This window comes from Elephas maximus, chromosome 2, assembly GCF_024166365.1.
Source record: "Elephas maximus indicus isolate mEleMax1 chromosome 2, mEleMax1 primary haplotype, whole genome shotgun sequence".
Classification (NCBI taxonomy): domain Eukaryota; kingdom Metazoa; phylum Chordata; class Mammalia; order Proboscidea; family Elephantidae; genus Elephas; species Elephas maximus.
In genome coordinates this window covers 136,193,815-136,433,945 of record NC_064820.1, presented here as the reverse complement: position 1 = coordinate 136,433,945, position 240,131 = coordinate 136,193,815, and the positions used below count along the sequence as shown (strand labels likewise).

The 240,131-nt window shown below is 38.7% G+C and overlaps 2 protein-coding genes across 12 annotated transcripts; one reads left to right on the top strand and one right to left on the bottom strand.

Annotated features, from left to right (window-relative positions):
- Positions 1 to 23,814: 23,814 nt before the first annotated feature.
- LOX (lysyl oxidase) lies at positions 23,815 to 41,374 on the bottom strand. Of its 2 annotated transcripts, XM_049873589.1 has the most exons (8): positions 41,173 to 41,373; positions 40,397 to 41,044; positions 39,938 to 40,046; positions 38,485 to 38,622; positions 36,855 to 37,011; positions 31,638 to 31,733; positions 31,160 to 31,275; positions 23,815 to 27,485 (listed from the first exon to the last, which is right to left on the bottom strand). In XM_049873589.1, exons 2-8 carry the CDS (start codon positions 41,001 to 41,003, stop codon positions 27,479 to 27,481), a joined length of 1,230 nt encoding a protein of 409 aa, XP_049729546.1. In that variant the 5' UTR covers positions 41,004 to 41,044; positions 41,173 to 41,373; the 3' UTR covers positions 23,815 to 27,478. The 2 variants fall into 2 exon arrangements, with proteins under 2 accessions (XP_049729546.1, XP_049729547.1); XM_049873590.1 differs by lacking the exon at positions 23,815 to 27,485 and having other exon boundaries at positions 31,156 to 31,275; positions 40,397 to 41,374.
- A 73,571-nt stretch (positions 41,375 to 114,945) lies between these two features.
- Positions 114,946 to 221,287, top strand: LOC126069927 (zinc finger protein 474-like). 10 transcript variants are annotated; one of them, XM_049873580.1, is made up of 9 exons: positions 114,946 to 115,095; positions 116,574 to 116,795; positions 131,526 to 131,724; positions 137,800 to 137,924; positions 152,355 to 153,578; positions 184,695 to 184,727; positions 196,257 to 196,437; positions 199,299 to 199,446; positions 221,046 to 221,287. In XM_049873580.1, the coding sequence occupies exons 5-9, from the start codon at positions 152,568 to 152,570 to the stop codon at positions 221,062 to 221,064; spliced, it is 1,392 nt and encodes a 463-aa protein (XP_049729537.1). In that variant the 5' UTR covers positions 114,946 to 115,095; positions 116,574 to 116,795; positions 131,526 to 131,724; positions 137,800 to 137,924; positions 152,355 to 152,567; the 3' UTR covers positions 221,065 to 221,287. The 10 variants fall into 10 exon arrangements, with proteins under 10 accessions (XP_049729537.1, XP_049729538.1, XP_049729539.1 ...); XM_049873581.1 differs by lacking the exon at positions 131,526 to 131,724; XM_049873582.1 differs by lacking the exons at positions 131,526 to 131,724; positions 137,800 to 137,924 and having other exon boundaries at positions 116,574 to 116,774.
- Positions 221,288 to 240,131: the final 18,844 nt, after the last annotated feature.

Sequence of the window (240,131 nt, the reverse complement as noted above, 5' to 3'; positions counted from 1 at the left end):
TCAATTAGGAAAAAGCTTTGGGAGATGCTACTAGCATATTTAATTGAGTAAGTAACTTTCCCTCAAAAACAGACTGTTTATTTGTAATGCCAAAGAAATCAAAAGCCTGGACTAAAGATGCCTTATGATCTTATAACAGTAAGAGAACACTGAGATCCCAAACTTATGCAGGAAGGAGATGGATTGCAAAAGCTGTCAAGTGCCCAAGGAGGACACACTCCCCATCATTTATTTCAGATGTAACCTAAGGTGATAATGGACAAGTGAGAACTTCCAGGAGGGTGGATCCAGTGAATATGTATTGCTTCCAGAGACCAAAACTGTAATCAAGGAAGTACCACCTCTGTGAGATCAAAAAGACCTCAAAATGCCTCCCACAAGGATTTCATAACTACTACAGACCAGTACCTTTGTGAGTCTCCTATATTCCCCTTACCAGATGGTAGTTTTTATTGCCAATTTTCTATCCTTGCTCACCAGAGTCTGTTGGGCATTGTGGCAGTATAGAGATTTTGATAACTTGTTAGTTCAAGATTCATTGGACCTCCAGGTGCCACATCCAGAACTGATGGGAAGAATCATGCATCAGTCAAAGATCTTGGATTTTGAGCTGGTTGCAATGACTAGATGGAACTTTGGGTTGTCTCCCTTGGGGGAGGAGGGTGTGTGTTCTGGGTGTGGTAGCTATTTGGAAACCAGAAGGGCATACCATGTCATCAACTATTAACTATTCATGAAACTATTTCTTTTCCTTAAGCACCTGGCTAAATTACATTTTTCCAGCCTATTTGAAGTTAGGCAAATGCTGGCAAGTGGAATATGGGTAAAAATGATTACATGACTTTCACCTGCCCCACAAAACCTCCCAGGCAATCTTATACATTTCTTCCCTTGTTTCCCAGATACATGAGGTTGCTATGAATCTGAACTGACTCTTGGCAACACTTTTGGTTTTTTGTGGGCTTTTTCCCCCAGCTTCACGTTGACATCCTGAGCAGCCTTAGGAGACAGATTGTGAAGATGTGAAGTTTCTGTCAGCCAGAGCTTCTGTATATTATTGCATGCAGCAAATCTCCTCAACCCTCCGTAGCTACCTGTTGAACTTTACAGGAGCAAAAGTATTTCATTAAGTCAGTGATATTTGGGAATTTATCTGTTACATCAGCCAGGGTTACTCTAATAAATGTATGTTAGGTAGTTGGGATCTAACATTTATTTTTCCAAAATGAGTATTGTTCTAATTCTGTTTTTGAGTCGTCTGGTCATTCTTTCTCTACTGACTTGAAATGTCACCATATAGTCATGGGGATATATCTAGACCCTCTTTCTTTTCAGCTTAGCTATTTCCCTGATCAATATTGTATATTCAGTTATTATAGCTTTATGTTTTATTTAGATACCCAGTAGCCTGGATTACCTATAAGTCTTCCCCACCCCCCTCAAATTTTCTTGGCTATTCCTATGCCTTTTCTTTACAAATAAATTTTAAAATCAGTTTGTCAAGTTTCATTTAAAAATTCCATTGGGATATTAATTTTGATGACTGAGAAATTATTTGTAACCTGGGAAGTATTCTGTTGTTTGTGCTTTGGAACATGTGTTTCTTTTCAAGGGAAAACTTGTTTTGAAAGAAAGTCATTCTCCATGTTGTTTTAGGACAAAATTAAAAGGACATTTTTCAGTAAAGGCAGCCAAAACTTAGAGGGTCAAATAAGGGAGGGGGTATTTGTGTTTATTTATAAACTAAACATGGTAAGAATATTCACTGTTTAGTTTTGTTCTATCATGATCAGAAGTTAGTGACTTTCACATATATAAACTAACAACTGATTTAGCTCATTCCTGAAATGGGTGTGAATTAGTTCTGAATTTTTATCACAGGCACCACATGTGATAAAAGAGTCGTCAAACCCTATCAATTTTTTTAGATTTTTAAGCACTAGAATGGCATTATTAATGCCTAAAATTTACTTTCTTGAGTGTTTGAGTTTATGTTCTCCGTTTTGCTATCTGCAAGGCTTTCTCCATCAATTTTGCAATCTCTGCTCAAATGTCATCTTATTAGAGAGAACTTCTCTGACTTCCCTTATAAAACACCAGCTGGTTATTCCCCTCCTTGCATTGTTTTTCTTCTATTACATTTACCACTGACATGTTGGAAACCCTGGTTGCACAGTGGTTAAGTGCTATGGCTGCTAACCAAAAGATGAGCAGTTTGAATCTACCCGGTGTTCCTTGGAAATTCTGTGGGGAAGTTCTCCTCTGTCCTATAGGGTTGCTGTGAGTAGGAATTGATGGCAACAGGTTTGGTTTATTTTTTTGTTTTATATAAGTTTAAAGGATCATCATTCTCTCCCATCTAGAATATAAGCTTTTTAAGTACAAGGACTTCGTTTTCTTCTTTGCCATATCCCAGCCTTGAACAGTACCTAGTACACAGTAGGTGCTCGATTAAATATTTGAGTTTTTTAAAAATAAATTGTCATGGACATATGTAATTTCAGTTTATCCATGGCTCCTATAGTTAAATTACTATATTCATATTGTTAGGAGGCTACGAGAATAATCCAGATGTGAGATGGAGTTGGGTAGTAGCACTGGGACAAAGAATGGGAGGAAAGATAAGGGACATTTGATTATAGAGAAGTTATGAATTATACCTCTAGGGAAGGTATAATGCAGTAACTGAAATAAAAACAGTATGATTGCTAGGCAGTATTAGGGGTCCATTTGAGGTTTACTAAAGTGAGAGCAGTAGGCATAACCAATAGTATTTTAATTTCTGTGACTTTTTTGGGGGGGTCATATTTATTTGGGGCTCTTGTTTTTGTTTTAGTTTGTAGGGGCTGTTCATATGTTAGAGAAATCAGCCTTTTGCCTATGATGATATTTTGCAAGGATTTTTTATTTTGCCTTTTTATTTTTTTCAAACAAAATATTTGATTTTGTTCATGTTAATGATGTCTGATCTTTATACCTTCTAACTGGTTGTGTTGATGTATATGAAAGCTATAAATTCATACATATTGATAATTTTCTTGGCCATCTTACAAAACTCTCACTATTTTTAATAGTTACTCCATTATTTCCCTTGGGTTTCTCCAGGTTCAGAATTATATCATCTGAGAATAATAATTATTTTACCTGCTTGTTTTATAATTTCTATAACTATTTCATTTGCCAAATTGGTATTAGCCAATACTTCTAGTCCACATAATGTAATAACACTGATAGTGGACTTTCTTGTATGTTCCTGATATCAATGGAATGCTTCTGGTGCCTCCATTTAAGCATGAAGATGACTTATAGATTAAATTGGTATGTTTTATGATGTTATTGCAGTGCCTTAGTGTGCAAATGGTTAAGAGCTCCACTATTAACAGAAAGGTTGGTGATTCAGTTTCACTCAGAGGTTCCTCAGAAGAAAGACTCAGCGATCTACTTCTGAAAGGTCACAGCCGTTGAGAACCCTATGGAACACAATTCTCTGAAAGACACGGGCTCACCATGAGTTGGAATCAATTTGATGGCAGCTGTTTTTTGTTTGTTCGTATTATATGATGTTAAGATTTATTCCTCTTATTGAGATGTATTTTTTTTAAATAAAGAATGAATAACAAATTTTATCAAATGCCTTTTAAGCATTTATGACCATGATCGTATGATTTTCCTCTTTTGTTCTGTAAAGGTTTAGTGGAATACCTCTGTGAAAACCATGTGTGCCTGGTGTATTTCTTTACTTTTCTATAATAATTAATCTGTATATATTTTCATCTGAACTCAATTTATATTTTTCTCAAAAAAATGAACATTTCATTCATGTATTTTATTTGCAGAGTTAAACAATATAATCTTTTGAATCTTTTAATCAAGTGTGGGTTATTTCATACTTTTTTTCTATTTTGCATATTTGTGTTTTACATTTTTCACCTAGACTAGTTGGTTAAGGGTTTCCCTAAGTAAGGGTATACATTTTTTTCTTTGTGTGCTCTTTTATTCATATCTCATAGATCTTGATACATTACAGTTCCCAGCCTCTTGTTTTTCTTTTTTCCTACCTTTTTCTGATTGCCTTTCAAGTATCTTCCCAGTTTTCCTTCTCTGCTATTTTGGAATGTGTTTTGGTAATTACCCTTTAAATTTTAATATGCGTATTTTCTTAAAATATAAAGTTAATCTCAGGAATTCTACTGGCCTATCAAACATACAAAGGTGCCCTGATGGTGCAGTGGTTAAGTGCTCGGCTGCTAACTGAAAGGTCGGCTATTCGAACACACTTAGCTGCTCTGTGGGAGAAAAAGACTTGGGGAACTGCTCCCATCGGGATTACAGCCTAGGAAACCCTATTGAGCAGTTCTGCTCTGTCCTGTAGGGTCACGATGAGTCAGAATCAACTTGATGGCAGTGGGTTTGGTTTTTAAACATACTTAGGCCTCAGAACTTTTTGATCACCGTTTTTTGCCTTCCCTGTAATTGTGTCAAATATTTTAGTATTTAATTCTGCTTTTAATTTTAACTCAAAATTAGACATTATCATTAATGCTTTGTACAGCAATGCTTGTGTAGATTTACTCAATATTTACTAGTTTCTTTGCTCTTTGATTTTTCTTTTGTCTCCAACCTTTCTGGTATCATCTTTCTATTTTCCTAAGTATGTATTTTTCAGGATTGTGTAGTAAAGGTCTGTTAGTGGTTAATCCTCCTAGTTTTTGATTTTTAGAAAGGTGTCTTTATTTTAGTCTCATTCTCAAATGACAGTCTAGCTGGGTGATTAATCTTGGTTAATAATCATTTCCTGCCATCACTGTGAAAATATTTCACTGTTTTCTGACTTCTTTTGTTTCTATTGAGATGTCAGCTGTCAGCCACATTATCATTTCTTTTTAGGTGATTTGTATGTATATGAGTGGTTCCTTTATAATATGAAATATTTATTTTTTTAATAGAGGCTATCTTTGCAACTTTAATTTCATATACTATACTTAGTACTCTATTGCCTTAGAACAAACATCAGCAAACTTTTTCTAAAAGGGCGAGATAGTAAATATTCTAGGCTTTGTGGGCTAGAAAGTAAAATCTCTGTGGCCACTGCTCAACTCTGGTATTGTCACACAAAAGCAGCTGTAGGTAATGTATAAACAACTAGGAATGTGTTTCAATTAATTTTACCTACAAAAACAGGTGTGTTTGACCCATAGCCCACATTTGTGACCCCTGCTCTAGACAGTGTCTGTTTACTGCCTATTATAAATAATGATTAAATTTAACGTATTTCTTCTTCTCAGCTCCCTTCCCCTGATTAGTGAATATTAGTTGGTGGTCTTATCTTTCTAGGGTTAATCTTTATGTTGATAAATGTAAGGATATGGAGATGGGTGTATTTATCAGCTTTAAATTTTTTATTTTGCCCCATCTATAAAAAAAAGGAAGAAATAGAAAACTTTCTTCTCCTTCCCTTTATGTCATTTCTACCTTATGAAGGCTTGAAGCATTTACATTCTGTTTTATCACCCTAGTTTGTGCGTTAAGTGACTTGTCAAAGGCCACGCAGCTGGTAAGTGGCAAAGCCAGGATGTGAGCTTGGGTAGCCTGTGTTGTTAACAACTACATCACACTGCCATATTTTCTGAAGCTGTGATAATCCTGATACCAAAACCTAACAAAGATTGTAGGGGTGGGGGAAGCCAAATCATTGATAAATGTAGATGTGAAAATGCCAAATACTATAGCAAACCACATTCTAGACATTTTAGAAATACATCCAGCAATTCCATGACTGGTTAAATTTTAGGGAGTGAATTTGATTAAATACATCAGTAGTAAAACTAATAAAAAATATATTTTTTCATTGCCCCCCCCAAAAAAACAAGAAAAAATGATTAAAATCTATTCATTTCTAAGCAAAATATTTGAAAATCTAGGAATAGAAGGATGTCTCCTCAACATGAAAACAAGTATCTTAGACAATGAACCAATATTGTATTTAATGGAGAAATACTGAAAGTTAGGTACAATGTATAGCAAGATGGCTACTATTAGCATTTCCATTTAACATTGTACTAAAAGTTGAAAGCAATGCAGTTATAAGTAAAAGAAATGTGATAGGTATAACAAAATGGAAAGGAAGAAATAAAATTAGCCTTAGTTCTACCACTTGCCCAATTTGTAGAGGAATTTCCCATTGGTTTTATTCAGTTCAAATTTGGTCAAGGGGCTCTGATATTTTTCATGCCCTCAACCTCCCAAAGGTTTTCCAAGTTCTCTCACCCCTTCAGGAGGGATCACAAGTATCTAGGACTGTCAAATGACAAGTTATTCATATTTAAATATCAGATAAACTTTAACTGTGTTTGCCAAACCTCTGCGTGTACCCTTCCTCATTCTATCCATTTTTCCTCTCTGGTTTGACTTGACACTCTTCTTCCTCACTCTCTTTTGTCCAAGTTTCAGTTTTATTCATTCTTTTGAGGATTGAAAAAACAGCCCTACAAAGTATGCCTATATGAACTTCACCTGGCACTATAGGGAAGAGGTCTTGTTGAATCTTTGTTCTTAAATGGATATGGACTGGTAATAGGGAAATAACCTATTAAGTATAACTGAGAAAGAAGAAAAAACAAAACAAAACACATTGCCGGTCAAGTTAATTTCAACCCCTAGCAGCCCTAAAGGATAGAGTAGAACTGTACCATAGGGCTCCCAAGGAGCAGCTGGTAGATTCAAACTGCCAACATTTTGGTTAACAGCCAACCTAGGGCTCATTAAGAAAGAAAACTAAAAAAAAAAATCCATTGCCATGAGTCAATTCTAACACATAGTGACCCTATAGGTCAGAGTAGAACTGCCCCATAGGGTTTGCAAGGAGCAGCTGGTATATTCCAACTGCTGAACTTTTTGGTTAACAGCTGAGCTTTTAACCATTGCACCACCAGGAATCCATGAAAGAAATTGTTGTTATTGTTAGGTGCCATCAAGTCGATTCTGACTGATAGTGACCCTATGTACGACAGAAAGAAACACTGCCTGGTCCTGCACAATCCTTACAATCATTGCTATGTTTGGGCCCACTGTTGTAGCCACTGTGTCAATCCATCTTGTTGAGGGTCTTCCTCTTTTTTTGCTGACTCTTTACCAAGTATGATATCCTTCACCAGGGACTGATCCCTCCTGATAACATGTCCAAAGTCTGTGAGAGGAAGTCTCGCATATTCGCTTTTAAGGAGCATTCTGGGTGTACTTCTTCCAAGACAGATTTGTTCATTCTTCTGGCAGTCCATGATATATTCAACATTCTTCACCAACATTATAATTCAAAGGCATCAATTCTTCCTCAGTCTTCCTTATTCATTGCCCATCATTAGCATGCATATGAGACCATTGAAAACACCATAGCTTGGGTCAGCCGCACCTTAGTCCTTAAAGTGGTATCTTTCATTTTGAACACTTTAAAGAGGTCTTGTGCAGCAAATATGCCCAGTGCAATGCATCATTTGATTTCTTGAATGCTGTGTTCATGGGTGTTGATAGTGGATCCAAGTAAAATTAAATCCTGGCCAACTTCAATCTTTTCTTTGTTTATCATGATGTTGCTTACTGGTCAAGTTGTGAGGATTTTTGTTTTCTTTATGTTGAGATGCAATCCATACAGAAGGCTGTGGTCTTTGATCTGCATCACTAAGTGCTTCAAGTCGTCTTCACTTTCAGCAAGCAAGGTTATATCATCTGCGTAACGCAGGTTATTGCGTATTCCTCCAAACCTGATGCCTGTTTTTCATCATATAGTGCAACTTCTCAGATTTTTTGAACAGCATACAGATTGAATAAGTGTAGTGAAAGGATATAACCCTGAGGCATACCTTTCCTGACTTTAAACCACACAGTATCTCCTTGTTCTGTTCAAGCAACTGCCTCTTTATCTATGTACAGGTTCCTCAGGAGAACAATTAGTGTTCTGAAATTCCCGTTCTTCACAATGATACCCATAATTTGTTATGATAAAAAAATACATTTAACACAGTTAAATGGTTTTGCATAGTCAATAAAACATCTTTATGGTATTCTCTGCTTTCAGCCAGGATTCGTCTGATGTTAGCAATGTTATTCTTTGTTCCACATCCTCTTCGATTCCAGCTTGAATTTCTGGTAGTTCCCTGTTGATATACTGCTGCAGTGACTTTTGAATGATCTTCAGGCAAATTTTAATTGTGTGTGATATTAATGATATTGTTTGATAATTTCCGCATTCGGTTGGATCACCTTTCTTTGGAATGAACACAAATATGGATCTCTTCCAGTCAGTTCGCCGGGTAGCTTTCTTCCAAATATCTTGGGATAGGCGAGTGAGCCCTTCCAGTGCTGCATTCGTTTATTGAAACATCTCAGTTGGTATTCCATCAATTTCTGGAGACTTGTTTTTCGCCAATGCCTTCAGTGCAGCTTGTATTTCTTCCTTCAGTATCATCAGTTCTCGATCATATACTACCCCCTGAAATGACTGAACATCAGTCAGAACTTTTTGGTACAGTGACTCCGTGTATTCCTTCCATTTTCTTTTGATGCTTCCTGGGTCATTCAATATTTTCCCTGTAGAATCCATCAATATTGCAATGCATGGCTTGAATTTTTCTTTCAGTCCTTTCAGCTTGAAAAAGGCTGAGTGTGTGCTTCCCTTTTGGTTTTCTAACTCCAGGTCTTTACACATGTCATTATAATACTTCACTTTGTCTTCTCCAGCTGCCCTTTGAAATCTTCTCTTCAGCTCTTTTACTTCATCACTTCTGTTTGCTTTGCTACTCGACCTTCAAGAGCAAGTTTCAGAGTCTCTTCTAACATCAGTTTTGGTCTTTTCTTTCCTTCCTGTCTATTTAATAACCTCTTGCTTTCCTCATGAATGATGTGTTGCAAAATTCTATCAAAGGATCTCCAGTCGTATCTGTCACCCTGGCCATATTTTCCAATTACTGATCTATCTTTGTTTTCAAGTTTCACATCCAGTCACCAGTAATTATCAATGCATGCCGATTGCATGTTTGATCAATTTCAGACTGCAGAAGTTGGTAAATCTTCATCTTTGGCCTTAGTGGTTGGTGTGTAAATTTGAATAATAGTAATATTAACTGGTCTTCCTTGTAAACCCATTGCCGTTGATCTTCCTTGTAGGTGTATGGATATTATCCCATCACTGACAGTGTTGTGCTTCAGGATAGATATCAAAATGCTGTTTTTAATGATGAACGCCATGCCATTCCTCTTAAGTTTGTCGTTCCCAGCATAGTAGGCCATATAATTTTCTGATTCAAAATGGCCAATACCAGTCCATTTCAGTTCACTAATGCCTAGGATATTGATGTTTATGTGTTCCATCTCATTTTTGACTACTTCCAGTTTTCCTAGATTTATACTTCATACATCCCACGTTTTGATTATTAATGGATGTTTGCAACTGCATCTTCTCATTTTGAGTCAAAATGAAGAGAGGGAGGGAAATACACAGAAAACAACAAAATAAAAACTAAGACCTAGCCCTGACACATTTGCAAACAAAATTCTATATATAGTATATAGGTTGTTGTCAGGTACCATTGAGTTGGTTCTGACTCATAGCGACCCTATCTACAACAGAACAAAATGCTGCCCAGTCCTGTACAATCCCCACAGTTATTGCTAGGTTTGAACCTATTGTTGCAGCCACTGTGTCAATCCATCTCGTTGATGATCTTCCTCTTTTTTGCTGACCGTCTACTTTACCAAACAAGATGTCCTTCTTCAGAGACTAGACCCTCCTGATAACAATACCAAAATGCATGAGACAAGTTTCTCCATCCTCGCTTCTAAGGAGCATTTTGACTGTACTTCTAAGACAGATTGGTTTGTTCTTCTGGTATACTCAATATTCTTCACCAGCACCGTAATTCAGAGTCGTCAATTCTTCTTTGGTCTTCCTTGTTCATTTTCCAGCTTTCACATGCTTATGAGGCAATTGAAAATACCATGGCTTGGGTCAGACACACCTTAGTCCTCAGAGCGACATCTTTGCTTTTTAATAATTTAAAGAGGTCTTTTGCAGCAGATTTTCCCAATGCAATACCTCGTTTGATTTCTCGACTGCTGCATACATGGGCATTGATTGTAGATCTAAGTAAGATGAAATCCTTGACAAGTTCGATCTTTTCTCCATTCATCATGATATTGCTAACTGGTTCAGTTGTGAGGATTTTTGTTTTCTTTATGTTGAGGTGTAATCCATACTGAAGGCTGTAGTCTTTGATCTTCATCAGTAAGTTCTTCAAGTCCTCTTCACTCTCAGCAAGAAAGATTGTGCAGGCAATCTTTGATGTGGTGAAAAACAGGTGAAATTGTGCGCTACAGATTAGTAAGTAAGCACAAGTAAGTTGTACCTACCTTGGTTATTGGGTAATGTGTCCTTGATCATATGCTACCTCCTGAAACAGTTGAACATCAAACAAGTATTTTTGGTACAGTGGCTCTGTGTATTCCTTCCATCTTCTTTTGATGCTTTCTGGGTTTCAATATTTTGCCCATAGAATCTTTCAATATTGCAACATGAGGCTTGAATTTTTTCTTCAATTCTTTCCACTTGAGAAATGTGGAGCATGTTCTTCCCATTTGGTTTTCTAACTTCAGGTCTTTGCACATTTTATTATAATACTTTACTTTGTCTTCTCAAGTCAGCCTTTGAAATCTTCTATTCAGCTCTTTTACTTCATTATTAATTCCGTTCGCTTTAGTTACGAGATTCACATGTCTAGTTGCTGTTTACGTTGTTGAAAAAAGGTATTTGTAATGAAGAAGTGGTTGGTCTTGCAAAATTCTATTTCCAGCATCATTTTTCCCACCAGTGTCTTATTTTCCAACTCTGGATCCTTGTTTCCAACTTTTGTTTCCAACTTTTGCTTCCAACTTTTGCATTCCAATCACCAGTAATTATCAATGCATCTCGATTGGATGTTTGATCAATTTCAAACTGCAGGAGTTGGTAAAAATCTTTAGTTTCTTCATCTTTGGCCTTAGTCATATTAACTGGTCTTCCTTGTAGGTATATGGATATTATCGTATCACTGACAGTGTTGTATTTCAGGCCAGATCTTGAAATGTTGAAAAAGAGGTTGAATATGATGCCTTTCCTCTTCATTTTATCATTCCTGGCATAGTAGACCATGCCATTGTCTGATTCTGGCCAATACCAGCCCATTTCACCTCACTAATACTCAGGATATTGATCTTTATGCATTCCATTTCATTTTTCACAACTTCTGTTTTTCCTAGGTTCATACTTCATACATTTCACATCCCACCACTCATCTGTCAGTTTGTTGTAATGTGGTGGCTTGTGTGTTGCTGTGATGCTGAAAGCTATGTCACTGGTATTTCAAATAACAGCAAGGTATCCCATGAGAGACAAGTTTCAAAAGAGCTTCAAAACTGAGACAGTCTAGGAAGAAGGACCTGGCAATCTACTTCTAAAAAACATGGCAGTGAAAACCTTATGAATAGCAGCAGAACATTGTCTGATACAGTGCTGGAAGATGAGCCTCTCAGGTTGGAAGGCACTCAAAATATGACTGGGGAAGAGCTGCCGCCTCAAAGTAGAGTTGACCGTAATGACATGGATGGAGCAAATCTTTCAGAACCTTCATTTACTGATGCAGCAGGACTCAAAACTAGAAGAAAACAGCTGCAAACATTCGTTCTTTTGATGACAGAGAAAACAGCACTACCAAGTATGCCCATAAGAACTTATCTGGCACTGTAAGGCTGAGGTCTTTTTGGTATATTGGTTCTGGAATGGATATGAATCGGAAACAGGGAAATGATCTATTGAGTATAAGTGAAAAAGAAGAGAGGGAGAGAAATACACAGAAAACAACAAAATAAAAACTAAGAGCTAGCCCTGCCATATTTGCAAACAGAATTCTATACGTAGCACATAGTTAGCACTCTTTAATAGTTACTTAGTAAACATTAGCTATCAATTCTTCCAAAACTCATCTGGCTGCCAGTAAGTCATTTCTAACCATTACCAATCCTTTAGTCACTTTGCTTATGGTTAAAATTATAGGGAAAAGGCACTATTAAATTGATCTAGCTTGTGACCTAAAACTACCTAGTGCTTGGTGGAAGTCCCCATGATTAATAATTCCCCCAGAATGTATTCTACGTGGGAGATATATTTCTCCAAAAGGAAATTAGGGGGACAATTTCTTTTAAAAAGTAAGTAAACTCAGTGTTAACTGAGAAACAATAGCTGTCCCCTACAAATCTAATAAATGGATGTGTAGAAATGAATCTATAAAAAGAAACAAGAACCTTATGAGATAGAGATAAAATCCCTGGGTGCTCAGATAGCAAGTGCTTTATTCCTGGGGAGACTAGAAGTCTAAGGGAAATAGTTGTCCAGCTGGACTGGAGGAGCGCATGCATGAAAAATGATAGGACTGAAAATGATGAAGTGGGGAATTGGAGCCAGATAAAGAAAGGCCTTAAATGTCAATTAGGGTTCTTGAGACTTAGTTTACAGGAAATTGAGAAACCAGATTTATAATAGAAAAAACTGAGAAAAAAGAATGCTATGTATTGGTGCAAGGGCTTAAAGCATATAATATAACCATCTTGACAAGCGTCCTTAGGTTTTTTTGTCTTCCAGTAACTAACCTCTTTGAAAATATTGTATGCCAAAGTTTTCCCTTGATATTTGAAATCAACAGATCATTTGTGTCAGGTTAAAATTACACTTGACAGTAATGGGGAAATAAATGTGCGCGCGTATAACAAAAAACAACTTTTTGGCTTTTCTTGTGAAAGATCACAGCACCTTGAATGTCTTTCAAGAGATTCCAAAATGATCTCAAATTACTAAAAAGGGGGGGGGAGTGAGTTATCGGATTCCTTGTTAAATTTTATTTAATTTAGTGAAGTACATTAATGAAAGAAGCACATAATTAATTTCAAATGAAAAAGCATATATGCCATTATGGAATACTCTTCCTCAGCTTTAAAAAAAAATCACGAATTTTGATCCAGGCAGTGATCATTAATGGTTTCTAAAATAATAGTGGATGGATTAGACTGACAACACTGAACCTACTGACCAACCTTAACATCCCAAAAACTTGTCTCGCAGAGGCATCTTGGGCTTCTTGATGTGACACCATTGTAAAGGACACAGCACCACCTCTGAAGTCTTCTTGTCCCCCAAAATCAAACCTATATCTGAGTAAGCCTCTAGATCTGACTGTTTATGGGAAATACAGGGAACAGGAGAGTGTTAAATGACACTGTCAGGACACAATCAGCAAAATTCAGAATGTGGAGAATTCTACAAGACAAGATCCCTGTTCTTTTTCCACAAACAAATAGCAAGAAAAAGGAAACACATATTTTTACAGAGACTTAAAACACATAATAACTAAATGCCATGTATGGATGTTATTTGATCCTGATTCAAACAAATCAATTTTTAGAAAAGGAAAGGACAAATGAGATACTTGGTGAAATTTGAATACTAACTGGGTATCTGATGATATTAAGGATCTGCTAATTTGTTAATTTTTTAGGCAAGATAATGGTATTGTGGTTATGTTGGGAAAAGTTCTAATCTTTCAGAGATACTCACTGAATAACTTCGAGGAAAAAATAAAGAATGTCTGAATGTGCTTTATAATAATAGAATGGGTAGGAGGTTTGATAAGTAGTGAGTGAGGAATAGAAGAAACAATATTGACCGTGTACTGATAACTGCTAATGCTAGGGGATGTGTATACGGAGGTTCTTTACACTATTCTAATTTTATATGTTTGAAAATTTCCATTAGAAAATAATGCATGCTATAACTGGAGAAGCTTTAGAATATGCAGAAAAGTATAAAACAAAATATTTCATTTTCCCAAGAGTCTAGACTTAACCACTACTAAACTTTTGTTGTATTTTCTTTGAGTCTCTTTTTATATGCAAATGCATTCAACACACACATCTGGAAATATTTAGATTAATGTCACTACCTATATATTACAGTGGAACATTTTCTTATGCCATCTAATAAAAAATAGAACCTTTAGAGAATACCCAATAATTCTTCCTACAATAAAATTAAAAAATGATCAATTATATAGATGGGTTATTTCCAGTTATTAAATAGGTTTAACAGGGCTTCATAAATCTTTATCTGTGTATTTGATTGTTTCTTTTAGAGTCCTCAAAGTTAATTATTGTACCATAGAAATTCTTTAAGCTCTTGATACATATTATTAAATTATTCTCATGAAAAGTGATGTCGATTTATACTTGAACAATTTATTATAGTGCCAGTCTCTCACTTCCTTGATAGCATTGAAGAGTAATATTATTTAAATGTTTCATCTTCCCATAGGAAAACAGAGTGTGCTTCTCCCTTTAGCCAATAAATATTTGGAATCTTCTTCATGTGACCCCTATGTAAAGATAATTCCTAGGTATATTATAAATGGAGTCCTTTAAAAAGTGTGTTCTTCCATGCACAAAAACTAACTCCAAGTGGATCAAAGACCTAAACATAAAGACTAAAACGATAAAGATCATGGAAGAAAAAATTGGGACAACCCTAGGAGCCCTAATACAAGGTATAAACAGAATACAAAACATTACCAAAAATGATGAAGAGAAACCCGATAACTGGGAGCTCCTAAAAATCAAACACCTATGCTCATCTAAAGACTTCACCAAAAGAGTAAAAAGACCACCTACAGATTGGGAAAGAATTTTCAGCTATGACATCTCCGACCAGCGCCTGATCTCTAAAATCAACATGATTCTGTCAAAACTCAACCACAAAAAGACAAACAACCCAATCAAGAAGTGGGCAAAGGATATGAACACACATTTCTCTAAAGAAGATATTCAGGCAGCCAACAGATACATGAGAAAATGCTCTCGATCATTAGCCATTAGAGAAATGCAAATTAAAACTACGATGAGATTCCATCTCACACCAGCAAGGCTGGCATTAATCCAAAAAACACAAAATAATAAATGTTGGAGAGGCTGCGGAGAGATTGGAACTCTCATACACTGCTGGTGGGAATGTAAAATGGTACAACCACTTTGGAAATCTATCTGGCGTTATCTTAAACAGTTAGAAATAGAACTACCATACAACCCAGAAATCCCACTCCTCGGAATATACCCTAGAGATACAAGAGCCTTCATACAAACAGATATATGCACACCCATGTTTATTGCAGCTCTGTTTACAATAGCAAAAAGTTGGAAGCAACCAAGGTGTCCATCAACGGATGAATGGGTAAATAAATTGTGGTATATTCACACAATGGAATACTACGCATCGATAAAGAACAGTGACGAATCTCTGAAACATTTCACAACATGGAGGAACCTGGAAGGCATTATGCTGAGCGAAATGAGTCAGAGGCAAAAGGACAAATATTGTATAAGACCACTATTATAAGATCTTGAGAAATAGTAAACCTGAGAAGAACACATACTTTTGTGGTTACGAGGGGGGGAGGGAGGGAGGGTGGGAGAGGGTTTTTTATTGATCAGTAGATAAGAACTGCTTTAGGTGAAGGGAAAGACAACACTCAATACATGGAAGGTCAGCTCAATGGGACTGGACTAAAAGCAAAGAAGTTTCCGGGATAAAATGAATGCTTCAAAGCTCAGCGGAGCAAGCGCGGGGGTCTGGGGAACATGGTTTGTGGGGACTTCTAAGTCAATTGGCAAAATAATTCTACTATGAAATCATTCTGCATCCCACTTTGAAATGTGGCGTCTGGGGTCTTAAATGCTAACAAGCAGCCATCTAAGATGCAGCAATTGGTCTCAACCCACCTGGAGCAAAGGAAAATGAAGAACACCAAGCCCACATGACAACTAAGAGCCCAAGAGACAGAAAGGGCCACATGAACCAGAGACCTACATCATCCTGAGACCAGAAGAACTAGTTGGTGCCCGGCCACAATCGATGACTGCCCTGACAGGGAGCTCAGCAGAGGACCCCTGAGGGAGCAGGAGAGCAGTGGGATGCAGACCCCAAATTCTCATAAAAAGACCAAACTTAATGGTCTGACTGAGACTGGAGGAATCCCGGCGGTCATGCTCTCCAGACCTTCTGTTGACACAGGACAGGAACCATCCCTGAAGACAACTCATCAGACATGAAAGGGACTGGTCAGCGGGTGGGAGAGAGACGCTGATGAAGAGTGAGCTAATTATATCAGGTGTACACTTGAGACTGTGTTGGCAACTCTTGTCTGGAGGGGGGTGGGAGGATAGAGAGAGAGGGAAGCCGGCAAAATTGTCAAGAAAGGAGAGACTGAAAGGGCTGACTCAAGACGGGGAGAGCAAGTGGGAGTAGGGAGTGAGATGTATGTAAACTTATATGTGACAGACTGATTGGATTTGTAAACGTTCACTTGAAGCTTAATAAAAATTATTATAAAAAAAAAAAAAAAAAAAAAAAAAAAAAAAGTGTGTTCTTAACTAGTTATTACTAGTCTTGTACCCAGTTAGTTTACTGGACTTATATTAATTCTAAGATATGATTGATTTTCTTTTTTTGAGAACTGTTGTAACTTCTCAGTCATCTGAAAAATGAAGAAAATCATAGCTCCTACTTCATAGTTGTGAGAATGAAATGAAGTAATGTATATATAAAGCTCTACGTCTAGAACATAATAAGGATTCATTAAATGTTTACTATCTATTATCATATATCTGGACTCTCTCATGAAACTTAACGCACATCCCCTCAATTAGCTCCTTAGAAAAAAAAAATTGGCCATTATTGTCTTGTGTGAGATGACATTTGTAGAAACCAGGCATCTCATATTGTAGGGGCATTTGATTTAATATCTTTAGACTAGCTACAGAATGTAGTAAATTTGTGATTCTGTGAATTGATTGTTTTAGTGAGACACTTGTAGCATAGTTACCTCAGTGTAATGAATTTGTTGATGCCAACTAACTTAAGTGATTCTAGTGGAACCAGGATGGAAGATTTTATTTTGAAAATACAAAATATTCTGACGGACAAAGTACAATGCAGATTTTCTGGCAAATTTAAATGAGAACAGTGTTTGAGGCTGAAGCACTCACACTGGTTTCTTGTTAGGTTATCGAGAGGGAAATACTCCCAGAGAGACCCCTGTAGTGAAATTGTGCAACCCTGTACATGAGGAGAGAGGAAAGGAGAATATGTAATTTTTTTTCCACGTCTCTATTACTCAGAAGTATTCTCTTGAGGAATTGGCGGTGGGGGGTGGGGGGGATAATAATAAGGCTTACGTGTGTCTAGCTCCTGATGCTCCTGATAAAACTTCTGAAGCTCTGAAAGAATAACAAGGTGATTCCCTGTGGACTGAAAGACATTTTCCGGAGAGCAGGTTGCCTAAATTAGTGAAGAAGTTACACCATGTGTGTAATTTCCATCTCATCCCTTTCATTTCACTCCCTTAGATCTGTGATCTGCAAGGCAAATTTAGCCCAGTTTCTCTGGAGCCTTGGTGGTGCAGTGTTTAAGAGCTGGGCCGCAAACTGAAAGGTCGGCTGATGGAATCCATCAGCTGCTTCTTGGAAACCCTATGAGGCAATTCTACTCCACCCTATAGGGTCACTATGACTTGGAATCGACTTGATGGCAACAGGTTTTTTTGTTTGTTTTACTGATACTCTTGGACTGAAGTTCAGAAAGCTCTGGAATGAGTTGTTATGCCTTTACACCATCCTTCTTACCCCACAACAACCGCATGTATGACTTTCTGTATAACCTGGATTAAAAGGAATGGTGAGAGAACCAATAGAGAATATTGGCAGAGGGGAAAGGTATAACCTTGGTTATTCTCCCTCAAGCCTCCCATTACCCCTCCACTTCTTCTAGAACCCTGGTGTTCACTTTTGCTTTTTCCAGAGGTTTCTCTGTCATCCTCACTCTACCATTTGACTGTACTTACTCTACATTGGCTGTAAATATGTTAAAAGCACACTAAATTTTAGAGGTAAAGAGTACAATGCCCCTCTCTAATCTTATTCCTTCCAGAAGGAGCCTCTCACTCATACTCAAAGAGAAACAGAAGAGTAGAGAGCTGGTTTACCTTTAGTGAGGGGTCAGTGGAATGTGCAGCTTGAAAAAATGGTGCTCTGTCTTGTTCTTTTACCTGCTGTCTTTGGATTGACCCTCCTTTTTGGACCCCCAGTATGACTGATTGAATAAGAGGGAACTGGGATCTTCTCTCACTTGTGAGGATGGGCTCCCATCCTGAGATGCCCTAGTAGGATTTTATGAAACACAGAAGATGGGGTAGGAGTGAGCAATTTAGATGTGCCAATAGAATGTCAAAGTGAGTTCTAGCTGCTCATATATCTTCCAACAACACTCACTAGTATTAGAGAAAGGTGTTTGACACCAGAACCCTAGCCAGTAATTTCCTTTCTTTGTCTAGAGTGTTCTCTATCCCATTTGAGATCCAGACACACATTATTTGAGTTAACTAGTTATGCCTTTTAATAAAATAAAAACTACTCAGATGTGTCTTCCCCTAGAAAAGTATAATAAAGGTAGAAGGCAAATTTGGAAAAAAATTTAAATATCTGTGATATTTAAAAAGCAAATTTTCTTAATATAAAAAAGCCCTTACAAATCAAGAAGAAATAATCTAATAGAAAAGGCCAAGAGTCCAAAAGAAAAAAAAAAAGGAAAAGAAAATGAACAGACAGGTCATAGAAAACAATAAATGAATTATGAATATTAAACTTTATTTTAATATCAGTCTCATTCTTAAACACAAATTTTGATGAAACATTATTTTTCCCATATCACATAATAGAGGAAAAATGTTCAAAAACTTGTTGGCACACTCAAACCATTTTGGAAGGAAATTTAGCAATGTATTTCTGTAACCCATAGATATATAAACTATGAAAAGAATTAACAGTGAATCCTTCTTGGAATTCTGGCCATGAATGAATTCCTAGCATAATACAAATTACAAAAATTGAACCAAGAAAAGTAGTTTGATTTGACCATTTACCACAAAAGAAATTGGGAAATTTCTACTGAAAAAGGCACTAACTGAAATTTATTTTTTAATGAATGGATAGATTCAATGTTATTTACACTCTTCTACCAAAAAAACAAGCCAAACCCATGGCCTTCAAATTGATTCCAACTCATAGCAACCCTATAGGACAGAGTAGAACTGTCCTATAGTACTTCTAAGGCTGTAAATCTCTATGGAAGCAGACTGCCACATCTTTCTTCTGTGGAGTGGCTAGTGGGTTTGAACCACTGACCTTTTGGTTAGCAGCTGAGTGTTTTAATCACTCCACCACCAGGGCTCAGGCCCTTCTAGGCCACAGAAAAAGATAAGAAATTTTTCAATTCATTTTATGTCATTAGCATAGCTGTTTTATAAAGACTTGATTTAAACAACAAAAAAACAATTTGTTTATGAAAATATATGCAAAAATATAAATGAAATATTAGCAAATAGAACCTAACTATGAGTCAAAGAACAATACATTATGACTATGTAGAATACATTTTAGGAATGTAAGGGTGGTTCAAAATCAGGAAATACATTCACATAACCCATTTATTAGTAAACACACTGATATTCTTAGAAAACCTAAGAGACTAATAAGAAACCGATGTAATTAATTAAAAAAATTAATCAGATGGCTGGATACAAGATTAATATATTTTTAAAAAATAGCTTTCTCCTTGTCTCGAAATAAGCATTTGTACATGGATATGGGGGGAAATTCCATTCCAAATAATGTCAGAAACTTTCCCTAGAGAGGCATTTAGCAAGAAAACTATATATATATATATATATATATATATATAAAACCCCAAAGCCAGTGCTGTCGAGTTGACTCCAATTCATAGCGACCCTATAGGACAGAGTAGAACTGCCCCATAGAGTTTCCAAGGAGCGCCTGGGGGATTCGAACTGCTGACCCTTTGGTTAGCAGCCGTAGCACTTAACCACTATGCCACCAGGGTTTCATATATAACTAAAAATATACTGCATATATTTCTTTTACCAGAAACCAGAATCTTAACACAGAAGTGAAGTGATCACAACTACCAGATTGTTAGTTTATCCATGAATATAAGCCACAGAGGAGCCATGGTGGTGAAGTGGTTAAGAGCTCAGGCTGCTAACCAAAATGTTGGTAGTTTGAATCTACCAGCTGCTCCTTGGGAACCCTATGGGGCAGTTCTACCCTGTCATATAGGGTCACTATGAGTCAGAACCCACTTGACGGCACACAACTACAAGCCACAGCAGCAATCCAGCTATACATTGTTTTAAATTTTTTTTTCATAATATCATTGCTTTAAAAAATAATGTCATCATAAGAATTGAGAATGATTTCCTCTAATGTTTGCTATGCTATAACAGTGTAATTCACTACTTTGCAAATGAATGGTTGGTAATATTGGTAATAAATTTATCAGGCTCCAAATTTATTAATTAGTTCAGTTAAGATATATTGAAGACCTGACTTTATTTGATTCATTTTTTTAAAAAAGGGCGGGGGGAGCTATCTCTTATCAGGCTTTATCATTCATTACACTTGTCCTTAGCACTTCCTATTATATACAGCTGTGTCATGAACTCTAGTTTGACTTCCTGTGTAAGGAAATTAGGAACTGGCAATATTGCATTTCTAAATGTAGCATATGCATATTCTTGATCATCTTATTGATGACTCTCCTCTTGGTTTTGCGGCTCTATTTTTTTCTATCTCCAGAGTCGGTGACTATTTTTCATAGTTAAGCAGTGAACAATTTGTTGTTGTTAAGTGCTGTTGAGTCAAGTCTGACTCCTAGCAACCTTATGTATAACAGAACTAAATGTTGCCCAGTCTTGCACCATCTTCATAAATCATTGGTATGTTTGAGTCTATTGTTTTGGCTATTGTGCCAATTCATCTCAAATTAGTGACAGCAAATTGTAGACAAATACATACATCCTTCCAAGTCATTCATTTCCAATCCTGCTTTTCCCTGCCCACAGTGAGAAGTAGTAAACTTTACTTGAAACTTAAATTTTTCAATGACTTATAAAATACTTTTGAATGTACAAAAATGAATAAACCATGAAAAAATAATTTATTCACTCAGTGTTATAAACAACTAGTATTTGAGAGAAAAAGATTTTAATAAGAGTTATCTAAAAGATTTCATTCAAAGACTGAAATGACCCTTTCCATTGAAAGATCCTATTTAACCAGGTAGTTTCAAGGAAGCAAGAGAAACTGTAAACTGGTGGTTTTAAGGTGTCCCAGTCTCTGACAGCTCAAAATATGCCGCAATTATATATTTAAGTAATTTGCAAATAATTTTATTGCTATCAGTTGGTAATTACTTAGTGTAACATATCCCAGAGTTTCCCAAGAAAAAATCGTTCAATAAAATAATGAGTGCTACTCAAAAAAGACGTTTGTGGTAAAACAAACTTGAAAAACATTAGATAACAGAGGTAAAGTGGTTCTTTTACTGCAGTGGTTCTCAGAATCTTTAATATGCTAATATGTATTGTGAATCTTCCTGACAGAGATAATATTTGCCATATGTATTTTGCTATAAAATTCTTTTTGAGTAATGTATCTTGTGAAACTAGAATTCCCCAGCACATGTTTTAAGAAAAAATGGTTTAGAAATTGATGATGTTTCCCTAATTCTATATGAATGATATTTTATTCAAATTGAAAAAGAATATGATGCAAGGCTCAAAATTTACCTGTGTTTTATTGACTATGCAAAGGCATTTGACTGTATGAATCATAACAATTTATGGATAACATTGTGAAGAATGAGAATTCCAGAACACTTAACCTGTACATAAATCAAGAGGCAGTTGCTTAAACAGAACAAGAAGATACTCATGGTTTAAAATTAGGAAAGGTGTGTATCAGGGTTATATCCTTTCATCATATTTATTCAATCTGTATGCTAAGCAAATAATCTGAGAAGCTGGACTATATGAAGAAGAACGTGGCATCGGGATTGGAGGAAGACTCACTGACAACCTTCGATATGCAGTTGACACAACCTTGCTTGCTGAAAGCAAAGAGGACTTGAAGCACTTACTGATGACGATCAAAGACCACAGCCTTCAGTATGGTTTGCACCTCAACATAAAGAAAACACAACTGGACCAATAAGCAACATTATGATAAATGAAGAAAAGATTTAAGTTGTCAAGCATTTCATTTTACTTTGATCCACAACCAACGCCCATAGAAGCAGCAGTTAAGAAATGAAATGACATATTGCATTGGGCAAATCTGCTGCAAAAGATGTCTTTAAAGTGTTGAAAGGCAAAAATGTCCCTTTGAGGACTAAGGTGTGCCTGACCCAAGCCATGGTATTTTCAATCACCTCATATATATGCAAAAGTTGGACAATGAAAAACGAAGACTGAAGAAGAATTGATGCCTTTGAGTTATGGTATTGGCAAAGAATATTGAATATACCATGGACTGCTAGAAGGACGAACAAATCTGTCTTGGAAGAAGCACAGCCAGAATTCTTCCTAGAAGTGAGAATGGCTTACATACTTTGGACATGTTTTCAGGAGGAATTAGTCCCTGGAGAAGGACATCATGCTTGGTAGAGGGCCAGTGACAACCAGGAAGACCCTCAACAAGATGGATTGACACAGTGGCTTCAACAATGGGCTCAAACATAGCAACAATTGTGAGGATGGCAGAGGACTGGGCAGTGTTTTGTTCTGTTGTGCATGGGGTCACTAAACCATAAAACCAAACCCATTGCCATAGAGTTGATTCTGACTCATAGGGACCCTGTGAGTCAGAATCAACTTGACAGCACCTAACAACAACAATGATGCAAGGGCTTTGTTTAAACTTAAGACGCAAATTACTATAATGAAAGTGAATGATTCAATCCGTGTGTTAATTCTCTACTAATGTATGTGGCTAGCATTAGAAATGTTAATAAATGAGTACCAAAAAAGCAGTCAAGTTTTGACAAAAAAGAAACATCTGCCCTTCCATAGTCTCTGGTTTAAAGCTAACAATGAGCGCTGTTCAAAATACTGATCAATGATGAGACAAAGAAAATCATCCTTTGCATAAGAAGTAAAGCGTTTCAGATAACATCATTTTGAGCAGGAAAGAGAAGCAGTAAATTGGTGGTTCCAAGTATTACTGATAATTTACAATTTAAATGTGCATATTACCAGCCAAGAACCTTTTTTTACCTACAAGAGCTCCTCAAGGGTGAGTTATTTTTGTGCATTAGTTTTACAAATCATTCCCCCAAAATACTCTGAACAGTTTTGGACCTATTTCCCACCTCAGGTTACCAGTTTCTCAGCTACTTGGGTGCACATTTAAATAAGGATTACTATAATAACGTTTTTCTTTATAAACTATTTGTAGCATGGCTCTGTCTCCTAAATGAGTATACATTCCCTGGTTCAGCCTAATCAAAGCAAAGTGTGGTTATTCTCACAATGCCTACTCTACTTCCTTACAAGTAGCTAGTAATAGTAATCTAAGTTAGGGTCCATTCAGGTATGATAGTACCTATTTTAAAACATTAGCTAGATTTTTATTTTCATAGCCAAACTTCAAGTCACATGAGCTAACTAAGCAATTCATTAATGCAAAAGGCCATTGAGCAAAGCCACCAACCATATATAGTACACAGTTTTAATATTCTAATCTAAAATGAAATTCAAATCATTTATTTATACATAAAGACAAATAACCACTACATACACTTGAAATCATTTATTCAAGGCATTTTTATATAATCTTGCAAATATAGTATAGACATATAATAAGAGAATATGAGAGTACAAAGAATAATATAAAGCCAGTGTCTGGGCATTTAAAATAAGAGCTCTTCAAATGTTACAAATGTTTTACAAATAGGATTCCTGAAATATTGGGGAGAAATTAAAACTTTATTAAAAACATTACAATACCAAGTGACACGTCACTTGGTTTGTAGCAAGCAGTTATATATTAATTAAATGTTTATATCCCATGAGTTAAGATTTAATACATTTTACATTCAAGTTGAAATAATTCAGCACCATTTTGAATGATAAATGAAATTCTCTAAGTGTTCACAAGTGGCCCAGGACTTTTGGAAACTGGGAATAAAACTTAATTTGAAGACTGAATATATTGATTGCAAATGTGAGTTCTAAACACAAAAAAATACAGAAAAGGGCTAATTTTTTAGTTATCATACTATTAATATCAAAACAAGAACAAAGTTATTTTTAAAATATCTCAAGATTTTCACTCAATCTGCTAAAGATTCTCAGTGACACGTGATAATTTTAGTGAAGTACACTTCCTTTAGAGTCTGAATATTGGGACTGTTCTATCGGGTATCTAAAACAATGTTCATTATTACAAATATTTCCTACTGAATAATTAAATGATATCAAAACCCACTGTCGTCAAGTCTGACTCATAGCGACCCTATAGGACAGAGTAGAACTGCCCCATGGAGTTTCCAAGGAGTGCCTGGTGGATTCGAACAGCCATCATTTTGGTTAGCAGCTGTGGCACTTAACTACTACACCACCAGGGTTTCCAAATTTGGTAATAGATATTTTAAATAAAATTCTTACATAAAAATATAAAGATTTTCTAGAAATAGGCACATTGTCTATTAATATGTGCTATGCTACTGTTGGGGGACTGAATCCTAGCCTCAAAAGTCAAGTTTTTAATCCAGACTGTGATGTGAGTAATTATGAGACTACTAATATGGCATATAAAAGACTCATAAAACTATTTTTCTGATTTAGTCCATTTTCTTATAGTCTTTATTAGTTTAAAAGTCTCTTTAAAAGTCTTTTCACAGTACTTAATATTTTTGTGTTCATTTCTACTTCCTATTCCTATTTTATAAGAAAGTCTTCTTTAGAGCTTGCTAAGACTGAATTGTTATGTTCCTTATTTTATTAATTGATAACCTGTGGATTTTGATGGCTATTCAGAGAAAAGACCTGTTTACGGTTCAAAAATATTGGGTGCTAAATCAATACTGGAAAGTTATTTGGAAGTGTTTAGGAATGACAGGGAGGGAAAGAAACATTTATACAAGTAATAAGTAAGAACCTTCAGCTACCTATTTTTTTTTTCCAACTTAACCAAATAGACATGGAAATATACTTTTAATCATTAGTAACATATATGAATGTCATATTTAACTTTTAACTGATTTTTAAAAATAAAATATGCTCATGAAAAACAGTGCTTAAAATTGAAATTTTATAGACATGTACTTATAATTTGTTAAAAATAAAAAAAGGTGAGGCTAATGGATAATGATGGCACTTTTTTATGCTTATTGAGGTTAGGCATAGTCTTTTTTTGTCCTAACACCTAGCATATATTAGGCATTCAAATGATGATGGCCAACAGATAAGGCCTAATATCTGAATGTAAGTAAGTCTCTTATATGTATCCAAAGGCCACGGTATTGGTTAGTTTTTAATACATGGGTAATAATTTTAATAAAACACTAGATCTTAAATCTGAAGATGCCAGTCTGGCTCAGTATTAATACTGACAGTAGTTTTTGTTTTTGTTTTTTAGAAAGCAAGTATATTAAAATACCTCTATTAGAAAAGATAACAGTTTTGAAAGGCTCATTCCACAATCTTAAAACTATAAAGCAATTTAAGGCAAGGAAGTATATTAAAGAAGTCATTCCAGAGCTAAAATGATGATGGTTCAATGAAAGTTCTGGGTCTCTATCAAGCTGTCTATATTCTCAGTTGGTGTGTGTCCTGGAGGATAAGGATAAGGGTGTGTACCTGCCCCTTGAGGACTGCCCATCTCTAGCCCCTCTTACCTTACTATGCGCCCACTGGGTGCAGAATGATCATTGGTAATTGATGTTGACTTTTGAACTCTATCAGATATTACACAGCCATGCCAACTCACTTGTAACATTCTACCTAACTCTTCTGGCACTGGAAATACCTTTCTTGAGATTTTAATACTGGTTAATGTATGAAAAACTTCAGCTGAAGCACCACTAACTTAAAAGTGTAATTTGATTTCCTTCTGCACCTTTTGAATTTCAGGAAAAAGAGAAATTCTCTAAATTTTATTGTAGCACATGATTTCACAGTTTAAATAAAATCACAGCTGTCTCACTACGCAGCACAGTCCTTGGCTTGGCAGAAAGTTTTCTTCTCCCCGGTTCACCAGCCCCTCAAGTATGCTATGTGCTTTGCTAATTTGGACTGTATTTCACACACACAAAAAAATAATCATGTATGATTGACTCCTGAATGACCTAGGATGGTGCTCCTGTATTGCACACATATTACATTATATATTCTGGATAATTTAAAATTCTTTAGCATCCCTCTTTTTAATAGCGGAACATAAAATAAATGCGTAAAGATTTAAAATGCTAAGATTCTTTCATTGATTATTTTAAAATATTTGAGACAGTTGTGGTTTGAGGGACATGTTTATATGATTTTTATGTCAGCAAGGAAATTTCTTTTAAATTAAAATTCCAATACGCTTAAATTTATATTATCTCTGGACATGTCAAATCTATCATCAAAATGACTTCACATTAAAACAGTTGTCCTACACACATCTGTCATCAAAATGACTTCCCATTTATACAGTTGTCCTGTGTATACCAGTCCCCAGAATGGTAATATAAGAATGCCACTTAAAACGTCTCTGCCCATAGGAAAAATCAAAGTAGAGGGGGGCATCAAAAAATTCAGGCAGGAATTGGGCAGCTCAATTACTTAATTCATTCCTAAACAAAAGCTGACTCAAGTTAGAATGAAACTGTGCATCTGACAGAAAGAAAGGAGTTTATCTGCTAATTTAAAAATGTAAACATAAATTTTATATAGGGGTGTAACTATCTGAATACATATACTGCCATTTCTCTGCTATATAGTAATACTTTGTGACACCAATGATAATGTGTTTGTTCCTTCTTCAGCACCAACTGTGTCCATATATGTTTAAACAGTAGGAGCATCATTTCTAAATTAATTTATACTAGGGCACATGTATGCCATTTTTTATTATGCTTCACTGAAGTGTCTGCACTTTAGAAAATTTTCAACTCAAATCATTTTGGCTCGTTCAATGAAATAGTTTCTCTTTTGCACTATAATTTCAAAAGAAGCACAAGAGATGGGAATTTCTTTGAAAGAGTCAAGTATGCCACTAGAGAATTGAAACATTATATTAATTCACAAAGTTATGTGAATAAGTATTAAGAATTTCCCAAATAATGCCGATTTAAATGTTCAGAATCCAGTTATATGCTTTGTTACAAAACTGTCCAAACGAAAAGCCCTTTGTTGTTTTCTGCTCTCTTCCCAAATACATAAATCCTACTGAAGTTAATTTATTTTTTCCCACTTCAGAACACCAGGCACTGATTCATCCACTGGAAGTTTTGTCTTGCTTTCTAATACCTAGATTAAGGTAAAAAAAAAAAAAAACAAAGACAAATTATTACCCTGATAAGATTATGAATGAGTACAGCAGACAAATTTAAAGTCAACCTTTTTTAAACTTTATGTGGTAACTTCCCTCCATTTAAGTAATAGGTGCCTCATGAAAATATCCACTAATATGTTATTTTTAATAATGATTTGAAGAAAGTGACTCTCTGTTAATAGCAGAGGCAGACAGTGTATGTCTGATGCCTATAATCCCGACATCTAGGTTCAAGGAAACAACCTGTAAAACAATCAACAGCAAAGCAGAACTTATGGGATTGGTGGCCCTGATAAGGTCAGTTCATTTGTGGAGTAAGTGTGGCTTGTCCACCAGGCAGCAAGGTCATGGGCTCTATACCATCTTGCATTAGTCCTTTTGCAGCAGGGGTTTGGAATTCTGTTATTAATAGGCAGGAAGTGGGCCAAAGCCAATAAATCAAATATCATTGTATTTAACTTGTGATTCTAGATGCCTGTGTAAAGGAAGTAAGAATGCACTCAGTCCAAATCATAAACCATCAACTTCCAAATAGCAAGTTCTATGAGGAGAAGAGAACGTAACTGTAGTATCTTAGAACTGAAAGGGGCCTCAGATGTCACCACCTGGTGCATATCTTCAGTTTACAGTGAGGAAAACGAGGGAGAGAAGATACCTTAATGGCACACACCTACTTGAAAGAAAGACCTGGTGATCTGCTTCCAAAAGGTCACAGCCTTGAAAACCCTATGGAGTGCAGTTCTACTCTGACACAAGTGAGGTTGCCATGACTCAGAGTCGACTTGCTGGCAACTGATTTGGTTTGAAGGCTCTCAAATATTTGATCGACATGAAAAATAATCAGTGAACTGAGAGACACTCTGTGTCCAGTATAGTAATGTTACCACTGTAATCACACACACTGTTGCTTATGCTGTCCCCAGACTGACCACACAGTTTTAGGTAAGTTACACCCTCTGTTCAAGAAACTTAAAAAACTCCCCATAGTCTCCAGAATGAAGCTCAAAGTTTTTAGCTTGTTATGCAATGCTTTCTTTGATCTAACCCAAACTTACTTTTCCATCCTTTTTGCCCAGCTCTTTACTCCATCAAACTTATGCTTTAGCCAAACTGGAAAACTTGCTTTTCCAAGCATGTCCTGCACTTTCCTCCTGCCATGTGGTCGTCCTGCTGTTGGCTCCTACCTCCCAGCCAGCCCTCCCTCTAACTCTCCTTACTGCAGTCCTCCTCAGCCTTCAAGGTCCAATCCAAATGCTATCCTAAAAGCCAAGGCAATCTCTCCTTACTCTGAACTCTGAGCCTCAGTGAGGGAGGTCTGAGATGAACGTCAAAATACAAGCAGCAAGTATCATTCTCCTGAAGGTGAGTTGTTTTCTTGTTTTGTTTTTTTTCCCCAAGTCAAGTGTTTTGTACTTATCCTGTTATTTCCCACTCACAGAATAAGTATCATCTTAGTATTTTATTATGAATTGTCAACTATGGATAATTTCACTTTTTCATATTTTAATCCACCAGTATTGCTTATAAAATTCCATCTCAGCCACTCTTACAGTTTAGTTACCATCAGTGACAACTGGTAAAAATAAGCAACTCTGTGGGGTGACCTCAGCAAATAATCAAGACATTGCTGAGTTTTGGTAAGTTAAATTCAATCATGGCAGCTGACTGATCCAAGTGTCAGCAGAGACAGTCTAATGGGTGCAGGTTGCATGTAGAGTCACAATATTGCTGGAACACTGTAACAATTTTTATTTGTTTGAATAAATCCATTATCCAATTCAGTGGAAAGCAAGACACATTCTATGCAACAACAGAGTCCACTCTCCAGACCTGCTCCTAGTGAGAGGCCAGCAGTCTTGAGAGTCACCTAGCTTATTAGAGATCCTCCTAGTCCTATTGCATTTTATTTTACCTCTCGTTGAACTTTTCATGTTGTGTCTGTATTACATTATGTATGTATTTCTATCATCCTCTCTACTCAATTCCAAATTCCTTGAAAGACAGAGTAATTCATTAATTCATCAAATCTTGAATGAGAAGCTACAAGGTGGCAGACCTGTGCCTGGCACTGGGCATACAGCAGTGGGCAAGAGACTAGATCCTGGCAATATGGAGTAGAGCAGGAGGGGCAAACATTAAACAATGAGATTCACAAATAATTAATTGGAATTATTATAATAAGGCTACAAGGGAGCAATCCAGTGCTAAGAGTCATATTTATCTTTGCATTACCCTTTAAGGTCTAGTTCAGGATCACAATAAACTCATGGTGCATAAGTAAGAACGTAAGTGAATAAATTTATGGAGAATGAGTGAATACATGAAGGGATTATAAAAATGAAAATAAATGAAATAACCAATTTATTTTAGCTTAATTTACACTGATGTTCTGGGGGGTTTGAGTTATACTATGAGCATCTCCACCCAGTGTGGGCCATAAAACCAGCCAGGTTTTCTGTGTTGTGGGCATGTTCAGAAGAATACACTTGATTGCTTTTTTTCAGTGTTACCCTTTTGCTGTTAGAGGCTTCATCTATTCTTTATGCTGGGATGTCATTTGTAAAGCACAGGTTCTGCTCCTTCATGTGAACAAGGAAAGACAGCCCTTCAGAGTGAGTACAGCTCTGAGCGACAGTGCAGTGCAAGGCTTTGGGGGATGGGACAGGGGCTGTTTTTAGCCATCTTTTTCTCAGGTGTAGGGCAAAGGAACCCAGGTGTAGGGCAAAACCTGCACAGCTAGGTTTAGGTGATGTTCACGTATGGTTCATGTGCACCAAACCATTTTCCTGGTTTTCTATCAGGGAGAGATTTCTATTAGTTATGAATTTCTAGTATAGCCCCGCTACACCTTTCTGCATGACCCGGAGGCTCTATGTCTCACCAACGTCAAAGCAAAGCTAACGTGCATGCGTGCTCAGTATCATTCTAATTGTGCATTTTTTGGCAAAGTGTAACTCATAGGTATGATTTATTACCCAGCAGCACTAAAGCAGGCTTAAGAGGTACGTAAGAGGTCAGAGTAGCACAGAGTGGCAAACAGGCAAACCTACCCAACTTTAATTCTTTTAAAATTATGAAAGAACCCTTTCCTCCTTCCTTGCAGGGTATTTTCCTAGTACTCACGGTTCTAGAACTCAAATACATGAAATCTTGATTTCTATGGAACATGGATTCTGATCTTTTTAGTTGCATACTTTAAAGGTAGTGATTTTCCAAATGTACTTTAAAGAGCCCTAGAGCTCCTGCAGGGACTGTTGCTGTTGTGGGGGTACCGGGGCAGGAAGCAGGAAACCCATCTGTTAAGGCTCCCACAAGTCCACCAACACTGCATACTGAGTGATTTTGCATATTGGGCCTCCCCACTGGCTTTTTGGATCAAGAATGTGTTCTGTGTGTATATGTTGGCTTGAAAACTAAGATTTAGGATGATCAAAACCTTGGAACATCCCTTCTTCACTAGCGTTATCAAAAAAAGATCAGCTTTAAAAAATGTCACAGTGAAGACTCTATACCATTTTCTACTTTTGGTCTGTTTTATAAGGAAAGCGCAGAAGTTAGTACAGGAAACAGACATGTGTCAGGTGTAATGCCTTTTGGGAAACTAACACTCTTTATGAAGAGATTACTTAGCTAGTCAAATAGGACTTACGGTGAAATTGTGCAGCCTGAGGCATACGCGTGATGTCCTGTGTAGCGTATTTCACAGCGCACGACATTGTTGGAATAGTCTGACTCAGGCACCAGGTAGCTGGGGTTCACACTGACCTAGGCAAGGCAAACAGCATTTATGTTTCAGATCTCACCATCAATATTTACTGGATAATTTATGTCTATTCACAGGGGCTAGAAAAAGGGAATGTGGTTGAACTAAATCAAATGGGAAGGGGTGTTTAAGTTAGACAAGTAGTTATAGTCTGGAGAAGGTATAGAGGGAAAATATATTTTTTTCTCTGAAGTGCTTTAAAATAAAAAATTTCTTCATATATCTAGGGTGGTTTAGAAGTAGTTCTAGATGACATATAATTGCTTTAAGGACCATGATTATTTAACATTTGAATCCAGAAGCGGGGTGGCTATTGATTTGCAATCTCAATAAATAACAGATGCATATTTTCAAAGATCACTACCTTTAGAATGTAGTTTCCTGGTTTTACATCTGTAATATCAATCCATTGGCAGTCTATGTCTGCATTGTAGGTATCATAACAGCCAGGACTCAACCCCTAGAACAAAGAAAATAAAAACATTTAAAAGATGATATAGGGTCAGAATATTCTAAAGAACATACTATTTGCAAATAAATCTTAAGTCAGTACTAAAAGAGGTTGACATAGAACTATACTTTTATTGCATCTCTCTTGAAAAGTACATACTACTCAGTCTTGACTATATATTACTCTCTCTTGAGAAGTATATATTACTTAGCCTCTAGCTACAATAGATTTAGGACTAACATAAGTAGTAGTACACTTAGCTTCTGAAATAGTGTAATAAATCATCATTGATAAATACAATCTTAAATGATGAAATAGGCCTCTATCAACATTTTAGAGTATTATCAGCTCAGGAATAAAGCCCACTTAATAGTTAATTAAGCTCAAATGTCCTCTTCTCACTGAAACACTTCTAAGTTTCCCCTCTTGGAAAATACCCTTCAGTGCTCTGAAGCCCATGATACTTCTTCATGTACAGTTTTTATAGCATTTATCCATTTCTGTTTGGTATTTTGATTGTAGTGTATAAGAATATACCTAACTAGAGATTGTAAGCTCCCTAAGGGTGGAGTCTATGTTGCATCTTTGAATGTGCCAGGAACAATTTTAAACACGTTATTACATATATAAGTTCATGAAGTAGGTGCTATTATTATCTCTATTTTATAGATGAGGAAACTGAGGATCAGTGAGGTCAAGTAACTTACCCAAGGAGATAGTAAGTGCTGAGCTGGTTTTGAGCTTAAGCAATTTGGTCCAGAATCCCTGTTGTTAACCATCACACTACACTCTCTCTCACATGGTCACTGAAACATTTGTTGAACTGAAGGAATGAATGTATGCCTTAATGAATGAATGCCATGTTACTTCACTTGCTAAAATATTCATTTCAATAAGTAAAGGAGTGCCTTCTATAGGCTGGAAGGAGAAAATAGCAATGAATATAGCAATAAGATATATTCCTTGCTCTCATGAAAGGTATCGTCTACAGAAGATTTCTCATATTGGAGTATGTAAGTATATTCTTGATTCCATTAGTTCTTCATGAGAAATTCTGACTGTTGTGTTTTCCGATAATAACACACAAAAAAATTAAAAGGCACTAGCTAGAATCATTTTAACTCAATACTGCCATTTAATTTCAACACCCAAAGTACTCTGGTACTTAAGATCACCTTGGTCACCAAAGAGAAGACAAAACCTTTTTGGCACGCTCTCCCATGATGGTTTGGTTGTAGCTCAATTTGGGAAGAGTGGGTGAAGAACTGTGCTGTCATATACCACAGAGAGGCAAAACCTGAAAATGTCTGTGCACAGCAGTGAAAACCATATTCCATTGTTACTGTCTAGATGGAAACCATGGCCTCAGCCAACTTGGAATCATTCATAAGTAGTATGCTTAGTAGTAAATACATAATGATAATTTTTGGCTTCTGATTCTGCCACATAATACATAATAAGTGTTAACTATTATCATTACCATAATTATTATCATTACATTCATGACACTGTAAGAGATTCATTTGATTAGGTACCTATTTAAGACTGATTTAAATAATGCTAAAATAAAATAAAATAAATTTTTTTATACCACATAAACCAGAGACTCCATCAGCCTGAGACCAGAAGAACTAGATGGTGCCCAGCAACAACCGATGACTGCCCTGACAGGGAATACAACAGAGAATCCTGGATGGAGCAGGGGAACAGTGGGATGCAGACCTCAAATTCTTGTAAAAAGACCAGACTTAGTAGTCTGACTGAGACTGGAGGGATCCCAGAGGTCATGGCCCCCAGAACCTCTGTTAGCCCAAGACTAGAACCATTCCCAAAGCCAACTCTTCAGACAGGGATTGGATGGGACTATAAAACAGAAATTGATACTGGTGAGGAGTGAGCTTCTTGGCTCAAGTAGACACATGAGACTATATGGGCAGCTCCTGCCTCGAGGAGATATGAGAAGGCAGGAGCTGGTTGAATGGGCATAAGGAATACAAGGTGGAGAGGAGGAATGTGCTGTCACATTAGGGGGAGAGTAACTAGGGTTACATAGAAAGGTGTGTATAAATTTTTGTATAAGAGACTGACTTGTACACTTTCACTTAAAACACAATAAAAAAAAAAAGGACTCTCATGATGTCAAAATCTGACTAGACCTGAACTCAATGAGCAGCAAAGACTGACCAGTACAGACTGAAGACATTCATAATCTCTTTATCTATTCAATGTAAATATTTAATGTTTTTGGCATAAACCATAACACATGTGAGTATCACCTAGCAATCAATATATGGTATATATACAATGTGACCTTTCTAAAATCGGAAAAAGTATGAATTCTGAAACTCATCTGGTACCAAGGACTTCAGATCACAGACTGTGGACCCAACCTATGAATCCCTGAACGTTGGTTGTCCCATAGAACTATTTTTAAGTCTATAATCTGGGTGGTGCAGAACAGTTAAGCAGTTGACTACTAGCCCAAAGGTTGTTGGTTTGAACCCACCCAGAGGTGCCTCAGAAGACAGGCCTGGTGATCTGCTTTCAAAAGTGCGCAGGCTTTAAAGCCCTATGGAGCAGTTCCACTCTGCACAGATCTGGTTTCCAGGAGACTGAATTAACTCGATGGTAGCTAACATCAAGAACATCCTTTGTTATATGGTTTATATTGATTGCTTTCATGTCCAGCACTTATGAAATTTCCGGAGTTATGACTGCTATGCTCAAAAGAGAGAGAACCTTGTATTAAACGGGAATGTTTTGTGTTGTTGTTATTGTTGTTTATTAATTACACAAGAAGCTTCACTATCTATTGTAATTTAGGTTACAGCATTATCACAAGGTATACATTCTGATTATATGTTTATGGTAAAGAATCTCAGTTAAGCATTATTGAAGATGCCATTATTTAAACAAGTTGGAAATAAAATTTATGGTAAGAGAAAAAAATAATGCTACAGTGCTTATCTTCAAGTGAACAAAAGAGCTTTAAGGAATGCTAAAACTGGCATTCTAAGATTGCTCAGGTGACAGAGCTTAAGTATGAGCTTTAATTATCTGAACGAGCAAAGAACTGGAGTTATTAAGGCCATTAAGCAAGCATTTCACATATTAGTATTATGAACATCAAAATATAAAAATGGATTAAATATAGAATCTGAGTTGAGGCTTTCTAAACTAGCTATTTGTTTTTAGTAAAACATAATTGTCACATTAAATTAATGAGGTCCACTGTTTCAGAGTAGAACTGTGCTCCATGGGGTTTTCAATGACTGTGATCATTCAGAAGCAGACTGCCAGGCCTTTCTTCCAAGGCACCTGTGGTAGATTTGAACCACTAACCTTCTGGTTAGTAGCTGAGCACTTAACCTTTTGCACCCGCGGACTCCTGAATATATTTAACCAACATTATAATAAAACTAATTTAAGTCAACACTGGGACTTGTCGGAATTCTTTTTCCTTAAAATGAAGTACATGTTCAAGAGACGTTGATCTAGTGAAAAAGACAAATATATAAATTATTTATAATGTACGACCTATTTAAAAAAAAAAGTCCTAGTGAGTAAAAGTTAATTAGGACATATACAGATGATGGTTAACAAGAATCAAACCAAATCCACTGCCGTCAAGTGGATTCCGACTCATAGCAACCCTATAGCACAGAGTAGAACTGTCCCATACAGTTTCCAAGGCTGTAAATTTTCATGGAAGCAGACTGCCACACCTTTCTCCAGTGGAGCAGCTGGCGGGTTTGAACCACTGACCTTTTGGTTATCACCCAAGCACTTCACCACTGCGCCACCAGGGTTGCCTGTTAACAAGAGTGCTACCATATAAAATAAAGTGGGGTGACTCCAAGTAACAGCAGAAAAATAAGTGTTATAAATGCCTACAGTCCCAGATTCACATATTTCAACACAAGGTGAGCTGTCCAGAGTGGCTCTTTTTCTGAGTGGGTGGAATAAATTCCAAGTCACCCTGCACATGGCTGCTCTGGGACTTGGTGATCATTCAGTAAAAAGGGAATCTTTGTATGCTCACATGTGTAATGTGTGGGGAGGCTCAATGTCCTTTTGCTTAAAAAATAAGTGCTGTCCAAGGGCATGTGGAATTTAACCTTTTCCCGCTCCAATTGCCATGATGTTCTTCTAAGCTCAGAAAGAGAAGAAATGGTAACATTTAGGTCCCCAAAGAGCTTCCCGCCACAGCCCTGGAATTTGCTTCCCAAGATCCCAGCTGCTGATCCTTTTGTGCCCTGGGTTATGTACATTCACTGCTCCTGGCCAAGGTTCGGGCTGGGGTAAAATTATAATGTCGTTTCACAAATTAGGATTTCTTATGGAAATACATGGGTTTTAACTGGCACACATTTTCCAGTTATAAAACATACAAACTGCTTAGTTCAGCACTACTTTAAAAAATCCATCCAAATGATGTCTGACATCAGTTATATTGTAGGCTTAAATATATATGCATGGAAGAAGAAACTGTGTCCCTCTGTTCTTATTTCTCTTATTAAAAGAGACAATTTTTAAGCAGTGCTTTATAAGAAACCTATTCCCTCTCCTTTTGCAAAACCCAATCACCATCTTATTTTTAGCTTAACACACAGAGGTGAGAAAACAGAGGTATCTTGTCTACAGTTACTCACCAAGCCAGTTAAAGAGTATAGAATGAATGCAGGTGTTATAAGCCATTCAATCTCCAGGGAGTAAATTTCACAGCTTTCCATTGTGAAGACAAAGAGTGTGCACACTGACATGTGATCATGAGTAGGGGGCTACATAATTTGGATCATGAAGCCATCGCTTTTTCTTTTCTCAGTTATTTTCCGCCTTGACTAGACCAAAAAAACCAAACCTGTTGCCGCTGAGTCGATTCCGACTCATAGTGACCCTATAGGACACAGTAGAACTGCCGCATAGAGTTTCCAAGGAGCGTCTGGTGGATTCGAACTGCTGACCTTTTGGTTAGCAGACATAGCTCTTAAACACCAGGGTTTCCACCTTGACTAGACGACCCCCTAAATGAGACAGTTTATATGAGAGAAGTAGGAGGAAAGAAAGTAGTGGACCACTTCATCTTCTCTTTGAAGACTGTGGGCTCTTGATTTTAGGGTGCCAACTTACCTGTGTGTGTGCAGTACAGGCAAATCGCCTCTGGTAGCCATAGTCGCAGGACGTGTCCTCTAGACAGAAGCTTGCTTTGTGGCCTTCAGCCACTCTCCTCTGGGTGCTGGCATCAAGCAGGTCATAGTGGCTGAATTCATCCATGCTGTGGAAATGTCTAATGTCCCACACAACACAGAGAGGTCAGTTACACTTAGAGAAAGCATGAGGACATTAACTTCTCCATTGCCTCAGAAATTTGTTTTCACATTAAAAATGAGATCAATTTATCTTCTTCTTAATGACAGATCCATACTAGATATTTTTTCCCCAGGGAAAAAAGCCTATTAAAATTGTAAGTTTTTAACTTTATTAATAGGGAAGAATGACTTCTCTTGAATCCTTTTGTTTTTCTAGTATGACCTGATTTATTGTTTAACATTAAGTAGAAATAGAGAGTAAATTATCTGTGCTTAAATGGTGCTTCCAATGTATTCTCTAGTGCATTTCTTTTGCCTGCCACTACTGATAGTTTCATTCCAAAAAATAAAAGTACACAACGTTTGGGAGGCCACTGTAGTATCTTAAAAAAATCAAGTTCTCACATTTATCATTAATAAAATGAAAAATGAGAAACAATGGCATCTTTTATCCACCATTATTATTTAAATAGCATAAACTTTTATTTGGAAATAAAATATTTCTGTTTTACCAAGAGATTAGGTGGCTCATGCCTACTTTTCTTATTTCATGAGACAGAAGGTGCTGAACTGGTCATCTTCTCACATAAGGAAAGAACCTGAAGAAATGACTTGGATTGCAGAAAGAACGTTCAAGAGCACACATCAGGATTTCCTGGCAATAAACACCTGGGCAAGTTACCAGGGCAAATGATATAATTACCTTATGTGAAAGTCTTTCAGTTTACAGCAGAACAGGCAACTACCTTGGATTTGATATTGGCCTTTTAAGGCATGGAGGAAGATCGTCCTCAGCTCACGGAGTATATCATCTGCATCTTCCTTTGAGAACGGTATCTGACTCCTCTCGATAACAGTCTTAAACTTCTCAGATGTGGCCTTTATTAAATGCTAACCAACCAGAGATGGAGGAGCCCTGGTGGCACAGTAGTTAAGTGCTTGGCTGCTAACCAAAAGGCCAGCAGTTCAAACCCACCAGCTGTTCTGAGGGAGAAAGACGTGACCGTCTGCTTCCGTAAAGATTTACAGCCTTGGAAACCCTATAGGTCAGCTCTACTCTGTCCTAGAGGGTCGCTATGAGTCAGAATAGATTCAACGGCAGTGGGTTTGAACCACAGGTGACTTTGGTTGTAATAGAATTTTTTAGAAATCCTAACTGTAGTATCTTGGAGTAAAATTCTATTGATGCCAAATGCTATATCCTATCAACAGTTTTAATAAGCTGGACTTTGACTTTCCAATTCAAAAGACAAGAGAGGATCAAGTAATTGACAGATTATCTTAATGTTAAACTCCCTTGTTTATGTAAAATTACATACAGAATTCTTAATGGAAATAATGGCAATTTTTTTTTTTTTGGATTGAGAAATAAGACTTGCATTTGTCATATCAAGAACAACCTGACAGATGAAAAAGCAACTCAAAGGTACCCAGGGGGATCATCCACTTACTGGTGACAGCTATGCCATTCCCAGGAATATCTCGGTCGGCTTGGTAAGAAATCTGATGTCCCTTGGTTTTTCACTCTTTGGGGAAATCTTAGCAGCACCCTGTGATCGTAATCTCTGACATCTGCCCTATATGCTGTACTGCAATTTTTGAAAGAAGAAAAATTATATTCACAGAATATTAACTAAATATAAAACTATAAACAAAAACCTCATCATAATATAATAATGACAACTGTCTTCCCCAAGTAGATTATCAGTTCCAAGGGGCCCAGCATTTTATTTTGTTATTGTGGATTCCACTGATCCTAGAACAGTGGCCAAGTTGATCAAGTCAGAACTCAATGAATATTTGTTGAGTGAGTGAATCAATCGTTAAGTATGGAAATCCCCAGAGCTTAAAAGTAAAAAACATAATAAAATTAGCACTAAAAATTTACATGTGATAAGTAAACTCTATTTATAATAAATTCAAGTTTAACAATATAAGTGAATAAAATTGCGGTGGAAATTATCTCAAATAAAGAACTCATAATACTCATTATTAAGGACCTCGAACTTTACAATACATTTCTTCTCAGACAGTTAACTAAGATGTAATGTGGGGGAAATTGCTGTAAAAATATGCACTCAGATTTAGATAAATAATTTCGTAACACCACTATCTTCAAAACAAGCACCAATGTAATATCATAGGAAGTACAGTGCTGTGAGTAATGCAAGACTTGGGAATGAAAATCATGAGATTGAATTTGTTCTTTTCCTTTAGCCTGCCAGCTATAAAGGGCCAACGTGGGAGAAAGATACAATACAGATCACTGTATTCCTTCGAACATATATTTTTGTGAATATATGTTCGAGTACTACCTACTGATGGACTGATTTTACACTTTAAAATCTTCATGGGACCTATCAATACATCTTTTGCTCCCTCTGCTGGTTTCCCAGCGCCAAAGGCATTCCCAAAATTGCCAGGATTTTATTTTCGGGCTGGTGGAAAAACAAAGCTCTTGCTCATGGCTGAAGTAATAACAAAACAGCCAAGTGAATCGTTGCCTCAAACAAAAGAGGAAAGCTTGACCTTTGCCAATGAGGGGTGCCACAGTGGCAAACTTGCCTCCAATCTTTTAAGGGGGTATTAACAAGGTCTCCCATTACAATGATTTCTTTCCACCTTACTGTAGACTTATAGAATGTTACTGGAAATAGTTGGCTTCAACGTTTGAGAATCGTCGAAAAAGAACACGACACTTTCAGTTTCTAAGAAGGGTTTTCTCTATCTCCCTCATCTGTGATACAGTTTGAGAGAACCCACAGAAATCTTCAAAATTGAACTCTCCATCCAGGTCAGCATGTGCAGGAGGTCACGTCCCACTTCTCAGCTCTAGTTCCACTTCTCAGCAATTGTCTGCACCAAACAGGAGGCATCAGAACCAAGGACCATTGCAGCCCCTACCTGGCAAGGCAGTTTTCCTCGGCAGCGCATCTCAGATTGTACATGGCCATCTTCTGCACGTAAGTGGACGCCTGGATGTAGTAGGGGTCAGGCACCAGGTCCGGGAGACCTAAACGTCAGCAGCATTGGGCACACTAGTGAGACAATTCAGCGCCCTCCACTCCGGCTCCTGGTTCCTCTGGGTCCCTTACTCCACCCCTCGCCCACCGGGACCGCAGGGTGGGGCTGAAGAAGCGGGAAAACGGGGGATTCTGGGGGCTGCAAAGTAAAATGGGAAGGAAGCAGGAGGAGCCAGGCGCGCGCGGTTTCCCCAGATTCCAGGGCTGCTTCTGCAGGGGCGGGGGGAGGAGTCGTATCTGCGGGTGCCAGGGCCCGCCGCGCCCAGGCAGCCACGTCGGGGAGCCACATAGTTGTGGACAGGGGGCGGGGGGTGCTTCCAGTGGACTTGGGGAAGCTTACCGTATTGGAAGTACCCGGTGCCGTATCCCGGCCGATACCTGCTCCCAGACCGTGGCCTCTCGTACGTGTCGTAGTAGTTGTAATAGGGGTTGTCGTCGGAATACTTGTAGGGGTTGTATGGGTCGTCGCCCACCATGCCGTCCACACGGCTGGGCGGCTGCAGGTTGCTGAGTGTTGGGCGCTCTCCTACAGCAGTCCCGTTGCCCGCGTGCGAGCCGCCAGTGCCGCCGGGTCCGGACGACGAGTAGCCAGCTTGGAACCAGTGGCGGGCGGTGGGCCTGGGGCGGTCGGCGGGGGTTCCCGTCGAGCCGCCTGACCGCGCCCGCGCCGCCGCTGTGCGGTTGTTCCGGAGCAGCAGGACAGGCGTGCGAGGCTGCGGGGCGACGGCACCTGGGTCCCTGCGGCGCTGCGGCTGGTACTGCGAGCCCAGGCTCAGTAGGCTGAACACCTGCCCGTTGTTCTCCCATTGGATCCTCTGCCGCCAGGCGCCCGGAGCCGCCGGCGGCTCGCGCGGGGGCTGCTGCTGGCCGGCGGCGGGTGAGGCGCAGCGCACGAGCGCAAAGAGCTGCAGCGGGCCGAGCAGGAGCGCGGTCCAGGCGAGGCGCATCGCTTCCTTTGCCGGGCTGTACCCAGTTGGAGAAGACGTGGCTTGGAGAAAATAAAAACGGGGCTCAAATCACGTGAGGGAAGGAGAAATCATCCAACCAAGGAGGCGGGCCAAACTGGGTATCTCAGTTCCCACCTAGTAGTGCCAAGGGTGGGCTGCAGACCCTCACCCAGTAAAGACGGCCCTTCGGACGTGGCGCCCGGCTCTCTCCCCTTTCCCAGTCCTTCTGGAAGGCGGCGGGGAGCGGCGCGGCGGCCTCGGCGAGCAGGCGGTGTCTGGAGTGAAAGAAGGAGAAGAGATTTAAAACTTTCTGGCAAGTTTGCAAAGTTACACAAGCCGTTCTGGCCCGGCCGCCCCTCCGCTATTTGTTCACGTAATGAGATTGGAAACGTGCAAGGCTGACAGCTCCTCGCCTCTGCCCCTCCCTCTCCTCCGCGTCCCTTCCTCCTCCCCCCAGACACGTTGCAGAGAGAGAGTTAAGGGGAAAGAAGAAAACGGAACACACATCCTGAGACACACTCAGCTTAATCTGGAGCGAACATGCAGGAATTTAAAAAAAACTCAGACAGACGAAGTCAGCCAGGCCGTGGGGCGACGCCAAAATATGCATGGAGAAAAATGCTATTAGGTCACCAGCCCTAGAGAGGCGGGAAGGGGAGAGGTGGGGAGGGTGCTAGGGGCGAGAGGCGGGGGAGAGGGGGAGACCGTTGTGACTAACGTTTATCCATAAAGGAGTTAACCAGACAAATTTCCCAATGCACACTCTCTTGCTTTTATGGGAATCGCTCTCAGCAAATAAACCCTAGAATATCAAATTTTGTTTTTCTGTGTGTAGGTAATATGAGAAATGAGTTACAAATTTGTTTCCTACAGCGAATATTTTAATAACCAACAGTGAAATTTTACACGAAACAAAGCCAGCTAAAGCTGAAGTGATGATAAACTCTCTTTCACAATGCCGGCCTGGATGTACTTTGAATAGATGTGGAGAAATATCTTTCATCTAGACAGCATCTACCAGGAAGTTTCCTTCATGAAAGAGAGCTAGAACGAGTCGGCCTAAGAGCACTAAGAAGGCAACTTCAAATAAGCATTTGATCTGACCTTTTGGTTTTTCTCTCTACTTCTAATAAGGAGGATTTGACTTCAGATTTAAAAAACTGAAATCACCATTTGTTACATGTTGAAGGTCAGTGAAGCATCCCATGTGGTTTGATTACTCTCCCAATCTAAACAAAGATTACTAAAGAAATAGCTTTGAGGTTCAAATTTGTTAAATAGAAGAAGGTAGGAGTGGCCAGAAGGAGAAGGAGTAGGAGGATAAGCAATGCTCTCTGGACAGAGATGCTTAATGGATGAGTTGTTCACATAACACTCAGAGTTTGGGCAATGCTGGAAGCATTTCAAAGAAAAAAAATAGCACTAAATGGCCCCATTTGAAACTACTACTCAAAACCAGATTTTAGTAACCTTATTTTTTTATTATTATTGGTCTCATCATTGGGCTGTTGCCTAGATGGATTTCAACACCCACCTATCTCTGTCAGTCTCTGTCTCTCCATATTTAATCCCACATTTTGATAGTGTGGTGGGCAACTGATTTGATTGCCCAGCATTCATTTCCCCTTTTTTTTCTGGTAAGAACAGCTGTATTTTCCTATGGCAAACTTTCCCTCCCAAATTTAACCAGCAGTGTGAGTCGGAATCTACTCGACAGCAACAGGTTTGGTTTTTGGTTTTAATGATATCCAAGCTTGACCAATCAGTCTCCCTAGAATTTGAATCTTGAGCAGAAGGGCACAAGGATCAAAAATGTTTGAGCCCACTCTTCCCACTATGAAAGAAAGTGGCTATTAAGTCTTGGTGTACAGATCCCCCAAAGCTGTTTTAGAAGAGTCTCCAAGCTCTGGTTCTTCAGCTTTTCCTTCAATTCTTCTAATGTATTCCTTTGTGGCTGAAACTTTTGAGCCAATTTCTGTTGTTTGCCATCAAAGAACCCTGACTAACACCCAAGGGCACTCAGCTAACCAGATACTAGGAGCACAGCCTTATCTTCTCAGTTAATCAGATCACACTGATACTGAGTCCAGGGTGATGGGTTTAGCTTTTTCAGAACCAAGTTAGATTTGTTCTACCGATGACACACAGCATCTTTGGCTAGCAAATTCATATCTTTGGTCACAAAGGGCTATTAGATGGAAGCTTCCCAATCAACTGGAAAATCTATTGCTTCCCTGATGAAGATAAAAATTCGAGGGCAAATCCAATTGATAGTGGGTCAACAGTACTGCCACTTTGTGTGAAGGTCATCCCTATCTGTCATTTTACAGACTTGCTGCAGTGCTTAAAATTGTTGTTGTTGTTAGGTGACGACGAGTTGGTTCCAACTTACAGCGACCCTGTGTACAACAGAATGAAACACTACCCGGTCCTGTGCCATCCTCACAGTTGTTGCTATGTTTGAGCTCATTGTTGCAGCCACTGTGTCAATCCATCTTGTTGAGGCTCATCCTCTTTTTTGCTGACACTGTACTATACAAAGCTTCATGTCCTTCTTCAGGGACTGGTCCCTCCTGATAACATGTCCAAGGTACGTGAGACAATTTCCCCAGTCCCACTAAAAGAAGATAGGGTAAAAAGAAGTAGCAGGTGTATATAATTTGGATGGACAGGCTAAATTACAGGAGAAGCAGGAAAAGAGAGATTGTAATTCTCTCTTGTCTGAAAAAAGCTCTGAACGTACCCATATACAGCTTAATTCCCAGAAGAGAAAAGCCCACAACTGCTATTGCTTGACCACAAGCCCCTGCAGGAGGACCTCTGCTGTGGGGTTCATAGTGTCAGAGAGTCAGACCAGAGTAGACCCTGATGAGAAGGTAGAGTGTTTACACTGGATCTCAGATAAAAGTGCTGGTTTCCAATCTGGTGCTCACATAAAGCTGTGTATCTTGGGACGGCTGATTTATTCTGTTTGGCTTTTAGTTATCTCTAGGATTCAAAGGTTAACACAGATCCTTTCTAAAGTATTTTTTGTAGTTATAAAATCATTTGTTTTTGTAAACATTTAAGTAATTTCAGCTACTTTCAATTCATATACTATAATGTTTCATCATGATGATTAATATTTAACTGAATAATTCCTTTAATTGGACTTTAAAATTTTGGATGCATTTTATGTGTGAGTGCAATTTTCCCTTTTTACATAGTTCTGGTTTTTACAATTCCAGTGAAATTCAATATACATTTATTTGTTTCACAAAATTTTCTTGAACATATTTATGCTCTGAAGTGTAGCACGCCTTAATGATGATTTGTACTTAATGAACACCCATTGAATGTCAACTGATTCTCTTAATCTCAAAATTTATAGCTAAACGTCAATCATTTGTTTCAAATTTGTCCCAGCAAACTTAGAAACGTCTTGTCAGAATCTAAATAACTGACTAGAATGGTAGTGGTATGCAATATGTATTTTCTTTAAACAAACGTGCAAGTGTGCATGTGTTTGTGCACACACACGCACACACACAATACACACACACCTTAGAATATTAAAAAGAAATGACAATACATTACCCTTGGTCATACATCGGTTTTTTCTCTTTTCCATTTACTCAAAACTGTCTGATTTATGACCTAACCAGTTGAAGAATAAACATGTGGCGACCATACTGGGGACAATTAAGGGTGTTTGCAAACACTGTGGGAGACAGTCTAGCCATACATTGTGCTGTCTGTTCAATGATGTCATGGATTGAATTATATCCCCCAGAAATGTCTGTTGGCTTGGCTAGGTCATGATTCCCAGTGTTGTGTGATAGTCCACCATTTTGTCATCTGATGTGGTTTCCCTATGTGTTGTAAATCCCATCTCTATGATGTTGAGGAGATGGGATTAGCAGCAGTTATGAAAACTCAATCTACAAGATTAATCTATTACTTGGGCCAATCTCTTTTGAGATATGGGAGGGAGAAGCGAGCAGAGAGACATAGGGGCCTCATACCACCAAGAAAGCAATACTGGGAGCACAGCATATCCTTTGGACCCAAGGTTCCTGCTCTGAGAAGCTCCCACACCAGGGTGAGATTGATGACGAGGACCTTCCTCCAGAGCTGACAGAGAGGGAGCCTTCCCCTTGAGCTAGAGCCCTGAATTCAGACTTCTAGCCTCCTAGATAGTGAGAGAATAAATTTCTCTTCGTTAAAGCCATCCATTTGTGGTATTTCTGTTAAAGCAGCACTAGATAACTAAGACAAATGACCAAACTATTTTTCGCAAAAATTGGACAAACCACTGTTCCTTCCCACTTAGCACTGAAATAGTAATAATAATAACTGCATTTACATCAAAATACCTTCAGATTTTAAGCTCTGGTAAGATCCACAGCTGATTCCACTTTTGACAATAAGGCTTCTTTTTGTGGACAATTCCAAAGTGTGTACTTTAAGAAGGAGAGAGATGAATGATGCTAATGTTATCAACAGAGTCTGTAGGTGGTGTGAAGAGTTAATGCACTCTGCTGCTAACCAAAAGGTTGGAGGTTCAAGTCTACCCAGCTGCCTCAGGACAAAGGCCTGGTGATCTACTTGGGAAAAAATCAGCCATTGAAAGCCTCATGGAGCACAGTTCTACTCAGCTACACAAGGGGTCATCATGAGTCAGAATCAATTCAATTGCAACTGGTAATACTGGTAAGTTATCAGCATCATGCTTTAGAACTATGATGTCTGACCTGTTGACCAAGAAATGACAATTGTCATAATACTGTGTTCCTACTAGTACTAGTATTTAGTATTTAACTGTGTTTATAATTGTGAGATAAAAAAAGAAAAAAACCGTTGCTGTGGAGTTCATTCTGATTCATAGCAATCCTATAGGACAAAGTAGAACTGCTCCATAGGGTTTCCAAGGCTGTAATCTTTACCGAAGTAGCCTGTCACATTTTTCTCCCAAGGAGCAGCTGGTGGATTCGAACTGCAGACTTTTTGGTTAGCAGCCGAGCACTTAACTACTGCATCACCAGGGCCCCTTAATTGTGAGATAGTTTATATAAATAGAAAATAGAGTTAGGTAGAAAATCCAAACCATATCTCCGGGCCACTGAATTACTAAAGCCAAAACACTGCTGCTGTAATTAAAGGACTTGGAGCTGAGCATAAATTCCTTTGTTTGGGACTCTGGAAGCTCATACAAATTTTGTTTCTTTGGTAAAGAGCAAGATCATATATAATGTGCATTGGTACCATGTATTTTTAGAAACATTACAGAGAACAAAATGAACAGAAAAAGCAGGAACTTAGAGATGTATAAGGGAAAAATGATTGAAAAAAGAGGTAAGTAGGATGTGTAACACAAGGGGGAATTTTGAGTTGGATGAAGACATTGAGTACATTTTTAAAAAGTAATTCAGGAGGAATAATAGAAGGAAATAAAGAACCAGAACTCTTTTTACTTGGAGTAAAAGGGAGGTGAGGACCTAGCCTTGAAGTTAACAGTATGTTTGTGTTCCCTTCTTCTACTCATCCTTGCCTTCTGCCAAATACCGCTTCCGGGTATTCACCCAAATATAAAAAGTAGACAGTTGGTACACACTTGTCTGTGTGTCAAGACTGAAATGAAAAAAATAAATCTGTAAACAAACTGGGTAGAAGAATTCCAGAAATAATGAATTTTAAATATATCTTATTTGGCTACCCATCCCCTTAGGCCACCTAGGGAATGGAAAAGTGGAATTTAACTCTAGGGAATAGAAAAGTATTTTATTCTAGTGTCTTCAATGCATATTCATATGTAATTAAGTAAAGAATGTCAGTCACAATAACGAAATGGAGAAGTGAGAAGAGGTGATGTTGTTATGATAGGAGAATGGGTCTTTGAAATTTAATGAATCAGGGTTCAAAGTAATTTGGTTTTACTGACCACAAAAATAAGAGGTCAGCCAGTTGGAAAAACTGCCTGCAAGGAGAGTCCAAGTGGTTTGATTGGGCCTGATGGACTGTCTAATGATAAAGAGGCAGCTGTTCTTCAGGCTGTGGGGTGTGCTAGGGCCATTTGTGTTATTAGTTGATAGAATAAGTGTACTCCTAGTTCCATATCTTAGGTTATTTGCTGCTCCTGGTCTCTTGCTGAATCCAGTTTCACTGACTCGGGACCCTAAGAGTTATTTAATTTTGTATAACCTAAGTGTGTTCCTCTGAGAAAGTAGGCTATAGGTCAGGAAGACATCGCCTTCATCTGCCTGTGCCACACAATGATCACAATCTCACTATTAGACAGTTATGCTTTTGCTTTAATGTAAACAACTATGCACTCTCTTCTTTGGTCCCAAGAGGAGCGCAGTGACAAGTTACTAGCAACCTAATGTAGATTATGCAGGATTTTTTTTCTCTATAAAATGATAGATCTTTGAAAATTTGAAGGTGCTGTGTGTGTGGGAACACTAGTGGCAAAGTGGTTAAGAGCTCAGGCTGCTAACCAAAAGGTTACCAGTTCAAATCCACCAGCCGCTCCTTGGAAACCGTGTGGGGCAATTCTGCTCTGTCCTCCTACAGGGTTGCTATGAGTTGGAATTGACTCAATGGCACACAACAACAATGTGTGTTTGGAGTGCAAGCAGAATGGGAGGAAGATTTTGATGGGATCGTGGAAGACAAAACCTGTTTCCTAATTGTGCTTGAGGTCCGCTTTGAAAATCATCCTTCTTTCCCCTTTTGTTATGATTAGAATGTTAGTCATTTTGCCACTTACTGCTCTTGACTATACAAAACCTTAACTGAAGGATCAAAGACTTTTGTATAACAGTTCTTAAAGCTGTGAAAGTCTTTTCAAAGTCTAGTCTTTTGAAGATCTAGTTGGTACAATATACTAAACATGGGTTGCTCTGTCTTCTACCTATTCTTTTTTTTTTTTTTTTCCCTCACGTTTTGTGGATCACAGTCATCTCTTCCAGAAGGGGCAGAGAAAGATAAAAACTGAAAATCTGTGGGAACTGTCTCCTATAGTTGACATGATGTCACTTGACAATTTGGCCACTATTTTTGGTTACTTTTTATGAGAAAAAGACAAGATTGTCTGCCAGTGACATACCTTTTATACTTTATTCTCAATGGTCTACAATTTTTTAAATAATAAATACAAGGACCTTTAACACAATTGGAAACTCTGGTGACATAGCAGTTAAGACCTACGGCTGCTAACCAAAAGACTGGCAGTTCAAATCCACCAGGTGCTCCTTGGAGACCCTATGGGGCAGTTCTGCTCTGTCCTATAGGGTCGCTATGAGTCGGAATTGACTGGACGGCAACGGGTTTTATAACACAATTGCATATTGGAAAACATTAAATAAACTTATTAAATGACGACATTAAATGAATTTGTACAACATCAAAATAATCTGTGGCTAAGGAATATACCATGCCTGGATAATTGAGAGGAATACACGGTGCCTTTCCCAGTCTGCTAAACGGGCCTCCTAGTAGAAGGAACTGATGTCAGAAAAATAAGCAATTTAATCACTCTCTCTAACAGGACAATGTCTATTCTTTCATTAATAATGATAATTACTATTTCTTGTCATTCGGTATGTTCCTGGCACTACAAAAAGTGCTTGAATGTATTACCTCATTTTATCCTCACAACAACCCTGAGAGGTGGTTATTAATTCACTTTATGGATAAGAAACTGAAGCTTAGAGACATTAAACAACATGCTCAGTTAGAAATTGGCAGAGCTGGATCTTGAACCCAGGTTTTTCCAGTTATAAACTACCAAATTAAACCCTTGCCATTTGAAGTAGAAGGTAAGGGTTTGTTTCCTTCATTTTCTTTCTGTGTTTAATTATTGGAAATACTAAAATAAGCTGAGTGATTCATTGAAGGTTCCATGGCAAGGAGGTTGTGGCCAGATCAATTAAATTATTAGACTACCAACAACTCTTTACCTAACACTTATGGCTAAATGGCTTTAGGATAGGTGTAACGTGCAAGTTAACCAGAAAGGTGACAAGTGGTAGAAAGGACATGAGTGCAGGAGACAGACAGTCCTTAGATAACCCTTACCTCTACTCTTCTCTAACAGCTCTTGGACAAATCACTTAACTATTCTGAGACTCAGGTTCCTTAACCAAAAATAAGGATAATTAGACCTATCTTGCAGGGTTTTTGTAAGGGTTAAGTGTTCCTAAGTGTATGGCAGACAACCTAGCATATATTAGGCATGGAGTAGGTGGTAACTCTTGTTATTACTTGGTACTGGGACATTAGAATTTAAAAGTCAACAAAGACTTTTGTACACAGACAATCGTGCAGAAAGGCATTTTCTATAAACGTGGGGAAAGGGACGTTTACTTTTTAAAGTGACTATTTTGTTACTTTGAGGTACGTAGAACTTTTTTTTTAATTAAATCAGTATTATTGAGATAATGTTCATAAAATAAAATGCACAGTTGGATGAATTTTAACAAATATATATGCCCTTGTAACCATCATCACAATCAAGATATAGAATAATTCTATCCCTCCACAGTGTTTCTTTGAGTCCCCTTGTAGTCAGTCTTACTCCACCCCAACTCCATTGCCTCCCCAGGTTATCAAGTTTCTAATTTTTTTTTTCCACCTGTCTAGTTTTATGTGCTCTAGAATTTTGTATAAATGGGAATTGTACAGCAGATACCCTTTTATGTCTGTTCTTTTGCTCAGTGAGATTCATCCATGTTGTTACTCATATCAGCAGCTCATTTATTTTTTTTTTTTGCTGAGTAGTATTTCATGTTATAAACATACCACAATTTATTTTTCTGTTCATTGGGTTGTTTCTAGATTGGTACTATTATGAATAAAGCTGTCATAACCATTCACCTACAAGTTATTCTATGGACGTATGTTTTTATTTCTTTTCGATAAATACTTAAGGATAGGATTGCTGAATCTTTACAGTAGGTATATGTTTAACTTTGTAAGAAAATGTCAAATCTCCTTCTAAGTGGTTGTTCTATCTTACATTCTCATCAGTCACCTATAGCATTCCAGTTACTCCACATCCTTACCAATCCTTAATATTGTCAATCTTCTTTAATTTTAGCCACTGGGTATAAAGTGGTATTTCATCGTTGTTCATTGTTGTTTTAATTTGCATTTTTCCTACTGACTGCTGATTTTGGCCACTTTTCCGTGCTTATTGACCATTTATTAAATATACATTTGTGAAATATCTGTTTAAATTATTTACCCATTTTTTTTAAATTGGATGTTTTGCCTTCTTATTATTGAGGTGTACCAGTTTTTTATACATTTGAATGCAAGACTTATGCCACACATATATATTACGGATATTTTCTCCCAGGCTGTGGGCTTATATTTTCATTTTCTTAATAGTGTCTTTTGAAGAACAGAAGTTTGTAGTTTTGATAAAATCCAATTTATCCTTTTATTTCTCTTATGGTTAGTGCTTTTTGTATCCTTTCTAAGAAATCTTTACCTAGACCAAAGTCACAGAGACTTTCTTCTAGAAACTTTAGAATTTTAGCTTTATGTTTAGGTCTATGATGCACTTCAAAATATTTTTGTGTATAGTATAATGTCGGAGTTGAGGTTTATTTTTTTCCAGATGGCTATTCAGTTGATCCAGCACTATTTGTTGAAAAAACTATCCTTTCTCGAAGGTGCCCCTTGGCACTTTGCCAACAATCATTTATTATATATGACTGGGTCTGTGTCTGGACTCTGTATTCTGTTTCACCAGTCTACTTATTTATTCTTATGCCAATACCACACTCCCTTGATTACTGTAATTTATAGCAAGTCATGAAATCAGGTCATGAAAGTCCTCTAATTTTTTTTTTCCAGAAAAGTATTCTGGCTGTTCTAGGTTCTTCATTCTTCCATACAAATTTTACAATCAACCTCTCAATTTCTATTAAAAAAAAATTGATGGAATTCTGATTGAGGCTGTGTTGAATCTATGATTAATTTGGGGAGTATTTTCATCCTAACAACATGAATCTTTCCAACCAAGAACATGGTCTATCACTGTGTTTACACAGGCCTTCTTTAATTCCTTTCAGCAATGTTTTGTAGTGTTCAGTGTAGAAATCTTGTATGTTTTTCCTAGATATTTTGTGTTTTTCAAAGTCATTGAGAATGAAAAATTTTGAACTTAATTTTCCTGTTTTTTGTTGTTAGTTTATAGAAATACAAATAATTTCGTGTATTGCATTTGTATCTTTTTAACAACCTTTCCTTATTAAAATTTTAGGAGGCAAATAATGAACTGCAAAAGAAGCAAAAGATTAGTTGATACAAGCGATTATTCTGTATGAAGAATTTTATAAAGTAGGTAATGAAAAAATCAGCACCATGTCAGTTAACTATTACTATATCACAAATCACTCCAAACTTCTTGTTGTCAGGTGCTGCCAAGTTGATTCCAACTCAGAGTGACTCCATGTGACAGAGCAGAAGTGCCTCATAGGACTTTCTTGGCTGTAATCTTCACAGAAGCAGATCGCCAGGTCTTTCTCATACAGAGCTGCTGGATGTGTTCTAGCCATCAACCTTGCAGTTAGAAGCTGAGCACTCAACTGTTGCCCTACCAGGACTGCTTATCCCAAAACTTAGTGGCATAAAACGTTAACATTTTACTATTTCACAATCCTGTGAATTAGCTGGGCAGTTTTCCTACTGTTTTCATCTGGCTCGCTCATTCAGCTGTCTTAAAAACATATGTGATACATATACTATTCTATCCATAAATTAATCCATTTATTAAGGAAAATAATTTTGATCACAAAAAATCTATTAAAAAGAACATGAATAATTCCTTTTATATACTCACAAGATTAAAAATAATTGGATACTTTAAAAAGTACTCACATGCTATTTAATCTAAAAGACATTAAAAAAAATTACTCTCTATCAATTATGGTCCTTCATAAAAAATTACAACATAAAAAAGTATAAAGTATTGTATTTATTTTTCTGATAATCTTAACCCATCACGGATTCCATAACAGAAGTGCACAGGAGGAGGCAGAAGCAGTATTTGTACGTATTAAAGTATTCTTCTTTTAATCATGGATCAAAGGTAAATAATTTTTAGATGAAATGTTGAGAATACAGTAATGTATATACATATATATGTATGTGTATATTATATATATATATATATATATGGCTTCTGGAACTGTTGATACATAACATATCCAAAACTGATTATTTTTTGGCACCAAAATTTTTCCTTTTTGATCCCTATCTTTGTAACCATAGTCCCTGCTGGCTATGCAAGAAATCGGGGGAGTTATCCTTCAGGTCACCCCGTCCCTTACCCCAACATTCAATCCACTTCCAAATTCTGTCCATTTTGCCTCCTTTATATTTCTTGGATCTTTCCACTTCTCACCATCTCCATTGCCAACACCCTTGTCCAAGTCACTAACCATGTCTCTTCTAGGAATAGTTTCCTAATCAATTACCCTACATTCAGTCTTACCCACCACTCAAATACTCCATACTGTAGCCAGTGTGATCTTTTCATAAACACTAATCTGGTCATTTCATTCCTTTCATCAAGCCCTTAGGACTTCTCACTGCCCTTAAGGTAAAGTTGAAAATCCATACTATGGCCTAATGAGCCCTGCATGATCTGGCTCTTGCCTACTTCTGCAGATTCAACCCCTTCTCTCCTCATCTTCCCACAGCCTTGCATCCTTTACACTACCACCATTTGCTGCAGTTTCTAGATCAAACTGTCAAGCCCTCTCACCTCAGGGTCTTTATCCTTCTCATGAACCAGCCATACTACTACTCTTTTCCTAGCCAATTTCATGTCATTCTTCATGTCTCAGTTTAAATTCTCTTCCTCGTAAAGGCTTTAGAGACTTACCTTAACACCTAGAGAGGTCAATTCTTTCCCTTTTGTACATGTATAGCACACTGCACTTCTTTGTAAAGCGATCCTCACTTGTCATTATGTGATCATTATCTGTCTTCCCGACTAAATTGTAATTTTCACAGGATATAAATTTCATAAATAATATTTTCACTCAAGCTATTTATTTACATCTACAGGAATGATGACTTCCTTTATGTAGTGTGTGTGTGGACCAAGTAAAGTCTGTTCTCAACACATGTTAGTAAGTAGTAATCATAAAAATACTTTGTCCCAGCCCAGCATGGTTTCAACAAACATGTCTTACACTCCCAGAATCAATGTGTGCCAAATAAAAGTCACTTCAGATGTCTCAGCATGGGAACTTAAGTATTTACTCACTTGGGAGAGGAATCGGCATGATTTAACCAGAATAGCAGAACGTCTGCTCCAGAGAGGTCTTGGGCTGAAGCAATTGGAACCTTAGTCTCACTAAAATGACAGGGTCTCGGCAGAGGTGAATGGGGAATCTTGCCCAATGCTTGACTACACTGAGCTGCCTTTACATGCACCAAAAATCTACATGTTTACTAATTTAAAAGGGTAAAAGTCACTTAATTATAAATGAAGCACTTTTATGGTAAACTAAATAGTTTTACGGTTATCTCATTTTAATTTCCATTGTAAATTTAATAACTTGTTTAACTGAGCAGTTATTCACACCTTCTTAGGACTCTGGTTATTTTAAGGGCTGCCCTGTGTTAAACATGGTGTTTGGGTATCTCAACAATGACAGCATGGTGAATTGAGCAGGAGATAAGGAAAAGAAATATATTAAGATGGCATAACACAGAACTCCAAAGTTTCTGTGGCAGAATGAGTGCGTGAACTTTGAGAGAGTGGCTCTGAAAAACTGCTGAGACTTATTTGGAGAGATACCAGGGCCTTAGCTAAGAGCAGCTACGGCTGCAATCCAAAAGACCCATTGCTGTCTAGTCAATTCCAACTCATACTGCCCCCATAGGACAGAGTAGAACTGCCCCATAGGTTTTCCAGGGAGCGGCTGGTGGATTCAAACTGCCAACCTTTTGTTAGCAGTCGATCTCTTAATCACTGCTCCACTAGGGCTCCAGCTGCAATCCAAATGGTGATATTTTCATATGCGAAGAGCTAACTTATTATTTAGTGATCTTTCAAGCAAACCACAGAAGAAATCCATGAATGACTACAGAAGACTTTGTTGGTGTGAACGCTTATATACTCAGTCAAATCGGCTCTTTTCTAAGTATCGCCATCAGATATTTTCAAAAAAGAAAAAAAGCCCTATAACTAGCTACAGGAACAAAGAATAAAAAAAAAATAGATGTTACTGCTTTGTTTATCAATACGGTTCTGCTATGCTATAACCCGTTGCTGTCAAGTCAACTCCAATTCATAATGACTTTATAGGACAGAGAAGAACTGCCCCATAGGGTTTCCAAGAAGCAGCTGGTGGATTCAAACTGCACACCTTTTATTAACAGCCGACCTCTCAACCACTGTGCCATCAGGGACTGTGCTGTACTAATAACCAGTTACATAAATAAGTGAATAGCGAGAACACAATTGGCAAAATTTACTAATTTTTTTTTATTAGTAATGGTTATTATCAAGTTATTTTTTCAGGAAATAAATAATATATTTTTTGATAATATTATTGTTGTTAGTTTTTGTTAGGTTCCCTTGAGATTGTTCCGACTCATAGTTTTGCTGCCACTATGTCAATTCATCTATTTGAGGTTCTTCCTTTCTTTTGATGATTCTCCACAAAACAGAGTGTCCTTCTCCAGGGACCGGTCCCTCCTGGTAACATGTCCAAAGTATGTGAGACGAAGTGTTACCATCCTCACTTCTAAAGAGCATTTGGTTGTACTTCTTCTAAGACAGATTTATTCATTCTTCTGGCAGTCAAGGGTATCTTCGATATTCTTCACCAGCATCATAACTCAAAGGCATCAATTCTTCTTTAGTCTTCCTTATTCATTGTCCAATATTCACATGTATATGAGGCAACTGAAAATACCATGGCTTGAGTAAAGCACACATTAGTCCTCAAAGAGACATCTTCACCTTTTAACACTTTAAAGAGGTCTTTTGCAGCAGATTTGACCAGAGCAATATGTTATTTGACATCTTGACTGCTGCTTCCATGGGCGTTGGTGGTGGATCCAAGTAAAATGAAATCCTTGACAACCTCAATCTTTTCTCCATTTATCATGTTGTTGCTTATTGGTCCAGTTGTGAGGATTTTTGTTTTCTTTATATTGAGATATAATCCACACTGAAGGCTGTAACTTCATCAGTAAGTGCTTCAAGTCCTCTTCACTTTCAGCAAGCAAGGTTGTGTCATCTGCATACTGCAGGTTGTTAATGAGTCTTCCTCCAGTCCTGATGCCCCGTTCTTCACACAGTCCAGCTTCTCAGATTATTTGCTTAGCATACAGATTGAACAAGTACAGTAGTATAAGACCCTGATGCAAACCTTTCCTGATTTTAAACCATGAAGTATCACCTTGTTCTGTTCAAATGACTGTGCCTTGGTCTATTTACAGGTTCCTCCTGAGCATAATTAAGTCTTCAGGCATTCTCATTGTTCACAAGGTTATCCATAATTTGTTATGATACACACAGTTGAATGCTTTTGCATAGCCAATGAAACACAGGTAAACATCTTTCTGGTATTCTCTGCTTTCAGCCATGATCCATCTGACATCAGCAATGATATTCCTCTTTCCAAGTACTCTCTGAATCCAGCTTAAATTTCAGGCAGCTTCCTATTGATGAATGGCTGCAACAGCTTTTGAATTACCTTCAGCAAAATTTTACTTGCTTGTGATATTAATGATATTTTTCCATAATTTCCACATTGTGTTGGATTACCTTTCTTTGGAATGGGTACAAATATGGATCTCTTCCAGCTGGTTGGCCAGGTAGCTGTCTTCCAAATTTCTTGGCATAAGAGTAAGCACCTCCAGCGCTGCATCCATTTGTTGAAACGGTTCAATTGGTATTCAGTCAATTCCTGGAGCCTTGTTTTACACCAATGCCTTCAGTGTGCCTTGGCCTTCTTCCTTCAGTACCATCAGTTCTGGATCATATGCTACCTCCTGAAATGGTTTAAAGTTGACCAATCCTTTTTGGTATACTGACTCTTATGTATTCCTTCCATCTTCTTTTGATGCTTCCTGTGTCATTCAATATTTTACACATAGAATCCTTCAGTGTTGCAACTGAAGGCTTGAATTTTTTCTTCAGTTCTTTCAGCTTGAGAAATGCCTAGCATGTTCTTCCCTTTTGGTTTTCTATCTCCAGGTCTGTACCCACTTCATTATAATACTTTATCTTCTACAGCTGCCTGCGCTTCAAAATCTTCTGTTCAACTCTTTTACTTTTCTTCTATTTGCTTTAGCTGCTCTATGTTCAGGTGAAAGTTTCAGAGTCTCTTCTGACATCCAGCTTGGTCTTTTCTTTCTCTCCTGTCTTTTTAATGACCTTTGGCTTTCTTATATATGATGTCCTTGATGGCATCCCACAACTCATCTGGCCTTCGGTCATTGACGTTCAATGCATCAAATCTGTTCTTTAGATGGCATCTAAATTCAAGTGGGATATACTCAAGGTCGTATTTTGGCTCTTGCGATTTGTTTTCATTTTCTTCAGCTTTAACTTGAACTTTTATGTAAGCAATTGATGGTCTGTTCCACAGTCGACCCTTGGCCTTGTTCTGACTGATGATGTTGAACTTTTCCGTCGTCTCTTTCCACAGACGTAGTCAATTTGATTCTTGTTACCCGTCTGGTGAAGTCCATATGTATAGTTACTGTTTATGTTGTAGAAAAAAGGTATTTGGAATAAGGAAGTCATTGGTCTTGCAAATTTTTTTCACGCAATATCCGGCATTGTTTCTATCACCAAGGCCATATTTTCCAAATACCAATCCTTCTTTTTTTGTTTCCAACTTTCAAATTCCAATCACCAGTAATTATCAGTGCATCCTAATTGCATGTTAGATCAATTTCAGACTGCTGAAGTTGGTAAAAGTCTTCAATTTCTTCCTCTTTGGCTTTAGTGCTTGTTGCATAAATTTGAATAATAGTCGTATTAATTGGTCTTCCTTGTAAGTCAATGGATATTATCCTATCACTGACAGCGTTGTACTTCAGGATAGCTCTTGAAATGTTCTTTTTGATGATGAATGCAATTCTATTCCTCTTTAATACATCATTTCCAGCATAGCAGACCACAAAATTGTCCAATTCAAAATAACCAACACCAATCCATTTTAGCTCACTGACCTAGGATATCAATCTTTATGTGTTCCGTTTTATTTTTGATAACTTCCAGTTTTCCTAGATTCATATTTCATACATTCCACATTCTGATTATTGATGGATGTTTGAAGCTGTTTCTTCTCATCTTGAGTCATGCCACATCAGCAAATGAATGTCCCGAAAGCTTTATTTCATCCACATCATTAAGGTGGACTCTACTTTGAGGAGTATGTCTTCTCCAGTCATATTTAGAGTGCTTTTCAACCTGAGGGGCTCATCTGGCAGTGTATCAGGCAATGTTCCATTGCTATTCATAAGGTTTTCACTGGCCAATTTTTTCAGAAGTAGACAGCCAGGTCCTTCTTCCTAGTCTGTCTTAGTCTGGAAGCTCCCCTGAAGTCTGTGTACCATGGGTGACTCTGCTGTTATTTGAAATACCAGTGACATAGGTTCCAGCATCACAGCAACATACAAGCCACACAGTATGACAAACTGACAGATGATTTGATGATGGTCGGGAACCACTAAATAGATTATTGCTACAATATTTTACATTATATCTAATCATCTTTTTGAAAAATACATCTTTCACTATGGTCCCCCTTCTTACTTCCTGAAAGGCTCTGCCATAACACTTTGTAAGAGAGTGAAGTTCTGTCTTAAATAGTCAATGTTTACTTCACAATGGCTAGAGATTGAGGTTGAGAGTGATGTTTTAAGAGATTTTTTTTTTTTTAACAAAAACTGGCTATGTCTTAAATATGTCCTTTACGTTTTGGCATTTTTCTTGGAGACTGAGTAACGTTTCCAGTTGGTTAATTACTACCAGGATGCTTATCAAATCGCCATCTTGCTGAGTGGACGTGGGATTCAAGTTATATTTGGGTTACATGTTAGGAACTACACTTTGGAATTTTGAGCATAAGAAATAATAGTAAATGGTCCCTTATGGTAAATTAACACCCTAGAACTGAACACTTAACCTATCTATGTCTGTCAGACTGTTAACAGAATGATTATAAAAGGGGAAATGGTCCCAACATAAGTGGCAATGGTTTTTCAAATAATACCAAAGATCAATGAAATGTGGAGATGATGGAAGTCAAAAATTAATTTTGAAGAAATGATACTTTTGATGTAGAACTAAATTTATGCAGTACTTTATGAAGCTATCAAAGAAGTCTAAAATTTCTCTGGTGATATCGAGGCATAAGCTTAGTTTTTAACCCATTTTCAAATTCTCAGACTTTTCCTCAATTTCTTGTAATAATTCCTGGAAGGAAAGAAAACCATAGTAGATATATTCCTATTAGTTTAACTCATATTCCTATTAGTTTAATTCATAGGGTTTTCACTGGCCAATTTTTTCAGAAATAGACAGTAAGTTCCTTCTTTCTGGTCTGTCTTGGTCTGGAAGCTCCTCTGAAACCTGTCTACCATAGTTGACCCTGCTGGTATTTGAAATACTGATGGCATAGCTTCCAACATCATAACAACACACAAGCCACCACAGAATGACAAACTGACAGATGAGTTGATGATAGTAGGAGACCACTAAATAGATTATTGCTGCAATAGTTTTACTCCTCTCCCAAAAATCCATGTCCTTAGAATGTGGCTTCCACTGGATACTTGAAGTTAGACATTTAATTTACTGATACAGGCTACTTGCTAGTAGAAATTTGAGAAATTCATGGAAGGTGCCTTACCAAGAACCCAAGAAATGGGCCTTTCGGTGTGGTTAGAAAAAAAAAACATAAAATTGAATTAGTAGTAAATCCTAGGAGACAGAAAAATGTTCTTTTATAGATTTTGTGGGGCTAAAGCCACAAAATGCTTTCCTTTCCATAGTGGGCTGTCTCACTGCTCTAGAATGAGTGTATGGCAGGATGGAGATTTGCTGGAATTCATATGTCAACTTCATAACTGTGAATGGGTAAAAGAGGAAAAAGACTTACTTTTGTATTCCTACAGAACTATAATGAGTCATCCTCTAGGGGGCAATAGAGTATGATTCAGGCTCAGGCTTAGAATTGCCTGGATCAACTTCCTGAGGGGAGGAAGAGTTGATTATGGAGAATTATTAAGCAATCTTAGACTAAAAAACATTAAACAGGCTTCAACTTTATTGTAACTCCCAGAATCTCCTTGAATTTTTGTGGTTAGTGAAGCTAAACAGGGCTGAGGTGACAGGAACATTACAGATGAATGGAGCCTAAATACAAGATCTGGGGAAGACCTGGTGAGAAAGCAGTGAGACAAGCAACATTCAGACTCTTGAAGTGGGATCCTCTAAAGGTAGGTATATAACCCTGAGAAGCTTCTGCCTTGCCAGCGGCTCAGGTTTGGGAATGTGGCCTTTTTATTTAACTCCAGTATGAGTTTTCAGCCACCTGGCCCTGCATTTTACAGTACCCAAGTTAGGAGGACACATTTTTTTAAAATTGTGCTTTAGATGAAGGTTTACAGAGCAAATTAACTTCTCATTAAATAATTAATACCCATACTGTTTTGTGACATTGGTTGCCAACCCCATGACATGTCAACATTCTCCCCTTCACGACCTTGGGTTCCCCATTACCAGCTTTCCTGTCCTGTCCTGCCTTCCTGTTCTTGCCCCAGGCTGGTGTGCCCATTTAGTCTAGTTTTGTTTCATGGGCCTGTCTAATCTTTAGCTGAAGCATGAACCACAGGAGTGACTTCAGTTCTAAGTTAAAAGGGTGTACAAGGGCCATACTCTCAGATTGCTCCAGTCTGCCAGACCAGTAGGTCTGGTATTTTTTTTATGAGTTAGAATTTTGTTCTACATTTTCTCCAGCTCTGTCTGGGACCCGCTACTGTGATTCCTGTCAGAGCAGTTGGTGGTGGTAGGCGGGCACCATCTAATTTTGCTGGACTCATTCTGCTAGAGGCTGTGGTAGTTGTGGTCTATTAGTCCTTTGGATTAATCTTTCTCTTGTGTTTTCAGTTTTCTTCATTCTTTCTTGCTTCAGTCGGGGTGGGACCAGTGGAGTATCTTAGATGGCTACTCACAGGATTTTAAGACCCCAGACGCTACTCACCAAAGTAGGGTATAGAACATTTTCTTTATAAACTATGTTAAAAAAAAAAAAAATATGTTAGGGAGGACAAATTTTATGGGTGACTTCAGATTCACCAAAAGTTTGGTGGGTGGGCTTGACCCCATCCACCCAAAACTCAGTTTAGTCAGTGCATGTCATTGAGTGGTCAGGCGCTCATGTAACAGAAAAAACTCTGTGAAATAACTTTTATCCTCATGTTATGAAAACAAGGACTCAGAGTGGATAGATGGGGATTAAAATCCTAATGCTGATATAATTTGTTCCCAGTTGTATAGGTGAAGACTTGATGGGCATAGTGATGGTGCACTTTGAAAAGGTGCCTCGTAAGAAGCCTCCCACATCCAAGTGAAGAAGAAGAAAAGCATGTTGGCATGTGATGAGTAGTGGTTTTTTATATGGTTGTACAACATGAGTTGCACAAACGCATGAGGCATTCTCCTCTTTGTAGAAGTGCATGGAGCTCTAACTGGGGAAAGATGACAGAGGAAATAGTATTAATTTACAAATATCCATAGCCTCCCTCACCACTTTGCTTTCTTCTAAAGAGAAAGAATTTGTACTGGCTGGATCTGATTTTCTGTGTAGAATTGGGAAGATGGGATCATCCTTATGAGAAAAACAACTGAAGCATAATAATAAACCATTTGTTAAATTATACTCCTTTGGATAAAAGCATGAAGACTACACTTAGATCATGTTAAGAAAGGTGAGAGACACTTATTTAAGGACACACAGGACAAGAATAAACTTGACAAGGGGCTGAATGCAGCAGGGAAAATTACTGTTGTCAGTGACTGGTGACAAGGGACTGGTAGATGCAAAAGGAGGAAAATGAGCAAGAAAAGGTGGCAGCAAGAAGACCATATTAAAGGACTAAGTTGAGTATTATTGTGAAGAGATGAAGTGTAAGAAAAATGTCTAAAAAACAGTGTTAAGTCATGTGGCTTATGTCACTAATACACTGTCCTTTTTTAGCCATTTCCCTTGCCAAGAGACTGGGTAAAGATTTCAATTGCTTTTATTTACTATTTAAGAGTAGGCCATTTGGGGGCAGGGACTTAATTACATTTAGATTATAAGAATATACAATTATATAATATATAAATAAAATAAACAAGAGTAGACCATTTAGGAAGCCCTGGTGGCACAGTGGTTAAGAGATAGGTTGCTAACCAAAAGGCTGGCAGTTTGAATCTACCAGACACTCTTTGGAAATCCTACGGGACAGTTCTACTCTGTCCTATAGGGTTGCGGTGAGTCAGAATCAACTCGACAGCAATGGGTTTGTTTTTCTTTGGGGGGGGGGATTAGATCATTTAGGGGGCAGGGACTCAATTATATGTAACTATAATCTAAATGTAATTGGGCCCCTGCCCCCAAATGGTCTACTTTTGTTTATTTTATTGTTAAAACAATAAATATTTTTTTCTATTTATTAGCCTAAATTACTTCTTTTAGGTCTTTCTTCACTTCATATTTTGATAATACTCTTTCCAAGCACCAATAAATCTGAAAAATATTTTAGAAATGTATTTTAAAATCAACAAAAAATATTAAATTCTAGCCAAGTAATACCAGGCTTCCTACCAAGTACAGTAATTGTTACTTGTGGAATTTTCTTCGAGTGGCCAAAGCATTTGACTCAGTAACTATAACTCTGGAATGAGTAAGTAGCTGGGTGGAGACACTAGTCTGTTGGAAAGTTAAAGGGTTAGTTCAAACCCATATGCTAGATGAAGAGATTTATTGATGGATTAACTCAACAGATCCAAGAAACGTAGGGTATATGTTTTCTTCAAATTGAACTCTGAACTTCATCGACCTATGCTATGGATTCCCCTTTGTTCCTATACAATTATTTGCCTCTTTTCCCCTATATTTCTTGCTTTTTTGTTCTTTATACCATAATAACAAACCATTTATTAAATGGTACTCTTTTGGACATAAGTATGAAGACCACACTTGGGTCATGTTAACAAAGGGGAGAGACACTTATTTAAGGCACACCAGAACTAGAAAGAACCACGAAGCTAGGAGAAACTGAGGCAATTACATGTACCAGAGAGCCACAGAACACTGCTTAGCCAAGTAACACAACATGCACAGTTCTTAGCCACAATATCCAGTCCAGGCTTTGACATTCATTTTCTTTTACAGAGTTTTAGTTGAAACTGAACTTGCTTATTGTTCTTTCCAAAATAGTAACTGTGTGGAACAAATCTTTAAACTTGAATAATGTAAATATAAGTAAATAAATTACAAATGGTATAGACTAAGAAAATATTAATTTAAAAAAATTCATGAGCGGCTGATTCAGCTCCAAAGTGTTAGTTAGGCTATACCCAAATGCAGAGAACATGTTAAGGAAAAATTTTAAAATAATTTTCACTACTGCATGTTTTAAAAAAAATCCATTGCTCTCGAGTCGATTCTGACTCATAGTGGATACAAACTGCTGACCCTTTGGTTACCAGCCAAGCTCTTAACTGTTACACCACCAGGGCTCCACTGCATGTTTACTGTGTTCTAAAAGTGATTTGCAGTACTATTTAGTTTCCTTTTCCCTTTTTTTACCAATCCACTGAAAATATTTGTACTCAGTTCATTTCTGTTTTTTAAACTTAAACCGTTAACATAAACAACTGAAAATGATAAAGTTTTTCTCCTCTTGGTTCATACTTTCAAAAGCACTAAACCATCAAATTCTGGTGGTGCAGATACGTTGGTCCATTTGCAGATGGGCTAGAGACTTTAATGTGTCTCAGGACTCTTTTTCCCTTGCACACAAGTCACTTCAATATTCATTATTTTGGAAAAATGCTGAATCTAATAAACTAATGCAAATAAAAAGATCAAGACATTTTCTAGGAAACAAACAAAAAAACTGCTCAAATGAATAATATAGCTTTCTTAATCTGTAATATCTGAAATATTTTCTCACTCCTTTCACTGAAACATATAAATATTTACCCCAAAACTTCATTAAATAAATTTAAACATCATTTAAATGGATATATATAGAATCTTTCAGTTTACAAATCCCTAGAAGTTCATTTGCCCTGCTTAGAATTCAGCCCTTCACCACACAGAGAAGGATGGTCAAGAAGTAGCACAGTGCCCAGCTAATTGGAAGTTAGCTGGTGCTGATTTTAGATTCAAAATTTAGTTTCTAACACTTGGTAAATATGAGGCATCCAGGAACCACCATTATTACAAATCCAAGCATAATTAAGGTCTTTAGTTCAAGCTTGTTAAAAAAATAACTTCAAATTTTAATCTGGGATTTTACGGGGGGCGTGGCCAATAGGCCCTCAATGCCCATTCCATGCACCCCCTCACGTGCCTTCCTGAACTGTGGAGGTGGGAAAGGTAGAATCTACACTTTCCATACTCCCCTGAAGCTAAGGTTCAAGAATTAGGTTCTGCAATCAGACAAAGTGCACAAAAGTTGAAACTGAAGTGGGACAGAGGTCCTCCTTCAGTGTCTCCTGATTTTGCTGGAAGCACGATTGTGGAGGAATTGGGATTTTCTGTTGTAGAAGAGGTCTCAGGCTCCAGTCAATAAATTCGTGAGTGTGGGATGTACTGCAGAGCCGAGGAGGATGATCCTGGAGGATTCCCGGATTGCAGCTAAGGCATGTATGTTTTCCAAGGGCAGCTTCCAGATTCCCAACTACCCTGAACGTGGTCAAGATTGCAGCTCCCTCAGTAGGCCAATGTTAGGGAATTGTTTGGAAATAATTCCTGGAGTCAGTCCTGGAAATCATTCTCTATCCCTTTCAGTTATTTTATTAGGTCCTAATGCCCTGATTAGAATTCTTCTCTGCTTGAAATAGAGTGTTTGCTGTTATCTGTTATCTGGATTGATAAGAGCGTTTGAGGCAGTAGATTAGGTATTTAACCTACTTGGGATTGAAGACAGTGAGGATCTGCTTAAAATTAAATGATTGGGCCAAGAAGTCCCTGAGTGGTACAGTTAATGCACTCAGCTGCTGAATGAAAAGTTAAAGAGGTGCCTTGGGAGAAAGGCAGCACAATCTACTTCTGAAAAATCAGCCAATGAAAACCTTATGGTGCACAGTTCTACTCTGACACACACAGAATTGCCATGAATCATTAGTAATCTATGGCACCTAGTGGTGAAACAGTTACTTAGGTGATTATCTGTATTCATCTGGCATGAAGTGCCCATTGAAAACACGGCTTTGATGGCCTGAGTGACAAGGGCCACAGCATAGCATAAGGGCATGTGAATAGCGGTAAACTAGCTGCTGCAAACTGCATTGGAAGGAAACATTGGAGAGATTACAAAAAGAAATGAGAAATTAGGGTTTTAAATTATCCACTCTATGTGGTTAGGGAATTTTTAGCCTTAGAATTTTCTTTCTTGTGGCTGCTGGGCTGACACAGCCAAAAATTAATTGTAGAGTTTGAGCCTATGGGTTGCTGAATTACAACATAGGTTGAATTTAGGCCTTCCAGGTTTCTTCTGTCAAAATGCATTGCTTAGGGAATAGAAAGACTCTGAGAATTGGAGAGGTGATCCTTGGGAGGATATGGAAAATTCTGCTTATTCCAAAATTAAGCCTCTGACCTTCCCATGCCAGTAAATGTAGCCCCTTTTTGAAGTGTTTGAGGAACCTATAGTGACCTTGCAAGGGGATGCTAATTTGTCTCATGTTCCACCCTAGCTACACCATTCCTTGAGACCCTTACATAGAATCTGATCCCAGGATGCCCATGAAGCTCATTTACAAAACCATACCTGGAACTAAAAGCCTTTGCAAAAACTTGAAAACACTACAAAATTTTGCTTAAAGAAGTGGGATGATGCTCACAGGTTTGAAGATCTTACTATGTACCTCATTACACACAAAGAACTGGCTTCTTGGAAGATGGAATGACATTGAGCTGGAATCCAACTCCTCACAAACTGAGGTGGTGGCAACATCAGAGACGAAATCTGTTCTCAACCAGTGACCAACATATACATGGGTCTGGGCATGAGGCAGTGGAATTGGGAATGGCACCTTTCACAACATGTTAAACACATACTTGGAAAATTGTTGCTTACTATTTCACTATGACCCAGGAACGCAAAACTCTGGTTGTCCAGATCTAGATTATCTGTCAATTCTCAGTACCAAACATCAGGTCCACTCAAAACAAACAGTTTGAGAATTGGGAAGATGGTATTCTCCAAAGGCATATCTGAATACAATTGCAGAAGAAGAGAAAGGAATGGTGGGTAGCAAAAATAACTGTCTCATCATCTGGGAAGGCCATTGCCCCAAGCAAGTATCCCATGTACCATCATAATACCTGAAAATCTACCACAAGGAAGCTATTACTGTTGTTTAAGATTTACCCATTTTGAAAATTGAAAATGTCTTCTACTTAAGGCATTATCTCATTATAAAAATGACATTAGGTAATCTCTCCAGAGTAGAAATGGGACTTCATACCGTACTGATTGCAAAGCCCCTACTCTTAAAAAAAAGTACAGAAATCATGCACATCATGGATGTAAATCATGCAACACATGGTATAACATTCAGAAGGTAAGGACATACGTGATGAAAAATAAGTGTTCACTTTCTCTCCTGCCTCTTAGATATGCAGTTTACCCTGGGTATCTGTTAACAACTTTTTTGTGTGTCCTTCTATGTGTATGTATGTATATGTATACAAGCATATGTGTATAAAAAAAATATACTTATCTTAAAAACGCACACAAAAAGGATGTAGCACTGTTACTCTATGCTTTTTTTCCTATGTCTTTCTATCTAACTTCAAGGTTATTACATATTAATACAAGTAGATTAGGCTTGTTGCTTTTGCTGATACTGTATGTGTTGTTTTTGCCAATATATCGTTGTCTGTGTATAGCTTTATTTGTGTAACCAGCACCTTACTTATACTTACATCCAATCCTTTGCTGTTACCAACAATGTGCTGAGGAATATTCTTGTATATAAAGCTTTGAACTCGTACACAAGAATATCTGCAGCATAAATTCCTAGAAATAGAATTTTTGGATAAAAGGGCATGTGAATTTTTAATTTGGTAGTCGCTGCCATATTGCTTTCCGAAAGGATTATTCGGTTTATGCTTCTCTCAAGGAAGTATGAAAGCTCCTATTTCCCTTCATCCACCCCAACTCAGGGTTGCCAGATGTTTTGATCTTTATCAACCTGATAAATGGCATGGATATTTTGTTACAGTTTTAATTTGAATTTCCTTTATTATGGGAGATCTAGAGCACCTCTTCTTAAGTATAAAAGTAACCTGAATTTCCATTCCTGTTAAGTGTTCATATCCTTTGTCTACCAGATTGTTAGTCCTTTCAATCTGATTCAGGGTAATTAACTGTGTATTTATAAAATATGCTTTTTTGACTATCTAAACCCTGGTGGTGTAGTGGTTAAGTGCTATGTCTGTTAATCAAAAGGTTGGTAGTTCGAATCCACCAGGCGCTCCTTGGGAACTCTATAGGGCAGTTCTACTCTGTCCTATAGGGTTGCTGTGGGTCGGAATCGACTTGACGGCAATGGGTTTGGTTTTGTTTTTTTTTTTTTAGTATGTTGCAAATATTGTTCTCATATGTCAACAGTAGTTTTATTCTAGGCAGGAATTTTATTTTATGTGAATGACTTCATTGTTTTTTAAATGATATTTGCCTTTTTGACAGACTTTAAAGTGCCTTTCTTACTTTGAGATTGCAAAGCTATTCTCCCAGATTTTCTTGCCAGTATCTTTATGGTTTGCAGGGTTGTATTAAAAAATGTGAAATTCTTATTGGTGTAAAGAATGTGATGGAGATCTAACTTTATTTTCCTTCCCAGATGACAAAACTCTCCAAAGATGACATCTCAGCAAGCCTATCCACCATGTCCACATCCCAGTCCGAGTGATTTATCAGTGCCTCTGACGCCGCTTCCTCAGGGCTGGATTGCGCTTTTTTTTTTTTTTTTAATTGCAGCTTGCATTTGAGAGATGGCGATGCTTGCACATCTTGCACAGATGCAAGGAGATCACCAGGAAAAACTTATATTTTCACCAAGGCTTGTGCTACCCAGCCTGGTCAGTGTGGAGATAAGCATGTCTGCTATGGTGCTGCTTCTCGGGAATGTCACGCACGTGTAATAGAATGGGTCATTATCTTTACCATACTTAATTGTATTAGCAATAGTATTGTTTTAATGGAACTCCACTGATGGTTGATTAGAAAATAAATTACTTTTGTATTTCTTTCGGGAGGCTAAAAACAGTAATTACTTTTTAACTGTACTTTTTGCTTAAAAATAATCTTTAAAATATTTTTTAAAAATTAGTAAATATATTACTATTCATTTTAGTTTTAAAATCTCACTGTGTTGTTAATTCAGTAAAAATGGGCTGCTTCATGAAACCAATTTCCTAACCAATCAGAATCAACCAAGCTTATCTATATGTATAAAATGCTTAGAAATGCCTTCTCAAGTTTAAACTATTAGTGATTTTCTTGTCATTGCTCCAGCCAATTAAGATGTAAGCATCCTGTGACCATGTGAGGAGCAGGTATAGCTTATCTTGGGGAAACATAACTAGGCATTAAAATAAAAATAAATAGGAAACAAGAGGAGGTTAAAATGAACACTGATTGAGAACTTGTGTGTGCCAGGCACTGTGCCAAGTGCTATATCTGCAGTACCTCTTGTAATTCTCACACCAACCAAAGGAAGTAGGGACTACTATTACCTCTGCTTTATAAATGAGGAAGAGTCTCAGAGAGGTGAAGTGACTTCCAATGCCACACAGCCAGTAGGTGAGCAGAGGCTTGACCCGCTACCATCGGACTGAGCCCATGTTTTCTCCTGACTGCCCTGCCTCGCACTCACGTTCACACAGAAAGGCTGAGGGCAGGAATGGGTACAAGTTGGAATCTCAGGGGTCAGAGGTCTCTCTGAGTGAACAGGCTGGGATGGAAGGAGGATGAGAGGACAAGGTGAATCCTGCTATTCAGGTGACTTGGAACCTAGGCCAGGTCTACCCAGTATCTACCTCCCCATGACCAGCTCTCTCTTGCTTGCTCCCACTCCTGTGCAACCTCAGTGTAGAGGGCAGAGCTGGCGTGGGCTGTGGCAGGGCAGGAAGTGGGCTGTTTCTTCTCTTAAGGCACTGAGATAGCTTATTTGAAGAGAGTAACTGGACTTACTGGGCATGCACAATGCCATCATTCTCACCTCCAAGCAGTACTTGAGGTCCCTGAGTGATGCAAACGGTTTGTGCTTGACTATAGCCTAAAGGTTGGTGCTTCAAACCCACCCAACAGCGCAGCAGAAGAAAGGCTTATGATCCGTTTCTGTAAAGATTACAGCTGAGAAAACCCTATGGAGCAGTTTTATTCTGTAGCACGTGGGATCACCATGAGTCAAAATCCGCTCAAACGCAAGGGTTTGGTTTTTGAGGAGAAGCAGCCCTTGGGTCAGCTCCCAGCTTAAATACCAGGACTTCATCCATCCAGGTCCACAAGTTGATGGGGGTACAGATTCAGGGAGGCCTGACACTGCATCTGCTTAGACCCATTGAGCACTCTGTCTTACAGAGCAGCCCCCTACAGGACTCCTTCAGACATAAGGGTCAAGCTGGGCCATGCTGCCGCAAACTGGGGGAGAGGGAGAAAAGGGCAGGGGCAAAATCAGAAATGGCTTAGAGCCCCAGAATGCTCTCTTCTGCCTATTCATCTTCTGGGTATTTTCTCCAATGTTCAGCTGGTCTTGAACATTCCCGCCAAAGAACGGCTCAGGCAGCCATTGATCACGTGGAAAACATTGCAAATTGTTTTTTTGAGGGCTCTTAAAAAAGTGGTGACTGCAAAAAAAAAAAAAAAAAAAATGCTTCTGAAATTTTATGTACCTAATCTTCCAAAAATCATCAATATTTCTAAAGCATGTTATGTCACCTAGCTTGAACTTGATAAAGTGCATGAAAGTGGTTGTAAAAATTGTGTGGGCCTCTGAGTGTAGGGCAGGGGCAGCTGCATATTCATTGCTGTCTCAAAAATGTGATCATTAAATGATGTCTCTAACACCAAGGTTTTTACTTGGGTTTGCAATGAAATGTGTCGATAAATAGAAACAATGTCCTAGGATTTGATTAGTAACAAGTCTCTTAGAAAAAATGTATGTTGCACATTATGTTGTTATATATGTCGTTATAAGGAATAACCTAATTGTACTTTTTTAAAGAACATGGAGTATTTTGGGATTCTTACTGGTACATCAAAAAACTTCTTTGTTTTGTAATCCCTTTCTGCATCAAGTTGAAAAATAGAAAATTAGGAAAGCAGTTGCTGTTACTATTAAAAGAAAATGGCATTTGTGTTCCAATGCGGTGAAGTAAATTGTGCAATTAAGAGAAGTGAGGTATAGTGAAAACAGCATAGCTTTACGGGTGCCAATTCTGCTCCTGCCACTGGTTGTTCTGTACTTTAAGCAGAGTTACTTAACTTCTCTGAGCCTCGGTCTCTTATTCTGTACCATGACGATAATCATAACTATCTTGAAAGATACTTGATAGCACATAAACCTATTCCAAACCCATTGCCATCAAGTCAATTCTGACTCATAGTGACCCTATAGGACAGAGTAGAACTGCCCATAGCAGTCACTTAAAGGTATGGATTATTATTGCTAATGACATGGGAAATAAATAGTCAGCCAAGAGCAAAACATGCTTCCTTTGAATGGGAAGTAATTGGTGTTCTTGGGGGAAAAAAGCTAATTACAATTACTATAATGTTCATTAGGTACGATCTGTTCGAGCTGTAGAAACCTGAAACCAAACCCATAGCCATCCAATAGATTCTGACTCACAGTGACCCTATAGGACAGCGTAGAACTGCCCCATAGGGTTTCCAAGGCTGTAAATCTTTACGGAAGCAAACTGGCACACCTTTCTCCTGTGGAGAGGGTTTGAGCCACCGACATTTTGGTTAGCAGCAGAGCACTTAACTACCAGAGCTGAGAAACAGTTTGCAATTTGTAGATCACTTTGTAATATAAAATAAATGTCTCGTGGATAGAAACATTATCTCCAAAGGTGAAAACAGTGGGTATTCCTAAGCTTATAATTTTATATATTATATTGTATGCCATAGTTTTATTTTTCCTAAAGTAAAGGAGATGGGGAAGCACTTTCAGACTAAAGTTAGAAGACATGATGATTTTGTTTTGGAAAAACCAATTCATCAATATGGTTTTTTCCATGGCTATAAAAAGTATTTGAAAGTGAACAAAATAAGTAGTAAAAAATCTTGGTATGTATTTTTCCCTTGGATAATGAGTTGCTAGTTCAATTCCTCTTGGAAAAGATTATTTTGTGCTCTGGTCAAGGTGGCCTACTTTCTTTTTGTGTTTATGGCTTTGAAATTAGAACTTATTTGTATTTTCTCAGGGAGTGTCCACTTTAGGAAGAAAGAAAATTATATGCCTGAAGAACATGGTTGGCCAATTTATTGTTGTTTACGTCTGTCTGTGTTAGGCCTGAAGGAAAATACATAGAATTTGAGTTACATTTTTTTTTTTTTTCGGGGAAATACAGTGTCCTATTTTGTTTTATGACAGGTTAATATTCTTTCCCCTTTTTCAGTATGTTCAAAGGTGAATTATCTGAGCATGAGTTACAATCTGAACATACATGTGTGAGAAATGGAAGAAAGAGGAAGAATCAGAAGGAGCCTTTCAAGAAGTTTTCAATAAATTTGTAAACTTTCTCTCTTCTGAAAGATTGTTTACACAAATTTTAATTAATCTAAGTGTTAATTTTTGGAAATTGTCTAAGAAATGAAATCCTTCCCTCTGTAATTATATTCATGGGGAATTGTTCCTGTGTCTCATATGGGAAAATTAGAGTCTTGGCCGCTAGAATGGTATATTTGTAAGGGATGGTCATCAAGAAGAACATGTAATCACAGTCATCCCAAGATAAAATAAAATTGTAATGTAATCATAAAATAAATTGATTTGTAAAGTGCAGATAGTAAGAGTCAAGGAGGAATCCGTAACTAAAACCTGGTGTTGGCTGAATTATTTCATTCATTTGTGCTAGGTGCCCTCTTCTGGTCATTGTCAGTAATGTTTAGTAATTTATTTCTCTAAATTCTGCTTTGCGATGAAACATGGTAAGGAAAACTGCACATGTACCCATGCTGGGCTTCATATATGAGGAAAGAAATCTGAAGATAAATGACTATTAACTTTTCAAGCATTTAATTCTTGTTCCCCTCCCTCACTCTGGCACTTTTGATCACCAAGCAACGTTTGGTTAGCCTTATGTGGCAGAATAATATTGTTGTTTTTAACTGGTAGCATCTTCTCTTCTTCTTGTGACTTTGCCATCAATCCGAGTTAGTCCTGCACAGTTGTGATGAGCAGGAAGCCAGCCTAGAACCTGAGATCAGGAAGTGGGCATCTTTTCCATCTCCCCATCCCCATTCTACCACCGAAGCTTCTGAGTAAGCCCCAGAAACATCGAACCCCAGGGAAAGGGGGTGCTCCAATGTGATTAGGTGTAAACCTGAAATGACTACAAAATTACTGAATTTTACTTAGTTTACATTAAATTTTCAGCCTCAGGTAGAATGAGATCTCAGAACCATAAATTACATCAAGTTTGTTACTGAAAAATTACATCTTACTATACCTGTTTAAAAACTATGATTGAAATACAAACTCTTACGTCTGCTGACTTTAACTGGAAAACACAATTGTAGATCAAAGAGCTTAGCATGTCAGAGTTGGGAGTGACTGCTGATGTCCTCTAGCCCAGTTTCTAAACCAGGATACACTTAATCTTCCAATCTCCTCTGAAAGGTGGGGTAGTACACCCCCTCCCAGACAAAGCACTTTTTCTCAGCTATGATGTAAACCCACTGTGTGCATCAAATTCATAAGGCCATACTAGGTCATGCTGGTGGCACTTGGGGACAAGGGAAACCAATGTAAATATGCTGCTTGCTGTGTCTTAAGTAATAAAATGTTTTGTTTCTGACCGAGGACTCTTGTGTCTTCTGCCAGCATCCATGAAACACCAACAGGCTAGATTATTAGTTTGTAAGTATGGTAAAATCAAATCCCAGACCTGACAACAGCATCCCACTAACTTGTATTTTTTCACTGTACCATTCTACAATGAATGAATATTTTCACCTTCTTTATATGTTAGCTATGAGGCCAATTCCAAAAAAAATTCAATTATGGGTTATTTATGGAAGTCAGTAAATTGAAAGATACTCAGAAAATGAAAAAGTGTTAATCTCATAAACAGTAGATTTCTTATCAAAAAGGAAAATGTCAGCAATATTGTAATAAGGGGTGCTCTATGCCTTGCTCCTGCAAGCCCGAAAAGAACCCAAAAATCCACCTTAAATTTGATACTGTATTTTATGTGAATAACATGCTCCTTCTACATTTGCTTGCTGGCCACCCCCCCCACCCCCTATTTTCATCACCACACTATGCTAATCTTTTTTTACAGCAATGCCTGGAAGAGGATTGGTATGGTGGAGCTCATGAGGGTGCCTCCAGAGGAACGGGGAAGTCGTGTTAGTCAAAAAAGTGCAGAGGGTGTGCATTACTTGCGTAAAAATACGATAATTGTCTATTTCCCTTACTAAAATAAAATCTGGAAGGAAGGGACTATATATTCAATAACCACAGATAACCGTTTTCTACTACACTGTAACTTGTACACAGGTACAATAAATATTTGTTAAATGAACTAAAAAACATAATGCTCTAATTTTTGTTAACTCAGTGATGATGAGCCTGAGGTACATTTTCCAGTTCTCATAAAGATGACTACCTCAAGTAAATGACAATTAATGGCTGGAATAATTATGGAAAGAGCTCATTGTTTTAAGATTAATTTTATTTTGATTGGATACAAACTGTCCCAACAATCTTTTTTTTTCCATTAAAAAGAATTGAAATTCTTTTAATTATGCCTAAAATATAAAACAGAAAAATGGAAATAAAAAAATCTATTATGGAAAATCTCAAACATATATATGTATATAAACATATATAAACATAGACAATAATACAATGAGGCCTCATGTACTCACCACCTATCTTCAATAATTATCAAGCATGACCAATCTTATTGCTTCTATACTCCCTACTCTGCCACCTCTCCACTGGATTTTTTTTTTGAAACAAATCTATATTAACATATCATTTCATCCATAAATATTTCAATAAATGACTTTTTACGAAAAAATTAAGTTTTCCAGAAATGACAGCTGATTTTAATGAGTTTAATATTTGCAATCAAAGTGAAATATGACCAGAAGTTGTACTTAATGAAAAAAAGTACTTGTACAACATTGGTATGATCTGTTTTAACCTCACTCAGGTCAGGCAGAAAGGTATTTTGAAGCTCCACCACTCATCACTTTTGTTGTTTTGAAAATGTATCACTAAATTCAGAGTGTGCTGATGGTTTAACCAGATCCAAGTTATTAATGGAAATATAAATAAAACCATTGCAACTTGAAATAATTAAATTTCTCATCAGAAGCAAGAATATTTGCCAGTTAGCACCATTTTCATGGTGGAACTGTTAATACTTGACGCCTACTGATGGAAAATCTTTTAGTTTACTAATGGTAAACTAGCCATATTGATTTTTTTTTACAACTCTTGATGCTATGATTTAGCAGTGGAAACAGTTTTTGAGAATTATATTAGTGCATGTATGCATTCGCGTATTTGTGTACACACACTGAAAATGCTTTAGAATTGTGAGAAAATGCTGTAGTTTGTTGGTTTGTATTCAGTCAGCACACATTGGTATAGCTGTATTTCCTAACACTTTGAGATGCGTGTGGGTAAATAGCTGCTATTCTGAGCCTCCTGTCTTCCTTCTCCCCAGGCTACCTGGACCTCCCCATGATCCAGCAACAAAAGGCTGAATGTTGGCACAGCTGAGAGAACCTGGATGATGCAGTTCTATTCAATTTGATCGATAGGTGCCCTACCTTACTGATTGTTAAACATTTTGAAAAAACTGCTTATGTTTAGAAGATGATATAAAAGTGGTCCTGGGAGAAGATAATAGGACAAAAAAGTGGCAGGAAAATAAGGAATAGTCTCAGAAAAGAAGGATGGAACTAACTAGAAAACCAGGCTGAGAACTCCCTCTGTATAAAAGAACAGAATTGATCTAGTATCTCAAAGCTAGAAGAACAGATGGAAAATAATTGGACTATAAATACAATAATCACAAACAGCAACAGGGTTGCATAAAGGGTGCCTGTACTGAAAACAAAAGGAAATTTGGTGGTGCAGTGGTTTAGAGCTCAGCTGCTGACTGAAAGATCAGCAGGCTGAAGCCACCAGCCGTTCTGGGGAGAAAGATGTGGCAATCTGCTTCCATAAAAATGATAGCCTTGGAAACCCTATGAGGCGGTTCTACTCTGTCCTATAGGGTCGCTATGAGTTGGAATGGATCAATGGCAAAGGGCACTGAAAACTGCAAAGCAAGTACCTAGAACAGAGTTGTTTGCTGATAAAGGATGCTGCTGGTGGGCACCGTGAAAGGCTGCATGTGTAATGCAATATAAAGTTAGTGGGAATGGTTTTGTAAGAAACTGTCTTAATTTATGACCACTTAATCAACTTGCCATGCAATCGAATTTTTGTAAAATGTACAGATTGGTGCCGAAAGCACAGTTCAGAATTTGTGGTGGTTGTTAGTTGCTATAGAGTTGATTCCGACTCATAGTCACCTGCAATCCATAGGGTTTTCAATTCTGTGACCTTTTGAGAGCAGATCGCCAAGCTACACTTCCGAGGTACTTTTGGGTGAGTTCGAACTGCCAGCCTTTAGGTTAGTAGTTCTTAATTATTTGCATGACCCAGGGACTCCTAGTCCACGATTAGTTAGCTTTTTTCTAGTTTGCTAAGCTCTTAGCAGTTGAGACTTATGTTTGCCAATAGAATTATTAGTTGTGTTTTTTCCCCAACCTGTTTATGCTGGTTATATTAATAAATTTATATGCATAAATTAAATAGATATTTACATAAAGTAATGAAATATGAGTGAAAAAAATAAAAAAGTTGTTTCTATGAGACTTAAGTTAAAAACTTTAAAAATACTTAACAGCCACTAAAAATTACTGTTGAATTAGGTATGGACAATTAGTGTAAAAGAATTGAGAGGGGATAATCACTTTACTTTAGAAGGGTTTTACACTCAAATTGTTTCACAAATATCTTCAAAATCTCAAGCCATCTTAAAGAAATAAAGTTTAGAAATTATAAATAATGCATGATGAGGTGGTTTATTAAAAAAACAAAACAACAACAAAAAAACGGCATATATTCACTCGGTTGACCTATTGGCTTCACATCAAAAGATGGGTGAATAAATGTGCATTCATTTGCACATCGGCAAAAGAGTGTATTATGTTTAAGGTAAAATAAAAAGGTATGTATAATTTTTATACATAGATTATTTTTGTTGTTTTTAGAGGCCATCAAGTTGATTTCAACTCATAGCAACCCCACATGACAGAGTAGAACTGCCCCATAGGGTTTTCTAGGCTGTAATCTTTTTCAGGGCAGATCTCCAGGTTTTTCTCCCAGGGATCTACTGGGTGGGTTTAAGTTGACAACCTTTTGGTTGGCAGCTGAGCACTTAACCTTTTTGCCATCAGGGCTCCTTACATAAGTTATAATACATATAAGTGCTTTAACCGACTTTTTTTGATAAAAAATAAAACCAAACCTGTTGCCATCGAGTCGCTTCCAACGCATAGCGACCCTACAGGACAGAGTAGAACTGCCCCATAGAGTTTCCATGAAGCACCTGGTGGATTTGAACTGCTGATCCTTTGGTTAGCAGCCACAGCACTTAACCACTGCACCACCAGGGTTTCCAGGTTTTTTTTTTGTTATTATTAATGACCGATTATTGACGCAGGTTGCATCAGGATTGCTACTAGATTTGTATTATATGTGATTGTTAGCACCAACTAGAAATTAAATGTTAAGTATGATTTCTGTTACTTTTAAAAATATTCCATGTAGAACTGTCAGTAAGATCAACAGACTAGAATAAGAGACTGGTATTAACCTCATTTGTGTCTCCTTTTCACATACAGTACCCATGTTTGAAGAAGAAAGAGAAGAAGAGTTTAATTCTCATCCCCTTCCTTAATCGAGAAAAAGGGTCCAAAGATGAACTGGACCAACAAAGCATCATTATCTGTGTATTACCTGTCATGGATTGAATTGTGTCCCCAAAAAATATGTGTATCAATTTGGCTAGGCCGTGATTCCCAATATTGTGTGATTGTCCACCATTTTGTCATCTGAAGTGATTTTCCTATGTGTTGTAAGTCCTACGTCTATGATATTAATGAGGGGGGATGGACAGCAGTTGTGTTGATGAGGCAGGACTCAATCTATGGAATTGCATTGGGTCTTGAGCAAGTTTCTTTTGGGATGTAAAAAAGAAGCAAGCAGAGAAACAGAGGGACATCATAACGCCAAAAAAGCAGCACCAGGAGTAGGGTGAATTTTTTGGACTGGAGATTCCTTTTCTGAGAAGCTTCCAGTCCAGGGAAGGTTGATGAGAAGGACCTTCTTCCAGAGCTGACAGGCAGAAAGCCTTCCCTGGAATCGGTTGACCTAAATTTGGACTTGTAGCCTACTAGACTGTGAGAAAATAAATTTCTCTTTGTTAAAGCCATCCACTTGTGGTATTTCTGTTATAGCAACACTAGGTAACTAAGACAGAATTTGGTACCGAGGGAGTGGGGTGCTGCTGTAACAGATACCTAAAATGTGGAAGCAGTTTTAAAACTGAATGGATCGAGAACTGGCAGCAGCAGAGAACTGGAAGCAGCAGAACCAGGAGACCAATGCCAGACAGTGCTGGAGCTAACCCACAGAGCGGGAGAGCTGAGTGCCTTTGTGCAGGAGACTTCCTAGCCAAGTAGGATGCCTCTGGGCATTTATCAGTAGAGCTAGGCTTGCCAACCCACAGAACAAGACAGCTGAGTGCCTTCTGACCGAAACTTACTGGTAGAGTGGGGTACCTCTAGGCACTTATTGGTGGAGCTACAGAGCTTTGGAACACTCACCCCAGCAGGGCAGATGAGGGCCTGAGGCCCAAGGAGCAAAGAGGGAAGGAACCAGGAAGCAGAAGCTGAAGAGACAAGGAACACAGGAAGCTGAGCTGGTGCATTCTTATAGCACTTGGGGACATTTCCACATGCCATCCTCTGATCCTCACTGGCTTTTGCTGGGATGGCCTCATCTCGCCTTGTCACTGGAAGAGCCATGCTGGTGTCCGCTGAGCTATGGCTAGTTCTGACTGGACTGGTACTGGGGTGTGATGATGGTGTTCATGGATCACTGACCATTTATTTTGTCATTGCTTTTACATGCAAGGACTCCTGGACCCTGGGCCTCCTTGGTCTTCTGGTCCTGTACCTCAGTATCCTACTGCTCTTCTGTTCATACGAACCTAGTTGCCTCAGTACAAATTGGTCATGGGCTTTGTTAAGGGGCTTGAGATCCCTTCATGGCATCTGTGGACCTAGTCCACCAGCCTCAGTGATTTTGAATCATTCCTTGGCCTATTTGATAACTACTTTCCTCTCACACGAGGGACTTTAAACCTGAGAGAGGAGCTAGGATTCTTGCATGTGATCTTTTCCCTACTCTCACCTTCTCTTGGCTCAACTCCAAAGCAGTTGGAAGAATCTTTCTCCGTTCTGTTGGTTGAAGTCTTTCCTTATACCATATCTTCATTCCTCTCTTTACTGCGGCTTATAATAAACCTCTACAAGCACAGATTTTCATAGTTTTACTCTTGATTCATAAAAAGAAGTTTAGAATTTATAAAAACTCCTTTCTGTTTCATCAACGCTTGGATTTCAATGCTGTTATGTCATAAAACATTCAAAAGAGCCTACTTTAGACTCAAATCTGAGCAATGGCTTTTCAATCTAGGGAATATCTATCCGTTGACTTCTTACCTGGAACAATAAATCTCTAGGTCTAACCTCAATTGCTGAAGGGAAATAGGGAATGGAGAAAACTGAGTTACTATGAAGGAAAACACATTAAGCAGTATTTAAAAAGATCCTACTAGGTATCTTCTAGTGAAATATCACCCAGTACCTCGTTCAAGCCCTGTTGTTTCTACCTGGATGTACATCTGCCAAAACTAATGCCTTGTTCTAATCCAGGGAGTAGCAATAAAAGGTCTCTGGGAACCTTAGTTTGTGGGTGAGATAGAAACCAAAAAAAAAACCCGTTTCCGTCAAGTCAATTCTGACTCATAGCAACCCTATAGGACAGAGCCGAACTACTTCATAGGGTTTCCAAGGGGCAGCTGGTAAATTCAAACTGCCCATATTTGGTTAGTAGCAGAGCTCTTAACCACTATGCCACCACGGCTCCAGGTGAGATAGAGATGGGCTGAAAAAAGTGAGTGAGAAAAACATCAAAATGTAGGTGCTATCCAGTATCTGATACAATTGATGGAATTGAGAAAGAAATACCATTCTCATTCTAAGACTGAGAAAACAGAGGCACATGGCCCTTAACTCTCAACATGTCCCCATTCCCAACCATATATACTCCTAGTGTCAAACACAAAGAAGCTTTAATAACCTCTTTGTCTCCTTTGTCCATTAAAGTACAGACATAAAGAAAACAGTGCCCCAGACGGGTTTTTCCTCATTTACTACGAAAACCATTTTATTGGGTGTTTCCCAAAGAGAAATTGACAGATATACTGATGGGTCAACATTCTCTCAACTACACAGACACTATGAAGCCAACAAGAGTTGGGGAACTTCCACTTATATATTGTCTTAAACTAGTAAGTGTGCCTTTAAAAAAAAAAACAATTTTACCTCCTTTGGTTTTCCTGCTCATTGCTTTGTGGTTTTGAATCCTATCAGAGACCTGTGGTGCAGTAAACTATATTTATTAATGTTAAGGATGTAGTTTAAAAGTAGAATGAGTCAAGAATGTGTTCTCATAGTTGGCATTAGAATATATGAGCTGAATTTAAGAGACTGAAAAATGAAACCTCACCTAAAAAAAAAAAAAAAAACCCAAACCCATTGCTGTCAAGTCAATTGCAACTCATAGCTACCCTATAAGACTGCCCCATAGGGTTTCTAAAAAATAGTGAGAACTCAATAAAACACACATGGAAATACAAATCTAGAAGAAATTTCTAGAAAGTCTTCCCTTCTTTTATCTGGCATTGGTAGGCATTTGTGGGATTTGTGTTCTCTTGTGAGAGTGAGTGTGCCTACCTCTCTTTTACAGTGACAGCAATACCAATTCACTCAAGCAAAAATGTTCACATTTCACCTGACTTTTTTTGGCAGGAATGTGAATATAAAACTTCCTCAAAGGAACCTAATTACCAGTCTTAGAGCTTTGACGACAACAAAATCTACTTAAATCCCTTTGTTTATCAAGTTCTTGGAACTACATATATACAATATAGATCAAGCCTTGGTGCCTCATCTCCTGGAGAAAGTTTGCAGACTTTGTTTTTACTTGTCAAAAGTCATTTGGTTCATGGCTATGTATCTGAATGGTTCTCATCTATATGCTATTAGCTGAAAGGTTGGCTGGCAGTTGAAGCTCACCCAGAGGCACCCCCAGAGACAGACCTGGTGATCTGCTTAGGAAGGAATAGACTCCATGGCAACCAACAACAGCAACATTACACATTAAAATTTAAATGCAAATATGTCTGATGGCCCCATTACCCATTGCCTTAGGGTCTACTCTAGCGACCCTACAGGAAGAACAGAACTGCCCCATGGGGTTTCCAAAGAGCGGCTGGTGGATTTGAACTGCTGATCTTTTCATTAGCAGCTGTAGCTTACCATATCTCTTAACCACTGCACCACCAGAACTCCATACCTGATGGGAGGAAGGCAGTATTTTTCAAACTGTAGGTTGAGGTTGATTAGTAGATCATGAAGCTAATTCAACGAATGGTACACTGTCAGGATTTTTAAAAAGAAGAAATAAAATAGAAAATGTCAGAGTTCATTTCACAGACTCTTACCAAGAACTGAACACATTGCAAAATAATTTTAGTTGCCTATACGTGTACGGAGCCCTGGTGGAGCAGTGGTTAAGAGAGAGGTTGCTAACCAAAAGGTCAGCAGTTTGAATTGACCAGCCGCGCCTTGTAAACCTTTTGGGGCACGTCTGCAGGGTCGCTCTAAGTCGGAACGCACTCAACGGCAACAGTTTTTTTTCTCAGTATGTATGTGCATGCATGTGTGTTCGTGTTTATATTGCTGGTCATTACCAAAACTAGTTGGAAAACACTTTTCTATGGGAAAAGAGAAACTAAAAAGGTAGGACAGAGATGCCAAACTAATCTTACCTACTTTAAAATTCTTCCAATAGTAGTTGCTTGTTTTTGGGACACACAGTTATTTGCATCTTTCAGCAGAAACTGACAGATATGTATTTCCTATATGAGACCTCTAAACAAGGACACTAAAATAAAACAATACAACACAAAACCAAAAAAAAAAATTTTTTTTTAACTGTTGATAACACCAGTGTTCGTTGCAGCATTAGTCATAATAGCCAAAAGGCAGGAACAACTCAAGTGTCCGTCAACACACGAATGGATAAACGAAATGTGGCACATACACACAATGGACTATCGTTCAACCATATAAAAGAATGAGGTTCTGACACATGTCACACCATGGATGAGCCTTGAAAACATTAAACTAAGTGAAATGAACCAGACAAAAAGGGTGATGAAAACCTTTGGGAACAAAGAGTGGTGATAGTCGCAGAGCATTGTGAGTGGGATTAATGCCGCTGGATTGTGCACTTGAAAATGGTTAAAATGTCAAATTTTATGTTGTAGATATTTTACCACAACTAAAAATAACCCTTGGATGAGAAGTTTTCCTATTAAGCAACTCCCACTGCTCCAAATGTGTTCTTTTGCTAGGTAAAATCTATAATTAGAACAAACAAACAAGGAAACAATCACCAGGAGCATATCATTAACATATGGACTCCAGAGAATTGTGTGAAAAGTTTGTTTTTTTTTTTTTTTTTACTTTTCCCATAGGTCACTTTCCTTTCATCTAGGGTCAGTTTCAGAGGATACTAAGGAGTCTTCTTTCCTCCTGGCTTCTTTCTTCTTGCCTCATCACCAGTTCCACCCCTCAGGGCCACATCTTGCCCAGGGTTATGGATCTGCTATGACTGACTTCACTCCAGGCTGCATCTATAACGGTCAGTAGCAGATCCTCTTTAAGCATCATGAAAGGAGGCTTGGGCCTTCCAGAGTCTACAGAACACAGTATATACAAAACAAGAAAGACAAATACTTTCTATTACCAATATTAACCACCTGTCTCAGTATAATTTAAATGTATCATTACAATGACAAATCCTATCTCTTGATTCTGTCTTGCCAAAAACATTCATGCTGCCCACCCGGAGGGTGAGGGAAAAGAAAAATCCTCATTTTCTACACAGATATTGAGGACTTTTTATTTATGCATTTCCTCATAATCCATTTTTTTGATAAGGTTGAAAATAACTAATTCTTTATTGTAGTTTTCTGTCTATTGGTTGGGCTCAATCATTTCAGTGCTCTAGACTTTTCCATAGAGTATTCAAGCTTATGTTGTGTTCATGTCTCTCTAGGTCTAGAACTTCCAAGTAAGGTGTCCTCTGAAGAAGAAGTTGTTTGTTAATGTAAACTTTGAAAACCACGGACTCAGTAAACAAATATATACAAATATAAGAGAATTTAGAGAACTGTCAAAAGTTTTTTATAAGCCATAATTTGCAGTTTCAATATTTAAAAGTAAATATAAAGTGCATCTTATGGAGAAAAACTGGATAGCATGGATTTATGATCAGAACATTAAAACCCGTAAAACCTATTGCTGTTGAGTTGATTTCAACTCATAGCAACCCTATAGAACAAAGTAGAACTGCCCCATAGAGTTTGAAGGAGTGCCTGGTGGATTTGAACTGCTGACCTTTTTGATTAGCAGCCGTAGCACTCAACCACTAAGCCACCAGGGTTTCCAGAACATCAGTCTTATGAGATAACCAACCTCCAAACAATGGGTTTTAGGAAGCAGAGCTTGATAATACGAAAGCCAGTTAGCAGGCATTCGAGTATTTCATTAATTTCATAGGTATCCTTCAACCAGTATAACCAAAACCAAACCGCATTGCCTTCAAGTTGATTCCAACTCAAAGTGACCCTAGGGTAGAACTGCCTCATAGAGTTTCCAAGGAGCAGTCGATGAGCAGCCTTAGCTTTTAATCCCTGCGCGGCCAAGGCTCCTTCAACTAGTATATCAGATGATTATTTTGGAACTTCTGATGCATGGATTATTTGCTCTGCTTTCCCTCTTCACGCACCCACCAATCCCCAAATTTCAATAAAAACAAAATAAATTTATGCTCTCATACTACCATGATGCTAGACAAATGCCATTTTCCTACTCAAAAGCTCTTTATAAAGGACTAGGAGTTTATGCTTGTCTCTAAATTGCAACTAAAAAAAAAAAAATCTATTTTGAAGTCAACAAAAATATATTAAAGCCTATTATACTAAGTTTATCAGGAAAAATAAACAAATGTGAAAGAGCAGTCTTTGCTATCGTAGAATATGAAATATAATTGGGGTGAGGTATAAGTAATCTAAATAAGAGGGAAATTAAATAAAATGAAATTTTAAAGTAAGTATCCATTGCAAGCGGAAGAGATACCTCACACAAGGCAGTACATGATTAAGTGTCTGATGAACATTTCAGACAATGGTTGCTATGGGAGATCAGAGGTTCTTCGTAAGTTGGGCCAGTCAGGGAAAGTTTTTCTTCAAAGGAGCAGGGCTGAAGTTCGGTCTTGGAGGGTTATATAACATGCGCCAAATGTTTGGCTAGACCTAGGAAACACACAATTGCTTTTAATAAATTGTTGGGCCAATGTTCTCTGTTCGGAGAGTCAATATGTTTAGGGAATGCACCCTGCCAGTAAAAAGTCAGTCTCCTTAGATGGTGATACTAATAACCCAGAGAGTGGGTTCCCTTCTCCCAGACCAAACACACAGTGGGACTGGAAGTCTGAAGGGGTCAGGTCAGAAATAGCTCACTTGAGGGAACTGGGATGTGTTTGTGGAACTGTGTGTTGAAGCACCTGTGCCCACCCATGTTTGGATGTAGTTATTAGTCTTTCGCTTCCCCAAGTGGTGAACTTGTTCACAGATGTTACCAGAGGGAAAGAAAATGTTCAGTGTTTATGCTGTGAATCTGCTCTGAAGAAACTATTATGCTCAACTGAGGAAATGCCATAGTTATTTTGGTATTCCCTTAATTTTGGAAGTCTTTATTATTTGCAGGGCTGACCAAAAGGCTTTTTTAAAAATTCACAAGTAAACATCAAATTCCTGCGTAATAGTGTGAATGTTACTGGTCTTTGAAAAAGAAAAGAACTGTTCAGTCACTCTTGCACCCATCTAAGAAGTTAGAGGCCTTTCTGGTATTGACTGCGCAGAAATTTTATGACATAAATCTTCATCTCATTAATGAGTTGGAACTGCTACCTCAGAAGATAGGCTCTGGAGGAAGATTATTTCTATTCCTAATGTTTCTGAAACTGGCAGCAAAGAGCAGGCAGGGATAAAACTAGAAGGAAGCTTCACAGTCAGTCTTTTATCAGCAATCAAGGAATCTCCACCTCACAAAAATTATCTTTAGGTCTTTTTAACTTAAGCTTTCTTTGAGTTGGATAAATAGAGAATGTATTCAGCTTCTCTACTTTATCCTCTTCAATGTCTACAAAATGTTTATTCTTTTAGGAAAGAAAGACAAAGGAATGGTAATTCATATATACTTTTTCATATATTGTAATTTGTGTTAATTGGAGAATTGAAATAATCCCAGAATCAATTGGGGTCACTTGTCCTTTGATAATTTTAAATACAAGTTTACTTAAAACCATCTCTGGGGATTCTTACTTGAGGATAGGTTGGGGTTCCAGGGAGTGAGGGTAGGCAGATGTCTTATTTTTCTCCTGGTTACCTCTGTCCCTAAGTTCTTACTTCTGAATTTCTCATCTCTACTCTTCATTCCACCTACCTGACACTGACTCTGACTCCCCTAAGCACCACTGACCCAAGTCTATGCGTGTAAAATTTCTTGAAGATTTGGAACAAAGTAGTATGTGTGGGATGTAGTGGAGCACTCCACTGTGAATATTAGGTATCAGTGTTTGTACAGACATTTCTATAACCCACAGGCCCTCATTTCTAATAAGGATCTAGCCTCCCAGCACACTGCAGCACATGCCCCTATCATTCAGATCTCTTTGACACATTTTTTAAGTTTTACTAGCCCCTGAACCCAAGATTCCTATAGTTTACCTGTCTCCTGAATTTGTTCCAGACAAGTGCTTTCCAACAGAACTTTCTGTGATGATGGAAATAGTCTATAATAGGCACCTTTTAATTTTAATTAATTTAAGTTCACATTTAAATAGTTACATGTGTTTTTGTTTGCAATTGAGTTGATTCTCTACTCGTATCGCCGCTATGTGATAGGGTAGAACTGACCCATAGGGTTTTCTTGGCTGTAATCTTTCTGAAGCATATTGTCAGGTCCTTTCTCCCACAGAGCTGTTGGGTGGGTTTGAACTGACAACCTTTTGGTTAGCAGCTGAACACTTAACTGTTGCACCACCAGGGCTCCTTTACATGTAACTAGTTGTTATCATAGAAGACTTGGTGACACAATGATTAAGCACTTGACTGCTAACCAAAAGGCTGGCGGTTCAAACCCACCCAGTGGCTCTGTGGGAGAAAAGACCTGGTGATCTTCTTCTGTAAAGATTACAGCCTAGGAAATCCTATGAGGGTAGTTCTAATCTGTCATTTAGGATAGATATAGATGGCACACAACAACAACACGGTTGTTACCATATTGAGCAGCACAGCTCCAGAAAATCCACAATTGACCAAGTGTTTCTCAACACAGGCATATCTCTCCCTGCCAAGGACAGGGTTTTTTTTTTTTTTTCTTTTCTTCCCACTTGCTAAACACTTGACATGGTCTGTGTCATTGGACATGAAGCTTAGTCACAAGATTATTGCAAAAGAGGGACAAGCAACTTTCAATTTAGCTTTTAGTATTCTATTGCTTCAGCCTTGCTCTGTCAAACACATCCTCTTATGTATACACATTCATTTAACACCAGTGTTCAAGTATAAATTAGTAAACTCTTGATTCTGTGTTGAAGTACTTGAGAAGTAACTTCTTAGACTAGCCAAACAATTTAGTATATCTAAGTCATACTTTTAAAATGTTTAATTTGTGTTTCTAATTTTTAGGATACACTCCAAGTAGATATTTTTTTCTTTTGTCAGTCAAATCGAAGGAAGTATAGCATTCTCTACAGTGGGACCATACATTTTGTTTTCAGATTAATATTTTTTTCCTTTCAAAGAACTGGATATGCCTTTTCATCTTATTGCTATTTCTTCTGGTATAAAGAATAAGCTATAAAGCACTAGGATTATTTTAGAGGAAATTTTACTTATCCCAAGAGTATAGACTTTGTTTTACAATACATATTTGCCTTCTACATTCCTTTGTTTAAAATGTTTATTACAAACGTTAATCTTAAACAGATGCGGTTTGTTTTTGTGACTGAGCGTGCATTTAATAGATGCTGTGAACACCTCCCTTCACAAAAAGACCATCTGGTTTTGAGCCAAGGCCTGACATGAAATTTCCTTTCTGAAACACTTCCTTGTTTAGCTATTTGCTTGCTCTGTCTTTTCATTTCTTCTGTGTTTGGCACCCAATCATTCATAAAAGCTTACCATTTCTATTTAGAAAGATCAGAGCAGAATTGAAGCACTTCCTCTTGCTCTTAGCATTGCCCCCCTCCAGGTGCCTTTCTCCCTGCTTCTGAAACAATGCACCTGTCTGCATTCTGTTCGCCAAAAAGAGTTCTGCAAAAGGAACACTTGTGATTGGACTGGCAATTTATTGCTGCTAATTTATCGCACTAAGTAAAATTTCTACTTTTAGCCATCATTGATGTCTTATATCTGAACTATTTTAGCCAACTCTAACAAGTGAGAGGAGTCCTTGGGTGGCGCAGATGGTTAACAAGCTTGGCTGCTAACCAAAAAGTGGGAGGTTGGAAGCTACCCAGAGGTGTCTGGGAAGAAAGGCATGGCAATCTATTTCTTCAAAATCAGCCACTGAAAACCCCGTGGAATGCAGTGCCACTCTGACACACATGGGGTCGCCATGAGTCTGAATTGACTAGATGGCAACTGGTTAGTGATTAAAAAAAAAGGCATAATTCTCATTCTTAACATTTTATCTTTTAAACTTTCAACCCTAATGGTTAGTCAAAGTCTTATTCTGGCACCCATTATGCATACGGATTGGCTTTCAAACTAAAAAATACCTTTAATATATACTTTAATTATAAGAGTTACATAATCACATGAATAAAGATATGAACTAAAGGGAAAAAAATCACTCACAAGTTACCACTCTATACCTATTGCCGTCTAGTTGACTCCGACTGACAGCGACCACTCTATAGCAATCATAATTTTCTTTTCATTTGCATGTTTTTACACAGAAAAATATGTGAAATTAAACATTTCATATTTACACTAACCATATCCATATTAATATCTTACTTCATGGTGGCTTAACATTTGATTATAAGATCTTTCCGTGTTGTGACATGTTCTTTTCAACCCTTTTTTTTTTTTAAATAACCATCATTTCAATGGCTACGTACTATTCCATTCAAGGTTCACACTATATTTAAATATCCCCCTATTGGAGAACCTTTGAAATTATCATATTTTAGTATTATAAAAAAGACTGCTAGGGGCATCTTTGTAGCTTTTTTCCGTATTTTGTTTAACCTAATAGGATTATTTATCTGTTTATAGACATCTATTAACCTCCTTAAGCCTATATTTGATAGACTGTGTCTATCTATATTTATGTATTATTGCTTTACTACATTTGTCAAATTTTGAAGCCCTAACATCAGGCAAGGGTGCAACCAACACAACAGAGATAAGTTTCGATTGTGAATTTTGAAACGGAGAGGGTTCCTAGTAAAGCATTCTCCTTGGAGAGAGGAAACTTGGTGGGTGTGAGACTTGTGGCAGACTTGGGAAGCAGGAGTAGAGAGCGGAAAGGAGATATTACCTCCAAAATATAAGGAAATGCCTTAAAATCATACCTAATTCACAATTTTACCTAGTGCCAGTCCTGTGCACAGAAATTATTCTAGAGGACAGCAGAAAATATCTTTGAAACATTACTTCTTTTAAACATTATATGTGAGCTTTCTGTTGCATGGCCAATTTCTCAATGTGAAGTAGGCAAACAGAAGTGTGGTTTCTGTTATACTCTTGGCTACTGGGAAGCACAGCCTGTATCTTAGGAAGTCATGAAGAGTTGTGTTAGGCGTGGGAAATAGTGATTCATGCAGCTGTTGGCACCAAAATTAGATGGAGGAATTTAATTTTAATTTGGTCCTAGCAATCATCATAACTAAGATTTCAGGTCCTACCCTATAGCATTTACAATTTGCTATGCAAGCACCGTGGTAGTCATTTGACTGTTTAGAAATATTTTGATTCTCCTCTTTCTGAGCACATGGTCCTTACAGTCATCCCTCACCTGTCTTAAAGTTGTGACTTTGACCAATAAAATGGGAAGAAAAGTTTATGACTGTCTATTTCATGTAGAAGCATTAGCCAGTATAAGATAGGATCAAATGGATATTGCTTTAAGCTGTACCTATTCAATAGCCATTGGGAAGTAGGGAATTATGAAGACTATTGAATGAACAGAAATCAACATAATCATTTCAGCAGGAAGGAAAACAGACCATCACAAGTCAGTATTTCTCTGGCTACACTTCACCTGCTTTGTAGAAAAACCAATAACTCTCAGCTTCTTCCCAAGTAGTCCTGAAAGTAATTGGGAAATTCTCACTGTACTATGCAGTCAAGTATTTTGGCTGCCTGAGCCATCTGTGATCTTCTCTTCTCCTCCAAATCACTATAGCAATGCCATAGTGCAGCTCTTTCAATGATGCACACCAAAGGTGTCTCTGCCACTAATACAATTATTGCTGAGCCAAAAAGTCAATACCGTATGCTAAGGGCAATGACACGTATACCAAAAGCTCTGACTATTGCAAAAATTGCAGGTGCCCCCCTCACATTGCCATGGGAGCCTCCAGCACCAATACAGTAATGCCTTGTACACTCAAAGTCTCATTTATTTTCATTTTTCTTAATTTTTTTTCCATTACAGTCCTCTTTGTTTCAGAGCTCAAATATGCAGTCATGTTGGTTAGAGAAGAGTGACAGACAGACATGGGACTATGTTCGAAATTCTCCTTTCCCTCTGTCCTGACCCTCAGTACTTAAATAAGCCAATGCATCTAAAGATTTCTTCTTTCTTTAGATGATTTCACTGCTAGGAATCTCTCCAGGGCCTCTTGTAAACAGAGACTCGGTGGACCCAGACCATCAGTTCTCCAGACTTATCAGTATCTTAGGGTGATCATTGGTTAGGTCCAACCTGGGTCCTCCTCTTACAAATGCTTTGTGAGCTTGCTGGATCTGTCTTTGATTATAGTGACCGCAATTTTTGGGGGTCAGAGTCTAAGAAGGTACCAAACTAAACAGAGCTGAATTAGGATGAAGTGGATGAAAACAAAATAAATATAATGTGGGGTCATTATACTATTTCTTTAAACAGGTACATTCTATTGGGAAAAGGAGCATGATCAGAAAGAGGAGAAATTTTATCAGAACAGAAGCAAAATGCCTACAGTTTTTTCTAAAGGACCGGAGTTTATCTTTTAATTTCTATTGTGCCAGGGCAGCCACAACCCCTCTGAGCTAGCTGACTAATAACTGTGGCAGAAACTCCCTAAATTTATTTTTCAGTCTTGTATTTAGTAAATTTTAACTGGGCACAAGGTTCTTAAATGTCTACTTGACTTTTAATGGAAGAGGTATCCCTCCAAGTTCTCCTTTTCCCTTCTGGTTGGTTGGAATGGAGATAGTATGGTGGAGCTAAAACAGCCACCTTAGATCATGAGAAGGAAATCACATGTGAAAGATGATAGAGGAACAAGATATAAGAAGCTTGACTCCTCAACACCATGAAGTTGCACATCTGCCTTGGACTATTTATACCCAGACTGTTAAACAAGACATAAATAAATTTCTATCTAATTTTAGCTATTGTCATTGCTTATTTATTTATTTTTACAACAGCTAAGATTTTAAACTCATTAATACAATGAGAAAATAGGGATGGTAGAAGAAAGCCACCAAAAATTTAGACAAAACTGGAAAGATCAGGATTCTTTTGGAGTAAAAAATATTTTAGGTAAAGCAAAGAAATTCAAAATCATTGTTGACAAGATTAAACCCACCCAGTGCTTGTGCAATATTAGGAGAAGCAAGTGTGGTATTTTTCCAAAATAATACACATTCATTAATTTACTGTAATTCTGCAACACATGTCTTCAATATTGCAAACCATAAGATGACTTTGGATGTCAATACATTTCAACTAACTTCACTTTATGAGCTCAACCATGTGGGACTGCTTGTTTTCTCATTTCTCAGAATAGGAGGGAGGAGCCCAAGATGACTGATTAGTCAAACATACTATAACATCCCCCCTACAACAAAGACTCGACAAACCAAGTGAAATGGATATAGATGACAACCTTGGAACCCTGAGCGTCAAATGGAAGCCTGAAGAATTAGAGCACTGAGTGGAAGGAGAGACAGAGAGAAAACAGCAGGCTAGGAGATTTACACATCATTATCACCAGACCAGCCGGCCCAGAGCACCGTGACCATCTTGAGGCAAGAAGAGCAGACAGTTTGGGTGGGGAGCACAGGAAGGCAACTGCACAGAATTCAGAACAGGAGACAGAGATACTGTGTAAACAAGCCCAGAATGAAATAGGGTGACAGGACTCCAAATGAACCTAAAAAGGGAAAGTACAGGGTGGCAGGAGAGAGCACCAGTGATCCTGGCAACCACAGAGCAGGGAGGAAGCCAAGAACTAGGGACAGGACTACTCACCAGTGGTGGTGCCTGACCATTTGGACAGGAAACACTCTCTAAAGAGTAAAATCATAGACTAACAACTAGAGATCCCCCACCTAGCTGGCTCTGTGCCACTCCACCCACCTCATATTTATTCAGGCCAAGCCCCAATTGCCTGATGCAGGCAGTGAGGAGCATACTACATGCACACCCAGTGACAGTCAGGCAAGCTTGCCATGCCTTCCGCCCTACAACCAGTGGCTCACTCCTGTGCTTCCCACCTGGCAATTTGTGGCTGTCTTCTTCACCATCCCCCAAGACACCAGAGGAACACTCCTAGTGCCACCTGACCAGAGACCAGTGGCACAATTCCCATACCTCCCATCCAGTGACCAGCAGTGCTCTTCCTTGTGTTGCCCTCCTGGTGACCAGTAGCATGCTTCTGCACCCTCCACTTGGCTACTGGGGGCATGCTTCCTGCCCCAAACACCCAACAACCAGTGGGTGTGCTTATCACACCTACTATGCCCACCACCTGGTGACCAGCAGGAGCTTTCCCTGTACCCCCACCCAGTGGCCAGCCAGGCAGGCACTTCCCCTTATCAGCAATTTCCCAGCTCAACCCAACAAGTACCGTGACCCTGCCAACAACAAGCAGATGATCCCTGTGATCTCACCTAACAACTGCTTGACTGTGACATCGCCCATCCCACACCCAGACAGTCCCCGCACACAGACCTCACATGCACTGAGACACCTCAATCTTTCTCTACTTACTGAGACTCCATTTCATGCACAGAGTGCCTACCCTGTCCATTTGGATAGTTTTGCCTCCCTGTGGCTATGAAGATGTCCTGCCCTGCTTTCCAGTGGGCACACTAACCTCTAGCACCAACCTGGTCCCACAAGAGCTGTGGAGGAACCATGACCACCCAACACTTGCCACTTCACATCAGGGAAAGGACCTGTTCTCACACCTCTACTCAATAGTGTAAGGGAAGACATATGCTCCTAACGACAGAGGACTCACATGTAGGTGTGGCCTACCATACCCAGTAGGGAGAGGAAATCACACCCAGCCGACACCGCAAAACAACAGCAATTAATACAAAGGAAGAAAGACATTCTCAAGAGAAAGAGAAGAAACAAAGCTCCTAATATATCTATACGAAACAAAGCAATAAATTAGGACAAAACAAACAAACATACAATCAATAAAGAAACATGTAAGTAAATGAAATAACACCTTAATGCTTTGGAGACAGCAGACAATAACAAATCATATGAAGAAACAGGATATGGAAGCACAAGAAAGTGTGCAAAATAAAGGGATGGAAAAACTTTCAGAGAAAGAACTGATAATAGAACTATCAGATAAGGAATTTAAAAGATTTATATTTAAGCTCTTCAAAGAGATCAAGGAAAAAAAGGAATTCAGGAAAATAATACAAGAACAAAATGACAACTCAAAAGACAAATAGAAGCCATACAAAAACACTTAGACATTCAGAAGCTTTACACAAAATATAAGAAATAGACAACTGAACAGAAGAACAGCAAAGTAGAATTGAATCAATGAAAGAAATAATTGGCAAAATAGAGGCCAAATCCCTTGATACTAATTTGTTAGAGGAACAATCTGAAAAAAAACACTGAAGAAAAATGAAGAAAGCCTGAAGATTATGTGGGACAAAACCAAGAGAAATAATTTACACATAGGAATTCCAGAAGGGAAGGAGAGAGGAAAAAAAAAAACTACGGAGAGACTTTTTGAAGATATAATGGTAGAAAACTTCCCAAATATCATGAAAGATGAGGTTTCCATCCAAGAAGATCAACAAAGCCCATACAGGATAGACCCCAAAAGAAATTCGCTAAGACGTATTATAATCAAACTTTCCAAAACCAAAGACAGAGAAAGAATTTGGAGAGCAGCTCATGAAAAGCAAAATATCACTTACGAAAGGGCATCAGTAAGAGTAAATGCTAATTTCTCATCAGAAATCATGTAGGCAAGAAGGCAATAGGAAAACATATGAAAAGTCCTGAAAGAAAAGAATGGCCAACCAAGAATCATATACCCAGCAAAATTACCTTTCAAAAATGAGGTCAAAACTAGGACATTCCCAGACAAGTGGAAATTAAGGGAATTTGTAACTACCAATTCAGCCTTACAAGAAGTATTAAAGGGAGTTCTTTGGCTAGAGAACCAACAACATCAGACAACAACCTGAGATAAAGACACAGGATAGTATCACCCAGATACCAAGGCAGGTAAAGACTTCACAAAGTAAAAATAAAGCTGCAAAACAGATTACAGGGAACTGGAAATGTTAAGCTGTAAATGATGACAACTTGAAATCAAAAAATCAAAATTAAATGGTGTCGTTTCAAAACTTCCATATGGAGAGGAAGTCAAGGTGATTTCGAGATATAGCAGATTGTTTTAAACGTAGGAGGGTAAAGGAAAATTTCAGGGTAACCACAAAGAAAATTAACAAATCTACTCACCAAAATAATGAGGAAGAAAATAAAAAAGACTCAATAAACACAAAAACAGCAAAAATGGTAGAAAAAGAAAATCCATATACAAAAAGTTCTCAGCATAGGAAACGAAAAGGAACAAAAACTATTAACATCATAAAAAATAGTATAACAAAATAGTAGCAAGGCGAATGTAAATGGATTAAATGCACCAGTCAAGAGGCAGAGAGTGGCAGGATGGATTAAAAAAAAAAAAAAAAATCCATCAATATTTTGCCTACAAGAGATAGACCTTATACCCCCCCCCAAAAAAAAACCAAACCCTGTGCCGTCGAGTCGATTCCGACTCATAGTGACCCTACAGGACAGAGTAGAACTGCACCATAGAGTTTCCAAGGAGTGCCTGGCAGATTTGAACTGCCGACCTCTTGGTTAGCAGCCATAGCACTTAACCACTACACCACCAGGGTTTCCAGACCTTATACACAAAGACATAAATCAGTTAAAAATTAAAGGATGGAAAAAACATATCAAGCAAAGAGTAACCATAAGAGAGCAAGAGTGGCAATATTAATTTCTGACAAAATGGACTTTGAGCCAAAATACATTATATGAGACAAAGAAGGGCACTGTATAATGATTAAAGGGTCAATTCATCAAGAAGATATAACAGTAATAAATATTTTTATTTCATCCAATGCCGGAGCTCCAAAATACATAAAACAAACTCTAAAGAATTGAAAAGAGAAATAGACATCCCTACAATAATAGTGGGAAACTTTAACACATTATTTTCAATGATGGACAGAACAACTAGAAAGAAAATCAACAAAGAGTCAGAAGATCTAAATAACACTATTAATCAACTTGACCTCACAGACATATATAGATCACACCACCCAAGAGCATCACAATACACATTCTTCTTCAACACACACGGAACAGTCTCTAGAATAGACCACATTTTAGGCCACAAAGCAAGCCTTAATAAATATAAAAACACTGAAATTATAGAAAGCATGTTCTCTGATGAGAATACTATAAAACTAGAAATTAATAACAGGAGGAAGAAGAAAAATACATGGAAACTAAATAACATATTACTAAAAAAATTGTTGAGTTATAGAAGAAGTCAAAAGTAAAATTAAAAAATATTTTAAATCAAATGGGAATGAAAATGCAACATACCGAAACCTTTGGAACACAGCAAAAGCAGTGTTGAGAGAAATTTATAACATTAAATACATATATTAAAAAAGAAGAAAGGTACAAAATCAACAACTTAACCTGACAAATTAAACAGGTAGAAAAGGAAGAGTAAAAGAAGACTAAAGCTACCAGAAGAAAGAAAATAATAAAGATCAGAGCAGAAATAAATGAAACAGAAGAACGATAGAAAGAATCCACAAAACTAGAAGTTGATTCTTTGAGAGGTTCAAAAAAAGTTGACAGACCACTGCCAAACTGACAGATGAAAAGAATGAGAAGGTGCAAATAACCAAAATAAGAAGTAAAATGGGTGATGTTACAACAGATCCAACTGAGATAAAGAGGGTCATAACAGAATATTATGAAAAATTGTGCTTTAACAAATTTAAAAACTTAAATAAATGGGCAAATTTCTAGAAACACACTACCTACCTAAACTAACACAAATAGAGGTAGAAAATCTAAACAAACTCATTCCTTAGGACAGTTTCATTTGAAGAACAAGAAAATAGAAGAAATACTTCAAAATATTCTGCCTCTCTCCATTCCCCTACTCCCCACCGCTGTGCCAGGGATAAGAAAACAAATTGCCACAACCCTAAGAATAACATCCTTTCCCACCATCACATGAGTGAATGTTCTCTGCTCCCAGGAGACTTGCAGCCCTAGAATGACCACCTCCTTGACCCTATGACTTTGTGTAGGCCACTGAAGAGAAGAGAGGGACTCTGCATATGAGCTGATTGATTATAAACTCAGTCTTGTCTTAGTTCTTATAAGAACCCAGTGCCATCGAGTCAATTCCAACTCATAGCGACCCTGTAGGGCAGAGTATAACTGCCCCGTAGAGTTTCCAAGGAATGCCTGGTGGATTCAAACTGCCGACCTTTTGGTTCGCAGCCGTAGCACTTAACCACTACTTAGTTCTTATAATAGATAAAAACTATTTGGTTGCAAGTAATAGAAAACATGACAAATGATGACTTAAACCATAAGCGTATTTATTACTCCATTAGAACAAGAAGTCTAGAAGTAGGAATTCCCAAAGTTAGTTGACTTCAGTGGCACCGTGATACCACAAAGATCTAGACACCGTCCACTCTTCTACTCTTGCTTTTCTCAGGATGTTGGCTTCCAACCCCCTGTATACAAGATGATCAAACAGCACCACATCACATCCTTCTTCAATCCTGTTCAAAAGCAGGAAGCTAGGAGAGAGGACAAGAAGCAAATCAAGACCACAGCATCACTATCACCTGGGAACTTACTAAAATGCGGTATACTAGGCCCTACTCTGATTACTGATTCAGAGTCTGCATTTTAACAAGACTCTTAGATGATTTGTTCATGCAGTAATATTTGAGAAGCACTAATCTAACAACAACAACAAAAAAAAAAAAAAAAACCCAAACCTGTTGCCGTGAAGTCAACTCCAACTTATAGTGACCCTATAGGACAGAGTAGAACTACCCCACAGAGTTTCCAAGGAGCCCTGGTGGATTCAAACTGTCAACCTTTTTGTTAGCAGCCTTAGCACTTAACCACTATACCACCAGGGTTTCCAATGATCTAACAGACCTTTCTTTATATCTTATTAGCCAGAATTGGGTGATATGATTAATCCTGGCTGGAAAAAAAGGAGGATAGGAAAGTAATCTTCTTTTCCTGTCTTTTGGGAAACAGTCCTGATGGAGCAATGGTTAATTGGTTGGCTGCTAGCCAAAATGGAGGTTCACAGCCACTAGTAGCTGCACAGGAGAAAAGAACTGGTGCTCTGTTCCCATAAACACTTACAGTCTAGGAAAACCCATGAGGCAGTTCTAGTCTGTCTTACAGGGTCATTGAGTGGGAATCAACTGGATGGCATGCTACAACAACAGTAGTGGGAAACAGGAAAGGGCAAATGAGGTAGGTAATGGCTGTTAGATGGGCAACTCCCAGGGTCTGCCATGGTAGGTATTTCTTGGGGGACTGAGTGGTGTCAGATGTCATATTCCCTGGAGCTCCAGGAGAGCCCCAGCATGGCTCTGGGAGCTCTTGTAGCCTGTGAAGCCTGCCCAGAGAATGAAGTGCAGGCCTCATCAGTAGTATTTTTACCAGCAGGTTGAGACTTCCCCCATGTGACTTTGGAAAAGTTTATTGTTTTCATAACCTTGAGGTTTAAGAGCGCTGTGTGACCCAAGGGAATTCAAAGGAAAAAACATTAAAGGTGCTATAATTGAATGGATGGCAGAGATTGTAAAATAAGTTTCTTTTTAGTTCTGGTTGGTATGAAACTTTTTTTTTTTTTTCACTACAGCAGCCAATAAAATCTATTTTCATATTCTTTTTTTTTTTTCCTGTTTTATGTTAGTTTTCTGACCTTATTGAAAATTTATTAAGAAGGTTGTTTATACATATATGAATTAACTGGCTTAAAGGATTTTAGTCCAATTTTTACAGTGTGAAACGTGTCATTTCAAGGATGAGCCATTAATAAGTTAAGTCTTCTTAAGTGTTTCATAGAGTAAAATTTTAACAAGGTTTTCTATCATACAAATCATAAAACAAAAGGGTAAAATGACTTATAAAAAACAAAATAAAGGAAAAATGTGGCAGACTTCTTAAGGTTGGGGCAAGAACTTTGTAAACTCCAATTTAAGCTAATCTTAGTGACTTCCTACAGATTATGTGATATTTTGCATGTGATATCATAGAAATCACAGGCTGTTTGGTCTCAAAATACATGTGAGCACTTATTTAGAAGCCTCCCAAATGAGTGATCTTTCCCACTGGTTATTTAAATGGCACTTTGAGAATGGGTGTTGGGCTTCGTTTCCACCTCCTCCCAACCAAATCTTTAATTTGCATCATTCTATGGAAAATACATGTTCCCAATGAACCTATCTCGATGTTGCCTTACCAGTTTGTTTTAATAGAATTAATTGGGGGTAACCCCAAAGGAACAGAGAGTCTTGATCATACAGCTACCTGTTTGCCGTCAAAAATGCTGCAGACACAATTAAAACCTTTAAATTGAAAGTACAGATGAGTCATTGGTTGTGTTTAGAAGAGCAGAGAGTTGGGGGACAGGTCACACCTTACATGGCTTGGCTTGTTTTTGGTGCACATTGTTCTCATTGAATTGGCTGGGAGTTCCCTACTGAGATCTGCTGGCAGACTGTCACGTCCACTAAAACAACTGTGACATTCAATAAAAATCCATGCCATGGGCGCCAAAGCAAACTTGTGAAAATTGTCCACTTTTAGGCAACCCGGAGAAAAACCTTAGGAGGGCTGAAGTCACTATTTAAAGGGCTCTCTATAAAAGCCAAGAGAAATATACCCCTATTTATTTGAATACAGGTTCTTGTAAAAGACAAAGCCAGGGTGAGCCAAATTTGCATTTCATACCTGGAGACTAGATTCTGCTCAGCCTAACCTGGCCCATGAAAACAATGAAGCTCCTTGGCCCTTGTTCTATGAGATGCTAAATGTGGTGGCAATGTGGTGGGACTTGACTTTAAATGCAAAGATTTGGTGATTTATTGGGGATCTGGGTGAATCCCATATTTATTTTTTTGGCGATACTATACTCTTTGAACTGAAAGGGAAACAGTATTTTCAACAATGCAAAAAGCAAGTTCGATTACGAAACTGGAAACCTTAAGAAAATGTTTTCTTTTTTGGTATTTGAATTCCAGATTCTCGTCAAATGTAAGTTGTACTCAGTCTGTTTAGTGGTAAATCAGAATGTCACCACTTGACCTTGGCAAAGTTACCTGGTAATGAGGATGGAAGGTGCATGGAACAATTTCTGTCTATCTGAGTCACTGAGTTTTCCTTCAACAGCACAAATGTGTCATCTGTTTTGTCGTGATTTGTCTTGAGAAATAGAATCTGGGCTGATCATAGAGAGGGATGGGAAGTGCACTGGACTGCAAGTCAGAAGGCAATATTCACATATATGTATAAATCTGTAAGCCCATAGACTTTCTGGAAGAAAACACAAGAAGCTGGTAATAGAGGTTGCTGCTGGCATAGGGTACTGGAGTGGGAACCTGATGAGTCAGGGGTGGGAATACAATTTATTTTTTCATGTATACTATTTTTTCATTTTTCAATTTTGTACTGTGTACATATGTTGCCCAATCAAGAAAACTAATAGTAATAACAAAAGATAGAGAGAAAAACCCTATTTTTGATTCTACATTAAACTTGGTGAATAATTTTCTCTCTCTGGACCTCAGATGCTTCTTTTGTGAAGTGAAATGGAATAGAGTGTAGACTACAAAAATCACTAATATTTCTTAAAGGAGAGAGTCTATAATTATGTAAAATAAAATTTCCCATTCTGAGTCTGATCATGACATAATATATTGCTAATATTAACAACATGAAGTATAAACAGTAACTTATTAGCCAACAGTTCAAAATTAAATGGCTGTTTGTTGAGCAGCTGCTCTGAGAAGGGGTATTAGGTAGTAGGAGAGGAAGGGAGAAGTTGCCTGGGGCGGCAGCAGTGGGGGACAGGAGAACAAAGGGATTAAAGGCAGGGAGGATGTAACAAATACGGCATATTCAAGGGCAGAACTTGGTTGAGACCAAGCCGGCTGGCTGGAGTCGTCACTTTACAAAAGCCTCTCCCAAGCCTTGCTTTAACTGGGAAACTAACTCTGGTACTGAATGGAGATTTCTGGTGCAGCTGCCTTTGACCAGCCTAGCTCACTTTGACTTACTATTTTACCTTGTCCTTCTCTGGCCTCACACCTCAGAGTGCCTACATCTCAGATAGCCCCCAGCTTTCTTCCTGCCTACTCTAATTTCATCACAGCTTTCATGGTGAAAACTTGGCCTCTGTTCTCTATCCTTGTGCTTTCTCCAGCTGACTTTTGCATTGCAGAGCTGATTTCTCCCTTCAGTCACAAATGACTGAATGTGTACAGCTTGGCTGCTTGGGCCAGGGGATGTGGAAAAAGACATGGACTTTGAAGTCAGTCAGGCAGGACCTGGGCTCAAATTTCAGAAGTGCTCTCACTATTGGCTATAGAAATACAGGTGAGCTACTTGACTCTCTGTGCCTGCTTCTTCACTTGTAATGTAACCCCTAAGTTATGCACCACAAACCTGCAAGGTGCCTGTTGACACAGCTTATTCCAGAAAGAAAGCAATCTCATTCGGCCCCCTTGAATGCACTCAGAGACTCCAGAGCATGGTTCTCAACCTCAACCCTGTTGATATCTGGGACTGGATAGTTCTTTGCTGTGGAGGGCTAAGTTGTGTATTGTAGGATGTTTAGCAGCACCCCTGCCTTCTATGCACTAGATGCCAGTAGCACCCGCCCACCTCAGATGTGACAACCAAAGGGTCTCTAAACCAAAAAAAACCAAACCTGTTGCCGTGGAATCAATTTCGACTCATTGTGACCCTACGGGACAGCGTAGAACTTCCCCACACAGTTTCCAAGGAAAGGCTGGTGAATTTGAACTGCTGACCTTTTGCTTAGCAGCCGATCTCTTAACCACTTTGCCAACAGGTCTGCAAAATGCCAAAAGTCCTTTGGGGTGCAGGCAAAATCACCCTCAGTTGAGAATCATTGATCCAGAGGGTGATTTTTGCATTAGGTTTCATTTTGGTTCATACAAAGTCAGACTAGAGTGGATGTCTGGACAATAATGTCTTTTTCTGGCTTCTTCATCTGTCACCACCTGCCTTCAATCCAGCTTCTTTTAGAAGTTAGGTAGGGTGATGCAAGCTTGTGCATGACCTCCACAGGAGTCAATTTAATGCTTTCAGAGTCTTCAGGGACAGCCTTTAAAAGATAAACAAACTCAGTTTCACTGATATTGCCCATCTCCTTGGCAAAGCTTTCCTGTGTTATTACTCTCAGTTTCTGTTTTACCAAAAAGCTGCAGGAAATCAGGGAGTGAGGAGCAAGAGAAAACTACATCCTGTCACAGCAAAGGGGGAACCCAATAGCAAGTAGTCTGATATAGGACTTGGTTTACAACCAGAGTTGACTCTTCTTTCTCCCTAGGTCTCAGAATACAGTGTTCCTTCCTAACCAGCTGCCATCTTTCTCCTCACTCACTCAGGGTGATAATGAATAGCCTCCACACCAAGAATTGTAGGCTGTGACTTAGCTTTTGGATGCTTAACTTATGGATTATGTTCATATTTGGCAGGTCTTCAAGTCAGTCCAAGGAATTATGTACCGTATTTCTAAAAGCACTGGTATGGTTAAGGGAAGAGAGAATTTCTAGTGGATGGGAGGTCGACTGTGTTAAATGCATTGAAGATATCGTGGGTGATGGAAACTGAGAAAAACTATTGGATGGGTTGATTGGAAGGGCATTGATGATGTTCTTCAAAGGTATTTCAATGAGAGAAGAGGGTAGAAACCATGTAGTGGGGCAGAAAGGAGGTTAAAGAAAGGAAGGCAGGGGAAGAACAGAAGCAGAGGTTTAGATAACTCTTTCTTAAGAAGGATGGGACTGCATAGCAAATGCAGATTATCTTTTTCAAGACAGAGGACACTGAGGCTGTTTGAAAGTTGAAGGGAAGAAGCCGGTATATTGCAGAAATAAATAGCTCTAGAGAAGAGAGGCTGAGCAAAAGAGCAAATTTCCAGAAATAAAAAACATCCCTTCTTCTGAGACTTGTAGAAAGACTGAGAATAAGAGGGAATTCCCTTATAACTTACTGTTTTCAATTAAGGAGTTGAAATGCCTTTCATAAAATGCACATGAAAAGGTAAAATATTAGATGGTCATCAGCCATGAATGCTCTAATATAAACTAGCTTTAGAAATCTGTGAATAGTAAACTAGTGATTAAATATTTATTAAAAATTTATTGTTCATATGCCATAAGGCTTTGGACTTCTGCCAATTCTCTGAAATGAAAGGCAAAATGATTTCAAAATGTTTAGATTATATTAAGTGGAAAACGTCAACTAAGTGCTAATCTGGCCTTAACATTTTGTAACTTTCGGTCGTCATCAACCAAACTGGTCACTATTATCTCTTTCAACAAAAAAGTTGTGCCCCCAGCTTGTTTTGGGTGCCACTGAGCTGATTCCAACTCATATCAACCCCCTAAGACGGAATAGAACTGCTCCATAGGGTTTCCTAGGCCATAAATGTTTACAGGAACTGATCACCAAATCTTTTCTCCTGTGGGGCCACTGATGGATTTGAAATGAGACTTCTTCAGTTAGCAGCCAAGCATTTAACTATTGGACCACCAGGGCTCTCATGTCCCCAGCTTAGTGGGCAAATATTTACTGAGAACCTACTATGTACAAATACTGTGTTAGGTCCTTGATTTAGTGGGTGTTGGGAGCAGGGTGGACTCACAAGAAACATTTAAAACCTAGCATCTTGGGTCCTTGTAACAGAAGGTTTTGTAACACGGTATACACAAAATCTTTTATCATCAGTGGAGCAGTATATATACTACTGACAATGTGTCCATAGGAAGGGGAATCAAAAGGCAGAAATCTTTGCTTTGCCCTGGCAATGTTATGCTGAAAATAAAGCAAGGGAGTTCTTTCACATTTTTTTAAAAAATTGAAGTCTGAATTTAAATCTGAACCCTATGAACAAATAACTTAATGCCCTCTGCTTAGATGACTTATTAACTGAAAAAAAAAAGTCAAAGCTATAATATCTTTTTTGCCTGAAGACAGGTAGCTGGCTGGATTAGGTGTTATTTTGAGGTCCACTTCAGCTCCAAGAATTCTATTTCTATGATAAAACCACTCAAATACATGCAAAATATAACATACATTTATTGTCACTTTTCAAACAAATCCAGCTTTCTCTTTAACAGTTAAGTGACAATTTACTATTTTTTTTTGTTTGTTTGTTTTTGTTTTGGCAATTTAGGAATAGTTTCTATGGTTTCTGTGGCTTCTTGGTCACTTTGTCTGTTCATCAGCTTGACCACAAGGTCATCAGAGGCCAACACAGTCAGCTCTTTGGCTGTATGACCCTCAGGCATGCATTCTCAACAGGACAGTAAAAAGTATTTTGTTGTTTTTTGAGGGAGGAGGTAGGGGAAGAGAGGCTACATAATCTTGGATATTATATTGGTTTGTGGCTTATCGAAGAGTCATAGTACAGAGGTGGAGCCAAGATGGTGGAGTAGTCAGATGCTTCCAGTGGTCCCTCTTGCAACAAACATCCGAAAAAAACATGTGAATCAATTATATGTGTGACAAGCTAGGAGCCCTGAACATCAAAGGCAAAGTCAAGAAATTACACTGAGTGGAAGGAGAGGGAGAGACAGTTCAGAAGCACTGAGGAGTTGCCAGACCTGACTCAGCAGGAACTGGCACCCCTCAGCCCTGATTCCCTGGTGTGACCGTGGTGGGGCTGGTGGTAGTGTTTGCAAGGCAGTTATTTCAGCAAAATAGGGTGAGAAAGTAGCACAGGCCCAATGCCCTAGTGTGATCCTGCCAGGGCTGGGGGTAGTGTTCAGGACACGGTTTCCTTAGTCACAGAGAGCCAGAGGCACAGAGTCTACTCACTCCTCTAGAATCAGTGAAAACAAGCACTCTAGGCATAAGATAAGTGCTTGCATCTAATTTGCCATGAGGTTCTAATAGCTCCCGTTTTGTAAGAACTCTCTCCCATTTATCTGATCCCTCCTCCCTCTGCCCCAAACCCCAAGTCAGCTTAAGTGACAGTTGATTTTCCTGGGCCTGAGATATGTTCTGCTGCACACCCTGAGCCATTCTTCTGGCTTGGGAGAAGGAACAAATTAACAAATGAGGGAAAAATAATCTGCCAGCTCCCCTCAGCTGGGAACTTAGGGCAGGAGTGGCTCCTGTCCAGGCAAAAGTAGTCCATGGACTTTGAATGCCTTTCACCCCTGCATGGACTCATGTGGCCCCATTTCAGCAGCTAGGCCCTTGTTGTCACCTTGCAAGGGTATCTGTGCCTGAAGCCTAACTTTAACTGTTTCAGCTGTGCAGTGAAGAGGCAAGTTTTTTATATTTGACACCACTCTGCCTATTAAGCAGGGTCCTCACCTAACCACATCAGGGGTATGAGGACTGGTGGATCCACCCACACCACCCAGCCACCCAAGACAGGGGACCAAGGTTAAGTGGTCCCTCCCAGTCCTTACAGTTAAAAGCATTGGGTACCTATGGTATGGCTGCAGAGCCCACCCACCCATGTGGTCTAGAGAACAGGGACATGCCTTCCTCACAGACACTCAGGGGAAGGTTGTCAGCCACCTGCCTTACTGAGAGTGTGATCCCCTGCTGCAACAAGAAACCTGTGCATACCCCAAACACCACTGCCCCTCTAAGATGGTAGGTGAGAGCCTGAACTACACATTTGGTAACCAACTACCTAGACACCTGAGCTGAATCCATACAAGAAAAGTGAATGGACTCCTAGGCTCAGATACTTGGTAACAGCTCTAGCCATCTGGTGACAGGACATTAGAGCTTAAAAGTCTCCAATAATCAAACTAGCTCACTTGAGCAGCCTATTTGGGTATATCAAAACAAAACAAAGCAAGAAGCTAGGACACAGTAAGAAAACATAAAATAAATTAATACAATAAATTACAGATGGATTGGAGACAATAGTTGATATTAAGTCACATAAAGAAACAGGCCATAAAATCTTCATTAAGATCCCCAAAGAAAGAATCTTCCAGATGAAGATATATTCCTGGAATTACCAGAGGTAGAACACAAAAGATTAATACATAGAGCTCTTCAAGAGATCAGGAGGGAGATCAGGCAAAACACAGAACAAACCAAGGAGCACATAGATAAAGCAGCCAAGGAAATTAAGAAGGTAATTCAAAAGCATAATGAAAAATTTAATAAGCTGCAAGAATCCACAGAGACAGAAATCAGAAATTCAGAAGATTAACAATAAAATTTCAGAATTAGACAACTCGATAGAAAGTCAGAGGAGCAGGATAGAGGACATGCAAGGCAGAATTAGTGAGACAGAAGATAAAATTATTGGCACCAACATATTCAAAGAAAAATCAGATAAAAGAATTAAAAAAAAATGAAGAAAACCTAAGAATCATGTGGGACTATATCAAGAAAAACAACCTACATGTGATCAGAGTACCAAAACAGGGAGGGAGAACAGAAAATATGGAGAGAATTGTTGAAGATTTGTTGGCAGAAAAAATCCCTGGTATCTTGAAAGATGAGAAGATAACTATCCAAGATGCTCATAGAACCCCACACAAGGTAGATCCCAAAAGAAAGTCACCAAAATATATTATAATCAAAATGACCAAAACCAAAGATAAAGAGAGAATTTTAAGAGCAGCTAGAGATAAATGAAAAGTCACTTACAAAGGAGGTTCAATAAGAATAAATTTGGACGACTCAGCTGCAACCATGCAGGAAAGAAGGCAATGGGATGACATACACAAAGCCTTGAAGGAAAAAAACTGCCAGCCAAGAATCATATATCCAGCAAAACTGTCTCTCAAATATGAAGGTGAAATTAAGACATTTCCAGATAAACAGAAGTTTAGGGAATTTTCAAAAGCCAAATCAAAACTAAAAGAAATATTAAAGGGAGTCCTCTGGTTAGAAAATCAATATCATCAGATAGCAACCCAAGAGTAGAACACAGGACAGAGCAACCAGATATCAACCCAGATAAGGAAATCACAAAAACAAATCAAGATTAAAAAAAACCACTCAAAACAGGGAAACAACAATATCATTATGTAAACAATGACAATATTAAATCAATAAAGACAGTCTAAAAAATGGAGTCATAGATCTTTCATATGGAGAGAAAGTCAAGGCTATATAAAGAGATAAAAGTTTGGTTTAAACTTAGAAAAATAGGAGTAAACATAAAGGTAAGCACAAAGGAGACTAACAATCCTACACATCAAAATAAAATACAAGAAAAACATAAAGACTCAGCAAAAACAAAATCAACAACAATGAAAAAGAGGAAAACACAATTTATGAAGAATAACTACTGAGGAAAACACAATTTATGAAGAATAACTACTTAGCACAAAAAGTTAAGTGAAAAAAAGAAACTGTCAACAATGCACAGAAAAAGACATCTAAATGACAGCACTAAACTCATACCTATTACTAATTATGCTGAAGGTAAATGGACTAAATGCACCAATGATGAGACAGAGAGTGGCAGAAAGGATTAAAAAAACGATTCATCTCTATGCTGCCTGCAAGAGACACGCCTTAGACTTCAAGACGCAAAGGAACTAAAACTCAAAAGATAAAAAAATATATATATATCAAGCAAATAATATAAAAAAGAGCAGGAGTGGTGATACTGATTTCTAATAAAATAGAATTTAAAGTTAAATCCACCACAAAGTACAAGGAAGGATATTATATAATGATAAAAGTGACAATATACCATGAGGATATTACCATGTTAAAAATTTACACACCTAGCGACTGGACCTCAAGATACATAAAACAAACTGTAACAGCATTGAAAAGTGAGATAGACTGCTCCACAATAATAGTAGGAGACCTCAACACACCACTTTCAACAAAAGACAGAACATCCATAAAGAAGCTCAATAAAGACATGGAAGATCTAAATGCCACAGTCAACCCACTTGGCCTTATAGACATATAAAGAACACTCCACCCAACAACAAATAAGTATACTTTCTTTTCCAACGTACAGGGAACATTCTGTAGAATAGACCACATATTAAATCATAAAGCTAGCCTTAACAGAATCCAAAACATTGAAATATTACAAAGCATCTTCTCTGACCGTAAAGCCATAAAACTAGAAAACAGTAACCAGAAAAGCAGGGAAAAGAAACCAAACACTTGGAAACTGAAAAACACCTTCCTCAAAAATGACTGGATTAAAGAAGAAATTAAGGACGGAATAAAGATATTCATAGAATCAAATGAGAATGAAAACACTTCCTATCAAAATCTTTGGGACACAGATAAAGCAGTGCTCAGAGGTCAATTTATAGTAATAAATGCAGAAATCCAAAAAGAAGAAAGGGCCAAAATCAAAGAATTATCCCCACAACTTGAACAAATAGAAAAAGACACAAGAAGAAAGCAAATAACAAAAATTAGAGCACAACTAAATGAAACAGAGAAGAAAAACAATTGAAAGAGTTAGCAAGACCCAAAAGCTGATTCTTTGAGAAGATTAACAAAATCGATAAACCATTGGTCCAACTGACAGTAGAAAAACAGAAGATAAAACAAATAACCCAAATAAGGTATGAGATGGGTGATATAACAACTGATCCAACTGAAATTAAAAGACTTATATCAGATTACTATGAAAAATTGTACTCTAACAAATTCGAAAACCTAGAAGAAATGGCCAAATTTCTAGAAACACATTACCTACCTACCTAAACTAACACAGAGGTAGAACAACTAAATACACCCATAACAAAAGAAGATATTGAAAACATAATTTAAAAACTACCACCAAAACAAAAGCTCTGGCCCTGACGTCTGCACTGGAGAACACTACCAAACTTTCAGAGAAGAGTTAACACCACTACTACTAAAGGTATTTCAGTGTATAGAATAGGATACAATACTCCCAAACTCATTCTATGAAAGCCACCATGTCCCTGATACCAAAACCAGGTAAAGACACCACAAAAAAGAAAATTATAGACCTATATCCCTCATGAACTTAGATGCAAAAATCCTCAAAAAAAATTCTAGCCAATAGAATTCAACAACGTATCAAAAAAATAATTCACTGTGACCAAGTGGGATTCATATCAGGTATGCAGGGATAGCTCAACATTAGAAAAACAATCAATGTAATCCATCATAGAAATGAAACAAAAGACAAGCACAACATGACATTGTGAATTGGTGCAGAAAAGGCATTTGACAAAGTCCAACATGCATTCATGGTAAAAACTCTCAGCAAAATAAGAGTAGAAGGAAAATTCCTCAACATAATAAAGGGCATTTATACAAAGCCAACAACATGCAACACACAAGCTATGCCACCAGTATTCCGATACCAGTAGGGTCACCCACAGAGGACAGGTTTCAGCTGAGCTTCCAGACTAAGACAGAGTAGGAAGAAGGATCCACAAGTCTACTTCTGAAAAGCATTAGCCAGTGAAAACCTTATGAACAGTAGGGGAACACTGGTACAGTGCTGGAAGATGAGCCCCCAGGTTGGAAGGCACTCAAAAGATGACTGGAGAAGAGCTGCCTCCTCAAAGTAGAGTTGACCTTAATGACTTGGGTGGAGTAAAGCTTTCAGGACCTTCACTTGCTGATGTGGCACAACTCAAAATGAGAAGAAAACAGCTGCAAACTTCCATTAATAATTGGAACCTGGAATGTACAAAGTATGAATCTAGGAAAATTGGAAATCATCAAAAATTAAATGGAACACATAAACATCGATATCCTAGGCATTACTGAGCTAAAATAGAATAGACATATAGTCTACTATGCTGGGAATGACAGCATGAGGAGGAAAGGTGTTGCATGCATCGTCAAAAAGGACAATTCAAGATCTATCCTGAAGTACAATGCTGTCAGTGATAGGATAATATCCATACTCCTACAAGGAAGACCAGTTAATATGACTATTATTCAAATTTACACACCAACCACTAGGGCCAAAGATGAAGAAATAGAAGATTTTTATCAGCTGCTGCAGTCTGAAATCAATCGAACATGTAATCAAGATGCATTGATAATTACTGGTGACTGGAATGCAAAAGTTGGAAACAAAGAAGAAGGATCAGTAGTTGGAAAATATGGCCTTGGTCATAGAAACAATGCAGGAGATTGAATGATAGAATTTTGCAAGACCAGCATCTTCTTCATTGCAAATACCTTTTTTCACCAACATAAACAGCAACTATAAACATGGACCTCACCAGATGAAACACACAGAAATCAAATTGACTACTTCTGTGGAAAGAGATAATGGAAAAGCTCAATATCATCAGTGAGAACAAGGCTAGGGGCTGACTGTGGAACAGACCATCAATTGCTCATATGCAAGTTCAAACTGAAACTGAAAAAATCAGAGCAAGTCCACGACAGCCAAAATACAACCTTGAGTATATCCCACCTGAATTTAGGGACCACCTGAAGAATAGATTTGATGCATTGAACACTAGTGACTGAAGACCAGATGAGTTGTGGAATGACATCAAGGACATCACCCATGAAGAAAGCAAGAGGTCATTGAAGAGACAGAAATGAAAGAAAAGACCAAGATGGATGTCAGAGGAGACTCTGAAACTTGCTCTCGAACTTCGAGCGGCTAAAGCAAAAGAAAGAATTGATGAAGTAAAAGAACTGAACAGAAAATTTCAAAGGGCAGCTCGAGAAAACAAAGTAAAGTATTTTAATGACATATGCAAAGAGCTGTAGAAAGAAAACCAAAAGGGAAGAACATGCTCGGCGTTTCTCAAGCTGAAAGAACTGAAGAAAAAATTCAAGTCTCGGGTTGCAGTAGTGAAGGTTTCTATGGGGAAAATATTAAATGATGCAGGAAGCATCAAAAGAAGATGGAAGGAATACACAGAGTCATTATACCAAAAAGAATTAGTTGATGATCAACCATTTCAAGAGGTGGTAGATGATCAGGAACTGATGGTATAGAAGGAAGAAGTCCAAGCTGCTCTGAAGGCATTGGCGAAGAACAAGGCTCCAGGAATTGATGGAATATCAACTGAGGTGTTTCAACGAACAGATGCAGCACTGGAGGTGCTCGCTCGTCTATGCCAAGAAATATGGAAGACTGCTTCCTGGCCAACTGACTGGAAGAGATCCATATTTATGCCTATTCCCAAGACAGGTGATCCAACCGAATGTGGAAATTATATAACAATATCATTAATATCACACAGAAGCAAAATTTTGCTGAAGATCATTCAAAATGGCTGCAGCAGTATATTGACAGGGAACTGCCAGAAATTCAGTCTGGTTTCAGAAGAGGACGTGGAACCAGGGATATCATTGCTGATGTCAAATGGATCCTGGCTGAAAGCAGAGAATACCAGAAGGATGTTTACCTGTGTTTTATCGACTATGCAAAGGCATTCGACTCTGTGGATCATGACAAATTATGGATAACATTGCGAAGAGTGGAAATTCCAGAACACTTAATTGTGTTCATGAGGAACCTTTACATAGATCAAGAGGCAGCTGTTCAGACAGAACAAGGGTATACTGCATGGTTCAAAGTCAGGAACGGTGTGCATCAGGGTTGTATTCTTTCACTATACCTATTCAATCTGTATGCTGATCAAATAATACGAGAAGCTGGACTATATGGAGAAGAACAGGGCATCCGGATTGGAAGAAGGCTCATTAACAACCTGTGTTATGCAGATGACACAACCTTGCTTGCTGAAAGTGAAGAGGACGTGAAGCACTTACTAATGAAGATCAAAGACCGCAGCCTTCAGTATGGATTGCACCTCAACATAAAACAAAAATCCTCACAAATGGAGCAATGAGCAACATCAAGATAAACAAGAAAAGATTGAAGTTGTCAAGGATTTCATTTTACTTTGATCCACAATCAACAGCCATGGAAGAAACAGTCAAGAAATCAAAAGATGCATTGCATTGGGTAAATCTGCTGCATAGGACCTCTTTAAAGTGTTGAGGAGCAAAGATGTCACCTTGAAGACTAAGTTGCACCTGATCTACACCACGGTATTTTCAATCGCATCATATGCATGTGAAAGCTGGACAATGAATAAGGAAGACCAAAGAAGAATTGATGCCTTTGATTTGTGGTGTTGGCGAAGAATATTGAATATTACCACGGACTGCTAAAGAACAAACAAATCTATCTTAGAAGTACAACCAGAATGTTCCTTAGAAGCATGAATGGCGAGACTGCATCTTACATACTTGGACCTGTTGTCAGGAGGGATCAGTCCCTGGAAAAGGACATCATGCTTAGCAAAGTACAGGGTCAGCAGGAAAGAGGAAGTCCCTGAACCAGGTGGATTGACATAGTGGATGCAACAATGAGCGCAAGCATAACAAGGATTGTAAGGATGGCGCAGGACCAGGCAGTGTTTCGTTCTGTTGTGCATAGAGTAGCTACGAGTCGGAACCGACTTGACGGCAGCTAACAACAACAACAACATACAAAGGCAACAGCCAACATCATCCTAAATGGAGAGAGTCTGAAAGCATTCCCCTTAAGAATGGGAACCAGACAAGGATGTCCTTTGTCACCACTATTATTCAACATTGTGCTGGAGGTCTTAGCCAGAGCAATTAGGCTAGATAAAGAAATAAAGGGCATCTAAATTGGCAAAGAAGAAGTAGAAGTATCTCTACTTGCAGATGATCTTATACATAGAACATCCTAAAGAATCCTCAAGAAATCTACTGAAACTAATAGTAGAGTTTAGCAGAGTATCAGGATAGAAGATAAACGTACATAAACCAGTTGGATTCCTCTATACCAACAAAGAGGAAATCAACAAATAAACACCATTTAAAATAGCCCCCAAGAAGATAAAATACTTAGTAATCAATATAACCAGAGGTGTAAAGACCTACAGAAAGAAAACTACAAGACACTGCTGGAAGAAACCAAAAAAAAAAAAAAAAGGAGACCTACATAAGTGGAAAAACATATCTTGCTCATGGATAGGAAGACTCAACATTGTAAAAATGTCTACTCTACCCAAAGTGTTCCATAGACACAATGCAATACCAATGACAGTTTTTAATAAGATGGAGAAACAAATCACTACCTTCACATGGAAAGGAAAGAGGCCCCAGATAAGTAAAGCGTTACCAAAAAAGAATAACAAGGTGGGAGGCCTCACACTACCTGATTTTAGAACATATTATACTGCCACAGTAGTCAAAACATCCTAGTACTGGTACAACAACAGATACACAGACCAATGGAACAGAGCTGAGAATCTAGACATAAATCCATCCACTCATGAGCAGCTGATATTTGACAAAGGCCCAAAGACAGTCTCTTTGACAAATGCTGCTGGCATAAGTGGACATCCATCTGCAAAAAAATGAAACAAGAGCCATACTTCACACCATGCACAAAAAAAAGAACTCAAAATGGATCAAAGACCTAAATATAAAATCTAAAATGATAAAGGTCATGGAAGAAAAAATAGGGACAACACTGGGAGCCCTAATACATGGCATAAACAGCATACGAAACATTACTAACAATGCACAAACACCAGAGGAGAAACTAGATAACTGGGAGCTCCTAAAAATCAAACACCTATGCTTATCCAAGACTTCACCAAAAGAATAAAAAGATTACCTACAGACTAGGAAAAATTTTTAACTATGACATTTCCGATCAGGGTCTCATCTCTAAAATCTACATGATACTGCAAAAACTCAACAACAAAAAGACAAATAACCAAATTAAAAAATGGGCAAGGGATATGAACAGACACTTCACCAAAGAAGACATGCAGGCGGCTAATAGGTACATGAGGACATGGTCACGATCATTCGCCATTAGAGAATTGCAAATCAAAACTACAATGAGATACCATCTCACCCCAACAAGGCTGGCATTAATCCAAAAAACACAAAATAATAAATGTTGGAGAAGTTGTGGAGAGACTGGAACACTTATACACTGCTAGTGGGAATGTAAAATGGTACAACCACTTTGGAAATCCATTTGGCACTTCCTTAAAAAGCTGGAAATAGAACTACCATACGATCTAACAATTCCACTCCTTGGAATATATCCTAGAGAAATAATAGCCTTCACAAGAACAGATATATGCACACGCGTGTTCACTGCAGCACAATTTATAAAAGCAAAAAGATGGAAGCAACCAAGGTGTCCATCAATGGATGAATGGATAAATAAATTTTGGTATATTCACATAATGGAATACTATGCAATGATTAAGAACAATGATGAATCTATGAAACATCTCATAACACAGAGGAATCTGGAAGGCATTATGCTGAGTGAAATTAGTTGCAAAAGGACAAATATTGTATGAGACCACTATTATAAGAACTCAAGAAAAAGTTTAAACACAGAAGAAAAAATTCTTTGGTGGTTACGAGGGTGGGACGGAAGGCGAGGGGTATTCACTAATTATATAGTAGACAAGAACTATTTTAGGTGAAGGCGAAGACAACACACAATACAGGAGAAATCTGCACAACTAGACTAAACCAAAAGCAAAGAAGTTTCCCGAATACAACCAAATGCTTCAAAGGCCAGAGTAGCTGGGACAGGTGTTTGGGGACTGCAGTTTCAGGGGCTTTCTAGGTCAGTCGGCATAACAAAATGTATTAAGAAAATGTTCTGTATCCCACTTTCGTGAGGGTCGTATGGGGTCTTAAACACTAGCAAGCGCCCATCCGAAATGCATCAGTTGGTCTCAACCCACCTGGACCAAAGGAGAATGAAGAACTCCAATGTCATCTGATAAAGATGAGCCCAAGAGACAGAAAGGGCCACATAAGCCAGAGACTACATCAGCCTGAGACTGAAAGAACCAGATGGTGCCTGGCTACCACCAATGACTGCCCTGACTGGGAACACAACAGAGAATCCCTGATGGAGCTGGAGAACAGTGGGATGCAGATCTCAAATTCTTGTAAAAGGATCAGACTTAATGGTCTGACTGAGACTAGATGGACCCTGGAGGTCATGGCCCCTGGGCCCTTTGTTAGTCCAAGACTAGAACCATTTCCAAAGCCAACTCTTCAGACAGGGATTGGGCTGGACCATAAAATAGAAAATGATACTGGTGAAGAATGAGCTTCTTGGCTCAAACAGACACATGAGATTATCTGGTCATCTCCTGTTTGGAGGCGAGATAAGGCAGAGGGGGACAGGAGCTGGTTGAATGGACACCGAGAACACAGGGTGGAGAGGAGGAATGCGCTATCTCACTAGGGTGAGAACAGCTAGGAATACATAGCAAGGTGTGTATAACTTTTTGTGTGAGGCTGACTTCATTTGTAAACTTTCACTTACAGCACAATTTTAAAAAAGTCATAAACAGATATGTATATCTGTGGTATTAAAATTTCATGGAGGGGAAGGAGGATGATTAGAAAAAAAATCTAAAAATGTTTCTGGGAAGGGTGGGTGATAAAAAAAAAAAGGTTGAGAAACATTGCTTTAGGGGAAGGAGTCTTGGAGAATTAAGATCTATTGGGTGGGACTGTGACTGAATATATACAATAGTTTATTTTTTAAGCTTTTAAAGTATGCATTTAAATGGTGTCCTCCATTCCCTCCACCCCCTCCCACTTTCTTTCTAATTTACCACAGGATACTTTTTCCAATGTTTTAAACTTAGACATTTTGAAATTCAATGCAGTATATAAAACCCAATTCACGGAACGAGTGTTCCTGTGACAAAAGTCATATCTTGAAAAACAACTCTATCTTCTGAGGTCAGACTGTTGTGTATGGCTATCTGGCAGCAAGGTCTTGCAGTAGGCAGTGGAAGGAGAGTGTCTGGGCACCAGAAGACATACATTTTAATCCCAGATTTGAATTAACCTTGCAATCAGGGACAAGTTGCTTAATGCCCCTGAGCCCCAGTTTCCTCACCTGTCAAACAAGGATACTAATACATAACTTGTCGGGTTGTTAAAGGATTGGAGATAACAGGATGTCAAGTAACTGGCACTCTCTGTTTCTGAGTTAGGCTGCAAGGATGAAGTAAATAATAACTGGGTACTTCTTTTGCCAAACTTCACAAATATCTTGCTTGGGTCTTGCTGCAGCCTTAGAAAGAAAGAGAGAAAAGGAGGGAGGGAGGGAGGGAGGAAGGAACGAAGGAAGAAAAAGAAAATTCCTTGTAAACAGAATGCAGCCAGCTGCTGAGTTTACATAAACTCAAAAGGATTATCAGGAGCTTGTAGAATAAATTTTGGGCTTTGCATCAACAAGAAGACATCAGATCTACCAGAGATATCAATTAGGAGCAGCATCTCTCTTGCCCTATAAAATCACCATGATTTATTCCTTTAATGAAAAAGTTAGGGACTTGCACAGACACAACAGCTGTGGTTTTATGAAAGAAAAATAGTCCAGAATTCTTTGTGGCTGGGCTCCTGCCAGAAGGGGTCAGATGTGGATTTTTGATGGGGGCTGGCATCATCTGAGTGACACAAACATGACTGGACATCAAATAGCTTGAAGTAATATGAAATCGTTTTAGGTGAGAAAAGCTCAAGCAACGGCAAACCAAACCAGCTCGGTTTAAGAAAGGGCTTCAGTGCCCTTGATCTAAGGCTGAGTTGAATGTCTGAAGGAGAAACAGAAACACAAATGCAGTTATCTTGAAGCTCGCGCTGGATGCGGGTCGCCCACTCAACAGATGTGAGCAGTTTAACTGTTGCCATGAATCAACGGCTTTTTCCCTCCGATGTTATAAATAAAAAAGATGTTATAAATAGGGAGGGGTAAATATTTTGGATTCATCCGCCTCCAAGTATACTTCAGATGTTTGGGATTCAACCGAGCACAATACGTCGTGCTCAGCGCATTTTCCCTTCATATTTTAGAACCGTGTGTGATTTATGGAAAATGGAATCCATATGTTTCTGGTTCATTTACATTTAAATTATCAAAAGGCTGTGTTGTAAGAGCTATTTAATGTCGCTGCTTCTTCTTCTTTTTTTTTTTTTTAGTATAAGCCTTTTAAGAACTTGACTCCCTTTAAAAGAAAAAAAAAACCTAGCAGGAAGGACTGTTTTGCCAAGATGAAATGCATTTGAATACCAGGAAGTTAATTTAGGCTGAAACTACAAACCCATGAATTTCAAATGGTTCCAGAATTTGGGGGAAAACCAAAGCTCCTCCCTAGCCGGTTTCAGAGGCAGCTCAGATGAATGCAGAAAAGCAGCTGGCAACTAGGGAGCGCACCAGAGAGAGAGGCTGTGAGCACCCGGTTACCCAGCAGCGAACGCCATGTGCTGACTCCTGGAGGATCTGTTATTCTCTGGCCTCCAGAGAGTTGTCGTTCCGGGTCTGGTAAAGAACTCTTTGCCCTGTTTTAGCGTGGCGATGTGTGCTTTAGAGGTGTTTTCCCGGGGTTCTCCTTCTGTCCTATGCCAGCATTTCCTGTCTGTTCTACCATCTGGCCCAAACAACCAGCCACTGAACTGAGTAGTGTGTTTTTGGAATTGTGTTTGTTTATTGGGCAATTTCTTTAGAGAAATAGCTCATTTAGATCACAATAGGACTGATAAGGTGTGCAATTTGTGTAAAGTGCGAAATAAAAACATCCACATGTTAACTAGGAATGCATAGGTTAGTAATAAGTTTAAAATAAGTAATGTAAAATTAAGTTTTATTGCCCTCATCTCAATGTTTTAGTCAGGGACATCATGGCAGTTCTTAAGCCATTTGAGGCATAGATTATTAATTTCTATATGGTGTCTTGTGCAAGTTTTCAGAAGGGTCCAATTAGAAATATTTTATATGAATAGTGTAGTCAAGATATCTTTCGGTCTCTGTAGAGGATATATCGATTCATCTTTAGAGCATAATAGAATGATAGGATGTGGAAGCTCATCATCCAGTGATCTTCAGACTGTGTGGTCTGAGGTCTCTTCACAGAATTAACAGCCCTGTGAATTACCTACATATCCCATTCCAATCTTCTGCGGTTGAGGGGCAGGGCTTTGAAATCTTAGACTTTTTCTCCCCTTCAGAAATAAAAGCATTCAGTAAAATATTCCTTAATCCTACCACCCAGAGATAATAACCATAGCCACTGTTAACATTTGGATGTACGTCCTTTGAGTAAACACAGTTACACACACACTCACACACACACCACACAGTTTAACGAAATCATAACTGTTTATTCTGTTTTGTAAATTCTCTTTTTTATTTAGCATATTGTGGACCTTTCCCCATGTCCATAAACTTTGTTTTATGTTGTAAGTTTTAATGCCTGTAGAGTATTTCATTGTGGAGTTGTACCACAATTAGCTTAATATTATTTTTAAAAATGAAGAGTAAAAAAATGTTATTTCAGATACATGCTTAAATGTTGACCTTAGTTTAAATATACATATATTCTATATTTTAGGGAATATTACAGTTCCTTTCATTTTAGACCAAAGCATGGACCACTCTTTGAGAGCCATGGAGAGTATCTGTCTCCTGGTTTTAGTGGAGGCCAAGCTCTCCTACATAGATAATCCTTTTGAAAGGCCCTGGAAAAGAAGATCACTAAACAATGAGTAAATGGTGTTTCTTCCTCTTCCTTAAAAAAATAAAATATTTCTACTGCTTTCCCATACCAAGAAAACTCTCATGACTTAAATTTGTCTGCATCTCCGTGTTTGATGCTTAGTCCATGGGTAAAGTTCCTGGAGTCTTGAATTTAAAAGAAAGCTGAAGTCCCAACCTATTTTGATGTTTGTGAGTTCCTTCACCCCTTGTTTTGGATTTCTCTAATCAGTTGCTAGAGAACACAGCCCTGTCCCTTTTGTTGACAGGTTGCCAGGATACATCCAGGCCACAAAGGCTGGGGTTCCTGCTACCCAGTTTACCCAGGCAGCCTCACATCCTCACACAGGCTCTGGCAGGAGGGGATGTGAATCTTGGAGCTCGTGGCAATTCTGTTCCTGATACCAACAGCCCCTTCCCTGAACACTCAAAGGGGCTTTGCGTGTTGTGACAAAAGCCAGAATGAAAAAGTAAGGAACAAATGTTAAAAGGTGAGGCTCTCAGGTGTGTTATTCCTCTGTTGTCTGGTGACCAGCTCCTCATCTCAAACCTTACCTTTCAAGTAATAATGCCTGCTGTTTTTAGATGCTCTTTATCTCTTTCACTTATATCCAGTAGACGGTATTTTTTTTTTGATCTAGAAAAGGAATTTAAAGAAAAATAATTAGTCCTAAAGTAAAAAATCTCAAGTACTACTAAACAAAATAAGAAACATTTTACTTGATTGAATGATTCTGGCGATGATGTGAACTATGGATCACATAAATGTTGTAAAGGATAAAGAATCAAGTTCCATTTGAAGAAAGAAATATTTAAACCATTTTCTTCAAAGAAAGGTAGATAAAGTGTTTTTGATGTTAACCCAGGATTATATGTTTATTAGGAGCCCTGGTGGGTCATTGGTTTAGTGCTCAGCTGTTAACCTAAACATTGGTGGTTTGAACCCACCAGGCACTCCATGGGAGAAAGATGTGACAGCCTTGGAAACCCTATAGGACAGCTCTACTCTGTCCTATAGGGTCCCTATGAGTGAGATTAGACTCAGTGGTAAAGGGTTTATGTTTAGCCAGATTATCCATGAAAGAAAAGGGGTGATAAAGGCTGTAGTTAATTGGGCTGCAATTTTTTTTTTTTATTAATTCAGACAAAATTTACATAGTGTGAAATATAACACGATTTAAGTTCTTAAATTCAAGTTCTTAATCAATGAGTTTGATAAATTTATACACCCTTGTAACTATCACCTCAATCAAGACACAGAACATTTCCATCACCCCAAAAAGTTTCCCCATATCCCTTCTAGTCAACATTCCCTTCATAACCAACTACTATTCTTATTTCTATCACCAAAGAATAACTTGGCCATCCATGAAATTCATGTATATATATATATATACCCTCCAAAAAAACCAAACCTGTTGCCATCAAGTCAATTCCGACTCATAGTGACCCTATAGGACAGGGTAGAACTGCCCCATAAGGTTTCCAAGGAGCGCCTGGTGGATTTGAACTGCCGACGTTTTGGGTAGCAGCTGTAGCTCTTAACCACTACGCCACCAGGGTTTCCGTATATATATATGCATTTCCATATATGGTTTCTTTGGTTGAGCATAATGTTTTTGAGATTCTTAACATATTGCTACATGTATGAGTAGTTCGATTCTTTTTATAGGTAATATTGCATCATATGATTATTTCTCATTTGTTTATTGATTCTTCTTTTGAATTGGAATCGAATCAACGGCACCTGGTTTTGGTCTGTTCCCAGTTTGGGCCTACTAGAACTAAAATTACTATAAGCATTCTTCCACAAGTCTTTTGTGGGAAATATTTTTGTTTCTCTGGATTTCAGACCTGGGACTGAAATTGATAGGTTATAGGGTAGATGTATGTTTAACTCTGTAATGAGCATGAAATAGTATCTCACTCTGGTTATAATTTCCATTTCCCTGATGACTAATGAAGTTGAGTGCTTTTACATAGTCTTCTTGGCAATTTGTGTCTCTTTTTTTGGTGAGTGTCTGTTCCCATTTTCTGCTCGTTTTTAGCTTTTTTCCTTTTTCTTTCTTTAGTACCTGGGTGGTGCAAAAGGTTAATGTCTTCAGCTGCTAACTGAAAGCTTGGAGGTTTGAGTCTACGAAGAGGCAGGCATGGTGACCCCACATGTGTCAGAGTAGAACTGTGCTCTGTAGGGTTTTCAGTGGCTGAGTACATCACCAGGCCTTTCTTATGAGGCACCTCTGGGTGGACTCAAAACTCCAAACCTCTAACCATTCTGTTAGTAGCCGCACGTTAACTGTTTGCACCACCCGGGGACTCCTTCTAATACACAATTTACATACAATAAAATGCATCCATTTTAAGTCCACAGTTTAGTAAGTTTTGGCAAATAGTTATATCCATGTAACCACTAATGAAATCAGTGTAAGAATATGTCCATTATTCTATGTTCCTCCTGTCCTGATACCTTTGTAGCCAATCTTTCACCAACCCATCCACCCACCAAGCAATCACTGGTCTACTTGCTATCACTGCAGATTAGTCTTTCCTGCTCTGCAGTTTCATGTAAATGGTATAATTCAGTATATACTGTTTTGTATCTGACTTCTTTTATTCAATATAATAGTTTTGAAATAGATCCATGTTGTATGTTTTAGTAGAATATTCTATTGTATGAGTATGCAATAATTCATTCTTCCATTTACCTATTGATGGATATTTATATTGTTTCTAGTTTCTCACTATTATAGGTAAAGCTTCTATAAACATTTCTCTGTAAGTCTTTTTGTGGACATATATTTTCATTTCTCTGGGGTAAATATTTAAGAGTAGAATTCCTATGTTATAGAGTAGGTATAGATTTAACTTTATAAGAAACTGCTAAACATTTCTCCAAAGTGGTTGTAACATTTCACATTCCCACAAGGCATGTAAGAGAGTTCTCATTGCTCCACATCTATAGTAACATGTGGTATTGACAGTCTTTTTACTTTTAGCCATTCAAGTGTTTGTGTCGTGATATTGAAGTTTTAATTTGCACTTTCCTGATGACAGACAGCAAATTATACTGAGCATTTTTTCATAGGTCCATTTGCCATTTATGCATCTTCTGTTGTGACTTTTTAAAAACTGGATCGCTTGTCTCATCATTGATTATAAGAGTTCTTTATATACTCTGTATACAAGTCCTTTTTGTATGTATACATATTGCATGTATTTTCTCCCAATCTGTGGCTTGCCTTTTCATTTTCTTAATAATCAGCAGAAGTTCCTAATTTAGATGAAGTCTAGTTTATTAACTTTCTCTTTTACGTTTAGTGCTTTTTATGTTTTATCTAAGAAACCTTAGTCATAAGATATTCTCTCATACTTTCTTCTAGAAGCTTTACAGTTTTAGCTTTTATATTTATCTCAGCGATCCATCTTGAATTAACTTTTGTGTGTGGTGAAAGTAGGGAGTTGACATTAATTTTATTCCATACATGTATCCAATCGTTCCACAACCATTTGTTTTTAAAAAGATTTTCCTCTTTCCGTTGAATTTTCTTGGCATCTTTTTAAAAAAAAAAATTGATTATATATGTGAATTTACCATATATTTCTGGACTCTGTCTTCTGTTACATGGTCTATTCATCTATCCTCATTGACATCATTAATTTTAATAAGGCAACTGATCTTGGCTTCTAGGTATGAAGCAAGTATTCAAAACAAATAAGGAAGTTGAGCCCTTCCATGAATGCTTGCCAGTGGAACCATATGCACCAGAGTTTGACTCAGGCTGGGCATTCTTTCTTGCATGTTGCCTAAATCTTTGCCTAGGCATAATATGATTTTGATTTTGTCTTTAGCTTATTTCTTTAATAAGCTAAAAACAAAACTATATAGTCACAAACTTATTTAAGAAGGATAATGTCTGTTAAAGAGATGTATTTTTCAAAGTCATTTATACAGAATATGGTTTGAACTTAATTTTTATTCATTCAATAATTTACTGAGTGCCAACTGTATTCCAGAGAGGAGAGGAGGATATAATTTCTGCAAGGAAACATCATAATTTCTACCTTGTTATCTTTTAAAAAATGTCTTTTTTACAGTTACAGAGAAATAATCCATACCAGGTAAAATAGGTGTCAGATTAAATATCCTGAGTCGACAGAAAAAAATATTAAAATGCAAATGTTTACCAAGTAAAATTACATCCTCAGTCTTTCCAAACTTTGCTATCACTTCCATAAAATAGTCGTTTCTTTATGTACTAGAAAAAGTAAATTATTATTTCTGGGAATTGTATTTTTGTTTATTTTAGAATTTTCACTTTATGTATTATTTCTAAGAAAATTTTGTTTGCAAACTGGGCTTTAGTATGACTTTGTTCTCTGCATTATTTAAAAGGAATGTGTAATGTTATTTTAAATGATTTACCCAGACCCTCTGGTAAATGATACATTTTCAAGAGTATATACAATTCTATAAATAAATTGTAAATTATAAAGAATGTGTATAATTCTAGAACATCCATGCTAAGGAGCAGCAGCCAGAGAGTATCCCAGCACAAAGGATGGCAATAGAAAGACAGTATGTTGGGAGCATCAGAGAGGGAGAATGTGAATGAGGCAAGTTGTTAATAGGTTAAAAGTGATGACATGCTACAAATGGAATTTCTAGAGTGCAATTCAGCCAAGCAGGTGTTTGAGAGAATACTTCAAGAGGAATTCAATGGAGCTCTGTGCTAGCAAAACTTGGTAGAATTCTGGTAGCACCAAATGTTGTTTTGTAAATTCATACTGATTGATAATAGGATGTTCCACTGTTAAAAGGGAGTCTCATTTGTATAGTCTAATGCAGGGGTTGGCTGACTTTCCCTATAAATGGCCAAATCATAAATAGTTTAGGCTTTGTGGGCCATATACTCTGCTGTTGTAAGGAAAAAGCAGTCAAATATAGTACGTGAATGAATAAGCATAGCCGTGTCCCAATAGAACTTTATTTACAAAAAGAGATGCCCAGACAGGCAAATTCTTCCCATGAGCCACAGTTTGTCAACCTCCTCCTCTGATGGTCAAGGCATTCTGATTAAATACCTTCCAAAATCTTACACTGTTATTTAAAGACCAAAGGCCTTAAAATTGTTCTTCCTCTTAGTGCTGGGTACTTTGGAGCTTTCTTCAGAAGTGATATAACTTCCAAGGAAAATTAAACCTTAAAAGCCATCTTCACTTGGAACACATGTGGTCCAGAGATAATGTATGAATGAGGTCAGCTCAGGAAAGCCAAACACTCTGGTTCTCCTTCAGCTTCCCATGTAGTTAGTAATGCAGCACCCCCAGTCCATGTGACTAGCTAGTCATACTGCCACCTCCAGTGTGCCCATCTCACTCCGTTCTGGGGGAAGCTGCATCCCATCAGTGCTGGTTATTTATTACTTGATAAACATTCCTCGCAGTGAGATACAGTGCTTGTTCCAATACATAGTCCTTGACTAGATTCTCAATTATCTTGGATCCGCAGTATAGCTGTACTTCCAAAGTTACAAAACAATTATAATTCTAATTCTGTGAATTAGTATTGTAAGGGGGATTGAACAAAGGTCAAATACTCAGTTATCCCTAAGATTTGAAAAAATACAGTAAAAGACTGGCTGCTAACCCTTCTTTTCCAAAAGTCCTTTTATGTTTGTATTCCTCTGTTTAAACAATAAGCTCCATTTTTTTATACTCGATGGCAGTGGGTAGCGGGTATATAAAATCAAGTTGATCTAAGCTCAATCAACATTCAATGTATTTTTAAGCACCTACAAAATGCCTGCTGCTGGGCTAGTGGGAATATAACTAGGTGGAGGGCAAAAAAATTCCTAAGTCTTGGTGTTTACATCTGAATGAAGGCGATAGATTCTACACGCGTGTAAACAAATGAGACAAAAAAACAGAGGTGGTAAACAGAGCAATGTTACAGGACATAACTGTGATGGTGGTGTGGCAGCGGAATATGTATGCATGCGTGTGTGTATATGTGTGCGCTTGAGAGAGAAACTAGAAGGAATAGTCAGGGAAGGCCTCTCTGAGGAGATGATGAAGAATGAAAATAAGAAAGCCAGGCAAAGAACTGAGGAAGATTTTAGGCAGTGAGAGAAGCACGTGCAAAGCCCTTTACAACCGTACTTCTAACCCGACCTGGAGTGGAAATGAGCTTGGCTTGTTTGAAGAACTGAAAGGTGAGCATGGAAGAAGCATAGCACAGACAGGAGAGGGAAAAGTGAGATTAAATCAGAGCCTTAAGGGCGGTATCAGGTTACAAAGGGTCTTCATGGTCAAGAGTTTGATTTTATTTTAAGAATAGTGTGATGACCATGGAGCATTTAGTTAGGGAAAGTTCCAGATTTGATTCTTAATTTAAGAAGCGCAATGTGACTGCTCTGAAAAAAAAAAAAAAAAATGAATTAGCAGGAACAAGGATGGAAGTGATTACTGCTGTACACGTTGCCAAAACTCAGCCTGTGGACCATGAGGCATCTCCATTCACCTGCCTGGGCAGTAAACTTGTGATTGCAGGCGAAACATACAAAAGGAATAGCTTGCCACAGTAACACTTGGTGTGAAACTGATTCTATCTGAATTAATGTAAAATCATAAGAGGCTATCCAGTATCAAACAACGGAGACAGGAGTGAGAAAATGTGGGAAAGGAGATGCAAAAAGCAGAAGGATAAGGAGGAGATGAGAAACAACAGAAGTATAAGAAAATGACTAGAGTAAGATATGATGTTTACTTTTCTACCAAATCATTTATAGACAATCATACAGGGTCTGAACAATGTTAAGTGTTTTTTCTATTGTATCTGCTAGGACCTTTTTACCTCTTCTTTTGCTCTCTACTCCCTGACCCCTCTTACAAGCTCACAATAAAATCAAGAACCTGGTTGGAGAACTGGGGCAAAGGGAAATATTTTCTCCTCAGCCTGGACTTACCACCAGTGTGGCTTCTCTCAAGTCAAAAGATATGTTCAAAAGATTATTTTAGTAAAATTACTGTGAAATGAGCAAAAAAACAAAGGAGAGGTGATGGTGATGTTTGCAGATAAGTAACAATAAGGGATTGGAGAAAAACTCAGAATTCAATTTTCAGTTAGATTTTCAGCCAACAATTGCCCTTATTAGTGCCATCTGACCTAGTTTCAATCCAGCATATTATAAATCAAATATGGGCCAGATGGGGACTGCATCCTGGCATGAATGAATTCCTAAATGAAAACTCTGACGATTATTGCTATATTCCCTTGGCTGAGAAGGAATATGGAGAGGGATGTGTAGAAGAGTGTGTGTGTGCAGCTGGAAGCAGACTGCTGGTTGAGGAGATAGTAAATACAACTAATAAAACTTAAGCTTCTTGCTAAAAAGAAGTACATATAGTCATTGAAATGCTGCATATATGTATTTTGTGAAAGACTACTTACTTCGTGGCTCATTTTAAGATCAGCAATGTATATGAAAAAGTTAATATTTATATAACTTGAATCATTCCACGGCATTTCCTCTTGAAAACATACAATGATTGTGCAACATTAAAATAAGATAAACCTTGGATTGCTTTATCTGTGCAGTGCCCAGTGAACCATTTTATACATGAAACATATGACATTTCAGTCAACAAAAATTAAAACCACATTTTCCTCTTCAGTTAGCCTCTTTCCTCTGTAAAACACTATGTCAAGTAGAGTTTAATTATTTTAACAATTGGGACAATTTTGAGTGATAAGAAGTTTCCAAATAAGGTTTTCAACAGAGACTCCTAAGAGAAGCATATTGCTAAGTAGCACAGGAACGCAAGAACACTGTTCTAGTTAAAATTATTTAAAAACACACTATCCATTGCTTGCCTGTATTACATTAGCTTAATCATGACTCACTAAAAAATTAATTTTTAATGTACTGACTTTATTTCACTGTTAATTGTTTAACTTGCATTTTAGAACTGGATCCTTGCAAAAAGGGTCAAGATTTGTAGCCTAAAATTGGAACATGCATTGACATGAGAATTCCAGAGCAGATCCTGAATGTATGCATTTTCAGATATTGATTTCATGATGTCTTGAGATATTTCAGCCTATTTTATGTATATTTTCCATATGGTCATCATATGTAATTAGGCTCTTGTATTTGAAGAATTAGAAAACTAGCAACATGATGGTGTAAACAAATAAAACCCAGCTTACAAAACTAAAAAGAAGTTAAAGGAAGATGTCTAGGAAGAAAGAATGGTGACTGAGCAAAAGTAAAGCATTGAGAAGTTGTCACAGACACTGAAAGCAAATGAGAACTTGACTGAATATATCTCCTCTCTGCTTTCCCACCGTAATTAGGGTTACCTAATTATTTTTCTAGACAGAAGGAAACCCTTTTAAGTTAGCTTATGTTATTTGTCACATTTGTCTGTTAGTGGAGTAGATTTGTAGATAGTGCCTCTGGGCATGAATGCACAGAAAGGGTAAAGGAGGAGAGAAAGAGGAAAGAGGATGCCCTTAATGCCTATTCCATGGAGGAAGTTTCTGAAAAGCCACCTAGGAGTTGGGATATCCATCCAAAAAAAGCCTACACAGGTGAAGAGCTACACTAGATTCTTAGACTGAGGGTTAGAGGCCTGGCCCACTTGCTCAGTATGAAAAAAAAAAAAAAAAAATTTTTTTTTGCAGTAGAATATCATCATTTAAATAATGCTTAGTTTTTTATCTTATTAAATACCAGGACCTCATTAAATATGATGACCTTATGGAAAATATACATGAAATATCCCAAGACATCATGAAATCAATATTTGAAGATACATACATTTAGGATACACAGGAATCAAATCGACTACATCTGTGGAAAGAGACGATGGAAAAGCTCAATATCATCAGTCAGAATGAGGCCAGGGACCAACTGTGGAACAGACCATCAATTGCTCATATGCAAGTTCAAGTTGAAACTGAAGAAAATTGGAACAAGTCCACGAGAGCCAAAGTACAACCTTGAGTATATCCCACCTGAATTTAGAGACCATCTCAAGAATAGATTTGATGCATTGAACACTAATGACCAAAGACCAGACGAGTTGTGGAATGACATCAAGGACACTGTCTTAGTCATCTAGTGCTGCTGTAACAGAATTACCACAAATGGATGGTTTTAACAAAGAGAAGTTTATTCTCTCACAGTCCAGTAGGCTAGAAGACTGAATTCATGGCACCAGCTCCAGGGGAAGGCTTATCTCTCTCTGTTGACTCTGGAGGGAGGTCCTTATCATCAATCTTCCCTTGGTCTGGGAGCATCTCAGCACAGGAAGCTCAGGTCCAAAGGATGTGCTCTGCTCCCAGTGCTGGTTTCTTGGTGGTATGAGGTTCCCAACTCTCTGCTTGCTTCCCTTTCCTTTTATCTCTTGAGAGATAAAAGGTGGTGCAGGCCGCACCTCAGTGAAACTCCCTTTACGTTGGATCAGGGACGTGACCTGGTAAGGGTGTTACAATCCCACCCTAATCTTTAACATAAAATTGAAATCACAAAATGGAGGACAACCACAGAATACTGGGAATCATGGCCTAACCAAGTTAATACACGTGTTTTTTGGGGGTCATCATTCAATCCATGACAGCAAGAGGTAATTAAGAAGACAGGAAAGAAAGAAAAGACCAAAATGGGTGTCAGAAGAGACTCTGAAACTTACTTTTGAATGTTGAGCAGCTAAAGCAAAAGGAAGAAATAATGAAGTAAAAGAACTGAATAGAAGATTTCAAAGGGCAACTCGAGAAAACAAAGTATTATAATGACATGTGCAAAGGCTGGAGATAGAAAACCAAAGAGGAAGAACACGCTTGGCATTTCTCAAGCTGAAAGAACCAAAGAAAAAATTTAAGCCTTGAGTTGCAATAGTGAAGGATTCTATGGGGAAGATGCTAAATGATGCAGGTAGCATCAAAAGAAGATGGAAGGAATACAGAGTCATCATACCAAAAAGAATTGGTTTACATCCAACCATTTCAAGAGGTAGCGTAGGATCAGGAACTGACGGCACTGAAGGAAGAAGTCCAAACTTCACTGAAGACATTGGCAAAAAACAGGGCTCCAGGAATTGACAGAATATCAACTGAGATTTTCAGCAAATAGATGCAGCTTTGGAAATGCTCACTCTTCTGTGCAAGCTACCTGGCCAATCAACTGGAAGAGATCCATATTTATGCCTATTCCCAAGAAAGGTGATCCCACCAAATGCAGAAACTACTGAACAATATCATTAATATCACACGCAAGCAAAATTTTGCTGAAGATCATTCAAAAGTGGCTGCAGCAGTATATTGGCAGAAATTCAGGCTGGATTCAGAAGAGGACGTGGAACCAGGGATATCATTGCTGATGTCAGATGGATCCTGGCTGAAAGTAGAGAATACCAGAAGGATGTTTACCTGTGTTTTATTGACTGCAAAGGCATTCGACTGTGTGGGTCATAACAAATTGTGGATAACATTGCAAAGAATGGGAATTTCAGAACATTTAATTATGCTCATGAGGAACCTGTACATAGATCAAGAGGCAGTTGTTCAGACAGGACAAGGGGATACTGCATGGTTTAAAGTCAGGAAAGGTGTGCATCAGGGTTGTATATTTCACCATACCTATTCAATCTGTTTGCTGAGCAAATAATCTGAGAAGCTGGACTAAATGAAGAAGAATGGGGCATTAACAACCTGCGTTATGCAGATGACACAACCTTGCTTGCTGAAAGTGAAGAGGACTTGAAGCGTTTACAGGTGAAGATTAAAGACCACGGCCCTCAGTATGGATTACACCTCAACATAAACAAAACAAAAATCCTCACAACTGGACCAATAAGTGTCATCCTGCTAAACAAAGAAAAGATTGAAGTTGTCAAGGATTTCATTTTACTTGGATCCACAATCAACACCCATGGAAGCAGCAGTCAAGAAATCAAAAGACGCATTGCATTGGGCAAATCTGCTGCAAAGGACCTCTTTAAAGTGCTGGAAAGCAAAGATGTCACCTTGAAGACTAAGGTGTGCCTGGCCCAAAAAAGCCATGGTATTTTCAATTGCCTCATATGTATGTGAAAGCTGGACAATGAATAAGGAAGACTGAAGAAGAATTGACGCCTTTGAGTTGTGGTGTTGGCAAAGAATATTGAATACACCTTGGACTGCCAAAAGAACAAACAAATCTTTCTGGGAAGAAGTACAGCCAGAATGCTCCTTAGAAGCAAGGATGGTGAAACTGCATCTTACATACTTTGGATATGTCATCAGGAGGGATCGGTACCTGGAGAAGGATATCATGCTTGGTAAAGTACAGGGTCATTGAAAAAGATGAAGACCCGCAACAGGATGGATTGACACAGTGGCTGCAACAATGGGCTCAAGAATAACAATGGTTGTGAGACTGGCACAGGACTGGGCAGTGTTTTGTTCTGTCGTACATAGGATCTCTGTGAGTTGAAAACAACTCAATGGCAACTAACAACAGCAACATGGTAGTAACGGAATAGCTGCATCCATGGGGGAAGGCAAAGACCATCACCAAGGCAATGGTATTTTTGATTACCTCTAGATTTCTTATATTGATAGAATTATGTTTTTATACTGTAAGTGACTGGAATAGGATTTTCTTTATTTGTAACCAGACACAATCCTAACAGATACAGTATTGAAGTAAACATACTGTAATGATTAGCATGTTAAGTCATGGATGGAAAGATTGATTTATTTGGCATATATCTCTAATAGATGAGGAGGAGTTGATGATGGGAGCTCAAAAATTATGTCACAAAATATCCTTTCTGGGCTCTACTTCCAGAGGCAACATCCTGGACTAAATGAATTATTGGGTAAATCCAGTTCCAGGCAGGCCCTTCAGCTTACCTGGCAAAGCAACTCCAGTGTCCTCAGATACTGGGGGCATTTATTAAAAGGACATGTGTGCGTGGAAACACAGGGAGAATCTAATAATCAGGCCTCAGGAAACACAGGAATTATCTGTTCCAGGGGCATTCCTAGCCAAAAAGTTGAGTAGACTCTGTTCTCTGATCCAGACATCAAAATAATCAATAGATCATTTTTCATAAAAATCTCCGAATTCTAGAAGAAAATCAGAGGGACTTCTCAACCAATTACTTTTTATTTCTAGAGTATAGTAATAAGTAATAATCAGGCATTATTCCCATTGTTTTTTAAGCCCTATGCTGGTAAGGTCTCATTAATTTTTTGTTTCAAAAGTCTCAACAGAACTGGAGACTACACCCTGTATCTCTTTTCAGGAGAGATGGAAAAAGGGGCCTGTCCGTAGTCAAACCCTGTGAACCCAACCTAGTCGCTGCTTCTCTGCATGTGAGGTGACCTCCCTCCCTCTTTTATACCAAAATGATTGACAGTGATAACATCCAATTATAATTTTTCCCTTTTGTATTTGGAACATTGTAAGGAAGGCTTCTTCTATTCTGTAATAGAAATAGTACAAAGTACTAGGCATGTAGATGTTCTCTAGACATAGGATAAGATATGAAGAGCTTAAAATACCACATACCTTCTGTATCTATGACAACTGATTTTTTAAGAGCAACAGCAGCAGCAACTCCTGGACTTCTACCCAGGGCCTCAACATTACCTGTTCCTATGACCTACAATACTCCATCCACATTCATTCCCTCCCCTTCTATTCTGTCTTCTGCTGGACATAACTTGTTTGCATTGACATTTATGCTTCTACTCAACTTCACATCTCTGTAGGTATCATCTTTGCTTCAGCAACCATTGCTATTATCTTCCAAAGGGGTAATCCAATTGAACCAGTTAATCTTTTCATGTCAGATCATGCCGTAGACCATTGATGAGCCTATAAATTGGCTACCTTCTGTCCAGTGCCTAGCTCTGGCCCAGTCAACTTGGATTGAGGATGAGTCGTTCAGTAGTAGATTACAAAACATGCCTATCAAGGGCCACCTAAATGGAAAGGGGCAAATTTCCTTAGAAGGGGCCATGAATATAACAAGCAGTGTGGTTAAAATATTTCATATTGATTTGATTTGGTAATTTTAAAAATGTACTCATATTTCTCATAAATTTTCAGTATTTCTTTCCTTTTCAGGAGTACAGCTTGAAATGATTCTTAATAAAATGTAAATCGTAAGGTCTGATTTGAGTTAGCTAGAGAATTAAAACTTTGAAATTCCTCAGAATATTTTAATAAAAGAGAGAACAATTTCAAAAGCCTATAGTTGGTTTCCTAATTACATTTTCTGCTTGCTGGATTTTTTTATGAAAATACGTGGAAGAAGACAGATTTTTAAAAGCACATAATAACAACTATGATATCATACCTACCATGTGCCAGGCAGTGTGCTAAGCATTTTGTCTTACTTTTAACCCTTACAACAACCGTGCAATGTAGGTATCATCATTCCACTAAGAATATGATGAAACTGAGACATGGAGAGGTTACATAGCTCACTTGAGATTCCATAACTGACATACATTTTGGAGCCAGGTTGTGAACCTTGGTCTGAATTTAGAGAAGGGGTATGCGAAAAGTACTTTGGAGTGGAGACTAACAAAGTAACTACTTGATTCTTTGCTATAAACTACATTTTCTACTTTTATAGCAAATTAAACCTTACCAATGTATTCCACAATTTACTTGAACCTAGACTTTTTTTCTCTGATATGATAGTACAATCAAGATCAAGATGTGAGAGATGTGATCCCATGACACACAGAAAAGGGCATGGAAAATTGGTTTAGCATCCAAAGGGTGGATGCTGTTGGAAATTCTCTGATTCCTTAATTTCTGTTTAAATGCAGCAAAATTATACAGCAGAAGTTCACATTCTAGACCAGGAATATTTGTGATGATTTTGGAAAACTATTTAGACACATGTCAACTACTAGTAACGTAAAATGGGGGCATGGAGACAACTGTTTGGAGCCAACATTAAACAGAGTTTCAGAAGTGGAAGGGAACATACAAGTCTGGCTTTATGTAGTACACATAGTCTCAAGAAGTTAGGTGCAAATAACATTTTTGTCAACCAGAGAAATCTATTTATTTAATAAAAGTTTGCTTTTAGAGAAAACTCTGCAACACATCCTTTTAGGAAACCGAAGAACTTCCTTTGCTTAGTCCTTAAATGTTAAACGTTGATGTTCTCCAGATTTCATCACTCATGATTTTTTTTAGTCATATGTGATATATTTTACAAGAAAATCTATAAAGTTTCCCATTTCCTATAGGTTGAAATAAAAATTCCGGAGAGTAGCAGTGATGGTTGAGATTGGTGTCAACTTGGCTGAGCCACGATTCTCAGTGTTTTGGCAGCCATATAATGTTGTGATCACTTCCCTGTTGAGATTCTATATGTGATCACCCCCGTGATAGGATCTGCTATTAGTAGCCAATCATTTGAAAGAGAGTTTCCTTGGGCGTGTGGTCTGCATTGAATATAAGCAGACATCCTGGCAAGGCTTAGGGGCTCTTCAGTCTTGCTTGATCCTGGATCTGGCTCCTGTCGGTCTGACCTCTGGTTCTTGGGACTTGAGCTAGCAGCTTACCTGCGGTCTTTCCTGCTGATCTTGGAATTACAGCCTGTGAGCAAGAGTTCTGCTCTCTAACCTGCCAATCTTGGGTTCATGAGCCCCTGCTGATATGTGAATCAGGAGAAGCCTCTATCCTGACCCACTGACTTGGGACAGTCCATCCTCTACAATCGTGTGAGCTATTTCCTTTATATAAATCTCACTCTGTATATATATTTGTATGCTTTTCTGGTTTTGCTTCTCTAGAGAACCCAGCCTGAGACAGTAGCTGTGATGGTCAAGATTGTGTGTCAACTTGGCTGGGCCATGATTCTCAGTGTTTTGGCGGTTGTATAATGTTGTGATCACTTCCCTGTTGAAATTTGATATGTGACGACCCCCGTGATGAAATCTACTGAGTGATGCTGGCAGGGGCATTGCCTGTGGCAGCTCACAGCCCCCTCAGCCTTCATCTCTCCACCTTCTGCTGCCTACTTCCTCCTGCTCACCTTGCCAAGGTTTTTGGCTTGTTTTGGATCCAGCAGCTGCCCCTTGTTTAACCTCCTGTTCTTGAGGCTTTAGCTAGCAGCTTACCTGTCAGTCCTGGGATTTTTTGATCTTCATAACCTACAAGAAAGAGTCCTGCTCCCCAACCTACTGATCTTGGGTTTGCCAGCCCCTGCAGCTGCTCGAATCAGAAGAAACCTTGCAGTCTTGCCTGCCGACCTTGGGATTCCTTGGCCTTCACAGCCTGTGAGCGGGAGCCCTGCTGTCTGACCTACTTATCTTGGGTTCACCAGCTTCTGTGGCTCTGTGAATTGGGAGAAGCTTCTTTCCTGATCCATGGAATTGGGAGTTCCAGCCTCTACAATCATGTGAGCTGTTTACTTGATATAAGTTTTTCTCTCTGTGTATTTATACACTTTACTGATTTTGCTTCTCTAGAGAACCCAGCCTAAGACATTTGGTACCGAGAGTGGTTCTAGAGAAACAAAATTTAAAGATGAGTTTTCTAAATTGGTTCTCAAGTCTGGTTAGTTTTAAAGATGTTGATTACTCTGCTTCCAGCAGTAGAGAGGGCGCTGCTAATCCATGGCATGAGGTGGCAATTCAAATATGAAAAATATCACCACCAATAGATCAGTTTTTGGTGGAAGATGAGGCTCTGGGTGATTGCATATATGATGCTTTTCTACAATTTTTCATAATAAGTATAAGGAATTGATAGGTTAGTTGGTCCTATTTTCGGTAGACAAAGTGGTGAAAGAAAGAGCAAAGCTCAAGTGCCATATAAACGACCTCAAAGCTTCCACTTGTGCTTTGAAAGGAAGCCTTATTTCTTGTAGTAACAGAGCTGATATTGCCAAAAACCAAACCCAGACTCTTATTGGAAGAGTGGCTGAATTACAATGCCAGCTCAACTGCCAACTTTAAGAGGTGTCTGAAGTTAAAGTGAGAGCATTGATTAGAAAGAAATGGAATCCTGAAACTTGGAATGGGCACATATGGACAGATAATCAGGAAGCTGGAGACACTGAGCCCCTAAATTCCATTGAATCATTCCTGCCAACAGAACCACTTCCATCTGGAGAGATTACTTCATTTTTGTCTGCTACCCACCCTGCCCAGGAAACCCATTAGCCCCTCCACTCCCGTTTAATGAGATTAGCCCTAGCCCAGCTACCTCTAAAGAGCTCTTGCCCAAGTCATTGCCTGGGCATCACCTGAGACAGATGTTTTACAAGACAATGGTCAATGTTCTCAAAACAATTCCACACTATTGATTCTAGCTTCTAGGCCTAAAACTAGACTTAAGACCCAGAGAGCCCCAAAAGGTGAAGTACAAATTGTGACCCAGGAGGAGGTACGCTACACTCCAAAAGAACTACTTGACTTTTCTAATATGTACAAACAGAAATCTGGGGAATATGTGGCTATTTAAGGGCGTGGGATAATGGTGCAAGGAACATAAAGGTGGGTCAGTCTGAGTTTATTGATATGGGTCCACTAAGCACAGATTTTTCATTCAGTGTTTCATCTCGAGAAGTTAGGAAAGGATCTAATAGTCTGTTTGGCGGGGTTGCTGAAGCGTAGATTATGCAGGGGCCTACACTAAATCAAGTTGAAGTACCAAACCTGCATTGGTATACTGTAGAAGAAGGTATCTAAAGGCTTAGGGAAATTGACATTGTAGAGCGGATTTATCAGGTTAGACCCACAGACCCACACATGGAATGCCCAGAGGACACACTTTACCAGAACTGTGAGGAACAAATTTGTGAAGGGAATTCCAGCATCCTTGAAGACTGCTATGATTGCTATTTTATGTGGATCAGATTTGACAGTGGGAATTGCCGTAAATGAATTAAGACACCTGACTACAGTGAGGTTGATTGGACCACATGATAGTAGGGGCCAAGTGGCTGCACTCAGTTGACAAATTCAAGATGGGCATGGTTATAGTAATGGACAGCACAGTCAAAGCAGTAATCAGAATAGTCTGACTCATATGGACTTATGGCATTGGCTATTTAGTTGTGGTGTCCCTAGGAGTGAAATAGATTGGAAATCTACTAAATATTTACATGATCTGTACAAATGGATGAATTCTAGGTCAGGTGAACAATAGTCTAACTAGAATCTCCAGAATAGAGAGCCACAGTCCCTCAATCAATTCCCAGACTTGAGTGAGTTTGAAGACCCACAACCCTCTGAATGAAGGGGAGGCCAGGTCTCCTTGGGCATAGACTCCAATACACTGCCAAAATTTTGTACTGTTAAATTCTCTCCCAGCCTTCCCCAAAGGGATCTACGGCCTTTTACAAGAGTGACTGTTCACTGGGGAAAAGGAATAATCAGACTTTTCAGGGATTACTGGATACTAGCTCTGAACTGACACTAATCCCAGGAGACCCAAAACTGTGGCCCACCAGTAAGAGTGGGGACATATAGAGGTTAGGTTACTAATGGAGTCTTGGTGCATGTTCACCTCCCAGTAGTGCCAGTGGGCCCCCAAACCCATCCTTAATGATTTCCCCAGTTCCAGAATGCATAATTGGAATAGATATACTCAGCAACTGGCAGAACCCCCACTTTGGATACTTGACAAATGGAGTAAGGGCTATTATGGCAGAAAAAGCCAAGTAGAAGCCATTAGAACTGCCCCTACCTAGGAAAATAGTAAACCAAAAGCAATACTGCATTCCTGGAGGGATTGCAGAGATTACTGCCACCATCAAGGACTTGAAGGATGCAGGGGTAGTGATTCCCACCACATCCCCGTTCAACTCACCTATTTGGCCTGTGCAAAAAACAGACGGATCTTAGAGAATTACAGTAAATTATCAAAAACTTAACAAGGTGGTGACTCTGATTGCAGGTGCTGTTCCAGATGTAGTTTCATTGCTTAAGCAAATTAATACATCTCCTCGTATCTGGTATGCAGCTATTGATCCAGCTAATGCCTTTTTCTCTGTATCTGTTTCAAAGGACCACCAGAAGCAATTTGCCTTAAGCTGGAAGGCCAGCAGTATACCTTCACTTGCCTACCTCAGAGCTACATCAACTCTCCAGACCTATGTCATAATTTATTCTGCAGAGGACTTGATCACCTTTCCCTTCCACAGGATGTCACACTGGTCCATTACATTGATGACACTATACTGATTGGACTTAGTAAGGAAGAAGTATCAATGACTCTGGACTTATTGGTAAAACATTTGCATGCTAGAGGGTGGGAAATCAATCCCACGAAAATTCAGGCACCTTCCATCTAAATGAAATTTCTAGGAGTCCAGTGGTATGGGGCATGTTGAGATATTCCTTCTAAAGTGAAGGATAAATTATTGCATCTGGCTGCTTCCACAACTAAAAAGGAAGCTCAATGCTTAGTAGGCCTCTTTGGATTTTGGAGGCAACATATTCCTCACTTGGGTGTGCTACTCTGGCCTTTTTATCAAGTGACTCAAAGAGCTGCTAGTTTTGAGTGGTGCCCAGAACGAGAAGACTCTCCAACAGGTTCAGGCTGCTGTGCAAGCCACTGTGCCACTTGGACTATATGATCCAGCTGATCCAATGGTGCTTGAAGTGTCCATGGCAGATAGAGATGCTGTTTGGAGTCTTTGGCAGGCCCCTATTTGTGAATCACAGCACAGGCCCTTATGGTTTTGGAGCAAAGCCCTGCTATCCTCTGCAGATAAGTACTCTCCTTTTGAGAAACAGCTTTTGGCTTGTTACTGGGCCTTAGTAGGGACTGAACACTTAACCTGGGGACACAGAGTCACTATACAGCCTGAGCTGCCCATCATGAACGAGGTGTTGTCTGACCCACAGAGTCAAAGTTGGATGTGCACAGCAACACTCCATCATTAAATGGAAGTGGTATGTACAAGATCAGGCCCAAGCAGGATCTGAAAACACAAGTAAGTTGCATGAAAAAGTGGCCCAAATACCCATGGTCTCCAGTCCTGTCGCATTACCTTCCATCTCCCAGTCTGCGCCTATGGCCTCATGTGAAAACACAAGTAAGTGCAGGAAGAAGTGGCCCAAATACCCATGGTCTCCAGTCCTGTCACATTACCTTCCATCTCCCAGTCTGTGCCTATGGCCTCATGTGAAAACACAAGTAAGTGCATGAAGAAGTGGCCCAAATACCCATGGTCTCCAGTCCTGTCATATTACCTTCCATCTCCCAGTCTGCGCCTATGGCCTCATGGGGAGTTCCTTATGACAAGCTGACTGAAGAAGAGAAAACTCGTGCCTGGTTTACAGATGGTTCTGTGCAATATGCAGGCACCACTTGAAAGTGGATAGTGGCAGCATTACAGCCCCTTTCTGGGACCTCTCTGAAGGACAGTGGTGAAAGGAAATCCTCCCAGTGGGCAGTACTGGGAGCAGTGCACCTGGTTGTTCGCTTCATTTGGAAGGAGAAATGGCCAGATGTGCGATTGTATACTGATTCATGGGCTGTGGCCGGTGGTTTGGCTGCATGGTCAGGGACTTGGAAGGAACATGATTGGAAAATTAGAGACAAGGATTTTGGGGAAGAGGTTTGTGAATAGACCTCTCTGAATGGGCCAAAGAAGTGAAGATATTTATGATTCATGAATGCTAACCAAAGGGTCACCTCAGCAGAGGATGATTTTAACAATCAAGTGGATAGGGCGGCACATTCTGTGGAAACCAGTCATTCTCTTTCCCCAGCTACTTCTGTCATTGTTCAGTGGGCTCATGAATAAAGTGGCCATGGTGGCAGGGATGGAGGTTATGCATTGGGCCCAGCAACATGGACTTCCACTCACCAATGCTGACTTGGTTACAGCCACTGCTGAGCACCCAATCTGCCTGCAGCAGAGACCAGCACTGAGTCCCCAGTATGGCCTAACCCCTCAAGGTGATCAGCCAGCAACCTGGGGGCAAGTTGATTATACTGGACCACTTCCATTGTGGAAAGGGCAGCATTTTGTCCTTGCTGCAATAGTTGCTTACTCTGGATATGGATTTGCCTTCCCGGCATGCCATGCTTCTGCCAAAACTACGATCTATGGACTTACAGAATGGCTTTAGCCACCATCATGGTATCCCACACACCATTGCCTCTGATCAAGGGACTCACTTCACAGCAAATGAAGTGCAGCAGTGGGCCCATGCTCATGGATTTCACTGATCTTACCTTGTTCCCCATCATCCTGAAGCAGCTAGCTTGATAGAATCTGAATGATGGAATGGCCTTCTAAAGACACAATTATGGTGACAGCTAGGTGGCAGTACTTTGCAGGGTTGGGGCAGTGTTCTTCAGGAGGCTGTATATGCTCTAAAGCAACATCCAGTATATAGTGCTGTTTCTCCCATAGCCAGGATTCATGGGTCCAAGATCAAGGGGTGGAAATGGGTGTGGCACCACTCACTATTACCCTTAGTGACCCACTCGCAAGATTTTTGCTTTCTGTCCTCACGACCTTATCCTCTGCAGGTCTAGAGGTCTTATTTTCAAAGGGAGAAATGCTCCCACCTGGAGACACATCACTGATTCTGTTGGACTGGAAGCTAAGAATGCCACCTGGCTACTTTGGGCTCCTTATGCCTCTGGATCAACGGACAAAGAAGGGAGTTACCATATGGGTTGGTGTGATCGATCCTGATTACCAAGAGGCAATTGGATTGATATTACATAATGGAGGTAAAGAAGAGTATGTCTGGAATGCAGAAGACCCCTTAGGGCGTCTCTTAGTATTACCATGCCCTGTGATTTAAATCAATGGAAAACTACAGCAACCCAATTGTGACATGAATACTAATGGCCCAGACCCTTCAGGAATGAAGGATTGGCTCACCCCATCAGGCAAAGAACCACGGACCAGCTGAGGTGCTTGCTGAGGGCAAAGAGAATATGGAATGGGGGGTGGAAGAAGGTAGTTCTAAACACACTTATGGCGAAGTGACCAGTTACAGAAATGAGTACTGTAATTGTTAAGAATATTTCTTCTTTGTACATGTGCATCAATTTTTTTTGTTTTCTTCACTTAGAAAATATAAGATGTAAATAGGGCTAGTGCATTTTTGGTTCTATGTGTGTTCGTTGACTCATGTTAGGTGCAAGTATGACTTTGTAATTGTCTTTTTTCAGCAATTATGTATGGCTTAAGGAGATGTGTACATGCACCAAATTGACAAGGGGTGGACTGTGATGGTTGAGATTGTGTGTCATCTTGGCTGGGCCATGATTCTCAGTGTTTATGTGTGGTCACTCCCATGATGGGATCTGCTGTGAGTGGCCAATCAGTTGAAGGGGAGTTCCCTTAAGCATGTGGCCTGCATCCAAATATAAGCAGGCATTCTGGCTTTTTGCTTACTCTGGATCCTGCAACTGGCTTCTGTTCATCTCACATCAGGTTCTTGGGACTCGAGCTAGTGGTTTACCTGCCAAACTTGGGATTCGTTGATCTTTGCAGCCTGTGAGGAAGAGCCGTGCTGTTTGACCTGCTGATCTTGGGTTTGCCAGCCCCTGCCAGCTACATGAATCAGGAGAAGCCACTATCTTGATCTACAGACTTGGGACATTCCAGACTCTACAACTGTGTGAGCCATTTCCTTGATATAAATCTCTCCCTATATCTATGTTTATATGCTTTACTGGTTTTGCTCCATTAAAGAACCCAGTCTAAGACAAGGTATATTAGTTTTCTATCACCATTTTAAAAAATTACCGCAAAATCAGCATCTTAAAACAACACAAACTCTTTTATCATACAGTTCCGTAGGTCAGAAGTCTAACATGGATGTCACTGGCCTAAAATCAAGGGGTCAGCAGAGCTGCGTTCCTTTCTGGAGACTGTAGAAGAAAATGTTTCCTTGCTATTACCAGCTTGTAGATGCCAATGTCTTTCCTGGGCTCATGGTCCCCTTTCCCTGTCTTTAAAGCCAGAAATGGCTAGTCAAGTCCCTTTCATACTTCAAATTTCTACTGCTTCTTCTTCCTATTTCTCTCACACTAAAATCTGGAAAGGTTCTCTCTTTTGAGCACTCATGTGATTAGATTGGGCATATACAGATAATCCAGAATAATCTCCCTAACTCAAGGTCCATAACCTTAATCACATCTGCAAAGACCCTTTTTTCCATGTAAGGTAACATATTCATAGGCTCTGAGCATTAGGGCTTGGACATCTTTGGGGGGGCCATTATTTTGCCAACAACTATGTGCCCTCTGGTCCCTAAAGATTATGACCATTCCACATGCAAAGTACATTCACCCCATCCCAAGGTCACCAAAAATCTTAACCCTGTAATGGGTTAAGCATCAACTCAAAATCTAAAATTTCATATAATCCCATCAATTCAAAAACCCCGAATCTCATAATCTGAATCAGGTATAAAGTGAGGCTCTGGATAGAAGCATCTTGGGAGCACAATTCCTCTCTATCTGTTTCTGTGCAAACAAGTTACCTATTTTTCACATTACAGTGGTATAACAGGCATAGGATAACAGTTATATACATCCTGGTTCAAAATGAGAGAAAATGGAATTTTAAAATGGAACCACAAGTCTTAAGCAATTTTAAAATTCAGTCAGACAAAATCCATTTGGTTTCAAGACCTGGTTTGCTGATCTGCCCGCTGGGTCTGAGACTTTGTCCTCTGACTCATCCTTTCTTTTTCATGAAAGGTAGCAAGCATATCCTTGCATCTAAGTAGTTTTATCATCCTGTTTCCTGCCTGTAAAGTTTTAGTAGTCTGACAGCCTTTTTTTTCATATAGTCTGTCTCTTTCAGTCCAAGCTGAAAATGTTTCTGCGGTATAAAATTCTCAAGAACTTTGTGCATCTCCCATGGAGATTTACTCCATTAGACAATAAAAATCCATCACTATGGAGTCAATTCTGACTCATAGTGACCCTATTGGACAGAGTAGAACTGCCCACAGGATTTCCAAGTCTGTGATGTTTATGGAAACAGATTGCCACATCTTTCTCCCATGGAGCAGCTGGTGAGTTTGAACTACCAACCTTTTAGTTAGCAGCCAGGTGCTTAAACGCTGTACCACCAGGGCTCCTTCTATTAGACAATAGGCTTATCTGATGATCCAGTCTAGATAATTTCTATTTTTAACTTTTGCTGATATGGCTGAGGGTCAACACCCTTAAGCTTCCTAGATGCTCTGGTTTGTTTAAGGGAATTTGTGTGCCATCACCTCCATGATCACAGTGCATCCTTGTTATTATCATAATATGACTGAATTACCTTCCAGGGAAAAGTTACATAATAGGGGCTCAATGAATCTTTATTCAATGAATAAATGGACTTTTTTTTGGAATGAAAATAGCTCCTAAACCAAGTGAGAATAAGGAGTGAACCAGCTGGAAACCAGCCTTTAAAACATCATTTGAATAAATGGAAATAGGATGTCCTTTAAAAAATTAGATTCCTTACATAATTGATGATATGTTTTATTTTCATCCCACCCACCCCCTTTTGTCACTACCCCATGGCTTTTCCCCTCACCCCCAATCCTGCTTTCTCCTGAATGCAATGGAGTTAAAACGCAAGCCACATTTTGCTAGTGGTGAGTTGGTTGGCATCACCTTTACCCCTCCAGCCAAATGGAAAATCCAGAGCAAATTGGCAGTGTCGTCAATCATGGGATGCCACATTCTTCCCTTCCTTCAGAATGACTTTTTCTCCTGACTTTGCTAGGTTTTCTTTTAGACTTAAAGAGGAGAGAGACAGACAATGGAAACAAAGAAAGCAAGGTGAAATAGAGTACAGAAGGTGGGGAAAGAGCCTGTCAAGGGCATAAGAAAGATAGGAAAATTTATACTCAGTGTTCACTGAATTGATTTTAAATTGAATTCTTCTAATCAAATATTCCAATCTTTCAAATCCTAGGTGTGACTTAAAAATGAACTCATAGATCTTTTTGTTTACTAAAGGAACACAGAACAAGGGAGTTGATACTTTCACTGACTTCCTTGCTATTTGATAGTTTTGGGGCACGGGATGGAAGGAAGTTTCAATAAATTTTAAACCACACACAAAAAAATTTAAACTACAAACTAAGGAGGTTCATAAACAAAGAGCTGTCACCACATTTCATGTTTTGTTCGGGCTCTGGGGACATGGAGAATGATCAAGTTCCTCCTAGACACCAGGAGACTCATTTTAGTGACTTTGTCTAGCCAGGGATAACCCAGTGCCGTCAAGTCGATTCTATGTAAAATTTCCTGGGAAATGAAAGGTTGTAGTAGGATTCTGAACCATCAGCAAGCTGAAACCTTCTGGCCTGTGAAAGAGTGCATAGTTCACGTGATTCAGAGATGTCAAATGGAATGACAATAGCTTTCTGATGACTTATTTACATAAGAGGATGAGAGATGTGGGGAGAATAGCAACAAAACACTCTGTGTTCAGAAACAGCCTTCAGCTTGTGGGTGTATCCAAACTAAGTCTCCAGAGTCACAACCAGGGAAATCATAGTGAGCATATCAGAAAATAGAGGCGCATTCATCCACACAGCAGAAACCCATCCAGCCTTATGGACTCTGCTCTGTTTCTGGCTTCCTTCTCAGGGACTTTCCTCAGTAATAGCTCTGGATAAAGAGAGCTTTTTAACAAAGAGTGTTGATGTCTGTAATGAATGGTAATGAACAATCAATTTAAGTGTTAGCCAGGCTTCAGGAGGTACAGACCTCCTAGACTGGGGTAGAGCTAAGGCACAGCTTTGAAACTGTTGTAGTGGGAATGGTAATGTGGTTTACAAAGTTCTCTAGGATACAGTGAGGCCCACCTCTCTGTGCCAACCTATCCTGGCCAAGCACACACTTTCAAGGGCGGCTATATTAGCAATTGTGCTTGTTTCTACCTGAACACACTAGTTCAGCAACTACACTTCTGACACTGCCACCCTGTGGTTTGGAAGACTATGCTCCAGGTGTGGCATTGAGTTGGCATTCTGAGATAGTAGAGTAAGAATGTAAAGGCAGTGGGAGCTCTGGGCAAGCATAACGTGATGGAGACTAGTAAATACATGCATCTATTTGAAATTCTTTTAAACATTCAGTACTAAAACGAGGGTATTTGTGGGGGGGTTTTCCAATTTTTTTTTTTCGTTTCATAATACAATCAATTTTGGACACATGACGGATATGGTTGTTGTTCTAGTTGCCATTGAGCCAATTCTCTCTCTTGGCGACCCCATGTATGCAGAGTACAATTGCTCCATAGGGTTTTCAAGGCTATGACCTTTTGAAAGCAGATCACCAGGCCTGTCTTCCTGCAGTCTTGGGTGGGCTCAAGCTGCCAATCTTTTGGCTAGTTGTTGAGCATTTAACTGTTTCTACCACCCAGAAATGTAGGATGTCTCATTCTAGGCTGAGAAAGGATTACTGTACTGCTCTTACAAATTTTCACTTCAAACTAATTTATAGGTGCTTCTCAGCAAAATGGTCAACTTGGCAGGCAGAAAAAGTGCAGCAAACTCTGCAATCCGCACAAGGAAGCATAATTCTCTTAAGAAGTATTTGCAGCCTAATTCTTGGAAAGCCAACAATAGGCTATATTGTAAATAGCTTGTTTATGGTTCTTCTTATTGACTGATTCGTTCTTTAGACTAATAATTTAAGTCATCTAACATTTCTCATCCGGGGAATCATTTGATGGTAAATCAAGGACCATTAGTTTAAATAGAAGAGTAGCTCTTATTATGTCATTTGATAACTAATTATGGGAATACCTCCAAAAGGTTCAGATGGTCTTCAAAGCACTTTTTTTTTTTTTGGTGGCCTCTTTGTGTTTTCCTTTTTTTTTCCTGTTTTCTCTCCCATGGCTGCTCTAAACACTGTTCTTTTTTTCTGCCTATAATTAGAGGCATCATCTCCTATGACCTTCCAGTAATGCATGAAAATTCCTTCTGAGGTTATTAATTCTTTCTTTTCTCCTTGGATTTTTCCCTCTCTCCTAAAACTAAGCATTTCTGTCCCATTCTACTTTTGTTAGAAAACTTCCTTCTGAATTTTTACTAATAAATATGGCCTGGCTTTAGTAATCATTTCCCTTAGAAAAGACTTCAGTCGGATTCCCAGTTTCATTAGGACAACTGCTCCTTGAAATGTTTTCAGATATTTAATGGAGATGAAAAATCAGAGTAAAGAGACACCTTAAAGCAAGGATCACAAATGGTCACAAACTCAAATACCTCTGAAGATGGAGCAAGACCTACAAATTAATGAAGCAGGTTAGTGAGAAACTTGGTAGAGTGAAGACTGGCTGCCCAATCTATAGGCACTGTCCTTAATCAGTATCAGCTATATTGGAGTTTGCCACATGAAAATATGGACTCTGTATGGCCAGATCTTCCACTTTATCAAGAGAAACCCCATATCCAGATTTTATGTGACATCTCCCAATTTTAAAATAATGGCAACTAATGCAAACATTTTTAAATTGATGCAGGCCAAAAAAGAACATATATATGAGCCAGATTTGGCCTATAAGCCATTGCTTTAAAGTCTTGAGAAAGAGCTTTTGGAATAGAGCTAACTTAAATGTCAAAAAATATGGTATGTGAAATTCCTTTGTCGATCTGTTTGTTATTCAACATCCAGCCTCTCCTACTTTTTTTTTTTTTTTTTGCCACCCTTTGAATTTCTATACATTATCAGCCTTGGAAACCCCATGGGGCAGTTCTACTCTATCCTATAGGATCACTCTTAGTTGGCATCGATTTGATGGCAGTGGGTTTAACGTGATTATACTGATGGTTTTCATAACCAGTTTTCTAACACTCCAAATACCGGCATTACAGTTACATGGTTATACCTGTGTGGCATTCATGACTCTTAGGTACTATATCATTTGGGTACTCAATATAGAGTGAAAATTGCAGGCTTGATCTACAGTAGTTTTCATAGGGTGATATTATAAGCTTTGACAACATAAAATGTTCTTACAGAAGGCTCTTATTAGAAGTGTAAAGAGTACATTTCTCCCATTTTCTGTTTTCATAGCTTTCTTAAAAGCGTAGACTCTTATGTCTACACTTGCCAGTTAGATTGAACGAAAGTGAAGAACGTTACTGATTTTAAATTCCTCATAGTAAAAGAGAGATGAGGGGGAATTTTGTCATTATATTCAAAATCAGCTTCAACATGCCATTTGTCCGTATTCCCCGGAAGTCATGCTTCAGCTTAAATGGCTTTTCAAAAAATGTCTTAAATTTCCCCTTTCCCAATCCTGTTCCCACACCATGACCATCATTTTCCAGTTACTTTCATTTGGCCTTTTGTCCACTCACATCATAATTACTAAGGACTGAAGGCACTTATGAAGCCACTGGCTCAGGTTCTACCCAGAAAGGAAGTGTATGGAACCAGCCAGAGTGAGAAGGAGCCCTCAACACTTTCTGGTCAGCTTTGATCTATGAGTGTGATCCCTTTGCTTTGACTCTCTCTGTGATAGCAGTGACCTTATGTATGGGTGCTCAACAGAGGAAGGGTGTCATAAAATATAATACACTGCCGTTGAGTTGATTCTGACTCATAACAATCCCATAGGGTTTCCAAGGCTATAAATCTCTGTGGAAGCAGACTACCACCTCTTTCTTCCTCGGAGCCACTGGTAGTTTCGAACCACTGACCTTTCGGTCAGCAGTCAATCACTTTAACCACTGTGCCATCAGGGCTCTAAATATGGTTAAAATGGCACTTTTCCCTTTATGATTTTGTTCAGTTAGTGAAAAATGGAAGAGCAAGATTTTCTACCTCTTAAAGCTTGGTGATGGTGGAAAAATTACAAAAATATATTTTTAGGGGCCTGAATGTGCTAAGGTTGAATGTTAAGCATCTTGTTGTTTTCTAAGATGCTATAAAAATTTATTTGTGTTTATATTTATTTCAATAGTAGAGTAATGTGCAGCCTAAATATCATAGATTTTTATTACTTATCTTCTGAGGATGATTGTATCAGTCAGGAGACAAAAACCACACCAGTTATTTAAACAGAGATATTTAATATGAAGAACTGTTAACCAGGAATGAAGTTGTTACCTGGGTAACTAATGGGTTGGAAAGAGAATACTGCAAAGAGAAGTGGGATAAACTGTTGAACTTAAAAACTTAGAAAATGGCCCTTGGAGCTGAAAATCAGACCTCTGAGGAGGAAATGCAGACTGGCTGGGTGATGTCTGCTGGGGGAGGGTGGAAAGACTGTGTCTTAGTCGTCTAGTGCTGCCACAAGTGGATGGCTTTAACAAACAGAAAATTATTTTCTCACAGTTTAAAAGACTGGAAGTCTGAATTCAGGGTGCTGGCTGTAGAGGAAGGCTGTCTCTCTCTGCCAGCTTCGGAGGAAGTTTCTTGTCTCCTTTGAGCTTCTGCTCCTCGGTGATCTTCATGTGGCGTGGCATCTCTCTTCCCCCATCTCTGCTTCTGCTCGCTTGTTTAATCTCTTTTGTATGTCAATAGAGATTAACTCTAGACAAACCCTACACTAATTCTGTCTTATTAACATAACAAAGACAACTCATTTCCAAATGAAATTGTAACCAAAGGCCTAGAGGTTAGTATTTACCACACATATTTTTGGTGGACACAATTCAATCCATACCTGTCTAGTTCTGTGAGTGTTGGAAAAACTGTAAATTAGACTCAGCTGCTGCTGCTGTAGGAAAGAGCTGCTGCTGCTGAGATAAAGAAGTATTGCTGCCATGATGCTCATAGGTACCACAAACAGACCTGAAAAAAAAAAAAAAATCAAACCCTGTTGCTGTCGAGTCAGTTCTGACTCATAGAGACCCTATAGGTCAGAGTAGAACTGCCCCATAGAGTTTCCATGGAGCGCCTGATGGATTCAAACTGCTGACCTTTTTGTTAGCAGCCATAGCACTTAACCACTATGCTATCAGGGTTTCCCCACAAGCAGACAGGAAGCCTTTTAAAAGGAGCAAGTCCCCTCTTCCTCCTCCAGCCCACTTTTTGCAAAGCATTACCACAGAGCCAGCTGACAAAGTAGTAATGGGGTGTGCAGAGTCCCAGTACCAGGATCAAAAAGCTGCTTATAGAAATGAAGGTTTGGGGTATAGAGACAATAAGTTAATAACTGGCACAACGGTGATACCTCCCAGCTCTTTAAAAAGGTCATGGGTAAAATGCTGGGTTTTTTTTTCCCCCTGAAACAAAGCATGTTATTCAAGTTTTTCTGGGAGAAAAAAAAAAAAAATCTCAGGGAAAGGAAGTGTTGTAAACCAACTTCTTAACGACCATTGGTTCGGTACTTATAGTTTGAGGTTTATTTCTGATTCACAGACGAAGTGTATATTTAGTAAGTCCATTTTGACCTAAAACATCTTCCTCTCTCAAAAAAGATTCATCAAACTAAGAAAAAACAAAATCCTGAAATTTGGAATATCACTATTAGAATTCATTGTGGGCTAAGCTAATGACCACTACTGAAGTACAGCTACATCTCAATTAGTATTACATTTTCATGTGAGTAAAAAAAACCCCATTGACGTCGAGTTGATTCCAACTCATAGCATCCCTACAGGACAGAGTAGAACTGCCCCCATAGGGCTTCCAAGGTGGATTCGAACTGCTGACCTTTTGGTTAGCAGCCAAGATCTTAACCACTGCACCACCAGGGCTTTGCATGAGTAAAAGACTCTTAAAAAAGTGGCCAAAATATGAATAAGCATTTCTTTCCTTAGGTAAATAAAGGAAGGCAATTCAAAGCTTGCATGGTGGTGTCAACATTATCAGGGACCCAGGTCATCTAGGTCTCTGCTCTGTCATGTCAAGAGTCACATGGATATAGCCTGGTTCAAAATGGCTGCAGGAGCTTCAGCCGTCATGTTCGTATTCCAAGCATCAGTATGGAGGAAGGAAAGAGGAAGATTCTTCCCCATTTTGCAGAAAGACTTCTTAAAAGTCCCACACAATACTTCCACTAGCTACAAAGGAGTTTGTAGACTTTTAGCTGTGAATCATGCACCTCGGTAAAAATTGGGGCTCTGCTCATATGATGGATATGGTCACAAGGGTTGTTGGTAGGAAACTAGCAGTCTCTGACAGATTCAGGGAGGGATATTACGTCATTAATCATTAAGGCTTGGTGTGAATGAGTCCATTAGCTCTTTTTTGAAAGCAAGATTGCATAGTAAGGAAGAGTGGAGAGTAAATGAGTTTCTTAGGCTGGGGAGAGTGGAGGTTGCTGAAAAGGGTTGGTGGAGGACATTGAAGGCAAATTTCCTCTATTTTACAATTTTATTCAGAGCCATCTTTCATATTTCTATTTTTGTCTGTTTAAATAATTTGTTTTCAGTACCAGCAGGAAGGAATCCCGTACCATTAATATTTATTTTGTTTCAAAGAACAAAGTTTTTTTTTAAGAGACTTAACTACCCTTTGATTGTTTTTTTTCCTCTTTCTTTTAGAGGAATACCTTCTAATGCCAAGATAGGTTCTGGATTTCCAGGGTTATTACATTTCTCTTTGTGAGTTTCTCTCTCTTCTCATGAACCTCAAAGGGCATGGAAAAATGGCATCATATTGATAAATTGTGAAGCTTTCCAAGACATTCTTTAATTGTTCTACGTGCAAATATGGTCAAAATGAATACTTCAGGCCAATTGGAGTGAACATTTTCTCCGTGGTGCTTGGGGTGAAACTGGCTGGCTTTGTAAAGTGATTCTCTTTATAAACTAGCAACATTGTTTTACGACGTGTCTGGTTGACAGGCCAATTTCTTAAGGGTTTTAAGCATATATATTTAGTATTTTCCAGCACTTTTGCTTTTAGAACTAACTTATAGGCTGGAGCAGCTGACCATGCTGCACCATGACACATTGCCTTGGCAGATTCACGGGTGGAAATATCATAAATCACTCCAGTAGACATCTCTGTTCCTCAAAATCCTACTTGCTTCCAGCTACCTCATCTTTCATACTTTGATACCTTCCATCACAGTAAGACAGAAATTTCAGGGGGACATTGGAGGAGGAAAGGAATGGTAGAAAAAAAAATATATTCAATTGAGAATTTTATCATGCTTCATCTTGTCCGCTACAGAGAAAATATTTGTTTGTAGTGCACAAATATTTGCATGTGTAAAGATCCATCCCTAATCAAAATGGCGAAGTGGCTGCAAACTAAACACCATCTGGCCTCTTTAGGCAGCCTTTGCTTCTACCTTGAGCCCATTATAAGGACAGACTCACGCATCATTACTGAACAACTCGATTCCCCTCACCTCATTCCCCACACTTGGTGGGCAATGTAGATTTTTCTTAAGGTTGTTGGTGACAACAGGAAAAGGATTAATATTGCATTCCGTGCAGGAAAGAACTTCATCTGGAATACCATATACAGCAAGACAGAGTCAGCCCTGTCACCTAGGGAAAACATAGCCTTCAGTAGCCCCAATCTCCTGCTTTTTCCATTTAGAGGGTTCTCTTTTTCTGTGCCCTTTCCTCTCCTCCCTTTCGCCCCTTCCTTCACCTACCCAAAACACCGACAGGGGAGCATAAAGGCTGATAAAAACTGAACTGTCACCTTCCTACGGGGTGTATGAATAGTACATTAAAACAGGGATGAAAACTAAAGAGAAGAAGCTTTGCTGGTAGAATTTCAGGCAGAATGAATAATGGAAAGAGCCGAGTATTGGAGCCAAAGAGAGCTGGAATCGATTCCCAGTTCTGTCATTTAGAAGCTGACTGTCTTGGGCAAGTTACTTGCCCAAACTGAGTCACAGTTTCTTTGTTTATAAAATTGGAATAATAATACCTTCTTCATAATCATTTGAGGATTAACCAAAATTATATATTTAAAAGCATTAGTGCACTATCTGACACAAAATAGGCATTCAGAAGGAAGACGTAAAGTATTTGGGGCAAGTCACAAGACTTTCTCAGCATGCTAAACGGTCAGGAGCAGAGTTGACTGTGTGTGTATTTGTGTATATGTATGAGAGAGAGCGTTTAGAAGAAGAAATTTCATTGCATTGATTTTTCCAAACCCATTTTCTTAAGTACTTTTAGTGTCTGCAACTTCCTGTTATCAAGGAACCTGGGAACTGAATCAGAAGATCCTTGGTGAACGAGAAATGAGAACCAATGGCACACAGTGGGTTGGGGGGATTTTTCACCCAGGGTTTTTTTTTTTTTTTTCTTATGGATAGAAACATAAAAAAAGAAAAACAAAATTTTTTTTCTTTTTTTAATGAAGTATTTTTATCCTATTCCTTGTGCTCCCTTTCTCTTTTGGATGACACTGATCAAGTAATTAATTTTGTTGCTCTAAGCATCATTTTCTGTGCTGGTCACTCTATTTTGGGGGCCAACACATTCTTTTGTAACATGTTTTAATGTTACTGTCTTAGAATCTGTCAAAATGAAGAATAACTTCCTTGTCTGTGCCAGACCTGGTTTGATACTCTTAACTGCAAAGGGTCAGACCTTTCTTGGCAGCGATACACAGGAACTGGGCATAAGTTCTCACAGATATTTTTTGTCCTTCTCAAATGCAATGCCCATACAATATTTAGATATTATGAGCACTGCTGTCCTTGCTCTGCTGGAATTGAGTGTTTGCCATGCCAGATCAGGTGCTGCTCCCTCTGTGACTGAGAGTGGATGCTTCAATCAGGGTCATCCTTCAGGAAATGAAGAAGGTCCTGAGACTTCCAAAAATAACCTTTCTTTGGACAATATTGTAGGTCTCTGGTGGTGGTTATTGTTAACCGCCTTCAAGTTAGCTCTGACTCATAGAGACCCTGTGTACAAGAGAACAAAACACTGCCCAATCCTGTACCATTCTTATAATTGCTGCTGTGTTTGAACCCATTGGTGCAGCCACTATGTCAGTCCATCTTGTTGACAGTCTTCCTCCTTTTCACTGACCCTCTACTTTACCAAGCATGATATCCTTCTCCAGGGACTGGTCCCTCCTTATAACATGTCCAAAGTACATGAGAGGAAGTCTCACTATCCTTGCTTACAAGAGGGAGCATTCTGGCTGTACTTCTTCCAAGACAGATTTGTTCATTCTTTCGGCAGTCCATGGTATATTCAGTATCCTTTGAGATAAAATATATATATATATTTATTTATCACCACACCATAATTCAGAGGTATCAATTCTTCTTCAGTCTTTCTTATTCATTGTCCAGCTTTCATATGCATATATGGCAATTGAAACTACCATGGCTTCAGTCAAGTGCACATTAGTCTTCTGGGTGACATCTTTGCTTTTTAACACTTTAAAGAGGTCTTTTGTGGTAGATTTTCCCAAAGCAATTAAAAAAAAAAAAAAAAAAACCTGCTACCGTCAAGTACATTCCAACTCATAGCAACCCTATAGGACAGAGTAGAACTGCCCCATAGGGTTTCCAAGGAGCAACTGGTGGATTTGAACTGCCGTCCTATAGGTTAGCAGCCACACTCTCAACCACTGTGCCACCAGGGCTCCCCCAGTGTAATTCTTCATTTGATTTCTTGACTGCTGCTTCTATGGACATTGATTGCGAATCCAAGTACAATGAAATCCTTGACAACCTCAATCTTTTCTCTGTTTATTATGATGTTGCTTACTGGTCCAGTTGTGAGGATTTTTGTTTTCTTTATGTTAAGGTGTAATCCGTACTGAAAGCTATAGTCTTTAATCTTCATCAGTAAGTGCTTCAAGTCTTCTTCACTTTCAGCAAGCAAGGTTGTGTTATTTGCATAACGCAGGTTATTAACCAGCCTCCCTCCAATCTTGATGCTGCAATCTTCATATAGCCTAGGAAGAAGGACCTGGTGATCTATTTCTGAAAAAATGAGCCAGTGAACACTGTCTTACTCTGATACAATTTCCCAAATGTAAAAACTTCTTAGGCTTCTGCCCTTAGTGAGGTCTTATCAGCCCTTTCTTCTGGTTTGTTTGAGATACAGGTGGCCATGTTTTTAATTAAAAAAAAAAAAAAGATTGGGAGATATACCGTTGTTGTTAGGTGCTACCAACTCATAACTACCCTATATACAGCAGAGCAAAATACTGCCCCGTCCTGCACCATCCTCACAATCATCGTTATACTTGAACCCACTGTTGTAGCCACTGTGTCAATCTGTCTCATTGAGGGTCTTCCTTTTTTTCACTGACCCGTTAATTTACAAAGCATGATGTCCTTCTCCAGGAACTGGTCCTTCCTGATAACATGTCCAAAGTTCATGAAACAAAGCGTCACCATCCTTGTTTCTAAGGAGCACTCTGGCTGTACTTCTGCCAAGACAGAATTTGTTCATTCTTCTGGCGGTCCATGGTATATTCAATATTCTTCACCAACACCAGAATTCAAATGAGTCAATTTTTCTTCGGTCTTCCATATTCATCGTCCAACTTTCACATGCATATGAGGTGACTGGAAAATACCATCCATGGCTTGGGTGAAGCTCACCCTGGTCCTCAAAGTGTCATCTTTGCTTTTCAACACTTTAGAGAGGTGTTTTGCAGCAAATTTGTCCAATGCAATATGTCATTTGATTTCTTGACTGCTGCTTCCATGGGTGTTGGTTGTGGATCCAAGTAAAGTGAAACCCTTGATAACTTCAGTCTTTTCTGTTTATCATGATGTTGCTTATTAGTCTAGCTATGAGAATATTTGTTTTCTTTGTGTTGATGTGTGATCCATAGTGAAGGCTGTAGTCTTTGATCTTCCTCAGTAAATGCTTCAAGTCCTCTTCACTTTCAGCAAACAAGGTTTTGTCATCCGCATATTGCAGTTTGTAAATGAGTCTTCCTCCAGTCCTGATGCCCCATTCTTCTTCATATAGTCCAGCTTCTCAGATCATTTGCTCAGCATACAGATTGAATAAGTATGGTGAAAGGATGCAACCCAGACACGTATCTTTCCTGATTTTAAACCACACAGTACCCCCTTGTTCTGTCCAAACGACTGCCTCTTGATCTATATACAGGTTCCACAGGAGCACAAACAAATGTTCTGGAATTCCCGTTCTTTTAAGTGTTATCCATAATTTGTAATGACCCACACAGTGAAATGCCTTTGCATGGTCAATAAAACACAGGTAAGCATCTTTTTAGTATTCTCTGCTTTCAGCCAAGATCTGTATATAACATATATCAAACAAGAAAATGAACAGAATGCCATCAAGTACACACTTTGCTTATTTGCAGGAAAGAGCTACAGATATCCCACAGGGAGACCTGAGTTTCATTCTTTGCTTGAGAGTAATGACCACAATTTAGTAGGACCCCATTCTTATAAGACGGAAAAGTGCATATATTATGTGTTATAAGGGGGTTATCCCTTTCTGATGGTTTTCCCGATAGCCTTCATAATATTCACAATAGTACTTCAATACAATTACTTCTGCAGGGGTTCTGAACCTCAGGTCCATGAATACTCAAGAGGTCTGTGATAATACTATATCATAATTAAAATATGTATCACAACTAAAAATATCTGATAAATTATTTCAATAAAATTAGTTTCGCTTGTAATAGTAAGAATTTTAAATTTTTTGCATGTAAATATGTTATTCCAAAAAGAGTTCCATAGGCTCCGTGGAACTGCCAGAAGGACCCATGGCATGAAAAATGTTAAGAATCCTGTATGTAGTGGAAGTTTCTGTAGTCTGCAGGAGGTCATTTTACATGATGTTTGGGTTTCCTTAATTTAATTCCCAGAGTTCTTGGTTCTCCCTTCAGTGGCCTCACCACAATGGTCTCAGCCTCTATTGGTTTGTGCCAAGTCTTTATGATGTGCTGCAATTGTAAGTTTCTCTTTAGAACACTACTTTCAATATGGTAACAGTGCAGTTCATAATGGAAAATACTCTCTCTTCATAATCATGTCAACATTTATTGAACAAACCCTATGTGCTACTTACTATGCTAGCCAAAGAAGATACTGGGACCAATAAAAGACAATCACTTATAAGACTATCAGTCTATAGTCAAGAGAGAGAATGTGTGTGTGTATGTGTGTAATAACTTCCTGATTTATGTTTTCCCCCACAGATCTTGGAGGCATCTGAGGTTTAATGAGGATTTTCCAGCATTCCAGACTGCTGCCCTGCAATGAAGCTCTGAGTCATGGTCTATGGGTCTAAGGTACTGGCAACAATGTGGAACCCCAGGACAGCCAACCTCACTAATATTCGCTCTAAGCAGAAGCCCAAAATGAGTCTGGCCTGAAATCAGAGCTAGCACTAGAGAAAGACTTCTTTGTTAATGGAAAAGGGAAAATTGCAACAGACTTTTCACTATTGTAAAGAACCCACCTTTATTAACCAAGCCATCCTATCTAGCAATTCTCATTCTAGTGGTTTGCCAGGAACAGAGAGTGTCAATCGTACTGAAAAAATAAAGATAAACACTCCCAAAAATAGACCTGGAACTGTGATACTATCGAGATGGTCAAGTAGGAGAATTATGTCAGAAAGCCAGTTTAGTCCCCCTGTGATCCCGTCCCGCAGGCCTGGATTCAGGGTGTGCTATATCTGTGGCCGAGAGTTTGGCTCCCAGTCACTTGCCATTCATGAGCCCCAGTGCTTGGAGAAGTGGCGTATTGAAAACAGCAAGTTGCCCAAGCACCTGAGGAGGCCAGAACCCTCCAAGCCACAGCCTCTCAGTGGCAGTGGATCCTACAATCTTCAGGCAGCTAATGAGGCAGCGTTCCAGAGTGCCCAGGCTCAGCTGCTGCCCTGTGAATACTGTGGCCGTACGTTCTTGCCAGATCGTCTTCTAGTTCACCAGAGAAGCTGCAAGCCAAAGGGTGAGGGTCTCAGAGCACCAAACCCCAACAGCTGTAATGATCTTGCTAGCCTCAAGAAAGCACCTACTGGAATCCCAGCCAGGCCAAGGACTCTCATCTGCTACATCTGTGGCCGGGAATTTGGCACCTTGTCCCTTCCTATTCATGAACCCAAATGCCTGGAAAAATGGAAAATAGAAAATGACCGGCTCCCCAGGGAGCTCCACAGGCCACTCCCACAGAAGCAACAGCCTCTTTCAACTGGACAGTACAGCCAAGAGGGGCAAAGTCAAGCTCAGCTTGTGCCCTGCCCAAATTGTAGCCAGACCTTTGCTCCAGATCATCTTCCAGTGCACCGGAGAAGTTGTAAAGCTCAACCTAGTGGGCCAAAAAGTCAGAATTTCATCTTGGGGAGCAAAGGTGGCTTAAATGAGTCCACTAACTCCAAACAGCAAAGGAACATGGCAGCACCCACTGTGTCTGATAAGGTAATTCATGCCACATAAGATCCACTAGGTGGACCAGGGGGCACATTTTGCCTCTAGGGGAATGAGAGAAAACTGTCCCAGAATCAGTCACCTCACCCCTAGAATGGCTTCTTACAATGCCTTATTTCTGCCTCAATGAAGCGTGTCCGAGTTGACCCTCTGTTGAACTCCAGGGGCTATACCTCTCTTGGAAAAGTGGATGTAAGAACATCCTTGCCTGGTTGGTTCATATTCCTCTTCAGCTCTGCTATATAAAAGAGAGATGGGCTTCTTTCTTCCCTGATGCCTCATACCAATAATCCCTAGGAGAGACTGTTACTTGACAATGACTCATTAATGCTGTGTCTACATTACAGAGATATAATTCTCATTCCAACAGCCAATATTTATTGCCGGTTTATTTTAGTCATCTACCTTAGGAATTCATTTTTGGCAATGCTGGGTTATGTTGAGTTTATCTTACTAAAATAGAATGTGTGTCAAAAACCCCAAATGACTTTAGCAATAATTAAACACTGGAGTGCTTTCAGAAATACACATGCTTTGCAATTATAGCATATTTTCTTTAAACACTTACATGATTGTAGTAATTAAGTTATTAATCCTAACATAGTCACTGATATACCTAAGTGTGATGTTTATGGTCCTGAGAGGTACTGAATTCCTTTTGCTGCTCTAAAGCCTGTGTTTGAGTTGAACCCCATTTTGGGCCATTCTAAAAACAAAACAAAACAAAACAAAAAACTTGGCTCCGGGTGTGCCCAACTTATAGGTGAAGAGTTGTTGGGCCTTTAGCTGAAGCTTCATCATCAGGACAGGATTAGGGAATTATGTTTGGGAGGGTGGCTACCTACAAGACAAGGCATAGACCATGCTCTTTGTCCTTCCATTAAGCCAAGGAAGTGGATGTGCTACCCTGAGTTACACCTTACAAAATATGAAGTCATGATAAATAGGAGATGGTCCAAGTCTTTTCTCCACATCTCGCTACTTGAAATGCCCATCATGTGGGAACTCTTTAATGGACTGTTTTAGGGGAACAAAGGTTATACAATCTATTGTAAAAGATAATACCAGAGGAATTGGGGGGTGGAGGGAGCATCTATTTTTTTAATTCAGTTTTTCTTCTTTATTTTAAGATTTTATTTCTTTGGGGAATGTTTAGTCCAATTTTTTAACTTCCATATTTAGGATAAAATGACTGTGGACTTACTGGTTTTGAAGATTCCAAGACAATGATTCTGAAGCCGAAGAGCCAGACTAACAGATGCTGGACAAGTTTTCCGATGAACGTTGAAGAAAGAACAGTTAATTTCTTTGCCTCACAAAAACCCAAACTCTTAAGTGTGGTATAGGCTGAAAGCTGGTCTCATAAGCATGATCTGTTTTTCCCATCTTCTGGCTGTTTCTTTTCTTCCAAAATGTGTGGGGTCTGGATTCAGAGAGGAAAAGAATCCATGTCTCTGGGCTAAAAAATCAGAAACTCCTCTTACGTTCTGACTTACAGTTCTGTTTCTTGATTGTGTGCATTTACTTCAAATGTTCTTATTACAGATCTCGAGATAGGGAAGAGTGTGGTCAGGATTCCTGTGCTTGTTGTTGTAACACATACTTTGTGCTCCCAAGAGTGGAGCCAACAGGCTGAGCACAGCGTGTTCTCACTCAGCCACGACTGCTGAGAGGCTGGCCTGGGCCCATGGTTCACTTAAGACATCTTCCTGACTCACCCCATCATCTGGAGGGGATAAGGTCAGGATGAGAGGCCAGCAATGGCCCCTCCATGGCCCATGCATTTAGGTCAGAGTGGGGGAGTCCGTCAGAACAAGAGCATCTGGTGCACTTGCCTACGTCAGAGCACAGAACCCTGCCCCCAGACTTGAAAACAGACATGTCAGTGGGAAACTGGCACCCACTGCTGTCAGATGTGTGCTGGCCAGTTTGGGGACCACACAGGTTTTCACAGAGAGCATAGAAAGGTCATCCAATGGAGGGTCTCTTTACCTGCCAGATTTAAAAGGAGCTTGGGTTAATTAAAATGCAAGAAACTCCTAGATGTCAGAGCAGCATAAGACTTCCTGGAGAAGACAGTTGCCACTCCGCAGTGCTTTTGGCAGAAAGTCTTTTCTGGGTAGTGTGGTTTTCTTTTTTAGTTATGGTCTGATCCTGTCTGTTGATGTTTTTTCTTCTTTGTATCATTTAAAATTTAGATGGTACACCCGTTTTGCTTCAAGATCCCTGTCCTATACATTATTAGATTTCAGAATTTGATCTGCCTGTGACAGCTGACTTGACTGACTGTGACACACATACATTCCTGTGTGCAATTCAGATGTCTGCTTATTTCTTCTCATCACTTAGAGCAATTTTCCTCTAGAACCCTTGATCTAACTTCAGATTAGAATCAGCTATCTTGCCTGAGGTTCTCAAGGGGTTCAATCTTTTTTTGTTGTTGTTGTTGTTGAGAATATACCCAGTAAAACATAACACCAATTTATCCATTTCTACATGTACGATTCAGTGACATGGATTACATTCTTCCAGTTGTGCAGCCATTCTCACCCTGCTTTTCTCAGTTGTTCCTCCCCCATTAACATAAACTCACTGCCCCCTAAGTTTCCTGTCTAATCTTTCAAGTTGCTATTGTCACTTTGATCCCATATAGATAGCTCACAAAAGAGCATAGTGCTCAAGGCAGAGATTCTTTACTAGTTAAGCTGAACTATTGTTCGATTTTAAGAAGACTTCAGAGGATGTTTTTGGTTTAAAGATTAAAGATTACCTCAGGACAATAGTTTCAGGTGTTCGTCTAGTTTCCATTGCTTCAGAAAGTCTGGAGTCCATAAGAATGTGAAATTCTGTTCTGCATTTTCCCCCTTTTGACCAGAACTCTTCTATAGAATCTTTGACAAAATATTCAGTAATGGTAGCCATGCACCATCCAGTTCTTTTGGTCTCATGGCAAAGGAGGTAGTTGTTCATGGAGACAATTAGCCACACATTCCATATCCTCCTCCTATTCCTGACTCTCTTCTTCTTCTATTGCTCCAGGTGAATAGAGACCAATTGTCATGCCTTAGATGTCTATTTGCAAACTTTTAAGACCCCAGGCACTACATAATGAAATAGGAGGTAGAACAGAAGCATAAAACACACTATTAGGCCAATTCACTGGGATATCCCATGAAACCATGATCTTGAACCTCCAAACCAAGAAACAAAATCCTGTAAGGTTTTTTTTTTTTGTGTGTATAAGCAGTCTCAGCAGCTACTCTTTTTTTTTTTTTTTATCATTGTTGTAAATATATGTATCCCATGACTTTGCCAATTTAACTTTATAGGTGTACAACTTATTGACAACAATTACAATAATTGGCTGTACAACCCTACCCTTAATGCTGTATTTCCATCACTGTTAACCCCCCATTTTCTTCTCCCTCTCACCCCTGCTAACCACTAATAAACTTTGGTCTCTATACATTTGCTTTTTCTTGTCTTTTTATATAAGTGGAGTCATACAATATTTGTCCTTTTGTGATTGACGTTATTTCACTCAACATAATGTCTTCAAGCTTCATCCATGTTGTAGACTTTGTTTCTTCTACTGGCCGAGTAGTATTCCACTGTATGTATATACTATATTTTGTTCATCCATTCATCTGTTGATGGGCATTTAGGTTGTTTCCACCTTTGGGCTAATGTGAATAGTGTAAAGGGTTCAATCTTACAGTGAATTCAGGTGAGGAAATTATTTGCAGAATCCTGATCACGTACTTGGGAAACAATTCACTCTGGTTGGGTGAAAATGATTGTTTTCCCTGGCAGAGTGAATTACCTTCGGCTTGAACTGTCTCTCTAACATAGGGTGACTCAGCTACCTTATGACACAAATGCTCCTGTTAACCTTCAATCAAATCTAAACACATATAAATGCTGCCAAGAAAACTTCTCCTCCAAGACCCCCATGAACATTTTGCTTTAGTTCTGCTTTGCCCTCTGACCACTGTATACCCTTGAGTTGTTTACATTGCTTCTCATCTGATGTATAGGGCTGAATGCGTGCTTTCCGATCTCACAAAAAAGTTGTGAAGGACACGGAGCTCTGACATAGCCATGTCCACTAGATCCTGTTTTGATGTTCTGATGGATCTCCCTACTCTGATCCCCAGTGTAGATTTGTGTTTAAAAGCTGACTGCCCTGGGATTGTTGCTCCCTCATTACATGTGTAATGAGCAGCATCACACTCCCTTTCTTTCCTCTAGGAGAATAAGAGCCTTCATAAACAATATCTAACTTGTCAAGACTTTGAAACTGGTGTTAATTGCACACAAAATGTTGACTCATTCCATGGGAAACCATTTTAAAGCTTAATTTAGCATCTATTTGATGAGATACTTTGATCGTATTTTAGTAAGCTCTTTCCCAAACGATGTGGAGAATACGGTGATAGAAGTCATTTCTGATCCTTCTTTTAGTATGAATGAATAAATTTTAATACTTCCATTTAATGTTTGGCAGAAATGTTGGCCCTTCTAGAAGCTGATGTTATTTCATACTTTGGCTTTAGGGCTTTTCAGGCAGGCTAATTGAAACATAGACTGACAGAGTTAATTAAATATAACTATAAACTGAAATGAAGCCTTTGATTAACTTTTATTAGATAATGCTGGGGTATACTTTCTTAAGATTTTGCTTGTGACATGTCAAACACTGTTCCTAAAAATCCTATCCTGTATTATAAGAAAGGCACTGCTTTTCTTAAGGGAAACTATCTGTTCTATAAATGATGGTCAGTCTCTCTGAATGAGGTTTTAAGACACCTTTCCTATCCCAGATGCCCCTTGTTTGAGCCAAAGCCCCACCAGACAATTCTCTAGGATCTGGTGCTGCCATCTGGTGTTTTCTTTTAAAGTAATTTCTTCTACACAATAATATAGAAAATATTATTTGCTGTTTCACAGCTAAGTACCTCATTCTTTAAAGGCAACATTCTCAGTAAAAGTCATAACAAAAAAGACTCAGAAGGGCATTATAGATGCTTCTCACATTTTCAAATTTTATTTGTATGGGTGCATGTGGGACTGTTGGACAAGAAGAATTTGGAGTTTAATGAGAGACATAGGAGGAAGGGAACTTTTATGGAGTACCTTTATGGTTGGCACTTAATATGTATGATCTCATTTTCATCTTCATAATATTACTATGAAATAGATGTTGTATTAGCTTTCTAGGGCTACTATAACAAAGAACCACAAATTGAGTGGCTTAAAACAACATAAAGTTGTTCTCTCACAGTTACAGAGGCTGGAAACCAAAGTGTCAGCAGAGTTGGTTCCCTCTGGAGGCTCTGAGGGAAAATCCGTTTCTTGGCTGTCTCCTAGCGTCTGGTGTTGCCAGCAATCCTTGGCATCCCTTGGCTTGCAGCTGCATTTCTCCATTCTCTGCCTCCATCATCACATGGTGTTTTCCCTGTGTTTGTGCCTCTTCTCCTTTTCTTATAAGGATACCAGTCATACTAGATTAGGGTGCACCCTAATGACCTCATCTAAACTTAATTACATCTACAAAGACCCTATTTACAAACAAAGTCACATTCACAGGTAAAGGGGTTAGGACTTCAACATATCTTTTGGGGGAGACTATTCAACCCATATTATTTACTCCATTTTCTGGATGGGGAGTCTTAGATTCCAAGATGTTAAGGAATTTGCTAAATTCACACAGTAGGTGTAGCAGTGGGTCTGAGAACTAGCCCTGTTTAATTACAAAGACCTGTGGTTTTTTTTTTTTATGTCACTATGAGGGAGGCACAGATGTGATACAACAAAGGGTTTTGTCTACCCTGCCAAGCTGTGAATGCTAGGTGGGTCAAAGAAGAAGTTTGTTCATTCAATAAATGTTAATGGGCACTGGACTAAGTATTAAATATATAATCATGAAAAAAATACAATTCTTGAGCCCATGGAATTACAGTCCTATGGAGGGAATTATATAAAATAAATGAAAATACATATACAATTTCAAATTGTGCTATGACAGTGAATAATGGTAGGAGGTGGGCTTTCAAGATCTTGGTTAGAAAAACTCTGGGAAGAAGAGACATTTCAGCTGAGATAAGAGAAGTGTGAAAGTATTAATCAGAAGGAAAGATAGGATGGGGAGGGGGCATTCCAGCCAAGGGTAGCATGCGTGAAGGCTCGGAGGCATGAAAGATCATATAATGGAGGTAAAAGAAGTCCACACGGTCGAATGACTTTGCATAGTCAATAAAACACAGGTAAACATCCTTCTGGTATTCTTCTGCTTTCAGCCAGGCTCCATCTGACATCAATAATGATATCTCTGGTTCCACATCCTCTTCTGAAATCGGTCTGAATTTCTGGCAGTTCACTGTCAATATACTGCTGCAGCCATTTTGAATGATCTTCAGCAAAATTTTGCTTCTGTGTGATATTAATGATATTGTTATATAATTTCCACATTCGGTTGGATCATCGTTCTTGGGAATAGGCCTAAATACAGATCTCTTCCAGTCAGTTGGCCAGGAAGCTGTCTTCCATATTTCTTGGCATAGACGAGTGAGCACCTCCAGCGCTGCATCTGTTTGTTGAAACATCTCAATTGATATTCCATCAATTCCTGGAGCCTTGTTTTTCACCAATGCCTTCAGAGCAGCTTGGACTTCTTCCTTCAGTACCATCGGTTCCTGATCATATGCCACCTCTTTAAATGGTTGAACGTCGGCTAATTCTTTTTGGTATAATGACTCTGTGTATTCTTTCCATCTTCTTTTGATGCTTCCTGCATCATTTAATATTGTCCCCATAGAATCCTTCACTCTTGCAACTCAAGGCTTGAATTTTTTCTTCAGTTCTTTTAGCTTGAGAAACGCCAAGCATGTTTTTCCTTTTTGGTTTTCCATCTCCAGCTCTTTGCATATGTCATTATAATACTTTACTTTGTTTTCTTGAGCTGCCCTTTGAAATCTTCTGTTCAGTTCTTTTACTTCATTAATTCTTCCTTTTGCTTTAGCCGCTCGACTTTTGAGAGCAAGTTTCAGAGTCTCCTCTGACATCCATCTTGGTCTTTTCTTTCTTTTCTGTCTTTTCAATGACCTCTTGCCTTCTTCAAGGATGATGTCCACAACTCCTCTGGTCTTCAGTCACTACAGTTCAGTGCATCAAATCTATTCTTCAGATGGTCTCTAAATTCAAGTGGGATATACGCAAGGTCATATTTTGGCTGTCGTGGACTTGCTCTGGTTTTCTTCAATTTCAGCTTGAACTTGCATATGAGCAATTGATGGTCTGTTCCACAGTCAGCCCCTGGCCTTGTTCTGACTGATGATATTGAGCTTTTCCATCATCTCTTTCCACAGATGTAGTCAATTTGATTTTTGTGTGTTCCATCTGGTGAGGTCCATGTGTATAGTCACCGTTTATGCTGAGAGAAGTTATTTGCAATGCAGAAGTCATCAGTCTTGCAAAATTCTATCATTCAATCTCCAGCATTGTTTCTATCACCAAGGCCATATTTTCCAACTACTAATCCTTCTACTTTGTTTCCAACTTTCTCATTCAACTGTGTGGGTCATAACAAATTATGGATAACAGTGCGAAGAATGGGAATTCCAGAACACTTAATTGTGCTTATGAGGAGCATTTACATAGAGCAAGAGGCAGTTGTTCAGACAGAACAAGGAGATATTGATTGGTTGAAAGTCAGGAAAGATGTGCACTAGGGTTGTATTCTTTCACCATACCTATTCAATCTGTATGCTGAGCAAATAATAGGAGAAGGTGGACTATATGGAGAACGGGGCATCAGGATTAGATGATGACACATTAACAACCTGAGTTATGCAGATTACACAACCTTGCTTGCTGAAAGTGAAGAGGACTTGAAGCACTTACTAATGAAGATCAGAGACCACAGTCTTCATTATGGGTTGCACCTCAACATAAAGAAAACAAAAATCCTCACAACTGTACCAATAAGCAACATCAAGATAAACAAGAAAAGATTGAAGTTGTCAAGGATTTCATTTTACTTGGACTCACAATCAACAGGCATGGAAGCAACAGTCAAGAAAGCAAAAGATGCATTGTATTGGGTAAATCTGCTGCAAAGGACCTCTTTAAAGTGTTGAGGAGCAAAGATGTCACCTTGAAGACTAAGGTGTGCTTGACCTAAGCCATGGTATTTTCAATAACATCATATGTGTGTGAAAGCTGGGCAATGAATAAGGAAGACCGAAGAAGAATTGAAGCCTTTGAATCGTAGTGTTGGCAAAGAATACTGAATATACAATGGACTGCCAAAAGAATGAAGAAATCTGTCTTAGGAGAAGTACAGCCAGAATGCTCCTTAGAGGCAAGGATGGCAAGACTGTGTCTCACATACTTTGGACATGTTGTCAGGAGGGATCAGTCCCTGGAGAAGGACATCGTGCTTGTCAGAGTACAGGATCAGCGGAAAAGAGGAAGACCGTCAATGAGGTAGATTGACTCAGTGGCTGAAACAATGCGCTCAAGCATAACAAGGATTGTAAGGATGGCTCAGGACCGGGCAGTGTTTCGTTCTGTTGTGTGTAGGGTCACTATGAGTCAGAACAGACTTGACAGCACCTAACAACAACAACAACAAAAGAAGTCCACACGGGGCCAGAGACACATGAGGGAGGGGATAGGCACTCAAGATGAGGCTGTAGAGACAACATAGTTCCTTCCTGCAGCTGCTCTGTGGACATAAGCAGATCATCATGTGGTTGCTACAGGAACTCAGGTGAGAGCAGATGATTGCTTGGTCTAGAGAGGTCATAGCAGAGATGGAGAGAAAGTCTGCTGGGCAGAACTTGGTGATGGGGAGTGGCGAATGATGTGGAGTGGTGAAGAAAATGGTCAAGGATGACTGCTGAATTTCTAGCTTGAGTGACTGCATGAGTTGTGTTACTTTCTAAGATGAAGAACACTTGAGAAAGGGCAGGTTTTGGGGGATAAAACCCATGGCTTCATTTTGTAACATCAAATTAAAAGTGCTTTTGTGGTATCTCTGTAGATATATTGTTTTGGTTTTTGTTTTTGATGTCAAGTCGATTTTCACTCATGTCGACCCTATATGTGTCAGGGTGTTACTGTGCTCCATACAGTTTTCTATGGCTGATGTTTTAGAAGCAGATCTCCAGGACTTTTTTCCTGCATGGACTTGAACTGCCAACATTTCAGTTACCAGCCAAGCGCGTTACCCATTCACACTTCCCAGGGACTCCAAGTGATTAAGTTAGGCTGCATATATGCATCTGGAATTCAGAAGAGAAAAATGAGCTTGGGATGTACATGTGTTCATCATTAACATTATCAATTTCAGGCTGCAGAAGTTGGTAAAAATCTTCAGCTTCTTCATCTTTGGCCTTAGTGATTGGTGCGTAAATTTGAATAACAATCGTATTCACTGATCTTCCTTGTGGGCATATGGATATTATCCTATAACTGACAGTGTTGTACTTCAGGATAGATCTTGAAATGTTCTTTTTGATAATGAATGCAACACCATTCCTCTTCAAGCTGTTGCTCCCAGCACAGTAGACCATAAGATTGTCCGATTCAAAATGGCCAATACTAGTCCATTTCTGCTCACTAATTTCTAGGATATCAATGTCTGTGTGTTCCATTTTATCTTTGACAACTTCCAATTTTCCTAAATTCATACTTCGTACATTCCACCTTCAGATTTTAATGGATATTTGCAGCTATTTCTTCTCATTTTGAGTTGTGCCACATCAGCAAATGAAGGTCCTGAAAGCTTGACTCCATCCACGTCATTAAGGTTGACTCTACTTTGAGGAGGCAGCTCTTCCCCAGTCGTCTTTTGAGTGCCTTCCAACCTGAGGAACTCTTCTTCCATCACTATATCAATGTTCCTCTGCTATTCATAAGGTTTTCACTGGCTAATTGTTTTCAGAAGTAGACCTCCAGGTCCTTCTTCCTAGTCTGTCTTAGTCTGGAAGCTCAGCTGAAATCTGTCCTCCGTGGGTGACCCTGTTGGTATTTGAATACCAGTGGCATAGCTTCCAGCATCACAGCAACACACAAGCCCCCACAGTACAACAAACTGACAGATATGCACCAACCACTAAGGCCAAAAATGAAGAAACTGAAGATTTTTACCAACTTCTACAGTCTGAAATTGATCAAACATGCAATCAGGATGCATTGATAATCACTTGTGATTGGAATGTGAAAGTTGGAAACAATGAAGAAGGATAGGTATTTGGAAAATATGGCCTTGGTGATAGAAATGATGCTGGAGATCGCATGATAGAATTTTGCAAGACCAACAACTTCTTCATTGCAAGTAGCTTTTTTCACCCACATAAATGGAGACTGTATACACGGACCTCGCCAGATGAAATACACAGGAATCAAATCCACAGACTACATCTCTGGGAAAAGACAATGGAAAAACTCAATATCAGTCAGAACAAGGCCAGGGGCCGACTGTGGAACAGACCATCAATGGCTGATGTGCGAGTTCAAGTTGAAACTGAAGGAAACTAAAACAAGTCCACGAGAACCAAAGTACGACCTTGAGTATATCCCACCTGAATTTAGAGACCACCTCAAGAATAGATTTGACACCCTGAACATTAATGACTGAAGACCAGATGAGTTGCGGAAGGACATCACACATGAAGAAAGCAAGAGGTCATTAAGAAGACAGGAAAGAAAGAAAAGACCAAAATGGATGTCAGAAGAGACTCTGAAACTTGCTCTTGAACGTTGAGTAGCTAAAACGAAAGGAAAAACTGATGCAGTAAAAGAGTTGAACAGAAAATTTCAAAGGGTGGCTCGAGAAGACAAAGTAAAGTATTATAACGACATGTGCAAAGAGCTGGAGATGGAAAACCAAAAGGGAAGAACAAATTTGGCATTTCTCAAGGTGAAAGAAGTGAAGAAAAAACTCATGCCTGGTGTTGCAATATTCAAGAATTCTATGGGAAAAATATTAAATGACTCAGGAAACATCAAAAGAAGATGAAGGAATACAGCAGCATAGATGAAGAACAATTGGTTGACTTTCAACCATATCAGGAGGTACAATACGTTCAGGAACCAACGGTACTGACAGAAGAAGCTCAAGCTGCTCTGAAGGCATTGGCAAAAAACAAAGCTCCAGGAATTGACGGAATACCCATTGAAACGTTTCAACAAATGAATGCAGAGCTGGAAGTACTCACTCATCTATGCCAAGAAATTTGGAAGAGAGCTACCTGGCCAACTGACTGGAAGAGATCTGTATTTATGCCTATTCCCAAGAAAGGTGATCCCACCAAATACGAAAATTCTTGAACAATATCATTAATATCACACTCAAGTAAAATTTTGCTGAAGATCATTTAAAAGTGGCTGCAGCAGTACACTGACAGGAAACTGCCAGAAATTCAAGCCAGATTCAGAAGAACACATAGAACCAGGGATATCATTGCTGATGTGGCTTAAAAAGCAGAGAATACCAGAAAGATGTTTAAACCAAAAATGAAACCCATTGCCATTGAGTCGATTCTGACTTCTAGCAATCGTATAGGACAGAGTAGAACTGTCCCATGGAGTTTCCACGGAGCACCTGGTAGATTCAAACTGCTGACCTTTTGGTTAGCAGCTGTAGCCACCAGGGTTTTCAGAAAGACGTTTACCTGTGTTTTATTGACTATGGAAAAGCATTTGACTATGTGGATCATACAAATTATGGATACCATTGTGAAGAATGGGAATTCCAGAACACTTAATTGTGCTCAAGAGGAACCTGTGCATAGATCAAGAGGCAGTCATCCGAAGAGAACAAGGGGATACTGCATGGTTTAAAGTCAGGAAAAGCGTGCGTCAGGGCTGTATCCTTTTACCATACCTATTCAATCTCTATGCTGAGCAAATAATCTGAGAAGCTGGACTATACGAAGAACAGGGCATCAGGATAGAAGGAAGAGTCATTAACAACCTGAGTTATGCAGATGACACAATCTTACTTGCTGAAAGTGAAAAGGACTTGAAGTACTTACTGATGAAGATCAAAGACCACAGCCTTCAGTATGGATTACACATCAACATAAAGTAAACAATAAGCAACATCAGGATAAACAGGGAAAAGATTGAAGTTGTCAAGGATTTCATTTTACTTGGATCCACGATCAATACTCATGGAAGCAGTAGTCAAGAAATCAAAGGAAGCATTACGTTGGCCAAATCTGCTGCAAAAGATCTCTTTAAGGTGTTGAAAACAAAGATGTCACCTTGAAGACTAAGGTGGGCCTGACCCAAGCCATGGTGTTTTCAATTGCCTCGTAGGCATGTGTAAACTGGATGATGAATAAGCAAGACCAAAGAAGAATTGACGCCTTTGAATTGTGATGTTGGAGAAGAAACAAATCTGTCTTGGAAAAAGTACAACCAGAATGCTGCTTAGAAGCAAGGATGGTGAAACTGCATCTTACGTACTTTGGACATGTTGTCAGAAGGGATCAGTCCCTGGAGAAGGACATCATGCTTGGTGAAGTAGAGGGTCATCAAAAAAGATAAAGACCCTCAAAGAGATGGATTGACACAGTAGGTGCAACAATGAGCTTAAGAATAACATGCATTATGAGCATGGCGCAGGACCGGTCAGTGTTTTGTTCTGTTGTACATAGGGTCACTATGAGTCGGAACCGACTCGATGGCGCCTAACAAGAACACAACATTATTAACGTATAGTCAAGGTCACTGGAATGAGCATAGAATTAGAAAAATAGAAAGGCCTAGGGCTGAGCCCTGAGGTGTTAAAACATTTAGAGACTGACTAGAAGAGAAGAAGCCAGAGAACGAGTTGCTGGAAACAGGAGAAATGCCTAGAGAGTATTGTGCCAAGGAAGCTGAAGATCAAAAAAAATGTCAAGGATAAAGGTGTGGATACTGTGGGAAATACTGAGAGATTGAGTAAGATAAGGACTAAAAAGTATCTAGTTGATTTGGCAGTGTGGATTTTTCTTGATAATCTGGGAGAGCATATATTCAATGTAGTGGTAGGAACGGCACAGTGTGAGCGATGAAGATGTGAAGACAGGATGTGTTTTGAGAAGTTTGGCTTTGAAGTCTAGGAAAGAAATAGCAAGAAGGCTAGAAATAGAGATATTGGGTTAAGAGGGGTTTCTTTAACTAATGGGAGCTTCTGGACTGTATTTGAATTCTTAAAGTAATGATCCAGTGGAGAAAGGGAGGCTGAAGAGTTAGGAGAGGTGAAAAGGGAAAATGCAAAACCTAGAGGAAGAAGAGGCAGCAGGGGATGGGATAGATTGGAATACTTCCTCCATTGTTTCAGGTAGGATATTGAAGGCAGATGGAGGCAAGTTTGTAGATTGGTGGTAGGAAGATGAGGAGCTGCAATCTGTTAGTTTATATCTTTTTCTTTTCATGAAGTACCCTGTAAGCTTATAAAACCTATCAGACAAGGAAGAGAGATGTTTAAAGAGCGAGAAAAGTGTTGTTAATTTTAAAAGCCTTCTTTGTCCTTGTCTCTTCATGCCTTCTGTTAAACTGAGTTCCTGAAATCAAGAGTAAGCCTTCTAAAACTATGGTCTTTATAATCTCCAGACACAAGAATGGCTTTGGAGGTGGTTGATAAAACATTCAGTGGGATCCTTCCTGGGGTTCAGATCCTTAAAATCATCTTTTGTGGCCCTACTTCACCTCCTCAGCTGTGCTGATGTCATGAAGTCCAGCCTCGACCTCACAAACTGCCCCTTGATGATGCTGACAGTTGGACTGCTAATGTCCAACTCCATGTATCATTTCTTCATCTTTCCTTGGTACCAACCATGCCTGCATGTCAGGGCAGTATTCTAGGACCCCATGGCACTCAGCAGTATAAGGAACAACTTTAAGGTAACAAGATCAGTTCTCTTCTATGCTGTAGGCTTTAGTAGCCAACTGAGAGAGTCTGTGTATGTTTGTGTGTTGGAGGGAGTGGGAGAGTTTACAAAGAGCAATGGCATCACTGTGTAGTTTCCTAACAGGAAATTTTGAAGGACAATCCTCACCTATACAAATTATAGTGTAACATAACTGTTAAAAATTTAATTAGCCTCATCTATTTTTTTCTTTATAATTGAAAAGACAGACCACGATAGATAAAGCTATCTCTCCAGAGTTTAAAGACCAAAGCAAAAGTAGGTGGTCTTTGCATCGAGGATCCAATATGTGGCTTCCTGATTCTCTAGAAATAAAAATACTGAATGAAAAGGAAGAAATTGCATGTTACAAACTTAACAAATATTATTTATATATATATATATATAAAATATATCATGGTCATACTCTTAAAGAATTGATCTTGTTTACATAATTTCCCATGTCTTTATAAACCTGTCTCACCCCTCTACCACATCTCTTTGCTGTTGTTTTTTGCTGTTGAGTCGCTTTTGACTCATAGAGATCCGATATGACAGAGTAGAACTGCCCCATAGGGTTTCTTAGGTTGTAAATCTTTATGGGTGTAGATCACCAGGTCTATTCTCCCGTGGAGTAACTGATGGGTTTGAACTGCCTATCTTTTGGTTAGCACTGAGCACTTTAACCATAGTGCCACCAGGGCTCCTTATCTCCCTGCTACCAGCTCCCAAAACACACAGATCCACATTTTCTAGTATAGAGTGATTAGTAAATCTTCGTAAAATGACTGAAAGCATATACATGATTCCTAGAAATCCAAATTCCAAGATCAGTAGCTAAAATCTTACCCAAAGTTCTTAGAACTCCACCAAAAGTAGTGCAACACAATCTTGAAGGAGTCATTGAAGTTGGTGGAAGTGATTGCCTTGTGAACAGATCTCACTGTTAAACACGAGACACAAGTTCAGCTTTACGAGTAGGTGAATCATTGAGAGTTTTACCTAGGACTCTCTCTCTCTTGATTTTCCTTTACATAATATAATTCTCCTCCTTACTTCCATTGTCTTTTCCAAATATTTTTTCTCTAAGAGGTTGTCCTACAAATTGAGGAAGGGCCTAATAAATCAGGAAAGTCAAAAAGTTTCCAATATTTGTGTTCCAATCACTAACTCTAATACAGTAAAGCCCCCAAGTGGCTCTCACATCCCGGGCTACCTTTGTTTAATCAGAGAAGGTGAAAACATAAACATATCATCATACCAATTTAAAGCTTCAGGAAATTAGTGGCAGAGAGTTGCGAGCAAGGAGAGGAGGTGGTTGGGGTTAACAACTTAGATAAAACCAAAAAAAACCCTGTTGCTGTCAAGTCAATTTTGACTCATAGCAACCCTATAGGACAGAGTAGAACTGCCCCATAGGGTTTTCAAGGAGCAGCTGGTGAATTGAAACTATCGACCTTTTGGTCAGCAGAGAGCTCTTAACTATTGTGCCACCAGGGCTCCAACAACTTTGATAAGAAAAGAAAATTAAAAAAAAAAAAAAATCACCTACTATCCTTTAAGGTCAGAATTCTTTCTAGTCTATGTAAAGAGATAGTCTTCTCTTTCATTGGGGAACTTCTTTCCTTGGTCTTCCCTCTGAGTTGGGATCTCTTTAGCATATAAGTCATAGACAAATCAGTCACTTGAATTAATTGAATTTCCAGGTTCCAGGTCACATAGTGTCTACGCCTTCTTTTTTTTTTTCCCTTTCTAACTGTAGAAGGTGGACAAACTTAACTGCCCCTAGAGGCCTGAGGCTCTGGAGAATGGCTGTCTTAGTTTGCAGGTTTTTCCTCCTGTCCCCATTGTTCTTTTGTTGCTTCATTTTGCCCTTTGACCTGGATGCTATCTGACCATAAGAGCCAGGGCTGGTGCCATGCTGATGGATACAAGAACTAAAACCCAGGGATATCCTCCATCCATTTTTTTCAAGGAATGCCATTTCTGGTCATAAAGAATTTTGCAGGAGATTCCATCAATATCTGAAAAATCTTACCTTCCAACCAGGGTTCTTCTAAGAGATCATAAAAAAAAAAAAAATAGTTTTGTCTCAAATGTAAAAAAGAAAAACTAAACTTCAGCCAAGAAACTAAAACCTTTCAGGAACATAGACTATAATTTAGAATTAGTTCTTCGAATTGTATTTTTCATCCTTAAATCTCAGGATGGGCAATTAAATAACTAAAATTTCAAACATATATTTAAATTATCAATAGAACTTTTTTTAAACAAAAATAAAGTATGTGAAGATAATATTAACGGTATTTTCAAACAAATAACTCAGTCTTTCTTACTGTTAAATAGAAGCAAAACAGACTCCAAATCACAAGTAAAAGACTAACAGTTGGCCAATAAACAGGCTGGATTGGAAAATTCCTTTACGTGGCATCCACTGGTTTCCAAAAACAATTTAATTTCAAACAATGATCCTTCCAGATGTGACATTTGGGTAGAATTGTTTGAAAACACCAAAAGTAAATGTGAAATACCAGTGGTTTCTAGACAATCACACTCTGCAGTTGTCACAATTTGAGATTTAACTATAGAGTTACTCCTATGCACTCACACCCGATTTACACTTTGCCTGTATTTGCAGGACATGCCTGGAGGAATGAAAACTTAACTGTACACGTTCAGTCTCAGTCAAGTTTGTTGTAATTGCACTTTAAATGCCAGAGGCAAAATTCTGATTTGAGGAAATGAGTTGTTGATCTGGCCTGATACCCTGATCTTTTTCTTTCAGCACTTTCTGCATTCTATTTACCCTTACCACGCCTTACGCCTTGATATTATTGGGATGGAATTAAGGAAATCTGATAAACTCCTTCATAGAAAAATACCACTCATAGGCATATTTGCCTATGAATGTCACTCATGGAAGTATCCTCATTTTCAAAGAGGATCTGGGAAAAGAGCCATGCTTAACCCCCCAAAATGAAATTTTGAGGTCATGGGAGGATAGAAGTAGAAATTTTGTTACATTCCATAAAATGCCACCCAATGGCTGACTCTGTAGATACTTAAGGCAGAATATCATGTTCTAACAACCAGTGATGACCTTGTTGTTGTTGTTGTTGTTAGTTGTGTTGAGTCACATATTTATGGAAACCTGAATCAGACAGACCTGAATTCAGATCATGGACGCACAATAAAACACATATTTTTGAGCAAATTACTTAACCTCTCTCTGCCTTGATTCCCAAACATGAGAAGAGTAAATGAAAGAATGCCTGCAAAACAGCGTGATGGTGTCTGACAAACCAATTTTTAACTCCTTCTTACCCGCTTCACAGTGGCAGTGTGGTGAAAGGCAGAGTCTGAGGACGGTTGCCTCTCTGTGCCTTAGTTCCCTAGTTTGTAAAATGAGGGCATTGATAGTGTCTTGCTCAGAAGGTTACTGTGAGAATAAATAAAATAATGCATTTAAAGTGCTTAGTACAGGGCCTACAAAAAAAATTTTTTTTGTTATCATCAAGTTGAGCCCAACTCATCTTTTGTAAGACAAAAGGTGTAACTCAAGTAAGGGTGTGATTTGAGTAAGTGCATGACTCAAGTAAGACAGCGTGACTCAAGATACAACCCACCCTAATCCCACCTCATAAATGTTTTAGGATCTACAATGTATAAAATGGAGGATAGTTACATAGTATCACAAAATGGAGGGTAATTACATCAGATCACAAAATGGAGAATGATGACATACTACTGGGAATCATTGGCCTAGCCAAACTGACGCATATTTTAGGGGGACACAATTCAATCCATGACAATTGTTGAACATAAACTCAGGGACATTAATATAGTATCTAAAACAAAACCCATCACTGTCAAGTTAATTCTGACTCATGGTGACCTTATAGAACAGAGCAGAATCACTTCATAGGGTTTCCAAGGCTGTAATATTTACGGAAGCAGACTGCCACATCTTTCTCCTGCAGAGCAGCTGGTGGGTTCAAACCACTGATCTTTAGCAGGTAGTTTGCAGGTTAGCAGGCAAGCACTTAACCACTGTACCACCAGGGCTCCAGTACAGGGCCTAAACCCATTGCCGTCCAGTCTACTAAGTGCTCTGTTAAGTGTTAGTTGCCATTATGCTACTTGGTCAGACATTTTCAGTATTGACTAATACTCAAAGATTTAGAAAACGTTTTTTTTTTTTTTTTTTCCCTCAAGTGTGGAAAAATGGAAAGTTTCCTCTTATTTCCCCCATCCAAAGGATCTGCATTCTATGATATGCCATGTGCGCTTACCACAGACATCTCAATTATTTGGCGTAATGAAGGGAATCAGGAGTGTGGAAAATCTAAAACAGCAGATAAGACTCAAATTCTTTATGTTTAATTTTATTCTGTGGAAAGAGAAATACTCTTTGATGGAATGACACCCATTTTAACAGCTGCACAATCACAGAACAATTCCCTCAGACCCTGGTAGGACACATCCTGTTTTTGACAGTCTGGGATCCAACTGGGGTGCAAAAAAGCAAAAACCCTCAGGGAATAAATGACTTAAGGATTACCAACAGTTACTGTGTACGTATGGTCTTGGAAATTGGACCTTTAATATATGAGCTTCTTATGCCTAAGAGTAAGTTTTAAGCCTCCTCAAGTTCTGTTGTGATTGCTGTTGTTGCTGTTAGGTGCCACTGAGTCAATTCCAATTCATAGTGACCCTGTGTACAACAGAACAAAATGCTGCCTGGTCCTGAGTCATTCTCACAATCTTTGCTATGTTTGAGCCCGTTGTTGCAGCCATCTCACTGAGGGTCTTCCTCTTTTTCCCTGACCCTCTACCAGTCATGATGCCCTTCTCCAGTGACTGGTCCCTCCTGATTACATGTTCAAAGTATGGGAGAAGTCTCACCATCCTCGCTTCTAAGGAGTATTTTGACTGTGCTTCTTCCAAGACTGATTTCATTCTTCTTGCAGTCCATGGTATATTCAATATTCTTCATCAACACCATAATCCAAAGGCATCAATTCTTTGGTCTTTCTTATTCATTGTCCAGCTTTCACATGCTTATGAGAAAATACCACTGAAAACACCATGCCTTCGGTCAAGTGCACCTTAGTCCTCAAGGTGACATCTTTGCTTTTTAACCCTTTAAAGAGGTCTTTTGTAGCAGATTTGCCCACTGCAATATGTTGTTTGATTTCTTGACTGCTGCTTCCAAGGACATTAATTGTGGGTCCGAGTAAAATGAAATCCTAGACAACTTCAGTATCTTCTCCGTTATAGGGTCGCTATGAGTTGGAATCGACTCAACAGCACTGGGTATTTGGGTATCATGGTGTTGCTTATTGGTCTAGTTGTGAGGATTTTTGTTTTCTTTATGTTGAGGTGTAATTCATACTGAAGGCTGTAGTCTTTGATCTTCATCAGTAAGTACTTCAACCCCTCTACACTTTCACAAATAAGGTTGTGTCATCTGCAGATCGCAAATTGCTAATGAGTCTTCTTCCAATCCTGATGCTGCATTCTTCTTCAGGTAGTCCAGATTCTGGGATTAGTTGTTATAAAGTTTAAATTAAATAGAGCAGGGAATTTTCAGTGTGGCGTAACTCCAATGTGTCACTGTTTTTTTTTTTTTTTTTTTTCCCCTCTAAAATACCTCACCTACTACCTGGTACTTTTGTTTGTTTTTAATCCCACATTCAGAATTTCAGTCTGATGCTTTGAATTAAAGCATTAACTCCATAAGAGAGCCAAGCTAAAATGAAAGATTTCCTAGCTAGGTAACAAACCCTTTTTAGCCATTGGCTCATTAATGTGAATTAACCATAAATTTAGCCCTTTTTTTTTTTTTAATTCTTATCGTATTTTAGATGAAGGTTTACAGAACAAACTAGTTTCTCATCAAACAGTACACACATTGTTCTGTGACATTGGTTAACAACCCCACGACATGTCAACACTCTCCCTTGTCAACCTGGATTCCCTATTACCAGCTTTCCTGTTCCCTCCTGCTTCCAGTCCCAGCCCCAGGGCTAGTGCACCCCTTTAGTCTTGTTTTGTTCCATGGGTCTGTTCTGTCTTTGGCTGAAGGGCGAACCTCAGGAGTGACCTCATTACTGAGCCGAAAGGGTCTCCAGGGGCCATACTCTCAGGGTTTCTCCAGTCTCTGTCTGGCCAGCAAGTGTGGTCTTTCTTTTTGAGTTAGAATTTTGTTCTACATTTTTCTCCAGCTCTGTCTGGGACCCTCTGTTGTAATCCCTGTCAGAGCGGTCAGTGTGGTAGCCGAGTGCCATCTAGTTGGACTGGACTCAGTCTGGTGGAGGCCATGATAGATGTGGTCCATTAGACCTTTGGACAAATCTTTCCCTTGTATCTTTAGTTTTCTTCATTCTTCCTTGCTCCTGAAGGGGTGAGACCAGTGGAGTATCCTAGATGGCTGCTCACAGAGATTTAGCCCATTTCTTAGCAATGAGTCATAAGGGGAGATGAGTGTGGAGAGGAATTGGGAAGAAGGACTACTCAAAGTCACGAGCTTAAATGCTTTTCAGGGGCTGGGCAGCCTGCAAATAGACAGTGCTGAAGACTGTGGTATCTTGGGGAGTAAGTCCCCCCTAAAGATAATCATATTGATAACTTTTAAGACTATTGCATTGGACAAATAAAACATGTCTGTTGCCCTAAAGGGCCTTTGGTCCATCAGTATTCAATCTGAAATCCAGAGTATGAAATACAAAAGAGGCAGTTCTAAGGGGTAGTCTGGGTTAGATGCTGAAAAGAGAGTAGTCTGGGTCATGAGAAGACAGCTGTGGAAGCTGAAGGGATAGTTGTTTGTAGGGATCAGGGATACAGATACTTCCTGCCCAAACATAGGGTAATTTACTGAGCCTGTCACTACCCTTTGGATGACCTGTGGGGGTTTTCAGGACAATGAAGGCATTCTTGTAGGTCAGACACCTGGTAGTCAAACCTTCTAAGAATTTTAAAGGGCCATAAAAGACCAGGATCCTAGAGAGATTCCAAGTCTGGAGATTAGTCTTCAGAACTGATTAGTCTTAGTCCAAACATGTAAATGGGCAAAGAAGTCAAGAAAAATGCTTCCTCTCAGCAGATCCTCTTCTGACACTTTTTTCCCTTCTTCTCTGGTCAGATGAAATGAGCTCTATGCATGTGAAATCAGGATTTGTCAACCTTACTTACTGCCCAGAAAAAGAGCTTAGAAAAAATTAAAAAAACAAAAACTAATGAAATAAAGATGGTAAGTTGAGTATGGTCATTCCTGTTGTGAGGGCTGGTGGTTCTATAGCTAGCACAGTGCCTGACACATCACATATAATCAGAAAATACTTCCTGAACAACAGCCGCTGGGCTCCAGCTGAATCACCTACTGAAAGACAGCCCTTCCCTCCAGGCGTATTACCATATAAAAAAAACCCAATGCCCTCCATAAAAAAAAGCCCTCCATAGTACAGGTTTTATCTCCTGAATCCTTCTCAGCTGTGATTTTAGCATATGTGTCTGGTTTATTTCTACTCACAATGCAACTCCAATATCAATGTTTAGAATCCCATTATTTGATAATTGTTTTGAAATTGAAAAATTTCTGGTTAAGCCCAGATATTTACAGGCTGGCCATACTGTGCTAGCCACCAGTCATACTCCATTGTATGAAAAGTACACATGGACATTGAGGACCAGTTTTAGGCCTGAGATGGGTGAGGACTGTCATGTGTATATCTCCATGGTCACCATTGCTTTGTCTTGTATTTGAGACTGTCATTAAAGGCTAATAATTATAGACAGATGGTTGGAAACTGTCTTAAGTTAGAGGTGCCCTTTCTATTTTGCTCAAAGTTGTGGTTCAGATTAGCAGGACTGTTTCCCAGTCAGGATATTCTCTCACCTCTGAAAAAAAAAAAAAACAAAAACAAAACCTGTTGCCATTGAGTGGATACCAACTCACAGAGACTCTATAGGACAGAGTAGAATGGCCCCACAGGATTTTCAAGGAGCAGCTGGTGGATTCAAACTGCCAACATTTTGGTTAGCAGCCGGACTCTTAACCACTGTGCCATAAGGTATCCTTCTCACCTCTGGGTGCCTTAATTTCCCTTTGACTCTTAGGCTGATGAATATCCCCAAATGAACACAGGCATACTGGTGTTTTGATGCAGAGATGTTATGATGCAAAACACACAGACTCACACACACACAGAAACAAAACAAGCATTAAACTTTATGCATTTCTTTTTTTTAATTCCAAGTAATGTGGAAAGCATGTTTCTTGAAGGGAAGAAGCCAAAAATTTCATTTGCATTCATATTTGGTAATAAAAAAGACATCTTTTACATCTTAATATGGCTGCTTGGCCACAGCCTCACTAAAATGGCCTCATTAAAAAGACCAAGGCAACTTCTTCAGTAACAAGAAATAAATCCAGCAAACTACCGCCTTCCAACGTGCAAATGTGGGTGGGGAGTGGGGGGAGGGGGGTCTCCTCTCTTCCCTGGTAGCATATGGTTAATTTTACCTGTGCCCTTCTAGAACCAAAATCCTCAGTTCTCTCTTCCTGTCTTCCTGATGTAAACGACCTCAGGAACTGTAGGCTGGAAAGACAATAACGGAAAAGCCATGGAAAATGTAAAGGAATGAATAGCTTGAGGCCAGAGGAGCCTGTCAGTATTGCTGAAGTCAAGCAAAGAAAGTCACTGAACTTATATGTCTTTGGTGCGCGCACACACACACACACACACACGCACACACACTCATATTCTGAAGGACCTTGAGGTCATCGTACTGGAAGATGAGGAACCTGCGCTAGTTACATTTCAAATAGACCAGATGCCGTGCACATGAGCACAGAGGGCAAGCACTGTTTTGAGCATACCCATCTCTGACTGCAAGCCTCAGTTCCTGACACCGTAGAATTGGACTTTTCTTGATAAAATCTTACACAGAATTAAGTTTATTCCTAATGCACTTTCTCTGGCCCGAAAAAAAAAAAAAGTTAATGTTCTGGAAAAAAAAAAAAATCTCACGTTACATTTCCTAGTTTTCTCTAGTTCTTTCCCTTTTTTCAGTTTTTTGTTTTTGGGAGGTGTGGTTTTCTTGAACTGGAAAACTCTTTGGGAGACAAATTAAAGGGCTTAGAAACTAGAAATTTTAAAAATATTCCATAATCCCTGGCAAATGGCATTTTAAAAACATTACTTGACACATTCTTTGATTTTGGAATCTCATCTGAGGACATCTGCTGCTGACTTTGAACCCACTGCATTGCATGGGCATGACAACACAAAAATACTCCAGTAAACTACATCTGCACGAGTGTTTTTAATCTGCTTTATTGAGGTGTAATTTACAGTAAACTACATCTATTTAACACGTGCAATTCAATGAGCTTTGACAGTTTTATATACCTGTGATACTACCTCCAAGATCAAGATACAGAACATTTCCATCATCCCCTAAAGATTCTTTGCACCCTTTAAAATTTATTCCTCTTTCCTCCTCTAGCCTCCAGGCCACCTCTGACTTGCTTTCAATCACTACAGAGTAGTATAGATGACACATAAATGAAATCATACAGCGTATACTCTTTTGTGTCTGGCTTCTTTCAGCATAAAGACTTCAAGTTTCATCCATGTTGGTGTGTGTATCAGTAGTTTTGTTTGTTTGTTGTTTTTAATTGCTGAATAATATTCCACTGAATGGCTGTGTTACATTTAGTTTATTCTCCTATGGGTGGACACTTGGTAAATTTCCAGTAACTTTAGCAACTTAATTGTCACCTGAGAACACTGTCTACTTTAGAGCAAGTGGAATCAGTTGGTGTTTTACCAATGATCTCATGGTGTTTTAGTATATAAAAATTACGAATTGTCCCATCTGGCCCACTCCTTAATCTGATTCTGTCTCATAGGTATTAAGTTCTCATCCTTGAATTCAGGTCTCAATACAATTTCGATACACTTTTCACTGCTTTCTTTCCTTGCCCTCTTTCTGCCTGACTCCCACAGTACCACACAGGAAGCTTCACTTGGTTGATGAAGCATTCTTGGCATAGAAATACCTTTCTTCTAGCACTGTCTGTCAAACCCCTACCCACCTACTGAAGCATATACCAGCTGCCGTCCTGTCGATTCCCACACATAGCGACCGTATATGTGTCAGAGTAGAACTGTGCTCTATAGGATTTTCAGTGGCTGATATTTCAGGAGTGTATTGAGAGGGCTTTCTTCTGAGGTGCCTTTGAGTGAACCTCCAACATTTCGGTTAGCAGCCGAATGACAAGATGATAGAGTCTGGGGACAGGACTAAAGGGGAAGAAGGGAGAGACACTCAGAAAAGGTACCAACCTTTGACCACCTTCTCAAAGTCTGACCAATCATGTTTCAATCATATATTGAACAAACCAATCCTTATTTTCAAACTTCCTCTAACCAGTCTTTTCATTACTGTCTTTAAAGCATTATGCTAATCTATTACAGCACTATTAAGCAATTAGGAGCCTGAGTGGTGAAGTGGTTAAGTGCTCGGCTGTTAACCAAAAGATCAATCGTTCAAACTTACTGGCTGCTCCATGGGAGAAAGATGTGACCGTCTGTTTCCGTAAAGATTAGGTTTTGTTGTATTGCTAGGTGTCCATGAGCTGGTTCCAACTCATAGCTACCCTATGTACAACAGAATGAAACACTGCCAAGGCCTGTACCGTCCTTACAACCGTTGTTATGTTTGAGCCATAGTTGAAACCACTGTGTCAATCCATCTTGTTGAGGGTCTTACTCTTTTTCACTGACCTTCTACTTTACAAAGCATCATATCCTTCTCCAGGGACTGGTCCCTCTTGACAACTTGTTCAAAGTATGCTTCTAAGGAGCATTCTGGCTGTACTTCATCCAAGACAAATTTGTTTATTCTTCTGGCAGTCCATGGTATATTCAATATTCTTCACCAACACCATAATTCAAAGGCATCAACTCTTATTCAGTCTTCCTTATTCATTGTCCAGCTTTCACATGCATAGAAGATGATTGAAAATACCATGGCTTGGGTCAGGTGCACCTTAGTCTTCACAGTGACATCTTGCTTTTTAACACTTTAAAGAGATTTTTTTGCAGCAGATTTGCCCACTAAAATATGTCATTTGATTTCTTGACTGCTGCTTCCATGGGCATTGATTGTGGATACAAGTAAAATGAAATCCTTGATAACTTCAGTATTTTCTGTGTTTATCATGATGTTGCTTTTTGGTCTAGTTGTGATGATTTTTGTTTTCTTTATGTTGAGCTGTAATCCCTACTGAAGGTTGTAGTCTTTGATCTTCATCAGTAAGTGCTTCAAGTTCTGCTGCTTTCAGCAAGCAAGGTTGTGTCATCTGCATATCGAAGGTTGTTAATGAGTCAGTCTTCCTCCAGTCCTGATGCCATTTTCTTCTTCATATACTCCAGCTTCTTGGATTATTCGTTCAGCATACAGATTGAATAAGTATGGTGAAAGGATACAACACTGGTGCCTGTCTTTTTTTTTTTTTTAAACCTTGCAGTGTAGCCTTAGAAACCCTATGGGGTAGTTCTACTCTGTCCTATAGGGTTGCTAATGAGTCAGAATCTGATTTAAGGGAGTTATGGTTAACCCGGATTTGACAGGGTTAAGTGCAAGGAGAAGGGGCTTGAGGGCTGAACAGTATATGGTGATTTGTCAGTGCAGCCAGAATGTGCAATACGAGACCCGAGGGATGATTCGATCCATCTATCCCCCAAATTATCATCTTTCTGGCAGCCACTTTTCAACATTAAGAGGGCTAATACTGTACAGTCCCCTTTAGTTATTTGTGAGTTCACTTTTTGGCTAATGCATCCAGGCCAGAGAAGGAAGCCTGAACAAAATTAAGCTATCTGGAAGAACTATGTTTAGATTGTCTTATGGTGGAAACAGACTTATGCTAAATCTTGTCTTCAGATTGTTTTCCCAGACTTTTGTTAGTGCTTGTTTTGGGCTTTAAAAAAACAACTTTATTTTCTCACAGTTCTGGGATCTAGAAGTTGAAATCAGAGTCTCGGCCATGTTGATTCTTTCTGTGAGCCTCTCTCCTGGTTTCTGTTGTCCGCCAGCGTTCCTTGGCGTTTCTTTGCTTATAGACAGGTCCTCACATGTCTCAATGTGTGTGAAAGAAGCCAATAACAAATGACCGCATCTTGTGTGATTCCATTTATACGAAATATTTGGAACAGACAAATCCATATAGACAAAGTAGATTAGTGGTCGCCAGGGTCTGGGCTAGGATGGGGAACGGGGAATGACTGATAATGGGTATGGAGTTTCTTCTAGAGGTGATGAAATCGTTCTGGATTTAGACAGTGGGATGCTATCTTTGAGAATATACCAGGGCTTCGGCCAGTTCTTTCCAGCTGAAACTCCTGCTGAGAGCCTTCATTTCTAACAAGTTCCCAGGCGATGCTAATGTTGCTGGTTAGGAATCAATCCTGAGAACCACTGGTAAAGCCCAAACCAAAAACCAAATCAGTTGCCGTTGTGTCGATTCTGACTCATTGCAACCCTATAGGACAAAGTAGAACTGCCCCATATGGTTTCCAAGGGGCCGCTTCTTAACCACTGCACCATGAGGGCTTCACTAGTATAGCAGGGGTTTTCAAAATTTATTATACATAAGAATCACCTGGGAATCTTGTTAAACTATAGATTCTGATTCAGTATATATGGGGGTAGAAATGCAAATTCTCAGCAGGGGTTCCAGCTTGAAGCTGTGAAATATACCATGAACCACTGAACTGTATACTTTAAAAGGGTAAGTTAAAAAACAAAAAAACTTGTGAGAATAATCATCTATTGTATTTATCCTGTTTTTACCCATTTTGATATTCTTTCTTTCCTTTCTGAAGTCCCAAACCTTTTCTGTGATGATTTTCTTATTGTTTAGAGAACTTCCTTTAGCCATTATTTAAGGATAGATTTGGTAGCAACAAATTCTTTGGTGTTCCTTTGTCTGAAAATGTCTTCATTTCCTCTCCATTCCTGGGGGATATTTTTAACAGGCTTCTTTCTGACCTCTCTGGTTTCAGATGAAAAATCTTCTGTCATTTGAATTAGAGTTCCTGTATAAGTAATATGTCACTTCTGTCTGATAATTTTCAAGACTTTTTTTTTTTTTGTCTTTAGCGTTCAGAAGTTTAATTACGCCACATCTTTGTGTGAATTTCTTTGGGTTTATTCTCTTTGGAGCTCAGCTTATTGATTCTGTAGGTTTGTGTCTTTCACCAAATTTGGGAAGTTTTGAGCCATTATTTTTTCAAACACTTTTTAGTTCCACTTTCTCTCAATCTGGGATTCTGAGGATACGAATGTTAGCTCTTTGATTTTTGCTTTCTATAGTAATGGTGCAAAACTCTAGGACTTCGATTAAGTTGCTTCATACAAACATTTAATGGATGTATATTCAAATGCAAATAATTAGCAAAATAAAACAGTATTATTTGAATAACATAATTTAAAATGTTGCAAATATTTTTTATTTTCATTGTAGTTTTATGCTATGCAAAGTATCGTTCATAATACTAATTTTAATTTCAATTAGTAGCTCATTATAATGTTAAACTATATTATATACATAATCCTTGAATATTGGCTTTTATGAGTCAAAGAATTTCCAGGAAGTAATTTGGATTCTACTTGATTTTTACCTTTGGACTGATTTTTATTACTTAACTCCTCTAAGTTTTAACTCTGGTGTTAATGTTCTTTTTTATTGCTTTATAATTCTTATAAAAATGACTCAAATCCTTTTTTTAAAAATTCAAGCCATACTAAAAAAGTATAAAAATTACACCAAATTTTCATAATTTAACAGACAAAAATAAACCAATGTGAATCTGATGACATTGCTGAATTTCAGAAAAATAGAATATTAGTTTTTAAAGAACCCATTTAAAGCTAAAAGCTAAAAACAAATATAAGGATTTGATTAAAAAATTTTAACTTAATGCTTTAATTTTACATTGTTTTACAGTTTTAATTTATTGTTGCCAAGAAGGTGAGAAATTTAGTATTGTTAACTTCTTTGTAACTCTCCTCTCTCAAAAAAATTATTTTTGATATAGTATTTTTATTTGTCAAGGTATATTTTTTCATATTCTTTCCTCTTAACTATAATTTCTATAGTTATTTTCCCTTAGTTTCTATTTAATTGGATTCATCATGAGCCTCTTACAGCTTCTATTATTGCTGAGCTTTTGTGGTTATTTCATTCCTTGATTGCTTGTATTTTATTAATTGATGTTTTTCAAAGGGGACTGGTGGTAGCGTAACTATATAATTTATTGATCAAACAGGGACACTTTAGAGAATAAAAGAAAGAGCTCATAATACTTAGCCTACAGAACAGGTATAAAAGATTTGTCCAAGGCATAGCAGGATTTAAGACTACCATAAAGCCAGTGGTGGTATATTTCATAAGTTTTTTCATGCTTCAACTCAGTACTTCTTGAGGTATTTAAACAGTGCCAAATTGCTCTTAGGCAAAGGAACATCTACTTGAAGAAAAATTTTGACTCTGGCTAACGGTGCTGTAATTCATTTCCTGGAGTTAATGGATGTGTCTTGCAGAGTCCACCAATTTGTGGAAATCATATCCACAATTCTGTATGTGTGTGTGTTTTTTCTGAGAAGCCGACCACTGCTTTCATATTTTCAAAGGTGTCTGTGCTCCATAAATACTATTTTTATGTACTAATTTCTATTTCACAACAAATCTCCAGATCACCTACATCCTTGGATCACATTCTTTCAACTCCCTTGTAAATAACACATAAGTTATTACTTTTATGTTATAATTTATATGTTATTTATAATGTAACTTATAAATAACACTGTAAGCTATTACTTTTAGTATTTATTGTGGGGTTAATATTAGAAATGACCAAATAGTATTTCTGGTCTCTTATAAAATTGCTAATAATCACTTCCATGTTAGTTTTCTATATCTCTTTTATTAAGATCCATGCAATAATACTTAGCCTTAGGAATATTTCTTCCTTCTGTCCAATTGTCATACTTCCTTCTGTAAGTTAATAGGTTTGTAGTTCGTTGTGATTTCTTTTTTAGCCTGAGTTAGACACAGGTCATAAAGAGCTGTTTGAAGCTATTTGAAATAGATATACTAGCTGGCCCAAGTTTTCTTGAACAATAATGTCCATTCCTCTTCTATCAATACCTCTCTTAAGATTCTTTTCTCTTTTTTTGGTCCATATTCTTTCCCCCTTGCTTTAATCGTGGTATTGCAGCTATTTATTTTAAACTGTGAAAAATGAATGGATGGATGAGAAACCATCATCTACATACATCAGAAGAAAAATTGTTAAATGTTCACTTCCCTTTATGTTGCACAGACCTGGCCTAAAAGATTGAACATAAGGTGTTTCTGACAGAGAAAAAACACTAACAAAAAGAAAAAAAAAAAAAATGCTGCATGGAAAATGAAATGATAATTATGGGAGTGGCTAGGAAAATGATTGAAATCACATGAAAAGCTAGCAGATTCAAGTTATAAGAGATATACACATATGAAAGTTTTCCCTAGAGTGCTCAAGTGCCCTGTCTATATCCAGCCTAAATAGACTTTTCCAGGAAAACTAACAACTAAAGCAAAATTACGATGACCCCTAATAGACTCACTTGTGTAGAGGCATTTAGTTGTTCCTCCCACCCCATAGCAGTTCACCTGTAATAGTTTATATAGATTCAGTGATTAACTTTTTTTTTTTTAAAGCCTTTGCCATAGTGTTAGAGAAGTGCCATACCACTTAAATATTATCTGAAATGTTGACAGAAAAATTGTTGGTCTAATCCTTTGCTCTGCAGAAACTTCCCAGATTTATCAACTTCCTGCTTGCCTTCCTTTGATTACACTTTCCTGGAGTCAGCTGGCCCTGGCAAAGCCCTACATAGACAAGTTTCCCTGCCCCCACAGACCTCCACTGCCCCGGCTTTGCTCTTTTATGCCATGTCTTTGAAAACCAGGGCACAGCACATTCGCCAAGGAGGGGCTTTCTGTTCTTTCTGGCAGGGCTACAGTCTCTCTCTTCTTCCTGTTTCTCTTGTTCATCCCTCATATATCCACTGCCATCTAAAAACACTGAGGAAAGAGGCTGCATAGTAAAACTTTGGCAGCTGGGGTGGCGGCAATAACCACAAGTTGGAGATGGCTGAGTTTTCCCTAGATGTTTCAGATTGACAGTCATGACATTAATGAGAAACGGGTTTCTCTCATCTAAGTCCAGAGCCATGGGGATGCATTTTTCTCTTCAGCTGTAGCTGGGTTGTTTGTACTTCCCTAGAGCATGGCTTAGGAGTAAGATGTTCAAAACCTAAGAATATGGAATATGTCGCAAGTTCAACTGCAGTTCAACCACAAGTATAGAGCATGGGGCAAGCTTTGGAAAATATAATATAGAACATCTTAGCTTTTTATGGTATTAATTTTCTCCCACATCCCTTTTAGTTATTCTGTGCATATTTTCTGACCTCTGTGTCTGCCTGTTTTCTTCTGACCTTTCTTACCAAAGGAAACCTTTTGACAGTGTGACATGAATGTCTTCATTTATGACCCATGTCATTCGTTTTGCTTATATGCTTGGTTAAATATTGGATTTGGTTCATACTTTCCATATGGAATTTTAATAAATTCATTATTCTCAAAATAAAAAGAATTACTTCTCATTTTCTAACAAAAATCTGTATTTAATTAATCTTTCAAGTAAAGGAACATGTAAAAAATAGTGAGAAACTTTTGGATGTCTTGAAGATTATTATTGCTAGCAGAAGAAGAAACCCTATGTTTTCTCTTTAGGCCTTTAATTTCCCTGAGATATTCAAAGTCACTTTTCAGGTGTTAAACTCTGCTACATGGCTAATGCAAAGAGGGTTGAACAACTATCTACTAATTTTGATTAAAATACACAATCTATTGGCATAATTCAGTATGGAATAATAGAACAAAAATATTTTACTTCAAATAATGTGCTTAAAAAAAAACTCAGATAATCTAAGGAATGACTATTCTCCATTTTGTTTGGTTTGTATTAACTGTGGATTTTCTCATCTTGAATCTGCTATTTCTGCTTCGCTAAGCAGAAATCATCGATGTGTTTTTTTTCCATCTTGATCTTCCTCTGTGCTCTTTCCACTGCAGGTATCATCCCCAATAGTCACAGTGAAAAGGAAGGTGAGTATAAAACACACATATTATTACTGTTTTATTTCCCAAAGAAAACCACACCATCCACTTAATTTGTTTCTGCTTTCATGCCACCCAATACTATGAAACAAAATTTTGAAAAAAGGTCATTTAATTCCACTAAAATTCCTTACGGCTCAATTTAACTGGGCCTTTTCCATTATTCACTAAGTATTCTTCCATAATTAATCACTATCACATTCCCCACAGCGCCTAATTCCAAGATTTTTCACTATTCTTTTCTCTAGAATCTGAATCTCTTCATTCTCTGAAGATCACTTTGCCTCATATTTAGAAGGCTATGAGAACTCCATTAATTCCTCGCTGCTCTCAACAGCCTTTTTCTATCTCCATCTATTCCTTTTTTTCATTCTTCAGAGGTTTACACTTCCATTTATGGCCTTGATCCCATCTCCTCCTTCCTCCTCTGTGTCCTTTCTCTATGGATTAACCCTTTCTTCTTGGGCCTAGAGTCTTTCTCCCTCTGCACAGACGCTCTCTATAAATATGTCAAAGACACCTGTATCCTTAAAACGACAAAATAAACATTTCTTCAACTCTGTTTATCTCTCAAGTTTCCTTCCGATCTTTTCCCGCTACCTAATCTTTAACTCCTAGCAATGTAGTTTTTACCCTTACTACTCCATTGAAAGGAGCCCTGATGGCAAACGATTAAGTGCATGGCTGCTAACTGAAAGGTTGGCAGTTTGAACCCACTCAGCAGCTCCATGGGAGAAAGACCTGGTGATCTGCTCCCATAAAAATTACAGCCTAGAAAACCCTATGGGGCAGTTCTCCTCTGTCACAAAGGGGCCCTATGAGTCGAAAACTGACCCAACAGCACCTAACAACTCCATCAAAATTAAACCTCCTAAAGTCCCATATGTAATCTACTGGTAATCAAATCCCATGATTTTTTCTCAATCACCCATTACTCTTTGTGGCATTTGACAAATACCATTTTTCTAGAAACAAGTCTTTTGTTCTGTTTCTTTAACTACAACTTTGCACCCTTCTCTATCTCTTCTGTCAGTTTGTCATACTGTAGGGCCTTGTGTGTTTCTGTGTTGCTGGAAGCTATGCCACTGGTATTCAGGTACCATCAGGGTCACCCATGGAGGACAGGTGTCAGCTGAGCTTCCAGACTAAGACTAGGAAGAAGGACCCGGAAGTCTACTTCTGGAAAGAATTAGCCAGTGAAATTCTTGTCTGATATAGTGCTGGAAGATAAGCCTCCCAGGTTGGAAGGCACTCAAAAGATCACTGGGGAAGAGCTGCCTCCTCAAAGTAGAGTCAACCTTAATGACGTGGATGGAGTAAAGTTTTCAGGACCTCCATTTGCTGATATGGCATGACTCAAAATGAGAAGAAACAGCTGCAAACATCCATTAGTAATCAGAACAGGGAATGTACGAAGTATGAACCTAGGAAAACTGGAAATCGTCAAAAATGAAGTGAAACACATAAAAATCGATATCCTAGGCGTTATTGAGCTGAAATGGACTGGTATGGGCCATTTTGAATCAGACAATCATATAGTCTGCTATGTCGGGAATGAAAACTTGAAGGGGAATGGTATTGCTTTCATCATCAAAAAGAATATTTCAAGATCTATCCTGAAGCACAATACTGTCAGTGATAGGATAATATCCACACACCTACAAGGAAGGCCAGTTGTTGTGACTATTATTCAAATTTACACATCAACCACTAAGGCCAAAGGTGAAGAAATTGAAGATTTTTTATCAGTTTCTTTAGTCTGAGATTGATTGAACATGCAATCAGGGTGCATTGATAATTACTGGTCATTGGAATGAGATGTTAGAAACAAAGAAGAAGGATCAGTAGTTGGAAAATAGGGCCTTGGTGATAGAAACAATGCCAGAGATCAAATGATAGAATTTTGCAAGACCAATGACTTCTTCATTGCAAATACCTTTTTTCACCATACACATACACTATACACATAAACCTCGCCAGATGGAACCCACAGGAATCAAATCGACTACATCTGCGGAAAGAGATGATGGAAAAGCTCAGTATCATCAGTCAGAACAAGGCCAGGGGCCGACTATGGAACAGACCATCAATTGCTCATATGCGAGTTCAAGTTGAAACTGAAGAAAATCAGAGCAAGTCCAAGAGAGCCAAAATGAGACCTTGAGTATATCCCACCTGAATTTAGAGACCGTCTCAAGAATAGATTTGACACTTTGTACACTAATGACCAAAGACCAGATCAATCGTGGAATGACATCAAGGACATCATCCATGAAGAAAGCAAGAGGTCATTGAAAAGACAGGAAAGAAAGAAAAGACCAAGATGGATGTCAGAGGAGACTCTGAAACATGCTCTTGAACTATGAGCAGCTAAAGCAGAAGGAGGAAATGATGAAGTAAAAAAACTGAACAGAAGTTTTCAAAAGGTAGCTCAAGAAGACAAAGTAAAGTATTATGATAACATTTGCAAAGAGCTGGAGATAGAAAACCAAAAGGGAAGAACACACTCGGCATTTCTCAAGCTGAAGGAACTGAAGAAAAGAATTCAAGCCTTGAGTTGCAATAGCGAAGGATTCTATGGGCAGAATATTAAACGACCCAGGAAGCATCAAAAGAAGATGGAAGGGATACACAGAGTCATTATACCAAAAAGAATTAGTCAACGTTCAACCATTTCAAGAGGTAGCATATGATCAGGACCCAATGGTACTGAAGAAGCCCAGGAGGCACTGAAGGCATTGGCAAAAAACAAGGCTCCAGGAATTGACTGAATATGAATTGAGATATTTCAACAAACGGATGCAGTGCTGGAAGTGCTCACTCATCTATGCCAAGACATTTGGATGACAGCTACCTGGCCAGCTGACTGGAAGAGACCCATATTTTATCCCTACACCAAAGAAAGGTGATCCAACCAAATGCAGAAATTGTCAAACAATATCATTAATATCACACGCAAGCAAAATTTTGCTGAAGATCATTCAAAAGTGGCTGCAGCGATACATCAACAGGGACCCACCAGAAATTCAGGCCGGATTCAGAGGAGGATACAAAACCAGAAATATCATTGCTGATGTCGGATGAATCCTGGCTGAAAGCAGAGAACACCAGGAGGATGTTTAACTGTTTTATTGACTATGCAAAGGCATTTGACTATGTGGATCATAACAAATTATGGAGAACATTGCAGAGAATGGGAATTCCAGAACACTTAATTGTGCTGATGAGGAACCTGTACATAGACCAAGAGGCAGTTGTTCGGACAGAACAAGTGGATACTAATTGGTTTAAAGTCAGGAAACATGTGCGTCAGGGTTGTATCCTTTCACCATACCTATGCAATCTGTATGCTGAGCAAATAACCTGAGAAGCTCTACTATATGAAGAAGAATGGGGCATCAGGATTAGAGGAAGGGTCATTAACAATGTGCCTTATGCAGATGGCACAACTTTGCTTGCTGAAAGCGGAGAGGACTTGAAGAACTTACTGATGAAGATCAAACACCACAGCCTTCAGTATGGATTACACCTCAACATAAAGAAATCAAAAAACCCTCACAACTGGACCTATAAGCCACATTATGAAAAATGGAGAAAAGATTGAAGTCGTCAAGGATTTCATTTACTTGGATCCACAATCATCACCTATGGAAGCAGCAGTCAAGAAATCAAAAGACGCATTACATTGGTCAATCTGCTGTAAAGGACCTCTTTAAAGTGTTGAAAAGCAAAGATGTCACCTCGAAGACTATGGTACACCTGTCCCAAGCCCCGGTATTTTCAGTAGCATCATATGAATGTGAAAACTGGACAATGAATAATGAAGACCAAAGAATTGGTGCCTTTGAATTGTCGTGTTGGCAAAGAATATTGAGTATACAAGGGACCGCCAAAAGAACAAACAAATCTGCCTTGGAAAAGAAGTACAACCAGAATGCTCCTTAGAAGCAAGGATGGTAAGACTGCATCTTACATGCTTTGGATATGTTGTCAGGACAGATCAGTCCTTGGAGAAGGACATGATGCTTGGTAAAGCACAGGGTCAGCAGAAAAGAGGAAGACCCTCAATGAGATGGATTGACACAGTGGATGCAACAGTGGGCTCAAGCAGAACAATTGTAAGGTTAGCACAGGACCGGGCAGTGTTTCATTCTGTGGTATATAGGGTTGCTATGAGTCAGAACCGATTCGACAGCACCTAACAACAACTGTCTATTCTAGCTGCAATTTTCCTTGCCAGATCTCTTTATGATAGATATTTCCCAAGGAATTTTCCTCCAAATACTCTCTATATTTGGAGCTCTAGTGCCTCAGTGGTTAAGCACTCAATGCCAACCAAAAAGTCGGTGATTTGAATTCTTCAGCCACTCCTTGGGGGCAAGATGTGGCAGTGCACTTCTGTAAAGATTACAGCTTTGGAAACTCTATGGGACAGTTCTACTCTGTCATATAGAGACCGTATGAATCAGAATTGACTTGCCAGCAAAGGTTTTTTTTTTTTACTTTGTATATGCATCCTTTTCTGGAATCTTCATGGTTTTATACATGCTTTCTGTATGAATAGTTTACAAATTTTGAACTGAATTCCAAGTCTGTTTCTCCTTATAGCTGGACTGATTCACTTTTAAATTCTACTGGTATGTCAAACTCAACAGGCCCCAAACAGAACCCATGTTTTTCTTCTTCCCTAACTTGCTCTTCCTGACTCCCTTCTTTCTGTAAATGACAACACCATCTTCCTTGTCATCCAGAATAAAATAGATTATTTTGGTTCCCTGATTTCTTCATTCCCAGGACCACGAGTGCTCAAGCTGTCATAGAATGCTCCTCTGCTAGCCACATTAGATAAATTGCTGCTGTTATTCCCCTGGTAACAGCTGCCCAACATTTACAAAATAAATCCAGATCTTAGCATGGATTTCATGGTCCTTTACAGCATGGCTGCAAGTCTACCTGTCAGATTCTAGTTTTCAATTCTATACTGAACACCAAGCTAACTGAAATGTTTGCTATTCCTTATACTCACCTTTGTTGGAAACAAAGAAGAAGGATCAGTAGTTGGAAAATATGGCTTTGGTGATAGAGATCGTGCTGGAGATAGAATGATAGACGTTTGCAAGACCAAAGACTTCTTCAATGCAGATACCTTTTTTCAACAACATAAATGGTGACTATACATGTGGACCTCACCAGATGGAATACATAGGAATCAATTTGGCTACATCTGTGAAGAGAGATGTTGGAAAAGCTCAATATCATCAGTCAGAACAAGGCCAGGGGCTGACCACAGAACAGACCATCAACTGCTCATATACAAGTTCAAGTCGAAACTGAAGAAAATAAAAAACAAGTCCGTGAGGGCCAAAGTATGACCTTGAGTATATCCCACCTTATTTTAGAGACCATCTCAAGAGTAGATCTGATGCCTTGAATACTAATGACTGAAGACCAGAGGAGTTGTGGAATGACATCAAGGACATCAAAAATGAAGAAAGCAAGCGGTTATTAAAAAGAAAGAAAAAAACAAAAGACCAAAATGGATGTCGGAAGAGACTTTGAAACTTGCTTTTGAAAGTTGAGTAGCTAAAGGAAAAGGAAGAAATGATAAGTAAAAGAGCTGATCAGAAGTTTTCAAAGGGTGGCTTCAGCAGACAAAGTATTATAATGACATGTGCAAAGACCCGGAGATAGAAAACCAAAAGGGAAGAACACGCTTGGCATTTCTCAAGCTGAAATAAATGAAGAAAAACTCAAGAGAGAAAATATTAAACGACACAGGGAGCAGCAAAAGAAGATGAAAGAATACAGAGTCACTATAACAAAAAGAATTGGTTGATGCTCAAACATTTCAGGAGGTAGCATATGATCAGGAACTGATGGTACTGAAGGAAGATGTCCAAGCTGCACTGAACGCAGAAGACATTGTCGACAAACAAGGCTCCAGGAATTTACCGGATACCAATTGAGATGTTTCAACAAAGAGATGCAACACTAGAAGTGCTCACTCGTCTATGCCAAGAAATTTGGAAGACAGCTACCTGGTCAACTGACTGAAAGAGATTCATATTTATGCCTATTTCAAAGAAAGGTGATCCAACCAAATGCATAAATTGTCAAACAATATCATTAAACACACAAGTAAAATTCTGCTTAAGATCATTCAAAAGTGGTTGCAGCAGTACATTGACAGGGAGCTGCCAGAAGTTCAAGTTGGAGTCAGAAGAGGACATGGAACCAGAGATATCATTGCTGATGTCAGATGGATCTTGGCTGAAAGCAGAGAATACCAGAAAGATGTTTACCTATGTTTTACTGACTATGCTAAGGCATAGTCACAATGCTAAGGCATACAACCAGAATGCTCCTTAGAAGCAAGGATGGTGAGACTGCGTCTTATGTACCTTGGACATGTTGTCAGGAGGGATTCATTCCTGGAGAAGGACATTATGCTTGGCAAAGCACAGGGTCAGCGGAAAAGAAGAAGATCCTCAACAAGGTCAATGAGCTCAAGCATAGCAAAGATTGTTAAGGATGGCGCAGGACTGGACAGTGTTTCATTCTGTTGTGCATAGGGTCGCTATGAGTTGGAACAGACTTGACGGCACCTAACAACAACAACAACAACAACAAGGTATTCAACTGTGTGGATCATCACAAATCATGGATAATATTGTGAAGGATTGGAATTCCAGAACACTTAATTGTGCTCATGAGGAACCTGTACATAGATCAAGACTCAGTCGTTCAAACAGAACGAGGGGATAATGTGTGGTTTAAAGTCAGGAAAGTTTTGTGTCAGGGTTGTATCCTTTCACCATACTTATTCAATCTGTATGCTGAGCAAATGATCTGAGAAGCCGGAATATATGAAGAAGAATGGGTCATCAGGATTAGAGGAAGACTCATTAACAACCTGCAGTATGCAGATGACACAAACTTTCTTCCTGAAAGCAAACAGAACTTGATGCGCTTACTGATGAAGTATGGATTACTCCTCAACATAAAGAAAAAAAAATCCTCACCACTGGACCAATAAGGAACATCATCATAAACGGAGAAAAGATTGATGTTGTCAAGGGTTTCGTTTTACTTGGATCCACAATCAACATCCATGGAAGCAGCAGTCAAGAAATCAAATGACATATTGCAGTGGGCGAATCTGCTGCAAAAGATCTCTTTAAAATGTTAAAAAGCAAAGACGTCAGTTTGAGGACTCAAGTGTGCCTGACCCAAACCCTGGTGTTTTCAACTGTTCATAAACCCAGAAACCAAGTGCCCTCGAGTCGATTCTGACTCATAGCAACCCTATAGGACAAAGTAGAACTGCCCCATAGAGTTTCCAAGGAGCGCCTGGCAGATTTGAACTGCTGACCCTTTGGTTAGCAGCTGTTTCACTTAACCACTATGCCACCAGGGTTTCCGCTCAAGTGTTCATAGGCATGCAAAAAGCTGGACAGTGAATAAGGAAGACTGAAGAATTGATACCTTTGGATTATAGTGTTGGTGAAGAATATTGACTATACCATGGTACCATGGACTGCCAAAAGAATGAACAAATCTGTCTTGGAAGAAGTATAACCAGAATGCTCCTTAGAAGGAAGGATGGTGAGACTCTGCCTCACATACTTTGGACGTGTTATCAGTCCCTGGAGAAGGACATCATACTTGGTGTCATGGATTGAATTCTGTCCCCCCAAAATATGTGTATCAGTTTGGTTGGGCAGCGATTCCCTCTATTATGTGGTTGTCCTCCATTTTGTGATATAATTTTCCTATGTGTTTTAAATCTTAATCTCTGCCTGTGGTTAATGAGGCAAGATTAGATTATGTTAAAGAGGATTAAGGTGAAATGTAATACCCTTTCTCAGGTCATATCCCTGATCCAATGTAAAGGGTGTTTCCCTGGGGTGTGGCCTGAAAAAGTGAAGCAAGCAGAGAAGGGAGACCTCATACCACCAAGAAAGCACTGAGAGCAAAGCATGTCCTTTGTACCGAAGGTTCCTGTGCAGAGAAGCTCCTAGTCCAGAGGAAGATTGATGAGGACCTTCCTCCAGAGCCAACAGAGAGAGGAAGCTTTCCCCAGAAACGGATGCCCTCAGTTTGGGCTTCTAGCCTACAAGACTGTGAGAGAATAAATTTCTCTTTGTTAAAGCCATCTGTTACAGCAGTGCTAGATGACTAAGACACTTGGTAAAGTAGAAGGTCAGTGAAAAAGAAGACCCTGATGGTGCAGGACTGGGCAGTGTTCGTTCTGTTTGTACATAGTGTCACTATGAGTCGGAACAACTCGATGGCACCTGACAACAACAATACTCACCTTTTGGTTTCTGCCCCTGATAAGAAATCAACTGAAATTCTTATCATTGTTTCATTGTTCCTGTGAGTGTATTACTTCTATTTTTTTTTTAATTGGGTCTATTATTTTTTCTGGCTGCTTTCAAGCTTATTTTTGGTTTTTAGATGTTTCATCATACACCTTCTCCTCACTTATCGACTAGCTCATTATTAGACATTTTGCATTTACAACAATAGTAAAAGATCTACTATCCAATGATTTTGTGCATTAACGTGACCAGTGGGACATATAGCACTCACCTCCATTTTCCGCCTCTTGGGCTTATTGGGAAGCTACTGTCCCACTGACAGTACAAAACAGTATAACTGAACCGGAAGAAACAGACACTCTGTTTTCACAGAATGCAGATTTCATATAACAGCCTGCCCTTTGGAACTTAACCATGTCCACAAGAGAGGAAAGGGTGTAATGTGTCTAGCTGCATTTTTCTCCTTATATATCCTGCTTAGATTTCTCTAAGGTCCTTGGGTATGTCATTTGTTGTCTTATTAATTTTAGAAAATTCTAACCCATCATCTCCTTGGGTATTTCTTCTGCTCCATGGGGCAGTTCTATTCTGTTCTATAGGGTTACCATGAGTCAGAATTGACTTGAACGCAGCAGGTTTGGTTTTTTGGGTTTTCGTACCATCTTTTCCTCAGTCTTATTTCTCTTTGTTTTACAGTTTGGATAACTCTCTTAACATGTCTTCAGGTTTACTGATTCTCTTGTTGTGTAGGCTTCTGCTGAAAAGCCCATCAAATGAATTTTTCATCTCTGATGTCATGGTTTTCATTTTATAACCTCCCATTAGCTTTCTTTAATACTTTTAATCTTTCAGCTGGAATTTCCAAAGGCATTTGCACATGCCATCTGCCTTTTCCTCTAGATCCTTTAACATATTTATCGCAATTATGTTTAAGTAGTTACTTCAAAATATTTATTAAAATACTTATTTTAAAGATTGGATAATCTCAATATTTAGTCCACCTCTTGGTCTGGTTGTATATAGTATTGTATCTATTGATGATGGATCCTATTTTCCCTGTGTTTTCTCTGTAATTTTGATTGAATGCTAGACACTGTAAGAGAACAGTAGATTCTGAGGTAAAATTTATACTCAGAAATTGTCATGCCTCCTCATCTATCAGGCTGTTAGTAAAAGTGGTTATGTCAATCTAGTCTGTGTTTGAGCAGGGCTTGGACATTGTTTCTGCTTTAGTTATGTTCAGTGCACTACAGACTTCAAATCCCCCAGTGGGAGGCTTCCCCTGCTTCATTTTTATTATAAGGCCTGGACAGTCAAAGGAATAATATCAGGTCTTTTGCTCCACTCTTAGACTACTGTATACCCTACATGCCTAGAACACAGAGAGGTCTCCATTAGCGCTCCTCCAGAAGTAGACTGCTTTTCCCTGGTACTCTTCAGCTCTGCCCTGAGACTTAGGTAGGTCCTCTATTCTTGAACTGATGGGAGTTTCTCTCAGGTTTCTGCCTCTCCCCAGTGGTAGACTGTGAGCCCTTATTGCTGGAAATAAGATACAGTGGTTGAGAGAATTTACATAGACAGTTCCAGCATGCCTGCACCTCAAAGGGGTTAACACTTAGCTCTCCTACCCTTCTGCAGCTGACAATTCCTGCCTCATACTCACGTAATACCTGGAGTGTGAGAGGCTTTCTATTGGTTCTCCTGATCCACCCTCCAACTTAGGCAGGGTTTTAGTTCATTAATTTACTTTGCACTTTGAGTCTCTAATGAACTCAAATGTTATGATTTTATAGGCTATTCAAGTGATTCTCATTGTGTGGGTGGGAGCAATGTTACTTGTGACTTTCTATCTCCTAGACGGAAGTAGAAATTCCACATTGCATTTTATCTTTAGCTATTTCTTATATTGGGTTCTCCCAGAAATATATGCTAGGAAAAAGATTTGAGTTCAAGTTGTTTACTTGGGAGGTGATCTCAGAATACCCCCAGTAAAGTAATGGGAGGAGAGACCGAGAAAAAAAGGAAGCCTCTATATGTGTTAATGAGCAACTGAAGCACAGTCTTACTGGGGACTTTCTGGATGAGAGTATGGAATTAGTCTTTGTGTGGAAGCTGAGTATTTATCCACCAACTCTCATCCATAATTGCTTAGGCTGCTTTCCAGCATTCTAGCTGCTCTGCCTGTGGGTGGTCAAAAAAGGCAGAGAATCACAGGTGCTTGCAGTAGAAAGTTGTTGCCATGTGGTAATGAGGGCAAGCATAACAGTATCTTTTATAAGCTCTCCAGTGACACTTATTACTTTCTATCTCAGTCATATTTGTTTAGTAAAGTCTGATGTTACTGAGAGGAAGATTCATGCCTGGTGTATCATTGTATTTGTCCCAGCATGGTGATTTGGATATAATCATCAGAAGGAAATCAATATTTACTAAATAAGTAAATACATTTTACACAATACCGATATGGAAAATTCTAGTTAGCTCTTCTCTATTTTCTATCCTCTTCCCAAGCCCACATCCTCACCCCTACCCTAATCACTCAGATAACATAGTTTGGTCTTTTTTGCCAAAAAAGGTTAAATTCACGAGTCAATTCTCAACTTTTCCTGTTTTAGATGTAGGTAATCTCGAAGATCCAGATATGCTTTATCCTTGGTTTAAGGTTACCTGCATACTTTTAGAAAATAATTTATCTTTACTCTTTATCTTTTATTTAATCAACCCCAATTCTAATGTTTCAATCTAACCCTAAAATTTTAAAAATTTTATATGGCAATTTGCTTGAAATACCCTTTCCTACTTTTATCTTTCAAGTTATTATGTTACTATATCTTTCTCAAGAAACCTTTTTGTTGGTATTTAGTCATTCTTTTTTATTCCTTCTGTTCTTTTATGTTTTTGTTTTGGGGTTCTTTTTTAAAGATATTTTATTCTAAAAATAAACTCACAGGTATCAAATTGTGACTGTGTATAAATTTTCACTTTTTAAGATGAGTAGGTGTGATCGGCCAAATGGCTAAATGAAATGAGGAGGACTGACTTGGACTTGAGATGGTTAAAATACTTCAACAACACTTTTTCAGACTGGTTGATTTTTTAAAAAACATATTGATTCTCCAGCTAATTTAAATGAATTTTAATTATAATTTCCAAACCTGAACTTTATCTAATTGATATTTCATATTATTTGCAGCCAACAATGGTAAGACGTCCACCAACAATTATTTGCTACATTTGTGGTCGTGAATATGGAACAAAATCTATAAGCATCCATGAACCACAATGTCTGAAAAAATGGCATAATGAAAACAACATGTTGCCTAAGGAGCTAAGGAGACCAGAACCTAAGAAACCAGAAGTCAGGGCCATTACAGGTAAATTCCTGGAGAAAAGAAGACTTGGAAGCATTTTAAAAGGGGAGACTTTTATCTCTAAACTTACAAGAGTAAAGGTATTCTTTCTTACTTGTTCAGACAACTGAAATCAGCAACATTTACTTTTACTATCACTATAGCCAAATGGAAGCCCAGCCCTGGTGGCATAGTAGTGAAGTGCTACAGGTGCTGACCAAAAGGTCAGCAGTTGGAATCAACCAGGAACTCCTTGGAAACTGTATCAGGCAGTTCTACTCTCTCCTATAGGGTCGCTGTGAGTCGGAATCAACCACGAGTCAGAATGAACTTGACAGCAACAGGTTTGGTTTTTGGGTTTTTGTAGCCAAATAGAAGAAAAGTTCTGGAATGCCTGTCCATAGTGTTGTCTTCAGATGCTGAGACATAAAGACACTATGTCCTGGCAAAGATGTGCAAGGAGAGGGACCCACTGGAGTTTATATACTTTCATATATTTTCAAACATAATACTTAAAAAAAAGAAGCAGCAGCTTACAAGACTTTCTTGCCATCCAAAGTCACATTTTCAAACATGGATGTGCCTTGTGTTCATACAGCTGGAGCACCAAACTCAAATGTTTACAGGGTCCACTAGTCAGGTTACAAAAATGAGTAAACTATTCCAAGTGTAAAAAGGGAAGGAGGGACTATGGCAAGCTGGATAGCGCCTACTCTCTCTAAAGGAGACAGCAGGTGTTATCATTAAGAAATTTAGCCCGATGTGGTGAGATCTTTCGATAACACAAAAGAAGCTGGAAATATGGAGATTTATATAAAAGTCTAGATTATTTTATTTTGGGAATTAATAGTTTCTAAAGCACTGTGCAAGAGGAATGACATTGGAGCTTTATAGACTGCCATGTGGGGCCTCATCACAGAGCCTTATGCTTACTCATTTAAGATGTGAGAATAAAGTAGTTAAGAGAATACGTTTGCCATGCAAAGTCAGATTTGTTTATCCTATTTCTACATTGTCGTTTTCTCAGCTGATCCCCTGGCTCCCCTCAAAGGAGGTTTTGAGAGGAATATCATTTCATTCATTTGTTCTCCATAGGTACCTATAGATTTGCAGCACTGGAGGGTACCTTCAAAGTCATTGTCAATTAGTCCAAAGCACTTTTGTTAGAGACGTGAGCCCAGGAGAGTTTTATAGCAACCCACAGAGTAGAATCTTGATTGTTATGATAAAGTTCCAGACGCTGTTAGAACCCATCTATTCACAGTCCTTGCCAAGGGGAGGACTTTGTGTACAGGTGGGAAAAGAGTACAAGGTGAAAACATTCACCTATTGAAATAAGAGAATTTGCCTAGAAAGAGATTGTTTACCTCAGTGAAAAGTCTATTCCCAGAAATTCTCATTTGGTGTCAAAAATATGTTTCTACCTGATTTTTGTCACATTCGCTGCTTGAGCATAATTATCACAAGTCTAGAAGAGGTGAGAGAAACAACTGATCTGAAAGCCCTGGTGGGTTCTCTGTTCTATTATTGTTACAGATGGGGTGGGGAGGTCCTATAACAGCACTTGCTTGAAATTTTCCTCTCGTTCCCATGCTACGTTTATCTTGAAAGTTGCCCTCCTTCTCTAGGCAAAGAGAATTCGCCTTATCATTTGCCTCACAGTTAAACTCATAGAGTTTAAATTGCCCTTCCCCCAGATCTGAAGTCAAATTGCTATGTAAAGATATTTAAAAACATGATGAATCATCTTCAAGTGAGAACCAGTGAATACTCTGGAGCTTTTGAGACTATATCAACAACTCATATGAGTAAGAAGAAAGCCAGTGGCATTCTTTTTCCAACAGACTTTTCAAAGCACAAAAAATACACATTTATATCCTACATAGAAAGCGATACTTGCTTTCATGCAGTGGGGAAATACTAGGTTGTTCTGGGGCTTAGTTTCCCACAGAGCAAAAGAACATTAGGATCAAGGATGTTGAGGAATCTAAGGCTTGCTGTGGTCATGTAGACGTTTAGATAGAAATCATATGAGAATTTCCTAGGTTTTAATGAAGAGGTGTATGTTGTGCCAATGATAAATACTGTGGAATGTATTTTTGAGTACCTGACTACGTTCTGGGGAACCTATTTTGGGTGGTTCTAAGACATAGTCAATTTCATTCAACTTAACTAAGGTTTATTAAAGTTAAATCCCACACTGTTTCTTTAAAATAAAGCCATATGCATTTTTTCCTATGCTCTGCCAATGAAGATTGTACATCTCTCAGCTGTCTTTGTGGTTTTCTTAAAGATACTTCTTTTCATCAGGTTAACTGTTCTGTTTGCATTCTTCAATTTAATTACCTAAAGAATCTCTGAGTTTATGACCATAACCCGTACCCATAAAGAGATAGTAAAAGATGATAAATTTTTAGGATACAATTCATCTTAAATTTACTCTCAACTGTCAGTTTTGGCCTACAAAAACATTCCAGTGAATTACAGAAGAGAAAAATACAAATGCATGTTCTTTCCCTCTTTGTAAGCTTATATTTAGAGTCAACTGAAAGAAGGCCAAAAAGTTATATTTGTAAGATAACAATGTGTAAGCAAATATGTTAATAATTAGTGAAGAATGCATGCCAGAACACATAAAACAGTTTTCCCCTTTTTAAAGTCCAAGGAGTAGAAAGCCTCTGGTTCATAGCTAGCTAATTTTATTCAACCCTTAAATGAGCGAGCAGCATTTTTTTTTTTTTTTGCAAAAGTAATATAATTTGTTTAAAAGTCTCAGTCAACAGGTATTTCCTGAAAATATTTTCCATAAAAACTAGAATATGGTTCTCCAGAGTGAAAACTGATCTGTTTTACCTTTCCTTTTTTTTTTTTTTTTAACTTTACAGCCAAAGGTTTCTATGATCTCGATGCTTTACATGAAGCTGCTTGGACAAGTGCCCAGAGCCAGTTGGTTCCTTGTAATATTTGCGGGCGTACCTTCCTGCCAGACAGACTGATTGTTCACCAACGATCTTGTAAACCCAAAGCCGCCAAGTAAAGCTCTCTCTCGCTATTGAAGTGTTATAGGAATTAAACCCCTTTTGAAAAAGATTAGGATACTGTGGGAAGGAGAACAAGGAGGTGAGAAGAGAGGAGACAGGGAAAACTGGCATTGGCCAAGGGATGGTTAAGCACTGGAAGTCCAGCCTGGTGCTTTGGTGGGTCCAGTGGAGGCCAGCCATTACACGGAGGGTCTGATTTTCACAGGCAGCAGCATGTACATACTCTCTGGGGCCCATTTCACATTTTGGTCAGGCAGAATTATAAGTGAGCTGCTCCTATCAGAGCTGGCATTTTTTGTCTAAAGGATATTTCAGAGCCAATTGTTGCCATTTTCCTTCCACTCTATTTTCCCGAACAAGATTTTAAGACTCACAGTTACGACTATTATCCCCTGAAAAGAGGCTTTGGGGGCTACCGCAGGCAACTCCTTAGTCCCGGAAAGAAGTAGATTCCTTCCCATGTCTGTACCAAGAAAAATTTTTAAATTGAGTTACTGATTGGAAGATTCTCTTCTCTATAAGATCATTCAACCAGAGAGATGTTCAAAAACGAGCTAAGGACTTACGAGTGTTGGAGCCATATCTAACTCATACTTCCTTTCTAAGGGTGAGAAATACTACAGAGAAATTTCAGAACCAGTGCCAGCTTCATATTCAGAAGATTGATACAGTTTATCAAAATGGGTGGAAACGAGCTCCTTCCTTGTATAGAAGTCTAGTAAGAGTTCCCTGTGCCCTCATAGGGGTTTATAGGTGTTTCATTGTTGAGGTCTAAAAGCCTGCCAGGAAGTTCCATGCCTCCCCACCCAAGGCCCATGCACAGTAAGTGGGTTATGAAACCACTCTGTATTCAGAGTCCTTAAACATGCATTCATACAGGCAGGGCTCACCTGGGAGGAAGCCAGGGCCAGGGAGGTGCTCTGCCCCGGAAAATCTGCTCCCCCAGGCAGTGCTGCAAGCCTGGACTTCCAGCATTTTTCCTTGAGATCTTTGATTATTCTGTGGCTGAATTCCAGGTCCACTCTGGATCCATTGGGTTCCTGCAAACCTCATATTCATGACCTTACACAGCACAGTCAGCTCCAAATTGTACAAGCAAATTAATCTGGCTTAATGTTTTGGTCACACACCACACAAGTTCAGGTTAGGATAATTGTGGCAATCATCCTGATTTTCCTGTCTGTTCCAAAGGAGACAAGAGGTGAGCTTTTAAGAAAGTTTTTAGACACCCTCACATAAGGTGATAGTCTTGTGGAAGACGTGAGATTTAGTTGTTTACAGTTCTCTTGCTAACAAAAATGACAAATACATCTAACATGTATAGAGTGTACTTTGCTGGTTAGGCACTGTGTAAAGTGCTTCGTGGACTGCATTTAATATAAATCTCACATCAACCCTACAAGTAGACATCATTGTCCTTATTTTAAAAATGAGGAGACTGATGCTTTAAAAAAAAAAAAAAAAAGGGTCACACTGAGATTGAGTTAAGGATGAGTAGGAAAGCAAACTCAAAACTGGTGAACTTCCATGCCCAAACTATAATCCATTGCTATCTGTATGCTAGATATTATCATTGATAAGATTAACAGTTATCCTAACCTAATCTTGTATGGTGTGTGACCAAAATATTAAGCCAGATTAATTCGTTTGTATAATTTGGAGCTGGTTGTGCTATGTAAGGTCATGAATGTGAGCTTTGCAGAAACCCAGTTAATCTAATATTAACAGATAAATAAAAATCTGACAAATATGAAAATTTCTTGTACCATATGTAGTGACTAAGGCAAATGGAAACCTTAGCATGCCTGCAGTTCTGTTGCTTGTCTAGGTTTATCTTGGACTGAGGTAAAAATAATAGTTTGAACTGCATCGTGTTAGATGTTTCAAAAGACACGCCTGCATTCTGCTGATGCCCAGAAGTCAAAAGGCAGTGGCAATAAAGTAAAAGTTCTGGTCTCATCTTTGAAATGAGCTGCCATGTGGCCGTGGGCCATAAAGAGAGACTCTTGGGCACTTTGCTTTGAAAAGGAATCCCTGGGGAGGTGCAGTTGGTTAAGGGCTCAACTTGTAACCAAAATGTTGGCAGTTCGAACCCATCCAGAGGTGCCTCGGAAGACAGTCCTGGCAATCTGCTTCCAAAAGATCACAGCCATTGAAAACCCTATAGAGCACAGTTCTACTCTGATACACATAGGGCCACCATGAGTCGGAATCTATTTGTTGGCACCTGGTTTGCTTTGAAAAAGGATGACAAAATAAAATCCTTTATCTGTGTGAATCATTAAGTCTATCAGTTTTTGAAGTGGCTGAAAATGAGCAGCACTTGTAGGAATCAGCACATCAACAGAGAACTGTGAGCCAGCTTGAGGTACATCAAGGTGCTGACTGTGGGGATTCCACTTAGGGCTCCACTTCAACCAACCTACAAATGTTCCATAGAATTAAATGCAGAGCAAACTCAGTTTAATAACATCAAACCATCATCAAAGTCTCACCATCAATAGGAAAGAGCTCACCTGCTCCTTGCCAACTGCCCTCCCCCAGTTAGTTCCCATCTGTGCAGATACTTGTACCTTCAAAAGAAGATTTCTTGTACCATATGTAGTAATTAAGGAAAATGGAAATCTTCAGCAATGGTTGGCACCTCCATGAGCTGTGAATTTTCTTGAAACGATTCCCATCGATACTCTCAAATGATGAAGAATAGATATTAGACGGAGGTGCTTAGAACTCGTACACTCACTCAGGCAGTTATTGGTCTGGGATGTAATGTCATTACAGGCAACAACAACAACCACGCAATTCCCTTACCACTCTCTTAACTGGCGTGGCACAAGCTTTAATTGAATTCCCCTCTAGTCGAGGTTATGAGAATTTCAGGATTTCTTGATGATCATTGGTACGTTGAATTCACATCAAAGTTGGAAGGCATGTCCCATCAGAAGGGAACACAGGGGACTGAACAACCATGATCTATTAATGAGTGTGCAGTCGGAGAATCTCCTGTGAGTAAATCTGCTAGAGCTGCATTATGAGGGCTCTTCAGACAGCCTCATTCTAGTATTTTCTGACAGACAAGTGTTTCCAAGTGGGATCTCATTTCCCTGATAGCATAGCATCAGCCTGGGGAAAGCTGAGTTGAGCCCCTTCACAAAGAACAAAGCTGCTAGTAACAAACGGGGCCTTTGTGAGCAAGAAACAGAGGGCAGATGTCAAAAGTCCTTTGCCCCATGGAAATCTGAAATGACCCTTGGCCTTTCTGAACGTGTCTGCTTCTGACATGAGTAGCATTTCTTCCTTACGTCCCTGCCTAAGACCAATCGTATGGCTTTAATCCCATATGAGGTCAGGGCAGGAAGTTCAGCCTTTTCTTTCCCCGATCCCAAGGGGTCCTTTCCCTTCTTTGGCAATGGTCCACCTTCCCTTATCACTTACTTTTGTACTGACTCACTGTCTGGCACTCATGAACACTGGCTTGTTTCTGCTGGTCCTGTCCACTCTCTGTGAGTGCTGTGGAGAGAAGTGAAAAATGAGGTTTTCCTGCACTTGGAAGAAACAGCAAAAATGGGAAGCAGAACAGTTTCCAGTAGGGACCAAACTAGTGGCAGGGAGGGAATCTGCACCAGAAAAAATACTGCTAAATTCTCATGGAATAGTTTACCCTATGCTTACTGCTTTTTAAATTTTATTTTGAAAATGTTCAAATAGATATAATCATAGAGAAGACAATGAAGTCTCATGCTCCCTAAATTCAGTTAACTGAATTCTTGACATCCCACTGAGGTTGGTTATGAATGATTTAAATTCCAGCTGCCAATATTTTGTGCATAAGAAGAAGATGGAGGTGGCAGGAAGAGGCATCAGGAGGGCAAAACTCCAGGGTATCTCTGATAAGCCTTTCAATCCTACCTATAGTATCATGGGATTTAAGCCAGCATGTATATAAACCAACTGCAAGTGTGGTACAAAATAATGAAATCTGGCCTAAACACCATGGGGCTAAGTCCTATAATTGATTCACAGTGATCACCCTTTCGTTGTTGTTGTTGTTGAGTGCATGGAGATGATTCCGACTCATAGTGACCCCACTAGACACAGTAGAATTTCCTGTGGGGTTTTTTGGCTGTAATCTTTATGGAAGCTAACCGCCAGGTCTTCCTCCCTCAGAGCTACTGGGTAGGCTCGAACCTTTTGGTTAGTAGCTAAGAGCTTAACTGTTGTGCCATTAGGGCTCCTTGATCATCCTTTAGGCTGAGGTTTTTCAGACAATTTTAAATGAGCATCGTGGTAAGCAGAATAACGGTCAACCAAAGGTGTTGGCACCCTAGTCTACAGAACCTGTGAACATTCTATCCCACATGGAAAAAGGGACTTTGCAGATGTAATTAATGTTATGAACTTTGAGATGGGGAGATTACCCTGGATTATATGGGTGGGCCCAATCTAATCACACAAATCCTTAGAAAATGAAGAAGGCAGGAAGGTGAACATAAGAAGAGTGCTCTGTTGTTGGTTCTGAGATGCAGGGGGGCTATGTGCCACAGAAAACCAGAGAAAGGCCTCTAGGAGCTTAAGGGCTGCCCCAGCTGGAAGACAGCAAAGAAACAAGGACCTGGGTCCTACAGCCACGGAAACTGGATTTTGCCAACAACCTCAATTAGCAAGGAAACAGTTTCTCCCCTAGAGTCTCCAGAAAGGAACACAGCCCTATCAACACCTTGATTTTATCTGGTAAATCCAGTTTCGAACTTCTGACCTACAGAACTGTCAAAAAAATAAGTGTGTGTTGTTTAAGCTGCGAAGTATGTTACCTTATGTGTTTATTATGGCAGCAATAAAAAACTAGTACAAGAAGCATTTATGGCCTAAGTACAATGTATACTTCCTATTGATCAGAGAGGTAGAGCTCTCAAATCCAGGAGAGAGCTGGTCACTTCCACTGCTTGCTTTACTGAGAGTGCAACATAGACAACATTCAGTAGAGGCAGATATCACAAGAAAAAACTGACTCCAAGATCTTCCACCCCTGAACACATAAATATTTTGCAGCAGGGACAAATTTTGGATACATATTTTAAATCTTCTGTTAAAGAAAACACTGTCCTTAATATTTTTAACCATAAGCTGATTCTTTCATATGTATGTACATGTTTTAAAAATAGTAATAAATGGACCAATGCAGTTGAATAATTTCATAATTGAGTTTTGGCACTAATGGGCCCATAGACACTTCTCTGTTTTGGAAGTCATATTCCTTTCCATGAGCCAGAAAGGAAATAACTGCATAGTCTGAAGTGATAGATGGCTATTATAGGAAGCTCTGAATAAGGTAGTGGTTCAGAAACAGTCAAAATATCCAATCTCTGACAGAGCAGACATGTTTTGAGCAAATCTCAAAGTTTCTCTTATAATTTCCTGAGGGGCTACATACAGGTCTAAAAAGTAGGTTAGACCATGAAAATAACTTTCTTAAAAGGTGGGGGAGGGGTAGACAAAAGCACCTCATTTGATGGCCGGCATTCAGCCCAATTATGAAACAGGAAATTTGCCTTCAATACCTTCTGTCTCCCCTTTTTTCACTTTTTGCCCTCTGGCCCCACATCATGATTACTCTGGAATCCTACTCTCCCACCTCCACCCACCACTGCTCGGTCTTCTGTTTCTGTTGGAACAAAAACCCAAGTGCACTATGCTCCAGAAATTCCTCCACCTTCCCCAATCTGCCCTTCAACACTTTACTGTCCTGTTTCCCTTTCTCAACTTTTTATTAGATATTTCATTTTAAAGAAATCTGAGAAGCTCATTCATGCTAAGGGGCTCATGGATAGTAATGGCTTAATGTGCTATCTCTCTCAGGTGACATAGCTATTTAAAAGAAGATACCTAGAAGTATTACCTATGCCTTTATCCTAATTAATGAAACCTCTGGTGGTGTAATTTTAGACAAAATGTTAGAATGGAGGTCATGAGGGCATGGGGAGTGGGTCTCTCCTTGAACGTTATTGTCCCTTATCACACCACGGAGACCTTTGCGTGGTCTAGCTCTGAGTAACAGCATCTCTGACTGAAACGTCCACTTACAGCTTGTATTAAGGTAGACAAATTGAAGTAAAAATAGTCCCAGAATAGTAGAATGGCTTATGTATGACAGAAGTTTATTTCTTGTTCCGATAAGAGCACTGGGCAAGTGGGCAGCTTAGTGAGGTATCCCTCCTTCACGAAGTCATTCAGGACTCCAGGCTAATGAAGACTGCCACCTTCAACATGTTGCTGTCTAAAGTTGCCCTAGGGGGCCCTCTTCTTTCCGTCTAGCCAGAAGGAGAAAATAACAGATTCGTATGGACCGGATCTGCAAGAAATGCTTATCCTTCCACTCACATTCATTGGCTGCACCTAAGTACAAGGGATGCTGGGAAATGTGTTTTCACGGTGGCATCAGGAAGAAGAGGTGAACATGAATTTGGGGGAACAATTAGTAGTCTCCACCATGCAGCTCAAACAAATCTGTTCCTGGCTCTTTGTCATGGATCCCAAAAAAATATCTGTCAACTTGGCTAGGCCATGATCCCAGTATTAAGTGATTGTCCACCATTTTGTCATCTGATGTGATTTTCCAATGTGTTGTAAATCCTGTTTCTATGATGTTAATGAGATGGTATTAGCAGCTGTTATGTATACTCAATCTACAAGATTAATCTACGATTTAATCTTTTTTGAGATATAAAAGAAGTGAGTAGAGAGACAGGGGGACCTCATACCACCAAGAAAGCAGTGCTGGGAGCAGAGTGCATCCTTTGGACCTGGGGTTCCTGGGCAGAGAATCTCCTAGACCAGGGGAATATTGATGACAAGGGCCTTCCCCCAGAGCCAACAGAAAGAGAAAACCTTCTCCTGGAGCTGGTGCCCCGAACTTAGACTACTACCCTCCTAGATTGTGAGAGAATGAATTTCTCTTTGTTAAAGCCATCCATTTGTGGTTTTTCTCTTATAGAGGTATTAGATAACTAAGACACTCATATTTAGCAGACCATGTTATACCACTTTACCTCTTGCAGTAAACTGACAGTATTTGGGCACACACCCAGGGGGCAAGATATAGTTCTTGCCATCAGGTGACAAGGTCAGGTTGGCACCGAACTCATAGCAACTCAAAGAACAACTGGATGATATCGTTGTGATCCACAGTGTTTTCATTGGCTGATTTTTCAAAATTAAATCATCAGGACTTTCTTCCTAATTTGTCAGTCTGAAGGCTCCAGTGAAATCTGGTCAGCATCATAGCACAAAGCGAGCTTCCACTGGCAGACAGGTGATTAACTGCTCTTGAAGTACATTGGCTGGGAATGAAACCCAGGTTTCCCATACGGAGGACAAAAATTCTACCATTGAACTACCACTGCCCCCGAATATACTGTTAGATATACTCAAATAATATATCAGTGAACAATACAAGACTGCATGTAACTTTGCTAAATGTTTACACAGGCTCTAACTCCTGCAGCCAATGGAACTGGGAGGACTAAAATTATTAGGAAAACCTCACAGCAGAGGGAGACTGGTGCTGGCCTTAAAAGGATGAACAGGTAGAGGCAACAGAAGCACTAGAGGACACTCCAGGGAAGAAACCCACAGAAAGTATGGGCTACGCCAGGAATTGCAAAGTTGAATATGTTTTGTTTCCGTTCTAATTGACCGTTTCCCTTTGTTACTCCAGGGGTTTGTCCACAGGATTTCCTGATAATTTGATAAGGCATGTTACTTTGCCTTAATCTGTTGCATTTTCTAGACCACAGTTTCCTAACCAGTGTGCCCACTATTGATATGCTAACACATTAATCCCTTCAGCCTTCTCTGGCTTTAAGCAGCCTCTTTGGTTAACAGCAGAGTGCAGTACTGATATCAGCATGTTCGAGATGTACTGTAAAGCGAAACATGGTAGAAAAGCTTTCTAGACTATAGGGTGGCAAGTAACATTGACCACGGAGAAGACAAGGGCCCTTTGCATTCTAGACTGTGGCATCAACTTAAAAGAAGTTATCGGAGTTAACATTTTAGTTACTTGCTCTGGGTAAAGCTGCTTTTCCCTTCCCTTCTTCCTTATTTGCATGCTTCCTTCCCTACTTCTATCACCAATGTAGTATTTTCCAGAGAGATAAAGAACGCATATCTAGAATGCGGTGAAGTAATTCCACGTACCTTTTAGCAATGAGGAAATGCTGATGGCACAGTGGTTAAGTGCTACAGCTGCTAACCAAAAGGTCAGCAGATCGAATCTACCAGGTGCTCCTTGGAAACTCTATAGGGCAGTTCTACTCTGTCTTATAGAGTCCCTACAGGGTCACTATGAATCAGAATTGACTTGATGGCAACGGATTTGGCTTTGGGGTTTTTAGCAATGAAGGAGCCCTGGTGGTATGATGGTTAAGAGCTTGGCTGCTAACCAAAATGTCAGCAGTTTGAATCCACCAGCCACTCTTTGGCAACCCTATGGGACTGTTCTACTCTGTCCTATAGGGTATGAGTCAGAATCGACTTGATGGCAATGGATTTCTGGTTTAGCAACGGGGAATAGAAGGAAAACCTGTACATAGTTGGGGTCATCAGGGAAGGCTCGTAGGAGAAATTTGACAGTGGACATTTTTTGTATGGAGATTTTCTGGAAGAACAAGTCAGAGGAACAGCTTGAGAAAAGTCAGGGGCAGTCTGTGCATGAAAGCTGAAGGGTGATTATAATGAAGAAATCAGAGCACTATGGCTTCATTTCTATCCAAGCCTTCAGGTTGAGATAGGTGCTGAAGCAAACTGAACAAGTTGTATTACTTGCCTTAGTTTTCATGAGGGAAGGTATCTTAGTTATCTAGCACTGCTGTAACAGAAATATCACAAGTGGGTGGCTTTAGCAAATAGAAATTTATTTTCTCACAGCCTAGAAGTTCAAATTCAGGGTGCCTGCTCAAAGGGAAGGCTTTCTCTCTGTGTTGGCTCAGGAGGAAGGTCCTTGTTTCTCTTTTGAGCTTCTGTTCCTCGGGAATCTTCCTGTTGCTTAGCATCTGTCTTCCCCCATCTCTACTGGCTTTTTTTTTTTTTTTTTTGCTGCTTCCTTAATCTGCTTTTTTATCTCAAAAAAAGGTTGACTTCAGACACACCCTACGGTAACACTGCCTCATTAACATAACAAAAAAAACATTCCCAAACAGGATTATAACCACAGGTATAGAGGGGTTTATAACATATTTTGGGGGAGTAAAATTCAATCCAAAATAGAAAGTATTGGAGAAGAATGTGGAAGAGTGGACATAAAGGTTAGGAAGGTTATAAATCTACCTTTCCCACTTTGTTCCCACATACGTCCCTAATTTTCATTCTCTCAAAATATTGTTGCCTCTATCCCCCTTTATTCCATTTCTTTCCTAAGCAGGTTCATTTCACACAGCTCTAGAGATAAGCACTGGCTAGCCAGAAGAGGGCAGTATTTGGAAGCGATGAAACAGAAATCCTCCTAGTGCAGTCAGTTTCTCATGTCTGGGTTATTGCAGTAGCAAATTACAAAATGGGTATGCATTTACTCCTGAAATCATACCACGTGACTCCTTCATCTCCCCCTCCCAACTTTTTTAAGGAATAATCATAAATATTTGGGATACCATTAACAAATTGGCTTCCTAACAGGCCATATTTTGGCAAGTTTTCTGAAAAAAATTAAATAGAATATAGAAGGCAAATACCTAGGTATTGTGAGAAGAAAGCACATAGCAATTCAGGAAAAAAAAAAGTGCTTTTCTTAAAGATTATCAGCTCTTATCATGAAGCTGGGCAAGTAGAATTTGTATTCTACCCATTTTCTTTTTCTCAAAATTATTGTATAAGTCATTCATTAACTTTCTTACCACATATTTCTTGAGCACCTGGTAGGTGTCGTGTACTAGCTGAGCAATGGGAGGCAGGCAGTCGATTGCAACAAGGAAGGACATGGGGTCATATAGACTGATGGCATGGGCTTGAAAGAAGCTGGATTTTCCAAGGAGGGGTGAGAAAGTTCAAAAAAAAAAAAAATGGGGAGACTCAATGGTCAAACCTTACTCTAAAGCAAAGATGAGAAGGTAATGGGACAGGGAAACTAGAATTCTGGAAATGGTACATCCAGAATGAAATGAATGAGAATGATGACACACTGTGAAAAATATAACCTATATCACTGAATTGTTTGTGTGGAAAATATTAAATAGGAACCCAATTTGATGTGCAAACTCTCACTTTAAGCACAATAAAACATTTTAAAGAAAGAAAAAGTAACGGGAAAGAAAGGGGACTCTTACCCCACCCCCACACACCACCGTGTCTGGGGTATGAGAGTCGGAAGAGTGTGCTCAGGGGGCAGCTAGGTTTTAGTTAGATTAAGAAGAATTATTTTGAACATTTATGGAAAACACTGGAAACTCTGTGGAGCAGTTCTACTCGGTCCTATAGGGTCGCTACGAGTCGGAAGTGACTCAAGGGCACTGGGTTTAGGTTTTTTGAAAGGACACGGGGCGGGGGGGAGGAGGGGTTGCTGATGCCAGACCATGAAGCTGCAAACAAAGGGTTTTTGCATAGAAAACAGCCGGTTTCATGAGTGTGTGACCTGTGCTTAGAAATCACATTCAGAAGCCCTACGTTTGGTTTAATGCTTTTCTATCGCCATCTTGAAATTCTTAATACTTTTTGGACAAGGGGCCCCACATTTTCATTTTGCATCGAGTTCCGCAAATTGTGTAGCCAGTCCCTATAAGGAGGTGAGTGGTGTGGTATCGTTTGGGGGAAAGTAAGATTAGAGAATTTGCAGATCTATCTGTGGATGAGTCTAGGATGCTTGAATTTCTGATGGTGGTTAAAGTAAACGGGCGTGTAGTGCCTGGAGAGATTAACTCGCCATCAGTAGATTCCAACTTAGAGCGACCCTATGAGATAGAGCAGAGCTGCCACATAGGGTTTCCAAGGCTGTTAATCTTTAGGCAGTAGACTGCCACGCCTTTCTCCGGTGGCGTGACTGATGGGTTGGAATCTCAGGCCTTTTGATTAGCAGCCGAGCGCTTAACGACTGTGCCACCAGGGCTCCATCAGAGATTAGCAAAAAAAAAAAAAAAAAACACAAACCTGTTACTGTCAAGTAGATTCTGACTTACAGCGACCCTATAGATCAGAGAAGAATGGGCCCATAGGGTTTCCAAGGAGCGGCTGGTGGGTTTGAACTCGATGGCACTGGGTTTGGTTTGGTTTACCTTTTGGTTAGCAGCCGAGCTCTTTAAACATGGCGCCACAAGGGCTCTATCAAGAGATTGGTACTGGTGGGTTGTTTTGTTTTTAAGGCATGAGGGTTCATCAATTCTAATTAAAGTTTTCACCTAGAGATTAGTATCTTGGGCATTTTTTGAAGATAAATTGGGAGGTGTTGGGAGGAAGGGTTCTGGAGAAAGAGTTCTCAGGGGACCGCTTATTGTTCTGTGGGTCAGGAGTGGCGACGGCTAACCCAGCGCAGGTGGGGCTCCGAGGCCTCACGTAGGTTCATGGGTACTTGCTGCTCAGTCACTTCCTTTCTAGACCGTGGTGTAAGGTGTTGTGGGGGTACTGAGGGGTTTGCGGACTTCTCTGAAATCCCACTGTGCACAACATTGTATCAGGAGAGAGGTAACCTTACCAGACATCATACAGTCAGTTAAACATTTGAATGTAGTAAAGTACATTAGTCTTTTTCTTTATGCTTTTTGAATGTGATGTCTCGCTTAAAAAGCCTTCCCTTTTTACCACCCAAGATTATACAAGCAATCTTAAATTTCTTCTAACAATTTTTAGTTCTTATAGTCAATCCTTAGTTCCATCTGGAATTTGATTATTATATGGTGCCAGGCGCTCCTTGGAAACTCTGTGGGGCAGTTCTAGTCTGTCCTACAGGGTCTCGATGAGTCGGAATCGACTCGACGGCACTGGGTGGGGGGTTTTATGGTGCGTAATAAGAATCTAGGTCCCTGGGTGGTGCAAACAGTTTGCTCTTGGCTACTCACTGAAAGGCTGGTGGTTCAGACCCACCCAGGGATGCCACAGATGAAAGGCCTGGTGATCTGCTTCCCTAATGATTACAGCCAACAAAACCCTATGGAGCAGTTCAACTCTTAAGATACAGGGTGGCCATGAGTCAGAACTGACTCCACGGCAACGGGTTTGGCTTTTGTTTTTATTTTTAAGTAGTGATTGAACTTTTTTCCCAAATGAAGTCAGTTTTTCCAGCATTTTTTGGTTAGTTTATCCTATGTATAAGAGGGTCTAGAATTGGGCACTCCATTCTGTTCTATAGATCTGTTTTACTCTCTACAATATTATCGCATTGTTTACATGACTGTATCTTTAGAATGTATTGTGATATTGTGTGGCAAAGGCCTAATCCATGGTCTTCTTTTTAAAAATTTTTCTTGGCTTTTCATACTCATTTCTTCTTCTACGTGAATTCTAGAATCAAGCTAGTCAAAGAATATAAATAATTCTACTAGGATATTAATTTGTATACAATCAAAGTGATAAATTATTTTAGTAAGAATCAGTAGTTTTACAATATGGACTCTCTCTATTCAGGAACACAGTTGCCATTTATGTTTAAAATATAAGCCTTCATCCTGAATTCCATTCACCCACTCATCCTAATTTGTTTTGCTGATAACTCAATCTTTTTGTACATTTGCTGCTTTTGTGGAACCCTTGCTATCTCCCTTATCACAGCCATGTGTGTTTCTCAGGTAATTGAGGGGCAGTGAATGCATGTGGAACCGACAGTGTGAGGACAGAAAAAAAACTTCACCTTCAGAAATTTCCTAACTACTAGGAGCTTCTATTCATTTCCTAAACCTATGTTGCTAAATTGAATTGTCTCTTTTCTCAAGGGCTCTAGATAGGATTTGGATAGTTTTGCTTTATACCCTGAAGATGTCCATATCAATATCTCCTCTGTAATCAGAGAGTTAAAATATAAAGCCATATGAAATTAAATGCTAAGCATCATTGCAAATCAATATACCATTGGAAAAGCACTCCACGTAGCTCACTGTACTTTTCAGGAAACTGAAACCTTCAGCAATACCCATCTTGTAAAAAAAAAAAAATGAAAAGAATCTCTATTCAGCCAATTCCTTATTCTCCTGTCCAAGGCTAATCAAGGCATATTATTAATGATATTCCCTTAAAATTGCATCCTGGGAAGTGTTTTCACTTAGGTTTAATGAAAAACACACTTGGAAGCAACTGAGTGCTGTGGAGAAGTGGTTAGTTATTATTCTTGTTTATGAATTAGCATGAGTTTAAAGAGTAGTTAATGCTGAAGGCTAAAGTATTTCTTTTTCATCATTTTTGTTCCATCCAAACTGAAACCAAAAAATTGACAAATGTCAAAGGGTATTTAGCATATAGAAGAAGCCAGAGGTCAGAGATCTGGAATCAGAGATGGTAGACCAAATCATCTGATGAAACCAAGGAGCCCAGCAGGTGGCAATAGAGGCTTTTCTCTTCCCTCCATGTCCAGGCATTGTAAGTCACTTGGCTTCTTAACTCCTCATTAAGGCAAACATACTTTCAATTATCTGTGGTCTCCTTAATGGACCCTGGTGGTGCAGTGGTTAAAGCACTCAGCTGCTAACCAAAAGACTGGCAATTCGAACCCACCAGCTGCTCCGCAGGAGAAAGATGTGGCAGTCTGCTTCCTTAAAGATTTACTGCCTTGGAAACCCTGTGGGGCAGTTCTACTCTGTCCGGTAGAGTCACTGTGAGCTGGAATCAATTTGTCGGCAGTGGTTTGATTTGTTGGTTTTACAGTCCCTTTGTTCTCATGGAAAAATGGGTAGAAGGAGTCAGGGTGAAATAGGAGCAATGAAAGCTTGTACACAAATTCTGAGCCCTTGAGAAGGACTTTGCTTCCCCAAGCCCCTGAAGACTTTTATTCATAAAGAACACGAATGTTTCAAGAACATCTATATACGTTACCACTGGAAAAATTTTGTTTTTCAGTTGGAGGGACGGATAATTAAATTTTAATCATCTATAGCTTTCCACATAGTATTAGAGTTCATGGCAGACCATTTGGTATGGCTTATTATTTCAAAGGGAACTCACTGAAATCCTTGAACTATTCATGACTGTTATAAAAAGTACAAATTTTTAAAACTCCCAAGTTTTTTCATGCAGAGCACTGGGAGAGTTAAGATGTTACTCACAAGGAGGATTTGGAAAAGGAAAGCTTCTGTTTTAGGAGTCAGTAGTATTTCCAGAGCAGTCAAGGAAAAGAAGAGATTAATCTAGAGGATGTTTCCAAAGATCCATCCTGAAAGGAGACAGACACTTCTCTTAGGGTCATTATTTTATTTTGCTTCATTTTTACTTGGTAAAAACAGCTTAGAGTCTGGAGCTTAGAGCTTTAGTTCAAATCCCATCTCCACCAATTAATACCAATGGGATCTTGAGTAAATTACTTATCCTTTTTGTGTCTCCTTTTTTTTTTTTTGTAAAATGGAATTAGTAATAGTATTTACTCATAGGAGCGTTGTGAGGAAAAAATGTAAGGCATTTAGAAGCACTCAACAAAATATTAGCTATTACTGCAGAGACAATTAGTGCTCAGTAATTATCGACTTGTTCATTCACATATCTCAGCCTCCTTGCAGTTAGTTTGAGGCTGCACACCTAATTCTAACCAATGAACTAGAGCAAAAGGGCTGAGGCAATTAATGCTCACTGTGCCTCTTTCGCTGATGAAGAGAACTTGGAGGCCAAGTGTTCCAGGAAGTGCAGATGCAAGATGGAAGAGAGCAACCCAATCCGCATCAGAGAAAGAACAACTTTTGTCATGTTAATCACTGAGATTTCACGGTTAATTTATTACCATAACAAAGCTTGTAATGGGAGACATGAGATTTGATTATTAGTGTTTCTTTGTAAGTATTGGAGCCCTGGTGGTGCAGTGCGTAAGAGCTCAGCTACTAACCAAAAGGTTGTCAGTTCGAATCTACCAGTTGCTCCTTGGAAATGTTATGTAGCAGTTCTACTTTGTCCTGTAGGGTCGCTATGAGTTGGAATCAACTCAATGGCAATGGGTTTAGAAGTATTGTTATTTCTAGATAATGCCTAATAAAATGTCAAGGTAAAATAAGTATTAGACTGACTTCCAGTTCTTCATAATCAGAATGTAACCTCCTTGACAGTGGGGCCTTCATCTTATTTACCATTGAAATTTCAGGACCTAGAATAGTGTATGGCATATCATAAGTGCTAAATGCCTACTTTTTGTGAAGGCACTGAGCATTTTCAATATACATGGCACTCTGCATACATTGTAGAATATCCAGAAATTGAAACCAAGGTCTCTGCCCTCAAGGAGTACATAATCTAAGGAGAAGACAAATAACCTATCTCTTCCCTTTCCTACTCCTCACAAACCAATCACGTTGCTGCCTCAGCTATAAGGTTTAGACACTAATTTATGTCATAGACTGAAGTTCAGATGACAGAGTGCTCAGGGAGGGCTGCAAATAACTGGTGCATTAAAAAAAAAAAAAAAAAATTGCCGTCGAGTCGATTCTGACTCATAGAGACCCTATAGGACAAAGTAGAACTGCCCCATAGAGTTTTCAAGAAGTGCCTGGTGTATTTGAACTGCCAACCTTTTGGCAAGCAGCCATAGTGCTTAACTACTACGCCACCAGGGTTACAAAGAGGGGAGAATATTTCAGTAGGTGAAAGAGAGACAGACAGGCAGACTGACCCAGGTTAGTGAAATAGCTGCAGTAAAGACCAAGGGTTTTAGATATAAAGGTGCAAATGTTAATGAGACAAAGCCAGATGGAAAGAAAAATGCATGTTGTAGAGGAGAAAGAAAAAAAATAGATAATATGGTGGATTCCATGGTATGGTGCCCAGATCCCAGCCTCAGCACTAAAGCACTCATTCCCACAACTTCTGGAGTGTTTATCCTGAAGACTCTCAGATGAGACCACTCTAGAAATTGCCCTCAACAGAAAAGACTCACCAGGCCCAAGGTCTTTTCCCTTTCCCAGGGGCAACCCATATCTAGTGATTGATTTGAAGGTAGAAAGGCCAGGACCTCTGTCTGGCCTTAATAGAAGAACATCTCTGCAAGGCCATCCCAGATCTAGAGCTCCCCGTGCGATTGTCAGAGCCCTTGGTTGTGACTGTATCACAGCCTAACATTCCTCTCTGCCCAGTCCTTCTGTCACTCCCACAAGTCAATCCCCAGAGCAGACCCCAATACGTCCTGCACCCAAACCTCTACCACAAAATCTACTCTATGACAGATAATAAGGATGAGATAAGCTTATGAAGGATCATGAAAGCCAAGAGAGCTTAAATGTGTTGGAGTAGGAAAAAAAAAACAGACTTTAAAGACTTCTGAGGAGGGCAATGACAGGCCAGGAAGAATTTGGCCTGGTAAAAAAAAAGGAGGATAGATGGAGGCAAAGATCATATACTTGGAGAGCCAGAAATTGCTTTAAAAAATTCTGCTGCACTGTCTATGGAGCTCTTCAGTAGAGTTCCACTGTCTAGACCCCAGAACGTTTGTCTGCAAAGTGTCTACTATTTGGAAAACCTCTTAGGACTCTGAGCTACAAGTCTAATGAGCAAAAGGGAGTGAAATTCCTTCCCTGACTCCACTTCAAGTAGGATCATTTGAATTGAGATGAATTTGAGGAGTAGCCAGAGGAGAGGAGTAAGGTTTCTCGAAGAAAAATCTCAGCACTTTGTGACCTTGCACGATGTAGAATTGGGACTGGAAAGGAAAGAGCAGCTGAAAAGTAGACTGAATCCTGATATGAACATATCTGCCTCATTCTTATCAGTCAGATCTTAGTGTTCAGTGGTAGCATTGGTCACAGAATTAAAAGTCAGCTAACAGACGTATTCTATAGAAGAGAGAAAAAGAGAGAGTAACAGAAGCTAAGGCAGATGGCCAAGAGTAGCTAAGTAAAAAAAACTAAGTAGTGATGAGAAATTATTCCAAATATTGATAATAAATATTATTGATTGTCAGAAGTGGTAACTTTTCCACACACAATGTACATAACATTTAGAACTCTTCCCAATCTTCTTTGGCTTTTTGATTTTATAAAGATACTGAAAATACCAAGACATTACATCTTAGAGGTTGATCACATTTAAAAAAAACTACATGCAAAGCTAATAAAGGTCGATGGGAGTCTCGGAAAACTATTATTTTGGCAGGAGTAGTTCTAAAAGTGTTGATCAAATAAATAAATAATTTGAGGAAAAGGTGAGTCTTCCAAAATGTTTTTATAATGGAGCCATTAGCTCACGTGAGCTTAGCATGCTATACCGGTGATCTCAGACTGATCGAGCTGATGTTATAAGACGTAAATGTGGGAATTTATGTATTCAAAAGAAATAACAAAGATGTGACATTCATGTGTGCAATGAATGGTTTTGACACTAATGAGCTTACTAGGATGGGAATTATCTATCGTCTAAGCTCATTCAACAAATATTTCTTGAGCCTTTGCTTTTTGCCAAGCTTCGAAAGAGGGTGATTTTGGCAAGTTTATGAAGAATTATAACTGGTAAGGCTTTCTGAATTCAGGAAGAAGAGGGAAAGGGTAGGAGAGACAAAGGGGAAAAAGAACTAAAACCTGTAACGGTGCAAATCAGAAAAGCTGGATTGACGGGCCACCATGAGAAAAGTTTGCTCAGTGAAATTCCCTGGTGAGTCCCAGAAGACAACAGTGAATCAAGAGATCACATGACTTCTGGGGGCAGAGACTTAATGTGGCATTATGGAGTGGTTAGAAGAATCTGTCTTGGAGTCAGGCCGCCTGAGTTAACATCCCACATCTATCACTACAACTATGGGACTTCGGCTAGGTTTTCTGTCCCTCAGTTTTTGCGTCTGTACAATGAGGTTAATATCAGTACCTCATGTGACTGATGCTGGAAATTCATAAAAGAATTCACTGGGCTCAGCACAAAGCCTAGCAGTCTATAAAAGCCCTTGAATAGATTTGCATGTGCTATATGGTGGTGGATATGCTGAGGAGAGGGATATCACTGGAGAAATGAAAGGGGCGACTGTCCTTGGGATGTAATCATTGAAAACCCCTGCTTAAGCTCCCTTAGGTAACAGGAATGGGAAAATCACCCATCACAAGCAGCATGAAGAACAAAGCAGGGATACATTCTCTTTGGAGTCATTCATCTCCTTGCAGACATCCATCGAGACATGCAATTTCTTTTCTCTTACATTTATAGCTTATGGAGTGTCTCAGTTTGATAGACTGCAGGTACCTTCTGGTGAGACTTAGGCAATTTTCTCAATTTTTGCTTAATAAGAATAATTCACTCCAAGTGCCAAGTCTGCGTAAATAGTTCCTGACAGTTGAAACAGTTTATAAATCCTGAGGAGCTTTTTATTATTCCTTGAAAAACCTTTACACTAACTATCTGTATGCTCTGAGGGCTTGCTGTATGGGAAGGGCCCTCAGTCTAAAGAACAAAAATAGGCAATGTTTTTTGAAAAACAGATATGGTGGCCCGGATGACGGAAGCTTCCTCCTACTCCAAATCTTCAAACTCCCGTTCAGTTTTAGTATACAAAGCAGCAGCAAGAAAAGAAATAAGCCACGTTCTTGGATTTCAGTGCTAACACTGCTGGGTCCTTCCTTACATGACAGGTGACAAATAGCTTTTCTTCTTTTTCTTTCACCCTGGCCCTGACACTTCTGAACTCTTGTTCTTGTGTCTTCTCTGGCCTTTGAGCATAACAAAGCAGTTGCATGTTAAGCAGAGTTAAAGTAGTCTTTGGAATGGTGACTTTGGCTTTCATAAGCTCTAGGTAGGAATAAATTAAAGTAATGAGAAATGATTTAGCTTGGCCCAAATTACAATACATTAAGAAATTGCATTTTCAGGGCATTTCTCATCCCTATTTTCAACATCAAACTCCCACCACACACATCAAGACCAGTTGATAGAAGGGATATCCACCCACCGCCCTCTCTTTTTTAGCTGGACACTTGACTTACTAGTTTTTTGCATGTCTTATTCAATTCTCTTGACATTAACGTGTATGGGGGCCAAGTAGAACATTGGGGGATATGTTTGTATATAACTTTGTTCACATCTTCGTGTATCAATTAACTTAATAAAGGTTCTTACAAAGAAACATTTCAGAGACATGGTATTGGGAGACAGTTCTCCCTGAATTTTGCAAAAGACATACTGGTTCTCCTTTTTTCTGGGCCATCTTTCCAAGGATGTCTGTATAATGAACAGCCATAGAAGATGGAGACAGTGCCTCCCTCTAGAGCAAAGGGCAGGCATGCTTCCTGCCCATTATAAAAGATTCAGTTTCCCTAAGCTCAGGGTTCTTCTCCTGAAACATAACCTACTGTATGTACAGGTGTCACCTGGCTCTCTTCACATTGTTCTGTGGGAATTGGGGGTAAGGGACCAGCATAGAAATGCTGCTACTACTATTTCTGTGAGTAACAAACTGTTCTTCATCTCTGATCAAGTAGTCTTGTGTCTTCTGCACACAGCCATGAAACTAGCCATGAGGCTAACTTGTTTACATGTAAGCAGGTTAAAATGCCAGTACTTGATGTGTCGTTCCAAATTTAAGCTGATGCCAGGAAATTTACTAGTGCGAAAAATCCCTGACAAACATGCTTAAAGTTTTGACCAGTCTAGCCCAACACCAAACTGCTCAGCATGGCCTACTGTTCTCTCAGATTCTAAAACTTATCCTGATATGTGTGTGTGTGACAGCAACTACACTCAATCATCTTTCTCCTTAAATTCTTACTTCTGGAAACTTCTTAAGAGTGAGTGAGAACACATTCAACTCTCCAGATCACTTTTAAAATATTATCAGATCTTTGATCCATTCACTAAGGATTAATCACTAAGGATTAAGCCCCTGAAAATGGCAAAGACAATTTATGTTTAGCAAAAATACAGAAGATGCCTCTCCTTCTATTGTGCACATTGATCCAGTGGGACCTGAAATGAATATGTCACTCTGACTCATTCATCTATTCAAACCAACTTATACATTAATTTAAGAAATATTTTTCAAAGAGGTGAATAAGACAGTCACAGTTCCTTCCATTGCGGAAATTATAAACTAAAGGGAAAGAAAATATTAGAAATAATTACATAAAAATGATTTAATAAGTCATATGAACTATGAAGAAAACGAGTGCTTATGAAGTACTATGAAGCATGATATGAGAGAATGTAATGTGGAGACTTTTTTATTCTCTCAAAATTCAAAAGTTGTATACAGTAGCAAGTAACTACACTACAAAACTTGAAAAATTGAGATCATTTTTCCTTCTTTTTTTTTTCGACTTGGATCTAGCAGGAACGCAGACAGTGACAATCTCTGAGGAGCTAAATCTTGTTGGCCATTATGTAGGAATTAGACGCTGAAGGGAATCAAAGAAAAAAAGAGGCACACTTCTCAAAACATTAAGGTAGACTTAATATCTGAAAGAATTTTCTCATCTTTCCCAGCAACATTATAGGTACATTTAGGTGACTACAGCCTACAGTAGTAAGCATCTGATCTGTTAAGTATTAAAATAAGTCCAGTTGAAATAATAAAAGGGAAAAAACACATAAAACTATGCATTAGTTACAAATATTCTAGGTAAAAATTTCATAAAAGCAGAAACTTATGAAGTTTTCCAAGTAATGCTCAGCCTCATCTAGTTCACAGGTTTTATCTGAGCAGCAATATTGCAGGACAGGATCAACTAGTATTCTGGAGCTGTATGGGATAATCAGAAGCCCTGATGGTCCGGTGGTTAAGTGTTTGGCTGTTAACCAAAAGGTCAGCACTTTGAACCTACCAGCCGATCCATGGGAAAAGATGTTACAGTCTGCTTCCATAAAAATTTACAGCCTTGGAAACCCTATGGGGCAGTTCTGCTCTATCCTATAAGGTTACTGTGAGTCAGAATCGACTTAACAACAACAGTTTTGGTTTGGTTTATGTTAGGGAATAGTCTGTGTGTTCTCTCTCTGTCTCTCTGTTTCTATTTCTTTCTCTCCTTGTATGTGTGAAAAGTTATACATATTTATTTTCTCAATTTTCTTAGTAATTCAAACATAAATGTTTGAATTATTCTAAATTATGCAGATAATTTATTAAAATCTGTACTTCTGTCTTCTGTTGGAAAGGCTTAGTCATAAAATCCAAGAAATGAACCCTATTTTTAAGTGGGAAGGAAAAAAGATTAAGATAGAAAGGGATTTGACTGAGGGATGGCTTAAAAAAAAAAAAAGAAGGTATTATTATGTTCATCTAGATTAAAGGAAACTAATCCAATTGAAGTCTTCTTTTAAGGTTGTGCCAGAAAGGAATTTATTTTTCTTTGTAGTAATGTTAGGACTTGAAATAACTTGCCTAGTAATTAGTTACTTCATGGGAAAGAAAAATCTCATTTGTGTTTGCATTACCAAAACTGAAGGCAAAGAAGCTAAGATGCGTAGACCAGTTTCTTCATCTGTCAGCAATGGTAAATGTTTATCTCTCTTTCTCCCCAGATGCTGCAGGTATACCTAGACGAGTCTGAGATTTTCTGCCAAGGAATACAGGATTGATTCTTAAAATATAAAGTCAAAAGACTGCAATCTTTCTTCCACTTCATCCCTTTGGCAAGATGTGGTTGTGGGTAAAAGATCTTTTTTGTGTAAAAAGCAAGGCTTCGCTGATTATATCGTCTGTGTTTGAGAATATCCCCATGGTGTTCAATTTCTTTCTTCATATCAAAACCTGGAAATTTCTAGCAACTAACAATAAAATCTTGATGTTTCCTGTAGGATTCTTGGTGACTGCTACTACTATACCTGAATTACAGCTTGTGAAATAATATAAGCAACTGACTCATATTCTATTAATAAAGGAAATTCTCCTGCTGAGTTCAAGTCAGTCTCAAAATGTCTAAACAAAGAACAATTGTATTGGGTTTATGATGGAATTCTATTTCTACAAAGATAGAACTAAGTGATACTGCCTTGAGAATTTGGTATAAACTATCTCCATTTAATGGGAGCTGAAACTAAAGCAAATATTTTCTTCTTTAGAACATTATCTTACATATGCAAAAGTTTCCATTGGTAATTGAAGTGCTGTGATTCAATGAGAAAATATAGAATCTGCACCTTGGATGCATTTTTAAGTGGGATAGAGGTGGGGCCCTTGCTGGTTTGTATATCTCCCTGTGTCTCCTAGGGTCATAAGCAGAGAGAAGCTTCCCTTAAGTATTGGTTTTTGGATCAGCCACACCAAAAACAGTTGGGCAACTTTAAAAAATGATACAGGTTTGAGACACCAGTTCCAAGAATTCTCTTTTAGTCAGTCTGAGGCAAAGCTTTGGAATCAGTGTTACTTATTAGTCTTTCATTGGCTTTCAAGCTATGCCATGTTTGGAAGCTTTGAGGTTGAATATATGATTCTGAAGTACAAGGGAGAGCCTGGTTGGAGTCATAAATTAGGAAGCCACAAGATGAATGCAATCACTTAGGAAATAGAAAAGAGAAGAGGTCTCAGATTGAACCCTAAGGTTCTCCAAAATTTTGGAGATTGGGGAGCGGAGAGGATCTTGCAAGGAGTAAGAAAAGCCAGTGAGGTAGGGGGGAAACCCTGTAATTTCGTCTTCGACCTGTGGTATTTAGGATTTCTTAGATTTTTTTTTTTAATCATTATTGATTTCTAATTTAAATTGTGGTCAGAGAATATACATTGTATACTTTAGTTCCTTTTAATTTTATTGAGACTTATTTTATGGCTCAGCATACGGTCTATCTTTGTCAGTATACTATGAGCATTTGAGAAGAAAATGTGTATTCTCTAGTTTTTGAATGTAGTGTTCTATAAATGACATCAAGATTTATTTTTGTTGCTCAGATCTTCTATATCTTCACAGGGTTTCTGTCTAGTTGTTCTATCATTTGCTCATAACCCATTGCCATTGAGACAATTCCGACTCATAGTGACCCTATAGGACAGAGGGTAACTACTCCATAGCGTTTCCACAGAGCAGCTGGTGAATTCAAAGCGGCAACCTTTCGGTTTGCAGCCATCTCTCAACCACTGTGCCATGAGGGCTGCTGATAGAGGGATGTTAAAATCTCCCATACTACACAGTTCACCTGAGACTCGTGTAGGCTTATACTGAGAATTAGGGGATGCTCCTCTTGCCATTCTGGGATTCCACTCTCACTCTCCAGCCCATGGAGACTCATTTTCCTCACCCCTCTGGCCAGAAATATGGGATACTCTTGGAATTTTAGCTGCTTACAGTACTGCTGCTGCTGTAGCATTCCAAGACCAGGGCCTTCCCTGGGGGGCAAAGACATAAGAGAAGAGAGAAAAAATTGAGAAATTTATCCCTATGCAGTCACTTCTTCAAGTTTTTACTCCCTTCCACAATCTGCCTACTTCGTTTACTCTTCAGAGTCCTCAGGTAGCTGTTTGTTTGTTGTTGTTTTGTTTTTGTATTTTTGTCCAGAGTTTTTCATTGTAATCAGTGACAGGGATGGAGCATAGGGAATTTATGCCATCATGCTGGTACCGGAACTTCCAAGAAGTTCTTAACTTTACATAGGAAAAACTTCCATCTTTTCACCAGGGATTCTGAATTTTGCGTTTTGTCCAATAAGACCTTCCTCATCCCAAGAATATTAAAAGATAGCTTTTGACTAGATTTTCCACTTTGCTGATGGTGCTAGTCTATTCCATTTTCAAACATCTTCTTGATGCAATCTTATTAATTTATATTTTTCTATGAAAGTCTACCATTTTGATTTTCAACATTACTTAGTGTAAACTCCTGAGATTCACCTTTCAGCCAAGATTGGGCAGGCCTGTGAAACAAAATGAGACCAACAGAGCACACCAGCCCAGGGGCGAGAACTAGAAGTCAGGAGGGAACAGGAAAGGTGCTAATAGGGAATCCAAGGTTGAGAAGGGAGAGTGCTGACATGTCAATGGGTTGCTAACCAATGTCATAAAACAATATGTGTACTAACTGTCTAATGAGAAACTGGTTTGTTCTGTAAACCTTCATCTAAAGTACAATAAAAGAAAAAAGAAAAAAATTATTCAGTGTAAAAATGTTCTCTTATTGCTTTAAAAATTCCTGTATTTGACCTATTCCACAGTTTCTAGTTTTGATCTCTGTATCATTCTAATTTCTTTTATTCTTGATCAGACTTCTCAAAGGTTTGTTTCTTATAATGACATTTTCAAAAAGACAACATTTGATTTTACTGATATGCTTTGTATTGCTTTTATTTTCCATTTAATTAATTTCTATTTCTATCCTTTGAACCCCTCACTTCTACTTTCCTTGGGTATGTTTCCTCTGGCTTCTTGTGTTCTAGCTTATTGTCATGGATTGAATTGTGTCCCCCAAAAATATCTGTCAACTTGAGTTCCCAATATTGTGTGATTATCCATCATTTTGTCATCTGATGAGATTTTTCTATGTGTTGTAAATCCTACTTCTATAATGTTAATGAGATGGGGTTAGTGGCAGTTATGTAGACTCAATCTACAAAATCTACAATTTAAGCCAATATCTTTTGAGGTATAAAATAGAGAAGTGAGCAGAGAGACAGGGGGACCTCATGCCACCAAGAAAACAGCACAGGGAGCAGAGCGCATCCTTTGGACCTGAGGTTCCTGTGCAGAGAAGCTCCGAGACCACAGGAAGGTTGATGACAAGGATCTGCATCCAGAGTTGACAGAGAGAGAAAGCCTTCCCCTGGAACTGGCACCCTTAAGTTGGACTTCTAGTGTACTAGACTGTGAGAGAATAAACATCTGTTTGTTAAAACCATCCACTTGTGGTATCTCTGTTAGAGCAGTGCTAGATGACTAAGACACTTGTTTTCTAGCTTCTTACATTCTCTAGTTTCTTTCTCTAGCTTCTTATGTTGAGTATTTGCTTCATTTATATTTAATATTTATTTTATTAAATACTTTTAAGCCTAGTTTTTTTCCTTCTGATTATCATTTTGCATGTTTTTAAATTTCCAAGCAAATAGATTTTCCTGTCTTAGTTTCTTTCTCCCTGCTCACTCCCTCCCCCATCGTTTTGGAGTTAATTTTCTATTTTATTTCATTTTGGTTTGAGGATGTGACACTACAGGTTCTGATTTGGGGAGTTATTGAAATTTTATTTTTAGCCTAATATGTGATCTCCTGTTGTGAACGCACCTTACGTGTTTGAGAAAATGTTCTCTTTACAAATGCGCATCTATTTGTTCAAACATATTGTTATGTCCTCTATATGATCATATTTTTTTTTTTTTTTTTTTACCGATTTGTTGACTTCTGAGAAATATTTTTTCAAGTCTCCCAAGTTAGGTTATTTTCTTGCTGCTGGACTGGTCACAGAGTATGCATCCCAAAGCACCTATGGATTGTACTTTTCATGACTTTCCACAGCCTCTGGAACCGGCTCAGTGTTTCAAAGGGAGAGATCTGGAAAGACAATGCCCAAAGGTCATTAATGCAATGCCTGTTGTATCAGCTCTTTGCTTCCCTAGCTAAAGCCAGATCAGCAGTACACTTGGCTAGCTAGCCTCTCTCTCTGGAGGTAACTGCATGTAATTAACAAGCAAGGCAGCCTGTCCATATGGGACACTATTTGTAAGAGTTACTTGATGTGAAGAAGAGGAAAATGGAAATTCCCTGGTGAAAATCTTTGTATTATACTCAGAGCACTCATTTACTTCCATAAGAGACAAATTTCTAAACTGTTAACAACTGAACAACTTTGACAATGGTATCTACTTTTCAAAGGAAGACAGGTTGTGCTTGTAAAGACTTTGAAAATGCCATGGCTTCAGAGAAAATTTTTCTAAAGTAAATTAAAGTTTGTAGTTCACAGAAGGAGCCCTGGTGGCACAGTGGTTAAGCACTCGGCTGCTAACCAAAAGGTCAGTGGTTCAATCCCACCAGCTGCTCCACTGGAAAAAGATATGGCAGTCTGCTTCTGTAAAGGTTTACAGCCTTGGAAACCCTATGTGGCAGTTCTCCTCCATCCTATAGGGTTACTATGAGTCAGAATCAACTCAACAGCAACAGGTTAGATTTCAGAGTATATTTACATACATTAATTTATATTAGTAATTATCCTGTGAAAAAAAGTAAGAAAGATATGATTAGCATCTCTATTCTGATATCCACTGAGTACCAAGGATCAGAAATGATTCATTCAAAGTTATACAGCTAGTAAATAATGGAGCCAGTATTGGAATACATGTCTTATGACGCTAAGTTTCAAGTTATTTTCTCTTTATCATAGCAGTCTCCTACAACTTCAATTCAATTTCTATGGCAAAATTCTCCTTGGGTTCCAATTCAAATGTATGATGACATTTTGAAAATGAGGAATTCTTCAAATGTAGTTGTCGAATAAATATTGGTCGCTTTTAAGGGAGTGTGCTAGATCTCCTCCAGCTGCCTGTTTTACCCTTTCCACCATGCTCTGAACACCAGGAGGCTGACTTAACTACAATGTCATGGGCTTCCTTGTCCTCTGACTTTTGATAGGGTTGGCCAATAGGAGCACCACCAGGAGACTCAGGGAAGGAGGAGAGTGAGATCCAGGCATATATTTCTCTCACTTCCTCCTCTCAGATTGCTGTGAGCTGGCCATATACCGTAACTGAAGATTCTAGTTCTTGTAAAGGGGCCTTTTTACCCAGTTCTTTTTTTCTCTGTGTTTAAGTAGCATTTTCCTTCCCTTGCCCTCTCTGGCCTAGAGTGGAAGTTGTTCCCTATTGTTACTTACCCCAAGTACCTCACCATCCCTTGTGGTTTCCCCACACCCTGCCATGCCTTTGTAAATAGTCCTTTCCTTAAACGATCCTCAAATTATCTAATTTAAATGTGCTATCTGTTTCTTGCAAGGACGCTTACTGATAAAGGGAACATACTACTCTTCAAGTATATAGCTTAAGTAAAAAAAGATGGGGCGAAGGGACAAGCCAAGCCAAAAGCTATTCATATACTAACATCTGATTAATACAGTTTTGGAAAGGAGTTGGCTCTTTTAATATATTCTTCATTGGGGATTACACATTTTTTGGACCAAAATCATAATCAGATCCAAAAGATTTCTGATACTTTATATGTTGTTAATAACATTTAACAGTAACAGAAAAAGAAAAACAGCCATTTCAGTTTCCAAAGAAGAGAGAAAAACCAGTGCATTGCTCCTAAATCATTGTTTTTCCGTGCAGATGTCTTTGCCCCACCACCCTTAGAAGAGTTAGATTCCTCTGATCCTGTTGCTTTGGCTAATTAAAGCAAGCATGGGAACTACAAAGGCTCGCTTCCAAAAGTTAGTGTAAAGAGAAAGTGGAGTTAATGATTGATTACATGTTAACAAAAGGATTGAAACAATGGATTTCCAGCAGGCGTCTACGTGTGCATGAGTGTTCACAAACACAGGCATACATATACACATATGACCAGAAAAGAAAACCAGAGGAGAAAATGGTATGAGTCTCAGAATTCATTGTGGTGCTTAGGGACTAAACAGGAATGGAGGCTATTATTTTCCTCTGAGCCAGAGCAGGGTGATATGCTGACATGTTTGGTATTTTCTGCCAGTTGGCCACAATTAGGGTGGGTGGGAAAATACGCTTCATTCTCATTCCCCTCCCTTATTCCCCTGCCATGGGTTAATTTTTAACATAATGCCATAAGGAATATTATAATTCAAAAAATAAGAAGGGAGTCAAGCTGCATAATCACTTAATCAATATAGGATAAGTTTCTACTGCCAACGTGCAGAGGAGCTTCGTCCTCCAGTGGATTTGTTTTTCCATTCTTTGTACAGAAGTAAATCTGACTATATTGTTCTGTTTGCATTTTAATAAGAATGGAAATTGAAAACTGAAATATAATGGCTGAAGTTACTGAAGAATAGGAAGTGGAGAAAAATAAGGCTGGGTTTTTCATGCTAACAATTTTCCATTTTAAAGAAGTCTCCCTGTAGTCATCCAAGATAAAGTGGTCCACTAGAAATTTCAGTTTTAAAATTCATGTCCTTGCACAATTATTCTGGGTTGCTATTTCCTTGGTTCAGTTTTAGCTGTGTAACAGATACTTCCCAAGACCGCCAACTTAGGGGTACAGGCATAGAACAAATTAATAGCAAAACAGTTTGTGGGTCATCAGCCTTTTTAGAAATTTGAAATGAGGGAGATGAGAGTAAGCACTTAGAAACTAAAATTATGATCACTAAATTAACATATTTTCCTAATTTCTAAAAGTAAAGAGAAGTAGCTATATTTAAAATAAAAGTTGATCTACTGAGAACCAAATGATTCAAAATATTATTTAGCATTATAACTACAATTGCTATTTGAACAAAAAATAGTCTGTTTCTGTCAGAAAACATGGCAAAGAAATTGGACACGGACATTAAAAGCAGAAAAGAAAAATTGCATGAAAAAAGACCAAATGTGTTGGCTTGATGATAAACTGCATAATGACTTACTAAACTGACAAGATGGCAGCAGGAACCTTCATACTAATATCAAGCAGAGAGGAATTCAAGCTGAAAGTGTTAAGTTGGTAATAATGCTAGTTAAAATCCACAAAGATGTTATAAGCTTTATAATTCCTTTCTAGCCAAAAAAAAAAAAATTACTACTGACAAAATCTAAAATTACAGGGAATAAAGGGTAAATTTACAAGAACACAATGATAGTGGGAGATGACATTTCACTTTCAATCCTGTATGAACCAAGAAGACAGAAGTTAGCCATGAATACGAAAGATTTAAATAATATTTTAAAGAGTAAATTAACAGGTATGTGTATATCAAATGCCAAACCCTAGAGCCAAGTGCATTTTTTTTTAAGGATTCATAGATATTCCCAGAAACATCATATTTTTCAAAAATACAAAAAAACCTACTAGGCATATCACCAAGAAGACATTCAGGCAGCTAACAGACACATGAGGAAATACTCTAGATCACTAGCCATTAAAAAAAAAAAAAAGCCATTAGAGATATGCAAATCAAAACTACAATGAGATACCATCTCACCCTGACATTACTAGCACTAATCAAAAAAACAGAAAATAACAAATGTTGGAGAGGTTGCCAGCATTTGGAACTCTTACATACTGCTGGTGGGAATGTAAAATTGTACAACCACTGTGGAAAACGAAACGGGGCCGCCTTAAAAAGCTAATAGAAATACCATACAATTCAGCAGTCACATTACTAGGAATATCTCCTGAAGAAATAAAAGCTGTTACACAAATAGATATATGAACATTCATGCTCATTGCAGCATTATTCACAATAGCAAAAAGATAGAAACAACCTAAGTGGCCATCAGCAGATGAATAGATAAACAAATTATGGTACATGCACAGAAGGGAATACTACGCAACAATAGAGAACAATGATGAATACGTGAAACATCTCAAGACACGGATGCATCTGTAGAGCATTGTGCGGAGTGAAAAAATCAATCACAAAAGGACAAATATTGCATGAGACCACTATTATAAAAACCAAGGAAAAGATTCACATAGAGAATAAAATAATCTTTCATGGTTATGAGAGAGGAAGGGATAGAGAGGGGAAATCACTAACTAGATAGTAGACAGACAGTGTTAACTTTGGTGAGGGGAAAGATGACACACAATATAGGGGAAGTTCAGCATAACTTGATCAAGGCAAAGTCATAGAAACTTCTTAGACACATCAAAATGCCTTGAGAGACTGGGTTCTTGGGGCTGAGGGTTGGGGACCATGATCTTTCAGGACTTCTAGGTAAATTGCTATAATATAGTTTATAAAGAAAATGTTCCACCTCCTACTTTGGTGAGTAGTGTCTGGAGACTTAAAAGCTTGCAATGGCCATCTAAGATTCATCTATTTGTCCCATCATGTTCAGAGCAAAGGAAAATGAAGAAAACCAAAGACACAAGGAAAATATTAGTTCACAGGACCAATGGAGCCCTGACGGCATAGTGGTTAAGAGCTCAGCTGCTAACCAAAAGGTCAGCAATGCAAATCCACTAGCCTCTCCTTGGAAACCCTATGGGGCAGTTCTACTCCATCCTATAGGATTGCCGTGAGTTGGAATTGACTCAACAGCACCTAACAACAGCAATAAAGGACTGATGGACCACCTGAACCACAACCACCACCAACCTGAGCCCAGAAAAACTAAATAGTGCCTGGCTACCACCACTGACCACCCTGACAGGGATCATAATAGAGGGCTCCAGACAGAGCAGAAGAAAAATATAGAACAAAGTTCAGATTCACAAAGAAGACCAGACTTACTGGTCTGACAGAGACTGGAGGAACCCCTGAGACTATGGCCCCCTGACACCCTGTTAACTCAGGTCTGAAGCCACACCTGAAGTTTGTATTTCAGCCGAAGACTAGAGAGGACTGTAAAACAAAAAATAACACACATGGGTAGCGTGCTTCTTAGTTCAATCAAGTGTGCAGGACCAAATAGGCAGCACCTATCCAAAAGCAAGGACAAGAAGGCAAGGAGAAAGAGGAAAACTGGACAAATGGACGCAGAGTGCCCAGGGTGGAAAGGTAAAAGGGGAGAGTGCATATTGTGGGATTACAACCATTGTCACAAAACAATTTGTGTACAAACTTTTGAATCAGAAACTACTTTGTGCTATAAATTTTTACCTAAAACATGATAATTTTTTTTTAAAAAACCTATTAGGTTCCTAAAAGTAAAATTATTATAGGCCATATTCTCTGACCTAAATGCATTCAGTGCTAAAAATAAACATGAAAATTAGAAACAAAATATAAACTTCTTTATTAAACAATACTTTGGTTCAAGACACAATCAAAATCACAATTACAGAATGTTGTAGTTACTTTTCAGTACCTTAACAGAAATACCACAGTGGGTGAATTTATTTTCTCACATTACAGAAGGCTAGAAGTCCAAATTCAGGGCATGGCTCTAGGGAGAGGTCTTTCTTTGTCTATTTCAGCTTCTAGTAGCCTTCAATCCTTTGAGTTCCTGGGCTTGTAGATACATCTGTGTGTCTGTTTTCATATGGTGTCTCTTTACCCTGTGTGTGTGTGTCTCTGTTTATTCTGCTCTTTTCAGAACTCAGAAGCGGTTAGATTTAGAACCCACCCTACTCTGGTATGGTCTCATTAACATAAGGAACAAAAAAACCTTGTTTCCAAACAGGATCACATCTACAGGTACAGGGGCCAGGATTTCAACACATACTTTGAGGAACACAATTTAATCCCTAACACAGAAACTCTGAAAAATAACAATGAGAGAAAAATTTTAAATAAACATTTGTAAATATTGTCAAAATTCTCCAAAAAGTTTCAGAAGGCATATTCAGTGATTTTTTCCACAAGAAACAGATTATTCCATTATGACTTAAAAGAGCAACCCAAAAGAAGGGAATCTCTTCAAATTCTTTTGACACGAGTATATGTGTGATAGTAACATCCAACAGGTCTCTATGCCTTTCTTGCTCTCTCTCTCTTTTCACAGAAATTTTAAGTGATATATTAGCAAAGAGAACATAGGGTACGTTAAAAGAACTATGCAACATAGCCAAGTGTGATTAACTCCAAGAATGTATCCAATTCAATATTGGAAAATCCAGTGATTTTTTTCAATTGCTTAAGTCACAATAGATGCTAAAAGGTATTTGATTAAATTCAGAACATATTCCTGTTTGAAAATTAAAGGAGAAAAAAAAAAAACTCCCCCAAAATAGGAAATAAGAATATATTCCTATCATGATAATCCATATAGTCCAAACTTGGTAAAAATATAATGAAATAAAACTTTCTATTTAAATAGTAATGAAAATATAAAATATCTAGAAATATACTTGTTAAGAAATGTTCTGGAGATATATAAAAGAAAATAAAAAAATTCTGCTAAAGGACATTAAATATTTAATGCACGAAAATACCTGTCATGTTCTTGGTTACGAAAAACTGAATATTTTAAGGTTATTTGTCCATTTATTTTCCTCCAAATAATCTATAATATCTATGCATCTTTATTTGAAATTGAAGCAAGATTTCTTTAGGAACTTGTAAATTATTCTAAAATTCTTTTGGAAAAATAGATAAATTAAAAAGCCAAGAAAATGTGAAAGAATAAAGTAAAATGAACTATAAGAGTACTTGTTCTACTAGATATTTAAAAAAAAAAAGATATTAAAACTTATAAATTACAATATCTAAAACAGAACTGACACAGAAGGAAATAGAAACAATAAAGTAGCCAGAAATAGACCTAAGGCTGTATGGTGGTGAAGTATATGATAAAGGTGGCATTTCACATTGGTAAGCATATGAATAGAATTTCCAATAAATAACATTGAGGTTATTGGATAGACATTTGGGAAACAGAAAGCTGAATTCCTCTTGGAAAAATAACTTACAGATGGGTCAGAGATTCAAATGTGTGGGGGGAAAGGAAACGAAAGAGAAGAAAAAAGAGAAAGCAAGCAAGCAGGAAGGGAAAAAGGAAAGAAAGAAGGAAGAGAAAACAAAATACTAGAAGAAAATATAAGTGAGAAATTTTATAGCCTTAGAAAGTTAAAATCTTTCTAAGCAATATAAGAAATTCAAGATTCATAATGAAATATTGATAAGTTTGATAATACAATAATGTAAATTTTCTATACCATGAAATAAGCTTTTGAAGTTACCTTTAAAAAATACAATAAAGAGCTAATAATCTTAATTCACAAAGAACTCTAGCAAATCAAGGAGACCAAGTCAACCATTGCAAAAGAAAAAGCTGAAGAAAATAACAAGCAGTTCACAGAAGGAGAACTACAAAGAGATGATAAACATATGGAAAAGTATCACTCTCTAATAGAGAAATAAAAAAGAAATTATGTATTATTTTTTACTCACCAAATTAGCAGATGTTTATGTGACTAGAGAAAACTGAAATCTTCAAGGCTTATTGATGGGAATACAATTCTATACAAGATTTCTGGAATGTCGTGTGGCAGGCAGTGTGTATAAATTTTTTAATTAGCATAGCTTTTGACCTAACAACTTCACTTCTAAAAATTTATCCTAAGGAGATAATTGCATAAGTTAAATTAATATAAATGTATGAGGATTTTCTTTAGAGTATTTGAACAATCTGTAAATGTCCCTCAGTATGGAACTGATCCAATTAATTTTTGTACAAACTGTAGAACATATTATATTTAATAAAATGCCAGCATATCTGTATATAACCATGCAGAAAGATGTTCATAACATGTTTTGGGTTGAGAAAAGCAGATTAAAAAATAGTAATGAATATGAAACTATATATAATAAGATCCACCTATGTATAGTTCTGCTGCTAACCAAAAGGTTGGCATTTCAAATCCACCGGGTGCTCCTTAGAAACCCTTTGAGACAGTTCTACTCTGTCTTATAGGGACGCTATGAGTCAGAATTGACTCAACAGGAATGGGTTTTTTTTTTTTGTTTTTGTGTGTATGCCCACCACTCATCTGTCAGTTTGCCTTACTGTGGTAGCTTCCACATGGCTGTGATGCTGTAAGCTATTCCACGGGTGTTTCAAATACCAGCAGAGTCAACCGTGGTGGACAGGTTTCAGCTGAGCTTCTAGACTGAGACAGACTAGGAATAAGGATCTGGCCGTCTAGTTCTGAATAAAATTGGCCAATGAAAACCTTAAGAATAGCAGCAGACTATTGTCTGATATAGTGCCAGAAGATGAGCCCCTCACGTTGAAAGACACTCAAAATATGACTGGAGAAGAGCTGTCTCCTCAAAGTAGAGACATGGATGGAATCACACTCTCGGGATCTTCATTTGCTGATGTAGCACGAGTCAGAATGAGAAGAAACAGCTACAAACATCCATTAATAATCAGAACATGGAATGTACAAAGTATGGATCTAGGAAAATTGGAAGCTGTCAAATATGAAAAGGAACACATAAACATCGATATTCTAGGCATTAGTGAGCTAAAATGGGCTGGTATTGGCTATTTTGAATCAGACAATCATATGGCCTACTATGCTAGGAATGACAAATTGGTTGCAATTATTGTCAAAAAGAAATTTCAAGATCTATCCTGAGGTACAATGGTGTCAGTGATAGGATAATATACATATGGCTACAAGGAAGACCAGTTAACAAGACTATTATTCAAATTTACACACCAACCACTAATACCAACAATGAAAAAATCGAAGATTTTTACCAAATTCCGCAGTCTGAAATTGTTCAAACATGCAATCAAGATGCATTGATAATTACTGGTGATTGGAATATGAAAGTCAGAAAAAAAAAGAAGGATCTATAGTTGGAAAATATGGCTTTGGTGATAGAAATGATGCTGGAGATCACATGATAGAATTTTGCAAGACCAATGACTTCTTCATTGCAAATACCTTTTTTCACTGACATAAACGGTGACTATACACATGGATCTCACCAGATGGCACACACAGGAATCAAATCAACTACACCTGTGGAAAGAGATGATGGAGAAGCTTAATATTATTAGTCAGAATAAGGCCAGGGGCTGACTGAGAAACAGACCATCAATTGTTCACATGCAGATTCAAGCTGAAACTGAAGAAAATAAAAGCAAGTCCGTGAGAGCCAAAATACGACCTTGAATATATCCCACCTGAACTTAGAGACCATCTCAAGAATACATCTGACGCATTGAACGCTAATGACCAGAGACCAGAAGAGTTGTAGAATGACATCAGAGACAAAAAAAAAAAAGACCAAAATGGATGTCAGAAGAGACTCTTAAACTTGTTCTTGAATGTAGAGCCTTTAAAGCTAATTGAAGAAATAATGACATAAAAAAGCTGAACAGAAAGTTTCAAGGGGTGGCTCAAGAAGACAAAGTATTATAATGAAATGTGCAAAGACTTGGAGTTAGAAAACCAAAAGGGAAGAATATGTTCAGCATTTCTCAAGCTGAAAGAACTGAAGAAAACTTCAAGCCTGGAGTTGCAATATTGAAGAATTCCAGAGGGAAAATATTGAATGACACAGGAAGCACCAAAAGAAGATGGAAGGAATACACAGAGTCACTGTATCAAAAAGAATTGGGGGGGCGGAGCCAAGATGGCGGACTAGGCAGACGCTACCTCGGATCCCTCTTACAACAAAGACACGTAAAAACAAGTGAATCGATCACATACATAACAATCTACGAACCCTGAACAACAAACACAGATTTAGAGACGGAGAACAAACTAATACGGGGAAGCAGCGATTGTTTCCAGAGCCTGGAGCCAGCGTACCAGTCAGGTACGGCACAAGCACAGAGAGCTGCTCCACCCCCCTGAACTAACCCCGGGAGGGGGACCAGCCAGTTCCACGGGCGGCGTGGGACGCAGCCAGTAGGAGAAGTCCCCGGGAGGCAGTGACTGGTCTTGGAGCAGAAAGAGCAGCGTCCGAGCCGGGGAACCGTCCCGCAGGGATTTGGACTGGACGCAGGCGGCTTCATTAACATCTGAATAGCCTGAGCCAGAGGGAGAACTCTGATGGGGATCTGACTGCATTTTTTTTTAGCGGATTTTCTGGAAAAACTAGTTTCCCAGTGATGGCTCGGAGACAACAATCCATATCAAACCACTTAAAGAAGCAGACCATGACAGCTTCTCCAACCCCCCAAACAAAAGAATCAAAATCTTTCCCAAATGAAGATACAATCTTGGAATTATCAGATACAGAATATAAAAAACTAATTTACAGAATGCTTAATGATATCACAAATGAAATTAGGATAACTGCAGAAAAAGCCAAGGAACACACTGATAAAACTGTTGAAGAACTAAAAAGATTATTCAAGAACATAATGGAAAAATTAATAAGTTGCAAGAATCCATAGAGAGACAACATGTAGAAATCCAAAAGATTAACAATAAAATAATAGAATTAGACAACGCACTAGGAAGTCAGAGGAGCAGACTTGAGCAATTAGAATGCAGACTGGGACATCTGGAGGACCAGGGAATCAACACCAACATAGCTGAAAAAAAATCAGATAAAAGAATTTAAAAAAATGAAGAAACCCTAAGAATTATGTGGGACTCTATCAAGAAGGATAACCTGCGGGTGATTGGAGTCCCAGAACAGGGAGGGGGGACAGAAAACACAGAGAAAATAGTTGAAGAACTCCTGACAGAAAACTTCCCTGACATCATGAAAGACGAAAGGATAGCTATCCAAGATGCTCATCGAACCCCATTTAAGATTGATCCAAAAAGAAAAACACCAAGACATATTATCATCAAACTCACTATAACCAAAGACAAACAGAAAATTTTAAAAGCAGCCAGGGAGAAAAGAAAGGTTTCCTTCAAGGGAGAATCAATAAGAATATGTTCTGACTACTCAGCAGAAACCATGCAGGCAAGAAGGGAATGGGACGACATATACAGAACACTGAAGGAGAAAAACTGCCAGCCAAGGATCATATATCCAGCAAAACTCTCTCTAAAATGTGAAGGCGAAATTAAGATATTTACAGACAAACACAAGTTTAGAGAATTTGCAAAAACCAAACCAAAGCTACAAGAAATACTAAAGGATATTGTTTGGTCAGAGAACCAATAATATCAGATATCAGCACAACACAAGGTCACAAAACAGAACGTCCTGATATCAACTCAAATAGGGAAATCACAAAAACAAACAAATTAAGATTAATTTAAAAAAAAAAATACACATAACAGGGAATCATGGAAGTCAATAGGTAAAAGATCACAATAATCAAAAAGAGGGACTAAATACAGGAGGCACTGAACTGCCATATGGAGAGTGATACAAGGCGATATAGAACAATACAAGTTAGGTTTTTACTTAGAAAAATAGGGGTAAATAATAAGGTAACCACAAAAAGGTATAACAACTCTATAACTCAAGATAAAAACCAAGAAAAACGTAATGACTCAACTAACATAAAGTCAAGCACTATGAAAATGAGGATCTCACAATTTACTAAGAAAAACGCCTCAGCACAAAAAAAGTATGTGGAAAAATGAAATTGTCAAAAACACACATAAAAAGGCATCAAAATGACAGCACTAAAAACTTATTTATCTATAATTACCCTGAATGTAAATGGACTAAATGCACCAATAAAGAGACAGAGAGTCACAGACTGGATAAAGAAACACGATCCATCTATATGCTGCCTACAAGAGACACACCTTAGACTTAGAGACACAAACAAACTAAAACTCAAAGGATGGAAAAAAGTATATCAAGCAAACAATAAGCAAAAAAGAAGAGGAGTAGCAATGTTAATTTCTGACAAAATAGACTTTAGACTTAAATCCACCACAAAGGATAAAGAAGGACACTATATAATGATAAAAGGGACAATTGATCAGGAAGACATAACCATATTAAATATATATGCACCCAATGACAGGGCTGCAAGATACATAAATCAAATTTTAACAGAATTGAAAAGTGAGATAGATACCTCCACAATTATAGTAGGAGACTTCAACACACCACTTTCGGAGAAGGACAGGACATCCAGTAAGAAGCTCAACAGAGACACGGAAGATCTAATTACAACAATCAACCAACTTGACCTCATTGACTTATACAGAACTCTCCACCCAACTGCTGCAAAGTATACTTTTTTTTCTAGTGCACATGGAACATTCTCTAGAACAGACCACATATTAGGTCATAAAACAAACCTTTGCAGAGTCCAAAACATTGAAATATTACAAAGCATCTTCTCAGACCACAAGGCAATAAAACTAGAGATCAATAACAGAAAAACTAGGGAAAAGAAATCAAATACTTGGAAAATGAACAATACCCTCCTGAAAAAAGACTGGGTTATAGAAGACATCAAGGAGGGAATAAGGAAATTCATGGAAAGCAACGAGAATGAAAATACTTCCTATCAAAACCTCTGGGACACAGCAAAAGCAGTGCTCAGAGGCCAATTTATATCAATAAATGCACACATACAAAAAAAGAAAGAGCCAAAATCAGAGAACTGTCCCTACAACTTGAACAAATAGAAACTGAGCAACAAAAGAACCCATCAGGCACCAGAAGAAAACAAATAATAAAAATTAGAGCTGAACTAAATGAATTAGAGAACAGAAAAACAATTGAAAGAATTAACAAAGCCAAAAGCTGGTTCTTTGAAAAAATTAACAAAATTGATAAACCATTGGCTAGACTGACTGACTAAAGAAATACAGGAAAGGAAACAAATAACCCAAATAAGAAATGAGAAGGACCACATCACAACAGAACCAAATGAAATTAAAAGAATCATTTCAGATTATTAATGAAAAATTGTACTCTAACAAATTTGAAAACCTAGAAGAAATGGATGAATTCCTGGAAAAACACTACCTACCTAAACTAACACATTCAGAAGTAGAACAACTAAATAGACCCATAACAAAAAAAGAGATTGAAACGGTAATCAAAAAACTCCCAAGAAAAAAAACCCCTGGCCCGGACGGCTTCACTGCAGAGTTCTACCAAACTTTCAGAGAAGAGTTAACACCACTACTACTAAAGGTATTCCAAAGCATAGAAAATGACGGAATACTACCCAACTCATTCTATGAAGCCACCATCTCCCTGATACCAAAACCAGCTAAAGACATTACAAAAAAAGAAAATTATAGACCTATATCCCTCATGAACATTGATGCAAAAATCCTCAACAAAATTCTAGCCAATAGAATCCAACAACACATCAAAAAAATAATTCACCCTGATCAAGTGGGATTTATACCAGGTATGCAAGGCTGGTTTAATATCAGAAAAACCATTAATGTAATCCATCACATAAATAAAACAAAAGACAAAAACCACATGATCTTATCAATTGATGCAGAAAAGGCATTTGACAAAGTCCAACACCCATTCATGATAAAAACTCTTACCAAAATAGGAATTGAAGGAAAATTCCTCAACATAATAAAGGGCATCTATGCAAAGCCAACAGCCAATATCACTCTAAATGGAGAGAACCTGAAAGCATTTCCCTTGAGAACGGGAACCAGACAAGGATGCCCTTTATCCCCGCTCTTATTCAACATCGTGTTGGAAGTCTTAGCCAGGGCAATTAGGCTAGACAAAGAAATAATAGGTATCCGGATTGGCAAGGAAGAAGTAAAGTTATCACTATTTGCAGATGACATGATTATATACACAGAAAACCCTAAGGAATCCTCCAGAAAACTACTGAAACTAATAGAAGAGTTTGGCAGAGTCTCAGGTTATAAAATAAACATACAAAAATCACTTGGATTCCTCTACATCAACAAAAAGAACACCGAAGAGGAAATAACCAAATCAATACCATTCACAGGAGCCCCCAAGAAGATAAGATACTTAGGAATAAATCTTACCAAGGATGTAAAAGACCTATACAAAGAAAACTACAAAGCTCTACTACAAGAAATTCAAAAGGACCTACTTAAGTGGAAAAACATACCCTGCTCATGGATAGGAAGACTTAACATAGTAAAAATGTCTATTCTACCAAAAGCCATCTATACATTTAACGCACTTCCGATCCAAATTCCAATGTCATATTTTAAGGGGATAGAAAAACAAATCACCAATTTCATATGGAAGGGAAAGAAGCCCCGGATAAGCAAAGCACTACTGAAAAAGAAGAAGAAAGTGGGAGGCCTCACCTTACCTGACTTCAGAACCTATTATACAGCCACAGTAGTCAAAACAGCCTGGTATTGGTACAACAACAGACACATAGACCAATGGAACAGAATTGAGAACCCAGACATAGATCCATTCACGTATGGGCAGCTGATATTTGACAAAGGACCAGTGTCAATTAACTGGGGAAAAGATAGCCTTTTTAACAAATGGTGCTGGCATAACTGGATATCCATTTGCAAAAAAATGAAACAGGACCCATACCTCACACCATGCACAAAAACTAACTCCAAGTGGATCAAAGACCTAAACATAAAGACTAAAACGATAAAGATCATGGAAGAAAAAATAGGGACAACCTTAGAAGCCCTAATACAAGGCATAAACAGAATACAAAACATTACCAAAAATGATGAAGAGAAACCTGATAACTGGGAGCTCCTAAAAATCAAACACCTATGCTCATCTAGAGACTTCTCCAAAAGAGTAAAAAGACCACCTACAGACTGGGAAAGAATTTTCAGCTATGACATCTCCCTGACCAGCGCCTGATCTCTAAAATCTACATGATTCTGTCAAAACTCAACCACAAAAAGACAAACAACCCAATCAAGAAGTGGGCAAAGGATATGAACACACATTTCACTAAAGAAGATATTCAGGCAGCCAACAGATACATGAGAAAATGCTCTCGATCATTAGCCATTAGAGAAATACAAATGAAAACTACGATGAGATTCCATCTCACACCAGCAAGGCTGGCATTAATCCAAAAAACACAAAATAATAAATGTTGGAGAGGCTGCGGAGAGATTGGAACTCTTATACACTGCTGGTGGGAATGTAAAATGGTACAACCACTTTGGAAATCTATCTGGCGTTATCTTAAACAGTTAGAAATAGAACTACCATACAACCCAGAAATCCCACTCCTAGGAAT

Coding starts and splice junctions, on each gene's coding strand:
- LOX (XM_049873589.1), bottom strand. CDS start 41,003: ATGCGCCTCGCCTGGACCGCGCTCCTGCTCGGCCCGCTGCAGCTCTTT. Junction 40,047..40,396: donor CACCGGGTACTTCCAATACG/GTAAGCTTCCCC, acceptor GCTGACGTTTAG/GTCTCCCGGACCTGGTGCCT. Junction 31,276..31,637: donor CAGGAAACTACATTCTAAAG/GTAGTGATCTTT, acceptor TGCCTTGCCTAG/GTCAGTGTGAACCCCAGCTA.
- LOC126069927 (XM_049873584.1), top strand. CDS start 152,568: ATGGAAAAGGGAAAATTGCAACAGACTTTTCACTATTGTAAAGAACCC. Junction 153,579..184,694: donor CACCCACTGTGTCTGATAAG/GTAATTCATGCC, acceptor TTTCCACTGCAG/GTATCATCCCCAATAGTCAC. Junction 184,728..196,256: donor TAGTCACAGTGAAAAGGAAG/GTGAGTATAAAA, acceptor TATTATTTGCAG/CCAACAATGGTAAGACGTCC.